The sequence below is a fragment of the Budorcas taxicolor genome, chromosome Y (assembly GCF_023091745.1).
Source record: "Budorcas taxicolor isolate Tak-1 chromosome Y, Takin1.1, whole genome shotgun sequence".
Taxonomy (NCBI): Eukaryota; Metazoa; Chordata; class Mammalia; order Artiodactyla; family Bovidae; genus Budorcas; species Budorcas taxicolor.
Genome location: NC_068936.1, coordinates 109 through 288,466, shown reverse-complemented (window position 1 = coordinate 288,466; position 288,358 = coordinate 109). Strand labels below are relative to the sequence as shown.

Here is a 288,358-nt window from a genome sequence, read left to right as displayed (position 1 = left end):
AATTCAATGAATGACCGTCCCAGTGCCCTGCTTCAGTTAGCTTGAAAGAAAGTGAAAGTGAAGTTGCTCAGCCGTGTCCGTCTCCCACGCTTTGCGACCCCATGGACTGTAGCCTACCAGCCTCCTCTGTCCATGGGATTTTCCGGGCAACAGTACTGGAGGGGATTGCCATTTCCTTCTCCAGGGGATCTTCCTGACTCAGGGATCGAACCCTGGTCTCCCGCATCACAGACAGACGATTCACCGTTTGAGCCAGTGCCGTTTTGGAAGTTACAAGTAAAGTTATTGTCAAATCTGATTATTTGTGACCTGTCTGCCTCAGAATAAGGATAAGCAGAAATACATAGTGCCAGCATCTATTTTATGAGAAAAGAAGGCTGAACACGCTGGGATATTGCCTGCCTTCTAAAGAAGGTTTTAAGGTTTGCCACGGTGAAAGTGAGAGGTAGAAGAAAGTAAACCGGCAGTCATGAACCTAGACGTGCGACAATGTTTTAGCTTCGTGTTTGCAAAGAAGCAGTATTTTCACCAGTAGTCAACTGTCCGCAAAGTAAACTGCTGACAAATAGTTAACGGACCCAAAAGAAAGAATCAGTGTCTCGTAAACAACCGCTAAAGGAGAGTCCTGGGAAGGGATGAAGGCCGGAGGGGCGAAGCCTGGGCTGCCCGAAAGTAGGCTTCTTCCAGTTTACTAACGCGCCTGCAGTTAAACTGGCATGAATCCGAAACTAATCGAGGTTTACCCTCCCTGTGAAATTGACAAAAAGGGAGAGGAAATTATACCGCTATGTGAACCGAGCGGGAGGAGGCAGGAGCGGCTTCTCGCTCCTATGTGGACTGTGCAGTCCGGCTCAAAGACATCAGCCAACCACAAGAAGCAGGAACTACCAGTGAGGGCGGCTGAGCAATCGGTGGTTCCCCGAAACCCAGTCATTACCTTTATTCTTGGGCATAGCCGTAGCCGCAGGCTCACTGTTTCCACGCAGCTTCCCGTGCGGCTGCCGCTGCCGCTGCCAGGTAATCCTCTGAGGCTTCCGAGGAACTAAGTTACACTCTCCGAACTGAGAACTCAGGAGACAAAGGCACGCGGCCTCGCTTAGCAGCAGCAAAATGGCGACCCGGCTGGTGTCACGGGGTTAACGTCACTTTCCTCGCGCATGACGCTACCGGCCTATCCGCCACGCACAGTCTCTTCCGCCCTAGCGAGCACGTGTAGGCCAAACCAACTGACTCCCGGTGCTCAGCAGTGTGAGTGACGCTGTGTCGGATTCCAGTAAAGAGTGATCGATTTTTGGAGAACACCGCGCTGAGCTTGGAACGAGATGTGTCAATATAGTGGAGACCGCGTGCACTTCCCCAGTTAGAAACCGCTCGAGCTAACTCATACTACTGAAGAGGCTTCTGCTGCTGCGGCGGCTGCTAAGTCGCCTCAGTCGTGTCCGACTCGGTGCGACCCCATAGACGGCAGCCCACCAGGCTCCCCTGGCCCTGGGATTCTCCGGGCAAGAACACTGGAGTGGGTTGCCATTTCCTTCTCCAGTGCATGAAAGTGAAAAGTGAAGTCCGCTCAGTCGCGTCCGACTCGTAGCGACCCCATGGACTGCAGCCTACCAGGCTCCCCCCCGTCCATGGGATTTTCCAGGCAAGAGTACTGGAGTGGGGTGCCATTGCCTGTTAATAAGCGCTCTTGCCTGACCATTTCTTCACTTAAATTGTATCCGTTGTCTCCCTTCTTGGAGAAACAAATTCCACCATGATGCTTCTGTTAGAAATGTAGCGTAATACACGTGGTGGAGCAATTAAAGAGAAAGGGTGTGCATATCTCTCCAAAGGCTGAACCGAGGATCATTACAGACCCCTCTCTCAGGTCCACCAAGTTTGGTGGCGGCACGGGGGTAAGTGCACCAAGACTGTGTATCCGGTGTCGGAGGGGTAGAATAAACTTTAAAGTTGGTGTAAACAAACAGACTAAATGAATAAATAATAAACAATAAAATTTAAAACTATCGAAAACTTTCTCTTCAGAAATCAAATGTTCAGGATGGTTTTTCAGAGTGATGGAAGATATTTTCACCCACTGAAGTATGAGGGAACATTCGGGATTATGTATGACTTCGCTTGAACTTTATGCAAGATCCCTGTCTTTTGACGTGATAAACCAATATTGTACATGTGCTGTAACCACTAAAGAAAAGTCACTCTTTATCGACTTAAGGAAAGAAGTCAAAATCTACTGCAGTTGTCCACCAGCACTGCATGCTTGAGAAATTCTGGATGGGAAAAACCAGATGAAGCATTTCTGTGCTTTGGATCTATGGGTTCCTAGACAGTTAAGATGAATATGGAAATCAAAATTTTACCGATTCCACGTTTTTGCCTAGAGAAACACTAAAATCACTTGCTGGCAATCTCTGGTGTGTGTGTGTGTGTGTGTGTGTGTGTGTGTGTGTGTGTGTGATTACCAGGTGCCTTTTACGAAGCTCTAAGTTTTACTACATGTATTTTCCACTTTAAAGAACGTTGTGTATGTATGTACTGGCTGTGTCCTCTACGTCTGCCCCTACATCTCCTCTCAGAACGGTCTGAAAGACCTTTTCCCAGCCTGTGGTCTTCCACTTTCCGTGACACTTTTTTTTTTCTTTCCCTATTTATAGTAAAAATTCTTTACTGATTTATCAGTAATACTATAATTTCCCTCACTTTTTGTTTTTCGTTTTGCGTCAAGGTCGAAACTGTGCATGGAAAGTTGGCCTCCTAGAAACCATGCCATATGATCAATGAGCCCACATAGTAAGGGATGACAATTGATACTTTTTAGCAGAATCCAGGGCTTCCCTGGTAGCTCAACCGATAAAGAATCCACTGCAATGCAGGATACCCCAGTTTGCTTCCCGGGTTGGAAAGATCCTCTGGAAGAGGGATAGGCTACCCACTCCAGTATTCTTGTGCTTCCTTCATGCCTCAGACGATAAAGAATCTGGCTGCAGTGCGGCCAGCCTGACTTCCATCCCTGGGTTGGGGAGATCCCTCGAATAGGGCAGAGCAACCCACTCCAGTATTCTGGCCTGGAGAACACCCACGGATGCAAGAGCTTGACGGGCAACAGTCCATGATGTCGCAGAGAATCAGACACGACTGAAAAACTAAGCGCACCAGCAACCAAAATTTATCTTTGTAAGAACGGCCCTTGAAAAGCTTGAAATATGGAGGTCTGCCTAAGAAAGTGTATTTGACCCTGAAGCAAATGCAAAAAGCAATGAGCTTTTACTACTCTCTTGTCCCTATAGAACCAGAGGACAAATGGAGTGTCTGTTCCCCTTTCAGAGGCAAGCTGTTGCGGCAGAAAATGTTAAAAGATTAAATAAACAAATTATTCCTCCTGAAGTGCTGCTTTCAACAATGAAGCAACATGGAATTCAAGATCAGTACCAAAGCAAGAACATGACTGCTGTCAGTTGCTGTTGTAAGCCATGGCCTCAAAAGAGAACTGCATACATGCATATAAATGACTGACTGAATTATCTTCCAACACACTATAAAAGTACATGGACACTGTCATCAAGGATTTTGTTTCTCCGGTCGATAATATAGAAGTGCCTTCGAGTTACTCGTAGTTTTAATGACCAAAAGCAGTGACTACTTTTCAGACTTTCCAACCTAAGTTGTTTAAACAAACATGTCAACTTGTTCCCCCCAAAGCAACACGTTGATGGTAGTGGTGGTGACTTGTCACTAAGTCGAGTCCTCCTCATTTTCGCCTGCATGGACCACAGACCACCAGGCTCCTCTGTCCCTGGGATTTCCCAGGCCAGAATAATGAAGTGGGCTGCCGCACCCTCCTCCAGAGTAATGCAGGGCTTTCCAACTGAAACCCCGAGACTCACCAAGAGCTCAGCAAACTCTTAGCGCACATTGGCATAGAGGTGTTGACGTGCTGCTAAACTTTGTGACCTTTCTAGCCAAATTAAAGAACCGGCAAACACAGCTTCAAGATGATTGTGCTAAAGAGCCTGCTAAAACAAATGCAGTACACATGGAATGGGATAATGAAGAGGATCTATCTTCCCCACCCAGGGTCACCTCCGTCGGGCAGGTGGATTCTTTACCACTGAGCCACCAGCGACGCCCCCAAACCCATAGTATCTACTGAAAACGTAGGTCTTGTCTTTCATATATACTGCATCAAACTTCAAGTCTGTCAAGACTGGGCTCGTTCAGGATTTCCCTAGTGATCCAGTATTTTAGAGTCCACTTCTCAGTGCAAGGGATGTGGGTTAGGTCCCTGGTCTGGGAAGATCCCACATGCTGAAGAGTAACTAAGCTCATGGGTCACAGCGAAGGAGGCCATGTCCCACAACTAATGAGCTCCTGTGCTGGAAATAGAGCCAGTGCTCTGCAGCAAGAAAAGCCACCACAATGAGAAGGCTGCGCCCCACTTGCCACAGCCAGAGAAAGCCCTCGGGCAGCGATGAAGACCAGGCAGAACAAAAAACAAATGCAAATTGAAAATAATAATGATACGAAAACTGAGACCTTAGAAAAAGACTGAGTATGAGTAAAAGAGAAGTGTAGTTACATATACATAGCAACAACCAAATATACTTTAAATTTTGAAAACACAAAAAATAATTACTCTTCCAAACATGATGAAACAATAGCGAGTAGTTCAAATTAATCAGAAAATAAAAATGGGCAATAGTTCCACCAGGAGGAGAGGTCAGGATATCCCAAGCATCAGTGTTCTAATTTGTGTTCTGAATGCCTAAGCCTAGGAATCATCGTGTCGCTCATGTAATCCTCATATACATATGTATCTCCTTCAGCCGCTAAGCTATCTGTTCTGCAGCTACGAGCACATCTTCTTTATATTTCCTTTGAAGCCACTTGGACTTTCTAAAAGAAGGTATATGTTTGCTCTGTTTGTTTTAATTTCTGAGGAGACTTCTCATTCTACACAGGCACTAAGAAAATTTTAACATATTTTCCATTAATAGAGTTCATGCTTCCTCTGCGCCTAGCCATGCATCCCATTCCATGTGTACTGCATTTGTTTTAGCAGGCTCTTTAGCACAATCATCTTGAAGCTGTGTTTGCCGGTTCTTTAATTTGGCTAGAAAGGTCACAAAGTTTAGCAGCACGTCAACACCTCTATGCCAATGTGCGCTAAGAGTTTGCTGAGCTCTTGGTGAGTCTCGGGGTTTCAGTTGGAAAGCCCTGCATTACTCTTAGGGCTGTAGAATCTTCTGAAACTGAAGGAGAGACTGCAAGTATTCTAGACGACTTTGACTATGATACACTTATCTAAAGAATCAAACAGATTTTGCACTCCACTCCCCCCACCCACCCACCCCCCACCCCGCCCCCCCAAAAAAAAAAAAAAAAAAAGAAAGAGAGAGAAAAGAAAAAGAAAAACCTTACCACTGACTCCTGACGTTCTCCATGATTTTATTGTGGGAATCTGGTAGAACTGACATTTCTCAGTGCTACGTAATTTTATCAGCAAGCTTTTCTGTGATGAAAACACACTAGAATTAGTTTTTAAGTTATTCCTAGCCACAGCAATCAGAGAAAAAAGGAGTACCGATTGGGGGGAAACAAAGGAAAAAAAACAACTCTTACTGTTAGCAGATGTCATGACCCTCCACAGAGAACATGAAGGATGCCTGCAGAAAATTACTTCAGCTAATCAATGAATAGAATACAGTTGCAGGATACAAAACTGATACTCAGGAATCCCTTGCATTCCTGTACACTAACCATGAAAAACGAGAAAGAGAGCTTAAGGGTAGTATCTCATACACTCTCCAATGAAGAGACTAAAATATTTAGGAATATATTTTCCTAAGGAAACCAAAGACCTGGTAGAGAAAAGGAAAAAACCGTGTTGAAAGAAATGAGAAGTGGCACAAATAGATGAAGAAATATACTACGTTCTTGGATCAGAAACGTCAATATACTGACAATGAGTATACAACCCAAGGCGATCTGTTGGTATTTTTATTCACCACTGACACTCTTAGATTCCACTGTGGCATCCCTATCCAACCACCAACGGTGTTTTTCACTGAACTAGAACAAATAATTTCACAATTTGTGTGGAAATACAAAAGACCTCCAAGGAGCAAAGCACTCTTGAGAAACAATGGAAATGGAGGAATCAGCCTTCCTGACTTCAGGTTATACTATAAAGATATAGTCATCAAGATAGTAAGGTACTGGCCCAAAGACAGAAATACAGATCAGTGGAACAAAGCTGGAAGTCCAGAGATGAAGCCACGCACCCGCGTGCACCTTATCTTTGACAGAGGAGGCAAATATACACAAGGGAGGAAAGACAGCCTCTTGGGCAAGTGGTGCTGAGAAAACAGGTCAGTCACATTCAAAGAATGGAACGTTTATTCTGTCCTCACCCCACACACCAAAATAAATACAAGATGAATTAAAGACCTAAGCAGAAGACCAGAAACTATAAACCTCTTAGAGGAGAACACAGGCAGAACACCCTCTGCCAGAAATCACAGCGAGATCCTCTATGACTCACCTCCCAGAGTAGGGGGAAAAGGTACAAAAAGAAACCAAAGGGACCTACTTAAACTTCTCATCTTCTGCACAGCAAGGAAACTAAAACCGAGGTGAAAAGACAGCCTTCAGAACTGGAGCACGTTGCAGCAAATCAAACAACTGCCCAAGAGTTAATCTCCCACGTATACAAGCAGCTCACGCAACTCAATACCAGAAAAACAAACAACCCGATCAAAAAGTGGGCAAAAGAACAGACGCTTCTCCAGAGAAGATATAGAGAACACACAAAAGATGCCCAATATCACTCATTATCAGAGAAGTGAAGTGAAGTCACTCAGTCATGTCCGACTCTTTGCCACCCCGTGGACTGCAGCCTGCTCAGGCTCCTCTGTCCGTGGGATTCTCCAGGCAAGAATACTGGAGTGGGTTGCCATTTCCTTCAAGTCGAAGCCACAGTGAGGTGTCACCTCACGCTGGTCACAGGACCATCACCTCAATGTCTCAAACAAGAAATGCTGGAGAAGTGAAAAGGTAACCGTCTCACACTTTTAGCAGGAATGCAAACTGGTAGAGGCACAATAAACCGTATGAGCTCTTAAAACCCTGGAAACAGAACTGCCGTATGACCCAGCAGTGCCACTGCTTGCATACACCCCAAGGAAAGCAGAACTGAAAGAGACACGTGCACCCCAGTATGCATCCCAGGACTGTCTGCAATAGCTAGGACATGGAAGCAACCTAGGTATGCACTGCAGATGAATGGATAAGTCACGGTATATATACACAATGGACTATTACGCAGCTGTGAAAAGGAATGCATTTGAGTCAGTTCTAGAGAGGTGGGTGAAACAGGAGCCTGTTGCACAGAGTCAAGGAAGGTCAGAAAGAGAAATACAGATACTGTATAGTAATGCATATGTATGCGGTTTGGAGAGATGGTCACAGTGACCCTACACGCAGGGCAGCGAAAAGAGACAGAGATGGAAAAAACAGACTTTTTGGACTCTGCGGAGAGGGCAATGGTGGGATGATTTGAGAGGATGGCATTGAAACATGTACATTACCATAGGTAAACAGATGACCGGTGCAAGTTCAGTGCACGATGCAGGGCACCCAAAGCCAGTGCTCTGGGACAACAAAGAACGATAGGCTGGGGAGTGAGGTGGGAGGAAGGTTCTGGACGTGGGAACACGTGTGTACTGGTGACTGACTCTTGATGATGGAAGGCTAAAACCACCCCAATACTGTAAATTTAACATCCTCCCATCAAAAGAATTTTTAAAACTGAAAACGTTGCTTTCTGAAATTGCAGTGTTGGAGTTCACGGTCCGGCATATCTTCTGAACCTGTGTGACTATGTCTGATTTGAAGGAGGGTAATGGCACCCCAACCCCAGTACTCTTGCCTGGAAAGTCCCATGGGCGGGGGAGCCTGGTAGGCTGCCGTCCGTGGGGTCGCTAAGAGTCGGACACGACTGAGCGGACTTCACTTTCACTTTTCGCCTTCCGCCATTGGAGAAGGAAATGGCAACCCACTCCGGTGTTCGTGCCTGGAGAATCCCAGGGACGGGGGAGCCTGGTGGGCTGCCATCTATGGGATCGCACAGAGTCGGACACCACTGAAGCGACGCAGCAGCAGCAGCAGCAGCAGCAGCAGCAGCAGCAGCAGTGTCAAGTTATGATGCGAAGCACTATGTTCCCACACTCTGGTAAGTCACTTCAGTCGTGTCCAACTCTGTGCAACCCCACAGACGGCAGCCCACCAGGCTCCCCCGTCCCTGGGATTCTCCAGGCACGAACACCGGAGTGGGTTGCCATTTCCTTCTCCAATGCACGAAAGTGAAAAGTGAAAGTGAAGTCGCTCAGTCGTGTCTGACTCTCAGCGACCCCATGGACCGCAGCTCACCAGGCTCCCCCATCCATGGGACTTTCCAGGCAAGAGCACTGGAGCGGGATGCCATTGCTCTAAAATCCAACAAAAGGGAACTGTCAACGTTCCATTAAAATATTACTTTGTTTTCAACTCCAGGGCATCTTACAGAATGTTTCAAGTGACTGGAGAGGAGACAGAAGAGATCACTCGCCTTTAAGCAGCAATTCATGTGAGACATTCAATTCTGAATAAAGTTCCTAGGCCCGATAAAAATTTACCTATACAATTTCCACATGACATGTTGTCAAGGTAATTCTTCCATGGAAAATTGCACATGAGCAACTCAAGGTGAAACACTATGCCTCACAGTTACTAAACGGCGAGGAAAAGAAATGTGTGGTCACCAGTGTTTCACTTCATTCGAGTCCTTACGTCAAAATACTACAAGCTGGCTTCTCAACAACAGAAAGTTTCACTTCCAGTCATGGGAAGTCTTGGATCGGTGTGCTGGTAGGGTTAGGGTTCTGGTGAAGACGCTCCTCTGATTTGCAAGCTGCTGAGTTCTTGCTGCCGCTGCTCATGGCGAACCCTCTGAGGTCAGCTTCGTAAGAGTAGGGATTCATTGCCTTTGAGTTCCTCAGTGGTGGCATAATGACATCCCAGAGGGCCTGCTTCACAATATTACCATCTTCTGGGGTTAGGGCATCGGTACACAATTTTAGGAAAATAAAAACAAAACCCCAAAGCAAGCGTAAAACAATCAGACCATGACAACTAGCAAACACAGTGTAAGTGTAGATTAAATCTTTGAACAAGCCCGTTTTTTGTTTGAGAAAGTCTACAGAGACGTTTTTCCCTATGTCATGTGTGCAGATCCTGATATTTTTGGCGAAGGGCTGAAGAAAGATATGTAAACAGACTAAATTGCCCGGAAGTTTTGATTATTCATGACGTCAGCCTCTCAAGTTTGTTTCTTCAGAGTGTTAAAACTAGTCCTCCATCTCAAATACATTCAGCACAGGAGTGTTCAGGACGTCCACAGATTAAGCACCAAAAAACACACCGGTGAACTTTTTTCTTGGATTTAACTATGTACACACTCAGCTGACAATCTTGGGAAAGAAAACTCTAGCAAAGAGAGGCGAAACCATCCGAGGGTTTCCTCTCGTTTTTTATACTACAGAAACCAGCTAAATGTGTATTCCCTATAAATTCTCAGAAGAAATATGTTTCAGAAATTACCTGATGAATGGTCTCTGGCTACACACGAGTAGAATTTTATTGAGGCCGTTGAACTAGCCCTGAATGCCATTTCATCCTACTACGGAGGATACTTTCAAATCACACTGTTAAAAAGCTAGGTTAGTATCTAAATTTGCAGTCACACACGCCAGTGAAACAAAGCTAGGCCAAAATATATTGAGTGCAACACTTTCCTGTATTTTTCAGCGGCTGTCCCTTCCTTTCCCTTATCTCAGCTAAAGGGAAAAATTTATCAAAGTCTTACTTTATAGAATGTACTTAGGAAACTGGATTTCCACACCTGCAATGTGATTCCATTACTCATCAAATTCAGCACTATTTGGTTACAATGCATATGACTTTTGAGAACGAAATGACATACAACCTATCTGATCTGTAAAGGCTCATCTAGTTACTTTATCCCTCATGGTTGTCGTACTTGAGATATATCTAAAATGCTAAGTAAAAACGCTCTCAACAAACAGATCAAGACTTTCGGTGTTAAGAAAACTGACTATTACTTAGTGTCGAATTTCTGCAATTTCTAATCACGTGACTTGAACATTACGACTCCAACCCGTCTTCTGAAAGCTTCGCTTTGGAAATGCCCTTCTTATGACGGGGCCAACCCCAAGTTTGGAAGAGAATATACGTTATTACCACACAGAATAAAATTACACTTGGGCAACGTGTGTAAGGAAAATAGCCCTTTCCACTAACTTCAAATGCGTGTTTCTGCTTTCTTTATATTGTATCAAAAACCTCAAGACACCTCTGCTGCTGCTGCTGCTGCTGCTGCTGCTGCTGCTGCTGCTGCTGCTAAGTCGCGTCAGTCGTGTCCGACTCTGTGCGACCCCACAGACGGCAGCCCGCCAGGCTCCCCGGCCCCTGGGAGTCTCCAGGCAAGAGCACTGGAGTGGGCTGCCATTTCCTTCTCCAGTGCATGAAAGTGAAAAGCGAAAGTGAAGTCCGCTCAGTCGTGTCCGACTCTTAGCGACCCCACGGACTGCAGCCTACCAGGCTCCCCCGTCCATGGGATTTTCCAGGCAAGATAATTGGGATACACAGAAAGACTCTGCAAACAGACGCGTTCATACGAGGGCTTATGATGATGAGGCAATTTATTCAAAACATCCGTTAACTGGAGGTAAAACAGGAGAGGAATCTTCTCTCTTCTTCTTCCTTTCCAGTGTTTTGCAGCAGAATTTGCGGTCTTTACCCCTAAGTTCCATTACACTGAAAGAAGCAAGTGTTAACATTTTACTCAAAATACTTCAGCTTCGTCATAAAAGAAATATGATGCTTTGAAACGATGACAATTAATCATTGTTTATTTAAGGCACAAAACTACATTCACACTGAAGTCTTATTCTTCTTAGCAGGTGATGACCAAAATTCAAACTGCAGCACGATCCTCAGACCTCTGAGTTCCGTTCAGATCTGTAAGTGAAAAGAACGTCAGACCTACAGGAAAACGAATTCTTCTAATAATGCATAAGGGATCGTCTTCCAGTACTTAGATAATCCTTTTGAACTAAACTTAAGGACACCAACCAGATTGTTTTCTCAGTTCCTGTGCGTTTTCACTGAATCTCTACGCTCTCCACGAGAACGTCACATGTTATGCAAGCCATTCTTTTCTCAATGTTTTAAATTAACTTATTCATCTTAACTGGAGCTTAGCATTTTTTTCTTCTCCTCAAGAGGGAAGGGCGGTACTAAATCAAATTCTTCTGACTCAGTCTGATCACAGGAGTGACACTCTAGTTAACTGCCAGGATAACTGACTCTGGCAGGAACTGCGATTCTGACATTAAACACATAAACCGAAACAAAATTCCCCAAATAACACAAACTCTTTTAATTGCCCTTGTCTTTTGTCTTTTCCCCAACTGAGCTGCTTAGTCACAGCTCCAGAAAGCTGTTCTCTTTTCCTTCTAAGGAAAGGCTTAACTCTGTGGGGCTTGGCATTCAAGTGTTCCCTTTCGTTAGATTCCCTGCCTTCAACCCCAGCTCAGTCGGGACAACCTTCAGGTCTCAAATAACGTGCTAAGCAACTGGTGCCTTTTACATTCTTACCACAGAAAATAACTGTCAGTTGTACCTCCACGGTATTAACTTAGCCACAAGGAATCTCTGGCAGATGTTAGAGAGAGAGAGAACAGCAATTCTGTGAAACCTGTTGTCAGCATTACAGACGCCCAAGTATCTTTGATACTACAAAGATATCACTCAATAGACATCTACTTAAAAGACATTTCATCACTGGAATCCTTCTTTGTACATAATCATTTTATACTTTCTGATTTACACCTGATTCGTAAAACCCGGGGTCCACTTTTTAAAATGAAACTGACTTTTTTTTCTTGAGCCACGACTGAACTGACATCTTTAAGATGTTCATTTTAACGTTTACATAATCCATAACTCCAAATACATAAAAGATGATGATGGAAGCATCATAAATATATAAAATTAAAGCTGATGTGAAACTTTTAGAGCCTCTGATAAATGATAGCAAAACTGGAAGAGAAAAAATGAAAAAAAGAAAGAAAAAGAAAACAAAACAGTTAATGACACTGCAACAATACTTTCCTAATCCCTTTTCATTTCCTATTTCTAGCGTGCTTTCAAATGCATACAACATCAGTAGATCATTGGGCTTCCCCGGTGGCTCAGAGGGTAAAACGTCTGCCAGCAATGCTGGAGACCCTGTTTCTGTACCTGGGTCGGGAAGATTCCCCTGGAGAAGGAAATGGCAACCCACTCCAGTATTCCTGCCTGGAGAACCCCACTGACATGGACGGAGAAGCCTGGCAGGCTACAGTCCAGGAGGTCGCAAAGAGTCGGGCACGACTTAGCGACTTCACTTTCACCTCAGGAGGGTATTATCGTGTGTTTAAAAATCTGTCACAATCTGGCTAAAAAAAAAACAAATCTGGCAAAAATTTCCCCCTTCAAGGCACATATCCAGCTGTTCTAATTCACGGGGTGAGTAATCGTAAAGAGCCTGAGTTTTCATGGTTATTCGTGGCCATGCCACGCAGGCCGCTGATCATTCTTTTCTGACCAGGACTTGACCTTGTGACCCCTACACTGGACGCTGAGAATCTTAAAATACTAGACCACCAGGGTAGTACCTTGGTTTCATTCCCTCAGTGATTTGGAAATCCATCAGAGTATAAATGGACTGGTATGAACAGGACAGATGCAACAGACTGTGTAGAAAATTACAAACTGTATAATCTTGGTGAATATGTGATTGCTCACTTCCACTTAAAATTCAGTTTCTCTGAGTGTCTGAAAATGCTCTTAATAAAAATGTTGGTGACTGAAAGATATTGAAGTCTGTGTCCTAGGGCAGTGATCCAATTTAGACTTCCTAAGATCTGCTCCTGGAATTCTAAACTTCCCCCTCAGTGTTCAGTCAAACACTCATTGATGTTTTTGCACTTTTGGTTTCTACAGTACATTTTTACTACAGAGGTGCCAAAACAAGAAGAAGAACTCTAACAGGCCTTACAGGAGTGTAAGCCATACTGTCATTCCAGTTACTTCATATGCCTGTCTAAAAAGTCAAGATTAGATACAGATCAATAAAATTTTTACTGAAACACATTCACAGCCGAACAGTGAGGCATTTAAAAGTCTTATCATCACTATTTCCTTACCAACCATTTCCCACAAACGCCAAACCGAAAGTCTGTCCTAGAGTGGTACAGGACAATTAATGTAACCTCTAAATACATGGGCAAGAAAGCAGGCCTTCATTTTAAGAATGCTTTGGAGTACACTCAAATTCCACGGCTTCAGCAAAGTGGCTTCAACATGCTTTACTTCTATTAACGTACCAGCCTTGTGCGATGGTACATTTTAAACCTGTCTGCAAAACGTCTTAGTGCTATCACTATAGACCGCCCCCCCACCCCTTGCCTAATAAAGTATCATTATGGAGTGCCCACTGTCAGACCTAATTGATTTAAAAAACAAACAAACAAACAAGCACCCCCAGAATTATAAAGTCTTTGAACGTTTAAAAAGTTTGCCACGGTGGCTTCTGAATACTAATGAATATTCAAATTCATGGATACATACGCCTCAATATGTATTCAGTTCAAGTGTTCAACCTCCTGAGACCTAAGACGGTGAAAGATCGGACTACTTTCATGTACAGAACAATAAGAAGCGCACACACACACCGTTCAGCCTGGACTTACACCTCAGTGTCTTCATCCTCATCTGCACGATCCTTAAACTGGATTTCATCATCATCTTCAGGATCAAAGCCGTCTGTTTCACTAAGTTCGACTAAAAACACAGTAAGAGCATCCTCTTAAAAACACAAAATCAAGATGTTACTAGAGAAATTGCTGACTTAAAGAAATAATACTGGATTAAGACTAAAACACTGAACTGTACAAGAAACCGCTTGTAATCAATCTTCGATTCAACAGTTTCATTCCAAGAAAAAAATCTTCCTAACTGCAAACGTATCACAGAGAACAAACTCACAATGAAACCACTAGAAGAAGTTCGCTGACAAGAAAGTATTGACCTGATTCCCATTTATCTTAGTATTTCTTACACGGCCTAATGGTCATCAGAATCTTCGCTCTGACTAAAAAACACCTAACTTTATAATAAAATGCACTGTAACAGAATAACTAAAATTGCTATCATGTTCAAAATGTGAGTTTAGTATACTTCCTCTTTTTTGCTACTAGAAACATATTTTAATCTCTCCAAGCTTCCTAGAGGAAGAATAGAATACTTCTGTCCTTAAGAAATAAAAGTAAAACACTCTCCACACAACACCACAACGGTACTCTATTTACTAAGAAAAACTGAATGCGCCTCCATAAAAATCAATACCAGTACCATAACTGTTGTCATCGAGTAGCTGCAACCCGATATACTCTCTTAAGAGTTGCTTAGAAGAGGCATCCCTTTAACAATTCTTACGTATAAGTCTAGAGTCTGTAAACTTTTTCATTCCCCACCAAAAGAACATATTGTAGGAAGAGAATCCATTACTAAGTTGTTAATATACTGAAGTATTTAATACATACTTAAAGTGAAGTGGAGCATATATGTAAAAATACATTAGAGAGAGAGAATTCTGAAACATCTGCTTCACCTAAACACTAACTAGCCAACGCTATGAGAAGACAGGGAGATGTAAAAACTTTGATATTAACTACCGTATTCTGGAAGCTCTCCATAATCCTTCAGACTTCTGGCTTCATCTGCACTGTACTTTAAAATGACATCTGCTTTGTTATCCTTGGAGAAAAACAAGGAAAGATCAAAACTGGTTATGCAAAGAATCATCAGTTGTCTTGGAATATACTTTCAAATCAAACACACTTAAGTAAAACCTCACTATTCTCTCACCTTCCTTCTCACACACACACACACACACACACACACACACACACACACACACACACACACACATCCTCATGACAAAGTTTGCATGCGTGACCAAATAAAGTATAGACTAGAAAAATGATGTATACAATGCACTGAATCAGAGTAAGAAAAGGAAATACAGGTGGTGGTGGTTTTGTAACGTTGTCCTTGTCCACACTCGAACACTGTAGTTCAAAGTGAAAGTGGTAGTTTTACCCAAGAGAAACCTTTCTGTAACCCACAGTTCTTACAGGATCTTACTGATCCGAACTGTCTGTGGTCCTTTAGAAAGACACCTATGCCTTCCTAAAACCTGACGGGCTTGAAGTGAAGTCCTCGAGTGTTCATAAAGCTCTTCTGGGTGTTTCTGATGCAAATATGCCTGAGAAGTACTGCCCTAAAACTGTTCCCTTATCTCCATTTTAAAGAAGCTGAGCCACTGACAGAGGAAACAATTCTGAATGTGGACAATTAACCTAGAAAAGCCCTAAAGAAAGGCAACTGAAACTATCACAGTCATAAAACTGCAGTGTAATACAAACCAACCCTTCTCAAACTATAACGTGCACAGAAAACACGTAGCTATTGTGTTAAAACTCTGAGTGCAACTCAGTAGCTAATAACGTGCTAATATGGTGATTGCAGCCACGAAATTAAAAGACGCTTACTCCTTGGAAGGAAAGTTATGACCTACCTAGATAGCATATTCAAAAGCAGAGACATTACTTTGCCAACAAAGGTCCGTTTAGTCACGGCTATGGTTTTTCCAGTGGTCACGTGTGGATGCGAGAGTTGGACTGTGAAGACAGCTGAGCGCCGAAGAATCGATGCTTTTGAACTGTGGTGTCGGAGAAGACTCTTGAGAGTCCCTTGGACTGCACGGAGATACAACCAGTCCATTCTAAAGGATCTCAGCCCTGGGTGTTCTTTGGAAGGAATGATGCTAAAGCTGAAACTCCAGGACTCTGGCCACCTCATGCGAAGAGTTGACTCACTGGAAAAGACCCTGATGCTGGGAGGGATTGGGGGCAGGAGGAAAAGGGGACGACAGAGGATGAGGCGGCTGGACGGCATCACCGACTCCATGGACGTCGAGTTTGAGTGAACTCCGGGAGATGGTGATGGACAGGGAGGCCTGGCGTGCTGCGATTCATGGGCTCGCAACGAGCCGGACACGACTGAGCGACTGAACTGAACTGAACTGAACCGGACACCTCCACAGAGTGGGGATGCTGCTATTATCTTTACAGTATGATTTGAGTAACAAGGGTTTGTAATTATCCACAGCAGATTAAAAACCAGAAGAGCTGTTTGTGGCTCTCACTTTAAAGTTAGTGTTTTAATCCCTTAATGGATTAATATAACTCTGGTTGCACTGCCCATAAAACAAAGAATTAAACTGGGAACGAACGATTCTTCGATCCATTTCCGGGGTTATATGTAGTTAAACTGAAATAAATGGATACACGTTTACAGACAGCGTCTATGTTTCTGGTCATCACATAGAAAAAATGGAAAGGTTATACATGGATGATCGAGATCACAAAAACATACCAAGGGAAAAGATTCAGTGAAGTCCCAGGATATAAAATCAACATACAAACATCAGTTGTAGTGGTAATGTGTCCATAGTACCCAAAGTAATGTACGGGTTCCGGGTAATTCCTATAAAATTCAAGTAGCAGTTATTTTCAGAGACAAAGTTATATGGAACCATATATACACACAATCCTAACCGCCAAAGCCATCTTGAGGAAGAATAAAGCTGGAGGACACACACTTCCTGCTTTTCAAGCACAACTGTCCAAACAATATGGCACTGGCACTCCACCAGTAATGCAGATCCTGGAACAAAGCTGAGCCCTCAGAAATAAAATGTTTCAAAGACAGTCAACGAATACTTATGAACGGAAGCGAGATCACTGTGTAGAAAAGACGTCCTTCCCAATAAACGGGACTGGGGAAACAATACTTAACATAAAAGCGGACCCGTATCTTACACCAGAAACTACCTAAAATTACCCTGAAAGAGATCAGAGAGTTAAACACAGACCGGAAACCATAAAACTACTGCAAGAGAACACAGTGTAAAACCACCAAATGCTGCTCTTGCTCTCTGCTTTTGGGACAGGACACCAAACCCATAAGCAACACCAGCAAAACCTAGTAAGTGTAAACACTTCACACTAAATCGCTTTTGCACAGAAGAGGAAATTGTCAACAACAACTAACCAAGACAGTGTACTAGATCGGGAAAGATATTTGACCACTAAAGGGACTAACATCCAACGCAGATAAACCCTGCCATTGGCAACAACACGGATGAACCTGGAGAGCAGTGTGCTAAGAGAAACCAGCCACCCAGAGAAAGCGAACACTGCAGGACCTCATTTATATGTGGAATCAGGACTGAACACAAACTCATCAAAGTTCAGGGACGCTCCTAATCGCTCAGCTTTGAGTGACCTGGATTTTCTGCACAAGCCTGAAATGAAGAGAAGAACTATCAGTCGCCTGGCTGAGTGTCAAAGGTGTGCCCCAGCAAGCTCAGAGCCTACAAGGAGAGGCTGAGAGGCCTGCTGGTTTTTAATGAAACTTCAAACACGGGCTGTCTGTGACCGTATAAACAAGCATTCAGTGGCCACATGCAAGGAAAAGATACATGCCATACCCAATCTGTTTCCGCAATCACTCAGCAAACAACGGCAAGGAGAGAGAGAGAACGGGAGAAGAGATCTGGTCTCCCGTCTCACCACCTTATATGTGCATTTTCTAGTTTTCAGCAACAAAAACAACAAGAAACACGAGGCACACAGAGAAAAACGAGAAGGTGTTTGGTCACATGCCAGAAAATAAGTAGTCAATACAGAGCATGGCTGAGAAAGCCTAGAAGCTGGACTTCACAGAGATAGTACCTCAGGTCGCATTCATAAAAAGAAGGCAAGAAACAGTGTGCATAATGTTCTTTTGGTTGTGAACAATATTTCACTAGAGAATCAAGACAAACATATTCTTTAAGAGAAAACTAGTGGAGATAAAAAGCGGAGTAGCTGACTTCAAACTGTCTCTTTAATCACTGGGAGAACAATCACACCAGAAGACCAACAAGGAAACAGAACAGTGAAACTTGACAAATCAGGAAGTCTCAGGTATTTACAGGAAACATGACCTGATAACAGACTAGAGAGAGACAGCAATTATTTCACTCAAAATTTAGTGACGCACAAGCGACGGGTTTGACGCAGAAATCAAAAGGATTTCTGTCTCACAAGTCGTACGTACTCCAAACACTGAGATCATAGTGGGCAACTACCGAGTAGTTCTCTAAGTAGTCATCTCAGATTTATAACTTACACATTAGGAGACCTAGTCTCTGCCTTGCCTTTCTCGTACAAGCCAAAAAGAACCCCTTTTTTGGAGACAGAGGTTTTGCCTGACTTAATTGCATCGTCTACAGCAGGGACTTCTCAAACCTGGATTTGAGACCTTTAAATTTAAAACTCGTAACTGAGAACCCAATGTAAAATTACTTATTTTTTCTTTTAATGAGGGAGAATACTAATGAAAATCACTGTTATTACGCTACTGTTCTTATTTCAGCAAAGGTCATTTTACAAAATATTTAACAAGCAAAATGGGCAGAGTCCTCTGGTGGTCCAACGATAAGGACTCCAGGGCTTTCCTCGGCAGTATGCTGGGTTGAACCCCTGACTGAGGATCTAGGATCCCACAAGCCGCAGTGCCATCAAATATTAGAGAAAAAAAATGAAAGGAAAATGAATAATCTAGCCCTGTGAAATATATATCATAAGATACGAAGATAACTTCTCATTTTACCACAGAACACTGAAAACGTCAGCCTGCAGCATAATCCCTGAAAACCTAGCACAGAGCCTTGGATACACCTGGGCTTAAAAATTTACACAAGAGCTAACACCTATCCTACTCACACTCTTCCAGAAAATTGCGGAGGAAGGCAAACTTCCAAACTCATCCTATGAGGCCACCGTCACCCTAGTACCAAAACCTGACAAAGATGCCATAAAAACAGAAAACTACAGGCCCATATCACTGATGAACATAGATGCAAAAAGCCTTAACAAAATTCTAGCAATCAGAATCCAACAACACATTAAAAAGATCACACACCATGACCAAGTGGCCTTTATCCCAGCGACGCAAGGATTCTTCCATATCCGCAAATCAATCAGTGTAATTCACCGCATTAACAAATTGAAAAACAAAAGCCATATGATTATCTCAATAGATGCAGAGAAGGCCTTTGACAAAATTCAACATCCATTTATGATAAAAGCTCTCCAGAAAGCAGGAATAGAAGGAACATACCTCAACATAATAAAAGCTATATACGACAAACCCACAGCAAACATTATCCTCAATGGTGAAAAATTGAAAGCATTTCCCCTAAAGTCAGGAACAAGACAAGGGTGCCCACTTTCACCGCTACTATTCAACACAGTTCTGGAAGTTCTGGCCACAGCAATCAGAGCAGAAAAAGAAATAGAAGGAGTCCAGATTGGAAAAGAAGAAGTAAAACTCTCACTGTTTGCAGATGACATGCTCCTCTACACAGAAAACCCTAAAGACTCCACCAGAAAATTACTAGAGCTAAGCAGTGAATATAGCAAAGTTGCAGGATACAAAATCAACACACAGAAATCGCTGGCATTCCTGGACACTAATAATGAGAAAGTAGAAAAGGAAACAATTCCGTTCACCATTGCAACGAAAAGAATAAAATACTTAGGAATATACCTACCTAAAGAAACTAAAGACCTATATATAGAAAACTATAAAACACTGGTGAAAGAAATCAAAGAGGACACTAATAGATGGAGAAATATGCCATGTTCATGGATCGGAAGACTCAATGGAGTGAAAATGAGTATACTACTCAAAGCAATCGACCGATTCAATGCAATCCCTATCAAGCTACCAGCGGTATTTTTCACAGAGCTAGAACAAATAATTTCACAATTTGTATGGAAATACAAAAAACCTCGAATAGCCAAAGCAATCTTGAGAAAGAAGAATGGAACTGGAGGAATCAGCCTGCCTGACTTCATGCTCTACTACAAAGCCACAGTCATCAAGACAGTATGGTACTGGCACAAAGACAGAAATGTGGATCCGTGGAACAAAATAGAAAGCCCAGAGATAAATCCATGCACCGATGGACACCTTATCTTTGACAAAGGAGGCAAGAGTATACAATGGAGAAAAGACAATCTCTTTAACAAGCGGTGCTGGGAAAACTGGTCAACCACGTGTAAAAGAATGAAACCAGATCACTTTCTAACACCACACACAAAAATATACTCAAAATGGATTAAAGATCTAAACCTAAGACCAGAAACTGTAAAACCCCGCGAGGAGAACATAGGAAAAACACTCTCCGACATAAACCACAGCAGGATCCTCTGTGATCCACCTCCCAGAATTCTGGAAATAAAAGCAAAAATAAACAAATGGGATCTAGTTAAAATTAAAAGCTTCTGCACAACAAAGGAAACTGTAAGTAAGGTGAAAACACCGCCTTCTGAATGGGAGAAAACAATAGCAACTGAAGCAACTGACAAACAACTAATCTCAAAAATACACGAGCAACTTATGCAGCTCAATTCCAGAAAAACAAACGACCCAATCAAAACATGGGCCTAAGATCTAAATAGACATTTCTCCAAAGAAGACATACGGACGGCTAACAAACACATGAAAAGATGCTCAACACCACTCATTACCAGAGAAATGTAAATCAAGACCACAATGGGGTACCATTTCACACCAGTCAGAATGGCCTTGATCCAAAAGTCTGCAAGCAATAAATGCTGGAGAGGGTGTGCAGAAACGGGAACCCTCTTACACTGTTGGTGGGAATGCAAACTAGGACAGCCACTATGGAGAACAGTGTGGAGAGTCCTTAAAAAACTGGAAATTGAACTGCCCTGTGACCCAGCAATCCCACCGCCGGGCATACACACCGAGGAAACCAGAACTGAAAGACACATGTGTACCCCAATGTTCACCGCAGCACTGTTTATAATAGCCAGGACATGGAAGCAACCTAGATGTCCATCAGCAGGCGAATGGATAAGAACGCTGTGGTACATATCCACAATGGAGTATTACTCAGCCATTAAAAAGAATACATTTGAATCCATTCTAATGAGGTGGATGAAACTGGAGCCGATTATACAGAGTGAAGTAAGCCAGAAAGAAAAACACCAATACGGTATTCTAACACACATATATGGAATTTACAAAGATGGTAATGATGACCCTGTACGTGAGACAGCAAAGGAGACACAGATGTGTGGAGCGGACTTTTGGACTCTGTGGGAGAGGGAGAGGGTGGGATGATTTGGGAGAATGGCATTGAAACATGTATACTATCATGTAAGAAACGAATCGCCAGTCCAGGTTCGATGCATGATACTGGATGCTTGCGGCTGGTGCACTGGGATGACCCAGAGAGATGTTATGGGGAGTGAGGTGGGGGCGCGGGGGGGGGGGAGGGGGGTCCAAGATTGGGAACTCATGTATATCCGTGGCGGATTCATGTCAATGTACGGCAAAACCAATACAGTATTGTAAAGTAAAAAGTTTTTAAAAACTTAATTAAAGTAAATAAATAAGTAAACTATGAAAAAAAATAATAAAGGAGGACAGAAGGATGAGCTGTAGCATCTATCCGAAATTATAAGAGAATATTTATTACTTACTGTATTTAAAATAAAGAAAGAAACAACCAGTCTTCCCAAAAATCACATGCACCATCAGTCAGCCAGAATCCTATCATCTTAAACATCGTGGATCATGACAAATTTTGATGCCAGGAGGATGACAACCATAACTGGCTAGAACTGGCGAGAAGATGCATTTTACTGCATCATCTGAATACTGATATCGATGATTCCTATATTCAAGAACATTATAAATTCAGCTGTAATTGTTACCTGGTAGTCTCGGAGACCAATCAGTATAATATCTGAGGTATTTATCCAAACCTATTGAAAAAAACAACAACAACAACTCACGGTCTGTTACGTGTAAAACGCAAACAACAGTGTTTGACGTAAAGCCATACGTAATACAGAAGATACAATTCCTTCGGTACATGAAAAGTATCTAGTAATAATTACGGCGAAACTACAGATGCGTGTGTGTGTCATGTGTGCATGTGGATGTATCTGTGTATTATCTGTGTGAGTGCTCATGCCTATGAGGCACAGTTTAGTTATAGATGCTTACCGTATAGTAATCGAAAACTAAAGCTAGGCAGTTCAGTTTGGGTCCAATTTTCTAATTTAGGATATTACAATATATAACAATTTCACTTCAATTAAAGTCTTTAACTTTACAAAAGCGTAGTTCTTTGTCACATGAATCACTTTAATTCACAGATCGCTCTGGACATTTTTCATTCTTTCAAACAAATGAAAATAAGTCATATACACACATATAGCCATCTAGTAACCAATCGACATCGATTCAGGCCCCTAAATCACTAACTGGAAAAGAATGACTCAACAGAACAAAACTGCTTTTCAATCCAAAAAATTACGGTTGAAGGAACTTTTAAACAATATGATCAATCAATGTGCCAAAACTACTAAATAAGGTGCTTTATTACGTTCCGAACACCACATTTAGCTGTTCCCACAAAGCAAAGTCTTACCCAGGACCATACACTGGATTTAATTAGCAACGAGACTCCTTTTGTCTTAAAAATAATTTTCAGCTGTTTCATTTTTCTTTCTTTCTTTCACGGCTTAACATTTTTGTTAAGAGTCTAGGCCATGTGTTTCATACACGGAATCTGTCTGTTTCCCCAAGAGCAAACATCTCTGGCATACGTCCAGCCTAGGCGTCACAAATCATTCTTTCTAAATCTAAGTCCAATCACGAAAGTTATCGAGGATTTTCTAGTTTTATGCATTTATACTGCCTTATCAATCACCGTTTTTGAAGTCTGCAAGAATTCACCAAGTTCACTCACTTGGAAGCACAGATAAATGTCTTAAAGGTAACTTCTGTACTAAAGGAAAACAGATCTCCAACACTGACCTGTTTCCTCAAGCTTCCTCGGATACGACATATCCGTGTCACTCCATCAAAACACATTGCTTCCAATCGTGCATTTCCCAACATCTTGGTTACCTGAGCATATTCTTAGGAAGGGGCAAAAAAAGAAGAAAGCAAAACAAAACCGTAAACTACTGTTCAATTTTTCTTAAAACGCCAACACTTGTTCTTAGGTTGGTAAGGTCACTTTTAGTGCTAACTTTAGACCAAACCAAGATTTAAAAAAGAACAAAATGTTCAAGTAGTAGAACAAGTGAGAGCTGTCTCAAGGTGACGTGTATTAATTTTATCCGCAAAAAGGAGAAAACTCTTAATCTCTCAAACAATGGCTATAGTCTCTTCCAGCTACACCTTTGCATTTAGCCTCTTGTTTTTAGAGCAAGGAAAAGTTGACAGAAGTGAAGCAGTTACTCCAAAATCACAAATGTTATTTCCACGAGAAGATACCTGCTGCTGGGCATGTTTATCTACTGATTTGAGAAAATCAGTTCAGTCTTGGTCTTCATGACTGCATGCTCTACCTTTGGACATCAAAGCGGCTCACTTCAGACTGCACCCTAAACGCTGACTTAGCAACCTCTCACGCTGAGTATTCGCAAAATCTCGGCTCTCCTTTCCCTCATTAACTCTACTGATAATCAACTGATCAGTCGGCTGATCATTAACAAACTTTTGCTTGGGAACACGTTGATGCTTTTTCTAAAGTTCTTAAAATGGTATTTCAAGGTAAAGCGTCAAATGTTTAAAGACAATTATATCTAAGCATAGTCAAGAGGCCACCTGATTCTACTGTCACTTGAAAACACTGACGTACGCATTAGCCAGTACGGGACCATGTCTTCTGGACTGAAATGACAAAAGCGGGCATCAGAATAAAGAGAAAGAAACAGGTAGTTAGTATAAAGCCGGTACAGTACTACATTTGTTGTTGTTGTTGTTTTTAACCGAGGACTAACATCAAAGTGACATCCACCGCAGCCACGAAATTAAAAGGCACCTGCTCCTTGAACTTTCAGGTATGACATAACTCACATCCAATCCCTGATGATTATACAGTGGAAGTGAGAAATAGATTTAAGGGACTAGATCTGACAGACAGAGTGCCTGATGAACTATACAGGAGACGGGAGCAAGGGACACTGCGCAGGAGACGGGAGCAAGGCCATCCCCCAAGAAAAAGGACTGCAAAAAAGCAAAATGGCTGTCCCATGGAGGCCTCGCAGGATAGCTGTGAAAAGAAGAGACGTGAAAAGCAAAGGAGTGAAGGAAAGATACACCCATTTGTATGCAGAGTTCCAAAGAATAGCAAGGAGAGATAAGAAAGCCTTCCTTGGTGATCAGTGCCGTGAAAGAGAGGAAAACAATAGAATGGGAAAGATATCAAGGGAACACTGCATGCGAAGATGGGCTCCAGAAAAGGCAGAAACTGTATGGACCTAACAGAAGCAGAAGACAGTAAGGAGAGGTGGCAAAAATACACAGAAGAACTGTACAAAACAAGATCTGCCCGACCCAGATAATCACCATGGAGTGACCACTCACCTGGAGCCAGACATCCTGGAATGTGAAGTCAAGTGGGCCCTTAGGGAGCATCACTAGGAACAAAGCTGGCGGAGGTGATGGAATTCCAGCTGGGCTACTTCAAATCCTCAAAGATGATGCTGTGAAAGTGCTGCCCTCAATATACCAGCAACTTTGGAAAACACAGCAGTGGCCACGGGCCTGGAAAAGTCAGTTTTCACTCCAGTTCCAAAGGAAGGCAATGCCAAACAACGCTCAAACGACCGCACTATTGTACTCGTCTCACACGCTAGCAAAGCAATGCTCAAAATTCTCCAAGCCAGGCTTCAGCAATGCATGAACCGTGAAATTCCAGATGTTCAAGCAGGTTTTACAAACGGCAGAGGAACCCGAATCAAGTTGCCAACATCCGCTGAATCATGCAAAAAGCAAGAGAGTTCCAGAAAAACATCTATTTCTGCTTTGCTGACTGTGCCAGAGCCTTTGACTGCGGGGATCCCACTGAACTGTGGACAATTCTGAAGGAGATGGGAATACCAGACCACCTGACCTGCCTCTTGAGAAAGCTGTATGCAGGTCAGGAAGCAACAGTTAGAGCTGGATACGGAACAACAGACTGCTTCCAAGTAGGAAAGGGAGCACATCTAGGCTGCACATTGTCACCCTGCTTATTGAACTTACGTGCAGATCACATCATGAGAAACACTGGGCTGGATGAAGCACAGGCTGGAATCAAGACTGCCGGGAGAAAATTCTATAAACTCAGATATGCTCATGACACCACCACTGACGAAAGATCCTCTCTAAGAAAGTGAAAGGAGAGAGTGAAAAGGTTGGCTTCAAGCTAAACATTCAGAAAACCAAGATCACGGCATCCCGTCCCATCACTTCATGGCAAATACACGGGGAACAGTGGAAACAGTGGCTGACTTTATTGCGGGGGGCTCAAAAATCACTGCACATGGCGACTGCAACCATGAAATAAAAAGACACTTGCTCCTTGGATGGAAAGTTACAACCAACCTAGACAGCGTATTAAAAAGCAGAGGCACTACTTTGCCGACAAAGGTCCGTCTAGGCAAGGCTGTGGCTTTTCCAGGAGTCATGTACGGATGTGAGAGAGAGGGCGGTAAAGAAAGCTGGGTGCTGAAGGACTGATGCTTTTGCACTGTGGTGTTGGAGAAGAGTTGTGAGAGTCCCTCGCACTGCAAGGAGATCCAAGCAGTCCATCCTGAAGGAGACAGATCAGTCCTGGGTGTGCACTGGAAAGACTGATGTTGAAGCTGAAACTCCCAACATTTTGGCCACCTGATGGGCCGAGCTGACTCATTTGCAAAGACCCTGATGCTGGGGAAGACTGAGGGCAGGAGGAGAAGGGAACGACAGAGGATGAGATGGTTGGATGGCATCACCGACTCTAACGGACGGGAGTTCGCATACACTCCGGAGTTGGTGATGGACAGGGAGGCCTGGGGTGCTGCAGTCCACGGGGTCGCAAAGAGTCGGACTCGACTGAGCGACTGAACTGAACTGAACCGCTCCTTGGAAGAAAAGCTATGATGACAAAGGTCAGTATAATCAAAGCTCTGGTTCTTCCCGTAGTTACATATGGATGCGAAAGTCGGGACCATAAAGAAGGCTGAACTGTTGAAGAGCTGGAGTTTTTCAACTGTAGCGCTGGACAAGACTCTTGAGAGGCCCCTGGACAGCAAGGAGATCAAACCAGTCAATCCTAAAGGAGATCTACCCTGAATATTCAGTGCGAGGACTGCTGCCGAAGCTCCAGTACTTTGGCCACCTGATGCAAAGGGTCAGCTGCAAGGAGACCCTCAGGCAGGGAAAGCAGGAGGGCAAGAGAAGAGGACAACAGAAGATGAGACGGTTGGGCGGTATCACAGGATTCAAGGGACACGAGTCTGAGCAAACGCAAGGCTACCGTAAGGACAGGGAACCCTGGTGTACTGTGTCGTTCATGGGGTCCTGCAGGGTCACAGACATGGCTTAGTGGCTGAAAAACAACAACTCCTCCAAAGAGATCCTAGGCTAATCTGTCGTTATCCTGAAAGGTAAACGGGATTCAAACTATGGAGAGTCCCTTGGATCACAGGCCATCAGTCCAGCTTGGTACTCCGGACTGCTACACAGGAGAAAAGAACAAAGAAAAAGAAAACGATCATTTAAAACCTGGCCCTGAAAACAGACTGCTAATGTAAGGAAAAAATATGAAGGCCAACGACCAGCTTATCTTTAGCCACACATCATGTTTCAAATAATTAATAAAAATCTTTGGGTGTCTCCCTGAGCGTGTGTGCGTGTGTGTGTGTGTGTGTGTGTGTGTGTGTAGTGACTTGCACTGTGCAGGAATAACTACATGGCTCTGTTATGAAGTGCTGGAAATTACTGAAACAAATGGCCAGCTCAATAACAGAGAACAGAACTGTCAATTCAGAGAAAAGTATACATTTGAACTGAGCAATACGTTAACCTCAACTCATCTCAGCATCCACATAGGGCTACTGGCTATTCCAAATCACAGGTCTGCCCGGTGGCTCAGCCATGAAGAATCCACCTGCAGACGCAAGAGACAAAGGGGACACACACTAGACTTCCGGGCCAGGATGATCCCGTGGAGAAGCAAATGGCAACACACTCCAGTACTCTTCCCTGGAGAATCCCATGGACACAGCAGCCAGGTGGGCTACAGTCCACGAGATCGCTAAAGAGTGAGACGTGCCTAAGCGCCAAGCAACAGGGCTAGAAAAAAGTACTTCTTCGGTAAGCTTAAATATCTTGAAACCGTGCTAATGGAGTTACATACGAGAAAGGCTTCGCTCTTAGAGGATGATATAATTAGGGCGAAAAACCGTAACTGTATGTAACTAGACCTGCCTACAGGAAAGTTTAAAACGGTAGGAGGAAACTGTGCGTGTTCCGAAAGAAAGCACAGGGAAAAAAACATTAAAGATTAGGGAGTGAGTAAAAACATACGGGAGTTGTACTCATATTTCAGCTCCTCTGTGGGGCTTAGCTATCCATTAAAGGGAAAAAAGGAAGTGTTTCAGTCAATTATTTTACTCTTATTTTAGTCTGCACTTACTCAAATAAGAGATAGTCAATTACTCAGTGACTTTATTAAACACACTCATGCGCTAGTGACACTGGAGTACTGAGGGGCTGAGGTCTTGGCATAGATTTCTCATAGCCTACTGAAAAATATTACAAGAGTAGGGGATTTTCAATGTTGGCAGCCAGGCTTGCCCCGCTCTCAACACTACGATTCACCGTCATTTATACCACGTTTCTCCTCAGAATCGAAACAGGACACCTTGTTTACACATGCCACATTAAGCCTGCAGGAAAAATAGTGTAAAGTGAATTATTTAATACAGAAATTCTGGAAAACGTAGGGCACTGGAATTGGGGAAAAGCTGGAGATACGAGGGGCTTCTGTGTGGCTCAGTGGTAGGGAATCCACCTGCCAATACAGCAGATCCCGGTTTGATCCCTGGTCCAGGATGAACCCACATGCCTCCAAAAAGACTGAGCCCTTGTGCCACAGCTACCGAGCCTGTGCTCTACAGCCTAGAAGCCGCAACTGCTGTGCCCACATGCTGCAACTACTAAAGCCCGGTCTCCCCAGAGCCTCTGTTCCGCAAGTCGAGAGAACACCCGGTTGAGTAAACATGTGCATTGCAACTACAGAGTAGCCCCCCTCCCCACAACTAAAGAAATCCCGTGCACAGTAAGGAAGGCCCAGCATAGCGCCATCCCCCCACCCCCACCAAAGAAAACCCACATAAACAAATAAAATCATTCAAATTAAAAAAAAAAAAAGGAGTTATGAGACAACTCCTCAGGACTATGACTAACGTATGTTACAGATTAAACTCTGAAATTCACATTACTAGAAAAGGTATAAATAACCAAATTATTCTTACCTTGCCCATCTTCTTTAAAGACCAGGTCTCCTTTTTCATATTCGTTCTTCTTCTTACCCTTGCGTCTATTTCTGCCTCCTTTCCCTAAGTGATTGAAAAGTGAATAAAAATTGAAATCTAATTATCTGTATAACAGTTTACAAACTCAACTATGAAACAAGCTCACATAAGCTTTTACACTTTATGAAAACACAGGGAAACAAACAGGTTATCATTTAAATAGCAGTAAAATATCAACAGACCTCAAAAGAGATTTACAATTTAACCTAATTTGCTTTCTGGTTAGCCCCTTACAAATTGCCAATGGCTGTCTTCTAAATGCCTTACCAGATAATAATATTATCAACCACATAACCCATGACCAGAGATCACCATTAGCATTTTTATTATCCATGCTTTCCAGTTAAACCTGGATTCTATACCTTCTCTTCCACTATTTATTTTCAAATAAAAAATCCAAGACTAGTCCATGTATTTGTAAAGGAATGAAAACCGAAAAATCATACGTAGGACTGTCTTCAGTTTGGCATGAGAGTTAGCCGCTGCTTTAAAAGTCCCGCAGAAGGAAGATGGGAGATACCCAAGGCTGGAGGGAAGCCTAGGAAGATAACATTAACAAAAGTGTACTGAACATCTATTAAGCACCAAGCTGTAGTAGGTGAACATTCATAAGGTCAGTCCTGTTCTCTTTAGAATGCACAGTCTAACGTGGGCATCTGAAACTTCATTCTTAGAAGCAGAGGAGGAAACAAGGAACGTATGCAAATGTACACTCATTTGTAAGCTAAAAGTGAATTATATAGATTAGAAAAAAAATCAGCAGAAAGGCTGTGCCAGTCGGTCTGGGGACTCTAGAGAGCACTGAGCTGAAAGGCAAAGAAGTGTGCCCGGAATATGGCAAAGGTTAAGGAAGCCTTGAGAGCTAAAAGGAAGTGCCAGGAATGAATAAGGAAGAGAGGTTTGTTGTAGAGTGTGAAATGTGGTGCTATTCTGAAGGCAGTATTCTCATTCCTTGCACTTAACAGTTTTCCAGGAGGCATTACAAGGACATTAACATGACACAAGCAGAACTCAGGGCTGTAAAAAGGAGAATTCAATGAATGACCGTCCCAGTGCCCTGCTTCAGTTAGCTTGAAAGAAAGTGAAAGTGAAGTTGCTCAGCCGTGTCCGTCTCCCACGCTTTGCGACCCCATGGACTGTAGCCTACCAGCCTCCTCTGTCCATGGGATTTTCCGGGCAACAGTACTGGAGGGGATTGCCATTTCCTTCTCCAGGGGATCTTCCTGACTCAGGGATCGAACCCTGGTCTCCCGCATCACAGACAGACGATTCACCGTTTGAGCCAGTGCCGTTTTGGAAGTTACAAGTAAAGTTATTGTCAAATCTGATTATTTGTGACCTGTCTGCCTCAGAATAAGGATAAGCAGAAATACATAGTGCCAGCATCTATTTTATGAGAAAAGAAGGCTGAACACGCTGGGATATTGCCTGCCTTCTAAAGAAGGTTTTAAGGTTTGCCACGGTGAAAGTGAGAGGTAGAAGAAAGTAAACCGGCAGTCATGAACCTAGACGTGCGACAATGTTTTAGCTTCGTGTTTGCAAAGAAGCAGTATTTTCACCAGTAGTCAACTGTCCGCAAAGTAAACTGCTGACAAATAGTTAACGGACCCAAAAGAAAGAATCAGTGTCTCGTAAACAACCGCTAAAGGAGAGTCCTGGGAAGGGATGAAGGCCGGAGGGGCGAAGCCTGGGCTGCCCGAAAGTAGGCTTCTTCCAGTTTACTAACGCGCCTGCAGTTAAACTGGCATGAATCCGAAACTAATCGAGGTTTACCCTCCCTGTGAAATTGACAAAAAGGGAGAGGAAATTATACCGCTATGTGAACCGAGCGGGAGGAGGCAGGAGCGGCTTCTCGCTCCTATGTGGACTGTGCAGTCCGGCTCAAAGACATCAGCCAACCACAAGAAGCAGGAACTACCAGTGAGGGCGGCTGAGCAATCGGTGGTTCCCCGAAACCCAGTCATTACCTTTATTCTTGGGCATAGCCGTAGCCGCAGGCTCACTGTTTCCACGCAGCTTCCCGTGCGGCTGCCGCTGCCGCTGCCAGGTAATCCTCTGAGGCTTCCGAGGAACTAAGTTACACTCTCCGAACTGAGAACTCAGGAGACAAAGGCACGCGGCCTCGCTTAGCAGCAGCAAAATGGCGACCCGGCTGGTGTCACGGGGTTAACGTCACTTTCCTCGCGCATGACGCTACCGGCCTATCCGCCACGCACAGTCTCTTCCGCCCTAGCGAGCACGTGTAGGCCAAACCAACTGACTCCCGGTGCTCAGCAGTGTGAGTGACGCTGTGTCGGATTCCAGTAAAGAGTGATCGATTTTTGGAGAACACCGCGCTGAGCTTGGAACGAGATGTGTCAATATAGTGGAGACCGCGTGCACTTCCCCAGTTAGAAACCGCTCGAGCTAACTCATACTACTGAAGAGGCTTCTGCTGCTGCGGCGGCTGCTAAGTCGCCTCAGTCGTGTCCGACTCGGTGCGACCCCATAGACGGCAGCCCACCAGGCTCCCCTGGCCCTGGGATTCTCCGGGCAAGAACACTGGAGTGGGTTGCCATTTCCTTCTCCAGTGCATGAAAGTGAAAAGTGAAGTCCGCTCAGTCGCGTCCGACTCGTAGCGACCCCATGGACTGCAGCCTACCAGGCTCCCCCCCGTCCATGGGATTTTCCAGGCAAGAGTACTGGAGTGGGGTGCCATTGCCTGTTAATAAGCGCTCTTGCCTGACCATTTCTTCACTTAAATTGTATCCGTTGTCTCCCTTCTTGGAGAAACAAATTCCACCATGATGCTTCTGTTAGAAATGTAGCGTAATACACGTGGTGGAGCAATTAAAGAGAAAGGGTGTGCATATCTCTCCAAAGGCTGAACCGAGGATCATTACAGACCCCTCTCTCAGGTCCACCAAGTTTGGTGGCGGCACGGGGGTAAGTGCACCAAGACTGTGTATCCGGTGTCGGAGGGGTAGAATAAACTTTAAAGTTGGTGTAAACAAACAGACTAAATGAATAAATAATAAACAATAAAATTTAAAACTATCGAAAACTTTCTCTTCAGAAATCAAATGTTCAGGATGGTTTTTCAGAGTGATGGAAGATATTTTCACCCACTGAAGTATGAGGGAACATTCGGGATTATGTATGACTTCGCTTGAACTTTATGCAAGATCCCTGTCTTTTGACGTGATAAACCAATATTGTACATGTGCTGTAACCACTAAAGAAAAGTCACTCTTTATCGACTTAAGGAAAGAAGTCAAAATCTACTGCAGTTGTCCACCAGCACTGCATGCTTGAGAAATTCTGGATGGGAAAAACCAGATGAAGCATTTCTGTGCTTTGGATCTATGGGTTCCTAGACAGTTAAGATGAATATGGAAATCAAAATTTTACCGATTCCACGTTTTTGCCTAGAGAAACACTAAAATCACTTGCTGGCAATCTCTGGTGTGTGTGTGTGTGTGTGTGTGTGTGTGTGTGTGTGTGTGTGATTACCAGGTGCCTTTTACGAAGCTCTAAGTTTTACTACATGTATTTTCCACTTTAAAGAACGTTGTGTATGTATGTACTGGCTGTGTCCTCTACGTCTGCCCCTACATCTCCTCTCAGAACGGTCTGAAAGACCTTTTCCCAGCCTGTGGTCTTCCACTTTCCGTGACACTTTTTTTTTTTCTTTCCCTATTTATAGTAAAAATTCTTTACTGATTTATCAGTAATACTATAATTTCCCTCACTTTTTGTTTTTCGTTTTGCGTCAAGGTCGAAACTGTGCATGGAAAGTTGGCCTCCTAGAAACCATGCCATATGATCAATGAGCCCACATAGTAAGGGATGACAATTGATACTTTTTAGCAGAATCCAGGGCTTCCCTGGTAGCTCAACCGATAAAGAATCCACTGCAATGCAGGATACCCCAGTTTGCTTCCCGGGTTGGAAAGATCCTCTGGAAGAGGGATAGGCTACCCACTCCAGTATTCTTGTGCTTCCTTCATGCCTCAGACGATAAAGAATCTGGCTGCAGTGCGGCCAGCCTGACTTCCATCCCTGGGTTGGGGAGATCCCTCGAATAGGGCAGAGCAACCCACTCCAGTATTCTGGCCTGGAGAACACCCACGGACGCAAGAGCTTGACGGGCAACAGTCCATGATGTCGCAGAGAATCAGACACGACTGAAAAACTAAGCGCACCAGCAACCAAAATTTATCTTTGTAAGAACGGCCCTTGAAAAGCTTGAAATATGGAGGTCTGCCTAAGAAAGTGTATTTGACCCTGAAGCAAATGCAAAAAGCAATGAGCTTTTACTACTCTCTTGTCCCTATAGAACCAGAGGACAAATGGAGTGTCTGTTCCCCTTTCAGAGGCAAGCTGTTGCGGCAGAAAATGTTAAAAGATTAAATAAACAAATTATTCCTCCTGAAGTGCTGCTTTCAACAATGAAGCAACATGGAATTCAAGATCAGTACCAAAGCAAGAACATGACTGCTGTCAGTTGCTGTTGTAAGCCATGGCCTCAAAAGAGAACTGCATACATGCATATAAATGACTGACTGAATTATCTTCCAACACACTATAAAAGTACATGGACACTGTCATCAAGGATTTTGTTTCTCCGGTCGATAATATAGAAGTGCCTTCGAGTTACTCGTAGTTTTAATGACCAAAAGCAGTGACTACTTTTCAGACTTTCCAACCTAAGTTGTTTAAACAAACATGTCAACTTGTTCCCCCCAAAGCAACACGTTGATGGTAGTGGTGGTGACTTGTCACTAAGTCGAGTCCTCCTCATTTTCGCCTGCATGGACCACAGACCACCAGGCTCCTCTGTCCCTGGGATTTCCCAGGCCAGAATAATGAAGTGGGCTGCCGCACCCTCCTCCAGAGGATCTATCTTCCCCACCCAGGGTCACCTCCGTCGGGCAGGTGGATTCTTTACCACTGAGCCACCAGCGACGCCCCCAAACCCATAGTATCTACTGAAAACGTAGGTCTTGTCTTTCATATATACTGCATCAAACTTCAAGTCTGTCAAGACTGGGCTCGTTCAGGATTTCCCTAGTGATCCAGTATTTTAGAGTCCACTTCTCAGTGCAAGGGATGTGGGTTAGGTCCCTGGTCTGGGAAGATCCCACATGCTGAAGAGTAACTAAGCTCATGGGTCACAGCGAAGGAGGCCATGTCCCACAACTAATGAGCTCCTGTGCTGGAAATAGAGCCAGTGCTCTGCAGCAAGAAAAGCCACCACAATGAGAAGGCTGCGCCCCACTTGCCACAGCCAGAGAAAGCCCTCGGGCAGCGATGAAGACCAGGCAGAACAAAAAACAAATGCAAATTGAAAATAATAATGATACGAAAACTGAGACCTTAGAAAAAGACTGAGTATGAGTAAAAGAGAAGTGTAGTTACATATACATAGCAACAACCAAATATACTTTAAATTTTGAAAACACAAAAAATAATTACTCTTCCAAACATGATGAAACAATAGCGAGTAGTTCAAATTAATCAGAAAATAAAAATGGGCAATAGTTCCACCAGGAGGAGAGGTCAGGATATCCCAAGCATCAGTGTTCTAATTTGTGTTCTGAATGCCTAAGCCTAGGAATCATCGTGTCGCTCATGTAATCCTCATATACATATGTATCTCCTTCAGCCGCTAAGCTATCTGTTCTGCAGCTACGAGCACATCTTCTTTATATTTCCTTTGAAGCCACTTGGACTTTCTAAAAGAAGGTATATGTTTGCTCTGTTTGTTTTAATTTCTGAGGAGACTTCTCATTCTACACAGGCACTAAGAAAATTTTAACATATTTTCCATTAATAGAGTTCATGCTTCCTCTGCGCCTAGCCATGCATCCCATTCCATGTGTACTGCATTTGTTTTAGCAGGCTCTTTAGCACAATCATCTTGAAGCTGTGTTTGCCGGTTCTTTAATTTGGCTAGAAAGGTCACAAAGTTTAGCAGCACGTCAACACCTCTATGCCAATGTGCGCTAAGAGTTTGCTGAGCTCTTGGTGAGTCTCGGGGTTTCAGTTGGAAAGCCCTGCATTACTCTTAGGGCTGTAGAATCTTCTGAAACTGAAGGAGAGACTGCAAGTATTCTAGACGACTTTGACTATGATACACTTATCTAAAGAATCAAACAGATTTTGCACTCCACTCCCCCCACCCACCCACCCCCCACCCCGCCCCCCCAAAAAAAAAAAAAAAAAGAAAGAGAGAGAAAAGAAAAAGAAAAACCTTACCACTGACTCCTGACGTTCTCCATGATTTTATTGTGGGAATCTGGTAGAACTGACATTTCTCAGTGCTACGTAATTTTATCAGCAAGCTTTTCTGTGATGAAAACACACTAGAATTAGTTTTTAAGTTATTCCTAGCCACAGCAATCAGAGAAAAAAGGAGTACCGATTGGGGGGAAACAAAGGAAAAAAAACAACTCTTACTGTTAGCAGATGTCATGACCCTCCACAGAGAACATGAAGGATGCCTGCAGAAAATTACTTCAGCTAATCAATGAATAGAATACAGTTGCAGGATACAAAACTGATACTCAGGAATCCCTTGCATTCCTGTACACTAACCATGAAAAACGAGAAAGAGAGCTTAAGGGTAGTATCTCATACACTCTCCAATGAAGAGACTAAAATATTTAGGAATATATTTTCCTAAGGAAACCAAAGACCTGGTAGAGAAAAGGAAAAACCGTGTTGAAAGAAATGAGAAGTGGCACAAATAGATGAAGAAATATACTACGTTCTTGGATCAGAAACGTCAATATACTGACAATGAGTATACAACCCAAGGCGATCTGTTGGTATTTTTATTCACCACTGACACTCTTAGATTCCACTGTGGCATCCCTATCCAACCACCAACGGTGTTTTTCACTGAACTAGAACAAATAATTTCACAATTTGTGTGGAAATACAAAAGACCTCCAAGGAGCAAAGCACTCTTGAGAAACAATGGAAATGGAGGAATCAGCCTTCCTGACTTCAGGTTATACTATAAAGATATAGTCATCAAGATAGTAAGGTACTGGCCCAAAGACAGAAATACAGATCAGTGGAACAAAGCTGGAAGTCCAGAGATGAAGCCACGCACCCGCGTGCACCTTATCTTTGACAGAGGAGGCAAATATACACAAGGGAGGAAAGACAGCCTCTTGGGCAAGTGGTGCTGAGAAAACAGGTCAGTCACATTCAAAGAATGGAACGTTTATTCTGTCCTCACCCCACACACCAAAATAAATACAAGATGAATTAAAGACCTAAGCAGAAGACCAGAAACTATAAACCTCTTAGAGGAGAACACAGGCAGAACACCCTCTGCCAGAAATCACAGCGAGATCCTCTATGACTCACCTCCCAGAGTAGGGGGAAAAGGTACAAAAAGAAACCAAAGGGACCTACTTAAACTTCTCATCTTCTGCACAGCAAGGAAACTAAAACCGAGGTGAAAAGACAGCCTTCAGAACTGGAGCACGTTGCAGCAAATCAAACAACTGCCCAAGAGTTAATCTCCCACGTATACAAGCAGCTCACGCAACTCAATACCAGAAAAACAAACAACCCGATCAAAAAGTGGGCAAAAGAACAGACGCTTCTCCAGAGAAGATATAGAGAACACACAAAAGATGCCCAATATCACTCATTATCAGAGAAGTGAAGTGAAGTCACTCAGTCATGTCCGACTCTTTGCCACCCCGTGGACTGCAGCCTGCTCAGGCTCCTCTGTCTGTGGGATTCTCCAGGCAAGAATACTGGAGTGGGTTGCCATTTCCTTCAAGTCGAAGCCACAGTGAGGTGTCACCTCACGCTGGTCACAGGACCATCACCTCAATGTCTCAAACAAGAAATGCTGGAGAAGTGAAAAGGTAACCGTCTCACACTTTTAGCAGGAATGCAAACTGGTAGAGGCACAATAAACCGTATGAGCTCTTAAAACCCTGGAAACAGAACTGCCGTATGACCCAGCAGTGCCACTGCTTGCATACACCCCAAGGAAAGCAGAACTGAAAGAGACACGTGCACCCCAGTATGCATCCCAGGACTGTCTGCAATAGCTAGGACATGGAAGCAACCTAGGTATGCACTGCAGATGAATGGATAAGTCACGGTATATATACACAATGGACTATTACGCAGCTGTGAAAAGGAATGCATTTGAGTCAGTTCTAGAGAGGTGGGTGAAACAGGAGCCTGTTGCACAGAGTCAAGGAAGGTCAGAAAGAGAAATACAGATACTGTATAGTAATGCATATGTATGCGGTTTGGAGAGATGGTCACAGTGACCCTACACGCAGGGCAGCGAAAAGAGACAGAGATGGAAAAAACAGACTTTTTGGACTCTGCGGAGAGGGCAATGGTGGGATGATTTGAGAGGATGGCATTGAAACATGTACATTACCATAGGTAAACAGATGACCGGTGCAAGTTCAGTGCACGATGCAGGGCACCCAAAGCCAGTGCTCTGGGACAACAAAGAACGATAGGCTGGGGAGTGAGGTGGGAGGAAGGTTCTGGACGTGGGAACACGTGTGTACTGGTGACTGACTCTTGATGATGGAAGGCTAAAACCACCCCAATACTGTAAATTTAACATCCTCCCATCAAAAGAATTTTTAAAACTGAAAACGTTGCTTTCTGAAATTGCAGTGTTGGAGTTCACGGTCCGGCATATCTTCTGAACCTGTGTGACTATGTCTGATTTGAAGGAGGGTAATGGCACCCCAACCCCAGTACTCTTGCCTGGAAAGTCCCATGGGCGGGGGAGCCTGGTAGGCTGCCGTCCGTGGGGTCGCTAAGAGTCGGACACGACTGAGCGGACTTCACTTTCACTTTTCGCCTTCCGCCATTGGAGAAGGAAATGGCAACCCACTCCGGTGTTCGTGCCTGGAGAATCCCAGGGACGGGGGAGCCTGGTGGGCTGCCATCTATGGGATCGCACAGAGTCGGACACCACTGAAGCGACGCAGCAGCAGCAGCAGCAGCAGCAGCAGCAGCAGCAGCAGTGTCAAGTTATGATGCGAAGCACTATGTTCCCACACTCTGGTAAGTCACTTCAGTCGTGTCCAACTCTGTGCAACCCCACAGACGGCAGCCCACCAGGCTCCCCCGTCCCTGGGATTCTCCAGGCACGAACACCGGAGTGGGTTGCCATTTCCTTCTCCAATGCACGAAAGTGAAAAGTGAAAGTGAAGTCGCTCAGTCGTGTCTGACTCTCAGCGACCCCATGGACCGCAGCTCACCAGGCTCCCCCATCCATGGGACTTTCCAGGCAAGAGCACTGGAGCGGGATGCCATTGCTCTAAAATCCAACAAAAGGGAACTGTCAACGTTCCATTAAAATATTACTTTGTTTTCAACTCCAGGGCATCTTACAGAATGTTTCAAGTGACTGGAGAGGAGACAGAAGAGATCACTCGCCTTTAAGCAGCAATTCATGTGAGACATTCAATTCTGAATAAAGTTCCTAGGCCCGATAAAAATTTACCTATACAATTTCCACATGACATGTTGTCAAGGTAATTCTTCCATGGAAAATTGCACATGAGCAACTCAAGGTGAAACACTATGCCTCACAGTTACTAAACGGCGAGGAAAAGAAATGTGTGGTCACCAGTGTTTCACTTCATTCGAGTCCTTACGTCAAAATACTACAAGCTGGCTTCTCAACAACAGAAAGTTTCACTTCCAGTCATGGGAAGTCTTGGATCGGTGTGCTGGTAGGGTTAGGGTTCTGGTGAAGACGCTCCTCTGATTTGCAAGCTGCTGAGTTCTTGCTGCCGCTGCTCATGGCGAACCCTCTGAGGTCAGCTTCGTAAGAGTAGGGATTCATTGCCTTTGAGTTCCTCAGTGGTGGCATAATGACATCCCAGAGGGCCTGCTTCACAATATTACCATCTTCTGGGGTTAGGGCATCGGTACACAATTTTAGGAAAATAAAAACAAAACCCCAAAGCAAGCGTAAAACAATCAGACCATGACAACTAGCAAACACAGTGTAAGTGTAGATTAAATCTTTGAACAAGCCCGTTTTTTGTTTGAGAAAGTCTACAGAGACGTTTTTCCCTATGTCATGTGTGCAGATCCTGATATTTTTGGCGAAGGGCTGAAGAAAGATATGTAAACAGACTAAATTGCCCGGAAGTTTTGATTATTCATGACGTCAGCCTCTCAAGTTTGTTTCTTCAGAGTGTTAAAACTAGTCCTCCATCTCAAATACATTCAGCACAGGAGTGTTCAGGACGTCCACAGATTAAGCACCAAAAAACACACCGGTGAACTTTTTTCTTGGATTTAACTATGTACACACTCAGCTGACAATCTTGGGAAAGAAAACTCTAGCAAAGAGAGGCGAAACCATCCGAGGGTTTCCTCTCGTTTTTTATACTACAGAAACCAGCTAAATGTGTATTCCCTATAAATTCTCAGAAGAAATATGTTTCAGAAATTACCTGATGAATGGTCTCTGGCTACACACGAGTAGAATTTTATTGAGGCCGTTGAACTAGCCCTGAATGCCATTTCATCCTACTACGGAGGATACTTTCAAATCACACTGTTAAAAAGCTAGGTTAGTATCTAAATTTGCAGTCACACACGCCAGTGAAACAAAGCTAGGCCAAAATATATTGAGTGCAACACTTTCCTGTATTTTTCAGCGGCTGTCCCTTCCTTTCCCTTATCTCAGCTAAAGGGAAAAATTTATCAAAGTCTTACTTTATAGAATGTACTTAGGAAACTGGATTTCCACACCTGCAATGTGATTCCATTACTCATCAAATTCAGCACTATTTGGTTACAATGCATATGACTTTTGAGAACGAAATGACATACAACCTATCTGATCTGTAAAGGCTCATCTAGTTACTTTATCCCTCATGGTTGTCGTACTTGAGATATATCTAAAATGCTAAGTAAAAACGCTCTCAACAAACAGATCAAGACTTTCGGTGTTAAGAAAACTGACTATTACTTAGTGTCGAATTTCTGCAATTTCTAATCACGTGACTTGAACATTACGACTCCAACCCGTCTTCTGAAAGCTTCGCTTTGGAAATGCCCTTCTTATGACGGGGCCAACCCCAAGTTTGGAAGAGAATATACGTTATTACCACACAGAATAAAATTACACTTGGGCAACGTGTGTAAGGAAAATAGCCCTTTCCACTAACTTCAAATGCGTGTTTCTGCTTTCTTTATATTGTATCAAAAACCTCAAGACACCTCTGCTGCTGCTGCTGCTGCTGCTGCTGCTGCTGCTGCTGCTGCTAAGTCGCGTCAGTCGTGTCCGACTCTGTGCGACCCCACAGACGGCAGCCCGCCAGGCTCCCCGGCCCCTGGGAGTCTCCAGGCAAGAGCACTGGAGTGGGCTGCCATTTCCTTCTCCAGTGCATGAAAGTGAAAAGCGAAAGTGAAGTCCGCTCAGTCGTGTCCGACTCTTAGCGACCCCACGGACTGCAGCCTACCAGGCTCCCCCGTCCATGGGATTTTCCAGGCAAGATAATTGGGATACACAGAAAGACTCTGCAAACAGACGCGTTCATACGAGGGCTTATGATGATGAGGCAATTTATTCAAAACATCCGTTAACTGGAGGTAAAACAGGAGAGGAATCTTCTCTCTTCTTCTTCCTTTCCAGTGTTTTGCAGCAGAATTTGCGGTCTTTACCCCTAAGTTCCATTACACTGAAAGAAGCAAGTGTTAACATTTTACTCAAAATACTTCAGCTTCCTCATAAAAGAAATATGATACTTTGAAACGATGACAATTAATCATTGTTTATTTAAGGCACAAAACTACATTCACACTGAAGTCTTATTCTTCTTAGCAGGTGATGACCAAAATTCAAACTGCAGCACGATCCTCAGACCTCTGAGTTCCGTTCAGATCTGTAAGTGAAAAGAACGTCAGACCTACAGGAAAACGAATTCTTCTAATAATGCATAAGGGATCGTCTTCCAGTACTTAGATAATCCTTTTGAACTAAACTTAAGGACACCAACCAGATTGTTTTCTCAGTTCCTGTGCGTTTTCACTGAATCTCTACGCTCTCCACGAGAACGTCACATGTTATGCAAGCCATTCTTTTCTCAATGTTTTAAATTAACTTATTCATCTTAACTGGAGCTTAGCATTTTTTTCTTCTCCTCAAGAGGGAAGGGCGGTACTAAATCAAATTCTTCTGACTCAGTCTGATCACAGGAGTGACACTCTAGTTAACTGCCAGGATAACTGACTCTGGCAGGAACTGCGATTCTGACATTAAACACATAAACCGAAACAAAATTCCCCAAATAACACAAACTCTTTTAATTGCCCTTGTCTTTTGTCTTTTCCCCAACTGAGCTGCTTAGTCACAGCTCCAGAAAGCTGTTCTCTTTTCCTTCTAAGGAAAGGCTTAACTCTGTGGGGCTTGGCATTCAAGTGTTCCCTTTCGTTAGATTCCCTGCCTTCAACCCCAGCTCAGTCGGGACAACCTTCAGGTCTCAAATAACGTGCTAAGCAACTGGTGCCTTTTACATTCTTACCACAGAAAATAACTGTCAGTTGTACCTCCACGGTATTAACTTAGCCACAAGGAATCTCTGGCAGATGTTAGAGAGAGAGAGAACAGCAATTCTGTGAAACCTGTTGTCAGCATTACAGACGCCCAAGTATCTTTGATACTACAAAGATATCACTCAATAGACATCTAATTAAAAGACATTTCATCACTGGAATCCTTCTTTGTACATAATCATTTTATACTTTCTGATTTACACCTGATTCGTAAAACCCGGGGTCCACTTTTTAAAATGAAACTGACTTTTTTTTCTTGAGCCACGACTGAACTGACATCTTTAAGATGTTCATTTTAACGTTTACATAATCCATAACTCCAAATACATAAAAGATGATGATGGAAGCATCATAAATATATAAAATTAAAGCTGATGTGAAACTTTTAGAGCCTCTGATAAATGATAGCAAAACTGGAAGAGAAAAAATGAAAAAAAGAAAGAAAAAGAAAACAAAACAGTTAATGACACTGCAACAATACTTTCCTAATCCCTTTTCATTTCCTATTTCTAGCGTGCTTTCAAATGCATACAACATCAGTAGATCATTGGGCTTCCCCGGTGGCTCAGAGGGTAAAACGTCTGCCAGCAATGCTGGAGACCCTGTTTCTGTACCTGGGTCGGGAAGATTCCCCTGGAGAAGGAAATGGCAACCCACTCCAGTATTCCTGCCTGGAGAACCCCACTGACATGGACGGAGAAGCCTGGCAGGCTACAGTCCAGGAGGTCGCAAAGAGTCGGGCACGACTTAGCGACTTCACTTTCACCTCAGGAGGGTATTATCGTGTGTTTAAAAATCTGTCACAATCTGGCTAAAAAAAAAACAAATCTGGCAAAAATTTCCCCCTTCAAGGCACATATCCAGCTGTTCTAATTCACGGGGTGAGTAATCGTAAAGAGCCTGAGTTTTCATGGTTATTCGTGGCCATGCCACGCAGGCCGCTGATCATTCTTTTCTGACCAGGACTTGACCTTGTGACCCCTACACTGGACGCTGAGAATCTTAAAATACTAGACCACCAGGGTAGTACCTTGGTTTCATTCCCTCAGTGATTTGGAAATCCATCAGAGTATAAATGGACTGGTATGAACAGGACAGATGCAACAGACTGTGTAGAAAATTACAAACTGTATAATCTTGGTGAATATGTGATTGCTCACTTCCACTTAAAATTCAGTTTCTCTGAGTGTCTGAAAATGCTCTTAATAAAAATGTTGGTGACTGAAAGATATTGAAGTCTGTGTCCTAGGGCAGTGATCCAATTTAGACTTCCTAAGATCTGCTCCTGGAATTCTAAACTTCCCCCTCAGTGTTCAGTCAAACACTCATTGATGTTTTTGCACTTTTGGTTTCTACAGTACATTTTTACTACAGAGGTGCCAAAACAAGAAGAAGAACTCTAACAGGCCTTACAGGAGTGTAAGCCATACTGTCATTCCAGTTACTTCATATGCCTGTCTAAAAAGTCAAGATTAGATACAGATCAATAAAATTTTTACTGAAACACATTCACAGCCGAACAGTGAGGCATTTAATAGTCTTATCATCACTATTTCCTTACCAACCATTTCCCACAAACGCCAAACCGAAAGTCTGTCCTAGAGTGGTACAGGACAATTAATGTAACCTCTAAATACATGGGCAAGAAAGCAGGCCTTCATTTTAAGAATGCTTTGGAGTACACTCAAATTCCACGGCTTCAGCAAAGTGGCTTCAACATGCTTTACTTCTATTAACGTACCAGCCTTGTGCGATGGTACATTTTAAACCTGTCTGCAAAACGTCTTAGTGCTATCACTATAGACCGCCCCCCCACCCCTTGCCTAATAAAGTATCATTATGGAGTGCCCACTGTCAGACCTAATTGATTTAAAAAACAAACAAACAAACAAGCACCCCCAGAATTATAAAGTCTTTGAACGTTTAAAAAGTTTGCCACGGTGGCTTCTGAATACTAATGAATATTCAAATTCATGGATACATACGCCTCAATATGTATTCAGTTCAAGTGTTCAACCTCCTGAGACCTAAGACGGTGAAAGATCGGACTACTTTCATGTACAGAACAATAAGAAGCGCACACACACACCGTTCAGCCTGGACTTACACCTCAGTGTCTTCATCCTCATCTGCACGATCCTTAAACTGGATTTCATCATCATCTTCAGGATCAAAGCCGTCTGTTTCACTAAGTTCGACTAAAAACACAGTAAGAGCATCCTCTTAAAAACACAAAATCAAGATGTTACTAGAGAAATTGCTGACTTAAAGAAATAATACTGGATTAAGACTAAAACACTGAACTGTACAAGAAACCGCTTGTAATCAATCTTCGATTCAACAGTTTCATTCCAAGAAAAAAATCTTCCTAACTGCAAACGTATCACAGAGAACAAACTCACAATGAAACCACTAGAAGAAGTTCGCTGACAAGAAAGTATTGACCTGATTCCCATTTATCTTAGTATTTCTTACACGGCCTAATGGTCATCAGAATCTTCGCTCTGACTAAAAAACACCTAACTTTATAATAAAATGCACTGTAACAGAATAACTAAAATTGCTATCATGTTCAAAATGTGAGTTTAGTATACTTCCTCTTTTTTGCTACTAGAAACATATTTTAATCTCTCCAAGCTTCCTAGAGGAAGAATAGAATACTTCTGTCCTTAAGAAATAAAAGTAAAACACTCTCCACACAACACCACAACGGTACTCTATTTACTAAGAAAAACTGAATGCGCCTCCATAAAAATCAATACCAGTACCATAACTGTTGTCATCGAGTAGCTGCAACCCGATATACTCTCTTAAGAGTTGCTTAGAAGAGGCATCCCTTTAACAATTCTTACGTATAAGTCTAGAGTCTGTAAACTTTTTCATTCCCCACCAAAAGAACATATTGTAGGAAGAGAATCCATTACTAAGTTGTTAATATACTGAAGTATTTAATACATACTTAAAGTGAAGTGGAGCATATATGTAAAAATACATTAGAGAGAGAGAATTCTGAAACATCTGCTTCACCTAAACACTAACTAGCCAACGCTATGAGAAGACAGGGAGATGTAAAAACTTTGATATTAACTACCGTATTCTGGAAGCTCTCCATAATCCTTCAGACTTCTGGCTTCATCTGCACTGTACTTTAAAATGACATCTGCTTTGTTATCCTTGGAGAAAAACAAGGAAAGATCAAAACTGGTTATGCAAAGAATCATCAGTTGTCTTGGAATATACTTTCAAATCAAACACACTTAAGTAAAACCTCACTATTCTCTCACCTTCCTTCTCACACACACACACACACACACACACACACACACACACACACACACACATCCTCATGACAAAGTTTGCATGCGTGACCAAATAAAGTATAGACTAGAAAAATGATGTATACAATGCACTGAATCAGAGTAAGAAAAGGAAATACAGGTGGTGGTGGTTTTGTAACGTTGTCCTTGTCCACACTCGAACGCTGTAGTTCAAAGTGAAAGTGGTAGTTTTACCCAAGAGAAACCTTTCTGTAACCCACAGTTCTTACAGGATCTTACTGATCCGAACTGTCTGTGGTCCTTTAGAAAGACACCTATGCCTTCCTAAAACCTGACGGGCTTGAAGTGAAGTCCTCGAGTGTTCATAAAGCTCTTCTGGGTGTTTCTGATGCAAATATGCCTGAGAAGTACTGCCCTAAAACTGTTCCCTTATCTCCATTTTAAAGAAGCTGAGCCACTGACAGAGGAAACAATTCTGAATGTGGACAATTAACCTAGAAAAGCCCTAAAGAAAGGCAACTGAAACTATCACAGTCATAAAACTGCAGTGTAATACAAACCAACCCTTCTCAAACTATAACGTGCACAGAAAACACGTAGCTATTGTGTTAAAACTCTGAGTGCAACTCAGTAGCTAATAACGTGCTAATATGGTGATTGCAGCCACGAAATTAAAAGACGCTTACTCCTTGGAAGGAAAGTTATGACCTACCTAGATAGCATATTCAAAAGCAGAGACATTACTTTGCCAACAAAGGTCCGTTTAGTCACGGCTATGGTTTTTCCAGTGGTCACGTGTGGATGCGAGAGTTGGACTGTGAAGACAGCTGAGCGCCGAAGAATCGATGCTTTTGAACTGTGGTGTCGGAGAAGACTCTTGAGAGTCCCTTGGACTGCACGGAGATACAACCAGTCCATTCTAAAGGATCTCAGCCCTGGGTGTTCTTTGGAAGGAATGATGCTAAAGCTGAAACTCCAGGACTCTGGCCACCTCATGCGAAGAGTTGACTCACTGGAAAAGACCCTGATGCTGGGAGGGATTGGGGGCAGGAGGAAAAGGGGACGACAGAGGATGAGGCGGCTGGACGGCATCACCGACTCCATGGACGTCGAGTTTGAGTGAACTCCGGGAGATGGTGATGGACAGGGAGGCCTGGCGTGCTGCGATTCATGGGCTCGCAACGAGCCGGACACGACTGAGCGACTGAACTGAACTGAACTGAACCGGACACCTCCACAGAGTGGGGATGCTGCTATTATCTTTACAGTATGATTTGAGTAACAAGGGTTTGTAATTATCCACAGCAGATTAAAAACCAGAAGAGCTGTTTGTGGCTCTCACTTTAAAGTTAGTGTTTTAATCCCTTAATGGATTAATATAACTCTGGTTGCACTGCCCATAAAACAAAGAATTAAACTGGGAACGAACGATTCTTCGATCCATTTCCGGGGTTATATGTAGTTAAACTGAAATAAATGGATACACGTTTACAGACAGCGTCTATGTTTCTGGTCATCACATAGAAAAAATGGAAAGGTTATACATGGATGATCGAGATCACAAAAACATACCAAGGGAAAAGATTCAGTGAAGTCCCAGGATATAAAATCAACATACAAACATCAGTTGTAGTGGTAATGTGTCCATAGTACCCAAAGTAATGTACGGGTTCCGGGTAATTCCTATAAAATTCAAGTAGCAGTTATTTTCAGAGACAAAGTTATATGGAACCATATATACACACAATCCTAACCGCCAAAGCCATCTTGAGGAAGAATAAAGCTGGAGGACACACACTTCCTGCTTTTCAAGCACAACTGTCCAAACAATATGGCACTGGCACTCCACCAGTAATGCAGATCCTGGAACAAAGCTGAGCCCTCAGAAATAAAATGTTTCAAAGACAGTCAACGAATACTTATGAACGGAAGCGAGATCACTGTGTAGAAAAGACGTCCTTCCCAATAAACGGGACTGGGGAAACAATACTTAACATAAAAGCGGACCCGTATCTTACACCAGAAACTACCTAAAATTACCCTGAAAGAGATCAGAGAGTTAAACACAGACCGGAAACCATAAAACTACTGCAAGAGAACACAGTGTAAAACCACCAAATGCTGCTCTTGCTCTCTGCTTTTGGGACAGGACACCAAACCCATAAGCAACACCAGCAAAACCTAGTAAGTGTAAACACTTCACACTAAATCGCTTTTGCACAGAAGAGGAAATTGTCAACAACAACTAACCAAGACAGTGTACTAGATCGGGAAAGATATTTGACCACTAAAGGGACTAACATCCAACGCAGATAAACCCTGCCATTGGCAACAACACGGATGAACCTGGAGAGCAGTGTGCTAAGAGAAACCAGCCACCCAGAGAAAGCGAACACTGCAGGACCTCATTTATATGTGGAATCAGGACTGAACACAAACTCATCAAAGTTCAGGGACGCTCCTAATCGCTCAGCTTTGAGTGACCTGGATTTTCTGCACAAGCCTGAAATGAAGAGAAGAACTATCAGTCGCCTGGCTGAGTGTCAAAGGTGTGCCCCAGCAAGCTCAGAGCCTACAAGGAGAGGCTGAGAGGCCTGCTGGTTTTTAATGAAACTTCAAACACGGGCTGTCTGTGACCGTATAAACAAGCATTCAGTGGCCACATGCAAGGAAAAGATACATGCCATACCCAATCTGTTTCCGCAATCACTCAGCAAACAACGGCAAGGAGAGAGAGAGAACGGGAGAAGAGATCTGGTCTCCCGTCTCACCACCTTATATGTGCATTTTCTAGTTTTCAGCAACAAAAACAACAAGAAACACGAGGCACACAGAGAAAAACGAGAAGGTGTTTGGTCACATGCCAGAAAATAAGTAGTCAATACAGAGCATGGCTGAGAAAGCCTAGAAGCTGGACTTCACAGAGATAGTACCTCAGGTCGCATTCATAAAAAGAAGGCAAGAAACAGTGTGCATAATGTTCTTTTGGTTGTGAACAATATTTCACTAGAGAATCAAGACAAACATATTCTTTAAGAGAAAACTAGTGGAGATAAAAAGCGGAGTAGCTGACTTCAAACTGTCTCTTTAATCACTGGGAGAACAATCACACCAGAAGACCAACAAGGAAACAGAACAGTGAAACTTGACAAATCAGGAAGTCTCAGGTATTTACAGGAAACATGACCTGATAACAGACTAGAGAGAGACAGCAATTATTTCACTCAAAATTTAGTGACGCACAAGCGACGGGTTTGACGCAGAAATCAAAAGGATTTCTGTCTCACAAGTCGTACGTACTCCAAACACTGAGATCATAGTGGGCAACTACCGAGTAGTTCTCTAAGTAGTCATCTCAGATTTATAACTTACACATTAGGAGACCTAGTCTCTGCCTTGCCTTTCTCGTACAAGCCAAAAAGAACCCCTTTTTTGGAGACAGAGGTTTTGCCTGACTTAATTGCATCGTCTACAGCAGGGACTTCTCAAACCTGGATTTGAGACCTTTAAATTTAAAACTCGTAACTGAGAACCCAATGTAAAATTACTTATTTTTTCTTTTAATGAGGGAGAATACTAATGAAAATCACTGTTATTACGCTACTGTTCTTATTTCAGCAAAGGTCATTTTACAAAATATTTAACAAGCAAAATGGGCAGAGTCCTCTGGTGGTCCAACGATAAGGACTCCAGGGCTTTCCTCGGCAGTATGCTGGGTTGAACCCCTGACTGAGGATCTAGGATCCCACAAGCCGCAGTGCCATCAAATATTAGAGAAAAAAAATGAAAGGAAAATGAATAATCTAGCCCTGTGAAATATATATCATAAGATACGAAGATAACTTCTCATTTTACCACAGAACACTGAAAACGTCAGCCTGCAGCATAATCCCTGAAAACCTAGCACAGAGCCTTGGATACACCTGGGCTTAAAAATTTACACAAGAGCTAACACCTATCCTACTCACACTCTTCCAGAAAATTGCGGAGGAAGGCAAACTTCCAAACTCATCCTATGAGGCCACCGTCACCCTAGTACCAAAACCTGACAAAGATGCCATAAAAACAGAAAACTACAGGCCCATATCACTGATGAACATAGATGCAAAAAGCCTTAACAAAATTCTAGCAATCAGAATCCAACAACACATTAAAAAGATCACACACCATGACCAAGTGGCCTTTATCCCAGCGACGCAAGGATTCTTCCATATCCGCAAATCAATCAGTGTAATTCACCGCATTAACAAATTGAAAAATAAAAGCCATATGATTATCTCAATAGATGCAGAGAAGGCCTTTGACAAAATTCAACATCCATTTATGATAAAAGCTCTCCAGAAAGCAGGAATAGAAGGAACATACCTCAACATAATAAAAGCTATATACGACAAACCCACAGCAAACATTATCCTCAATGGTGAAAAATTGAAAGCATTTCCCCTAAAGTCAGGAACAAGACAAGGGTGCCCACTTTCACCGCTACTATTCAACACAGTTCTGGAAGTTCTGGCCACAGCAATCAGAGCAGAAAAAGAAATAGAAGGAGTCCAGATTGGAAAAGAAGAAGTAAAACTCTCACTGTTTGCAGATGACATGCTCCTCTACACAGAAAACCCTAAAGACTCCACCAGAAAATTACTAGAGCTAAGCAGTGAATATAGCAAAGTTGCAGGATACAAAATCAACACACAGAAATCGCTGGCATTCCTGGACACTAATAATGAGAAAGTAGAAAAGGAAACAATTCCGTTCACCATTGCAACGAAAAGAATAAAATACTTAGGAATATACCTACCTAAAGAAACTAAAGACCTATATATAGAAAACTATAAAACACTGGTGAAAGAAATCAAAGAGGACACTAATAGATGGAGAAATATGCCATGTTCATGGATCGGAAGACTCAATGGAGTGAAAATGAGTATACTACTCAAAGCAATCGACCGATTCAATGCAATCCCTATCAAGCTACCAGCGGTATTTTTCACAGAGCTAGAACAAATAATTTCACAATTTGTATGGAAATACAAAAAACCTCGAATAGCCAAAGCAATCTTGAGAAAGAAGAATGGAACTGGAGGAATCAGCCTGCCTGACTTCATGCTCTACTACAAAGCCACAGTCATCAAGACAGTATGGTACTGGCACAAAGACAGAAATGTGGATCCGTGGAACAAAATAGAAAGCCCAGAGATAAATCCATGCACCGATGGACACCTTATCTTTGACAAAGGAGGCAAGAGTATACAATGGAGAAAAGACAATCTCTTTAACAAGCGGTGCTGGGAAAACTGGTCAACCACGTGTAAAAGAATGAAACCAGATCACTTTCTAACACCACACACAAAAATATACTCAAAATGGATTAAAGATCTAAACCTAAGACCAGAAACTGTAAAACCCCGCGAGGAGAACATAGGAAAAACACTCTCCGACATAAACCACAGCAGGATCCTCTGTGATCCACCTCCCAGAATTCTGGAAATAAAAGCAAAAATAAACAAATGGGATCTAGTTAAAATTAAAAGCTTCTGCACAACAAAGGAAACTGTAAGTAAGGTGAAAACACCGCCTTCTGAATGGGAGAAAACAATAGCAACTGAAGCAACTGACAAACAACTAATCTCAAAAATACACGAGCAACTTATGCAGCTCAATTCCAGAAAAACAAACGACCCAATCAAAACATGGGCCTAAGATCTAAATAGACATTTCTCCAAAGAAGACATACGGACGGCTAACAAACACATGAAAAGATGCTCAACACCACTCATTACCAGAGAAATGTAAATCAAGACCACAATGGGGTACCATTTCACACCAGTCAGAATGGCCTTGATCCAAAAGTCTGCAAGCAATAAATGCTGGAGAGGGTGTGCAGAAACGGGAACCCTCTTACACTGTTGGTGGGAATGCAAACTAGGACAGCCACTATGGAGAACAGTGTGGAGAGTCCTTAAAAAACTGGAAATTGAACTGCCCTGTGACCCAGCAATCCCACCGCCGGGCATACACACCGAGGAAACCAGAACTGAAAGACACATGTGTACCCCAATGTTCACCGCAGCACTGTTTATAATAGCCAGGACATGGAAGCAACCTAGATGTCCATCAGCAGGCGAATGGATAAGAACGCTGTGGTACATATCCACAATGGAGTATTACTCAGCCATTAAAAAGAATACATTTGAATCCATTCTAATGAGGTGGATGAAACTGGAGCCGATTATACAGAGTGAAGTAAGCCAGAAAGAAAAACACCAATACGGTATTCTAACACACATATATGGAATTTACAAAGATGGTAATGATGACCCTGTACGTGAGACAGCAAAGGAGACACAGATGTGTGGAGCGGACTTTTGGACTCTGTGGGAGAGGGAGAGGGTGGGATGATTTGGGAGAATGGCATTGAAACATGTATACTATCATGTAAGAAACGAATCGCCAGTCCAGGTTCGATGCATGATACTGGATGCTTGCGGCTGGTGCACTGGGATGACCCAGAGAGATGTTATGGGGAGTGAGGTGGGGGCGGGGGGGGGGGGGGGGGGGAGGGGGGTCCAAGATTGGGAACTCATGTATATCCGTGGCGGATTCATGTCAATGTACGGCAAAACCAATACAGTATTGTAAAGTAAAAAGTTTTTAAAAACTTAATTAAAGTAAATAAATAAGTAAACTATGAAAAAAAATAATAAAGGAGGACAGAAGGATGAGCTGTAGCATCTATCCGAAATTATAAGAGAATATTTATTACTTACTGTATTTAAAATAAAGAAAGAAACAACCAGTCTTCCCAAAAATCACATGCACCATCAGTCAGCCAGAATCCTATCATCTTAAACATCGTGGATCATGACAAATTTTGATGCCAGGAGGATGACAACCATAACTGGCTAGAACTGGCGAGAAGATGCATTTTACTGCATCATCTGAATACTGATATCGATGATTCCTATATTCAAGAACATTATAAATTCAGCTGTAATTGTTACCTGGTAGTCTCGGAGACCAATCAGTATAATATCTGAGGTATTTATCCAAACCTATTGAAAAAAACAACAACAACAACTCACGGTCTGTTACGTGTAAAACGCAAACAACAGTGTTTGACGTAAAGCCATACGTAATACAGAAGATACAATTCCTTCGGTACATGAAAAGTATCTAGTAATAATTACGGCGAAACTACAGATGCGTGTGTGTGTCATGTGTGCATGTGGATGTATCTGTGTATTATCTGTGTGAGTGCTCATGCCTATGAGGCACAGTTTAGTTATAGATGCTTACCGTATAGTAATCGAAAACTAAAGCTAGGCAGTTCAGTTTGGGTCCAATTTTCTAATTTAGGATATTACAATATATAACAATTTCACTTCAATTAAAGTCTTTAACTTTACAAAAGCGTAGTTCTTTGTCACATGAATCACTTTAATTCACAGATCGCTCTGGACATTTTTCATTCTTTCAAACAAATGAAAATAAGTCATATACACACATATAGCCATCTAGTAACCAATCGACATCGATTCAGGCCCCTAAATCACTAACTGGAAAAGAATGACTCAACAGAACAAAACTGCTTTTCAATCCAAAAAATTACGGTTGAAGGAACTTTTAAACAATATGATCAATCAATGTGCCAAAACTACTAAATAAGGTGCTTTATTACGTTCCGAACACCACATTTAGCTGTTCCCACAAAGCAAAGTCTTACCCAGGACCATACACTGGATTTAATTAGCAACGAGACTCCTTTTGTCTTAAAAATAATTTTCAGCTGTTTCATTTTTCTTTCTTTCTTTCACGGCTTAACATTTTTGTTAAGAGTCTAGGCCATGTGTTTCATACACGGAATCTGTCTGTTTCCCCAAGAGCAAACATCTCTGGCATACGTCCAGCCTAGGCGTCACAAATCATTCTTTCTAAATCTAAGTCCAATCACGAAAGTTATCGAGGATTTTCTAGTTTTATGCATTTATACTGCCTTATCAATCACCGTTTTTGAAGTCTGCAAGAATTCACCAAGTTCACTCACTTGGAAGCACAGATAAATGTCTTAAAGGTAACTTCTGTACTAAAGGAAAACAGATCTCCAACACTGACCTGTTTCCTCAAGCTTCCTCGGATACGACATATCCGTGTCACTCCATCAAAACACATTGCTTCCAATCGTGCATTTCCCAACATCTTGGTTACCTGAGCATATTCTTAGGAAGGGGCAAAAAAAGAAGAAAGCAAAACAAAACCGTAAACTACTGTTCAATTTTTCTTAAAACGCCAACACTTGTTCTTAGGTTGGTAAGGTCACTTTTAGTGCTAACTTTAGACCAAACCAAGATTTAAAAAAGAACAAAATGTTCAAGTAGTAGAACAAGTGAGAGCTGTCTCAAGGTGACGTGTATTAATTTTATCCGCAAAAAGGAGAAAACTCTTAATCTCTCAAACAATGGCTATAGTCTCTTCCAGCTACACCTTTGCATTTAGCCTCTTGTTTTTAGAGCAAGGAAAAGTTGACAGAAGTGAAGCAGTTACTCCAAAATCACAAATGTTATTTCCACGAGAAGATACCTGCTGCTGGGAATGTTTATCTACTGATTTGAGAAAATCAGTTCAGTCTTGGTCTTCATGACTGCATGCTCTACCTTTGGACATCAAAGCGGCTCACTTCAGACTGCACCCTAAACGCTGACTTAGCAACCTCTCACGCTGAGTATTCGCAAAATCTCGGCTCTCCTTTCCCTCATTAACTCTACTGATAATCAACTGATCAGTCGGCTGATCATTAACAAACTTTTGCTTGGGAACACGTTGATGCTTTTTCTAAAGTTCTTAAAATGGTATTTCAAGGTAAAGCGTCAAATGTTTAAAGACAATTATATCTAAGCATAGTCAAGAGGCCACCTGATTCTACTGTCACTTGAAAACACTGACGTACGCATTAGCCAGTACGGGACCATGTCTTCTGGACTGAAATGACAAAAGCGGGCATCAGAATAAAGAGAAAGAAACAGGTAGTTAGTATAAAGCCGGTACAGTACTACATTTGTTGTTGTTGTTGTTTTTAACCGAGGACTAACATCAAAGTGACATCCACCGCAGCCACGAAATTAAAAGGCACCTGCTCCTTGAACTTTCAGGTATGACATAACTCACATCCAATCCCTGATGATTATACAGTGGAAGTGAGAAATAGATTTAAGGGACTAGATCTGACAGACAGAGTGCCTGATGAACTATACAGGAGACGGGAGCAAGGGACACTGCGCAGGAGACGGGAGCAAGGCCATCCCCCAAGAAAAAGGACTGCAAAAAAGCAAAATGGCTGTCCCATGGAGGCCTCGCAGGATAGCTGTGAAAAGAAGAGACGTGAAAAGCAAAGGAGTGAAGGAAAGATACACCCATTTGTATGCAGAGTTCCAAAGAATAGCAAGGAGAGATAAGAAAGCCTTCCTTGGTGATCAGTGCCGTGAAAGAGAGGAAAACAATAGAATGGGAAAGATATCAAGGGAACACTGCATGCGAAGATGGGCTCCAGAAAAGGCAGAAACTGTATGGACCTAACAGAAGCAGAAGACAGTAAGGAGAGGTGGCAAAAATACACAGAAGAACTGTACAAAACAAGATCTGCCCGACCCAGATAATCACCATGGAGTGACCACTCACCTGGAGCCAGACATCCTGGAATGTGAAGTCAAGTGGGCCCTTAGGGAGCATCACTAGGAACAAAGCTGGCGGAGGTGATGGAATTCCAGCTGGGCTACTTCAAATCCTCAAAGATGATGCTGTGAAAGTGCTGCCCTCAATATACCAGCAACTTTGGAAAACACAGCAGTGGCCACGGGCCTGGAAAAGTCAGTTTTCACTCCAGTTCCAAAGGAAGGCAATGCCAAACAACGCTCAAACGACCGCACTATTGTACTCGTCTCACACGCTAGCAAAGCAATGCTCAAAATTCTCCAAGCCAGGCTTCAGCAATGCATGAACCGTGAAATTCCAGATGTTCAAGCAGGTTTTACAAACGGCAGAGGAACCCGAATCAAGTTGCCAACATCCGCTGAATCATGCAAAAAGCAAGAGAGTTCCAGAAAAACATCTATTTCTGCTTTGCTGACTGTGCCAGAGCCTTTGACTGCGGGGATCCCACTGAACTGTGGACAATTCTGAAGGAGATGGGAATACCAGACCACCTGACCTGCCTCTTGAGAAAGCTGTATGCAGGTCAGGAAGCAACAGTTAGAGCTGGATACGGAACAACAGACTGCTTCCAAGTAGGAAAGGGAGCACATCTAGGCTGCACATTGTCACCCTGCTTATTGAACTTACGTGCAGATCACATCATGAGAAACACTGGGCTGGATGAAGCACAGGCTGGAATCAAGACTGCCGGGAGAAAATTCTATAAACTCAGATATGCTCATGACACCACCACTGACGAAAGATCCTCTCTAAGAAAGTGAAAGGAGAGAGTGAAAAGGTTGGCTTCAAGCTAAACATTCAGAAAACCAAGATCACGGCATCCCGTCCCATCACTTCATGGCAAATACACGGGGAACAGTGGAAACAGTGGCTGACTTTATTGCGGGGGGCTCAAAAATCACTGCACATGGCGACTGCAACCATGAAATAAAAAGACACTTGCTCCTTGGATGGAAAGTTACAACCAACCTAGACAGCGTATTAAAAAGCAGAGGCACTACTTTGCCGACAAAGGTCCGTCTAGGCAAGGCTGTGGCTTTTCCAGGAGTCATGTACGGATGTGAGAGAGAGGGCGGTAAAGAAAGCTGGGTGCTGAAGGACTGATGCTTTTGCACTGTGGTGTTGGAGAAGAGTTGTGAGAGTCCCTCGCACTGCAAGGAGATCCAAGCAGTCCATCCTGAAGGAGACAGATCAGTCCTGGGTGTGCACTGGAAAGACTGATGTTGAAGCTGAAACTCCCAACATTTTGGCCACCTGATGGGCCGAGCTGACTCATTTGCAAAGACCCTGATGCTGGGGAAGACTGAGGGCAGGAGGAGAAGGGAACGACAGAGGATGAGATGGTTGGATGGCATCACCGACTCTAACGGACGGGAGTTCGCGTACACTCCGGAGTTGGTGATGGACAGGGAGGCCTGGGGTGCTGCAGTCCACGGGGTCGCAAAGAGTCGGACTCGACTGAGCGACTGAACTGAACTGAACCGCTCCTTGGAAGAAAAGCTATGACGACAAAGGTCAGTATAATCAAAGCTCTGGTTCTTCCCGTAGTTACATATGGATGCGAAAGTCGGGACCATAAAGAAGGCTGAACTGTTGAAGAGCTGGAGTTTTTCAACTGTAGCGCTGGACAAGACTCTTGAGAGGCCCCTGGACAGCAAGGAGATCAAACCAGTCAATCCTAAAGGAGATCTACCCTGAATATTCAGTGCGAGGACTGCTGCCGAAGCTCCAGTACTTTGGCCACCTGATGCAAAGGGTCAGCTGCAAGGAGACCCTCAGGCAGGGAAAGCAGGAGGGCAAGAGAAGAGGACAACAGAAGATGAGACGGTTGGGCGGTATCACAGGATTCAAGGGACACGAGTCTGAGCAAACGCAAGGCTACCGTAAGGACAGGGAACCCTGGTGTACTGTGTCGTTCATGGGGTCCTGCAGGGTCACAGACATGGCTTAGTGGCTGAAAAACAACAACTCCTCCAAAGAGATCCTAGGCTAATCTGTCGTTATCCTGAAAGGTAAACGGGATTCAAACTATGGAGAGTCCCTTGGATCACAGGCCATCAGTCCAGCTTGGTACTCCGGACTGCTACACAGGAGAAAAGAACAAAGAAAAAGAAAACGATCATTTAAAACCTGGCCCTGAAAACAGACTGCTAATGTAAGGAAAAAATATGAAGGCCAACGACCAGCTTATCTTTAGCCACACATCATGTTTCAAATAATTAATAAAAATCTTTGGGTGTCTCCCTGAGCGTGTGTGTGTGTGTGTGTGTGTGTGTGTGTGTGTGTAGTGACTTGCACTGTGCAGGAATAACTACATGGCTCTGTTATGAAGTGCTGGAAATTACTGAAACAAATGGCCAGCTCAATAACAGAGAACAGAACTGTCAATTCAGAGAAAAGTATACATTTGAACTGAGCAATACGTTAACCTCAACTCATCTCAGCATCCACATAGGGCTACTGGCTATTCCAAATCACAGGTCTGCCCGGTGGCTCAGCCATGAAGAATCCACCTGCAGACGCAAGAGACAAAGGGGACACACACTAGACTTCCGGGCCAGGATGATCCCGTGGAGAAGCAAATGGCAACACACTCCAGTACTCTTCCCTGGAGAATCCCATGGACACAGCAGCCAGGTGGGCTACAGTCCACGAGATCGCTAAAGAGTGAGACGTGCCTAAGCGCCAAGCAACAGGGCTAGAAAAAAGTACTTCTTCGGTAAGCTTAAATATCTTGAAACCGTGCTAATGGAGTTACATACGAGAAAGGCTTCGCTCTTAGAGGATGATATAATTAGGGCGAAAAACCGTAACTGTATGTAACTAGACCTGCCTACAGGAAAGTGTAAAACGGTAGGAGGAAACTGTGCGTGTTCCGAAAGAAAGCACAGGGAAAAAAACATTAAAGATTAGGGAGTGAGTAAAAACATACGGGAGTTGTACTCATATTTCAGCTCCTCTGTGGGGCTTAGCTATCCATTAAAGGGAAAAAAGGAAGTGTTTCAGTCAATTATTTTACTCTTATTTTAGTCTGCACTTACTCAAATAAGAGATAGTCAATTACTCAGTGACTTTATTAAACACACTCATGCGCTAGTGACACTGGAGTACTGAGGGGCTGAGGTCTTGGCATAGATTTCTCATAGCCTACTGAAAAATATTACAAGAGTAGGGGATTTTCAATGTTGGCAGCCAGGCTTGCCCCGCTCTCAACACTACGATTCACCGTCATTTATACCACGTTTCTCCTCAGAATCGAAACAGGACACCTTGTTTACACATGCCACATTAAGCCTGCAGGAAAAATAGTGTAAAGTGAATTATTTAATACAGAAATTCTGGAAAACGTAGGGCACTGGAATTGGGGAAAAGCTGGAGATACGAGGGGCTTCTGTGTGGCTCAGTGGTAGGGAATCCACCCGCCAATACAGCAGATCCCGGTTTGATCCCTGGTCCAGGATGAACCCACATGCCTCCAAAAAGACTGAGCCCTTGTGCCACAGCTACCGAGCCTGTGCTCTACAGCCTAGAAGCCGCAACTGCTGTGCCCACATGCTGCAACTACTAAAGCCCGGTCTCCCCAGAGCCTCTGTTCCGCAAGTCGAGAGAACACCCGGTTGAGAAACCTGTGCATTGCAACTACAGAGTAGCCCCCCTCCCCACAACTAAAGAAATCCCGTGCACAGTAAGGAAGGCCCAGCATAGCGCCATCCCCCCACCCCCACCAAAGAAAACCCACATAAACAAATAAAATCATTCAAATTAAAAAAAAAAAAAAAGGAGTTATGAGACAACTCCTCAGGACTATGACTAACGTATGTTACAGATTAAACTCTGAAATTCACATTACTAGAAAAGGTATAAATAACCAAATTATTCTTACCTTGCCCATCTTCTTTAAAGACCAGGTCTCCTTTTTCATATTCGTTCTTCTTCTTACCCTTGCGTCTATTTCTGCCTCCTTTCCCTAAGTGATTGAAAAGTGAATAAAAATTGAAATCTAATTATCTGTATAACAGTTTACAAACTCAACTATGAAACAAGCTCACATAAGCTTTTACACTTTATGAAAACACAGGGAAACAAACAGGTTATCATTTAAATAGCAGTAAAATATCAACAGACCTCAAAAGAGATTTACAATTTAACCTAATTTGCTTTCTGGTTAGCCCCTTACAAATTGCCAATGGCTGTCTTCTAAATGCCTTACCAGATAATAATATTATCAACCACATAACCCATGACCAGAGATCACCATTAGCATTTTTATTATCCATGCTTTCCAGTTAAACCTGGATTCTATACCTTCTCTTCCACTATTTATTTTCAAATAAAAAATCCAAGACTAGTCCATGTATTTGTAAAGGAATGAAAACCGAAAAATCATACGTAGGACTGTCTTCAGTTTGGCATGAGAGTTAGCCGCTGCTTTAAAAGTCCCGCAGAAGGAAGATGGGAGATACCCAAGGCTGGAGGGAAGCCTAGGAAGATAACATTAACAAAAGTGTACTGAACATCTATTAAGCACCAAGCTGTAGTAGGTGAACATTCATAAGGTCAGTCCTGTTCTCTTTAGAATGCACAGTCTAACGTGGGCATCTGAAACTTCATTCTTAGAAGCAGAGGAGGAAACAAGGAACGTATGCAAATGTACACTCATTTGTAAGCTAAAAGTGAATTATATAGATTAGAAAAAAAATCAGCAGAAAGGCTGTGCCAGTCGGTCTGGGGACTCTAGAGAGCACTGAGCTGAAAGGCAAAGAAGTGTGCCCGGAATATGGCAAAGGTTAAGGAAGCCTTGAGAGCTAAAAGGAAGTGCCAGGAATGAATAAGGAAGAGAGGTTTGTTGTAGAGTGTGAAATGTGGTGCTATTCTGAAGGCAGTATTCTCATTCCTTGCACTTAACAGTTTTCCAGGAGGCATTACAAGGACATTAACATGACACAAGCAGAACTCAGGGCTGTAAAAAGGAGAATTCAATGAATGACCGTCCCAGTGCCCTGCTTCAGTTAGCTTGAAAGAAAGTGAAAGTGAAGTTGCTCAGCCGTGTCCGTCTCCCACGCTTTGCGACCCCATGGACTGTAGCCTACCAGCCTCCTCTGTCCATGGGATTTTCCGGGCAACAGTACTGGAGGGGATTGCCATTTCCTTCTCCAGGGGATCTTCCTGACTCAGGGATCGAACCCTGGTCTCCCGCATCACAGACAGACGATTCACCGTTTGAGCCAGTGCCGTTTTGGAAGTTACAAGTAAAGTTATTGTCAAATCTGATTATTTGTGACCTGTCTGCCTCAGAATAAGGATAAGCAGAAATACATAGTGCCAGCATCTATTTTATGAGAAAAGAAGGCTGAACACGCTGGGATATTGCCTGCCTTCTAAAGAAGGTTTTAAGGTTTGCCACGGTGAAAGTGAGAGGTAGAAGAAAGTAAACCGGCAGTCATGAACCTAGACGTGCGACAATGTTTTAGCTTCGTGTTTGCAAAGAAGCAGTATTTTCACCAGTAGTCAACTGTCCGCAAAGTAAACTGCTGACAAATAGTTAACGGACCCAAAAGAAAGAATCAGTGTCTCGTAAACAACCGCTAAAGGAGAGTCCTGGGAAGGGATGAAGGCCGGAGGGGCGAAGCCTGGGCTGCCCGAAAGTAGGCTTCTTCCAGTTTACTAACGCGCCTGCAGTTAAACTGGCATGAATCCGAAACTAATCGAGGTTTACCCTCCCTGTGAAATTGACAAAAAGGGAGAGGAAATTATACCGCTATGTGAACCGAGCGGGAGGAGGCAGGAGCGGCTTCTCGCTCCTATGTGGACTGTGCAGTCCGGCTCAAAGACATCAGCCAACCACAAGAAGCAGGAACTACCAGTGAGGGCGGCTGAGCAATCGGTGGTTCCCCGAAACCCAGTCATTACCTTTATTCTTGGGCATAGCCGTAGCCGCAGGCTCACTGTTTCCACGCAGCTTCCCGTGCGGCTGCCGCTGCCGCTGCCAGGTAATCCTCTGAGGCTTCCGAGGAACTAAGTTACACTCTCCGAACTGAGAACTCAGGAGACAAAGGCACGCGGCCTCGCTTAGCAGCAGCAAAATGGCGACCCGGCTGGTGTCACGGGGTTAACGTCACTTTCCTCGCGCATGACGCTACCGGCCTATCCGCCACGCACAGTCTCTTCCGCCCTAGCGAGCACGTGTAGGCCAAACCAACTGACTCCCGGTGCTCAGCAGTGTGAGTGACGCTGTGTCGGATTCCAGTAAAGAGTGATCGATTTTTGGAGAACACCGCGCTGAGCTTGGAACGAGATGTGTCAATATAGTGGAGACCGCGTGCACTTCCCCAGTTAGAAACCGCTCGAGCTAACTCATACTACTGAAGAGGCTTCTGCTGCTGCGGCGGCTGCTAAGTCGCCTCAGTCGTGTCCGACTCGGTGCGACCCCATAGACGGCAGCCCACCAGGCTCCCCTGGCCCTGGGATTCTCCGGGCAAGAACACTGGAGTGGGTTGCCATTTCCTTCTCCAGTGCATGAAAGTGAAAAGTGAAGTCCGCTCAGTCGCGTCCGACTCGTAGCGACCCCATGGACTGCAGCCTACCAGGCTCCCCCCCGTCCATGGGATTTTCCAGGCAAGAGTACTGGAGTGGGGTGCCATTGCCTGTTAATAAGCGCTCTTGCCTGACCATTTCTTCACTTAAATTGTATCCGTTGTCTCCCTTCTTGGAGAAACAAATTCCACCATGATGCTTCTGTTAGAAATGTAGCGTAATACACGTGGTGGAGCAATTAAAGAGAAAGGGTGTGCATATCTCTCCAAAGGCTGAACCGAGGATCATTACAGACCCCTCTCTCAGGTCCACCAAGTTTGGTGGCGGCACGGGGGTAAGTGCACCAAGACTGTGTATCCGGTGTCGGAGGGGTAGAATAAACTTTAAAGTTGGTGTAAACAAACAGACTAAATGAATAAATAATAAACAATAAAATTTAAAACTATCGAAAACTTTCTCTTCAGAAATCAAATGTTCAGGATGGTTTTTCAGAGTGATGGAAGATATTTTCACCCACTGAAGTATGAGGGAACATTCGGGATTATGTATGACTTCGCTTGAACTTTATGCAAGATCCCTGTCTTTTGACGTGATAAACCAATATTGTACATGTGCTGTAACCACTAAAGAAAAGTCACTCTTTATCGACTTAAGGAAAGAAGTCAAAATCTACTGCAGTTGTCCACCAGCACTGCATGCTTGAGAAATTCTGGATGGGAAAAACCAGATGAAGCATTTCTGTGCTTTGGATCTATGGGTTCCTAGACAGTTAAGATGAATATGGAAATCAAAATTTTACCGATTCCACGTTTTTGCCTAGAGAAACACTAAAATCACTTGCTGGCAATCTCTGGTGTGTGTGTGTGTGTGTGTGTGTGTGTGTGTGTGTGTGTGTGATTACCAGGTGCCTTTTACGAAGCTCTAAGTTTTACTACATGTATTTTCCACTTTAAAGAACGTTGTGTATGTATGTACTGGCTGTGTCCTCTACGTCTGCCCCTACATCTCCTCTCAGAACGGTCTGAAAGACCTTTTCCCAGCCTGTGGTCTTCCACTTTCCGTGACACTTTTTTTTTTCTTTCCCTATTTATAGTAAAAATTCTTTACTGATTTATCAGTAATACTATAATTTCCCTCACTTTTTGTTTTTCGTTTTGCGTCAAGGTCGAAACTGTGCATGGAAAGTTGGCCTCCTAGAAACCATGCCATATGATCAATGAGCCCACATAGTAAGGGATGACAATTGATACTTTTTAGCAGAATCCAGGGCTTCCCTGGTAGCTCAACCGATAAAGAATCCACTGCAATGCAGGATACCCCAGTTTGCTTCCCGGGTTGGAAAGATCCTCTGGAAGAGGGATAGGCTACCCACTCCAGTATTCTTGTGCTTCCTTCATGCCTCAGACGATAAAGAATCTGGCTGCAGTGCGGCCAGCCTGACTTCCATCCCTGGGTTGGGGAGATCCCTCGAATAGGGCAGAGCAACCCACTCCAGTATTCTGGCCTGGAGAACACCCACGGACGCAAGAGCTTGACGGGCAACAGTCCATGATGTCGCAGAGAATCAGACACGACTGAAAAACTAAGCGCACCAGCAACCAAAATTTATCTTTGTAAGAACGGCCCTTGAAAAGCTTGAAATATGGAGGTCTGCCTAAGAAAGTGTATTTGACCCTGAAGCAAATGCAAAAAGCAATGAGCTTTTACTACTCTCTTGTCCCTATAGAACCAGAGGACAAATGGAGTGTCTGTTCCCCTTTCAGAGGCAAGCTGTTGCGGCAGAAAATGTTAAAAGATTAAATAAACAAATTATTCCTCCTGAAGTGCTGCTTTCAACAATGAAGCAACATGGAATTCAAGATCAGTACCAAAGCAAGAACATGACTGCTGTCAGTTGCTGTTGTAAGCCATGGCCTCAAAAGAGAACTGCATACATGCATATAAATGACTGACTGAATTATCTTCCAACACACTATAAAAGTACATGGACACTGTCATCAAGGATTTTGTTTCTCCGGTCGATAATATAGAAGTGCCTTCGAGTTACTCGTAGTTTTAATGACCAAAAGCAGTGACTACTTTTCAGACTTTCCAACCTAAGTTGTTTAAACAAACATGTCAACTTGTTCCCCCCAAAGCAACACGTTGATGGTAGTGGTGGTGACTTGTCACTAAGTCGAGTCCTCCTCATTTTCGCCTGCATGGACCACAGACCACCAGGCTCCTCTGTCCCTGGGATTTCCCAGGCCAGAATAATGAAGTGGGCTGCCGCACCCTCCTCCAGAGTAATGCAGGGCTTTCCAACTGAAACCCCGAGACTCACCAAGAGCTCAGCAAACTCTTAGCGCACATTGGCATAGAGGTGTTGACGTGCTGCTAAACTTTGTGACCTTTCTAGCCAAATTAAAGAACCGGCAAACACAGCTTCAAGATGATTGTGCTAAATAGCCTGCTAAAACAAATGCAGTACACATGGAATGGGATAATGAAGAGGATCTATCTTCCCCACCCAGGGTCACCTCCGTCGGGCAGGTGGATTCTTTACCACTGAGCCACCAGCGACGCCCCCAAACCCATAGTATCTACTGAAAACGTAGGTCTTGTCTTTCATATATACTGCATCAAACTTCAAGTCTGTCAAGACTGGGCTCGTTCAGGATTTCCCTAGTGATCCAGTATTTTAGAGTCCACTTCTCAGTGCAAGGGATGTGGGTTAGGTCCCTGGTCTGGGAAGATCCCACATGCTGAAGAGTAACTAAGCTCATGGGTCACAGCGAAGGAGGCCATGTCCCACAACTAATGAGCTCCTGTGCTGGAAATAGAGCCAGTGCTCTGCAGCAAGAAAAGCCACCACAATGAGAAGGCTGCGCCCCACTTGCCACAGCCAGAGAAAGCCCTCGGGCAGCGATGAAGACCAGGCAGAACAAAAAACAAATGCAAATTGAAAATAATAATGATACGAAAACTGAGACCTTAGAAAAAGACTGAGTATGAGTAAAAGAGAAGTGTAGTTACATATACATAGCAACAACCAAATATACTTTAAATTTTGAAAACACAAAAAATAATTACTCTTCCAAACATGATGAAACAATAGCGAGTAGTTCAAATTAATCAGAAAATAAAAATGGGCAATAGTTCCACCAGGAGGAGAGGTCAGGATATCCCAAGCATCAGTGTTCTAATTTGTGTTCTGAATGCCTAAGCCTAGGAATCATCGTGTCGCTCATGTAATCCTCATATACATATGTATCTCCTTCAGCCGCTAAGCTATCTGTTCTGCAGCTACGAGCACATCTTCTTTATATTTCCTTTGAAGCCACTTGGACTTTCTAAAAGAAGGTATATGTTTGCTCTGTTTGTTTTAATTTCTGAGGAGACTTCTCATTCTACACAGGCACTAAGAAAATTTTAACATATTTTCCATTAATAGAGTTCATGCTTCCTCTGCGCCTAGCCATGCATCCCATTCCATGTGTACTGCATTTGTTTTAGCAGGCTCTTTAGCACAATCATCTTGAAGCTGTGTTTGCCGGTTCTTTAATTTGGCTAGAAAGGTCACAAAGTTTAGCAGCACGTCAACACCTCTATGCCAATGTGCGCTAAGAGTTTGCTGAGCTCTTGGTGAGTCTCGGGGTTTCAGTTGGAAAGCCCTGCATTACTCTTAGGGCTGTAGAATCTTCTGAAACTGAAGGAGAGACTGCAAGTATTCTAGACGACTTTGACTATGATACACTTATCTAAAGAATCAAACAGATTTTGCACTCCACTCCCCCCACCCACCCACCCCCCACCCCGCCCCCCCCAAAAAAAAAAAAAAAAAAGAAAGAGAGAGAAAAGAAAAAGAAAAACCTTACCACTGACTCCTGACGTTCTCCATGATTTTATTGTGGGAATCTGGTAGAACTGACATTTCTCAGTGCTACGTAATTTTATCAGCAAGCTTTTCTGTGATGAAAACACACTAGAATTAGTTTTTAAGTTATTCCTAGCCACAGCAATCAGAGAAAAAAGGAGTACCGATTGGGGGGAAACAAAGGAAAAAAAACAACTCTTACTGTTAGCAGATGTCATGACCCTCCACAGAGAACATGAAGGATGCCTGCAGAAAATTACTTCAGCTAATCAATGAATAGAATACAGTTGCAGGATACAAAACTGATACTCAGGAATCCCTTGCATTCCTGTACACTAACCATGAAAAACGAGAAAGAGAGCTTAAGGGTAGTATCTCATACACTCTCCAATGAAGAGACTAAAATATTTAGGAATATATTTTCCTAAGGAAACCAAAGACCTGGTAGAGAAAAGGAAAAAACCGTGTTGAAAGAAATGAGAAGTGGCACAAATAGATGAAGAAATATACTACGTTCTTGGATCAGAAACGTCAATATACTGACAATGAGTATACAACCCAAGGCGATCTGTTGGTATTTTTATTCACCACTGACACTCTTAGATTCCACTGTGGCATCCCTATCCAACCACCAACGGTGTTTTTCACTGAACTAGAACAAATAATTTCACAATTTGTGTGGAAATACAAAAGACCTCCAAGGAGCAAAGCACTCTTGAGAAACAATGGAAATGGAGGAATCAGCCTTCCTGACTTCAGGTTATACTATAAAGATATAGTCATCAAGATAGTAAGGTACTGGCCCAAAGACAGAAATACAGATCAGTGGAACAAAGCTGGAAGTCCAGAGATGAAGCCACGCACCCGCGTGCACCTTATCTTTGACAGAGGAGGCAAATATACACAAGGGAGGAAAGACAGCCTCTTGGGCAAGTGGTGCTGAGAAAACAGGTCAGTCACATTCAAAGAATGGAACGTTTATTCTGTCCTCACCCCACACACCAAAATAAATACAAGATGAATTAAAGACCTAAGCAGAAGACCAGAAACTATAAACCTCTTAGAGGAGAACACAGGCAGAACACCCTCTGCCAGAAATCACAGCGAGATCCTCTATGACTCACCTCCCAGAGTAGGGGGAAAAGGTACAAAAAGAAACCAAAGGGACCTACTTAAACTTCTCATCTTCTGCACAGCAAGGAAACTAAAACCGAGGTGAAAAGACAGCCTTCAGAACTGGAGCACGTTGCAGCAAATCAAACAACTGCCCAAGAGTTAATCTCCCACGTATACAAGCAGCTCACGCAACTCAATACCAGAAAAACAAACAACCCGATCAAAAAGTGGGCAAAAGAACAGACGCTTCTCCAGAGAAGATATAGAGAACACACAAAAGATGCCCAATATCACTCATTATCAGAGAAGTGAAGTGAAGTCACTCAGTCATGTCCGACTCTTTGCCACCCCGTGGACTGCAGCCTGCTCAGGCTCCTCTGTCCGTGGGATTCTCCAGGCAAGAATACTGGAGTGGGTTGCCATTTCCTTCAAGTCGAAGCCACAGTGAGGTGTCACCTCACGCTGGTCACAGGACCATCACCTCAATGTCTCAAACAAGAAATGCTGGAGAAGTGAAAAGGTAACCGTCTCACACTTTTAGCAGGAATGCAAACTGGTAGAGGCACAATAAACCGTATGAGCTCTTAAAACCCTGGAAACAGAACTGCCGTATGACCCAGCAGTGCCACTGCTTGCATACACCCCAAGGAAAGCAGAACTGAAAGAGACACGTGCACCCCAGTATGCATCCCAGGACTGTCTGCAATAGCTAGGACATGGAAGCAACCTAGGTATGCACTGCAGATGAATGGATAAGTCACGGTATATATACACAATGGACTATTACGCAGCTGTGAAAAGGAATGCATTTGAGTCAGTTCTAGAGAGGTGGGTGAAACAGGAGCCTGTTGCACAGAGTCAAGGAAGGTCAGAAAGAGAAATACAGATACTGTATAGTAATGCATATGTATGCGGTTTGGAGAGATGGTCACAGTGACCCTACACGCAGGGCAGCGAAAAGAGACAGAGATGGAAAAAACAGACTTTTTGGACTCTGCGGAGAGGGCAATGGTGGGATGATTTGAGAGGATGGCATTGAAACATGTACATTACCATAGGTAAACAGATGACCGGTGCAAGTTCAGTGCACGATGCAGGGCACCCAAAGCCAGTGCTCTGGGACAACAAAGAACGATAGGCTGGGGAGTGAGGTGGGAGGAAGGTTCTGGACGTGGGAACACGTGTGTACTGGTGACTGACTCTTGATGATGGAAGGCTAAAACCACCCCAATACTGTAAATTTAACATCCTCCCATCAAAAGAATTTTTAAAACTGAAAACGTTGCTTTCTGAAATTGCAGTGTTGGAGTTCACGGTCCGGCATATCTTCTGAACCTGTGTGACTATGTCTGATTTGAAGGAGGGTAATGGCACCCCAACCCCAGTACTCTTGCCTGGAAAGTCCCATGGGCGGGGGAGCCTGGTAGGCTGCCGTCCGTGGGGTCGCTAAGAGTCGGACACGACTGAGCGGACTTCACTTTCACTTTTCGCCTTCCGCCATTGGAGAAGGAAATGGCAACCCACTCCGGTGTTCGTGCCTGGAGAATCCCAGGGACGGGGGAGCCTGGTGGGCTGCCATCTATGGGATCGCACAGAGTCGGACACCACTGAAGCGACGCAGCAGCAGCAGCAGCAGCAGCAGCAGCAGCAGCAGCAGTGTCAAGTTATGATGCGAAGCACTATGTTCCCACACTCTGGTAAGTCACTTCAGTCGTGTCCAACTCTGTGCAACCCCACAGACGGCAGCCCACCAGGCTCCCCCGTCCCTGGGATTCTCCAGGCACGAACACCGGAGTGGGTTGCCATTTCCTTCTCCAATGCACGAAAGTGAAAAGTGAAAGTGAAGTCGCTCAGTCGTGTCTGACTCTCAGCGACCCCATGGACCGCAGCTCACCAGGCTCCCCCATCCATGGGACTTTCCAGGCAAGAGCACTGGAGCGGGATGCCATTGCTCTAAAATCCAACAAAAGGGAACTGTCAACGTTCCATTAAAATATTACTTTGTTTTCAACTCCAGGGCATCTTACAGAATGTTTCAAGTGACTGGAGAGGAGACAGAAGAGATCACTCGCCTTTAAGCAGCAATTCATGTGAGACATTCAATTCTGAATAAAGTTCCTAGGCCCGATAAAAATTTACCTATACAATTTCCACATGACATGTTGTCAAGGTAATTCTTCCATGGAAAATTGCACATGAGCAACTCAAGGTGAAACACTATGCCTCACAGTTACTAAACGGCGAGGAAAAGAAATGTGTGGTCACCAGTGTTTCACTTCATTCGAGTCCTTACGTCAAAATACTACAAGCTGGCTTCTCAACAACAGAAAGTTTCACTTCCAGTCATGGGAAGTCTTGGATCGGTGTGCTGGTAGGGTTAGGGTTCTGGTGAAGACGCTCCTCTGATTTGCAAGCTGCTGAGTTCTTGCTGCCGCTGCTCATGGCGAACCCTCTGAGGTCAGCTTCGTAAGAGTAGGGATTCATTGCCTTTGAGTTCCTCAGTGGTGGCATAATGACATCCCAGAGGGCCTGCTTCACAATATTACCATCTTCTGGGGTTAGGGCATCGGTACACAATTTTAGGAAAATAAAAACAAAACCCCAAAGCAAGCGTAAAACAATCAGACCATGACAACTAGCAAACACAGTGTAAGTGTAGATTAAATCTTTGAACAAGCCCGTTTTTTGTTTGAGAAAGTCTACAGAGACGTTTTTCCCTATGTCATGTGTGCAGATCCTGATATTTTTGGCGAAGGGCTGAAGAAAGATATGTAAACAGACTAAATTGCCCGGAAGTTTTGATTATTCATGACGTCAGCCTCTCAAGTTTGTTTCTTCAGAGTGTTAAAACTAGTCCTCCATCTCAAATACATTCAGCACAGGAGTGTTCAGGACGTCCACAGATTAAGCACCAAAAAACACACCGGTGAACTTTTTTCTTGGATTTAACTATGTACACACTCAGCTGACAATCTTGGGAAAGAAAACTCTAGCAAAGAGAGGCGAAACCATCCGAGGGTTTCCTCTCGTTTTTTATACTACAGAAACCAGCTAAATGTGTATTCCCTATAAATTCTCAGAAGAAATATGTTTCAGAAATTACCTGATGAATGGTCTCTGGCTACACACGAGTAGAATTTTATTGAGGCCGTTGAACTAGCCCTGAATGCCATTTCATCCTACTACGGAGGATACTTTCAAATCACACTGTTAAAAAGCTAGGTTAGTATCTAAATTTGCAGTCACACACGCCAGTGAAACAAAGCTAGGCCAAAATATATTGAGTGCAACACTTTCCTGTATTTTTCAGCGGCTGTCCCTTCCTTTCCCTTATCTCAGCTAAAGGGAAAAATTTATCAAAGTCTTACTTTATAGAATGTACTTAGGAAACTGGATTTCCACACCTGCAATGTGATTCCATTACTCATCAAATTCAGCACTATTTGGTTACAATGCATATGACTTTTGAGAACGAAATGACATACAACCTATCTGATCTGTAAAGGCTCATCTAGTTACTTTATCCCTCATGGTTGTCGTACTTGAGATATATCTAAAATGCTAAGTAAAAACGCTCTCAACAAACAGATCAAGACTTTCGGTGTTAAGAAAACTGACTATTACTTAGTGTCGAATTTCTGCAATTTCTAATCACGTGACTTGAACATTACGACTCCAACCCGTCTTCTGAAAGCTTCGCTTTGGAAATGCCCTTCTTATGACGGGGCCAACCCCAAGTTTGGAAGAGAATATACGTTATTACCACACAGAATAAAATTACACTTGGGCAACGTGTGTAAGGAAAATAGCCCTTTCCACTAACTTCAAATGCGTGTTTCTGCTTTCTTTATATTGTATCAAAAACCTCAAGACACCTCTGCTGCTGCTGCTGCTGCTGCTGCTGCTGCTGCTGCTGCTGCTGCTAAGTCGCGTCAGTCGTGTCCGACTCTGTGCGACCCCACAGACGGCAGCCCGCCAGGCTCCCCGGCCCCTGGGAGTCTCCAGGCAAGAGCACTGGAGTGGGCTGCCATTTCCTTCTCCAGTGCATGAAAGTGAAAAGCGAAAGTGAAGTCCGCTCAGTCGTGTCCGACTCTTAGCGACCCCACGGACTGCAGCCTACCAGGCTCCCCCGTCCATGGGATTTTCCAGGCAAGATAATTGGGATACACAGAAAGACTCTGCAAACAGACGCGTTCATACGAGGGCTTATGATGATGAGGCAATTTATTCAAAACATCCGTTAACTGGAGGTAAAACAGGAGAGGAATCTTCTCTCTTCTTCTTCCTTTCCAGTGTTTTGCAGCAGAATTTGCGGTCTTTACCCCTAAGTTCCATTACACTGAAAGAAGCAAGTGTTAACATTTTACTCAAAATACTTCAGCTTCGTCATAAAAGAAATATGATGCTTTGAAACGATGACAATTAATCATTGTTTATTTAAGGCACAAAACTACATTCACACTGAAGTCTTATTCTTCTTAGCAGGTGATGACCAAAATTCAAACTGCAGCACGATCCTCAGACCTCTGAGTTCCGTTCAGATCTGTAAGTGAAAAGAACGTCAGACCTACAGGAAAACGAATTCTTCTAATAATGCATAAGGGATCGTCTTCCAGTACTTAGATAATCCTTTTGAACTAAACTTAAGGACACCAACCAGATTGTTTTCTCAGTTCCTGTGCGTTTTCACTGAATCTCTACGCTCTCCACGAGAACGTCACATGTTATGCAAGCCATTCTTTTCTCAATGTTTTAAATTAACTTATTCATCTTAACTGGAGCTTAGCATTTTTTTCTTCTCCTCAAGAGGGAAGGGCGGTACTAAATCAAATTCTTCTGACTCAGTCTGATCACAGGAGTGACACTCTAGTTAACTGCCAGGATAACTGACTCTGGCAGGAACTGCGATTCTGACATTAAACACATAAACCGAAACAAAATTCCCCAAATAACACAAACTCTTTTAATTGCCCTTGTCTTTTGTCTTTTCCCCAACTGAGCTGCTTAGTCACAGCTCCAGAAAGCTGTTCTCTTTTCCTTCTAAGGAAAGGCTTAACTCTGTGGGGCTTGGCATTCAAGTGTTCCCTTTCGTTAGATTCCCTGCCTTCAACCCCAGCTCAGTCGGGACAACCTTCAGGTCTCAAATAACGTGCTAAGCAACTGGTGCCTTTTACATTCTTACCACAGAAAATAACTGTCAGTTGTACCTCCACGGTATTAACTTAGCCACAAGGAATCTCTGGCAGATGTTAGAGAGAGAGAGAACAGCAATTCTGTGAAACCTGTTGTCAGCATTACAGACGCCCAAGTATCTTTGATACTACAAAGATATCACTCAATAGACATCTACTTAAAAGACATTTCATCACTGGAATCCTTCTTTGTACATAATCATTTTATACTTTCTGATTTACACCTGATTCGTAAAACCCGGGGTCCACTTTTTAAAATGAAACTGACTTTTTTTTCTTGAGCCACGACTGAACTGACATCTTTAAGATGTTCATTTTAACGTTTACATAATCCATAACTCCAAATACATAAAAGATGATGATGGAAGCATCATAAATATATAAAATTAAAGCTGATGTGAAACTTTTAGAGCCTCTGATAAATGATAGCAAAACTGGAAGAGAAAAAATGAAAAAAAGAAAGAAAAAGAAAACAAAACAGTTAATGACACTGCAACAATACTTTCCTAATCCCTTTTCATTTCCTATTTCTAGCGTGCTTTCAAATGCATACAACATCAGTAGATCATTGGGCTTCCCCGGTGGCTCAGAGGGTAAAACGTCTGCCAGCAATGCTGGAGACCCTGTTTCTGTACCTGGGTCGGGAAGATTCCCCTGGAGAAGGAAATGGCAACCCACTCCAGTATTCCTGCCTGGAGAACCCCACTGACATGGACGGAGAAGCCTGGCAGGCTACAGTCCAGGAGGTCGCAAAGAGTCGGGCACGACTTAGCGACTTCACTTTCACCTCAGGAGGGTATTATCGTGTGTTTAAAAATCTGTCACAATCTGGCTAAAAAAAAAACAAATCTGGCAAAAATTTCCCCCTTCAAGGCACATATCCAGCTGTTCTAATTCACGGGGTGAGTAATCGTAAAGAGCCTGAGTTTTCATGGTTATTCGTGGCCATGCCACGCAGGCCGCTGATCATTCTTTTCTGACCAGGACTTGACCTTGTGACCCCTACACTGGACGCTGAGAATCTTAAAATACTAGACCACCAGGGTAGTACCTTGGTTTCATTCCCTCAGTGATTTGGAAATCCATCAGAGTATAAATGGACTGGTATGAACAGGACAGATGCAACAGACTGTGTAGAAAATTACAAACTGTATAATCTTGGTGAATATGTGATTGCTCACTTCCACTTAAAATTCAGTTTCTCTGAGTGTCTGAAAATGCTCTTAATAAAAATGTTGGTGACTGAAAGATATTGAAGTCTGTGTCCTAGGGCAGTGATCCAATTTAGACTTCCTAAGATCTGCTCCTGGAATTCTAAACTTCCCCCTCAGTGTTCAGTCAAACACTCATTGATGTTTTTGCACTTTTGGTTTCTACAGTACATTTTTACTACAGAGGTGCCAAAACAAGAAGAAGAACTCTAACAGGCCTTACAGGAGTGTAAGCCATACTGTCATTCCAGTTACTTCATATGCCTGTCTAAAAAGTCAAGATTAGATACAGATCAATAAAATTTTTACTGAAACACATTCACAGCCGAACAGTGAGGCATTTAATAGTCTTATCATCACTATTTCCTTACCAACCATTTCCCACAAACGCCAAACCGAAAGTCTGTCCTAGAGTGGTACAGGACAATTAATGTAACCTCTAAATACATGGGCAAGAAAGCAGGCCTTCATTTTAAGAATGCTTTGGAGTACACTCAAATTCCACGGCTTCAGCAAAGTGGCTTCAACATGCTTTACTTCTATTAACGTACCAGCCTTGTGCGATGGTACATTTTAAACCTGTCTGCAAAACGTCTTAGTGCTATCACTATAGACCGCCCCCCCACCCCTTGCCTAATAAAGTATCATTATGGAGTGCCCACTGTCAGACCTAATTGATTTAAAAAACAAACAAACAAACAAGCACCCCCAGAATTATAAAGTCTTTGAACGTTTAAAAAGTTTGCCACGGTGGCTTCTGAATACTAATGAATATTCAAATTCATGGATACATACGCCTCAATATGTATTCAGTTCAAGTGTTCAACCTCCTGAGACCTAAGACGGTGAAAGATCGGACTACTTTCATGTACAGAACAATAAGAAGCGCACACACACACCGTTCAGCCTGGACTTACACCTCAGTGTCTTCATCCTCATCTGCACGATCCTTAAACTGGATTTCATCATCATCTTCAGGATCAAAGCCGTCTGTTTCACTAAGTTCGACTAAAAACACAGTAAGAGCATCCTCTTAAAAACACAAAATCAAGATGTTACTAGAGAAATTGCTGACTTAAAGAAATAATACTGGATTAAGACTAAAACACTGAACTGTACAAGAAACCGCTTGTAATCAATCTTCGATTCAACAGTTTCATTCCAAGAAAAAAATCTTCCTAACTGCAAACGTATCACAGAGAACAAACTCACAATGAAACCACTAGAAGAAGTTCGCTGACAAGAAAGTATTGACCTGATTCCCATTTATCTTAGTATTTCTTACACGGCCTAATGGTCATCAGAATCTTCGCTCTGACTAAAAAACACCTAACTTTATAATAAAATGCACTGTAACAGAATAACTAAAATTGCTATCATGTTCAAAATGTGAGTTTAGTATACTTCCTCTTTTTTGCTACTAGAAACATATTTTAATCTCTCCAAGCTTCCTAGAGGAAGAATAGAATACTTCTGTCCTTAAGAAATAAAAGTAAAACACTCTCCACACAACACCACAACGGTACTCTATTTACTAAGAAAAACTGAATGCGCCTCCATAAAAATCAATACCAGTACCATAACTGTTGTCATCGAGTAGCTGCAACCCGATATACTCTCTTAAGAGTTGCTTAGAAGAGGCATCCCTTTAACAATTCTTACGTATAAGTCTAGAGTCTGTAAACTTTTTCATTCCCCACCAAAAGAACATATTGTAGGAAGAGAATCCATTACTAAGTTGTTAATATACTGAAGTATTTAATACATACTTAAAGTGAAGTGGAGCATATATGTAAAAATACATTAGAGAGAGAGAATTCTGAAACATCTGCTTCACCTAAACACTAACTAGCCAACGCTATGAGAAGACAGGGAGATGTAAAAACTTTGATATTAACTACCGTATTCTGGAAGCTCTCCATAATCCTTCAGACTTCTGGCTTCATCTGCACTGTACTTTAAAATGACATCTGCTTTGTTATCCTTGGAGAAAAACAAGGAAAGATCAAAACTGGTTATGCAAAGAATCATCAGTTGTCTTGGAATATACTTTCAAATCAAACACACTTAAGTAAAACCTCACTATTCTCTCACCTTCCTTCTCACACACACACACACACACACACACACACACACACACACACACACCCTCATGACAAAGTTTGCATGCATGACCAAATAAAGTATAGACTAGAAAAATGATGTATACAATGCACTGAATCAGAGTAAGAAAAGGAAATACAGGTGGTGGTGGTTTTGTAACGTTGTCCTTGTCCACACTCGAACGCTGTAGTTCAAAGTGAAAGTGGTAGTTTTACCCAAGAGAAACCTTTCTGTAACCCACAGTTCTTACAGGATCTTACTGATCCGAACTGTCTGTGGTCCTTTAGAAAGACACCTATGCCTTCCTAAAACCTGACGGGCTTGAAGTGAAGTCCTCGAGTGTTCATAAAGCTCTTCTGGGTGTTTCTGATGCAAATATGCCTGAGAAGTACTGCCCTAAAACTGTTCCCTTATCTCCATTTTAAAGAAGCTGAGCCACTGACAGAGGAAACAATTCTGAATGTGGACAATTAACCTAGAAAAGCCCTAAAGAAAGGCAACTGAAACTATCACAGTCATAAAACTGCAGTGTAATACAAACCAACCCTTCTCAAACTATAACGTGCACAGAAAACACGTAGCTATTGTGTTAAAACTCTGAGTGCAACTCAGTAGCTAATAACGTGCTAATATGGTGATTGCAGCCACGAAATTAAAAGACGCTTACTCCTTGGAAGGAAAGTTATGACCTACCTAGATAGCATATTCAAAAGCAGAGACATTACTTTGCCAACAAAGGTCCGTTTAGTCACGGCTATGGTTTTTCCAGTGGTCACGTGTGGATGCGAGAGTTGGACTGTGAAGACAGCTGAGCGCCGAAGAATCGATGCTTTTGAACTGTGGTGTCGGAGAAGACTCTTGAGAGTCCCTTGGACTGCACGGAGATACAACCAGTCCATTCTAAAGGATCTCAGCCCTGGGTGTTCTTTGGAAGGAATGATGCTAAAGCTGAAACTCCAGGACTCTGGCCACCTCATGCGAAGAGTTGACTCACTGGAAAAGACCCTGATGCTGGGAGGGATTGGGGGCAGGAGGAAAAGGGGACGACAGAGGATGAGGCGGCTGGACGGCATCACCGACTCCATGGACGTCGAGTTTGAGTGAACTCCGGGAGATGGTGATGGACAGGGAGGCCTGGCGTGCTGCGATTCATGGGCTCGCAACGAGCCGGACACGACTGAGCGACTGAACTGAACTGAACTGAACCGGACACCTCCACAGAGTGGGGATGCTGCTATTATCTTTACAGTATGATTTGAGTAACAAGGGTTTGTAATTATCCACAGCAGATTAAAAACCAGAAGAGCTGTTTGTGGCTCTCACTTTAAAGTTAGTGTTTTAATCCCTTAATGGATTAATATAACTCTGGTTGCACTGCCCATAAAACAAAGAATTAAACTGGGAACGAACGATTCTTCGATCCATTTCCGGGGTTATATGTAGTTAAACTGAAATAAATGGATACACGTTTACAGACAGCGTCTATGTTTCTGGTCATCACATAGAAAAAATGGAAAGGTTATACATGGATGATCGAGATCACAAAAACATACCAAGGGAAAAGATTCAGTGAAGTCCCAGGATATAAAATCAACATACAAACATCAGTTGTAGTGGTAATGTGTCCATAGTACCCAAAGTAATGTACGGGTTCCGGGTAATTCCTATAAAATTCAAGTAGCAGTTATTTTCAGAGACAAAGTTATATGGAACCATATATACACACAATCCTAACCGCCAAAGCCATCTTGAGGAAGAATAAAGCTGGAGGACACACACTTCCTGCTTTTCAAGCACAACTGTCCAAACAATATGGCACTGGCACTCCACCAGTAATGCAGATCCTGGAACAAAGCTGAGCCCTCAGAAATAAAATGTTTCAAAGACAGTCAACGAATACTTATGAACGGAAGCGAGATCACTGTGTAGAAAAGACGTCCTTCCCAATAAACGGGACTGGGGAAACAATACTTAACATAAAAGCGGACCCGTATCTTACACCAGAAACTACCTAAAATTACCCTGAAAGAGATCAGAGAGTTAAACACAGACCGGAAACCATAAAACTACTGCAAGAGAACACAGTGTAAAACCACCAAATGCTGCTCTTGCTCTCTGCTTTTGGGACAGGACACCAAACCCATAAGCAACACCAGCAAAACCTAGTAAGTGTAAACACTTCACACTAAATCGCTTTTGCACAGAAGAGGAAATTGTCAACAACAACTAACCAAGACAGTGTACTAGATCGGGAAAGATATTTGACCACTAAAGGGACTAACATCCAACGCAGATAAACCCTGCCATTGGCAACAACACGGATGAACCTGGAGAGCAGTGTGCTAAGAGAAACCAGCCACCCAGAGAAAGCGAACACTGCAGGACCTCATTTATATGTGGAATCAGGACTGAACACAAACTCATCAAAGTTCAGGGACGCTCCTAATCGCTCAGCTTTGAGTGACCTGGATTTTCTGCACAAGCCTGAAATGAAGAGAAGAACTATCAGTCGCCTGGCTGAGTGTCAAAGGTGTGCCCCAGCAAGCTCAGAGCCTACAAGGAGAGGCTGAGAGGCCTGCTGGTTTTTAATGAAACTTCAAACACGGGCTGTCTGTGACCGTATAAACAAGCATTCAGTGGCCACATGCAAGGAAAAGATACATGCCATACCCAATCTGTTTCCGCAATCACTCAGCAAACAACGGCAAGGAGAGAGAGAGAACGGGAGAAGAGATCTGGTCTCCCGTCTCACCACCTTATATGTGCATTTTCTAGTTTTCAGCAACAAAAACAACAAGAAACACGAGGCACACAGAGAAAAACGAGAAGGTGTTTGGTCACATGCCAGAAAATAAGTAGTCAATACAGAGCATGGCTGAGAAAGCCTAGAAGCTGGACTTCACAGAGATAGTACCTCAGGTCGCATTCATAAAAAGAAGGCAAGAAACAGTGTGCATAATGTTCTTTTGGTTGTGAACAATATTTCACTAGAGAATCAAGACAAACATATTCTTTAAGAGAAAACTAGTGGAGATAAAAAGCGGAGTAGCTGACTTCAAACTGTCTCTTTAATCACTGGGAGAACAATCACACCAGAAGACCAACAAGGAAACAGAACAGTGAAACTTGACAAATCAGGAAGTCTCAGGTATTTACAGGAAACATGACCTGATAACAGACTAGAGAGAGACAGCAATTATTTCACTCAAAATTTAGTGACGCACAAGCGACGGGTTTGACGCAGAAATCAAAAGGATTTCTGTCTCACAAGTCGTACGTACTCCAAACACTGAGATCATAGTGGGCAACTACCGAGTAGTTCTCTAAGTAGTCATCTCAGATTTATAACTTACACATTAGGAGACCTAGTCTCTGCCTTGCCTTTCTCGTACAAGCCAAAAAGAACCCCTTTTTTGGAGACAGAGGTTTTGCCTGACTTAATTGCATCGTCTACAGCAGGGACTTCTCAAACCTGGATTTGAGACCTTTAAATTTAAAACTCGTAACTGAGAACCCAATGTAAAATTACTTATTTTTTCTTTTAATGAGGGAGAATACTAATGAAAATCACTGTTATTACGCTACTGTTCTTATTTCAGCAAAGGTCATTTTACAAAATATTTAACAAGCAAAATGGGCAGAGTCCTCTGGTGGTCCAACGATAAGGACTCCAGGGCTTTCCTCGGCAGTATGCTGGGTTGAACCCCTGACTGAGGATCTAGGATCCCACAAGCCGCAGTGCCATCAAATATTAGAGAAAAAAAATGAAAGGAAAATGAATAATCTAGCCCTGTGAAATATATATCATAAGATACGAAGATAACTTCTCATTTTACCACAGAACACTGAAAACGTCAGCCTGCAGCATAATCCCTGAAAACCTAGCACAGAGCCTTGGATACACCTGGGCTTAAAAATTTACACAAGAGCTAACACCTATCCTACTCACACTCTTCCAGAAAATTGCGGAGGAAGGCAAACTTCCAAACTCATCCTATGAGGCCACCGTCACCCTAGTACCAAAACCTGACAAAGATGCCATAAAAACAGAAAACTACAGGCCCATATCACTGATGAACATAGATGCAAAAAGCCTTAACAAAATTCTAGCAATCAGAATCCAACAACACATTAAAAAGATCACACACCATGACCAAGTGGCCTTTATCCCAGCGACGCAAGGATTCTTCCATATCCGCAAATCAATCAGTGTAATTCACCGCATTAACAAATTGAAAAACAAAAGCCATATGATTATCTCAATAGATGCAGAGAAGGCCTTTGACAAAATTCAACATCCATTTATGATAAAAGCTCTCCAGAAAGCAGGAATAGAAGGAACATACCTCAACATAATAAAAGCTATATACGACAAACCCACAGCAAACATTATCCTCAATGGTGAAAAATTGAAAGCATTTCCCCTAAAGTCAGGAACAAGACAAGGGTGCCCACTTTCACCGCTACTATTCAACACAGTTCTGGAAGTTCTGGCCACAGCAATCAGAGCAGAAAAAGAAATAGAAGGAGTCCAGATTGGAAAAGAAGAAGTAAAACTCTCACTGTTTGCAGATGACATGCTCCTCTACACAGAAAACCCTAAAGACTCCACCAGAAAATTACTAGAGCTAAGCAGTGAATATAGCAAAGTTGCAGGATACAAAATCAACACACAGAAATCGCTGGCATTCCTGGACACTAATAATGAGAAAGTAGAAAAGGAAACAATTCCGTTCACCATTGCAACGAAAAGAATAAAATACTTAGGAATATACCTACCTAAAGAAACTAAAGACCTATATATAGAAAACTATAAAACACTGGTGAAAGAAATCAAAGAGGACACTAATAGATGGAGAAATATGCCATGTTCATGGATCGGAAGACTCAATGGAGTGAAAATGAGTATACTACTCAAAGCAATCGACCGATTCAATGCAATCCCTATCAAGCTACCAGCGGTATTTTTCACAGAGCTAGAACAAATAATTTCACAATTTGTATGGAAATACAAAAAACCTCGAATAGCCAAAGCAATCTTGAGAAAGAAGAATGGAACTGGAGGAATCAGCCTGCCTGACTTCATGCTCTACTACAAAGCCACAGTCATCAAGACAGTATGGTACTGGCACAAAGACAGAAATGTGGATCCGTGGAACAAAATAGAAAGCCCAGAGATAAATCCATGCACCGATGGACACCTTATCTTTGACAAAGGAGGCAAGAGTATACAATGGAGAAAAGACAATCTCTTTAACAAGCGGTGCTGGGAAAACTGGTCAACCACGTGTAAAAGAATGAAACCAGATCACTTTCTAACACCACACACAAAAATATACTCAAAATGGATTAAAGATCTAAACCTAAGACCAGAAACTGTAAAACCCCGCGAGGAGAACATAGGAAAAACACTCTCCGACATAAACCACAGCAGGATCCTCTGTGATCCACCTCCCAGAATTCTGGAAATAAAAGCAAAAATAAACAAATGGGATCTAGTTAAAATTAAAAGCTTCTGCACAACAAAGGAAACTGTAAGTAAGGTGAAAACACCGCCTTCTGAATGGGAGAAAACAATAGCAACTGAAGCAACTGACAAACAACTAATCTCAAAAATACACGAGCAACTTATGCAGCTCAATTCCAGAAAAACAAACGACCCAATCAAAACATGGGCCTAAGATCTAAATAGACATTTCTCCAAAGAAGACATACGGACGGCTAACAAACACATGAAAAGATGCTCAACACCACTCATTACCAGAGAAATGTAAATCAAGACCACAATGGGGTACCATTTCACACCAGTCAGAATGGCCTTGATCCAAAAGTCTGCAAGCAATAAATGCTGGAGAGGGTGTGCAGAAACGGGAACCCTCTTACACTGTTGGTGGGAATGCAAACTAGGACAGCCACTATGGAGAACAGTGTGGAGAGTCCTTAAAAAACTGGAAATTGAACTGCCCTGTGACCCAGCAATCCCACCGCCGGGCATACACACCGAGGAAACCAGAACTGAAAGACACATGTGTACCCCAATGTTCACCGCAGCACTGTTTATAATAGCCAGGACATGGAAGCAACCTAGATGTCCATCAGCAGGCGAATGGATAAGAACGCTGTGGTACATATCCACAATGGAGTATTACTCAGCCATTAAAAAGAATACATTTGAATCCATTCTAATGAGGTGGATGAAACTGGAGCCGATTATACAGAGTGAAGTAAGCCAGAAAGAAAAACACCAATACGGTATTCTAACACACATATATGGAATTTACAAAGATGGTAATGATGACCCTGTACGTGAGACAGCAAAGGAGACACAGATGTGTGGAGCGGACTTTTGGACTCTGTGGGAGAGGGAGAGGGTGGGATGATTTGGGAGAATGGCATTGAAACATGTATACTATCATGTAAGAAACGAATCGCCAGTCCAGGTTCGATGCATGATACTGGATGCTTGCGGCTGGTGCACTGGGATGACCCAGAGAGATGTTATGGGGAGTGAGGTGGGGGCGGGGGGGGGGGGGGGGGGAGGGGGGTCCAAGATTGGGAACTCATGTATATCCGTGGCGGATTCATGTCAATGTACGGCAAAACCAATACAGTATTGTAAAGTAAAAAGTTTTTAAAAACTTAATTAAAGTAAATAAATAAGTAAACTATGAAAAAAAATAATAAAGGAGGACAGAAGGATGAGCTGTAGCATCTATCCGAAATTATAAGAGAATATTTATTACTTACTGTATTTAAAATAAAGAAAGAAACAACCAGTCTTCCCAAAAATCACATGCACCATCAGTCAGCCAGAATCCTATCATCTTAAACATCGTGGATCATGACAAATTTTGATGCCAGGAGGATGACAACCATAACTGGCTAGAACTGGCGAGAAGATGCATTTTACTGCATCATCTGAATACTGATATCGATGATTCCTATATTCAAGAACATTATAAATTCAGCTGTAATTGTTACCTGGTAGTCTCGGAGACCAATCAGTATAATATCTGAGGTATTTATCCAAACCTATTGAAAAAAACAACAACAACAACTCACGGTCTGTTACGTGTAAAACGCAAACAACAGTGTTTGACGTAAAGCCATACGTAATACAGAAGATACAATTCCTTCGGTACATGAAAAGTATCTAGTAATAATTACGGCGAAACTACAGATGCGTGTGTGTGTCATGTGTGCATGTGGATGTATCTGTGTATTATCTGTGTGAGTGCTCATGCCTATGAGGCACAGTTTAGTTATAGATGCTTACCGTATAGTAATCGAAAACTAAAGCTAGGCAGTTCAGTTTGGGTCCAATTTTCTAATTTAGGATATTACAATATATAACAATTTCACTTCAATTAAAGTCTTTAACTTTACAAAAGCGTAGTTCTTTGTCACATGAATCACTTTAATTCACAGATCGCTCTGGACATTTTTCATTCTTTCAAACAAATGAAAATAAGTCATATACACACATATAGCCATCTAGTAACCAATCGACATCGATTCAGGCCCCTAAATCACTAACTGGAAAAGAATGACTCAACAGAACAAAACTGCTTTTCAATCCAAAAAATTACGGTTGAAGGAACTTTTAAACAATATGATCAATCAATGTGCCAAAACTACTAAATAAGGTGCTTTATTACGTTCCGAACACCACATTTAGCTGTTCCCACAAAGCAAAGTCTTACCCAGGACCATACACTGGATTTAATTAGCAACGAGACTCCTTTTGTCTTAAAAATAATTTTCAGCTGTTTCATTTTTCTTTCTTTCTTTCACGGCTTAACATTTTTGTTAAGAGTCTAGGCCATGTGTTTCATACACGGAATCTGTCTGTTTCCCCAAGAGCAAACATCTCTGGCATACGTCCAGCCTAGGCGTCACAAATCATTCTTTCTAAATCTAAGTCCAATCACGAAAGTTATCGAGGATTTTCTAGTTTTATGCATTTATACTGCCTTATCAATCACCGTTTTTGAAGTCTGCAAGAATTCACCAAGTTCACTCACTTGGAAGCACAGATAAATGTCTTAAAGGTAACTTCTGTACTAAAGGAAAACAGATCTCCAACACTGACCTGTTTCCTCAAGCTTCCTCGGATACGACATATCCGTGTCACTCCATCAAAACACATTGCTTCCAATCGTGCATTTCCCAACATCTTGGTTACCTGAGCATATTCTTAGGAAGGGGCAAAAAAAGAAGAAAGAAAGCAAAACAAAACCGTAAACTACTGTTCAATTTTTCTTAAAACGCCAACACTTGTTCTTAGGTTGGTAAGGTCACTTTTAGTGCTAACTTTAGACCAAACCAAGATTTAAAAAAGAACAAAATGTTCAAGTAGTAGAACAAGTGAGAGCTGTCTCAAGGTGACGTGTATTAATTTTATCCGCAAAAAGGAGAAAACTCTTAATCTCTCAAACAATGGCTATAGTCTCTTCCAGCTACACCTTTGCATTTAGCCTCTTGTTTTTAGAGCAAGGAAAAGTTGACAGAAGTGAAGCAGTTACTCCAAAATCACAAATGTTATTTCCACGAGAAGATACCTGCTGCTGGGAATGTTTATCTACTGATTTGAGAAAATCAGTTCAGTCTTGGTCTTCATGACTGCATGCTCTACCTTTGGACATCAAAGCGGCTCACTTCAGACTGCACCCTAAACGCTGACTTAGCAACCTCTCACGCTGAGTATTCGCAAAATCTCGGCTCTCCTTTCCCTCATTAACTCTACTGATAATCAACTGATCAGTCGGCTGATCATTAACAAACTTTTGCTTGGGAACACGTTGATGCTTTTTCTAAAGTTCTTAAAATGGTATTTCAAGGTAAAGCGTCAAATGTTTAAAGACAATTATATCTAAGCATAGTCAAGAGGCCACCTGATTCTACTGTCACTTGAAAACACTGACGTACGCATTAGCCAGTACGGGACCATGTCTTCTGGACTGAAATGACAAAAGCGGGCATCAGAATAAAGAGAAAGAAACAGGTAGTTAGTATAAAGCCGGTACAGTACTACATTTGTTGTTGTTGTTGTTTTTAACTGAGGACTAACATCAAAGTGACATCCACCGCAGCCACGAAATTAAAAGGCACCTGCTCCTTGAACTTTCAGGTATGACATAACTCACATCCAATCCCTGATGATTATACAGTGGAAGTGAGAAATAGATTTAAGGGACTAGATCTGACAGACAGAGTGCCTGATGAACTATACAGGAGACGGGAGCAAGGGACACTGCGCAGGAGACGGGAGCAAGGCCATCCCCCAAGAAAAAGGACTGCAAAAAAGCAAAATGGCTGTCCCATGGAGGCCTCGCAGGATAGCTGTGAAAAGAAGAGACGTGAAAAGCAAAGGAGTGAAGGAAAGATACACCCATTTGTATGCAGAGTTCCAAAGAATAGCAAGGAGAGATAAGAAAGCCTTCCTTGGTGATCAGTGCCGTGAAAGAGAGGAAAACAATAGAATGGGAAAGATATCAAGGGAACACTGCATGCGAAGATGGGCTCCAGAAAAGGCAGAAACTGTATGGACCTAACAGAAGCAGAAGACAGTAAGGAGAGGTGGCAAAAATACACAGAAGAACTGTACAAAACAAGATCTGCCCGACCCAGATAATCACCATGGAGTGACCACTCACCTGGAGCCAGACATCCTGGAATGTGAAGTCAAGTGGGCCCTTAGGGAGCATCACTAGGAACAAAGCTGGCGGAGGTGATGGAATTCCAGCTGGGCTACTTCAAATCCTCAAAGATGATGCTGTGAAAGTGCTGCCCTCAATATACCAGCAACTTTGGAAAACACAGCAGTGGCCACGGGCCTGGAAAAGTCAGTTTTCACTCCAGTTCCAAAGGAAGGCAATGCCAAACAACGCTCAAACGACCGCACTATTGTACTCGTCTCACACGCTAGCAAAGCAATGCTCAAAATTCTCCAAGCCAGGCTTCAGCAATGCATGAACCGTGAAATTCCAGATGTTCAAGCAGGTTTTACAAACGGCAGAGGAACCCGAATCAAGTTGCCAACATCCGCTGAATCATGCAAAAAGCAAGAGAGTTCCAGAAAAACATCTATTTCTGCTTTGCTGACTGTGCCAGAGCCTTTGACTGCGGGGATCCCACTGAACTGTGGACAATTCTGAAGGAGATGGGAATACCAGACCACCTGACCTGCCTCTTGAGAAAGCTGTATGCAGGTCAGGAAGCAACAGTTAGAGCTGGATACGGAACAACAGACTGCTTCCAAGTAGGAAAGGGAGCACATCTAGGCTGCACATTGTCACCCTGCTTATTGAACTTACGTGCAGATCACATCATGAGAAACACTGGGCTGGATGAAGCACAGGCTGGAATCAAGACTGCCGGGAGAAAATTCTATAAACTCAGATATGCTCATGACACCACCACTGACGAAAGATCCTCTCTAAGAAAGTGAAAGGAGAGAGTGAAAAGGTTGGCTTCAAGCTAAACATTCAGAAAACCAAGATCACGGCATCCCGTCCCATCACTTCATGGCAAATACACGGGGAACAGTGGAAACAGTGGCTGACTTTATTGCGGGGGGCTCAAAAATCACTGCACATGGCGACTGCAACCATGAAATAAAAAGACACTTGCTCCTTGGATGGAAAGTTACAACCAACCTAGACAGCGTATTAAAAAGCAGAGGCACTACTTTGCCGACAAAGGTCCGTCTAGGCAAGGCTGTGGCTTTTCCAGGAGTCATGTACGGATGTGAGAGAGAGGGCGGTAAAGAAAGCTGGGTGCTGAAGGACTGATGCTTTTGCACTGTGGTGTTGGAGAAGAGTTGTGAGAGTCCCTCGCACTGCAAGGAGATCCAAGCAGTCCATCCTGAAGGAGACAGATCAGTCCTGGGTGTGCACTGGAAAGACTGATGTTGAAGCTGAAACTCCCAACATTTTGGCCACCTGATGGGCCGAGCTGACTCATTTGCAAAGACCCTGATGCTGGGGAAGACTGAGGGCAGGAGGAGAAGGGAACGACAGAGGATGAGATGGTTGGATGGCATCACCGACTCTAACGGACGGGAGTTCGCGTACACTCCGGAGTTGGTGATGGACAGGGAGGCCTGGGGTGCTGCAGTCCACGGGGTCGCAAAGAGTCGGACTCGACTGAGCGACTGAACTGAACTGAACCGCTCCTTGGAAGAAAAGCTATGACGACAAAGGTCAGTATAATCAAAGCTCTGGTTCTTCCCGTAGTTACATATGGATGCGAAAGTCGGGACCATAAAGAAGGCTGAACTGTTGAAGAGCTGGAGTTTTTCAACTGTAGCGCTGGACAAGACTCTTGAGAGGCCCCTGGACAGCAAGGAGATCAAACCAGTCAATCCTAAAGGAGATCTACCCTGAATATTCAGTGCGAGGACTGCTGCCGAAGCTCCAGTACTTTGGCCACCTGATGCAAAGGGTCAGCTGCAAGGAGACCCTCAGGCAGGGAAAGCAGGAGGGCAAGAGAAGAGGACAACAGAAGATGAGACGGTTGGGCGGTATCACAGGATTCAAGGGACACGAGTCTGAGCAAACGCAAGGCTACCGTAAGGACAGGGAACCCTGGTGTACTGTGTCGTTCATGGGGTCCTGCAGGGTCACAGACATGGCTTAGTGGCTGAAAAACAACAACTCCTCCAAAGAGATCCTAGGCTAATCTGTCGTTATCCTGAAAGGTAAACGGGATTCAAACTATGGAGAGTCCCTTGGATCACAGGCCATCAGTCCAGCTTGGTACTCCGGACTGCTACACAGGAGAAAAGAACAAAGAAAAAGAAAACGATCATTTAAAACCTGGCCCTGAAAACAGACTGCTAATGTAAGGAAAAAATATGAAGGCCAACGACCAGCTTATCTTTAGCCACACATCATGTTTCAAATAATTAATAAAAATCTTTGGGTGTCTCCCTGAGCGTGTGTGTGTGTGTGTGTGTGTGTGTGTGTGTGTGTGTGTGTGTGTGTGTGTGTGTGTGTGTGTGTGTGTGTAGTGACTTGCACTGTGCAGGAATAACTACATGGCTCTGTTATGAAGTGCTGGAAATTACTGAAACAAATGGCCAGCTCAATAACAGAGAACAGAACTGTCAATTCAGAGAAAAGTATACATTTGAACTGAGCAATACGTTAACCTCAACTCATCTCAGCATCCACATAGGGCTACTGGCTATTCCAAATCACAGGTCTGCCCGGTGGCTCAGCCATGAAGAATCCACCTGCAGACGCAAGAGACAAAGGGGACACACACTAGACTTCCGGGCCAGGATGATCCCGTGGAGAAGCAAATGGCAACACACTCCAGTACTCTTCCCTGGAGAATCCCATGGACACAGCAGCCAGGTGGGCTACAGTCCACGAGATCGCTAAAGAGTGAGACGTGCCTAAGCGCCAAGCAACAGGGCTAGAAAAAAGTACTTCTTCGGTAAGCTTAAATATCTTGAAACCGTGCTAATGGAGTTACATACGAGAAAGGCTTCGCTCTTAGAGGATGATATAATTAGGGCGAAAAACCGTAACTGTATGTAACTAGACCTGCCTACAGGAAAGTGTAAAACGGTAGGAGGAAACTGTGCGTGTTCCGAAAGAAAGCACAGGGAAAAAAACATTAAAGATTAGGGAGTGAGTAAAAACATACGGGAGTTGTACTCATATTTCAGCTCCTCTGTGGGGCTTAGCTATCCATTAAAGGGAAAAAAGGAAGTGTTTCAGTCAATTATTTTACTCTTATTTTAGTCTGCACTTACTCAAATAAGAGATAGTCAATTACTCAGTGACTTTATTAAACACACTCATGCGCTAGTGACACTGGAGTACTGAGGGGCTGAGGTCTTGGCATAGATTTCTCATAGCCTACTGAAAAATATTACAAGAGTAGGGGATTTTCAATGTTGGCAGCCAGGCTTGCCCCGCTCTCAACACTACGATTCACCGTCATTTATACCACGTTTCTCCTCAGAATCGAAACAGGACACCTTGTTTACACATGCCACATTAAGCCTGCAGGAAAAATAGTGTAAAGTGAATTATTTAATACAGAAATTCTGGAAAACGTAGGGCACTGGAATTGGGGAAAAGCTGGAGATACGAGGGGCTTCTGTGTGGCTCAGTGGTAGGGAATCCACCCGCCAATACAGCAGATCCCGGTTTGATCCCTGGTCCAGGATGAACCCACATGCCTCCAAAAAGACTGAGCCCTTGTGCCACAGCTACCGAGCCTGTGCTCTACAGCCTAGAAGCCGCAACTGCTGTGCCCACATGCTGCAACTACTAAAGCCCGGTCTCCCCAGAGCCTCTGTTCCGCAAGTCGAGAGAACACCCGGTTGAGAAACCTGTGCATTGCAACTACAGAGTAGCCCCCCTCCCCACAACTAAAGAAATCCCGTGCACAGTAAGGAAGGCCCAGCATAGCGCCATCCCCCCACCCCCACCAAAGAAAACCCACATAAACAAATAAAATCATTCAAATTAAAAAAAAAAAAAAGGAGTTATGAGACAACTCCTCAGGACTATGACTAACGTATGTTACAGATTAAACTCTGAAATTCACATTACTAGAAAAGGTATAAATAACCAAATTATTCTTACCTTGCCCATCTTCTTTAAAGACCAGGTCTCCTTTTTCATATTTGTTCTTCTTCTTACCCTTGCGTCTATTTCTGCCTCCTTTCCCTAAGTGATTGAAAAGTGAATAAAAATTGAAATCTAATTATCTGTATAACAGTTTACAAACTCAACTATGAAACAAGCTCACATAAGCTTTTACACTTTATGAAAACACAGGGAAACAAACAGGTTATCATTTAAATAGCAGTAAAATATCAACAGACCTCAAAAGAGATTTACAATTTAACCTAATTTGCTTTCTGGTTAGCCCCTTACAAATTGCCAATGGCTGTCTTCTAAATGCCTTACCAGATAATAATATTATCAACCACATAACCCATGACCAGAGATCACCATTAGCATTTTTATTATCCATGCTTTCCAGTTAAACCTGGATTCTATACCTTCTCTTCCACTATTTATTTTCAAATAAAAAATCCAAGACTAGTCCATGTATTTGTAAAGGAATGAAAACCGAAAAATCATACGTAGGACTGTCTTCAGTTTGGCATGAGAGTTAGCCGCTGCTTTAAAAGTCCCGCAGAAGGAAGATGGGAGATACCCAAGGCTGGAGGGAAGCCTAGGAAGATAACATTAACAAAAGTGTACTGAACATCTATTAAGCACCAAGCTGTAGTAGGTGAACATTCATAAGGTCAGTCCTGTTCTCTTTAGAATGCACAGTCTAACGTGGGCATCTGAAACTTCATTCTTAGAAGCAGAGGAGGAAACAAGGAACGTATGCAAATGTACACTCATTTGTAAGCTAAAAGTGAATTATATAGATTAGAAAAAAAATCAGCAGAAAGGCTGTGCCAGTCGGTCTGGGGACTCTAGAGAGCACTGAGCTGAAAGGCAAAGAAGTGTGCCCGGAATATGGCAAAGGTTAAGGAAGCCTTGAGAGCTAAAAGGAAGTGCCAGGAATGAATAAGGAAGAGAGGTTTGTTGTAGAGTGTGAAATGTGGTGCTATTCTGAAGGCAGTATTCTCATTCCTTGCACTTAACAGTTTTCCAGGAGGCATTACAAGGACATTAACATGACACAAGCAGAACTCAGGGCTGTAAAAAGGAGAATTCAATGAATGACCGTCCCAGTGCCCTGCTTCAGTTAGCTTGAAAGAAAGTGAAAGTGAAGTTGCTCAGCCGTGTCCGTCTCCCACGCTTTGCGACCCCATGGACTGTAGCCTACCAGCCTCCTCTGTCCATGGGATTTTCCGGGCAACAGTACTGGAGGGGATTGCCATTTCCTTCTCCAGGGGATCTTCCTGACTCAGGGATCGAACCCTGGTCTCCCGCATCACAGACAGACGATTCACCGTTTGAGCCAGTGCCGTTTTGGAAGTTACAAGTAAAGTTATTGTCAAATCTGATTATTTGTGACCTGTCTGCCTCAGAATAAGGATAAGCAGAAATACATAGTGCCAGCATCTATTTTATGAGAAAAGAAGGCTGAACACGCTGGGATATTGCCTGCCTTCTAAAGAAGGTTTTAAGGTTTGCCACGGTGAAAGTGAGAGGTAGAAGAAAGTAAACCGGCAGTCATGAACCTAGACGTGCGACAATGTTTTAGCTTCGTGTTTGCAAAGAAGCAGTATTTTCACCAGTAGTCAACTGTCCGCAAAGTAAACTGCTGACAAATAGTTAACGGACCCAAAAGAAAGAATCAGTGTCTCGTAAACAACCGCTAAAGGAGAGTCCTGGGAAGGGATGAAGGCCGGAGGGGCGAAGCCTGGGCTGCCCGAAAGTAGGCTTCTTCCAGTTTACTAACGCGCCTGCAGTTAAACTGGCATGAATCCGAAACTAATCGAGGTTTACCCTCCCTGTGAAATTGACAAAAAGGGAGAGGAAATTATACCGCTATGTGAACCGAGCGGGAGGAGGCAGGAGCGGCTTCTCGCTCCTATGTGGACTGTGCAGTCCGGCTCAAAGACATCAGCCAACCACAAGAAGCAGGAACTACCAGTGAGGGCGGCTGAGCAATCGGTGGTTCCCCGAAACCCAGTCATTACCTTTATTCTTGGGCATAGCCGTAGCCGCAGGCTCACTGTTTCCACGCAGCTTCCCGTGCGGCTGCCGCTGCCGCTGCCAGGTAATCCTCTGAGGCTTCCGAGGAACTAAGTTACACTCTCCGAACTGAGAACTCAGGAGACAAAGGCACGCGGCCTCGCTTAGCAGCAGCAAAATGGCGACCCGGCTGGTGTCACGGGGTTAACGTCACTTTCCTCGCGCATGACGCTACCGGCCTATCCGCCACGCACAGTCTCTTCCGCCCTAGCGAGCACGTGTAGGCCAAACCAACTGACTCCCGGTGCTCAGCAGTGTGAGTGACGCTGTGTCGGATTCCAGTAAAGAGTGATCGATTTTTGGAGAACACCGCGCTGAGCTTGGAACGAGATGTGTCAATATAGTGGAGACCGCGTGCACTTCCCCAGTTAGAAACCGCTCGAGCTAACTCATACTACTGAAGAGGCTTCTGCTGCTGCGGCGGCTGCTAAGTCGCCTCAGTCGTGTCCGACTCGGTGCGACCCCATAGACGGCAGCCCACCAGGCTCCCCTGGCCCTGGGATTCTCCGGGCAAGAACACTGGAGTGGGTTGCCATTTCCTTCTCCAGTGCATGAAAGTGAAAAGTGAAGTCCGCTCAGTCGCGTCCGACTCGTAGCGACCCCATGGACTGCAGCCTACCAGGCTCCCCCCCGTCCATGGGATTTTCCAGGCAAGAGTACTGGAGTGGGGTGCCATTGCCTGTTAATAAGCGCTCTTGCCTGACCATTTCTTCACTTAAATTGTATCCGTTGTCTCCCTTCTTGGAGAAACAAATTCCACCATGATGCTTCTGTTAGAAATGTAGCGTAATACACGTGGTGGAGCAATTAAAGAGAAAGGGTGTGCATATCTCTCCAAAGGCTGAACCGAGGATCATTACAGACCCCTCTCTCAGGTCCACCAAGTTTGGTGGCGGCACGGGGGTAAGTGCACCAAGACTGTGTATCCGGTGTCGGAGGGGTAGAATAAACTTTAAAGTTGGTGTAAACAAACAGACTAAATGAATAAATAATAAACAATAAAATTTAAAACTATCGAAAACTTTCTCTTCAGAAATCAAATGTTCAGGATGGTTTTTCAGAGTGATGGAAGATATTTTCACCCACTGAAGTATGAGGGAACATTCGGGATTATGTATGACTTCGCTTGAACTTTATGCAAGATCCCTGTCTTTTGACGTGATAAACCAATATTGTACATGTGCTGTAACCACTAAAGAAAAGTCACTCTTTATCGACTTAAGGAAAGAAGTCAAAATCTACTGCAGTTGTCCACCAGCACTGCATGCTTGAGAAATTCTGGATGGGAAAAACCAGATGAAGCATTTCTGTGCTTTGGATCTATGGGTTCCTAGACAGTTAAGATGAATATGGAAATCAAAATTTTACCGATTCCACGTTTTTGCCTAGAGAAACACTAAAATCACTTGCTGGCAATCTCTGTTGTGTGTGTGTGTGTGTGTGTGTGTGTGTGTGTGTGTGTGTGATTACCAGGTGCCTTTTACGAAGCTCTAAGTTTTACTACATGTATTTTCCACTTTAAAGAACGTTGTGTATGTATGTACTGGCTGTGTCCTCTACGTCTGCCCCTACATCTCCTCTCAGAACGGTCTGAAAGACCTTTTCCCAGCCTGTGGTCTTCCACTTTCCGTGACACTTTTTTTTTTCTTTCCCTATTTATAGTAAAAATTCTTTACTGATTTATCAGTAATACTATAATTTCCCTCACTTTTTGTTTTTCGTTTTGCGTCAAGGTCGAAACTGTGCATGGAAAGTTGGCCTCCTAGAAACCATGCCATATGATCAATGAGCCCACATAGTAAGGGATGACAATTGATACTTTTTAGCAGAATCCAGGGCTTCCCTGGTAGCTCAACCGATAAAGAATCCACTGCAATGCAGGATACCCCAGTTTGCTTCCCGGGTTGGAAAGATCCTCTGGAAGAGGGATAGGCTACCCACTCCAGTATTCTTGTGCTTCCTTCATGCCTCAGACGATAAAGAATCTGGCTGCAGTGCGGCCAGCCTGACTTCCATCCCTGGGTTGGGGAGATCCCTCGAATAGGGCAGAGCAACCCACTCCAGTATTCTGGCCTGGAGAACACCCACGGACGCAAGAGCTTGACGGGCAACAGTCCATGATGTCGCAGAGAATCAGACACGACTGAAAAACTAAGCGCACCAGCAACCAAAATTTATCTTTGTAAGAACGGCCCTTGAAAAGCTTGAAATATGGAGGTCTGCCTAAGAAAGTGTATTTGACCCTGAAGCAAATGCAAAAAGCAATGAGCTTTTACTACTCTCTTGTCCCTATAGAACCAGAGGACAAATGGAGTGTCTGTTCCCCTTTCAGAGGCAAGCTGTTGCGGCAGAAAATGTTAAAAGATTAAATAAACAAATTATTCCTCCTGAAGTGCTGCTTTCAACAATGAAGCAACATGGAATTCAAGATCAGTACCAAAGCAAGAACATGACTGCTGTCAGTTGCTGTTGTAAGCCATGGCCTCAAAAGAGAACTGCATACATGCATATAAATGACTGACTGAATTATCTTCCAACACACTATAAAAGTACATGGACACTGTCATCAAGGATTTTGTTTCTCCGGTCGATAATATAGAAGTGCCTTCGAGTTACTCGTAGTTTTAATGACCAAAAGCAGTGACTACTTTTCAGACTTTCCAACCTAAGTTGTTTAAACAAACATGTCAACTTGTTCCCCCCAAAGCAACACGTTGATGGTAGTGGTGGTGACTTGTCACTAAGTCGAGTCCTCCTCATTTTCGCCTGCATGGACCACAGACCACCAGGCTCCTCTGTCCCTGGGATTTCCCAGGCCAGAATAATGAAGTGGGCTGCCGCACCCTCCTCCAGAGTAATGCAGGGCTTTCCAACTGAAACCCCGAGACTCACCAAGAGCTCAGCAAACTCTTAGCGCACATTGGCATAGAGGTGTTGACGTGCTGCTAAACTTTGTGACCTTTCTAGCCAAATTAAAGAACCGGCAAACACAGCTTCAAGATGATTGTGCTAAATAGCCTGCTAAAACAAATGCAGTACACATGGAATGGGATAATGAAGAGGATCTATCTTCCCCACCCAGGGTCACCTCCGTCGGGCAGGTGGATTCTTTACCACTGAGCCACCAGCGACGCCCCCAAACCCATAGTATCTACTGAAAACGTAGGTCTTGTCTTTCATATATACTGCATCAAACTTCAAGTCTGTCAAGACTGGGCTCGTTCAGGATTTCCCTAGTGATCCAGTATTTTAGAGTCCACTTCTCAGTGCAAGGGATGTGGGTTAGGTCCCTGGTCTGGGAAGATCCCACATGCTGAAGAGTAACTAAGCTCATGGGTCACAGCGAAGGAGGCCATGTCCCACAACTAATGAGCTCCTGTGCTGGAAATAGAGCCAGTGCTCTGCAGCAAGAAAAGCCACCACAATGAGAAGGCTGCGCCCCACTTGCCACAGCCAGAGAAAGCCCTCGGGCAGCGATGAAGACCAGGCAGAACAAAAAACAAATGCAAATTGAAAATAATAATGATACGAAAACTGAGACCTTAGAAAAAGACTGAGTATGAGTAAAAGAGAAGTGTAGTTACATATACATAGCAACAACCAAATATACTTTAAATTTTGAAAACACAAAAAATAATTACTCTTCCAAACATGATGAAACAATAGCGAGTAGTTCAAATTAATCAGAAAATAAAAATGGGCAATAGTTCCACCAGGAGGAGAGGTCAGGATATCCCAAGCATCAGTGTTCTAATTTGTGTTCTGAATGCCTAAGCCTAGGAATCATCGTGTCGCTCATGTAATCCTCATATACATATGTATCTCCTTCAGCCGCTAAGCTATCTGTTCTGCAGCTACGAGCACATCTTCTTTATATTTCCTTTGAAGCCACTTGGACTTTCTAAAAGAAGGTATATGTTTGCTCTGTTTGTTTTAATTTCTGAGGAGACTTCTCATTCTACACAGGCACTAAGAAAATTTTAACATATTTTCCATTAATAGAGTTCATGCTTCCTCTGCGCCTAGCCATGCATCCCATTCCATGTGTACTGCATTTGTTTTAGCAGGCTCTTTAGCACAATCATCTTGAAGCTGTGTTTGCCGGTTCTTTAATTTGGCTAGAAAGGTCACAAAGTTTAGCAGCACGTCAACACCTCTATGCCAATGTGCGCTAAGAGTTTGCTGAGCTCTTGGTGAGTCTCGGGGTTTCAGTTGGAAAGCCCTGCATTACTCTTAGGGCTGTAGAATCTTCTGAAACTGAAGGAGAGACTGCAAGTATTCTAGACGACTTTGACTATGATACACTTATCTAAAGAATCAAACAGATTTTGCACTCCACTCCCCCCACCCACCCACCCCCCACCCCGCCCCCCCCAAAAAAAAAAAAAAAAAAGAAAGAGAGAGAAAAGAAAAAGAAAAACCTTACCACTGACTCCTGACGTTCTCCATGATTTTATTGTGGGAATCTGGTAGAACTGACATTTCTCAGTGCTACGTAATTTTATCAGCAAGCTTTTCTGTGATGAAAACACACTAGAATTAGTTTTTAAGTTATTCCTAGCCACAGCAATCAGAGAAAAAAGGAGTACCGATTGGGGGGAAACAAAGGAAAAAAAACAACTCTTACTGTTAGCAGATGTCATGACCCTCCACAGAGAACATGAAGGATGCCTGCAGAAAATTACTTCAGCTAATCAATGAATAGAATACAGTTGCAGGATACAAAACTGATACTCAGGAATCCCTTGCATTCCTGTACACTAACCATGAAAAACGAGAAAGAGAGCTTAAGGGTAGTATCTCATACACTCTCCAATGAAGAGACTAAAATATTTAGGAATATATTTTCCTAAGGAAACCAAAGACCTGGTAGAGAAAAGGAAAAAACCGTGTTGAAAGAAATGAGAAGTGGCACAAATAGATGAAGAAATATACTACGTTCTTGGATCAGAAACGTCAATATACTGACAATGAGTATACAACCCAAGGCGATCTGTTGGTATTTTTATTCACCACTGACACTCTTAGATTCCACTGTGGCATCCCTATCCAACCACCAACGGTGTTTTTCACTGAACTAGAACAAATAATTTCACAATTTGTGTGGAAATACAAAAGACCTCCAAGGAGCAAAGCACTCTTGAGAAACAATGGAAATGGAGGAATCAGCCTTCCTGACTTCAGGTTATACTATAAAGATATAGTCATCAAGATAGTAAGGTACTGGCCCAAAGACAGAAATACAGATCAGTGGAACAAAGCTGGAAGTCCAGAGATGAAGCCACGCACCCGCGTGCACCTTATCTTTGACAGAGGAGGCAAATATACACAAGGGAGGAAAGACAGCCTCTTGGGCAAGTGGTGCTGAGAAAACAGGTCAGTCACATTCAAAGAATGGAACGTTTATTCTGTCCTCACCCCACACACCAAAATAAATACAAGATGAATTAAAGACCTAAGCAGAAGACCAGAAACTATAAACCTCTTAGAGGAGAACACAGGCAGAACACCCTCTGCCAGAAATCACAGCGAGATCCTCTATGACTCACCTCCCAGAGTAGGGGGAAAAGGTACAAAAAGAAACCAAAGGGACCTACTTAAACTTCTCATCTTCTGCACAGCAAGGAAACTAAAACCGAGGTGAAAAGACAGCCTTCAGAACTGGAGCACGTTGCAGCAAATCAAACAACTGCCCAAGAGTTAATCTCCCACGTATACAAGCAGCTCACGCAACTCAATACCAGAAAAACAAACAACCCGATCAAAAAGTGGGCAAAAGAACAGACGCTTCTCCAGAGAAGATATAGAGAACACACAAAAGATGCCCAATATCACTCATTATCAGAGAAGTGAAGTGAAGTCACTCAGTCATGTCCGACTCTTTGCCACCCCGTGGACTGCAGCCTGCTCAGGCTCCTCTGTCCGTGGGATTCTCCAGGCAAGAATACTGGAGTGGGTTGCCATTTCCTTCAAGTCGAAGCCACAGTGAGGTGTCACCTCACGCTGGTCACAGGACCATCACCTCAATGTCTCAAACAAGAAATGCTGGAGAAGTGAAAAGGTAACCGTCTCACACTTTTAGCAGGAATGCAAACTGGTAGAGGCACAATAAACCGTATGAGCTCTTAAAACCCTGGAAACAGAACTGCCGTATGACCCAGCAGTGCCACTGCTTGCATACACCCCAAGGAAAGCAGAACTGAAAGAGACACGTGCACCCCAGTATGCATCCCAGGACTGTCTGCAATAGCTAGGACATGGAAGCAACCTAGGTATGCACTGCAGATGAATGGATAAGTCACGGTATATATACACAATGGACTATTACGCAGCTGTGAAAAGGAATGCATTTGAGTCAGTTCTAGAGAGGTGGGTGAAACAGGAGCCTGTTGCACAGAGTCAAGGAAGGTCAGAAAGAGAAATACAGATACTGTATAGTAATGCATATGTATGCGGTTTGGAGAGATGGTCACAGTGACCCTACACGCAGGGCAGCGAAAAGAGACAGAGATGGAAAAAACAGACTTTTTGGACTCTGCGGAGAGGGCAATGGTGGGATGATTTGAGAGGATGGCATTGAAACATGTACATTACCATAGGTAAACAGATGACCGGTGCAAGTTCAGTGCACGATGCAGGGCACCCAAAGCCAGTGCTCTGGGACAACAAAGAACGATAGGCTGGGGAGTGAGGTGGGAGGAAGGTTCTGGACGTGGGAACACGTGTGTACTGGTGACTGACTCTTGATGATGGAAGGCTAAAACCACCCCAATACTGTAAATTTAACATCCTCCCATCAAAAGAATTTTTAAAACTGAAAACGTTGCTTTCTGAAATTGCAGTGTTGGAGTTCACGGTCCGGCATATCTTCTGAACCTGTGTGACTATGTCTGATTTGAAGGAGGGTAATGGCACCCCAACCCCAGTACTCTTGCCTGGAAAGTCCCATGGGCGGGGGAGCCTGGTAGGCTGCCGTCCGTGGGGTCGCTAAGAGTCGGACACGACTGAGCGGACTTCACTTTCACTTTTCGCCTTCCGCCATTGGAGAAGGAAATGGCAACCCACTCCGGTGTTCGTGCCTGGAGAATCCCAGGGACGGGGGAGCCTGGTGGGCTGCCATCTATGGGATCGCACAGAGTCGGACACCACTGAAGCGACGCAGCAGCAGCAGCAGCAGCAGCAGCAGCAGCAGCAGCAGTGTCAAGTTATGATGCGAAGCACTATGTTCCCACACTCTGGTAAGTCACTTCAGTCGTGTCCAACTCTGTGCAACCCCACAGACGGCAGCCCACCAGGCTCCCCCGTCCCTGGGATTCTCCAGGCACGAACACCGGAGTGGGTTGCCATTTCCTTCTCCAATGCACGAAAGTGAAAAGTGAAAGTGAAGTCGCTCAGTCGTGTCTGACTCTCAGCGACCCCATGGACCGCAGCTCACCAGGCTCCCCCATCCATGGGACTTTCCAGGCAAGAGCACTGGAGCGGGATGCCATTGCTCTAAAATCCAACAAAAGGGAACTGTCAACGTTCCATTAAAATATTACTTTGTTTTCAACTCCAGGGCATCTTACAGAATGTTTCAAGTGACTGGAGAGGAGACAGAAGAGATCACTCGCCTTTAAGCAGCAATTCATGTGAGACATTCAATTCTGAATAAAGTTCCTAGGCCCGATAAAAATTTACCTATACAATTTCCACATGACATGTTGTCAAGGTAATTCTTCCATGGAAAATTGCACATGAGCAACTCAAGGTGAAACACTATGCCTCACAGTTACTAAACGGCGAGGAAAAGAAATGTGTGGTCACCAGTGTTTCACTTCATTCGAGTCCTTACGTCAAAATACTACAAGCTGGCTTCTCAACAACAGAAAGTTTCACTTCCAGTCATGGGAAGTCTTGGATCGGTGTGCTGGTAGGGTTAGGGTTCTGGTGAAGACGCTCCTCTGATTTGCAAGCTGCTGAGTTCTTGCTGCCGCTGCTCATGGCGAACCCTCTGAGGTCAGCTTCGTAAGAGTAGGGATTCATTGCCTTTGAGTTCCTCAGTGGTGGCATAATGACATCCCAGAGGGCCTGCTTCACAATATTACCATCTTCTGGGGTTAGGGCATCGGTACACAATTTTAGGAAAATAAAAACAAAACCCCAAAGCAAGCGTAAAACAATCAGACCATGACAACTAGCAAACACAGTGTAAGTGTAGATTAAATCTTTGAACAAGCCCGTTTTTTGTTTGAGAAAGTCTACAGAGACGTTTTTCCCTATGTCATGTGTGCAGATCCTGATATTTTTGGCGAAGGGCTGAAGAAAGATATGTAAACAGACTAAATTGCCCGGAAGTTTTGATTATTCATGACGTCAGCCTCTCAAGTTTGTTTCTTCAGAGTGTTAAAACTAGTCCTCCATCTCAAATACATTCAGCACAGGAGTGTTCAGGACGTCCACAGATTAAGCACCAAAAAACACACCGGTGAACTTTTTTCTTGGATTTAACTATGTACACACTCAGCTGACAATCTTGGGAAAGAAAACTCTAGCAAAGAGAGGCGAAACCATCCGAGGGTTTCCTCTCGTTTTTTATACTACAGAAACCAGCTAAATGTGTATTCCCTATAAATTCTCAGAAGAAATATGTTTCAGAAATTACCTGATGAATGGTCTCTGGCTACACACGAGTAGAATTTTATTGAGGCCGTTGAACTAGCCCTGAATGCCATTTCATCCTACTACGGAGGATACTTTCAAATCACACTGTTAAAAAGCTAGGTTAGTATCTAAATTTGCAGTCACACACGCCAGTGAAACAAAGCTAGGCCAAAATATATTGAGTGCAACACTTTCCTGTATTTTTCAGCGGCTGTCCCTTCCTTTCCCTTATCTCAGCTAAAGGGAAAAATTTATCAAAGTCTTACTTTATAGAATGTACTTAGGAAACTGGATTTCCACACCTGCAATGTGATTCCATTACTCATCAAATTCAGCACTATTTGGTTACAATGCATATGACTTTTGAGAACGAAATGACATACAACCTATCTGATCTGTAAAGGCTCATCTAGTTACTTTATCCCTCATGGTTGTCGTACTTGAGATATATCTAAAATGCTAAGTAAAAACGCTCTCAACAAACAGATCAAGACTTTCGGTGTTAAGAAAACTGACTATTACTTAGTGTCGAATTTCTGCAATTTCTAATCACGTGACTTGAACATTACGACTCCAACCCGTCTTCTGAAAGCTTCGCTTTGGAAATGCCCTTCTTATGACGGGGCCAACCCCAAGTTTGGAAGAGAATATACGTTATTACCACACAGAATAAAATTACACTTGGGCAACGTGTGTAAGGAAAATAGCCCTTTCCACTAACTTCAAATGCGTGTTTCTGCTTTCTTTATATTGTATCAAAAACCTCAAGACACCTCTGCTGCTGCTGCTGCTGCTGCTGCTGCTGCTGCTGCTGCTGCTGCTAAGTCGCGTCAGTCGTGTCCGACTCTGTGCGACCCCACAGACGGCAGCCCGCCAGGCTCCCCGGCCCCTGGGAGTCTCCAGGCAAGAGCACTGGAGTGGGCTGCCATTTCCTTCTCCAGTGCATGAAAGTGAAAAGCGAAAGTGAAGTCCGCTCAGTCGTGTCCGACTCTTAGCGACCCCACGGACTGCAGCCTACCAGGCTCCCCCGTCCATGGGATTTTCCAGGCAAGATAATTGGGATACACAGAAAGACTCTGCAAACAGACGCGTTCATACGAGGGCTTATGATGATGAGGCAATTTATTCAAAACATCCGTTAACTGGAGGTAAAACAGGAGAGGAATCTTCTCTCTTCTTCTTCCTTTCCAGTGTTTTGCAGCAGAATTTGCGGTCTTTACCCCTAAGTTCCATTACACTGAAAGAAGCAAGTGTTAACATTTTACTCAAAATACTTCAGCTTCGTCATAAAAGAAATATGATGCTTTGAAACGATGACAATTAATCATTGTTTATTTAAGGCACAAAACTACATTCACACTGAAGTCTTATTCTTCTTAGCAGGTGATGACCAAAATTCAAACTGCAGCACGATCCTCAGACCTCTGAGTTCCGTTCAGATCTGTAAGTGAAAAGAACGTCAGACCTACAGGAAAACGAATTCTTCTAATAATGCATAAGGGATCGTCTTCCAGTACTTAGATAATCCTTTTGAACTAAACTTAAGGACACCAACCAGATTGTTTTCTCAGTTCCTGTGCGTTTTCACTGAATCTCTACGCTCTCCACGAGAACGTCACATGTTATGCAAGCCATTCTTTTCTCAATGTTTTAAATTAACTTATTCATCTTAACTGGAGCTTAGCATTTTTTTCTTCTCCTCAAGAGGGAAGGGCGGTACTAAATCAAATTCTTCTGACTCAGTCTGATCACAGGAGTGACACTCTAGTTAACTGCCAGGATAACTGACTCTGGCAGGAACTGCGATTCTGACATTAAACACATAAACCGAAACAAAATTCCCCAAATAACACAAACTCTTTTAATTGCCCTTGTCTTTTGTCTTTTCCCCAACTGAGCTGCTTAGTCACAGCTCCAGAAAGCTGTTCTCTTTTCCTTCTAAGGAAAGGCTTAACTCTGTGGGGCTTGGCATTCAAGTGTTCCCTTTCGTTAGATTCCCTGCCTTCAACCCCAGCTCAGTCGGGACAACCTTCAGGTCTCAAATAACGTGCTAAGCAACTGGTGCCTTTTACATTCTTACCACAGAAAATAACTGTCAGTTGTACCTCCACGGTATTAACTTAGCCACAAGGAATCTCTGGCAGATGTTAGAGAGAGAGAGAACAGCAATTCTGTGAAACCTGTTGTCAGCATTACAGACGCCCAAGTATCTTTGATACTACAAAGATATCACTCAATAGACATCTACTTAAAAGACATTTCATCACTGGAATCCTTCTTTGTACATAATCATTTTATACTTTCTGATTTACACCTGATTCGTAAAACCCGGGGTCCACTTTTTAAAATGAAACTGACTTTTTTTTCTTGAGCCACGACTGAACTGACATCTTTAAGATGTTCATTTTAACGTTTACATAATCCATAACTCCAAATACATAAAAGATGATGATGGAAGCATCATAAATATATAAAATTAAAGCTGATGTGAAACTTTTAGAGCCTCTGATAAATGATAGCAAAACTGGAAGAGAAAAAATGAAAAAAAGAAAGAAAAAGAAAACAAAACAGTTAATGACACTGCAACAATACTTTCCTAATCCCTTTTCATTTCCTATTTCTAGCGTGCTTTCAAATGCATACAACATCAGTAGATCATTGGGCTTCCCCGGTGGCTCAGAGGGTAAAACGTCTGCCAGCAATGCTGGAGACCCTGTTTCTGTACCTGGGTCGGGAAGATTCCCCTGGAGAAGGAAATGGCAACCCACTCCAGTATTCCTGCCTGGAGAACCCCACTGACATGGACGGAGAAGCCTGGCAGGCTACAGTCCAGGAGGTCGCAAAGAGTCGGGCACGACTTAGCGACTTCACTTTCACCTCAGGAGGGTATTATCGTGTGTTTAAAAATCTGTCACAATCTGGCTAAAAAAAAAACAAATCTGGCAAAAATTTCCCCCTTCAAGGCACATATCCAGCTGTTCTAATTCACGGGGTGAGTAATCGTAAAGAGCCTGAGTTTTCATGGTTATTCGTGGCCATGCCACGCAGGCCGCTGATCATTCTTTTCTGACCAGGACTTGACCTTGTGACCCCTACACTGGACGCTGAGAATCTTAAAATACTAGACCACCAGGGTAGTACCTTGGTTTCATTCCCTCAGTGATTTGGAAATCCATCAGAGTATAAATGGACTGGTATGAACAGGACAGATGCAACAGACTGTGTAGAAAATTACAAACTGTATAATCTTGGTGAATATGTGATTGCTCACTTCCACTTAAAATTCAGTTTCTCTGAGTGTCTGAAAATGCTCTTAATAAAAATGTTGGTGACTGAAAGATATTGAAGTCTGTGTCCTAGGGCAGTGATCCAATTTAGACTTCCTAAGATCTGCTCCTGGAATTCTAAACTTCCCCCTCAGTGTTCAGTCAAACACTCATTGATGTTTTTGCACTTTTGGTTTCTACAGTACATTTTTACTACAGAGGTGCCAAAACAAGAAGAAGAACTCTAACAGGCCTTACAGGAGTGTAAGCCATACTGTCATTCCAGTTACTTCATATGCCTGTCTAAAAAGTCAAGATTAGATACAGATCAATAAAATTTTTACTGAAACACATTCACAGCCGAACAGTGAGGCATTTAATAGTCTTATCATCACTATTTCCTTACCAACCATTTCCCACAAACGCCAAACCGAAAGTCTGTCCTAGAGTGGTACAGGACAATTAATGTAACCTCTAAATACATGGGCAAGAAAGCAGGCCTTCATTTTAAGAATGCTTTGGAGTACACTCAAATTCCACGGCTTCAGCAAAGTGGCTTCAACATGCTTTACTTCTATTAACGTACCAGCCTTGTGCGATGGTACATTTTAAACCTGTCTGCAAAACGTCTTAGTGCTATCACTATAGACCGCCCCCCCACCCCTTGCCTAATAAAGTATCATTATGGAGTGCCCACTGTCAGACCTAATTGATTTAAAAAACAAACAAACAAACAAGCACCCCCAGAATTATAAAGTCTTTGAACGTTTAAAAAGTTTGCCACGGTGGCTTCTGAATACTAATGAATATTCAAATTCATGGATACATACGCCTCAATATGTATTCAGTTCAAGTGTTCAACCTCCTGAGACCTAAGACGGTGAAAGATCGGACTACTTTCATGTACAGAACAATAAGAAGCGCACACACACACCGTTCAGCCTGGACTTACACCTCAGTGTCTTCATCCTCATCTGCACGATCCTTAAACTGGATTTCATCATCATCTTCAGGATCAAAGCCGTCTGTTTCACTAAGTTCGACTAAAAACACAGTAAGAGCATCCTCTTAAAAACACAAAATCAAGATGTTACTAGAGAAATTGCTGACTTAAAGAAATAATACTGGATTAAGACTAAAACACTGAACTGTACAAGAAACCGCTTGTAATCAATCTTCGATTCAACAGTTTCATTCCAAGAAAAAAATCTTCCTAACTGCAAACGTATCACAGAGAACAAACTCACAATGAAACCACTAGAAGAAGTTCGCTGACAAGAAAGTATTGACCTGATTCCCATTTATCTTAGTATTTCTTACACGGCCTAATGGTCATCAGAATCTTCGCTCTGACTAAAAAACACCTAACTTTATAATAAAATGCACTGTAACAGAATAACTAAAATTGCTATCATGTTCAAAATGTGAGTTTAGTATACTTCCTCTTTTTTGCTACTAGAAACATATTTTAATCTCTCCAAGCTTCCTAGAGGAAGAATAGAATACTTCTGTCCTTAAGAAATAAAAGTAAAACACTCTCCACACAACACCACAACGGTACTCTATTTACTAAGAAAAACTGAATGCGCCTCCATAAAAATCAATACCAGTACCATAACTGTTGTCATCGAGTAGCTGCAACCCGATATACTCTCTTAAGAGTTGCTTAGAAGAGGCATCCCTTTAACAATTCTTACGTATAAGTCTAGAGTCTGTAAACTTTTTCATTCCCCACCAAAAGAACATATTGTAGGAAGAGAATCCATTACTAAGTTGTTAATATACTGAAGTATTTAATACATACTTAAAGTGAAGTGGAGCATATATGTAAAAATACATTAGAGAGAGAGAATTCTGAAACATCTGCTTCACCTAAACACTAACTAGCCAACGCTATGAGAAGACAGGGAGATGTAAAAACTTTGATATTAACTACCGTATTCTGGAAGCTCTCCATAATCCTTCAGACTTCTGGCTTCATCTGCACTGTACTTTAAAATGACATCTGCTTTGTTATCCTTGGAGAAAAACAAGGAAAGATCAAAACTGGTTATGCAAAGAATCATCAGTTGTCTTGGAATATACTTTCAAATCAAACACACTTAAGTAAAACCTCACTATTCTCTCACCTTCCTTCTCACACACACACACACACACACACACACACACACACACACACACACACACACATCCTCATGACAAAGTTTGCATGCGTGACCAAATAAAGTATAGACTAGAAAAATGATGTATACAATGCACTGAATCAGAGTAAGAAAAGGAAATACAGGTGGTGGTGGTTTTGTAACGTTGTCCTTGTCCACACTCGAACGCTGTAGTTCAAAGTGAAAGTGGTAGTTTTACCCAAGAGAAACCTTTCTGTAACCCACAGTTCTTACAGGATCTTACTGATCCGAACTGTCTGTGGTCCTTTAGAAAGACACCTATGCCTTCCTAAAACCTGACGGGCTTGAAGTGAAGTCCTCGAGTGTTCATAAAGCTCTTCTGGGTGTTTCTGATGCAAATATGCCTGAGAAGTACTGCCCTAAAACTGTTCCCTTATCTCCATTTTAAAGAAGCTGAGCCACTGACAGAGGAAACAATTCTGAATGTGGACAATTAACCTAGAAAAGCCCTAAAGAAAGGCAACTGAAACTATCACAGTCATAAAACTGCAGTGTAATACAAACCAACCCTTCTCAAACTATAACGTGCACAGAAAACACGTAGCTATTGTGTTAAAACTCTGAGTGCAACTCAGTAGCTAATAACGTGCTAATATGGTGATTGCAGCCACGAAATTAAAAGACGCTTACTCCTTGGAAGGAAAGTTATGACCTACCTAGATAGCATATTCAAAAGCAGAGACATTACTTTGCCAACAAAGGTCCGTTTAGTCACGGCTATGGTTTTTCCAGTGGTCACGTGTGGATGCGAGAGTTGGACTGTGAAGACAGCTGAGCGCCGAAGAATCGATGCTTTTGAACTGTGGTGTCGGAGAAGACTCTTGAGAGTCCCTTGGACTGCACGGAGATACAACCAGTCCATTCTAAAGGATCTCAGCCCTGGGTGTTCTTTGGAAGGAATGATGCTAAAGCTGAAACTCCAGGACTCTGGCCACCTCATGCGAAGAGTTGACTCACTGGAAAAGACCCTGATGCTGGGAGGGATTGGGGGCAGGAGGAAAAGGGGACGACAGAGGATGAGGCGGCTGGACGGCATCACCGACTCCATGGACGTCGAGTTTGAGTGAACTCCGGGAGATGGTGATGGACAGGGAGGCCTGGCGTGCTGCGATTCATGGGCTCGCAACGAGCCGGACACGACTGAGCGACTGAACTGAACTGAACTGAACCGGACACCTCCACAGAGTGGGGATGCTGCTATTATCTTTACAGTATGATTTGAGTAACAAGGGTTTGTAATTATCCACAGCAGATTAAAAACCAGAAGAGCTGTTTGTGGCTCTCACTTTAAAGTTAGTGTTTTAATCCCTTAATGGATTAATATAACTCTGGTTGCACTGCCCATAAAACAAAGAATTAAACTGGGAACGAACGATTCTTCGATCCATTTCCGGGGTTATATGTAGTTAAACTGAAATAAATGGATACACGTTTACAGACAGCGTCTATGTTTCTGGTCATCACATAGAAAAAATGGAAAGGTTATACATGGATGATCGAGATCACAAAAACATACCAAGGGAAAAGATTCAGTGAAGTCCCAGGATATAAAATCAACATACAAACATCAGTTGTAGTGGTAATGTGTCCATAGTACCCAAAGTAATGTACGGGTTCCGGGTAATTCCTATAAAATTCAAGTAGCAGTTATTTTCAGAGACAAAGTTATATGGAACCATATATACACACAATCCTAACCGCCAAAGCCATCTTGAGGAAGAATAAAGCTGGAGGACACACACTTCCTGCTTTTCAAGCACAACTGTCCAAACAATATGGCACTGGCACTCCACCAGTAATGCAGATCCTGGAACAAAGCTGAGCCCTCAGAAATAAAATGTTTCAAAGACAGTCAACGAATACTTATGAACGGAAGCGAGATCACTGTGTAGAAAAGACGTCCTTCCCAATAAACGGGACTGGGGAAACAATACTTAACATAAAAGCGGACCCGTATCTTACACCAGAAACTACCTAAAATTACCCTGAAAGAGATCAGAGAGTTAAACACAGACCGGAAACCATAAAACTACTGCAAGAGAACACAGTGTAAAACCACCAAATGCTGCTCTTGCTCTCTGCTTTTGGGACAGGACACCAAACCCATAAGCAACACCAGCAAAACCTAGTAAGTGTAAACACTTCACACTAAATCGCTTTTGCACAGAAGAGGAAATTGTCAACAACAACTAACCAAGACAGTGTACTAGATCGGGAAAGATATTTGACCACTAAAGGGACTAACATCCAACGCAGATAAACCCTGCCATTGGCAACAACACGGATGAACCTGGAGAGCAGTGTGCTAAGAGAAACCAGCCACCCAGAGAAAGCGAACACTGCAGGACCTCATTTATATGTGGAATCAGGACTGAACACAAACTCATCAAAGTTCAGGGACGCTCCTAATCGCTCAGCTTTGAGTGACCTGGATTTTCTGCACAAGCCTGAAATGAAGAGAAGAACTATCAGTCGCCTGGCTGAGTGTCAAAGGTGTGCCCCAGCAAGCTCAGAGCCTACAAGGAGAGGCTGAGAGGCCTGCTGGTTTTTAATGAAACTTCAAACACGGGCTGTCTGTGACCGTATAAACAAGCATTCAGTGGCCACATGCAAGGAAAAGATACATGCCATACCCAATCTGTTTCCGCAATCACTCAGCAAACAACGGCAAGGAGAGAGAGAGAACGGGAGAAGAGATCTGGTCTCCCGTCTCACCACCTTATATGTGCATTTTCTAGTTTTCAGCAACAAAAACAACAAGAAACACGAGGCACACAGAGAAAAACGAGAAGGTGTTTGGTCACATGCCAGAAAATAAGTAGTCAATACAGAGCATGGCTGAGAAAGCCTAGAAGCTGGACTTCACAGAGATAGTACCTCAGGTCGCATTCATAAAAAGAAGGCAAGAAACAGTGTGCATAATGTTCTTTTGGTTGTGAACAATATTTCACTAGAGAATCAAGACAAACATATTCTTTAAGAGAAAACTAGTGGAGATAAAAAGCGGAGTAGCTGACTTCAAACTGTCTCTTTAATCACTGGGAGAACAATCACACCAGAAGACCAACAAGGAAACAGAACAGTGAAACTTGACAAATCAGGAAGTCTCAGGTATTTACAGGAAACATGACCTGATAACAGACTAGAGAGAGACAGCAATTATTTCACTCAAAATTTAGTGACGCACAAGCGACGGGTTTGACGCAGAAATCAAAAGGATTTCTGTCTCACAAGTCGTACGTACTCCAAACACTGAGATCATAGTGGGCAACTACCGAGTAGTTCTCTAAGTAGTCATCTCAGATTTATAACTTACACATTAGGAGACCTAGTCTCTGCCTTGCCTTTCTCGTACAAGCCAAAAAGAACCCCTTTTTTGGAGACAGAGGTTTTGCCTGACTTAATTGCATCGTCTACAGCAGGGACTTCTCTAACCTGGATTTGAGACCTTTAAATTTAAAACTCGTAACTGAGAACCCAATGTAAAATTACTTATTTTTTCTTTTAATGAGGGAGAATACTAATGAAAATCACTGTTATTACGCTACTGTTCTTATTTCAGCAAAGGTCATTTTACAAAATATTTAACAAGCAAAATGGGCAGAGTCCTCTGGTGGTCCAACGATAAGGACTCCAGGGCTTTCCTCGGCAGTATGCTGGGTTGAACCCCTGACTGAGGATCTAGGATCCCACAAGCCGCAGTGCCATCAAATATTAGAGAAAAAAAATGAAAGGAAAATGAATAATCTAGCCCTGTGAAATATATATCATAAGATACGAAGATAACTTCTCATTTTACCACAGAACACTGAAAACGTCAGCCTGCAGCATAATCCCTGAAAACCTAGCACAGAGCCTTGGATACACCTGGGCTTAAAAATTTACACAAGAGCTAACACCTATCCTACTCACACTCTTCCAGAAAATTGCGGAGGAAGGCAAACTTCCAAACTCATCCTATGAGGCCACCGTCACCCTAGTACCAAAACCTGACAAAGATGCCATAAAAACAGAAAACTACAGGCCCATATCACTGATGAACATAGATGCAAAAAGCCTTAACAAAATTCTAGCAATCAGAATCCAACAACACATTAAAAAGATCACACACCATGACCAAGTGGCCTTTATCCCAGCGACGCAAGGATTCTTCCATATCCGCAAATCAATCAGTGTAATTCACCGCATTAACAAATTGAAAAACAAAAGCCATATGATTATCTCAATAGATGCAGAGAAGGCCTTTGACAAAATTCAACATCCATTTATGATAAAAGCTCTCCAGAAAGCAGGAATAGAAGGAACATACCTCAACATAATAAAAGCTATATACGACAAACCCACAGCAAACATTATCCTCAATGGTGAAAAATTGAAAGCATTTCCCCTAAAGTCAGGAACAAGACAAGGGTGCCCACTTTCACCGCTACTATTCAACACAGTTCTGGAAGTTCTGGCCACAGCAATCAGAGCAGAAAAAGAAATAGAAGGAGTCCAGATTGGAAAAGAAGAAGTAAAACTCTCACTGTTTGCAGATGACATGCTCCTCTACACAGAAAACCCTAAAGACTCCACCAGAAAATTACTAGAGCTAAGCAGTGAATATAGCAAAGTTGCAGGATACAAAATCAACACACAGAAATCGCTGGCATTCCTGGACACTAATAATGAGAAAGTAGAAAAGGAAACAATTCCGTTCACCATTGCAACGAAAAGAATAAAATACTTAGGAATATACCTACCTAAAGAAACTAAAGACCTATATATAGAAAACTATAAAACACTGGTGAAAGAAATCAAAGAGGACACTAATAGATGGAGAAATATGCCATGTTCATGGATCGGAAGACTCAATGGAGTGAAAATGAGTATACTACTCAAAGCAATCGACCGATTCAATGCAATCCCTATCAAGCTACCAGCGGTATTTTTCACAGAGCTAGAACAAATAATTTCACAATTTGTATGGAAATACAAAAAACCTCGAATAGCCAAAGCAATCTTGAGAAAGAAGAATGGAACTGGAGGAATCAGCCTGCCTGACTTCATGCTCTACTACAAAGCCACAGTCATCAAGACAGTATGGTACTGGCACAAAGACAGAAATGTGGATCCGTGGAACAAAATAGAAAGCCCAGAGATAAATCCATGCACCGATGGACACCTTATCTTTGACAAAGGAGGCAAGAGTATACAATGGAGAAAAGACAATCTCTTTAACAAGCGGTGCTGGGAAAACTGGTCAACCACGTGTAAAAGAATGAAACCAGATCACTTTCTAACACCACACACAAAAATATACTCAAAATGGATTAAAGATCTAAACCTAAGACCAGAAACTGTAAAACCCCGCGAGGAGAACATAGGAAAAACACTCTCCGACATAAACCACAGCAGGATCCTCTGTGATCCACCTCCCAGAATTCTGGAAATAAAAGCAAAAATAAACAAATGGGATCTAGTTAAAATTAAAAGCTTCTGCACAACAAAGGAAACTGTAAGTAAGGTGAAAACACCGCCTTCTGAATGGGAGAAAACAATAGCAACTGAAGCAACTGACAAACAACTAATCTCAAAAATACACGAGCAACTTATGCAGCTCAATTCCAGAAAAACAAACGACCCAATCAAAACATGGGCCTAAGATCTAAATAGACATTTCTCCAAAGAAGACATACGGACGGCTAACAAACACATGAAAAGATGCTCGACACCACTCATTACCAGAGAAATGTAAATCAAGACCACAATGGGGTACCATTTCACACCAGTCAGAATGGCCTTGATCCAAAAGTCTGCAAGCAATAAATGCTGGAGAGGGTGTGCAGAAACGGGAACCCTCTTACACTGTTGGTGGGAATGCAAACTAGGACAGCCACTATGGAGAACAGTGTGGAGAGTCCTTAAAAAACTGGAAATTGAACTGCCCTGTGACCCAGCAATCCCACCGCCGGGCATACACACCGAGGAAACCAGAACTGAAAGACACATGTGTACCCCAATGTTCACCGCAGCACTGTTTATAATAGCCAGGACATGGAAGCAACCTAGATGTCCATCAGCAGGCGAATGGATAAGAACGCTGTGGTACATATCCACAATGGAGTATTACTCAGCCATTAAAAAGAATACATTTGAATCCATTCTAATGAGGTGGATGAAACTGGAGCCGATTATACAGAGTGAAGTAAGCCAGAAAGAAAAACACCAATACGGTATTCTAACACACATATATGGAATTTACAAAGATGGTAATGATGACCCTGTACGTGAGACAGCAAAGGAGACACAGATGTGTGGAGCGGACTTTTGGACTCTGTGGGAGAGGGAGAGGGTGGGATGATTTGGGAGAATGGCATTGAAACATGTATACTATCATGTAAGAAACGAATCGCCAGTCCAGGTTCGATGCATGATACTGGATGCTTGCGGCTGGTGCACTGGGATGACCCAGAGAGATGTTATGGGGAGTGAGGTGGGGGCGGGGGGGGGGGGGGGGAGGGGGGTCCAAGATTGGGAACTCATGTATATCCGTGGCGGATTCATGTCAATGTACGGCAAAACCAATACAGTATTGTAAAGTAAAAAGTTTTTAAAAACTTAATTAAAGTAAATAAATAAGTAAACTATGAAAAAAAATAATAAAGGAGGACAGAAGGATGAGCTGTAGCATCTATCCGAAATTATAAGAGAATATTTATTACTTACTGTATTTAAAATAAAGAAAGAAACAACCAGTCTTCCCAAAAATCACATGCACCATCAGTCAGCCAGAATCCTATCATCTTAAACATCGTGGATCATGACAAATTTTGATGCCAGGAGGATGACAACCATAACTGGCTAGAACTGGCGAGAAGATGCATTTTACTGCATCATCTGAATACTGATATCGATGATTCCTATATTCAAGAACATTATAAATTCAGCTGTAATTGTTACCTGGTAGTCTCGGAGACCAATCAGTATAATATCTGAGGTATTTATCCAAACCTATTGAAAAAAACAACAACAACAACTCACGGTCTGTTACGTGTAAAACGCAAACAACAGTGTTTGACGTAAAGCCATACGTAATACAGAAGATACAATTCCTTCGGTACATGAAAAGTATCTAGTAATAATTACAGCGAAACTACAGATGCGTGTGTGTGTCATGTGTGCATGTGGATGTATCTGTGTATTATCTGTGTGAGTGCTCATGCCTATGAGGCACAGTTTAGTTATAGATGCTTACCGTATAGTAATCGAAAACTAAAGCTAGGCAGTTCAGTTTGGGTCCAATTTTCTAATTTAGGATATTACAATATATAACAATTTCACTTCAATTAAAGTCTTTAACTTTACAAAAGCGTAGTTCTTTGTCACATGAATCACTTTAATTCACAGATCGCTCTGGACATTTTTCATTCTTTCAAACAAATGAAAATAAGTCATATACACACATATAGCCATCTAGTAACCAATCGACATCGATTCAGGCCCCTAAATCACTAACTGGAAAAGAATGACTCAACAGAACAAAACTGCTTTTCAATCCAAAAAATTACGGTTGAAGGAACTTTTAAACAATATGATCAATCAATGTGCCAAAACTACTAAATAAGGTGCTTTATTACGTTCCGAACACCACATTTAGCTGTTCCCACAAAGCAAAGTCTTACCCAGGACCATACACTGGATTTAATTAGCAACGAGACTCCTTTTGTCTTAAAAATAATTTTCAGCTGTTTCATTTTTCTTTCTTTCTTTCACGGCTTAACATTTTTGTTAAGAGTCTAGGCCATGTGTTTCATACACGGAATCTGTCTGTTTCCCCAAGAGCAAACATCTCTGGCATACGTCCAGCCTAGGCGTCACAAATCATTCTTTCTAAATCTAAGTCCAATCACGAAAGTTATCGAGGATTTTCTAGTTTTATGCATTTATACTGCCTTATCAATCACCGTTTTTGAAGTCTGCAAGAATTCACCAAGTTCACTCACTTGGAAGCACAGATAAATGTCTTAAAGGTAACTTCTGTACTAAAGGAAAACAGATCTCCAACACTGACCTGTTTCCTCAAGCTTCCTCGGATACGACATATCCGTGTCACTCCATCAAAACACATTGCTTCCAATCGTGCATTTCCCAACATCTTGGTTACCTGAGCATATTCTTAGGAAGGGGCAAAAAAAGAAGAAAGAAAGCAAAACAAAACCGTAAACTACTGTTCAATTTTTCTTAAAACGCCAACACTTGTTCTTAGGTTGGTAAGGTCACTTTTAGTGCTAACTTTAGACCAAACCAAGATTTAAAAAAGAACAAAATGTTCAAGTAGTAGAACAAGTGAGAGCTGTCTCAAGGTGACGTGTATTAATTTTATCCGCAAAAAGGAGAAAACTCTTAATCTCTCAAACAATGGCTATAGTCTCTTCCAGCTACACCTTTGCATTTAGCCTCTTGTTTTTAGAGCAAGGAAAAGTTGACAGAAGTGAAGCAGTTACTCCAAAATCACAAATGTTATTTCCACGAGAAGATACCTGCTGCTGGGAATGTTTATCTACTGATTTGAGAAAATCAGTTCAGTCTTGGTCTTCATGACTGCATGCTCTACCTTTGGACATCAAAGCGGCTCACTTCAGACTGCACCCTAAACGCTGACTTAGCAACCTCTCACGCTGAGTATTCGCAAAATCTCGGCTCTCCTTTCCCTCATTAACTCTACTGATAATCAACTGATCAGTCGGCTGATCATTAACAAACTTTTGCTTGGGAACACGTTGATGCTTTTTCTAAAGTTCTTAAAATGGTATTTCAAGGTAAAGCGTCAAATGTTTAAAGACAATTATATCTAAGCATAGTCAAGAGGCCACCTGATTCTACTGTCACTTGAAAACACTGACGTACGCATTAGCCAGTACGGGACCATGTCTTCTGGACTGAAATGACAAAAGCGGGCATCAGAATAAAGAGAAAGAAACAGGTAGTTAGTATAAAGCCGGTACAGTACTACATTTGTTGTTGTTGTTGTTTTTAACCGAGGACTAACATCAAAGTGACATCCACCGCAGCCACGAAATTAAAAGGCACCTGCTCCTTGAACTTTCAGGTATGACATAACTCACATCCAATCCCTGATGATTATACAGTGGAAGTGAGAAATAGATTTAAGGGACTAGATCTGACAGACAGAGTGCCTGATGAACTATACAGGAGACGGGAGCAAGGGACACTGCGCAGGAGACGGGAGCAAGGCCATCCCCCAAGAAAAAGGACTGCAAAAAAGCAAAATGGCTGTCCCATGGAGGCCTCGCAGGATAGCTGTGAAAAGAAGAGACGTGAAAAGCAAAGGAGTGAAGGAAAGATACACCCATTTGTATGCAGAGTTCCAAAGAATAGCAAGGAGAGATAAGAAAGCCTTCCTTGGTGATCAGTGCCGTGAAAGAGAGGAAAACAATAGAATGGGAAAGATATCAAGGGAACACTGCATGCGAAGATGGGCTCCAGAAAAGGCAGAAACTGTATGGACCTAACAGAAGCAGAAGACAGTAAGGAGAGGTGGCAAAAATACACAGAAGAACTGTACAAAACAAGATCTGCCCGACCCAGATAATCACCATGGAGTGACCACTCACCTGGAGCCAGACATCCTGGAATGTGAAGTCAAGTGGGCCCTTAGGGAGCATCACTAGGAACAAAGCTGGCGGAGGTGATGGAATTCCAGCTGGGCTACTTCAAATCCTCAAAGATGATGCTGTGAAAGTGCTGCCCTCAATATACCAGCAACTTTGGAAAACACAGCAGTGGCCACGGGCCTGGAAAAGTCAGTTTTCACTCCAGTTCCAAAGGAAGGCAATGCCAAACAACGCTCAAACGACCGCACTATTGTACTCGTCTCACACGCTAGCAAAGCAATGCTCAAAATTCTCCAAGCCAGGCTTCAGCAATGCATGAACCGTGAAATTCCAGATGTTCAAGCAGGTTTTACAAACGGCAGAGGAACCCGAATCAAGTTGCCAACATCCGCTGAATCATGCAAAAAGCAAGAGAGTTCCAGAAAAACATCTATTTCTGCTTTGCTGACTGTGCCAGAGCCTTTGACTGCGGGGATCCCACTGAACTGTGGACAATTCTGAAGGAGATGGGAATACCAGACCACCTGACCTGCCTCTTGAGAAAGCTGTATGCAGGTCAGGAAGCAACAGTTAGAGCTGGATACGGAACAACAGACTGCTTCCAAGTAGGAAAGGGAGCACATCTAGGCTGCACATTGTCACCCTGCTTATTGAACTTACGTGCAGATCACATCATGAGAAACACTGGGCTGGATGAAGCACAGGCTGGAATCAAGACTGCCGGGAGAAAATTCTATAAACTCAGATATGCTCATGACACCACCACTGACGAAAGATCCTCTCTAAGAAAGTGAAAGGAGAGAGTGAAAAGGTTGGCTTCAAGCTAAACATTCAGAAAACCAAGATCACGGCATCCCGTCCCATCACTTCATGGCAAATACACGGGGAACAGTGGAAACAGTGGCTGACTTTATTGCGGGGGGCTCAAAAATCACTGCACATGGCGACTGCAACCATGAAATAAAAAGACACTTGCTCCTTGGATGGAAAGTTACAACCAACCTAGACAGCGTATTAAAAAGCAGAGGCACTACTTTGCCGACAAAGGTCCGTCTAGGCAAGGCTGTGGCTTTTCCAGGAGTCATGTACGGATGTGAGAGAGAGGGCGGTAAAGAAAGCTGGGTGCTGAAGGACTGATGCTTTTGCACTGTGGTGTTGGAGAAGAGCTGTGAGAGTCCCTCGCACTGCAAGGAGATCCAAGCAGTCCATCCTGAAGGAGACAGATCAGTCCTGGGTGTGCACTGGAAAGACTGATGTTGAAGCTGAAACTCCCAACATTTTGGCCACCTGATGGGCCGAGCTGACTCATTTGCAAAGACCCTGATGCTGGGGAAGACTGAGGGCAGGAGGAGAAGGGAACGACAGAGGATGAGATGGTTGGATGGCATCACCGACTCTAACGGACGGGAGTTCGCGTACACTCCGGAGTTGGTGATGGACAGGGAGGCCTGGGGTGCTGCAGTCCACGGGGTCGCAAAGAGTCGGACTCGACTGAGCGACTGAACTGAACTGAACCGCTCCTTGGAAGAAAAGCTATGACGACAAAGGTCAGTATAATCAAAGCTCTGGTTCTTCCCGTAGTTACATATGGATGCGAAAGTCGGGACCATAAAGAAGGCTGAACTGTTGAAGAGCTGGAGTTTTTCAACTGTAGCGCTGGACAAGACTCTTGAGAGGCCCCTGGACAGCAAGGAGATCAAACCAGTCAATCCTAAAGGAGATCTACCCTGAATATTCAGTGCGAGGACTGCTGCCGAAGCTCCAGTACTTTGGCCACCTGATGCAAAGGGTCAGCTGCAAGGAGACCCTCAGGCAGGGAAAGCAGGAGGGCAAGAGAAGAGGACAACAGAAGATGAGACGGTTGGGCGGTATCACAGGATTCAAGGGACACGAGTCTGAGCAAACGCAAGGCTACCGTAAGGACAGGGAACCCTGGTGTACTGTGTCGTTCATGGGGTCCTGCAGGGTCACAGACATGGCTTAGTGGCTGAAAAACAACAACTCCTCCAAAGAGATCCTAGGCTAATCTGTCGTTATCCTGAAAGGTAAACGGGATTCAAACTATGGAGAGTCCCTTGGATCACAGGCCATCAGTCCAGCTTGGTACTCCGGACTGCTACACAGGAGAAAAGAACAAAGAAAAAGAAAACGATCATTTAAAACCTGGCCCTGAAAACAGACTGCTAATGTAAGGAAAAAATATGAAGGCCAACGACCAGCTTATCTTTAGCCACACATCATGTTTCAAATAATTAATAAAAATCTTTGGGTGTCTCCCTGAGCGTGTGTGTGTGTGTGTGTGTGTGTGTGTGTGTGTGTGTGTGTGTGTGTAGTGACTTGCACTGTGCAGGAATAACTACATGGCTCTGTTATGAAGTGCTGGAAATTACTGAAACAAATGGCCAGCGTGTGTGTGTGTGTGTGTGTGTGTGTGTGTGTGTGTGTGTGTGTGTGTGTGTGTGTGTAGTGACTTGCACTGTGCAGGAATAACTACATGGCTCTGTTATGAAGTGCTGGAAATTACTGAAACAAATGGCCAGCTCAATAACAGAGAACAGAACTGTCAATTCAGAGAAAAGTATACATTTGAACTGAGCAATACGTTAACCTCAACTCATCTCAGCATCCACATAGGGCTACTGGCTATTCCAAATCACAGGTCTGCCCGATGGCTCAGCCATGAAGAATCCACCTGCAGACGCAAGAGACAAAGGGGACACACACTAGACTTCCGGGCCAGGATGATCCCGTGGAGAAGCAAATGGCAACACACTCCAGTACTCTTCCCTGGAGAATCCCATGGACACAGCAGCCAGGTGGGCTACAGTCCACGAGATCGCTAAAGAGTGAGACGTGCCTAAGCGCCAAGCAACAGGGCTAGAAAAAAGTACTTCTTCGGTAAGCTTAAATATCTTGAAACCGTGCTAATGGAGTTACATACGAGAAAGGCTTCGCTCTTAGAGGATGATATAATTAGGGCGAAAAACCGTAACTGTATGTAACTAGACCTGCCTACAGGAAAGTTTAAAACGGTAGGAGGAAACTGTGCGTGTTCCGAAAGAAAGCACAGGGAAAAAAACATTAAAGATTAGGGAGTGAGTAAAAACATACGGGAGTTGTACTCATATTTCAGCTCCTCTGTGGGGCTTAGCTATCCATTAAAGGGAAAAAAGGAAGTGTTTCAGTCAATTATTTTACTCTTATTTTAGTCTGCACTTACTCAAATAAGAGATAGTCAATTACTCAGTGACTTTATTAAACACACTCATGCGCTAGTGACACTGGAGTACTGAGGGGCTGAGGTCTTGGCATAGATTTCTCATAGCCTACTGAAAAATATTACAAGAGTAGGGGATTTTCAATGTTGGCAGCCAGGCTTGCCCCGCTCTCAACACTACGATTCACCGTCATTTATACCACGTTTCTCCTCAGAATCGAAACAGGACACCTTGTTTACACATGCCACATTAAGCCTGCAGGAAAAATAGTGTAAAGTGAATTATTTAATACAGAAATTCTGGAAAACGTAGGGCACTGGAATTGGGGAAAAGCTGGAGATACGAGGGGCTTCTGTGTGGCTCAGTGGTAGGGAATCCACCCGCCAATACAGCAGATCCCGGTTTGATCCCTGGTCCAGGATGAACCCACATGCCTCCAAAAAGACTGAGCCCTTGTGCCACAGCTACCGAGCCTGTGCTCTACAGCCTAGAAGCCGCAACTGCTGTGCCCACATGCTGCAACTACTAAAGCCCGGTCTCCCCAGAGCCTCTGTTCCGCAAGTCGAGAGAACACCCGGTTGAGAAACCTGTGCATTGCAACTACAGAGTAGCCCCCCTCCCCACAACTAAAGAAATCCCGTGCACAGTAAGGAAGGCCCAGCATAGCGCCATCCCCCCACCCCCACCAAAGAAAACCCACATAAACAAATAAAATCATTCAAATTAAAAAAAAAAAAAAGGAGTTATGAGACAACTCCTCAGGACTATGACTAACGTATGTTACAGATTAAACTCTGAAATTCACATTACTAGAAAAGGTATAAATAACCAAATTATTCTTACCTTGCCCATCTTCTTTAAAGACCAGGTCTCCTTTTTCATATTCGTTCTTCTTCTTACCCTTGCGTCTATTTCTGCCTCCTTTCCCTAAGTGATTGAAAAGTGAATAAAAATTGAAATCTAATTATCTGTATAACAGTTTACAAACTCAACTATGAAACAAGCTCACATAAGCTTTTACACTTTATGAAAACACAGGGAAACAAACAGGTTATCATTTAAATAGCAGTAAAATATCAACAGACCTCAAAAGAGATTTACAATTTAACCTAATTTGCTTTCTGGTTAGCCCCTTACAAATTGCCAATGGCTGTCTTCTAAATGCCTTACCAGATAATAATATTATCAACCACATAACCCATGACCAGAGATCACCATTAGCATTTTTATTATCCATGCTTTCCAGTTAAACCTGGATTCTATACCTTCTCTTCCACTATTTATTTTCAAATAAAAAATCCAAGACTAGTCCATGTATTTGTAAAGGAATGAAAACCGAAAAATCATACGTAGGACTGTCTTCAGTTTGGCATGAGAGTTAGCCGCTGCTTTAAAAGTCCCGCAGAAGGAAGATGGGAGATACCCAAGGCTGGAGGGAAGCCTAGGAAGATAACATTAACAAAAGTGTACTGAACATCTATTAAGCACCAAGCTGTAGTAGGTGAACATTCATAAGGTCAGTCCTGTTCTCTTTAGAATGCACAGTCTAACGTGGGCATCTGAAACTTCATTCTTAGAAGCAGAGGAGGAAACAAGGAACGTATGCAAATGTACACTCATTTGTAAGCTAAAAGTGAATTATATAGATTAGAAAAAAAATCAGCAGAAAGGCTGTGCCAGTCGGTCTGGGGACTCTAGAGAGCACTGAGCTGAAAGGCAAAGAAGTGTGCCCGGAATATGGCAAAGGTTAAGGAAGCCTTGAGAGCTAAAAGGAAGTGCCAGGAATGAATAAGGAAGAGAGGTTTGTTGTAGAGTGTGAAATGTGGTGCTATTCTGAAGGCAGTATTCTCATTCCTTGCACTTAACAGTTTTCCAGGAGGCATTACAAGGACATTAACATGACACAAGCAGAACTCAGGGCTGTAAAAAGGAGAATTCAATGAATGACCGTCCCAGTGCCCTGCTTCAGTTAGCTTGAAAGAAAGTGAAAGTGAAGTTGCTCAGCCGTGTCCGTCTCCCACGCTTTGCGACCCCATGGACTGTAGCCTACCAGCCTCCTCTGTCCATGGGATTTTCCGGGCAACAGTACTGGAGGGGATTGCCATTTCCTTCTCCAGGGGATCTTCCTGACTCAGGGATCGAACCCTGGTCTCCCGCATCACAGACAGACGATTCACCGTTTGAGCCAGTGCCGTTTTGGAAGTTACAAGTAAAGTTATTGTCAAATCTGATTATTTGTGACCTGTCTGCCTCAGAATAAGGATAAGCAGAAATACATAGTGCCAGCATCTATTTTATGAGAAAAGAAGGCTGAACACGCTGGGATATTGCCTGCCTTCTAAAGAAGGTTTTAAGGTTTGCCACGGTGAAAGTGAGAGGTAGAAGAAAGTAAACCGGCAGTCATGAACCTAGACGTGCGACAATGTTTTAGCTTCGTGTTTGCAAAGAAGCAGTATTTTCACCAGTAGTCAACTGTCCGCAAAGTAAACTGCTGACAAATAGTTAACGGACCCAAAAGAAAGAATCAGTGTCTCGTAAACAACCGCTAAAGGAGAGTCCTGGGAAGGGATGAAGGCCGGAGGGGCGAAGCCTGGGCTGCCCGAAAGTAGGCTTCTTCCAGTTTACTAACGCGCCTGCAGTTAAACTGGCATGAATCCGAAACTAATCGAGGTTTACCCTCCCTGTGAAATTGACAAAAAGGGAGAGGAAATTATACCGCTATGTGAACCGAGCGGGAGGAGGCAGGAGCGGCTTCTCGCTCCTATGTGGACTGTGCAGTCCGGCTCAAAGACATCAGCCAACCACAAGAAGCAGGAACTACCAGTGAGGGCGGCTGAGCAATCGGTGGTTCCCCGAAACCCAGTCATTACCTTTATTCTTGGGCATAGCCGTAGCCGCAGGCTCACTGTTTCCACGCAGCTTCCCGTGCGGCTGCCGCTGCCGCTGCCAGGTAATCCTCTGAGGCTTCCGAGGAACTAAGTTACACTCTCCGAACTGAGAACTCAGGAGACAAAGGCACGCGGCCTCGCTTAGCAGCAGCAAAATGGCGACCCGGCTGGTGTCACGGGGTTAACGTCACTTTCCTCGCGCATGACGCTACCGGCCTATCCGCCACGCACAGTCTCTTCCGCCCTAGCGAGCACGTGTAGGCCAAACCAACTGACTCCCGGTGCTCAGCAGTGTGAGTGACGCTGTGTCGGATTCCAGTAAAGAGTGATCGATTTTTGGAGAACACCGCGCTGAGCTTGGAACGAGATGTGTCAATATAGTGGAGACCGCGTGCACTTCCCCAGTTAGAAACCGCTCGAGCTAACTCATACTACTGAAGAGGCTTCTGCTGCTGCGGCGGCTGCTAAGTCGCCTCAGTCGTGTCCGACTCGGTGCGACCCCATAGACGGCAGCCCACCAGGCTCCCCTGGCCCTGGGATTCTCCGGGCAAGAACACTGGAGTGGGTTGCCATTTCCTTCTCCAGTGCATGAAAGTGAAAAGTGAAGTCCGCTCAGTCGCGTCCGACTCGTAGCGACCCCATGGACTGCAGCCTACCAGGCTCCCCCCCGTCCATGGGATTTTCCAGGCAAGAGTACTGGAGTGGGGTGCCATTGCCTGTTAATAAGCGCTCTTGCCTGACCATTTCTTCACTTAAATTGTATCCGTTGTCTCCCTTCTTGGAGAAACAAATTCCACCATGATGCTTCTGTTAGAAATGTAGCGTAATACACGTGGTGGAGCAATTAAAGAGAAAGGGTGTGCATATCTCTCCAAAGGCTGAACCGAGGATCATTACAGACCCCTCTCTCAGGTCCACCAAGTTTGGTGGCGGCACGGGGGTAAGTGCACCAAGACTGTGTATCCGGTGTCGGAGGGGTAGAATAAACTTTAAAGTTGGTGTAAACAAACAGACTAAATGAATAAATAATAAACAATAAAATTTAAAACTATCGAAAACTTTCTCTTCAGAAATCAAATGTTCAGGATGGTTTTTCAGAGTGATGGAAGATATTTTCACCCACTGAAGTATGAGGGAACATTCGGGATTATGTATGACTTCGCTTGAACTTTATGCAAGATCCCTGTCTTTTGACGTGATAAACCAATATTGTACATGTGCTGTAACCACTAAAGAAAAGTCACTCTTTATCGACTTAAGGAAAGAAGTCAAAATCTACTGCAGTTGTCCACCAGCACTGCATGCTTGAGAAATTCTGGATGGGAAAAACCAGATGAAGCATTTCTGTGCTTTGGATCTATGGGTTCCTAGACAGTTAAGATGAATATGGAAATCAAAATTTTACCGATTCCACGTTTTTGCCTAGAGAAACACTAAAATCACTTGCTGGCAATCTCTGTTGTGTGTGTGTGTGTGTGTGTGTGTGTGTGTGTGTGTGATTACCAGGTGCCTTTTACGAAGCTCTAAGTTTTACTACATGTATTTTCCACTTTAAAGAACGTTGTGTATGTATGTACTGGCTGTGTCCTCTACGTCTGCCCCTACATCTCCTCTCAGAACGGTCTGAAAGACCTTTTCCCAGCCTGTGGTCTTCCACTTTCCGTGACACTTTTTTTTTTCTTTCCCTATTTATAGTAAAAATTCTTTACTGATTTATCAGTAATACTATAATTTCCCTCACTTTTTGTTTTTCGTTTTGCGTCAAGGTCGAAACTGTGCATGGAAAGTTGGCCTCCTAGAAACCATGCCATATGATCAATGAGCCCACATAGTAAGGGATGACAATTGATACTTTTTAGCAGAATCCAGGGCTTCCCTGGTAGCTCAACCGATAAAGAATCCACTGCAATGCAGGATACCCCAGTTTGCTTCCCGGGTTGGAAAGATCCTCTGGAAGAGGGATAGGCTACCCACTCCAGTATTCTTGTGCTTCCTTCATGCCTCAGACGATAAAGAATCTGGCTGCAGTGCGGCCAGCCTGACTTCCATCCCTGGGTTGGGGAGATCCCTCGAATAGGGCAGAGCAACCCACTCCAGTATTCTGGCCTGGAGAACACCCACGGACGCAAGAGCTTGACGGGCAACAGTCCATGATGTCGCAGAGAATCAGACACGACTGAAAAACTAAGCGCACCAGCAACCAAAATTTATCTTTGTAAGAACGGCCCTTGAAAAGCTTGAAATATGGAGGTCTGCCTAAGAAAGTGTATTTGACCCTGAAGCAAATGCAAAAAGCAATGAGCTTTTACTACTCTCTTGTCCCTATAGAACCAGAGGACAAATGGAGTGTCTGTTCCCCTTTCAGAGGCAAGCTGTTGCGGCAGAAAATGTTAAAAGATTAAATAAACAAATTATTCCTCCTGAAGTGCTGCTTTCAACAATGAAGCAACATGGAATTCAAGATCAGTACCAAAGCAAGAACATGACTGCTGTCAGTTGCTGTTGTAAGCCATGGCCTCAAAAGAGAACTGCATACATGCATATAAATGACTGACTGAATTATCTTCCAACACACTATAAAAGTACATGGACACTGTCATCAAGGATTTTGTTTCTCCGGTCGATAATATAGAAGTGCCTTCGAGTTACTCGTAGTTTTAATGACCAAAAGCAGTGACTACTTTTCAGACTTTCCAACCTAAGTTGTTTAAACAAACATGTCAACTTGTTCCCCCCAAAGCAACACGTTGATGGTAGTGGTGGTGACTTGTCACTAAGTCGAGTCCTCCTCATTTTCGCCTGCATGGACCACAGACCACCAGGCTCCTCTGTCCCTGGGATTTCCCAGGCCAGAATAATGAAGTGGGCTGCCGCACCCTCCTCCAGAGTAATGCAGGGCTTTCCAACTGAAACCCCGAGACTCACCAAGAGCTCAGCAAACTCTTAGCGCACATTGGCATAGAGGTGTTGACGTGCTGCTAAACTTTGTGACCTTTCTAGCCAAATTAAAGAACCGGCAAACACAGCTTCAAGATGATTGTGCTAAATAGCCTGCTAAAACAAATGCAGTACACATGGAATGGGATAATGAAGAGGATCTATCTTCCCCACCCAGGGTCACCTCCGTCGGGCAGGTGGATTCTTTACCACTGAGCCACCAGCGACGCCCCCAAACCCATAGTATCTACTGAAAACGTAGGTCTTGTCTTTCATATATACTGCATCAAACTTCAAGTCTGTCAAGACTGGGCTCGTTCAGGATTTCCCTAGTGATCCAGTATTTTAGAGTCCACTTCTCAGTGCAAGGGATGTGGGTTAGGTCCCTGGTCTGGGAAGATCCCACATGCTGAAGAGTAACTAAGCTCATGGGTCACAGCGAAGGAGGCCATGTCCCACAACTAATGAGCTCCTGTGCTGGAAATAGAGCCAGTGCTCTGCAGCAAGAAAAGCCACCACAATGAGAAGGCTGCGCCCCACTTGCCACAGCCAGAGAAAGCCCTCGGGCAGCGATGAAGACCAGGCAGAACAAAAAACAAATGCAAATTGAAAATAATAATGATACGAAAACTGAGACCTTAGAAAAAGACTGAGTATGAGTAAAAGAGAAGTGTAGTTACATATACATAGCAACAACCAAATATACTTTAAATTTTGAAAACACAAAAAATAATTACTCTTCCAAACATGATGAAACAATAGCGAGTAGTTCAAATTAATCAGAAAATAAAAATGGGCAATAGTTCCACCAGGAGGAGAGGTCAGGATATCCCAAGCATCAGTGTTCTAATTTGTGTTCTGAATGCCTAAGCCTAGGAATCATCGTGTCGCTCATGTAATCCTCATATACATATGTATCTCCTTCAGCCGCTAAGCTATCTGTTCTGCAGCTACGAGCACATCTTCTTTATATTTCCTTTGAAGCCACTTGGACTTTCTAAAAGAAGGTATATGTTTGCTCTGTTTGTTTTAATTTCTGAGGAGACTTCTCATTCTACACAGGCACTAAGAAAATTTTAACATATTTTCCATTAATAGAGTTCATGCTTCCTCTGCGCCTAGCCATGCATCCCATTCCATGTGTACTGCATTTGTTTTAGCAGGCTCTTTAGCACAATCATCTTGAAGCTGTTTTTGCCGGTTCTTTAATTTGGCTAGAAAGGTCACAAAGTTTAGCAGCACGTCAACACCTCTATGCCAATGTGCGCTAAGAGTTTGCTGAGCTCTTGGTGAGTCTCGGGGTTTCAGTTGGAAAGCCCTGCATTACTCTTAGGGCTGTAGAATCTTCTGAAACTGAAGGAGAGACTGCAAGTATTCTAGACGACTTTGACTATGATACACTTATCTAAAGAATCAAACAGATTTTGCACTCCACTCCCCCCACCCACCCACCCCCCACCCCCCCCTCCAAAAAAAAAAAAAAAAAAAGAAAGAGAGAGAAAAGAAAAAGAAAAACCTTACCACTGACTCCTGACGTTCTCCATGATTTTATTGTGGGAATCTGGTAGAACTGACATTTCTCAGTGCTACGTAATTTTATCAGCAAGCTTTTCTGTGATGAAAACACACTAGAATTAGTTTTTAAGTTATTCCTAGCCACAGCAATCAGAGAAAAAAGGAGTACCGATTGGGGGGAAACAAAGGAAAAAAAACAACTCTTACTGTTAGCAGATGTCATGACCCTCCACAGAGAACATGAAGGATGCCTGCAGAAAATTACTTCAGCTAATCAATGAATAGAATACAGTTGCAGGATACAAAACTGATACTCAGGAATCCCTTGCATTCCTGTACACTAACCATGAAAAACGAGAAAGAGAGCTTAAGGGTAGTATCTCATACACTCTCCAATGAAGAGACTAAAATATTTAGGAATATATTTTCCTAAGGAAACCAAAGACCTGGTAGAGAAAAGGAAAAAACCGTGTTGAAAGAAATGAGAAGTGGCACAAATAGATGAAGAAATATACTACGTTCTTGGATCAGAAACGTCAATATACTGACAATGAGTATACAACCCAAGGCGATCTGTTGGTATTTTTATTCACCACTGACACTCTTAGATTCCACTGTGGCATCCCTATCCAACCACCAACGGTGTTTTTCACTGAACTAGAACAAATAATTTCACAATTTGTGTGGAAATACAAAAGACCTCCAAGGAGCAAAGCACTCTTGAGAAACAATGGAAATGGAGGAATCAGCCTTCCTGACTTCAGGTTATACTATAAAGATATAGTCATCAAGATAGTAAGGTACTGGCCCAAAGACAGAAATACAGATCAGTGGAACAAAGCTGGAAGTCCAGAGATGAAGCCACGCACCCGCGCGCACCTTATCTTTGACAGAGGAGGCAAATATACACAAGGGAGGAAAGACAGCCTCTTGGGCAAGTGGTGCTGAGAAAACAGGTCAGTCACATTCAAAGAATGGAACGTTTATTCTGTCCTCACCCCACACACCAAAATAAATACAAGATGAATTAAAGACCTAAGCAGAAGACCAGAAACTATAAACCTCTTAGAGGAGAACACAGGCAGAACACCCTCTGCCAGAAATCACAGCGAGATCCTCTATGACTCACCTCCCAGAGTAGGGGGAAAAGGTACAAAAAGAAACCAAAGGGACCTACTTAAACTTCTCATCTTCTGCACAGCAAGGAAACTAAAACCGAGGTGAAAAGACAGCCTTCAGAACTGGAGCACGTTGCAGCAAATCAAACAACTGCCCAAGAGTTAATCTCCCACGTATACAAGCAGCTCACGCAACTCAATACCAGAAAAACAAACAACCCGATCAAAAAGTGGGCAAAAGAACAGACGCTTCTCCAGAGAAGATATAGAGAACACACAAAAGATGCCCAATATCACTCATTATCAGAGAAGTGAAGTGAAGTCACTCAGTCATGTCCGACTCTTTGCCACCCCGTGGACTGCAGCCTGCTCAGGCTCCTCTGTCCGTGGGATTCTCCAGGCAAGAATACTGGAGTGGGTTGCCATTTCCTTCAAGTCGAAGCCACAGTGAGGTGTCACCTCACGCTGGTCACAGGACCATCACCTCAATGTCTCAAACAAGAAATGCTGGAGAAGTGAAAAGGTAACCGTCTCACACTTTTAGCAGGAATGCAAACTGGTAGAGGCACAATAAACCGTATGAGCTCTTAAAACCCTGGAAACAGAACTGCCGTATGACCCAGCAGTGCCACTGCTTGCATACACCCCAAGGAAAGCAGAACTGAAAGAGACACGTGCACCCCAGTATGCATCCCAGGACTGTCTGCAATAGCTAGGACATGGAAGCAACCTAGGTATGCACTGCAGATGAATGGATAAGGAAGTCACGGTATATATACACAATGGACTATTACGCAGCTGTGAAAAGGAATGCATTTGAGTCAGTTCTAGAGAGGTGGGTGAAACAGGAGCCTGTTGCACAGAGTCAAGGAAGGTCAGAAAGAGAAATACAGATACTGTATAGTAATGCATATGTATGCGGTTTGGAGAGATGGTCACAGTGACCCTACACGCAGGGCAGCGAAAAGAGACAGAGATGGAAAAAACAGACTTTTTGGACTCTGCGGAGAGGGCAATGGTGGGATGATTTGAGAGGATGGCATTGAAACATGTACATTACCATAGGTAAACAGATGACCGGTGCAAGTTCAGTGCACGATGCAGGGCACCCAAAGCCAGTGCTCTGGGACAACAAAGAACGATAGGCTGGGGAGTGAGGTGGGAGGAAGGTTCTGGACGTGGGAACACGTGTGTACTGGTGACTGACTCTTGATGATGGAAGGCTAAAACCACCCCAATACTGTAAATTTAACATCCTCCCATCAAAAGAATTTTTAAAACTGAAAACGTTGCTTTCTGAAATTGCAGTGTTGGAGTTCACGGTCCGGCATATCTTCTGAACCTGTGTGACTATGTCTGATTTGAAGGAGGGTAATGGCACCCCAACCCCAGTACTCTTGCCTGGAAAGTCCCATGGGCGGGGGAGCCTGGTAGGCTGCCGTCCGTGGGGTCGCTAAGAGTCGGACACGACTGAGCGGACTTCACTTTCACTTTTCGCCTTCCGCCATTGGAGAAGGAAATGGCAACCCACTCCGGTGTTCGTGCCTGGAGAATCCCAGGGACGGGGGAGCCTGGTGGGCTGCCATCTATGGGATCGCACAGAGTCGGACACCACTGAAGCGACGCAGCAGCAGCAGCAGCAGCAGCAGCAGCAGCAGCAGTGTCAAGTTATGATGCGAAGCACTATGTTCCCACACTCTGGTAAGTCACTTCAGTCGTGTCCAACTCTGTGCAACCCCACAGACGGCAGCCCACCAGGCTCCCCCGTCCCTGGGATTCTCCAGGCACGAACACCGGAGTGGGTTGCCATTTCCTTCTCCAATGCACGAAAGTGAAAAGTGAAAGTGAAGTCGCTCAGTCGTGTCTGACTCTCAGCGACCCCATGGACCGCAGCTCACCAGGCTCCCCCATCCATGGGACTTTCCAGGCAAGAGCACTGGAGCGGGATGCCATTGCTCTAAAATCCAACAAAAGGGAACTGTCAACGTTCCATTAAAATATTACTTTGTTTTCAACTCCAGGGCATCTTACAGAATGTTTCAAGTGACTGGAGAGGAGACAGAAGAGATCACTCGCCTTTAAGCAGCAATTCATGTGAGACATTCAATTCTGAATAAAGTTCCTAGGCCCGATAAAAATTTACCTATACAATTTCCACATGACATGTTGTCAAGGTAATTCTTCCATGGAAAATTGCACATGAGCAACTCAAGGTGAAACACTATGCCTCACAGTTACTAAACGGCGAGGAAAAGAAATGTGTGGTCACCAGTGTTTCACTTCATTCGAGTCCTTACGTCAAAATACTACAAGCTGGCTTCTCAACAACAGAAAGTTTCACTTCCAGTCATGGGAAGTCTTGGATCGGTGTGCTGGTAGGGTTAGGGTTCTGGTGAAGACGCTCCTCTGATTTGCAAGCTGCTGAGTTCTTGCTGCCGCTGCTCATGGCGAACCCTCTGAGGTCAGCTTCGTAAGAGTAGGGATTCATTGCCTTTGAGTTCCTCAGTGGTGGCATAATGACATCCCAGAGGGCCTGCTTCACAATATTACCATCTTCTGGGGTTAGGGCATCGGTACACAATTTTAGGAAAATAAAAACAAAACCCCAAAGCAAGCGTAAAACAATCAGACCATGACAACTAGCAAACACAGTGTAAGTGTAGATTAAATCTTTGAACAAGCCCGTTTTTTGTTTGAGAAAGTCTACAGAGACGTTTTTCCCTATGTCATGTGTGCAGATCCTGATATTTTTGGCGAAGGGCTGAAGAAAGATATGTAAACAGACTAAATTGCCCGGAAGTTTTGATTATTCATGACGTCAGCCTCTCAAGTTTGTTTCTTCAGAGTGTTAAAACTAGTCCTCCATCTCAAATACATTCAGCACAGGAGTGTTCAGGACGTCCACAGATTAAGCACCAAAAAACACACCGGTGAACTTTTTTCTTGGATTTAACTATGTACACACTCAGCTGACAATCTTGGGAAAGAAAACTCTAGCAAAGAGAGGCGAAACCATCCGAGGGTTTCCTCTCGTTTTTTATACTACAGAAACCAGCTAAATGTGTATTCCCTATAAATTCTCAGAAGAAATATGTTTCAGAAATTACCTGATGAATGGTCTCTGGCTACACACGAGTAGAATTTTATTGAGGCCGTTGAACTAGCCCTGAATGCCATTTCATCCTACTACGGAGGATACTTTCAAATCACACTGTTAAAAAGCTAGGTTAGTATCTAAATTTGCAGTCACACACGCCAGTGAAACAAAGCTAGGCCAAAATATATTGAGTGCAACACTTTCCTGTATTTTTCAGCGGCTGTCCCTTCCTTTCCCTTATCTCAGCTAAAGGGAAAAATTTATCAAAGTCTTACTTTATAGAATGTACTTAGGAAACTGGATTTCCACACCTGCAATGTGATTCCATTACTCATCAAATTCAGCACTATTTGGTTACAATGCATATGACTTTTGAGAACGAAATGACATACAACCTATCTGATCTGTAAAGGCTCATCTAGTTACTTTATCCCTCATGGTTGTCGTACTTGAGATATATCTAAAATGCTAAGTAAAAACGCTCTCAACAAACAGATCAAGACTTTCGGTGTTAAGAAAACTGACTATTACTTAGTGTCGAATTTCTGCAATTTCTAATCACGTGACTTGAACATTACGACTCCAACCCGTCTTCTGAAAGCTTCGCTTTGGAAATGCCCTTCTTATGACGGGGCCAACCCCAAGTTTGGAAGAGAATATACGTTATTACCACACAGAATAAAATTACACTTGGGCAACGTGTGTAAGGAAAATAGCCCTTTCCACTAACTTCAAATGCGTGTTTCTGCTTTCTTTATATTGTATCAAAAACCTCAAGACACCTCTGCTGCTGCTGCTGCTGCTGCTGCTGCTGCTGCTGCTGCTGCTGCTAAGTCGCGTCAGTCGTGTCCGACTCTGTGCGACCCCACAGACGGCAGCCCGCCAGGCTCCCCGGCCCCTGGGAGTCTCCAGGCAAGAGCACTGGAGTGGGCTGCCATTTCCTTCTCCAGTGCATGAAAGTGAAAAGCGAAAGTGAAGTCCGCTCAGTCGTGTCCGACTCTTAGCGACCCCACGGACTGCAGCCTACCAGGCTCCCCCGTCCATGGGATTTTCCAGGCAAGATAATTGGGATACACAGAAAGACTCTGCAAACAGACGCGTTCATACGAGGGCTTATGATGATGAGGCAATTTATTCAAAACATCCGTTAACTGGAGGTAAAACAGGAGAGGAATCTTCTCTCTTCTTCTTCCTTTCCAGTGTTTTGCAGCAGAATTTGCGGTCTTTACCCCTAAGTTCCATTACACTGAAAGAAGCAAGTGTTAACATTTTACTCAAAATACTTCAGCTTCGTCATAAAAGAAATATGATGCTTTGAAACGATGACAATTAATCATTGTTTATTTAAGGCACAAAACTACATTCACACTGAAGTCTTATTCTTCTTAGCAGGTGATGACCAAAATTCAAACTGCAGCACGATCCTCAGACCTCTGAGTTCCGTTCAGATCTGTAAGTGAAAAGAACGTCAGACCTACAGGAAAACGAATTCTTCTAATAATGCATAAGGGATCGTCTTCCAGTACTTAGATAATCCTTTTGAACTAAACTTAAGGACACCAACCAGATTGTTTTCTCAGTTCCTGTGCGTTTTCACTGAATCTCTACGCTCTCCACGAGAACGTCACATGTTATGCAAGCCATTCTTTTCTCAATGTTTTAAATTAACTTATTCATCTTAACTGGAGCTTAGCATTTTTTTCTTCTCCTCAAGAGGGAAGGGCGGTACTAAATCAAATTCTTCTGACTCAGTCTGATCACAGGAGTGACACTCTAGTTAACTGCCAGGATAACTGACTCTGGCAGGAACTGCGATTCTGACATTAAACACATAAACCGAAACAAAATTCCCCAAATAACACAAACTCTTTTAATTGCCCTTGTCTTTTGTCTTTTCCCCAACTGAGCTGCTTAGTCACAGCTCCAGAAAGCTGTTCTCTTTTCCTTCTAAGGAAAGGCTTAACTCTGTGGGGCTTGGCATTCAAGTGTTCCCTTTCGTTAGATTCCCTGCCTTCAACCCCAGCTCAGTCGGGACAACCTTCAGGTCTCAAATAACGTGCTAAGCAACTGGTGCCTTTTACATTCTTACCACAGAAAATAACTGTCAGTTGTACCTCCACGGTATTAACTTAGCCACAAGGAATCTCTGGCAGATGTTAGAGAGAGAGAGAACAGCAATTCTGTGAAACCTGTTGTCAGCATTACAGACGCCCAAGTATCTTTGATACTACAAAGATATCACTCAATAGACATCTACTTAAAAGACATTTCATCACTGGAATCCTTCTTTGTACATAATCATTTTATACTTTCTGATTTACACCTGATTCGTAAAACCCGGGGTCCACTTTTTAAAATGAAACTGACTTTTTTTTCTTGAGCCACGACTGAACTGACATCTTTAAGATGTTCATTTTAACGTTTACATAATCCATAACTCCAAATACATAAAAGATGATGATGGAAGCATCATAAATATATAAAATTAAAGCTGATGTGAAACTTTTAGAGCCTCTGATAAATGACAGCAAAACTGGAAGAGAAAAAATGAAAAAAAGAAAGAAAAAGAAAACAAAACAGTTAATGACACTGCAACAATACTTTCCTAATCCCTTTTCATTTCCTATTTCTAGCGTGCTTTCAAATGCATACAACATCAGTAGATCATTGGGCTTCCCCGGTGGCTCAGAGGGTAAAACGTCTGCCAGCAATGCTGGAGACCCTGTTTCTGTACCTGGGTCGGGAAGATTCCCCTGGAGAAGGAAATGGCAACCCACTCCAGTATTCCTGCCTGGAGAACCCCACTGACATGGACGGAGAAGCCTGGCAGGCTACAGTCCAGGAGGTCGCAAAGAGTCGGGCACGACTTAGCGACTTCACTTTCACCTCAGGAGGGTATTATCGTGTGTTTAAAAATCTGTCACAATCTGGCTAAAAAAAAAACAAATCTGGCAAAAATTTCCCCCTTCAAGGCACATATCCAGCTGTTCTAATTCACGGGGTGAGTAATCGTAAAGAGCCTGAGTTTTCATGGTTATTCGTGGCCATGCCACGCAGGCCGCTGATCATTCTTTTCTGACCAGGACTTGACCTTGTGACCCCTACACTGGACGCTGAGAATCTTAAAATACTAGACCACCAGGGTAGTACCTTGGTTTCATTCCCTCAGTGATTTGGAAATCCATCAGAGTATAAATGGACTGGTATGAACAGGACAGATGCAACAGACTGTGTAGAAAATTACAAACTGTATAATCTTGGTGAATATGTGATTGCTCACTTCCACTTAAAATTCAGTTTCTCTGAGTGTCTGAAAATGCTCTTAATAAAAATGTTGGTGACTGAAAGATATTGAAGTCTGTGTCCTAGGGCAGTGATCCAATTTAGACTTCCTAAGATCTGCTCCTGGAATTCTAAACTTCCCCCTCAGTGTTCAGTCAAACACTCATTGATGTTTTTGCACTTTTGGTTTCTACAGTACATTTTTACTACAGAGGTGCCAAAACAAGAAGAAGAACTCTAACAGGCCTTACAGGAGTGTAAGCCATACTGTCATTCCAGTTACTTCATATGCCTGTCTAAAAAGTCAAGATTAGATACAGATCAATAAAATTTTTACTGAAACACATTCACAGCCGAACAGTGAGGCATTTAATAGTCTTATCATCACTATTTCCTTACCAACCATTTCCCACAAACGCCAAACCGAAAGTCTGTCCTAGAGTGGTACAGGACAATTAATGTAACCTCTAAATACATGGGCAAGAAAGCAGGCCTTCATTTTAAGAATGCTTTGGAGTACACTCAAATTCCACGGCTTCAGCAAAGTGGCTTCAACATGCTTTACTTCTATTAACGTACCAGCCTTGTGCGATGGTACATTTTAAACCTGTCTGCAAAACGTCTTAGTGCTATCACTATAGACCGCCCCCCCACCCCTTGCCTAATAAAGTATCATTATGGAGTGCCCACTGTCAGACCTAATTGATTTAAAAAACAAACAAACAAACAAGCACCCCCAGAATTATAAAGTCTTTGAACGTTTAAAAAGTTTGCCACGGTGGCTTCTGAATACTAATGAATATTCAAATTCATGGATACATACGCCTCAATATGTATTCAGTTCAAGTGTTCAACCTCCTGAGACCTAAGACGGTGAAAGATCGGACTACTTTCATGTACAGAACAATAAGAAGCGCACACACACACCGTTCAGCCTGGACTTACACCTCAGTGTCTTCATCCTCATCTGCACGATCCTTAAACTGGATTTCATCATCATCTTCAGGATCAAAGCCGTCTGTTTCACTAAGTTCGACTAAAAACACAGTAAGAGCATCCTCTTAAAAACACAAAATCAAGATGTTACTAGAGAAATTGCTGACTTAAAGAAATAATACTGGATTAAGACTAAAACACTGAACTGTACAAGAAACCGCTTGTAATCAATCTTCGATTCAACAGTTTCATTCCAAGAAAAAAATCTTCCTAACTGCAAACGTATCACAGAGAACAAACTCACAATGAAACCACTAGAAGAAGTTCGCTGACAAGAAAGTATTGACCTGATTCCCATTTATCTTAGTATTTCTTACACGGCCTAATGGTCATCAGAATCTTCGCTCTGACTAAAAAACACCTAACTTTATAATAAAATGCACTGTAACAGAATAACTAAAATTGCTATCATGTTCAAAATGTGAGTTTAGTATACTTCCTCTTTTTTGCTACTAGAAACATATTTTAATCTCTCCAAGCTTCCTAGAGGAAGAATAGAATACTTCTGTCCTTAAGAAATAAAAGTAAAACACTCTCCACACAACACCACAACGGTACTCTATTTACTAAGAAAAACTGAATGCGCCTCCATAAAAATCAATACCAGTACCATAACTGTTGTCATCGAGTAGCTGCAACCCGATATACTCTCTTAAGAGTTGCTTAGAAGAGGCATCCCTTTAACAATTCTTACGTATAAGTCTAGAGTCTGTAAACTTTTTCATTCCCCACCAAAAGAACATATTGTAGGAAGAGAATCCATTACTAAGTTGTTAATATACTGAAGTATTTAATACATACTTAAAGTGAAGTGGAGCATATATGTAAAAATACATTAGAGAGAGAGAATTCTGAAACATCTGCTTCACCTAAACACTAACTAGCCAACGCTATGAGAAGACAGGGAGATGTAAAAACTTTGATATTAACTACCGTATTCTGGAAGCTCTCCATAATCCTTCAGACTTCTGGCTTCATCTGCACTGTACTTTAAAATGACATCTGCTTTGTTATCCTTGGAGAAAAACAAGGAAAGATCAAAACTGGTTATGCAAAGAATCATCAGTTGTCTTGGAATATACTTTCAAATCAAACACACTTAAGTAAAACCTCACTATTCTCTCACCTTCCTTCTCACACACACACACACACACACACACACACACACACACACACACACACACATCCTCATGACAAAGTTTGCATGCGTGACCAAATAAAGTATAGACTAGAAAAATGATGTATACAATGCACTGAATCAGAGTAAGAAAAGGAAATACAGGTGGTGGTGGTTTTGTAACGTTGTCCTTGTCCACACTCGAACGCTGTAGTTCAAAGTGAAAGTGGTAGTTTTACCCAAGAGAAACCTTTCTGTAACCCACAGTTCTTACAGGATCTTACTGATCCGAACTGTCTGTGGTCCTTTAGAAAGACACCTATGCCTTCCTAAAACCTGACGGGCTTGAAGTGAAGTCCTCGAGTGTTCATAAAGCTCTTCTGGGTGTTTCTGATGCAAATATGCCTGAGAAGTACTGCCCTAAAACTGTTCCCTTATCTCCATTTTAAAGAAGCTGAGCCACTGACAGAGGAAACAATTCTGAATGTGGACAATTAACCTAGAAAAGCCCTAAAGAAAGGCAACTGAAACTATCACAGTCATAAAACTGCAGTGTAATACAAACCAACCCTTCTCAAACTATAACGTGCACAGAAAACACGTAGCTATTGTGTTAAAACTCTGAGTGCAACTCAGTAGCTAATAACGTGCTAATATGGTGATTGCAGCCACGAAATTAAAAGACGCTTACTCCTTGGAAGGAAAGTTATGACCTACCTAGATAGCATATTCAAAAGCAGAGACATTACTTTGCCAACAAAGGTCCGTTTAGTCACGGCTATGGTTTTTCCAGTGGTCACGTGTGGATGCGAGAGTTGGACTGTGAAGACAGCTGAGCGCCGAAGAATCGATGCTTTTGAACTGTGGTGTCGGAGAAGACTCTTGAGAGTCCCTTGGACTGCACGGAGATACAACCAGTCCATTCTAAAGGATCTCAGCCCTGGGTGTTCTTTGGAAGGAATGATGCTAAAGCTGAAACTCCAGGACTCTGGCCACCTCATGCGAAGAGTTGACTCACTGGAAAAGACCCTGATGCTGGGAGGGATTGGGGGCAGGAGGAAAAGGGGACGACAGAGGATGAGGCGGCTGGACGGCATCACCGACTCCATGGACGTCGAGTTTGAGTGAACTCCGGGAGATGGTGATGGACAGGGAGGCCTGGCGTGCTGCGATTCATGGGCTCGCAACGAGCCGGACACGACTGAGCGACTGAACTGAACTGAACTGAACCGGACACCTCCACAGAGTGGGGATGCTGCTATTATCTTTACAGTATGATTTGAGTAACAAGGGTTTGTAATTATCCACAGCAGATTAAAAACCAGAAGAGCTGTTTGTGGCTCTCACTTTAAAGTTAGTGTTTTAATCCCTTAATGGATTAATATAACTCTGGTTGCACTGCCCATAAAACAAAGAATTAAACTGGGAACGAACGATTCTTCGATCCATTTCCGGGGTTATATGTAGTTAAACTGAAATAAATGGATACACGTTTACAGACAGCGTCTATGTTTCTGGTCATCACATAGAAAAAATGGAAAGGTTATACATGGATGATCGAGATCACAAAAACATACCAAGGGAAAAGATTCAGTGAAGTCCCAGGATATAAAATCAACATACAAACATCAGTTGTAGTGGTAATGTGTCCATAGTACCCAAAGTAATGTACGGGTTCCGGGTAATTCCTATAAAATTCAAGTAGCAGTTATTTTCAGAGACAAAGTTATATGGAACCATATATACACACAATCCTAACCGCCAAAGCCATCTTGAGGAAGAATAAAGCTGGAGGACACACACTTCCTGCTTTTCAAGCACAACTGTCCAAACAATATGGCACTGGCACTCCACCAGTAATGCAGATCCTGGAACAAAGCTGAGCCCTCAGAAATAAAATGTTTCAAAGACAGTCAACGAATACTTATGAACGGAAGCGAGATCACTGTGTAGAAAAGACGTCCTTCCCAATAAACGGGACTGGGGAAACAATACTTAACATAAAAGCGGACCCGTATCTTACACCAGAAACTACCTAAAATTACCCTGAAAGAGATCAGAGAGTTAAACACAGACCGGAAACCATAAAACTACTGCAAGAGAACACAGTGTAAAACCACCAAATGCTGCTCTTGCTCTCTGCTTTTGGGACAGGACACCAAACCCATAAGCAACACCAGCAAAACCTAGTAAGTGTAAACACTTCACACTAAATCGCTTTTGCACAGAAGAGGAAATTGTCAACAACAACTAACCAAGACAGTGTACTAGATCGGGAAAGATATTTGACCACTAAAGGGACTAACATCCAACGCAGATAAACCCTGCCATTGGCAACAACACGGATGAACCTGGAGAGCAGTGTGCTAAGAGAAACCAGCCACCCAGAGAAAGCGAACACTGCAGGACCTCATTTATATGTGGAATCAGGACTGAACACAAACTCATCAAAGTTCAGGGACGCTCCTAATCGCTCAGCTTTGAGTGACCTGGATTTTCTGCACAAGCCTGAAATGAAGAGAAGAACTATCAGTCGCCTGGCTGAGTGTCAAAGGTGTGCCCCAGCAAGCTCAGAGCCTACAAGGAGAGGCTGAGAGGCCTGCTGGTTTTTAATGAAACTTCAAACACGGGCTGTCTGTGACCGTATAAACAAGCATTCAGTGGCCACATGCAAGGAAAAGATACATGCCATACCCAATCTGTTTCCGCAATCACTCAGCAAACAACGGCAAGGAGAGAGAGAGAACGGGAGAAGAGATCTGGTCTCCCGTCTCACCACCTTATATGTGCATTTTCTAGTTTTCAGCAACAAAAACAACAAGAAACACGAGGCACACAGAGAAAAACGAGAAGGTGTTTGGTCACATGCCAGAAAATAAGTAGTCAATACAGAGCATGGCTGAGAAAGCCTAGAAGCTGGACTTCACAGAGATAGTACCTCAGGTCGCATTCATAAAAAGAAGGCAAGAAACAGTGTGCATAATGTTCTTTTGGTTGTGAACAATATTTCACTAGAGAATCAAGACAAACATATTCTTTAAGAGAAAACTAGTGGAGATAAAAAGCGGAGTAGCTGACTTCAAACTGTCTCTTTAATCACTGGGAGAACAATCACACCAGAAGACCAACAAGGAAACAGAACAGTGAAACTTGACAAATCAGGAAGTCTCAGGTATTTACAGGAAACATGACCTGATAACAGACTAGAGAGAGACAGCAATTATTTCACTCAAAATTTAGTGACGCACAAGCGACGGGTTTGACGCAGAAATCAAAAGGATTTCTGTCTCACAAGTCGTACGTACTCCAAACACTGAGATCATAGTGGGCAACTACCGAGTAGTTCTCTAAGTAGTCATCTCAGATTTATAACTTACACATTAGGAGACCTAGTCTCTGCCTTGCCTTTCTCGTACAAGCCAAAAAGAACCCCTTTTTTGGAGACAGAGGTTTTGCCTGACTTAATTGCATCGTCTACAGCAGGGACTTCTCAAACCTGGATTTGAGACCTTTAAATTTAAAACTCGTAACTGAGAACCCAATGTAAAATTACTTATTTTTTCTTTTAATGAGGGAGAATACTAATGAAAATCACTGTTATTACGCTACTGTTCTTATTTCAGCAAAGGTCATTTTACAAAATATTTAACAAGCAAAATGGGCAGAGTCCTCTGGTGGTCCAACGATAAGGACTCCAGGGCTTTCCTCGGCAGTATGCTGGGTTGAACCCCTGACTGAGGATCTAGGATCCCACAAGCCGCAGTGCCATCAAATATTAGAGAAAAAAAATGAAAGGAAAATGAATAATCTAGCCCTGTGAAATATATATCATAAGATACAAAGATAACTTCTCATTTTACCACAGAACACTGAAAACGTCAGCCTGCAGCATAATCCCTGAAAACCTAGCACAGAGCCTTGGATACACCTGGGCTTAAAAATTTACACAAGAGCTAACACCTATCCTACTCACACTCTTCCAGAAAATTGCGGAGGAAGGCAAACTTCCAAACTCATCCTATGAGGCCACCGTCACCCTAGTACCAAAACCTGACAAAGATGCCATAAAAACAGAAAACTACAGGCCCATATCACTGATGAACATAGATGCAAAAAGCCTTAACAAAATTCTAGCAATCAGAATCCAACAACACATTAAAAAGATCACACACCATGACCAAGTGGCCTTTATCCCAGCGACGCAAGGATTCTTCCATATCCGCAAATCAATCAGTGTAATTCACCGCATTAACAAATTGAAAAACAAAAGCCATATGATTATCTCAATAGATGCAGAGAAGGCCTTTGACAAAATTCAACATCCATTTATGATAAAAGCTCTCCAGAAAGCAGGAATAGAAGGAACATACCTCAACATAATAAAAGCTATATACGACAAACCCACAGCAAACATTATCCTCAATGGTGAAAAATTGAAAGCATTTCCCCTAAAGTCAGGAACAAGACAAGGGTGCCCACTTTCACCGCTACTATTCAACACAGTTCTGGAAGTTCTGGCCACAGCAATCAGAGCAGAAAAAGAAATAGAAGGAGTCCAGATTGGAAAAGAAGAAGTAAAACTCTCACTGTTTGCAGATGACATGCTCCTCTACACAGAAAACCCTAAAGACTCCACCAGAAAATTACTAGAGCTAAGCAGTGAATATAGCAAAGTTGCAGGATACAAAATCAACACACAGAAATCGCTGGCATTCCTGGACACTAATAATGAGAAAGTAGAAAAGGAAACAATTCCGTTCACCATTGCAACGAAAAGAATAAAATACTTAGGAATATACCTACCTAAAGAAACTAAAGACCTATATATAGAAAACTATAAAACACTGGTGAAAGAAATCAAAGAGGACACTAATAGATGGAGAAATATGCCATGTTCATGGATCGGAAGACTCAATGGAGTGAAAATGAGTATACTACTCAAAGCAATCGACCGATTCAATGCAATCCCTATCAAGCTACCAGCGGTATTTTTCACAGAGCTAGAACAAATAATTTCACAATTTGTATGGAAATACAAAAAACCTCGAATAGCCAAAGCAATCTTGAGAAAGAAGAATGGAACTGGAGGAATCAGCCTGCCTGACTTCATGCTCTACTACAAAGCCACAGTCATCAAGACAGTATGGTACTGGCACAAAGACAGAAATGTGGATCCGTGGAACAAAATAGAAAGCCCAGAGATAAATCCATGCACCGATGGACACCTTATCTTTGACAAAGGAGGCAAGAGTATACAATGGAGAAAAGACAATCTCTTTAACAAGCGGTGCTGGGAAAACTGGTCAACCACGTGTAAAAGAATGAAACCAGATCACTTTCTAACACCACACACAAAAATATACTCAAAATGGATTAAAGATCTAAACGTAAGACCAGAAACTGTAAAACCCCGCGAGGAGAACATAGGAAAAACACTCTCCGACATAAACCACAGCAGGATCCTCTGTGATCCACCTCCCAGAATTCTGGAAATAAAAGCAAAAATAAACAAATGGGATCTAGTTAAAATTAAAAGCTTCTGCACAACAAAGGAAACTGTAAGTAAGGTGAAAACACCGCCTTCTGAATGGGAGAAAACAATAGCAACTGAAGCAACTGACAAACAACTAATCTCAAAAATACACGAGCAACTTATGCAGCTCAATTCCAGAAAAACAAACGACCCAATCAAAACATGGGCCTAAGATCTAAATAGACATTTCTCCAAAGAAGACATACGGACGGCTAACAAACACATGAAAAGATGCTCAACACCACTCATTACCAGAGAAATGTAAATCAAGACCACAATGGGGTACCATTTCACACCAGTCAGAATGGCCTTGATCCAAAAGTCTGCAAGCAATAAATGCTGGAGAGGGTGTGCAGAAACGGGAACCCTCTTACACTGTTGGTGGGAATGCAAACTAGGACAGCCACTATGGAGAACAGTGTGGAGAGTCCTTAAAAAACTGGAAATTGAACTGCCCTGTGACCCAGCAATCCCACCGCCGGGCATACACACCGAGGAAACCAGAACTGAAAGACACATGTGTACCCCAATGTTCACCGCAGCACTGTTTATAATAGCCAGGACATGGAAGCAACCTAGATGTCCATCAGCAGGCGAATGGATAAGAACGCTGTGGTACATATCCACAATGGAGTATTACTCAGCCATTAAAAAGAATACATTTGAATCCATTCTAATGAGGTGGATGAAACTGGAGCCGATTATACAGAGTGAAGTAAGCCAGAAAGAAAAACACCAATACGGTATTCTAACACACATATATGGAATTTACAAAGATGGTAATGATGACCCTGTACGTGAGACAGCAAAGGAGACACAGATGTGTGGAGCGGACTTTTGGACTCTGTGGGAGAGGGAGAGGGTGGGATGATTTGGGAGAATGGCATTGAAACATGTATACTATCATGTAAGAAACGAATCGCCAGTCCAGGTTCGATGCATGATACTGGATGCTTGCGGCTGGTGCACTGGGATGACCCAGAGAGATGTTATGGGGAGTGAGGTGGGGGCGGGGGGGGGGGGGGAGGGGGGTCCAAGATTGGGAACTCATGTATATCCGTGGCGGATTCATGTCAATGTACGGCAAAACCAATACAGTATTGTAAAGTAAAAAGTTTTTAAAAACTTAATTAAAGTAAATAAATAAGTAAACTATGAAAAAAAATAATAAAGGAGGACAGAAGGATGAGCTGTAGCATCTATCCGAAATTATAAGAGAATATTTATTACTTACTGTATTTAAAATAAAGAAAGAAACAACCAGTCTTCCCAAAAATCACATGCACCATCAGTCAGCCAGAATCCTATCATCTTAAACATCGTGGATCATGACAAATTTTGATGCCAGGAGGATGACAACCATAACTGGCTAGAACTGGCGAGAAGATGCATTTTACTGCATCATCTGAATACTGATATCGATGATTCCTATATTCAAGAACATTATAAATTCAGCTGTAATTGTTACCTGGTAGTCTCGGAGACCAATCAGTATAATATCTGAGGTATTTATCCAAACCTATTGAAAAAAACAACAACAACAACTCACGGTCTGTTACGTGTAAAACGCAAACAACAGTGTTTGACGTAAAGCCATACGTAATACAGAAGATACAATTCCTTCGGTACATGAAAAGTATCTAGTAATAATTACGGCGAAACTACAGATGCGTGTGTGTGTCATGTGTGCATGTGGATGTATCTGTGTATTATCTGTGTGAGTGCTCATGCCTATGAGGCACAGTTTAGTTATAGATGCTTACCGTATAGTAATCGAAAACTAAAGCTAGGCAGTTCAGTTTGGGTCCAATTTTCTAATTTAGGATATTACAATATATAACAATTTCACTTCAATTAAAGTCTTTAACTTTACAAAAGCGTAGTTCTTTGTCACATGAATCACTTTAATTCACAGATCGCTCTGGACATTTTTCATTCTTTCAAACAAATGAAAATAAGTCATATACACACATATAGCCATCTAGTAACCAATCGACATCGATTCAGGCCCCTAAATCACTAACTGGAAAAGAATGACTCAACAGAACAAAACTGCTTTTCAATCCAAAAAATTACGGTTGAAGGAACTTTTAAACAATATGATCAATCAATGTGCCAAAACTACTAAATAAGGTGCTTTATTACGTTCCGAACACCACATTTAGCTGTTCCCACAAAGCAAAGTCTTACCCAGGACCATACACTGGATTTAATTAGCAACGAGACTCCTTTTGTCTTAAAAATAATTTTCAGCTGTTTCATTTTTCTTTCTTTCTTTCACGGCTTAACATTTTTGTTAAGAGTCTAGGCCATGTGTTTCATACACGGAATCTGTCTGTTTCCCCAAGAGCAAACATCTCTGGCATACGTCCAGCCTAGGCGTCACAAATCATTCTTTCTAAATCTAAGTCCAATCACGAAAGTTATCGAGGATTTTCTAGTTTTATGCATTTATACTGCCTTATCAATCACCGTTTTTGAAGTCTGCAAGAATTCACCAAGTTCACTCACTTGGAAGCACAGATAAATGTCTTAAAGGTAACTTCTGTACTAAAGGAAAACAGATCTCCAACACTGACCTGTTTCCTCAAGCTTCCTCGGATACGACATATCCGTGTCACTCCATCAAAACACATTGCTTCCAATCGTGCATTTCCCAACATCTTGGTTACCTGAGCATATTCTTAGGAAGGGGCAAAAAAAGAAGAAAGAAAGCAAAACAAAACCGTAAACTACTGTTCAATTTTTCTTAAAACGCCAACACTTGTTCTTAGGTTGGTAAGGTCACTTTTAGTGCTAACTTTAGACCAAACCAAGATTTAAAAAAGAACAAAATGTTCAAGTAGTAGAACAAGTGAGAGCTGTCTCAAGGTGACGTGTATTAATTTTATCCGCAAAAAGGAGAAAACTCTTAATCTCTCAAACAATGGCTATAGTCTCTTCCAGCTACACCTTTGCATTTAGCCTCTTGTTTTTAGAGCAAGGAAAAGTTGACAGAAGTGAAGCAGTTACTCCAAAATCACAAATGTTATTTCCACGAGAAGATACCTGCTGCTGGGAATGTTTATCTACTGATTTGAGAAAATCAGTTCAGTCTTGGTCTTCATGACTGCATGCTCTACCTTTGGACATCAAAGCGGCTCACTTCAGACTGCACCCTAAACGCTGACTTAGCAACCTCTCACGCTGAGTATTCGCAAAATCTCGGCTCTCCTTTCCCTCATTAACTCTACTGATAATCAACTGATCAGTCGGCTGATCATTAACAAACTTTTGCTTGGGAACACGTTGATGCTTTTTCTAAAGTTCTTAAAATGGTATTTCAAGGTAAAGCGTCAAATGTTTAAAGACAATTATATCTAAGCATAGTCAAGAGGCCACCTGATTCTACTGTCACTTGAAAACACTGACGTACGCATTAGCCAGTACGGGACCATGTCTTCTGGACTGAAATGACAAAAGCGGGCATCAGAATAAAGAGAAAGAAACAGGTAGTTAGTATAAAGCCGGTACAGTACTACATTTGTTGTTGTTGTTGTTTTTAACCGAGGACTAACATCAAAGTGACATCCACCGCAGCCACGAAATTAAAAGGCACCTGCTCCTTGAACTTTCAGGTATGACATAACTCACATCCAATCCCTGATGATTATACAGTGGAAGTGAGAAATAGATTTAAGGGACTAGATCTGACAGACAGAGTGCCTGATGAACTATACAGGAGACGGGAGCAAGGGACACTGCGCAGGAGACGGGAGCAAGGCCATCCCCCAAGAAAAAGGACTGCAAAAAAGCAAAATGGCTGTCCCATGGAGGCCTCGCAGGATAGCTGTGAAAAGAAGAGACGTGAAAAGCAAAGGAGTGAAGGAAAGATACACCCATTTGTATGCAGAGTTCCAAAGAATAGCAAGGAGAGATAAGAAAGCCTTCCTTGGTGATCAGTGCCGTGAAAGAGAGGAAAACAATAGAATGGGAAAGATATCAAGGGAACACTGCATGCGAAGATGGGCTCCAGAAAAGGCAGAAACTGTATGGACCTAACAGAAGCAGAAGACAGTAAGGAGAGGTGGCAAAAATACACAGAAGAACTGTACAAAACAAGATCTGCCCGACCCAGATAATCACCATGGAGTGACCACTCACCTGGAGCCAGACATCCTGGAATGTGAAGTCAAGTGGGCCCTTAGGGAGCATCACTAGGAACAAAGCTGGCGGAGGTGATGGAATTCCAGCTGGGCTACTTCAAATCCTCAAAGATGATGCTGTGAAAGTGCTGCCCTCAATATACCAGCAACTTTGGAAAACACAGCAGTGGCCACGGGCCTGGAAAAGTCAGTTTTCACTCCAGTTCCAAAGGAAGGCAATGCCAAACAACGCTCAAACGACCGCACTATTGTACTCGTCTCACACGCTAGCAAAGCAATGCTCAAAATTCTCCAAGCCAGGCTTCAGCAATGCATGAACCGTGAAATTCCAGATGTTCAAGCAGGTTTTACAAACGGCAGAGGAACCCGAATCAAGTTGCCAACATCCGCTGAATCATGCAAAAAGCAAGAGAGTTCCAGAAAAACATCTATTTCTGCTTTGCTGACTGTGCCAGAGCCTTTGACTGCGGGGATCCCACTGAACTGTGGACAATTCTGAAGGAGATGGGAATACCAGACCACCTGACCTGCCTCTTGAGAAAGCTGTATGCAGGTCAGGAAGCAACAGTTAGAGCTGGATACGGAACAACAGACTGCTTCCAAGTAGGAAAGGGAGCACATCTAGGCTGCACATTGTCACCCTGCTTATTGAACTTACGTGCAGATCACATCATGAGAAACACTGGGCTGGATGAAGCACAGGCTGGAATCAAGACTGCTGGGAGAAAATTCTATAAACTCAGATATGCTCATGACACCACCACTGACGAAAGATCCTCTCTAAGAAAGTGAAAGGAGAGAGTGAAAAGGTTGGCTTCAAGCTAAACATTCAGAAAACCAAGATCACGGCATCCCGTCCCATCACTTCATGGCAAATACACGGGGAACAGTGGAAACAGTGGCTGACTTTATTGCGGGGGGCTCAAAAATCACTGCACATGGCGACTGCAACCATGAAATAAAAAGACACTTGCTCCTTGGATGGAAAGTTACAACCAACCTAGACAGCGTATTAAAAAGCAGAGGCACTACTTTGCCGACAAAGGTCCGTCTAGGCAAGGCTGTGGCTTTTCCAGGAGTCATGTACGGATGTGAGAGAGAGGGCGGTAAAGAAAGCTGGGTGCTGAAGGACTGATGCTTTTGCACTGTGGTGTTGGAGAAGAGTTGTGAGAGTCCCTCGCACTGCAAGGAGATCCAAGCAGTCCATCCTGAAGGAGACAGATCAGTCCTGGGTGTGCACTGGAAAGACTGATGTTGAAGCTGAAACTCCCAACATTTTGGCCACCTGATGGGCCGAGCTGACTCATTTGCAAAGACCCTGATGCTGGGGAAGACTGAGGGCAGGAGGAGAAGGGAACGACAGAGGATGAGATGGTTGGATGGCATCACCGACTCTAACGGACGGGAGTTCGCGTACACTCCGGAGTTGGTGATGGACAGGGAGGCCTGGGGTGCTGCAGTCCACGGGGTCGCAAAGAGTCGGACTCGACTGAGCGACTGAACTGAACTGAACCGCTCCTTGGAAGAAAAGCTATGACGACAAAGGTCAGTATAATCAAAGCTCTGGTTCTTCCCGTAGTTACATATGGATGCGAAAGTCGGGACCATAAAGAAGGCTGAACTGTTGAAGAGCTGGAGTTTTTCAACTGTAGCGCTGGACAAGACTCTTGAGAGGCCCCTGGACAGCAAGGAGATCAAACCAGTCAATCCTAAAGGAGATCTACCCTGAATATTCAGTGCGAGGACTGCTGCCGAAGCTCCAGTACTTTGGCCACCTGATGCAAAGGGTCAGCTGCAAGGAGACCCTCAGGCAGGGAAAGCAGGAGGGCAAGAGAAGAGGACAACAGAAGATGAGACGGTTGGGCGGTATCACAGGATTCAAGGGACACGAGTCTGAGCAAACGCAAGGCTACCGTAAGGACAGGGAACCCTGGTGTACTGTGTCGTTCATGGGGTCCTGCAGGGTCACAGACATGGCTTAGTGGCTGAAAAACAACAACTCCTCCAAAGAGATCCTAGGCTAATCTGTCGTTATCCTGAAAGGTAAACGGGATTCAAACTATGGAGAGTCCCTTGGATCACAGGCCATCAGTCCAGCTTGGTACTCCGGACTGCTACACAGGAGAAAAGAACAAAGAAAAAGAAAACGATCATTTAAAACCTGGCCCTGAAAACAGACTGCTAATGTAAGGAAAAAATATGAAGGCCAACGACCAGCTTATCTTTAGCCACACATCATGTTTCAAATAATTAATAAAAATCTTTGGGTGTCTCCCTGAGCATGTGTGTGTGTGTGTGTGTGTGTGTGTGTGTGTGTGTGTGTGTGTGTGTGTAGTGACTTGCACTGTGCAGGAATAACTACATGGCTCTGTTATGAAGTGCTGGAAATTACTGAAACAAATGGCCAGCTCAATAACAGAGAACAGAACTGTCAATTCAGAGAAAAGCATACATTTGAACTGAGCAATACGTTAACCTTAACTCATCTCAGCATCCACATAGGGCTACTGGCTATTCCAAATCACAGGTCTGCCCGGTGGCTCGGCCATGAAGAATCCACCTGCAGACGCAAGAGACAAAGGGGACACACACTAGACTTCCGGGCCAGGATGATCCCGTGGAGAAGCAAATGGCAACACACTCCAGTACTCTTCCCTGGAGAATCCCATGGACACAGCAGCCAGCTGGGCTACAGTCCACGAGATCGCTAAAGAGTGAGACGTGCCTAAGCGCCAAGCAACAGGGCTAGAAAAAAGTACTTCTTCGGTAAGCTTAAATATCTTGAAACCGTGCTAATGGAGTTACATATGAAAAAGGCTTCGCTCTTAGAGGATGATATAATTAGGGCGAAAAACCGTAACTGTATGTAACTAGACCTGCCTACAGGAAAGTTTAAAACGGTAGGAGGAAACTGTGCGTGTTCCGAAAGAAAGCACAGGGAAAAAAACATTAAAGATTAGGGAGTGAGTAAAAACATACGGGAGTTGTACTCATATTTCAGCTCCTCTGTGGGGCTTAGCTATCCATTAAAGGGAAAAAAGGAAGTGTTTCAGTCAATTATTTTACTCTTATTTTAGTCTGCACTTACTCAAATAAGAGATAGTCAATTACTCAGTGACTTTATTAAACACACTCATGCGCTAGTGACACTGGAGTACTGAGGGGCTGAGGTCTTGGCATAGATTTCTCATAGCCTACTGAAAAATATTACAAGAGTAGGGGATTTTCAATGTTGGCAGCCAGGCTTGCCCCGCTCTCAACACTACGATTCACCGTCATTTATACCACGTTTCCCCTCAGAATCGAAACAGGACACCTTGTTTACACATGCCACATTAAGCCTGCAGGAAAAATAGTGTAAAGTGAATTATTTAATACAGAAATTCTGGAAAACGTAGGGCACTGGAATTGGGGAAAAGCTGGAGTTACGAGGGGCTTCTGTGTGGCTCAGTCGTAGGGAATTCACCTGCCTAAAGTCCTTGGTGTTCTTTGGAAGGACTGATGCTAAAGCTGAAAGTCCAGTACACTGGCCACCTCATGCAAAGAATTGACTCATTGGAAAAGATTCTGATGCTGGGAGGGATTGGGGGCAGGAGGAAAAGGGGACGACAGAGGATGAGATGGCTGGATGGCACCACTGACTCGATGGACGTGAGTCTGAGTGAAGTCCGTGAGTTGGTGATGGACAGGGAGTCTGGAGTTAGACACGACTGAGCGATTGAACTGAACTGAACTGAAGCTCTGCATAGCTGAGCTGAAGAGCAATGAGCTGAGGAGGGCTGAGCTAAGCGGAGCTAAGCTAAGGAGAACTATGTACTGCTAAACTAAACAGAGCTAAGCCAATCAGAGGAGAGCTGATTAAGGAAAGCTAAGCTAAGGAGACCTGAGCTAATGATAGATATCCTAAGGAGGGCTGAGCTAAGGAAAGCTGAGCTGAGGGCAGCTGAACTGCGAAGGGCTATGCTAAGGACAGTTGGCCTAATGAGAGCTATGCTAAGGAGAAGCAACTAAGGAGAGCTATCCTAAAGAGGGGTAAGCTAAGGAAAGCTTAGCTAAGGAGAAGTGCAGAAAGCTAAGCTGATGAGAGGAAAGCTGAGTTAAGGAAAGCGAATATAAGGAAAGCCGAGATAATGATAGCTCTCCTAAGGAAGAGCTGAGCTGAAGAGAGCTGAGCTAAGGAGGGCTCAGCTAAGGAGGGCTGAGCTAATGAAAAGTAATTAAGGAGAGCTATCACTGCAGATGGTGATTGCAGACTTGAAATTAAAAGATGCTTACCCCTTGGAGCCCACTTCTCTTTACATTCCAGCATGTCTAGCTCTAGGTATGTGATCATACCATTGTGATTATCTGGGTCATGATGATATTTTTTGTATAGCTCTTCTGTGTATTCTTGCCACCACTTCTGAATATCTCTGCTTCTGTTAGGTCCATACTGTACGTACTTCTGTTAGGTCCTTTATTGTGTCCATCTTTTCATGAAATGTTCCCTTGGTAGCTCTAATTTTCTTGAAGAGATCTCCAGTCTTTCCCATTCTATTGTTTTCCTCTATTTCTCTGAGAGCTCTCCTTAGCTCTCCTTAATTACTTCTCTTTAGCTTAGCTCTCCCTAGTGTGGCTCTCCTTTACTCAGCTCTCCTTAGCTCAGTCCTCTTTAGGATAGTTCTCTTTAGATGTGCTTTCCTTAACTCAGCTCTCCTCTCATCAGCTTAGCTCTCTGTATCTCTCCTTAACTTACAGAGAAGGCAATGGCAACCCACTCCAGTACCCTTGCCTAGAAAATCCCATGGATGGAGGAGCCTGGTAGGCTGAAGTCCATGGGGTCGAGAAGAGTTGGACATGACTGAGTGACTTCACTTTAGTTTACTCCTTGGAAGGAAAGTTATGACCAACCTAGATAGCATATTAAAAAGCAGAGACATTACTTTGCTAACAAAAGTCTGTCTAGTCAAGGCTATGGTTTTTCCTGTGGTCATGTATGGATGTGAGAGTTGGACTGAGAAGAAAGCTGAGCACCAAAGAGTTGATGATGCTTTTGAACTGTGGTGTTGGAGAAGACTCTTGAGAGTCCCGTGGACTGCAAGGAGGTCAAACAAGTTCATCCTAAAGGAGATCATCCTGGGTGTTCATTGGAAGGCCTGATGCTAAAGCTGAAACTCCTGGCCACCTCGTGCAAAGACTCATTGGAAAAGAAATTGATGCTGGGAGAGATTGAGGGCAGGAGGAGAAGGGAACAACAGAGGATGAGATGGCTGGATGGAATCACTGACTTGATGGACATGAGTTTGAGTAAACTCCGGAAGTTGATGATGGACAGGGAGGCCTGGTGTGCTGCAATTCATGGGGTTGCAGAGAGTCAGACACAGCTGAGTAACTGAACTGAGCTAGCTAAGGAGAGCTACAGACAGCTAAGCTAAAGAAAGTCAAGCTAATAATAGCTATCCTATGGAGGCTGAGCTAAGGAAAGCTATGGAGAGGAGGGCCAAGTTATGGAGAGCTATGGAGAGCTAAGCTAAGGCTGCTGCTGCTGCTAAGTCACTTCAGCTGTGTCCGATTCTGTGCAATCCCAGAGACAGTAGCCCACCAGGCCCCCCATCCCTGGGATTCTTCAGGCAAGAACACTGGCGTGAGTTGCCCTTTCCTTCTCCAATGCATGAAAGTGAAAAGTGAAAGTGAAGACTTTCAGTCATGTCCAACTCCTAGAGACCCCAAGGACTGCAGCCTACCAGGCTCCTCCATCCACAGGATTTGCCAGGCAAGAGTACTGGAGTTGGTTGCCATTGCCTTCTCCAAGCTAAGGCTAAGGAGACACTAAGGAGAGCTAAGGAGAGCTATCCCAAAGAGGACTGAGCTAAGGGGAGCTGAGTGAAGGAGAGCTACGGCTGAGGAGACACTAAGGAGAGCTTAAGAGAGCTATCCTAAAGAGGACTGAGCTAAGGGGAACTGAGTGAAGGAGAGCTACACTAGGGAGAGCTAAGCTAAAGAAAAGTAGTTAAGGAGAGCTAAGGAGAGCTCTCAGAGAAATAGAGGAAAACAATAGAATGGGAAAGACTGGAGATCTCTTCAAGAAAATTAGAGCTACCAAGGGAACATTTCATGAAAAGATGGACACAATAAAGGACCTAACAGAAGTACGTACAGTATGGACCTAACAGAAGCAGAGATATTCAGAAGTGGTGGCAAGAATACACAGAAGAGCTATACAAAAAATATCATCATGACCCAGATAATCACAATGGTATGATCATTCACCTAGAGCTAGACATGCTGGAATGCAAAGAGAAGTGGGCTTTAGGAAGCATCGCTATGAAAGAAGCTAATGGAGGTGATGGAATTCCAGTTGAGGTCTTTCAATTCGAAAATATGATGCAGTGAAAGTGTTGCAGTCAATATTGCCAACAAATTTGGAAAACTCAGCAGTGACCATGTAACTGGAAAAGGTCAGTATTCATTCCAATCCCAAAGAAAGGCAATGACAAATACGCTCAAACTACCGCACAATTGCATTCATCGCACACACTACTAAAGTAACGTTCAAAATTCTGCAAGCCAGGCTTAAATAGTATGTGAGCCATGAACTCCCAGATGTTCAAGCTGGATTTAGAAAAGGAAGAGGAACCAGAGATCAAATTGCCAGCATCCTTTGGATCATCAAAATAGCAAGCAAGTTCTAGAAAAATAACTACTTCTGCTTTATGGATTATGCCAAAGACTTTGTGTGGATCACGATAAACTGTGGACAATTCTGAAGATGGGAATACCAGACCACCTGACATGCCTCTTGAGAAATCAATATGCAGCAGCAGTTAGAACTCAACATGGAAAAACAGACTGGGAAATAGGGAAATACTCCTTTCCAAACGGGGAAAGGAGTATGTCAAGGCTGTATATTGTCACCCTGCTTATTTAATTTATATGCAGAGTACATCATGAGAAACACTGGGCTGGATGAAGCACAAGCTGGAATCAAGATTTACGGGAAAAATATCAATAACCTCAGACATGCAGACAACACCACGCTTATGGCAGAAAGTGAAGAAGAACTAAAGAACCTCTTGATGAAAGTGAAAGAGGAGAGTGACAAAGTTGGCTTAAAGCTCAACATTCAGAAAACGAAGATTATGGCATCACTTCATGGGAAATAGATGGGGAAACAGTGGAAACAGTGTCAGACTTTGTTTTGGGGGGCTCCAAAATCACTGTGGATGGTGACTGCAGGCATGAAATTAAAAGACACTTACTCCTTGGAAGAAAAGGTATGACCAACCTAGATAGCATATTCAAAAGCAGAGACATTACTTTGCCAACAAAGGGCTGTCTACTCAAGGCTATAGTTTTTCCAGTAGTCATTTGTGGATGTGAGAGTTGGACTGGGAAGAAAGCTGAACGCCGAAGAATTGATGCTTTTCAACTGTGGTGTTGGAGAAGACTCTTGAGAGTCCCTTGGACTGTAAGAAGATGCAACCAGTCTATCCTAAAGGAAATAATTTCTGAATATTCATCGGAATGACTGATGCTGAAGCTGAAACTCCAATACTTTGGCCACCTGATGTAAATAATTGATTCATTTGAAAAGACCCTGATGCTGGGAAAGATTAAAGACTGAAGGAAAAGGGGATGACAGAGGATGAGACGGTTGGATGTCATCACCCACTCAATGGACCTGAGTTTGAGTAAACTCTGAGAGTTGATGATGGACAGGGAGGCCCAGTGTGCTGCAGTCCATGGGGTTGCAGAGTCAGACAAGACTGAGTGACTGATCTGACTGACTGAATAAGAGCTGAGCTAATGATAGCTATCCAAAGGAGGGTTGCGCTAAGGAGAGCTGAGCTAAGGAAAGCTATGGAGAGCCTAGGTAATGATAGGTATTCTAAGGAGGGCTATGCTAAGGAGAGCTAGGAGGTCTGAGCTTGGGGGAGCTGAGCTAAGGAGAGCTAAGCTAAGGAGAGTTTAGCTGAGAAGAGCTGTGCTAGGACAGCTACACTAAGGAGAGCTGAGCCAAAGAGAGCCGATCACCAATGTGGTGGGTGAGATGTCACAGATATAGTGGATGTGAAACCTATAATGGGTATGATGTCATAAATAAATGGCTGCTGGTGCTGCTAAGTCATTCAGTCATGTCTGACTCCGTGTGATCCCATAGATGGCAGCCCACCAGGCCCCTCCATCCCTGGGATTCTCCACGCCAGAACACTGGAATGGGTTGCCATTTCCTTCTCCAATGCATGAAAGTGAAAAGTGAAAGTGAAGTTGCTCAGTCATGTTGGGCTCTTCACAACCCTATGGACTATAGCCCAAAAGGCCTCTCTGTCCATGGGATTTTTCAGGCAAGAATACTGGAGTGGGTTGCCACTTCCTTCTCCAATAAATATGTGGGTGTGGTGTCAAATATAGTGCATGTGATGCCCTAAAGATGGTGGTTGTGATGTCATCAATACAGTGGTCATAGATATAGTGGATGTGAAGTCACAGATGGAGTGGATATAATGGATATAGTGCATATGATGTCATATATACAGTGGGTGTGATATCATCTATACAGTGAGTGTGATGACACAGATACAGTGGATGTGATGTCAGATATACTGGGTGTGATGTCAGATATAGTGGTTTTATTGTCATAAACACAGTGGGTGTGATGTCATATATAGTGGATATGATGTTATAAACATATTGGGTGTGATGTCATAGATACAGGTGCTACTACGATGGCACATGTACAGTGGATGTGATGTCGTGTACAGTGGTGTGATGTCATATATATATATTGGGTTTGATGACATGAATACAGCGCATGTGATGTCATAACTACAATGGTGTGATGTCATAAATAGTGGATGTGATGTTGTGTATAGTGCATATGATGTCATACATACAGTAGCTGTGATATCATTGATGCAGTGGGAATGATGACACAGATAAAGTGGATGTAATACCAGATATAGTGGGTGTGGTTGTTGCATTGTCATATGCAGAATAGGTGTGATGTCACAAATACAGGGGCATGATGTCACAGATGGAGTGAAAGTGACATCATAGAGTAGATGTGATATCATATACAGTGGGTGAATGTCATCATTACAGTGGGTGTAATGTCATCATTACAGTGGATGTGATGTCAGATATAGGGCTTCTACTCAGCCTAATTGGCTGGCCTCTCCTATTGCTGGTGGGAGATCTTTAATTTGGGGGCCATGTTGCATGACAGTGGTGTGATATGTGGGGCCCAGTTCCCTGACCAGGGGTTGAACCCACACCTTCTGTATCGGTAGCATGTAGTCTTCACCCCTGGACCACCAGGGAAATCTCGAAAAACTTTCTGTAGGAGACAGGAGGCTGCCAGCATCCTGCCATGGTAGATGCATCTCAACAGGGCAGGAGGTTGAAAGGGTGTTTCAGAGCTGTCCTGTTTCCTGTTGTGTTCTACCAAGGGTTGTCATGAGTGTGGCAGGCACTTTATCCTTTCTCTAAAGTGGAGGTTCCCACTTGGGAATGATTACTTTTGTCCGTCACAGTACATACCACACAGTATCTGGGGGCATTCCAGTTATTATTGGTGGCGGGGGAGGTGGGGCATGCTACTGACATACAGTGAGCAGAGACCAGGAATTGTGATCATAGACATCCTTCAGGTAAGGGACAACCCTGACAGAGGATTATCCAGCCCTGGACATCACTAGTATCCAGGGGACAAACGTGATGAGGCATCCTGTCATTCAGCTAGGCCATCCATGTTTAATTTTTATTACTTTTTAAAAAATGTTTATCTATTTGGCTGTACCTAGTCTTAGCTGTGGGGCACACAGGGCCTTTGATCTTATTTTTAAACACCTTATTATATTTTTTTCTATATTTATTCCTTTGTTTGCCTTTCCTATTCTTCTTTTCCCTGTGGTTAATCTTTAATGTTTATGAATCTTCTTTATCTACCTCTTTTACTTTTGCATATCTATTATTTCTTTCTTTTATTTCCTTTCTGCTCAACATTTTGTTAATTTTATTTTCATTGCTTTATTCCCCAATTGGCACCTTGCTCCAGTTTTGCTTTAGTTAGTTTTCTTCTGGTAGATATAATTTTGGTTTGCTATGTTAGAGAGTTTGATCTATTGTAACTCATTTTTCTGGGACTCTTTAGATTTGGCTTATGGGTGTACATGTATATGTGTAAATTCCATCACACTTTTTATTGTTGCTATAAATCTTGGCCTCTATGTTGGGCTTTTACAGTTCTGTGGAGTTTTCCTTTTCTTTTTTTTTTTCCTTTTTCTTTTTACATCTGTTATTTTTTCTTTTTATAATTTGAATTAAAAATTTTTTCAACCTATTATGTTTTTCTACATTTATCCCTTCATTTGCCTTTCCCACTCTTCTTTTCCCCTTGCAGTTAATATTTAATATATATATAAGCCTTTTCATCTACCTCTATTAAATTTTGGATATCTATTCTTTCTTTTCTTTCTTCAGTTCCTCTCTACTTCATTGACTATGCCAAACCCTTTAACTGTGTGGACCACAATAAACTGTGGACAATTCTGAAAGAGATGGGAATACCAGACCACCTGACCTGCCTCTTGAGAAACCTGTGTGCAGGTCAGGAAGCAACAGTTAGAACTGGACATGGAAAAACAGACTGGTTCTAAATAGGAAAAGGAGTACGTCAAGGCTGTATATTGTGACCCTGCCTATTTAACTTCTATGCAGAGTACATCATGAGAAACGCTGGGCTGGAAGAAACACAAGCTGGAATCAAGATTGCAGGAGAAATATCAATAACCTCAGATATGCAGATGACACCACCCTTATGGCAGAAAGTGAAGAAGAAGAAAAGAACCTCTTGATGAAAGTGAAAGAGGAGAGTGGAAAATTTGGATTAAAGCTCAACATTCAGAAAACTATGATCATGGCATCTACTCCCATCACTTCATGGGAAATAGATGGGGAAACAGTGGAAACAGTGTCAGACTTTATTTTGGGGGGCTCCAAAATCACTGCAGATGGTGATTGAAACCATGAAATTAAAAGATACTTACTCCTTGGAAGGAAAGTTATGGCCAACCTGGACAGCATATTAAAAAATAGAGACATTACTTGGTCAACAAAGGTCCATCTAGTTAAGGCTACGGTTTTTCCAGTAGTCATGTATGGATGTTAGAGTTGGACTATAAAGAAGGCTGAGCACCAAAGAATTCATGCTTTTGAACTGTGGTGTTGGAGAAGACTCTTGAGAATCCTTTGGGCTGCAAGGAGATCCAACAAGTCCATCCTAAAGCAGATCAGTCCGAGGTGTTCATTGGGAGGACTGATGATAGAGCTCAAACTCCAATACTTTGGCCACCTGATGCAAAGAGCTGACTCTTTTAAAAAGACCCTGATGCTGGGAAAAACTGGAGGCAGGAGGAGAAGCAGATGACAGAGGATGAAATGTGTGGATGGCATCACCGACTCAATGGACATGGGTTCGGGTAGGCTCCAGAAGTTGGTGATGGACAGGGAGGCCTGGCATGCTGTAATTCATGGGGTCACAAAGAGTCAGACTTGACTGTGTGACTGAACTGAACAGGCTAGTCTGTCATTTGACTGAGCGAACAGAATAGGCCATGGCCACACAGGCTGTTGGCCATTTGATTGAAAGCACTGTTTAGGCCAGGCCCAAAAAGGCTTGTCTGCCTTTCCACTGACACCACTGATTAGGCCAGGCCCACCCAGGCTAGTCTGCCTTTTGTTTGAGACCACAGATTAGACCAGTTCAAGAGGCTACACTGTCATTTGGCTGAGACCACGGATTAAGCCAGGGTCACCTAGCTTGCCATTTGATTGAGGACACGGATTAGGCTAGTACCAACAGGCTTATCTTCATTTGACTGAGACCACGGATTTGGCCAGGACCACACAGGCAAGTCTGCCTTTGAATTGAGACCATGAATAAGGCCAGGACCACTGAGGCTAGTCTTCCATTTGTTTGAGAGCACTGCTTAGGCCAGGCCCACCCAGGCTAGTCGGCCTATTGACTGACACCACTGCTCAGGCAAGGCCGACCCAGGCTAGTCAGCCTTTTGATTGAGACCACGGATTACGCCAGTACCAACAGGCTAGTCTCTCATTTGACTGAGCCCACGGATTAGGCCAGGACCACCCAGACTTGTCTGTTATTTGATTGAGAGCACTGCTTAGGCCAGGACCACCTGGGCTAGTGTGCATTTTGATCAAGACCACGATTAGGTCAGGCCCACACAGGAGAGTCTGCATTTTGACTGACACCACTGATTAGGCCAGGGCCACCAAGGCTAGTCTGTCATTTGACTGACATGAAGGATTAGCCAGGCCACTCTACGCTAGTGCCATTTGACTGACACCTTGGATTAGGCCACAACCTCCCAGGCTAGTCTCCCATTTGATTGAGAGCACTGCTTAGTCCAGGCCCACATAGGCTAGCCTGCGTTTTGATCAAAACCACGGATTAGGTCAGGCCCACACAGGCGAGTCTGCATTTTGACTGACATCACTGATTAGGACAGGCCCACCTAGTCTAGCCAGCCATTGACTGATGATACGGATTAGGCCAGACCAAATCAGACTAGTCTGCTGTTTGATTGACATAATGGATTAGATCAGCCCCACCCGACTAGTCTGCCTTTTGATTGTCACCACTGATTTGGCCAGGCCCACCCAGGCAAATCTGCCTTTGAATTGAGACCATGAATTAGGCCACACCACCCAGGCTAGTCTGACTTTTGTTTGAGAGCATTCCTTAGGACACTTCCACCCAGGCTACTGTGCCTTTCGATTGACACCACTGATTTGGCCAGGCCCACTCAGGCTACTCTGCCTTTGAATTGAGACCACGGATTAGGCCAGGACGACCCAGGCTAGTCTGCTTTTCGATTGACACCACTAATAAGGTCAGGCCCACCCAGGCTAGTCTAACATTTGATTGAGACCATGGATTAGGCCAGTACCAACAGGCTAGTCTGTCATTTGACTGCAACAACGGATTAGGCCCAGCCCACCCAGGCGAGCCTATCATTTGACTGAACCCAATGATTAGGCCATTCACACCCAGGATAATCTGCCATTTGATTGTGACCAGTGCTTAGGCCAGGCCCACCCAGGCTAGTCCGCCCATGAAGTAAGACCACGGATTAGTCTACCCAGTCTAGTCTAGTCTACCATTTGTTTGAGAACACTGCTTAAGCCAGTCCCACCCAGGGACTGCCTTTCAATTGAGCCCGAGAATTAGGACAGACCACCCAGGCTAGCATGCCATTTGTTCGTGAGCACTGCTTAGGCCAGGCCCTCCCAGGCTAGTCTGTATTTTGATCGATGCCACGAATTAGGTCCAAGGCCAGGGGTGGCGGCCAAAGGAGCTACCCTTCGTCCGAGGTCAGGGGCGGCCAGGAGAAGCAACCTCGCGCCCAAGGCCAGGGGTGGCGGCCGGGAGGAGCCACTCCGAGCTGGGGGCCAGGGGCAGCGCCCAAAGCTAGGGGCGGCGGCCGGGAGGAGCAACCCGAGGAGCAGTGGCTGCGCGGGCGTAGGAGGGCCTAGAGGAGCTATCCCACGTTGAAGGTCAGGAAGGGCGGTGGTAAGGAGATACCCCTCATCCAAGGTAAGGAGCAGCGGCTGTGCTTTGCTGGAGCAGCCGTGAAGAGATACCCCACGTCCAAGGTAAGAGAAACACAAGTAAGAAGGTAGGTGTTGTAAGAGGGCATCAGAGGGCAGACACACTGAAACCATACTCACAGAAAACTAGTCAATCTAATCACACTAGGACCACAGCCTTGTCTAATTCAATGAAACTAATCCATGCCCACCAGGCAACCCAAGACGGGCAGGTCATGGTGGAGAGGTCTGACAGAATGTGGTCCACTGGAGAAGGGAATGGCAAACCACTTCAGTATTCTTGCCTTGAGAACCCCATGAACAGTATGAAAAGGCAAAATGATAGGATACCGAAAGAGGAAATCCCCAGGTCAGTAGGTGCCCAATATGCTACTGGAGATCAGTGCAGCAATAACTCCAGAAAGAATGAAGGGATGGAGCCAAAGCAAAAACAATACCCAGCTGTGGATGTGACTGGTGATAGAAGCAAGGTCCAATGCTGTAAAGAGCAATATTGCATAGGAACCTGGAATGTCAGGTCCATGAATCAAGGCAAATTGGAAGTGGTTCAACAAGAGATGGCAAGAGTGAACATTGACATTCTAGGAATTAGCGAACTAAAATGGACTGGAATGGGTGAATTTAACTCAGATGACCATTATATCTACTACTGCGGGCAGGAATCCCTCAGAAGAAATGGAGTAGCCATCATGGTCAACAAAAGAGTCCAAAATGCAGTACTTGGCTGCAGTCTCAAAAACAACAGAATGATCTCTGTTCATCTCCAAGGCAAACCGTTCAATATCACAGTTATCCAAGTCTATGCCCCAACCAGTAATGCTGAAGAAGCTGAAGTTGAGTGGTTTTATGAAGACCTACAAGACCTTTTAGAACTAACACCCAAAAAAGATGTCCTTTTCATTACAGGGGAATGGAATGCAAAAGTAGGAAGTCAAGAAACACCTGGAGTAACAGGCAAATTTGGCCTTGGAATGCAGAATGAAGCAGGGCAAAGACTAATAGAGTTTTGCCAAGAAAACTCACTGGTCATAGCAAACACCCTCTTCCAACAACACAAGAGAAGACTCTACACATGGACATCACCAGATGGTCAACACTGAAATCAGACTGAATATATACTTTGCAGCCAAAGATGGAGAAGCTCTGTACAGTCAACAAAATCAAGACCAGGAGCTGACTGTGGCTCAGATCATGAACTCCTTATTACCAAATTCGGACTCAAATTGAAGAAAGTAGAGAAAACCACTAGACCATTCAGGTATGACCTAAATCAAATCCCTTATGATTATACAGTGGAAGAGAGAAATAGATTTAAGGGACTAGATCCGATAGACAGAGTGCCTGATGAACTATGGACGGAGGTCCGTGACATTGTACAGGAGACAAGGATCAAGACCATCCCCATGGAAAAGAAATGCAAAAAAGCAAAATGGCTGTCTGGGGAGGCCTTACAAATAGCTGTGAATAGAAGAGAGGTGAAAAGCAAAGGAGAAAAGGAAAGACATAAGCATCTGAATGCAGAGTTCCAGAGAATAGAAAGAAGAGATAAGAAAGCCTTCCTCAGCGATCAATGCAAAGAAATAAGGAAAAGAACAGAATGGGAAAGACTAGAGATCTCTTCAAGAAACTTACAGATACCAAGGGAACCCCTGGTGGCTCAGAGGTTAAAGCGTCTGCCTCCAGTGCGGGAGACCTGGGTTCGATCCCTGAGTCAGGAAGATCCCCTGGAGAAGGAAATGGCAACCCACTCCAGTATTCTTGCCTGGAGAATCCCATGGACGGAGGAGCCTGGTAGGCTACAATCCACAGGGTCACAAAGAATCGGACACGACTGAGTGACTTCACCTTCACCTCAAGGGAACATTCCAGGCAAAGATGGGCTCGATAAAGGACAGAAATGGTATGGACCTAACAGAAGCAGAAGATATTAAGAAGAGGGGGCAAGAATACACAGAAGAACTGTACAAAAAGATCTTCACCACCCAGATAATCATGATGGTGTGATCACTAATCTAGAGCCAGACATCTTGGAATGTGAAGTCAAGTGGGCCTTGGAAAGCATCCCTACGTAAAAAGCTAGTGGAGGTGATGGAATTTCAGTTGAGCTGTTTCAAATCATGAAAGATGATGCTGTGAAAGTGAGGCACTCAATATGCCAGCAAATTTGGGAGACTCAGCAGTGGCCACAGGACTGGAAAAGGTCAGTTTTCATTCCAATTCCAAAGAAAGGCAATGCCAAAGAAGCTCAAACTACCACACAGTTGCACTCAACTCACATGCTAGTAAAGTAATGCTCAAAATTCTCCAAGCCAGGCTTCAGCAATACGTGAACTGTGAACTTCCTGAGGTTCAATCTGGTTTTAGAAAGGGCAGAGGAACCAGAGATCAAATTGCCAAGATCCGCTGGGTCATGGAAAAGCAAGAGAGTTCCAGAAAAACATCTCTCTCTGCTTTATTGACTATGCCAAAGCCTTTGACTGTGTGGATCACAATAAACTGTGGAAACTTCTGAGACAGATGGGAATACCAGACCACCTGACCTGCCTCTTGAGAAATCTGTATGCAGGTCAGGAAGCAACAGTTAGAAGTGGACATGGAACAACACACTGGTTCCAAATAGGAAAAGGAGTACGTCAAGGCTGTATATTGTCACCCTGGTTATTTAACTTCTATGCAGAGTATATCATGAGAAACGCTGGACTGGAAGAAACACAAGCTGGAATCAAGATTGCCGGGAGAAATATCAACAACCTCAGACTAGTCCCTGTCATTTGTCTAGCATGAGTGGGCCTGGCCTAAACAGGTGTCTATCGAAATGCAGTCTACCCTGGGAGGGCCTGGCCTAAGGAGAGCTCTCAGTCAAATGTCAGAGATCAAGACCCCTTCTCCTACCGCCCGATTTCCGACTTCCGAGCACCGCCTGATGGCTAGCTCTCTGGCCACGCCGCGGGTGCGCGCGCAGAGGGCTCCGGGGACCCGGCATCCCTGGCCCGTTGCTGGCAGCACAGGGGACTGGCGGGCGGGCGCGGGACAGCTGCGGGGACTCGGGCGCTTCCGGCCTCACCTCCGCGGTCGCCGGCCTCCAGGGTTCCGCGCGAACAAAGGCTGGGCGCCGCCCGGCCCCGGTGCCAACAAGGGGGCTCCCGCCGCCTCACGTGCCGAGGTTGTCGCCTGGGGGCGCGGGGAATGGCTGGGCCTCGAGCCGCCGCCCCAGCCGGACCTCTGGCCCCACGGGGGGAGCCACTCAGCCCCGCCCCCTCCAGCTCACCGCAAGGCGCGAGCTGCAGCCGTAGCCCGCAGCTCTCTACTCCCCACAGGCGGCGGGAGGTCCCAAGCGCGCCTCTCCCCGCCCCTCCCACCCTCCGGACAGCTCGCAGCAGCCAGAGCGCGTCCCAACCCCGACCCGGAGGTGGAAGAGCCCTCAAGACGCGCTCGCGCGTGACGGGCCCTTCTCCTGGCGCGAGAGGCACGTGCCGCCCTTTCCTCTGCGCCGCGGCGAGCCCCCATCTTCCGCTGAGCGCAGGGTCCACCGGCACGCGCGGCGCGAGACCCCCTTCCTGCCCACGCTGCAGGGCGCGAGCTCTGCCTTTTTGCGCACGCGGGGCCCGCAGCCACCTGCGGCGCCTGCGCGCCGGGTGTCGGACCCCCCAACCGTCCCCCCGCCACCCCGCTCTTCTCGGCATGCGCGGCGCGGAAACCCCCTTCCTGCCCAGGCGGCGCAAGCCCCTCCCCCTCCCCCCGCTCCGCCCCGCCCCGCCGCCCCTCCAACCTCCCGCCCTGCCCCCCTCCGCAGTGTAGTCAATCAATTTGCAGACTAAATTGGTTCGGCATGGCTCCTTCAGTGGTGTCACTCGGAGGGCAGACTAGGCCAGGGCGGGCCCAGCCTAATCTGTGGTGTCATTCAAATGGCAGACTAGCCTGTTCAGTTCAGTTCAGTTCAGTTCAGTCGCTCAGTCCTTTCCGACTCTGGGACCCCATGAATCACAGCACCTGACAGGCTTCCTGTCCATCACCAACTCCCGGAGTACACTCAGACTCACGGCCTTTGAGTCGGTGATGCCATCCAGCCATCTCATACTTTGCCGTCCCCGTTTCCTCCTGCCCCCAATCCCTCCCAGCATCCGAGTCTTTTCCAGTGAGTCAACTCTTCACATGAGGTGGCCAAAGTCCTGGAGTTTCAGCTTTACCATCAGTCCTTCCAAAGAACACCCAGGAGTGATCTTTAGAATGAACTCGTTGGATCTCCTTGCAGTTCAAGGGACTCTCAAGAGGTTTCCAACACTACAGTTCAAAAGCATCAATTCTTTGGTGTTCAGCTTTCTCCACAGTCCAACTCTCACATCCATACATGACCCCTGGGAAAATCATAACCTTGACTAGATGGACCTTTGTTGGCAAAGTAATGTCTCTGCTTTTTAATATGCTATCTAGGTTAGTCATAACTTTCCTTCCAAGGAGTAATTGTCTTTAAATTTCATGGCTGCAATCACCATCTGCAGTGATTTTGGAGCCCCCCAAAATAAAGTCTGACACTGTTTCCACTGTTTCTGCATCTATTTCCCATGAAGTGATGGGACCAGATGTCATGATCTTAGTTTTCTGAATGTTGAGCTTTAAGCCAACTTTTTCACTCTCCTCTTTCACTTTCATCAAGAGCCATACTGGATTAATCCATAGTCTCAATCAGAAGGCAGACTAGCCAGGGTGGGCCTGGCCTAAGCAGTGGTGTCAATCGAATGTCAGAAGCCTGTGTGGTCCTGGCCTAATCCATGGTCTCATTCAAATGACAGACTAGCCTGGGTGGGCCTGGCCTGATCAATGGTGTCTGTCAAAATGCAGAGTCGCCTGAGTGAACCTGGCATAATCCATGGCTCAGTCAAATTTCAGACTAGCCTAATTTGGTACCTGGCCAAATTAGTGCTGTCAGTAGATAGGCAGCCTAGCCTGCGTGGGCCTGGCCTAATCCGTGGGCTCTGTCAAATGACAAACTAGCCTGTTCGTACTGGCCTAATCCACGGTCTCAATCAAAAGGCAGAGTAGCCAGGGTGGACCTAGCCTAATTAGTGCTGTCAATCGAGAGGCAGACTAGAGTGGGTTGGCCTGGCTTGATCAGTGGTGTCGACCGAAAGGCAGAGTAGCCTGTGTGGTCCAGGCCTATTCTGTGGTCTCAGTCGAATGGCAAACTAGCCTGTTGCTACTGGCCTAATCAGTCTCATTCAAAAGGGAGACTAGCCTGGGTGGTCCTGGCCTAAACAGTGGTGTCAATCCAAGGCAGACTAACCTTGGGGTGGGTCTGGTCTAATCAGTGGTGTAATCGAAAGACAGAAAGCCTGGGTGGTACTGACCTATCCATGATCTCAATCAAATTGCACACTAGACTCGGTGGGCCTGGCCTGATCAGTGGTATCTGTCAAAATGCAGAGTCACCTGAGTTAGCCTGGCATAATCCATGTGCCAATCAAAGGGCAGAGTAGCTTAGGTGGGCCTCACTTAATCCATGGTCTCAATCAAAAGACAAGCCTGGATGGGCCTAGCCACATCAGTGGTATCAATCGAAATGCAGAGTAGCCTGTGTGGTCCTGCCCTAATGCGTGGTCTCAGTCAAATGACAGACTAGCCTGTTGGTACTGGCCTAGTCCGTGGTCTCAATCGAAAGGCAGAATAGCCTGTGTGGGCCTGGCCTAAGCAGTGGTGTCAATCGAAGACAGAGTAGCCTGGGTGGTACTGGTCTAATCCGTGGTCTCAATCAAATGGCAGACTAGCCTGGGTGGGCCTCGCCTGATCAATAGTGTCATCAAAATGCAGAGTTGCCTGAGTGAGCCTGGCATAATCGTGGCTCAGTCAAATTTCAGACTAGCCTATGTAGCCCTGGCATAATGTACTTGGGATTAGTCAAATGACAGACTAGCCTGTTGATACTGGCCCAATCCGTGGTCTCAATCAAAATGCAGACATGACTGAGTGGGCCTTGCCTAATCAGTGGTGTCAATCGAAATGTAAAGTAGTCGGGGCAGCCCTGGCCTAAGCAGTGCACTAAATCAGTTCCCAAACTAACTGGGTGGGCACGGCCTAATCAGTAGTGTCAATTGGAGGGCAGACTGGCGTGGGTGGGCCCAGCCTAATCCTTGGTCTCACTCAAAAAGCAGACTAGCCAGGGTGGGCCTGGCTTAATCAGCACTGTTAACTGAAAGGCAGACTAGTGTGGGAGGGTCTGGCCTAATCAGTGGTGTCAACTGAAAGGCAGAGTAGCCTTTGTGGTCCCAGCCTATTCCATGGTCTCAGTCAAATAGCAGACTAGCCTGCTGGTACTGGCCTAATTGGTGTCAATCGAAAGGCAGACTAGGCTGGCTGGGCCCGACCTAAGCAGTGGTGTCAATTGAAAGGCAGACTAGCCTGTGTGTGCCTGGCCTAAGTAGTACTGGCTCAATAAATGGCAGACTAGCTGGGGTGGGCCTGGCCTAATCCATGGGTCAGTCAGATGACAGACTAGCTTGTTGATACTGCCCTAATTCATGGTCTCAGTCAAAAGGCAGACAGGGCTGGGTTGTCCTGGCCTAATCAGTGATGTCAATTGAAATGCAAACTAGCCTGGGGCGGCCTGGCCTAAGCAGTGCTCACAATCCAATGACAGACGAGCCTGGGTGGGCATGGCCTAAGCAGTGTACTCAATTCGCAACCTAACCTGGGTGGGCATGGCCTAATCAGTGGTGTCAATCAGAGGGCAGACTAGCCTGGGTGAGTGAAGCCTAATCCATGGTCTCAACTGAAAGGTAGTAAGCCTGGGTGAATCTAGCCTAATCAGAGGTGTCAATAGAAAGACAGTAGCCTGTGTGTTCCTGGCTTAATACGTGGTCTCAGTCAAATAACAGGCTAGCCTGTTGGTACATCCCTAATACGTGGTCTCAATCCAATGGCAGAGTAGTCGGGTGGGCCTGCCCTAAGCAGTAGTGTCAATCAAAAGGAACACTAGCCTGTGTGGGCCGGGCCTAATCAGTGGTGTCATCCGAAAGGTAGCGTAGCCTGGGTCGACTTGACTAATCTGTGGTCTCAATCCAATGGCAAACCAGCCTTGATGGTCCTGGCCTGGTTGGTGGTGTTTTTCAAATTGCAGAGTCGCCTGAATGAGCCTGGCATAATCCTTGGGGCCAATAGCCTGGGTGGGCCTAGCATAATCAGTGGTGTCAATAGAAAGGCAGACTAGCCTTGGTTTGCCTGGGCTAATCAGTGGTGTCTATCGAAATGCAGTCTACCCTGGGAGGGCTTGGCCTAAGGAGAGCTCTCAGTCAAATGTCAGACTAGCCTGGGTGGGCATAGCCTAATCTGTGGGTCATTGGAATGGCAGTCTAACATGTGTAGTCCTGGCCTAATCCATGGGATCAGTCAAATGATAGACTAGCCTGTTGATACTGGCCTAATCCGTGGTCTCAATAAAAGGGAGTCTTGCCTGGGTGGGCCCGGCCTCCTATGTGGTGTCAATCAAATGGCAGACTAGCCTGGGCTGTCCTGATCTATTCCGTGTTCAGTCAAATGACAGGCTAGCCTGTTGGTACTGGCCAATTTGTCGTCTCAATCAAAAGGCACAGTAGCCTGGGTGGGCCTGGCCTAATCAGTGGTGTCAACTGAAAGGCAGACTAGCCTGGGTGAGCCTAGCCTAATCACTGGTGTCAATTGAAAGGCAGAGTAGCCTGCGTGGTGCTGGCCGATTCCGTGGTCTCAGTCAAATAGAAGACTAGCCTTTTGGTACTAGCCTAATCAGTCTCAATCAAAAGGCAGGCTAGCCTATGTGGGGCTGGCCAAATCACTGGTGTCAATCAGAAATGCGAGCTAGCCCTTGCAGGTTGCCTTAGCAGTGCTCTCAGTCAAATGGCAGATTAGCCTGGGTGGGAATGGCCTAAGCAGGGAGGGGCGGGGCGGGGCGGAGCGGGGGGAGGGGGAGGGGCTTGCGCCGCCTGGGCAGGAAGGGGGTTTCCGCGCCGCGCATGCCGAGAAGAGCGGGGTGGCGGGGGGACGGTTGGGGGGTCCGACACCCGGCGCGCAGGCGCCGCAGGTGGCTGCGGGCCCCGCGTGCGCAAAAAGGCAGAGCTCGCGCCCTGCAGCGTGGGCAGGAAGGGGGTCTCGCGCCGCGCGTGCCGGTGGACCCTGCGCTCAGCGGAAGATGGGGGCTCGCCGCGGCGCAGAGGAAAGGGCGGCACGTGCCTCTCGCGCCAGGAGAAGGGCCCGTCACGCGCGAGCGCGTCTTGAGGGCTCTTCCACCTCCGGGTCGGGGTTGGGACGCGCTCTGGCTGCTGCGAGCTGTCCGGAGGGTGGGAGGGGCGGGGAGAGGCGCGCTTGGGACCTCCCGCCGCCTGTGGGGAGTAGAGAGCTGCGGGCTACGGCTGCAGCTCGCGCCTTGCGGTGAGCTGGAGGGGGCGGGGCTGAGTGGCTCCCCCCGTGGGGCCAGAGGTCCGGCTGGGGCGGCGGCTCGAGGCCCAGCCATTCCCCGCGCCCCCAGGCGACAACCTCGGCACGTGAGGCGGCGGGAGCCCCCTTGTTGGCACCGGGGCCGGGCGGCGCCCAGCCTTTGTTCGCGCGGAACCCTGGAGGCCGGCGACCGCGGAGGTGAGGCCGGAAGCGCCCGAGTCCCCGCAGCTGTCCCGCGCCCGCCCGCCAGTCCCCTGTGCTGCCAGCAACGGGCCAGGGATGCCGGGTCCCCGGAGCCCTCTGCGCGCGCACCCGCGGCGTGGCCAGAGAGCTAGCCATCAGGCGGTGCTCGGAAGTCGGAAATCGGGCGGTAGGAGAAGGGGTCTTGATCTCTCACTGGGCCTGCCCATACACCCTCAGATTGCCCAGTGCGGCGCGCAGCCCAAATGCGGAATGGTCTCTGTGGGCGCTACCTGTAGTTACCGCTCTCAGTCTTTGCGCTCAAACCCTGCTGTCGCTGTGGCACAAGTGTGCGACGAGGACATTAGGTGGTATATGACTGTTCTGTAGCTGGGCGCTGGTGAATACCTGATCCCGTCAGCCAAGTGCTGTGCAGGAAGAAGGTGGCAAGGTCAACCCGGAAGAGCACAGACAGCACGGTGAGTCAGAGGAGGTCGCGCCAGGACCTGCATCTCAGCAGGAGTGCCAGTGTCTCTAAGGGTCACGAGCGGGATTTGTATTCTTTGTTTCCGTGGCATCTTAGGCAGACAACTGGGAAAAGACACCCTGGCCAGGTGGACAGGAGTTTCCGGCCCATAAAGGACTCAAAGCTTTAGTGTCCACAAGGCCCCCGGTTATTAGTATGAAAGGACTTCTCCTTTGTAGAAGGAGTCTCCAGGAGGGCGCCTGTGAGAAGCAGGCTCTGGTGGACGTTGGCTGTGGCGGGTCCATTCAAGTGCACAGAACTCAATACAGGCACGTGCTGTATGGTATCAGTGTTCACATCCTGGTTGTGATAGTGTGGTCTATCATTCTGCTCAATGTTCCAATTGGGAGAGGTGAGCACGGTGCAAGGTTTTTTTTTTTCGTTTCTTATGTTAGAGTGCCTTCATGTGGAATGTTTATGTAGTTGCAGTTCAGTTCAATTGAGTCGCTCGATCTTGTCCGACTCTTTGCGACCCCATGAATCGCAGCACCTGCCAGGCCTCCTGTCCATCACCAGCTCCAGGAGCTTGCTCAAACTCATGTCCATCGAGTGGGTGATGCCAACCAACCATCTCATGTCTGTCGTCCCCTTCTCCTGCCCTCAATCTTTCCCAGGATCGAGTAGCGCGGGCTCGGGACACCTCCGTGCTGCCCGCGAGTGGGCACTACGCCGTGCGCGGTTGAGAACTCACGGCCCGCGGGTGGGAACCGCTCCATGCCCAGTGGAGGCCACAGGGCCCGCGGGTGGGGACCCCCTTCTTGGGAGTTGAGGGAACACGGCCCTCGGCTGGAAAACCCTTTATGGGCGAGCGCGGGGAAGGACACCTGTCCGAGGGGAGCCCTGAGCGCAGAGAGGGGGATTCAGGACACGCGACCAGGAAGCAGGGGCTCGCGCCGCGCCGCGTGGTCAGGAAAGCTTGGGGCGGGGGAGGTGGACGCTGGCGTTGCCTGGTCAGGAAAAGGGGGCTAGCGCCGCGCGTGCTGGGGGTAGGAATGGTTCGCACGCGCAGGAACGGGGGTGGTCGCGCTGCGCCCGCGGGTAACAAAGGGGCGGTTCGCGCCGCGCATACCTGGGGAAGGGCTGGCCCCACACGCGCTCAGGAACTCGGGGGGGCTCGTGCCCCGCCGCGCGCGCAGCAACTGGGGTTTTGCACAGCAAGTGCTGGGAACCTGGCGTGTGCATGAAGTGGGAGTTCGCATCGCGCCGCGTGGGCGGGTAGCGGGCGCTGCGCTGCGCGAACCTCGGGAGGGCTGGCTTGCGTGCGTAAGAAAGGGGTGCCCCCGCCAGGTGCGCAGGAAGTGGGGAGCTCGTGCCACGGGTGCACTGGATAGGGCTGATATCGCGTGCGCAGGAACGGGGGATTTGGGTTGGGGGAGCTTGGAGGGCTTGAGACAATCAATTCATTCGCTCAGTCGTGTCTTTGCGACCCCATAGACTGCAGCACGCCAGGCCTCCTGTCCATGACCAACTCCCGGAGCTTGCTCAGACTCACGTCCATCGAGTGGGTGATGCCAACCAACCATCTCATCGTCTGTCGTCCCCTTCTCCTCCTGCCCTCAATCTTTCCCAGGATCGAGAACCGGGGACCCCTCCGTGCCCAGTTGAGGACGTACTGCCTGTGAGCAGGACCACTACATGCGCGGTTGAGAGCACACGGCCCGTGGGTGGGAACCGCTCCATGCGCAGCTGAGGGCACACGGCCACGGGTAGGAATCCCTCCATGCCCAGTGGAGGGTGCGGGGCCCGCGAGTGGGGACCCCCTTCTTGGGAGTTTAGGGAACATGGCCCTCGACTGGAAACCCGTTCGTGTGCGGGGAAGGACAGCCGTCCCAGGGTGCCCCGCGAGTGCAGAATGGGGGACTCAGGACATGAGCCCAGGAAGCAGGGGGTCACGCCGCGCCACTTGGTCAAGAAGGGGGGTGCTGGCGCTGCGCCGTCCGGAAGGGGGAACTCGCGCCACACGCGCTGGGGGGAGGGATGGTCCGAGCGCGCAGGAATGTGGGTGCATGAGCCGGGCGCCCAGGAAACGGGGTGCTGGCGCTGCACCACGCGAGTAGGAAAGGGGGCTCGCGCCACGCGGGCTGGGGTAGGGCTGGCCCGCGTGCGCGAGAAAGCGGTGCTCCCGCCAGGTGCGGAGGAAGTGGGCAGCTCGCACCTTGCGCGCGCAGGAGAGGGCTGATACCGCGCGCAGGTATCGTGGGGGGACGGGGGGTGGGGGGGGGGCTTCAGTCAATTCAGTCGCTCAGTCGTGTCTTTGCGACCACATAGACTGCAGGATGTTAGGCCTCCTGTCCATCACCAACTCCTGGAGCGAGCTCAAACTCATGTCCATCGAGTGGGTGATGCCAACCAACCATCTCATCCTCTGTCTTCCGCTTCTCCTACCCTCAATCTTTCCCAGGATCGAGTAGCGCGGGCTCGGGACACCTCCGTGCCCAGTTGAGAGGGTGCTGCTCCGTGAGCGGTTGAGAGCACAATGCCTGCGGGTGGGAACCCCTCCATGCGCAGTTGAGGGCACACGGCCCGCGGGAAAGAACCGCTCCATGCCCAGTGGAGGGCGCGGGGCCCGCGAGTGGGGACCACCTTCTTGAGAGTTGAGGGAACACGGTCCTCGACTGGAAAACCGTTCGTGTACGGAGAAGGACACCCGTCCCATGAGGCCCCTCGTGCGCAGAAAGGAGGATTCAGACCGCGTGGTCAGTAAGGGGGGCTCGCGCCGCGCGTGCTGGGGGGAAGAACGGTCCGCGCGCCCAGAAACGTGGGGGCTCGCGCCGTGCGAGCAGGAACCAGGTGCTCCCTCTGTGCTGCGGGGGCAGTAAAGGTGTGGGATTGCACCGTGCGCGCCCGGGGAATGGCTGACCAGCGCGCGCAGGACGTGCAGCATGTGCCAGGGGGCCCCACGCGCGCAAGAAGGGGAGCTCGCGTCGCTCCGTGTGCGCAAGACGGTGGGGCTCGCGCTGCGCGCGCAGTAATTAAAGGAGTGCGCGCCCAGGCAACGGGGGCTCACGCCTTGCCGTGCGCAGAAAAGTAGGAGCTCGTGTCGCCCAGGTGGGGTAAGGGCTGGCCCCGCGCGCCAGGAATTGGGGTGCTCGCGCCACGCGCGCAGGAAAGAAGGCCGCGCCACGCGCGCCCAGGAAATAGCTGGGCCGCAGTGCGCAGGAACAGGGATGCTCGCGCTGTGCCGCGCGAGCAGGAAAGGTGGGGGCTGGCGCTCCGCGCGCCCAGGAAAGGGCTGGCCTCGCACGCGCGCAAGAACAAGGGTGCTCGCGCTGCGCTGCACAAGTAGAAAAGTGGGGGCTCACGTCGCGCGCGCTGGGAAAGGGCTGGCCGCACAGGCGCGTAGGTACTCGGCGTCGAGGCGGGGGTGGTGCTCGCGCCCCGCTGCGCGCGCAGCAAGTGGGGTTTTGCACCGCCTTTGCTGGGAGGCTCGGCGCTCGCAAGAAACCAGGGCTCACGTCGCTCCCCGTGAGCAGGAAAAGGTGCGCTTGGGCAGCCCGCGCCCGGGGAAGGGCTGGCTCCGCTCTCGCAGAAGTGGAAGCTCCAGCAGCACGTGCCAGGGGGACCCACGCGCTCAAGAAGGGGAGCTCGCTTCGCTCCGAGTGCGCAGGACGGGGTCGGGGGACTCGCGCTGCCCGCGAAGAGTGCGCGCGCAGGCAACGTGGGGCACGCGCCGTGCGGCGGGGCAGGAAAATAGGGGCTCGTGTAGCGCTGGCCCCGCGCGTCAGAAATGGGGGAGAGGGGCTTGCGCTCCACCGCGCGCTCAGCAACTGGGGACTCACGCCGCTCTATGCGCGCAGTAAAGCAGGGACTCGCACCGCGCATGTGCATAGGGAAGGACCAGGCTAGCGCCGCCGGTGACCAGGGGAGGGCAGACGCTGCGGGTGCAGGAATAGGGGGAGACGCGAGATAGCGCGCGCGCAGGAAGTTTGGGGAGGGTGGAGGTTCGCGCCACGCCGCGTGGGCAAGAACGGGGGTCCTGCCTCCGCGCGTGCCTGGGGGAAGGCTGCCCGCGTGCGCAGGAAAGGGGATGCTCCCACCAGGTGTGCAGGAAGAGGGGAGTCTCGCGCCTTGCGCGCACTGGAGAGGGCTCATCCAGCGGGCGCAGGAACGGGAGTGGGGGGTTCAGACAGTCAATTCAGTCGCTCAGTCGTGTCTTTGCGACCCCATGAACTGCAGCACGCCAGGCCTCCTGTCTATGACCAACTCCCGGAGCTTGCTCAAACTCATGTGCATCGAGAGGGTGATGCCAACCAACCATTTCATCCTCTGTCGTCCCCTTTTCCTCCTGCCCTCAATCTTTCCCAGGATCGAGTACCGCGTGTCGGGACCCCTCCCTGTCCAATTGAGGGCGTGCGGCCTACATAGGAGTGGGGACCACTCCGTGCGCGGTTGAGAACCCACGGCCGCGGGTGGGAACACCTCCATGCCCAGTGGAGGGCGCGAGGTGCGAGTAGGGACCCCCTTCTTGGGAGTTGAGGGAACACGGCCCTCGACAGGAAAACCCTTCGTGTGCGGGGAGACACCCGTCCCAGGCGGCCCCGGGAGCGCAGAAAGGGGAACTCAGGACAGGCGCCCGGGAAGCAAGGGCTCGCGCCGCGTGGTCAGGAAGTTGGGGGCTGGCGCCGCGCGGTCAGGAAGAGGGGTCTCGCGCTGCGCGTGCTGCGAGGGGAGGGATGGTCCACGAGCGCAGGAACCGGGGTGCTCGGGCGCGCGAGCAAGAAAGGGGCGGGGGCCGCACCGCGTGTGCCCGGGAAATGGCTGGCCCCACACGCGTGCAAGGACTCGAGGGGGTTCGCTCCCCGCCGCTCATGCAGCAAGTGGGGTTTTGCACAGCCCGCGCCTGGAGGCCCGGCGCGTCGCACCGCGTGGAAGGGGGAGTTTGCATCGCTCTTGCCTCGGGGACGGCTGGCCCGTGGGCGCAAAAAATGGTTGCTCCCGCCTGGTGCGCAGGAGGTGGGGAGCTCGCGTGGAGCGCGCACAAGAGAGCTGATACCGCGTGCTCAGGAACAGGGCAGGGGAGCTGGGGGTGGGGGGGGGGGCGGCCGGGGGGCGGGGGGCGGCTTCAGACAGTCAACTCATTTGTTCAGTAGTGTCTTTGCGACCCCTGAATCGCAGCACTGCAGGCCTCTTGTCCATCACCAACTCCCGGAGCCTGCGATTTTGCTCAAACTCATGTCCATCGAGTGGGTTGATACCAACCAACCATCTCATCGTCTGTCGTCCTCTTCTCCTGCCCTCAGTCTTTCTCAGGGTAGAGTACCGCGGGGTCGGAACCCCTCCGTGCCCAGTTGAGAGCGTGCTGCCCGCGAGTGGGGACCACTCCGTGCGCGGTTTGAGAGCACACAGCCCGTAGGTGGGAACCCCTCCCTGTCAAGTGGAGGCCGCGGGGTCCGCGAGTGGGAACCCCCTTCTTGGGATTTGAGGGAATACGGCCCTCGACGGGGGGACCCTTCGTGTGCGGGGAAGGACAGCCGTCCCCGGGGGCCCGCGAGCGCAAGAAAGTGGGGCTTGCGCCACACGCCCAGAAAGCAGGGGCTGGCGCCGCGCCGCGCGGTCAGGAAGGGGGCGCTGGCGCCGCGGGTGCTCAGCGGAGGGATGGTCCGCTTGCGCAGGTAAGGGGGTGCTCGCGCCGCGCGCGCCGAAACCGGGGTGTTCGCGCTGTGCCGCGCGAGCAGAAATGGGAGTGGGGGCTCGAGTCGCGCGCTCCCGGGGAAGGGCTGGTTCCGCACGCGCGCAAGTTGGTTTTGCACCACCGGTACCAGGAGGCCCAGCGCACTCAAGAAGTGGGGGCTCGCGTCGCACCACGCAGGCACAGGAAAAGGCTGATACCGTGCGCCCAGGAAGAGGGACTCATGTCGCCTGTGGCGTGGGGCCCCGCGCGTGACAGAAGGGAGAGGTCGCGCCCTGCAGCCTAGGCAGAAAGGGTGATTCGCGCCTCGCATGCCAGGGGGAGGGCTGGCCACAATGCGCAGGAACAAGGATCCTCGCGCCCCGCCGCGCACGCAGGAACGGGGGTGCTTGCGCCGCCTGGGCAGGAACGGGGGTTTCGCGCCGCGCGTGCCGGGGGGAGGACTGACAACCGGGCGCTCAAGAACCGCGGTCTCGCGCCGCGCCGCGCGTGTTGGGGGTCCCCGCGTGCGCAAAAAAGGAGAGCTCGCGCCCTGCAGCGTGCCGTTGTCTCTGTTCCCACAGGAAAGGGGGACTCGCCCCGCGCTCAGAGGAAAAGGGGACACGGCCTCTCGCACCAGGGCTGGTTGGTCTCTTCCACCTCCGGGTCGGGGTTGGGACGCGCTCTGGCTGCTGCGAGCTGTCCGGAGGGTGGGAGGGGCGGGGAGAGGCGCGCTTGGGACCTCCCGCCGCCTGTGGGGAGTAGAGAGCTGCGGGCTACGGCTGCAGCTCGCGCCTTGCGGTGAGCTGGAGGGGGCGGGGCTGAGTGGCTCCCCCCGTGGGGCCAGAGGTCCGGCTGGGGCGGCGGCTCGAGGCCCAGCCATTCCCCGCGCCCCCAGGCGACAACCTCGGCACGTGAGGCGGCGGGAGCCCCCTTGTTGGCACCGGGGCCGGGCGGCGCCCAGCCTTTGTTCGCGCGGAACCCTGGAGGCCGGCGACCGCGGAGGTGAGGCCGGAAGCGCCCGAGTCCCCGCAGCTGTCCCGCGCCCGCCCGCCAGTCCCCTGTGCTGTCAGCAACGGGCCAGGGATGCCGGGTCCCCGGAGCCCTCTGCGCGCGCACTCGCGGCGTGGCCAGAGAGCTAGCCATCAGGCGGTGCTCGGAAATCGGGCGGTAGGAGAAGGGGTCTTGATCTCTCACGGGGGCTGCCCGTACACCCTCAGATTGCCCAGTGCGGTGCGCAGCTCAAACGTGGAATGCCCTGAGTATTTGCGCTCAAACCTTGCGCGCTCAAACCCTGCTGTCGCTGTGGCACAAGTGTGCGACGAGGACGTCAGCTGATATATGACTTTTCTGTACCTGGGCACTGGTGAATACCTGATCCTGCCAAGAAGCTTCAGCCAAGTGTTGTGCAGGAAGAAGGTGGCAAGGTCAACCCGGGAGAGCACAGACAGCACGGTGAGTCAGAGGTCCTGACAGGTCCCAGAGGAGGATGTGCCAGGACCTGCATCTCAGCAGGAGTGCCAGTGTCTTTAGGAGTCGTGAGCAGGATTTGTATTCTCCGGTTCTGTGGCATCTTAGGCAGACAACTGGGAAAAGAGGGCCTGGCCAGGTGGGCAGGGGTTCAGTTCACTCAGTAGTGTCCAACTCTTTGCGACCCCATGAATTACAGCACGCCAGGACTCCCTGTCCATCACCAACTCCTGGAGTTCACTCAGACTCACGTCCATCGAGTCCGTGATGCCATCCAGCCATCTCATCCTCTGTCGTCCCCTTCTCCTCCTGCCCCCAATCCCTCCCAGCATCAGAGTCTTTCCCAATGAGTCAACTCTTCGCATGAGGTGGCCAAAGTCCTGGAGTTTCAGCTTTAGCATCATTCCTTCCAAAGAAATCCCAGGGCTGATCTCCTTTAGAATGGACTGGTTGGATCTCCTTTCAGTCCAAGGGACTCTCAAGTGTCTTCTCCAAAACCACAGTTCAAAAGCATCAACTCTTCAGTGCTCAGCTTTCTTCCCAGTCCAACTCTCACATCCATACATGGCCACTGGAAAAACCAAAGCCTTGAGTAGATGGACCTTTGTTGGCAAAGTAGTGTCTTTGCTTTTCAACATGCTATCTAGGTTGGTCATAACTTTGATGCTTGGTTCTGGCCGAGGAACTAAGATCTCATGTGCTGAGGAGCAGCTAAACACGCATGTATCACAGCTACTGACCCCAGGTGCCACAAGTAGAGGGTCCAGGCACCACCCTAGACAATTCCAAGTGCAATAACTGACACCTGACACAGCCAAATTTAAAAAAATAAAAAAATTTTAAGTGGATGGATTTGATCATTTGAAGGCCTCACAGGTGGCACTAGTGACAAACAACCTGCCTGCCAAAGCAGGAGATGCAGGAGACACTAGGTTTCATCCCTAGGTGGGGAAGATCCCCTGGATGAGGGCATGGCAACCTGCTCCAGTATTCGCACCTGGAGAATCCCATGGACAGAGGAGCCTGGTGGGCTACAGTCCGTGGGGTCACAGAGAGTCAGACCTGACTGAGTGACTAAGCACATGATCAACCATAAGATGAAAGACCATATAAATGCACCTACAGTTTTTGGATGTGCCCTGTCCCAACTCAGGGGTTCCTTTTTGTCTCAGCTGGTAAAGAATTGTGCAGTGTGGGAGACCTGTGTTCCATCCCTGATTTGGGAAGATCCCCCGGAGGAGGGCATGGCAACCCACTCCATTATTCTTGCCTGGAGAATCCCAGGGATAGAGGAGCCTGGGGAGCTACAGCCCATAGGATCACAGAAAGAGTCAGACATGGCTGAAACAACTTAACACACATAGCATCCTAACAAATCACCTAATGCCACCCTTCTAGTAGGAATTTTCTGTCTTGAGGCTATAAAAATGGGCTGCTAGCCCATCAAAGGGGCTGTTCTAAAGGCGTCTCCCTCTCTGATAAACTCCTCTCCTCTTATTCTGCCTCACCTCTGGAAACTTTTCCAACTGGTGCACGGACCACAACACTCCCCCCAAAACACACTTCCTTCAAAGTGCGGTGACATTCAGATGCCATCACATCTGAGACCACCTGCGACCTGCCTCCAGCCTCTCAAAAGCGGACTTCTTGCTGCTTCGAGATGCTGAGTCGCACAGAGTGCTTTGGTCAGTCTGACCCCTTTGCGGACACTCACACTGACGGGGTGTTGAACCTCCTATTCCCCACTGGAGCTTAAGAGAGTGACCTGCCTGGATTGAAGTCTCAGCTCTACGACCTTTGTGAGCTTGGACACGTCATATGTCTTCTGCTGCCTTGGACAGAAACTAGAGAGAGAAAGGTGAGCCACCAGGATGGGGGGGTACCAGTTAAGCCAGACTTGAAGTTGTCCAGTGCAGCCAACACTCCACTGGGAGGCAGTCAGATAAGGATACTCGCGTTAGCTTGGGTTCCTTCTTTGCCTCTGGACACAAACCCCACCCTGTCCTTTCCAGCCTGGGCTCGTCTCCCTGCAGGCTGAGAGATGGACCTCAAGACTTATGGCTGCAGCACTGAATGTTCTGCAGGCTGCTGTCTTAGGCACTATTTCTCAAGCCATCCATTCGTGCTGTTTCTTCAGAGCAAAGACTGGGTTTCCTTCAGGAAGCCAAGTCAGGTGAGGTTAATTCCCCACAAAAACCACAAGTCAGACTCTCTGGCTTCTAACTCTCAGTAGCTCACTCATAGTCTGATGCTTTGTGACCCCATGTCCTGTAGCCCGCCAGCTCCTCTGTCCACGCAATTCTTCAGGCAAGAATCCTGGAATGGCTAGCTGCTGTTCCCTTCTCCAGGGGATCGTCCTGACCTCTGATGGAAACCTGGTGTCCTGCATTGCAGGCAGACTCTTCACCTTCTGAGCCACTAAGCCCAGGTTCAAAACCCATCCACTGTGTGCAATATTTACAGAGCTACTGAATTCTCCCGGGGTAGGGGGTGGGGGGCAGAAAACGAGTTGCATGCCAAGCTGTAACCCACAGCAAAACTTTTTTTTTTATCCTCGTAGAAGCTCTGTAGGCAACCTTGAGCAGTTTTGTCTGTTCTGGAGACACTGGGCAGAAACAGAGGCTGAAATGCAGTGACGCTGTTGCACGGATCCACCCTCCGAATCTTTGGCATCAGGGCAAATGGATAAACGCGGCATTTTCATCTTTTAAGGCACATCCCACACACGATCTTCCAAAAGAATGTTCTGGTTTCCAGGAACCAAGGAAATAGAAGATCAACTGTTCCAAACGGGTCCTGAGATCTCCGCTCTGAAGGAATCAGGGTCTCAGGAGTAGTCCTACGATGGTTTGTCCTGTGTTTACAAGCGAGTGTGTACTCTCCAAGAGTGGTTAAGGTTTCATCACCGTCAGCGTGTGTTCTGACTTCTATCAGAGCAGCTGCCCCTGCTTCCAGATGAGCCAGCCTGGATCTTTCTGAAGTGGTAGCGCTTGCAGCTCCTGGTTAGAGGCCCTGGTTCAATCCCGCAGTGACCTCCCCTCTGCCTTCTGCCCCAACAGAAGCCCAGTCCTGGGGTTTTCCAAGAGGAAGGCTGAGGAGCTGAGGCCAAACTCTGTCTTACTTAAAACTGCAAAGCTGGTGGTGGAAATGGAGATGAGCCGCTGGAGTGGGAGACGGTGGCGGAAAAGCATAGGGACGCCTTACATCTGGTTGGAAAAATTCTGAGAGGGCATGTTTACTGCTGGGAGGAGGTCAAAGACTGCTCCTGACTGCAAATGGACCTGTTAAATTTCCTGATGATAAGTATGATGGAGCTGGTGTTCTTTCTTTCTTTTTTTTTTTTTTTTTTTCAAATTTTGATTAGTGAAGAATCTGCCTGCAATGTGGGAGACCTGGGTCCGATGCCTGGGTTGGGAAGATGCCCTGGAGAAGAGAAAGGCTACCCACTCCAGTATTCTGGCCTAGATAATTCTGTGGATGGTATAGTCCATGGGGTCGCAAAGAGTCAGCCACGACTGAGGGACTTTCACTTTCACTTTTAGTAAAGCCATAACTTAGATGAGGCTCTCACATTTTCAACTTGAGTGTTTTTTTAAGTCCACTCAGTATATTACCAATAGTACTAACATAATTTTGAAATTTTATGCGTATAGAATTCAGCATGATTGTCAATGTTTAATGCAGTTCCTCTAAAAATTAAAGCAGTTGGGCTTCCCTGGTGGCTAACTTGGTAAAGAATCCATTTGCAATGAAGGAGACCTGGGCTCAATCCCTGCGTCCAGAAGATCCCCTGGAGGAGGGCATGGCGACCCACTCCAGTATTTTTGCCTGGAGAGTCCCATGGACAGAGGAACCTGGTGGGCTACAGTCCACGGGGTCGCAAAGACTCGAACACGAATGAGGGACTAACATACTTTAAGAAAATCTGAATAAACTTAAACTTTTTTTTTTTCCTAAAGAGAGTTACTCTTGAAAGCTAATATACAATGTCAAAAATCTAACCCTACATTATTGAGCTGAGTAAAAATGGAGCGGATCTGAAGGTGCAAAACTTTGTGTGTGTGTGTCCAGTTTGGCAAAAGAGTTTCCCCTTTCTTCAAAGGTTTATTGATTTCAAGCGAAAGTCCTAGCTCTGTGGGGTGATATCCGTTGTGGAGAGGGGCCATAGAAAAGAAGTATTTTCATGCTAATCACGGCAGGATCACTGTTTATGAACTGGCAACGGATCAAAATGAAGGATGTCAGAGACCCACACTGGTCAGACCTGGCAAGAGCGCGTGTTTTCTGGGGGAGATGGGTTAAGATGAGGCAGCACTGTTGAGGGCTCCGGGTTCTGGGTAATTAACCTCCCCCGCCCCCCGGGAAGGCCTGCTGACCGGCGAGAGAGCGGACTTCCCCGCCCCTGAGCTCTCTGCCTCCACCCCTCCTCCTCGCTACCAAGCATCACCCTCGTGAGGCCTCGTGGCGTTCCGCGCTGCCCTCACCGAGCCTGGCGCCTCTTCTGCCAGCGCGGGGCGGGGAGCGGGCGGGGGCTGCGGGGAGGCCCAGGGCACATGACGCCCCCTCCCCGCGGCCCCCGCGCCAAGCACATGACTCAGGCCGCCAGGCAGACCCGAGCCGCGCGCGTCCCCAGCACGACCCATGGCCTCTCCGCGACTGGGCACCTTCTGCTGCCCCACGCGGGACGCCGCCACGCAGCTCGCGCTGGGCTTCCAGCCGCGGGCCTTCCACGGGCTGTGCCTGGGCAGCGGCGCGCTCCGCCTGGCGCTCGGCCTCCTGCAGCTGCGGCCCGGGCGCCTGCCCGCTGGCCCCGGGATCGCCTCGGCCTCGCCAGCGACCTCGGCCCGCGGCCCCGCCTCCGTGCGCATCGTGCGCGCCGCCACCGCTTGCGACCTGCTCGGCTGCTTGGGTGAGCGCGCGACCCGCGCGGGCTTGGTGCGGGGGTGGGGAACCCGTCAGCGAGCGAGTGAGGGCGCCCGCTCCGCGAGTGCGGACCTCTTCTTGGGAGGTGAGGGCGCACGGCCGGGGACCCTTCCGTGCGTGGTTCAGGGCCCGCGCGGAGACCTCTCCGGGCGCAGCTGAGTGCGCGCAGCCTGTGGGTGAAGACGTTGGGCTCCTAAGTAGGGGCGCGTCTGTGCGTTTTTTCAGGGCGCGCCTAGGTGCGCGGTTGAGAGCCCGCGGCCCACGGGTGGTCCTCTGTGGGAGGTTGACGGGGTGCGGCCCGCCAGTGGGGACCCCTTCGTGGGAGCTGTGGGCGCACGGCCCGTCGTAGGTGGGGACCACTGAGTGCGCCGTTGAGGGCGTGCAGCTCAAAGGTGGGGACCGCTCCGTGCGCAGTTGAGCGCGCGCGGCACGCGAGTAGGGCTCCCTCAGTTTGTGGGTGAGGACGCCCGGCCCCCAAGTAGAGACACGTCTGTGCGTTTTTTCAGGGCGCGCCTACGTGCGCGGTTGAGAGCCCCGCGGGTGGGCCTCTGTGCGAGGTTGACGGGGTGCGGCCCGCCATTGGGGACTCCTTCGTGGGAGTTGAGGGCGCACGGCCCGTCGTAGGTGGGGACCACTGCCTGCGCGGTTGAGGACACGCGGCCCTACGGTGAGGACCCCTCCGTGTGAGGGTGAGGACCCCTCCGTGTGAGGGTGAGGACGCCTGGCCCGCGAGTAGGGACCCGTCTGTGCGTTTCCTAGGGCGCACGCACCGCGGGTGCGGACCCCTCCGTGCCCAGTTGAGGGCCCGCGGCCCGCGAGTGGGGATCTTTCCGTGTGTGCTTGAAGGCACGCTGTCCGCGAGTGGGGACCCCTCCGTGCGCAGTTGAGGGTGCACGGCCCGCAGGTGGGGACCCCTGTGTGCGCAGTTGAAGGCACACGGCCCGGGGTGGGAACCCCTCCATGCCCATTTGAAGGCCCATGGCCCACGAGTGGGGACCTCCCTGTGCCCAATTTAGAGTGCACGGCCCGCTAGTGGGGACGCCCTTCATGGGAGTTGAGGGCGCACAGCCTTGTGGTGAGGACTACCACTCCGTGCGTGGTTGAAGGTGCATGGCCCACGGGTGGGGCCCTTGGTGCACAGTTGAGGGCGCGCATTCTGTGGTGGGGATCCTTCCATGCCCAGTTGAGGGCCCAGGAGTGGGGACCCCTCTGGATGCAGCTGAAGGCGCACGGCCCACGGGTGGGGTCCCCTCCATGTGCGGTGAGGACGCCCAGCCCATGAGGCCCATTCCGTGTGTGCTTGAGAGCGCGCTGCTCGTGAGTGGGGACGCCTCTGTCTGCGGTTAAGGGCGCACAGCCCAGTGGCAGGGACTACTGCGTGCGCGGTTGGGGACACCTGGCCCCCGAGCAGGGAGCTGTCTGTGCGTTTTTCAGGGCACGCGCACCTCGGGTCAGGGCTCCTCTGTGTGCCGTTGAGGGCGCGGCCAGCGAATGGGGACCTCTCCTTACGCGAATGAGGGCAGACGGCCCGCGGTGGGAACCCCTCCATGCCCAGTGGAGGCCGCGGGGCCCAAGAGCGGGGACCCCCTTCTTGGGAGCTGAGAGAACACGGCCCTCGATTGGGGAACCCTTCGTGTACAGGGAAGGTTCCGGGAGTCGTGTGCATGGTTCAGGATGTACGTACCGCGGATGGGGACCACTCCTTGCAGAATTGAGCGCGCCTGATCTCTGGGACTGGGGGACCCTCAATATGCGGGTGAGGATGCCAGGCCCGTGTGTGGCGGACCCGTCTGTGAGTGGTTGAGGGCGCCCAGCAGGTGGGTGGAGTCCCCTCCGTGCAAGGATGAGGGCACCTCGTCCATGGGTGGGGACCCATCTGTGCGTAGTTGAAGGCATGGGGCCCGCAAGTGGGGAGCTCTGTGTATGAGTGGGGGTGCCCAGCAGTCGGGTGGTGTGTGTTTTAGGGCCCGTGGCCCGTGAGTGGGGACCCCTATGTGTGCAAATGAGGATGCCCGCCCCGGGGAATGGGTACTGCTTGTGCGTGTTTGAGAGTGCCTGGCCCGCGGATGGGAGGACTGATCCAGAGACGGCTACCCAGGGACACTACGGGAGAACAAGTGGATTCTGCAATACAAGATGGGTAAAAGTTGCTTCCAGGGACTTCTTTTTTTTATTTTTTTTTAACACTTTGGTGTATTTCTTACTGCTTATACTAGGGAAGCTTTAGGCAGTGTTGTGAAGGAAAACCCAGAAAATACAATGGTTCCGTGATCGTTCCACCAACGAGAGACTAAGAGTTGATATTATCAAGCCTGTGCTCGCACGCATGCAGTTGTTTCCAAACCAATTTAGCAGAATCAGGAAGAAAACTCCATATACACGATAAAATTTTCATTTCCTTTTTTATCTATGTATCTATCTAAGTTTGGGTTTTCTGTCACAGGTGTGCAAACTTGTAGTCTCTAGGCTAAATCCAGCCTGCTTTTCTATGTACGGCCCATGAGTTAAAAATGTTTTTACACGTTAAAGTGTGTTTTTAAAATCTACAGGGGCTTCCCTGGTGGCTCAGACGGTAAAGCATCTGCCTGCAAGGTGAGAGACCCAGGTTCGATCCCTGGGTCGGGAAGATCCTCTGGAGAAGGAAATGGCAACCCACTCCAGTACTCTTGCCTGGAAAATTCCATGGATAGAGGAGCCTTGTGGGCTACAGTCCATGGGGTCACAGAGAGTCGGACACAACTAAGCAACTTCCCTTTCTCCCTTTCTAAGGGGAGAGTGAAAAAGCTGACAATACTCAAAGCTTAAAAATCTACAGAACAGGGGCTTCCCTGGTGGTCCAGTGACTCAAACTCTGCGCTCCCAATGCAGGAGACCCAGATTCAATCCCTGGTCAAGGGAACAAATCTCACATGCCGCAGCTAAGACCCGGCCCAGCCAAGTAAATGAATACTTTTAAGAAAATCTACAGAACAACGGTATTTCAGACACGTAAGCATTCTGTGAAAGGTGAATGCCAGCATCCGTAAGTGGAGTCTGATGGGGATACAGCCGTGCCCTGCACTTGTGCACTGTTGGGGCAACATCTTCCGCCCACCCTGTTCCCCCACGAGGGCAGAAGTGGGTATTGCATATAGAAAGTGTGGGCCACAGACCCTAAACTATTTTCTCTCTGTTCCATTACAGAAACTTTGCTGACCCCTGCTTTCAACCCTAGCATGGCACGTTTTACAAACTCTAAGCTCAATACTGCTGACCTTTTAAACTTTTTATTTTGGACTTTATTAAATATATGCAAATGTAGAGAGACTGTATAATAAGCCCCCTGTTCTCATCACCTAGCCTCCTCTATGCTTCATCCCTGTACCCCACTCCCCATTGAATTAATTTGAAGCAGATCCAAGAATTTATATCGTTTCATCCACACAAATCTCAGATGTATCTGCAGAAGTATTCAGCATATATATATGTATATAACTATATACATAATTGTATAACATGTCTATTGTAACATACTGTTTACCACATGTGTGAGTGTGTTAGTCACTCGCTCATGTCTGACTGTTTGCAGCCCATGGACTGTAGCCCGCCAGGCTCCTCTGTCCATGGGATTCTCCACGCAATAATATTGGAGTGGGTTGCCATTCCCTTCTCCAGGGATCTTCCCAACCCAGGGATCAAACCTGGGTCTCCCACATTGCAGAAGGATTCTTTACTATCTGAGCCACCAGGGAGCCACCAGGGAAGCCATTGTATGTTACAATATTTTCTATATTACAATATATAATATATTTAATATGTTATATTAGTGAAGTGAAATCGTTCAGTCATGTGCAACTCTTTGCAACCCCGTGAACTGTAGCCTACCAGGCTCCTCCATCCATGGAATTTTCTAGGCAAGTATACTGGAGTGGGTTTCCATTTTCTTCTTCAGGGATCAAACCCAGGTCTCCTGCATCACAGGCAGACACTTTACCCTCTGAGCCATCAGGGAAGCCCAATATGTTATATTAAGTGTATATTTAATATAGTATCATATTATAATATGTAATTATATATATATATATATATATATATATATATATATATATATATATCTCACTGATATCACTACCACCTAAAAAAATAAGGAAAACCATTTCCTTCATGTCACCACTACATGTTCAGGCATGTCATACACACCGGTTTTCAGTTTGTTTGTTCAAATCAGGATCCAAAGGGCATCGATGTTCTGTGAGTGCTGACCGGTGCTGGCCATGTTGGAATCATGTACTCTTGAAAGAGAGGCTCTGATGGTATTTGAATGGCTTCCACCTCGTGTCCTGAGGGTGTAGCAGCAGCTTCTAGCCCACTTTGACCAGATACCTGGTGGATGTGTCCCAGGGGTTGGCTCCCCTGTTTCTCTTGCTGTTTTGTGCTTGGAGACGCTCAAGAATCTTGACTCCAGACACATGCTATGGAACTTGTAGTCACTTTTTCAGACTGGAGTAAGACAGGAAGGAATACATCTGTTTCTGTTAGCGACAAAGCGAGTGTGGTGCAGGATAATTAAATTTTTAAAAATTGGTTTTCTCCCTGATTCTGCTGAAGCATTTGGGGGAAGCATCTTAATAGTTTCAGTAACTTGAATATCTGGAGATAGAGTTGCAGCAAACATCTTTTGAGGGGTCAGGAAATAAGATTGGTACATCCTTTCACCTTTCGAAGGAAGGTACATGGCACTGTGGGCAAATGAACAGAAGCAGGAGTCAGGGCAAGGCGGGGGGTGTCCAGACCTCCTCACTGAAAAATAACAAGCATAGATGCCAAGGCATCCCTGGTGGTCCAGTGGTAAAGGACCCGCCTGCCAATGCAGGGAACACAGGTTCGATCCCCGGTCCGGGAGGCTCCTGCATACTCCAGAGTCTGTGAGCCACAATTGCTGAGCCTATGCTGTAGAGACTGGGGTCCACAACTTCTGAAGCCCACTACCCACCTAGAGCCTGCGCTCCTAGAGATGCCCCGGTGATGAGAAGTCCACATACCACAGTGAAGAGTAGCCCCCCTCTCTGAAACTAGAGAAAGCCTGCGAAGACAAAGAACAGCCAAAATAAAGACAGAAAGAAATACAGATGCTATCGCATGGAGTGTGGGTTTTTCTCCCCCCCAGGATTTTTTTAAATCTTTTTTTTTCCGCTGGACAAATTGCACAGCTTGTGGGACCCCAATTCCCTGACCAGCGATTGAACCTGGGCCATGGGGGTGAAAGCACAGAATCCTAGCCACTAGACCACCAGGGAAGTCCCACCCCAGTTTTACTGAGACTTCACTGACATACAGCACTGGGAAACATTTAGATATCCAGGACAATGATTCACATTTACCACAAAATGTTTCCTAAACACCCATCACCTCATGTACACGCAAAAATATAATCATATGGTGTTTACTGAGCTCAAAGCAGACCTCTATAGTGAAAACAACAAAGCACTGATTCGAATAAAACATTATTCCTGTTATTTGCGCTTAAGAATGAGAGGCGACATCTTTAGGATGTTAGTGTGCATAATTCCCTTTGGTGGTGTAGGACAGTATATATTTGGTTGCCTAATTTGAAGTATATGTTTGTATGCCAACTATACACATCATGCTAGTATCCAAGTCTGTGCTGTTCATTTCCCCTTGAGCATTTTGTGTTATACAGTGTACACTCAAACAGACGTTATCACAAACCTCACAACGCTCGAGTGTGGATGCTGACTATAGGCGAATTAGATATCTGGATCTAAGAGCAAGGAAAACTCACAAATAATAAATGTCAGAAGTAGATTACCAAGAGCTAACTTGTGAAAATCTTCAATTTTTATTTTTTATTTTTAAAAAGAACGGAAGAACTCTCTTCCACAACTTCAGAATAAGCTTTTTCGGGACTTCGCTGGTGGTCTGGTGGTTGAGAATCCACCTTGCAATGCAGGGCACGTGAGTTCCATCCCTGGTCGGGGAAGATCGCACATGGCATGGAGCGACTAAGCTCATGCCCCACAACTACTGAGCCCACGAGCCATGACTGCTGAGCCCAGGTGATGAAACTGCTGGAGCCCAGGTGCCCTGGACCTGGTTCTCCACAACAAGGGAAGCCACAGAGACGAGAAGCCCAAGAGTAGTGCCCCTGCTCACTGCACCTGGAGAAAGTCCTCTTAGCAGCAACAAAGACCAATCAATAAAATAAATCAATACATCCTTTAAAAAAAATTAAAAAAGAAAGAATGTGCTTCTTTTCAGTCGTTCTTTTTTTTTTTTTTTTTTTCCACACAAGGACTAGTTAAGCTGGACACTAAAAATACAGCCAAGAAACAGTTGCTTCTTACAGGCAAATAAACGAACAAGCAAAGTAAGGAACGTGACTGTAGCTGATGTCAGTGGAAGTGGAAATCAAAGTGCCTGGGATTGCCTGCAACCATAATCCTTATCTTCTGGGTCTTTTTTCTTCCCCCTGTCTCTCCTGCACCCATCATCTCTGCCTCCCTCACGTCTTTCTCTCTCCCTCCCTATCTCCTATCCATCCATCCTTTCACCTGTCCATGTGTCCATTTGTCCATCCATCATTTTTACAGTCACCAGGTCCCCTTTAGGTCCGAGTCAGGAGCAGATACAAAGAAAGTGTTATCACCTGGTTGTCCCTTAGGTATCGTGGTCCGATCTGCGGTGTGGTTAGGGTTTCCGAGTTTCGTGGATGACATCTCCGCCGTGAACAGGACAGATGTGTGGCCAGCCGTCTTCTGCATGGGGAGTGCAGTAAGTGTGGCTCCCCTGGCCCCCCTCCCCACCCCTTCACTCCCCTCTGTTACACTGAGTCCTCAAAGTATGGTCCTGACCTTCCCACCAACCCAGTGCAGTTTTTAGAAAAGCTCAGAGACCCCTACCCTTACCCCACTGACGAGGGACCCTGTGGAAGAGGGCCTGTTTGTGATTTAACAAACCCTCCAGGGGTCTCTGGAGCGTCCCAGGTGGCTCACAGGTGAGAACCCGCCTGCTAATGCAGGAGACGCGGGTTCGATCCCTGGGTTGGGAAGATCCCCTGGAGGAGGAAATGGCAACCCACTCCAGTAATTTTGCCTGGAGAATCCCATGAACAGAGGACCCTGGGGGGCTACAGTCCATAGGGTTGCAAAGAGACAGACACCATGGAAAGGACTTAGCATTGCAGCACGTCCCTGCCTTGCTTCTCCTGGGAAGGTCCTTCCTGCGCATCCTCTTCTTTCATCCTCAGCAGAAGGGTGTCTGTTTCAAAGTGCCAGGCCAGGCCTTTCGTCTCTGAGCTCTTCATCTCTCTGCCTACATGTGTGAGCACCAGGCGGGGCTAGCTGGACCAGTCCAGCTGAGCAGACGGGGGAGCCAAGGCCACATCCCAGCCTGGGCTTCCAAGGGTGGCCACGTGTCTGCGGAGGGCTTTTAGGGACACGTGATGATGTCAGGGGAGGAGGCAGGGCCACCTGGAGCCCGCCCCCAGGGGCTGGGATGACATCAGGGGTGGGGCGGGGCCACCCAGAGCCTGCACCCTGGGGCTGGGATGCTGTTCTTCTGATTATAGCTCTGGATCCAGCTGCTGTACAGCGCCTGCTTCTGGTGGTTGTTCTGCTACGCGGTGGATGCCTACCTGGTGATCCAGAGGTCGGCTGGACAGAGGTATGCAGGGCGAGCGGCCAGGGTCTTCTGCCCTAGCTCATTGCCCAAGGGGAAGGTTGGAGAGGCCACGAGCACTCTTATTTCTGTGGGGTAGACATGGAAAGTGAAAGAGGAGAGCAAAAAAGTTGGCTTAAAGCTCAACATTCAGAAAACTGAGATCATGGCATCCGGTCCCATCACTTTATGGGAAATAGATGGGGAAACAGTGGAAACAGTAGCAGACATTCTTTTTGGGGGGGCTCCAAAATCACCGCAGATGGTGACTTCAGCCAGAAAAGTTAGGACCAACCTAGATAGCACATTAAAAAGCAAAGACGTTACTTTGCCAACAAAGGTCTATCTAATCAAGGCTATGGTTTTCCCAGTAGTCATGTATGGATGTGAGAGTTGGACTATAAAGAAAGCTGAGTGCCAAGGAATTGATGCTTTTGAACTGTGGTCTTGGAGAAGACTCCTGAGAGTCCCTTGGACCTCAGGGAGATCCAACCAGTCCATCCTAAAGGAGATCAGTCCTGAATATTCATTGGAAGAACTGATGTTGAAGCTGAAACTCCAATCCTTTGGGCACCTGATGTGAACAACTGACTCATTGGAAAAGACCCTGATGCTGGAAAAGATTGAGGGCAGGAGGAGAAGGGGACGACAGACGATGAGATGGTTGGATGGCATCACTGACTGAAAGGACATGAGTTTGAGTCAACTCCGGGAGTTGGTGATGGACAGGGAGGCCTGGCATGTTGCAGTCCATGGAATCACAGAGTTGCACATGACTGAGCGACTGAACTGAACTGAGACACAGTCCGTCAGAACCTCTCAGTGGGCACTCCACCAAGAAACATCTAATGCCAGCTCGTTTTTGTATAAAAGGCAGAAGGCACAATCAAAACAGCAAGGTATTCTTGCTGGACACCTGAAACATTGTAAGCCAACTATATATACATATATATAAAGAAAAAATAGCAAAATATTTTCCAGGTGCCCCTTCCCCCCAAAACTGAGGATTTTAAAACCGTGGAAATATGTAATTCAGTAAATTTCATATTTGGAACTGGACAGATACTAAAAAAGGGTTGGCATGATTCTGGTGGTATCTAAAGGTATAGGAAGAAGTTCTAAGAAGTATGTATGGATGTGTTATGCTAAGTACAGAGCCCAAGAATTCTGGAGCTGGAGAGGGGGCTGTCTAGGAGGAATTACATAGTGGTTAGTGCCTTGGCCCCAGTAGGTTCAAGTTCCTGACCCTCACTCACGCACCTCAGTCACTGAGTGACTGTTGGCAAGTTTCTGAACCTCTCTGGATCACCTGCAAGGCTTACTGCCTCTGCTCCTTCGGGGGGACAGGGTGGCGTGTGTGGGTGTACAGAGATGAAGGATGGGGATGGTTAAGGCTGTAAGGATGGGGGTGGTGAGAGTATCAACTCTGCCAGGAATGATCAAGAGTGGCAGTGGAGAGAGATGGGAAGTTTCCCTGCTCTCCTGGAATGTCAGATGGCCACCCATTTCTCAGAGACCTTCCTTGTGGTTTGGACTGAGCATTAAGGCCCTTGCACGTTAGGTACCGAGATGACTTCAGGAAGGACAGAGGCTGGGAACCCCTTGCTACTGGGGGAGCGAGGTCCCTAGGAGGAATTAGGCCAGCTCATTTTTACAAAAGGAAGAAGGCACAATCAAAATGGCAAGGTGTTCTTGCTGTGCACCTGAAATGTCTATCCCTCCTGTCAATCTTGAAAGCCTTCAGTTCAGTTCAGTTCAGTTCAGTTCAGTTGCTCAGTTGTGTCCGACACTTTGTGACCCCACGGACTGCAGCACGCCAGGCCTCCCTGTTCATCACCAACTCCCAGAGCTTACTCAAACTCATGTCCATTGAGTCGGTGATGCCATCCAGCAATCCCATCCTCTATCGTCCCCTTCTCCTCCTGCCCTCAATCTTTCCCAGCATCAGGGTCTTTTCTAATGAGTCAACTGTTCGCATCAGGTGGCCAAAGGATTGGAGTTTCAGCTTCAGTATCAGTCCTTCCAAAGGATATTCAGGATTGATTTCCTTTAGGATGGACTGGTTGGTTCTGCTTGCAGTCCAAGGGACTCCCAAGAGTCTTCTCCAATGCCACAGTTCCAAAGCATCAATTCTTCAGCACTCAGCTTTCTTTATAGTCCGACTCTCACACCTATACATAACTATTGGAAACACCATAGCTTTGCCTAGACGGACCCTGAAAGCCTTAGGTTAAGGGAAACAAACCAGACACAGAAGGCCACACTTTTTACACATCCACTTGGATGAAATGTCCAGAATAGGTGAATCGATAGAGAGAGGTGGTAGCTGAGTGGTTGCCAGGGGCTGGGGGTGCAGGCGTGATGGGGAGAGACCCCTGAATGGGTGTGGGTGTCCTTTTAGGGGGATGAACATGTTTTGAAACTGGCCTGAGGTGGGGCTTGCATGGCACTGTGGATGTCCTAAATGCCACTGAGTTGTTCACTGTAGAATGGTGACTTTGATGTTATGTGACTTTCGCTACTCAGCACTAAGGGGTGAAGCAGCCATAGACAATACATACACAAGTGGGCACAGCTGTGTGCCAATAAAACTTTATTTACAAAAGCAGGCGGAGGGCCGGATCTGTGCTGAGGGCTGTGTTTAAACAAATAGACAAACAAAACAACCTCAAAGGCACAATCAGGGGGCTGTTTGCTGAGAGTCTGCTCTGCATGTGTTTTACCACTGCTCGCAGAGTGCGAGGCCGGGCAGGTGCTGGACCTGAGGTTCTGGACCTGTATCCTCCCTCCCCCAGCACAATCCTGCTGTACCACCTGATGACCTGGGGCCTGGCCGCCCTGCTGAGCGTGGAGGGTGCCCTGATGCTGTACTATCCCTCCGTGGCCAGGTGAGCCGGGGCTCCCCCCGATGCCCAACCCCCGTGGGGCGTCCTCCTGCAGGACGTGCCTGGGTGCTGACCCCACATGGGTGGGCGGGCCTTCGTCCAGGATCCGTGCAGCTGCAAGCATCTGCCTGGCTCCTTGAGCCGGCCAGGGTCCCCTGCTCCTGCCTGTCACGTGTGTGTTGGGTCAGTGCTGTGCCCAGTGTGGATACAGAGCTTGAGGTGGGGCTTGCACAGCACCATGGATGTCCTAAATGCCGCTGACTTGTTCACTGTAGAATGGTGAGTTTGACGTTATGTGACTTTCACTACTCAGCGCTAATGGGTAAAGCAGCGATAGATAATACACACACAAGTGGGCATGGCTGTGTGCCAATAAAACTTTATTGACAAAAGCAGGCGGAGGGCTGGATCTGTACTGAGGGCTGTGTTTAAACAAACAAACAAAAAAACAACCTCAGAGGCACAATCAGAGCTGGGGGTGCATCTCTTCTCCCTAGATATCTGTGATGGGCATGGCTCCCTCCTATCCGCTCTTGATTTTTTTTTATCCTTCAAACCAGCTTCCTCTGGGCATGCAGGTGAGTTGAACATCCCAGGGCTGAGTTCCAGATGTCTGGGAGACTCAAAGTGTTGCTTTTAGAAAAGCTCATTTTCAGCCTCTGCTGTCTACACCTTTTTTTCATGTCTCCATCCTGTGCTCTTCTGAACACACACTGGGAGATGTGGCCTCTGAAACTGTCTCAGACATTTCTTTGAGTCTGAACCCCTGCCCTTTACCATTTGTAAAACCTCAAGTTCCCTCTAAGGAGATATATTCTACATTTTAATGGAAAACTGAAAATCAGAGGTTGAACACGGTCTCTTGGTGATTTTAAGGGGGTGTAGACCCAGGGAGGGGCTTTCTGGGTAGCTCAGCTGGTAAAGAGTCTGCCTGCAATGCAGGAGACTCCAGTTCAATTCCTGGGTTGGGAAGTTCCCCCAGAGAAGGGATAGGCTACCCACTCCAGTATTCTTGGACTTCCCTGGTGGTTCAGGCAGTAAAAAATCCGCCTGCAATGCAGGAGACCTGGGTTCAATTCCTGAGTTGGGAAGATCCCCTGGAGGAGGGCATGGCAACCCACTCCAGTATTCTTGCCTGGAGAATCCCATGGATAGAGGAGCCTGGTGGGCTACAGTCCATGGGGTCACAAAGAGTTGGACACAACTGAGTGAATAAGCACAGCACAGCACAGACCCAAGGATCAGTACAGCACGGCCCTTAATACAGATCGGGCCCTTAATACAGATCTGGCCCTTTGCCTGCTTTTGTAAATAAAGTTTTATTGGCACACAGCCATACCCATTTGTGTATGTATTGTCTATGGCTGCTTTATCCATCAGAGTTGAGTAGATTTGACTCAAATCTACTAGTAGGTTCTAAAGCCTAAAATATTTCCTATCTGTTCCTTTAGAGAAAAAAATTGCTGACCTGTGGTGTAGACTGTTTCTCCCCATCTTTCTTAATTTCTTGCAGCTGCTCACTCAAATGTCTCCACAGTCCTATTGCCTTGTCAACTGTGACTACTTCCAGGGCTCTGTGTAGACCCCTCAAAATAATCTGCTCTCCCCAGGAGCCTTAAAAGGACAAAGACAGAGTTAGCAGCTGTTACAGAGGGATGCACTTAATCGGAAAGAGAATCTTTATCACTCACCTCCACCCATCGGATCCTGGGGCTGTTTTATTTGAGCCCAGGTGCTCCAAGATTAACACAAGGCCTCTCCCTGAAGCATTTTAACTCTGCATCATCTCATCCTGCAACATCTCCACCCTCAATCATCCCCACCCTCTATCATCTCCAACATGCATCGCCTCCAACCTCCATCATCTCCACCCACCATCATCCCATCATGCCCATCTTCCATCATCTCGTAGGCCACCATCTCATCCTCCAACATCTGTACCCTATATCATCCCCACCCTCCAACATCTGCACCCTTAATCATCCCCACCCTCCAACATCTGCAACATCCACCACCTGCAAGCCTCATCATCTGCAACTTCCATCATCCTGTCTTCTCTAACTTCCATCATCTCATCTTGTCTTCCACCATCTCTACTCTCCATCATCTCCACCTTCCATCATCTCATCTTTCATCATCTCCACCTTCCATCATCCCATCATCCCCCCCTCCATCATCTCCACCATCCATCATTTTCATCCTCCGTCATCTCCATCCTCCAACAGAACCATCCTCCATTATCTCCATCCTCCATAGTCTCCAGCCACCATCATCTCATCTGCCTCCTGTCCACCCTCCACCATCTCCACCATCCATCAGTCTGCCCTCCACCATGCCATCATCTCCACCTTCCGTCATCCCATCATGTCCAACTCCATCTTCTCCCCCTCCATCATCACCACATTCCATCATCTTCACTCTCCATCATCTCCACCTTCCATCACCCCATCATGCCCATCTTCCATCATCTCGTAGGCCACCATCTCATCCTCCAACATCTGTACTCTATATCATCCCCACCCTCCAACATTTCCATCCCATCATCCCATCATCTTCAGCCTCCATCATCTCCACCCTCCATGATCTCCAACTTCCATCTTCACACGTCTCTAACCTCCATCATCTCCTCCATAATTATCTCCACCATCTATCATGTCCACCCTCCATAATCTCTGACCTCTATCCCATCATCTCCCGCCTCCATCATCTCATCTTCCACCATCACAACCTTCCATCATCTTTCAGTTCAGTCGCTCAGTTGTGTCTGACTCTTTGTGACCCCACGAATTGCAGTACACCAGGCCTCCCTGTCCATCACCAACTCCCGGAATCTACCCAAACTCATGTCCATCAAGTCAGTGATGCCATCCAACCATCTCATCCTCTGTCCCTTTCTCCTCCTGCCCTCAATCTTTCCCAGCATCAGGGTCTTTTCAAAATGCCCTCCATCATCTCCACCTTCCATCAGTCCTCTCTCCTTCTACCATCCCATCTTCTCTAACCTTCATCATCTAATCCTACATCACCTCCACTCTCCATCATGTCCAGATTCCATCATCCCATCATTTCACCCTCCATCATCTCATCTTCCATCATCATTCAGTTCAGTCCAGTTCAGTCACTCAGTCATGTCCAATTCTTTGCGACCCCATGAATCGCAGCACGCCAGGCCTCCCTGTCCATCACCAACTCCCGGAGTTTACTGAAACTCACGTCTATCAAGTCGGTGATGCCATCCAGCCATCTCATCCTCGGTCGTCCCCTTCTCCTCCTGCCCCCAATCCCTCCCAGCATCAGAGTCTTTTCCAATGAGTCAACTCTTTGCATGAGGTGGCCAAAGTACTGGAGTTTCAGCTTCAGCATCATTCCTTCCAAAGAAATCCCAGGGCTGATCTCCTTCCGAATGGACTGGTTGAATCTCCTTGCAGTCCAAGGAACTCTCAAGAGTCTCCTCCAACACCACAGTTCAAAAGCATCAATTCTTTGGCGCTCAGCTTTCTTCACAGTCCAACTCTCACATCCATACATGACCACTGGAAAAACCATAGCCTTGACTAGACGGACCTTTGTTGGCAAAGTAATGTCTCTACTTTTGAATATGCTATCTAGGTTGGTCATAACTTTTCTTCCAAGGAGTAAGTCTTTTAATTTCATCATTACCCTCCATCATCATCACCCTCTATCATCTCCACCCTCCATCATCTCCACCCTTCATCATCTCCACCCTTCATCATTTGCATCCTCAGAGCACTGTGCAGGCTCCCATCCTCACTCATCTGTCCCTCATCATTTGAATCTCATCTTTTGTTCCTCCTGTTTCCCTTTCTCCCCTCAAGCCCTTGTAGACCATGGTTTAGCTTTCACAGCTGGAGAAGAAAGCTTCATTTAAAAAAGAACGTACCATGTTCACATGGTATTGCCATCCTTAGGGCAACAAAAGGTGGGCACTGCATTGTTCATGCCTGGTTTCTTGCATTCTCCTGCCACTTTCATCTCTGGTGTGCGCACTCCATACTGATGACAGCACCGGCATCTTTATCATGCCGTCCTCCCGGGCCTCCAGGGCTGCACCTTCCTCTGGTTTTCCACCTCATCTGGGGTCGGACCTGAGCAACTTCTCCTTTGGATGCCCTCTCCCCCTTTCCCACTTTCTCTACATTACGCATTTGTTCAGTGACACTCCCAGCCTTGGTAACATAGCTGTGTGTGGCACACCACCATGTCCTGTTGCTGACGGATGAGTCTCCCAACCCATCAGTAGACATTCCTGTCTTTCTTTCTGAAAAGAACCGCCAAAATGATTATGGGTCACCTTGAGAACAAGTGTCCTGAGAAATAGGAAGCTCAGGTGTTTTCAGTTGTTCGAGGGCAGAGCTTGGATCTTATTGATGATGTCAGCCAGGCCTAGCACGTAGTAAAGTGCTGAGCCCTAACTAGTCTGTTGAGTACCTTTGTCTTGCTTGAACTGTGTGTGTTTTCTTTGCAGGGGTCCCAACAGAGGCGTTGTGGTGGGGGTGGGCATCCACCATCCCATCTTCTCCTGTCTTTACTTTTTTTCCAGCGGGCAACTTGAAAAGCGGCCCACTTTCTGAGACAAGACAGAACTGTGATTGAGCCTCCTTCTCCTTCTGTGACTGACTTGCTTGTCCACAGACAGGAGGAGATGAGTCAGGTTTCCTTCCTGCAGCCAGAAGTGATCTGTGCATTTCCCTTTAGCACTTGGGTCCTCTTATCTCGGCTTTCAGATAAAGCAGCGGGTTATTTCAGGTAAAGCCTCATTGTGGCGGAATGCCTCTGCTTTTCTCTCCCCCCACCCCCCACCAGGTGCGAGAGGGGCCTGGAGCACGCCATCCCCCACTACATCACCACGTACTTGCCGCTGCTACTGGTCCTCGTGGGCAACCCCATCCTATTCCGAAAGACAGTAACTGCAGGTAAAGGGCAGGGAAGCTTCCCTGGGGATGAGGCCACGGGGATGAGCCCCAGGTCTTGGGTCCCTGACCTCATCTGTCATCCTGCAGAGACTAGCAGAATAGAGTTGGAGACAGTGAGTGGGCTTCCATCAGTGACAGGGAGCAAGCCTACTCAGTCACAGGCTAGATGAAGTCTTTGCCAGCATCTGTTAGCGCACGGCTCAGGGACCTGTGGACTTTTCCCTTCTACCTGGACTCACCCTGGGTCTGTCCTTGGCGTGCCCCAAAGACCCAGTGTCCTTGAAACCTGGCGGAGGGGGAGATGGGAACAGGAGAGGAAAGGAAAGGTCAGCCGTTGGCGAGGGGCGGAGATGGACAGGGCTATCCCCGTGTTGTCTGGGCCTGTGTCTTCTCCCAGCTGGGCAGGAAGCAGGAAGGGGCCCACAGGACATGAGTCAGAGGCACCAGAAAGATCTGGGCAAGAAGGTGAGTCAGCAGACCCAGAGGAGGGGGCCTGCATTCCAGCCCCCTACCCCATCCTTGAGGAGACGAGCCCTGGGGCAAGGCTCCAGCCCCCTCTTGCCCTGTGGGTCCCTCACGGGCAGAATCAGAATAAAGAAACACACCTCCGCAGAAAGGTCACTGGAGGATCGACTGGATTGCAGAACTTTAAGCGATATGCTCTGCTACTTAGGGAGACATCACCAAGGCTCTTTGGGTCTCTCTCTTCATATCTGCGTTGAAAACCAGTGTGTGTACACCTGTCACTAACACAACTTTGGAAATCAACTCTACTGCAAGAAAAATTGAAAAACACACAACCCCCCTAGTGTATTAGAAAGAAAGAAAGTGAAGTCGCTCAGTCGTGTCCAACTCTTTGTTATCCCATGGGTTGTAGCCTACCAGGTTTCTCCATCCATGGAATTTTCCAGCCAAGAGTACTGTAGTGGGTTGATATTTCCTTCTTCAGGGGATCTTCCCAACCCAGGGATTGAACCCTGGTCTCCTGCATTTTAGGCAGATGCTTTTACTGTCTGAGCCAAATACAGCTTTTTTAAAACTACTGCATTAAAACATAGTGATTAAAAAATAGTGATTCAATTACGTCAAATAAAGGAAAAGAAAGTGTAGAAAAAAACACTGGAAAGAAATACAGTAAGATGCTAATAGTTGTCTTTGGGGGGATGATAGGTTATTAATTTTTTTCTAAACTTTTTTTATATTTTTCAGCTTGTCTAGAGGAGGAATGCTAACTCTTTCAACATTTTAAAATAGCAAGTATGAGACTCACATGCTTTCACTGCACAGGGGGCTGGGTTTAATCCCTGGTTGAGGAACTAAGATCCCACATGCAGAGAGTCTTGGCCAAAGAAAGAAAGAAATCAAGGATAAATTATTATTATTTTTAAATTTTTTGGCTACACTTTTCAGCATGGGGCATTATAGTTCCCTGATCAGAGATCGAACCTTCACCCTCCGTGTTGGACGCATGGAATCTTATAACCACTGAACCACCAGACAAGTCCCCTAGTGAATTATTCTTATAATAAAAATAATTTTTCATATTTATATTTTATATTTATAAAATAATTTTTGTTATAAAGATAAAAAGTATAACCTGTTAAAAATACAGGTCCTGAATGAATAAAATCCAGATAAAGTTGGGGGTGTAGTTAGCAGCACTGTACCAGCATTGTGTTCTTCATGCTGACCAACGTGTGGTTGTGGAAGACGCTAACACTGGGGGCAGCTGGGTATAGCTATATGGGGACTCTGCTATCTCTTTATATCTTGTATAAATCTAAATGATTTCAAAAGTGAAAGTGAAAGTTGCTCAGTCATGTCCAACTCATTGTGAACCTACGGACCATAAAGTCCGAGGAATTCTCCAGGCCAGAATCCTGGAGTGGGTAGCCTCTCCCTTCTCCAGGGGGATCTTCCCAAGCCCAGGGATTGAACCCATGTCTCCCACACTGCAGGCAAATTCTTTACCAGCTGAGCCACCAGAGAAACCCCAGAATCCTGGAGTGGGTAGCCTCTCCCTTCTCCAGGGGCTCTTCCCGATCCAGGAATCGAACTGGGGTCTCCTGCATTGCAGGTGGATTCTTTACCACCTGAGCTATCAGGGAAGCCACAGAGACTTCAAAGTAAACCTTTAAAAGCTATGTATTCCCCCCGAGTGTCTGAGAAGGGCCCCGCCCCGCCCCATGCAGTGGTGAGAGAGGCATGGCTGGTATCTTGCCTCCTGCTCTCCAGGGTGACTTGCGGGGTCCCATCGGGTTTGCTGGCCTTTGCAAATCATGAACATCACACACCATTCCCCTCTGCTCTCCACAGTGGCCTCCTTACTGAAGGGAAGACAAGGCATTTACACGGAGAACGAGAGACGCATGGGAGCCATGATCAAGACCCGATTCTTCAAAATAATGCTGGTTTTCATCGTTTGGTAATGTGTTTCTGTTTCTTTAAACTGTCACTGGGAGGTGAAATGCAAACCACTTGTAAGATGCCTCCCCAAGTGTGACCTGAGTTCCAGAGGCAGAGTCTTGGGAGACAAAACCTTCTGAGGCTTGTCCAGATGGCCCTGGAGGCAATGCTGTCCAGACAGGAAGGCCAGTCTACAGCCGTAACCTTCTGGAAAGAAATTCACTTCCACTCAAATTATAGAGAATCCCTAAGAACAGAAAATCCTCACTTTAATGTGGTCACATCCCAACCACTTGCCTCCAGAGTATTGTCCCATTGCCAGGGGTTAACGTTCAAATCAAATGCTTCATCATGCCTTCTAAATCCATCTTTTATTTTTGCATCCATCTTTGTTTTATTTTTTAGTTAATTAATTTTTTTGGTCATTGCTGCAGTGTGAGGCAGGTGGGATCTTACTTCCCCGGCCAGGGATTGAACCCTCATCCCTTGCACTGAGAGTACCGAGTTCTGACCACTGGGACGGCTAGGGAAGTCCCTGCATTTGTCTTGACAGCAGGATTCCTGTGTCTGATGAGACACAGGGGCAATGGCCCGTGTCTGTGTGATGACTCACAGCTCAGGGCAACAAGGACAGAAACCATGACTCCCCAGGGAGTCCAGTGGTTAGGCCTCTAAGCTCCCATTGCATGGGGCAAGAGTTCCATCTCTGATTCGGGAAACTAAGATCCTGAAAGCTGTGTGGCACAGCCAAAAAACAACTGAAAAAAAAAAAAACCAAGAAGGGTATAGAGCAATCTTCATCTCCTCAGTGGGCCTACCCTGTCCCCCACAGGCAGTCTGCCCCAGCATTTCAGGTGGGTTTGCTCTGTGCAAATAGACCTGTGACGAGCACCAAATCAGAAAGCCCTTTGCTGCAGCGACAGAGTGCTTTGCAAGACAGGGCACACGTTGGTGGTTAATAATTTATCTGATGGGAGGAGGCTGGTTTGGACATTCTCCTGGGAGAGCCGTGAGTTACCTCCCTCTAAAAATACCCCGAGCCTGCCATTTCCAACTTCACTGACCTGCCGACACTAACGTCAGAAATTTCCGACGTAAAACATCAAGGTTCGTGTTGGTCTCCATTAAGACGTCAGCTTGCTCATCAAAGGAAGAATGACTTCTGGGCTATTTGACGTGTGCTAGAACCTTCCACCTGACATGGTGTTGATTGTGACCATCGGGAGGGTCTCTTGGTCTCTGCTTTTGGCTGAGGGGGATGCCATCTCTGACGTCTAATTCTCGTCTAATTCTCCTGCAGCTATTTGGTCAGCCCTCCCAGACTTCTAGGTCTTGGGAGACATGTTCCCTGGGGCTTCTCAGGTGGCTCAGTGGATAAAAAAATCTGCCTGCAATACCGGAGGTGTGGGTTCGATCCCTAAGTTGGGAAGATCCCCTGGAGGAAGAAATGGCAACCCACTCCAATATTCTTGCCTGGGAAATCCCACGGACAGAGGAGCCTGATGGGCTACAGTCCATTGGGGTCGCAAAGAGTTAGACATGATGGAGTGACTCAACAGTCATGGGTGCAGACATGTCCCCTGACCTCTGGCATTGATAAAAAATGATGTTGTGAAGCAATTATCCTCCCATTAAAAATAAGCAAAAAAAAAAAAAAAAAAAGAAGAATATCGCATGTTCTGTTTACCTGTGGCCCATTTTCTGTCTCACAGCTGGTTCTCAAATGTCATCAACGAAAGCCTTTTGTTCTATCTTGAAATGCAAGCAGATATCAACAGCAGCTCTTTGAAACAGGTCAGAAATGGAGCCAAGACCACGTGGTTCATGATGGTAGGTCAATCTTGATTTTAAATGTACTTCCTAAAGAAGAAGAAAAAAACCCAGACAGGATAAAAACCACTGAGAAGTATGATCTATGTGTTATTTAAATATGCAGTGAGTTGAAGAGGTTGCGGGGGCCCCCTTATCTGGCTGTGGTCCATGAGCCAGCTTGTGCGTTCAGTGTTGGCATCATTATTAAATGGATCTGACTCTGGTAAGTCAGTTTGGCAAGTGTCTCGAACCCTTCAGGCTGACTAAACATATCTGGGAATTTGTCTGGAAGAAATGTTTCAGACTGAAAACGCCACAGAGTTGGAGGTATTCCTTGGAACACTATCCATAAATATAAAGCATTGTAGACAACCCACATTTTTTTTTTTTTTATAAAAGGGAATGGTTAAGTAAATCACTGTCTTTGATCTTGATGGAATGGTATGCAGATGTTGAAAATGATAATGTAAAATATAACAATTCTGAAATCTCATAAGTGAAAAATGCAGGATGTAGAGATTATACTCATTTCAACCACCTAATCACACATGTAGGCAACAATATTGCCTAGAAACTCACCACCATAATCAGGTGGAAAGCTTACGGATCCATTGTTCTCGATGTTTCCAGTATAGTGTCTCCACTACAAAAACTCCATAAAGTAGCTGTTAGTGGAGAGGTGCCTGGGTTTCCCTGGTGGCTCAGCAGTAAGAGAATCCACCTGCCAATGAAGGAGACCCCAGTTTGATCCCTGAGTCAGGAAGATCCCCTGGAGGAGGGCCTGGCAATCCACTCCAATATTCTTGCCTGGAGAATCCCACGGGCAGAGACGCCTGGTCGGGCTCCGGTCCATGGACTTGCAAAGAGTTGGAAGCCACTTAGCAAGTAAACAAGTGGAGAGGCGCACCGTGTCCTCAATTAAATGCTTGTGCGTTCAGTGTTAGCATCATTATTAAACGCATGTGACTCTGGTAAGTCAGTTTGGCAAGTGTCTCAAACTTCTCAGGCAGACTAAGAATATCTGGGAATTTCTCTGGAAGAAATGTTGCAAAGTGAGAAAGCCACAGAGTTGGAGGTATCCCTTGGAACACTGTCCATAAATATCAAGTGTTCTAGACAACCCACATTGCTGGGGTGATGCCCGGGACCTTCCTCTCCACCCCGCTGGTCTCCTGTGTCCCCCACGCACCTCTGAAGGCCCAGCACCTCCAAGCCAATCTCTCTCTTGCCCCAAACTAGCCAACAGGACGTGCCCCAGCTGAGGCCAGCCCTGTGGACCAAAGTGACCCCCATGAGCCCCGATGCCCGTCAGCACCCTGACTTATATGCCGTCTCTTTCTCCTCCCTTCCAGGGGATCCTGAATCCAGCCCAAGGTTTCCTCTTGTCCCTGGCCTTCTACGGCTGGACGGGCTGCCGCCTGACACTTCCAGGTCCCAGCAAGGAGATCCAGTGGGACTCGATGACCACCTCGGCCACCGAGGGGGCTCCCCCATCCCCCGGGGGCCCCCACGAGCACGGGGAAGGCCCCGCTCCCAAGAAGGAGCTGCCAGGCGGCGCGCACACTTCTGATGAGGCCTTGAGCTTGCTTTCTGACGGTAAGAGCCTCTGGGTAGAGGCAGGCCTAGGTTGGGGGCCCCAGGCTCCCCAGGAACTCCTTTGTCAATGACCAGGAGGCTCTCTGCCCTGATTTCTGGAACCAGCTTCAGGGCATGAGTGGAAAGGGACCACCTTAATCTTACAGCTCGTCACTCACCTCTCCTTGTAATATGACCATGGTGCCTTTCCTCTGCCTGCGTGCCACGTGGCTTCAGTCCTGTTGAACTCTCTGTGACCCCAGGGACTGTCACCCCTGCCAGGCTCCTCTGTCCATGGGCATTCTCTTGGTGAGAATACTGGAGCAGGTTGCCATGCCCTCCTCCAGGGGATCGTCCCTTTCCCACTACTGAGCACTAATGATCACTAGCTCTGCCTTGGGGTGCATGACATTCTGAGGCTGAGATAAACGGTCATCTCTCACCCGGCGCTGACGTGTGCTGTAAGACAATGAACAGTAGGCAGCCTGACCTCTGGAGATTTTTACATGCAGTTTTGGTTTGTCCACTTCATCTGGGGGCGTTTAAGATGAAATGCAGGTCGCCCATCACTGGCTATTCCACTCTGTCCTCTTCATTTCAAGACTCTTGCACTGTGGTCCTCATATCGGTCCTCTTTTTCAACTCCTGTTCATCTAATTTGGACTCCCCTAGTGGCTCAGATGGTAAAGTGTCTGCCTACAATGCTGGAGACCAGGGTTCGATCCCTGAGTCGGGAAGATTCCCCTGGATAAGGAAATGGCAACCCATTCCAATCTTCTGCCTGGAGAATCTCATGGACGGAGGAGTCTGGTGGGCTACAGTCCATGGGGTCGCAAAGAGTCAGACATGACTGAGCGACTCCACTTTCACTTTTCCTCTAATTTGGGGTTATGTCCATTAACCCAACTGATATAGAGGATGAAAGTATCAGTTTAAGGCCCAAATAATGCTTCTTTAAAGCTTGAAAGTGAAAGTGAAGTCAGGACTGATTTCCTTTAGGATGGACTGGTTGGATCTCCTTGCAGCCCAAGGGACTCTCAAGGGTCTTATCTAACACCACAGTTAAAGATGTGGGTACAAGTCAGCAAAGAGAATGACTCCCACATACAAGACCCCTGTGTCTATACCACAGGCTGTATGCTGAGGCCAGAACCCTCAGGAACCAGGGGCCTTTTTGAGTAAAGTGGTAATCTCGGAAATGAGACAAGGCTGCCTTAATCTCGGGCGTGTTTCCTTTCTCCTTTCCAGCCAGTTTGCTTCCATAAAACAGAAAATACTGTTACATGTCAGAGAAAAACCCAGAGACACAAACTCGAAGCGGTAAGTATGGTTAGGCCTCTCCCCATCTGCACTGTTAGGACGAAGCTTGACCTGTTTATCATATCCTTAAGCCTCTATCTGCTACTTTAGGATTCACTTCCAGGCCGACAGGCTTCCATCAAGCCTCCGTCATTAAGTGTCTAACGCGGTGTCTGGCACTTACCACTTAACAGAAAAGTCAACGGATTTTGAACAAATATTCCTTGAGCGCTTGCAACCCAATCAACACCATTTTAGCTGAGGCGGGGGCTGGGGTGTGAGCGTCTCTAAGAAGTATCATGAGGGGAATTTAGGAATAAAGACTTATAAATAAATAAACGCTGAACTTGCATGTAGTTTGGCAGTGGGAAGCTGGAGAGAGGCAGGTGGGGAAGAGATCCGTCAAGGGGTGTTTACAGATTCTGCATTTTTATCTTGGAGCCAGCAAAAGGCCAGTTAAGGTTTCTGAGCAGAGATAGAACGCTTACATTTGCTCGTAGGACTAACCTAGTGACTGGAAAATTCCATGGATGGAGGAGTCCATGGGGTCGCCAAGAGTCGGGCAGAACTGAGCGACTTCACTTTCATGACTGTGGCGACGGTTCACAGTGAGAGGATCTGTATATAATTCCTGATGACAACTTGAGTTCAGAATACGAGGAACATCTTTGTAAAGAATCAGGGTTTCCCACAAGCCCTCCCATCTCTCCAGTAATCCCTTGCTTTTTCATTCTTCCTCCTTCTCCATGCAATCCCCTGTGTTTCCCACAAAGCTCTATTTCCCGTAATTTCCTACTTCTCTCTCCAACCCCGTGTCTTTTCCGCAATGCTACACTTCTCCCACAATTTTCTTTCTTCCCCATAATCCTTGTCTTGCCCACAACTCTCCATTTTCCCACAGCTTTCTGTTTCATTCCAGAATTCCTCTTTCGAATAATTTCACTTTCCCACAGCTCTTTGCTGTCTGTGGTCTGTCTCGTATCACCATTTTATCTCCTAGGGTTCTGTTCCTGACCACATTTCAGTTCTTCTGCCATTTTATTCTTCTATGATTTTCTGTGTTCTCATTTTTGTTTTTTTCTTTTCCACAACTGCCTATTCATCCTCAAATTATTCATTCTTAGGCAAAAATCTTCCAGGGCTCCCCTAACCCTCTTTTTCACGACGACCAGTCTCTCCCACCACACACTTCCCCTGAAATGAAACAAAGCAAGACTGTATGATCCTTGCCCACTGCCGCCCACCATTCCATTATGTTCTCTGCCTGCCTGCTGCTGGTGGAGAAGTTTAGTCAAAGAATCAGTTTAATCAGAGAGGTGAGAAATGCTAAAAACAAAGGAAAACTGTCAAAGGAGACCAAATAATAATAATGTACTCTTTAAGTGTAGTGAGATATCCACTGTAGCTCAAACGGCAAAGAATCTGCCTGCGAGGCAGGAGACACGGGTTCAATCCCTGGGTCGGGAAGATCCCCTGGAGAAGAGAATGGCAACCCACTCCAGTATTCTTGCCTGGAGAATTCCGTGGACAGAGGAGCCTGGTGGGGTACAGTCCACGGGGTCACAAAGAGACATGACTGAGTGACTAACACACACATACACACAAGGGCCTTTAGTTCTTTCTGAAGGGGCTATAGGTAGTATTCTGAGCCACCTCCTGTGAGCTGTCTTATAGATACCAAAACACACCAGGTGGAAACGTTAACTACACAATGACCCGACTGTACCCAGGTCTTGAGCTGCCAACAATTCCAAGAACTGACCGCAAAGACATGGGAACACGTGCACCCAGGAAGTAAAGATTATCTGTACCTAAAACAACCACGGTGCTGCTCTCAGTGAAGATGACTATCAGAGGTGACTGTACTGTTTCTGCATGTACCCCCTCCCCCAACTGTGTCTCACCCCCTGCCTGTCGGGGGTTGGCCTTTGGACAGACGTCTGCCACTCTCCCCTGTAGTTGCCAGCATCTGAAATATAGCAAAGTTTTCCTTTCCACCAACTTGGCCCGCTTATTGGCTTTTGAACGGCGAGCAGCCAGACCCTTTCACGTATACCTTTTAGTAACCGTAATTTTCTGTTCTGACAATTCTGTATCTCTCCCTCAAGTTCCTATCCTTTCCCACAGCAGCATTTCTCACGATTCTCTCTCTCCCATCTCTCTGTGTCCTCTGAGCACAGTTCTGTGGCTCCAAAAGTTCCTCTGTCTCTCCAGAATCCCACGCTTTCCCCCGGTTCTCTTTCCCCCTCATCATCGCTCGTCTCCCTCTTGCAGTTTGCTCTTCTTCTGCAGTTGTCCCTCTCACAATGCCTTGTCTTTCTCTCCATGCCCTGTTTCATCTGTGTTTTTCCCCCCACACGGTTCTATTTTGCACAATCTTCCCTTGATCTTCAGAGTTCCCTGTTGTCTCCCACGCTTCCCCGTTCCCTTCCACGTTTCTATTCTGTCTCATCCATCTTGTTGTCTCAGATTGTTTCCTGCCACCCACATGCAGTCCACATAACTCCTGGTGGTTCCATGGGTTCCCAATGCCCAGGGAGTGTGGGAGTTAACAGACCCCAGGGCCTCCAATCTGTCAGGCTGGCTAAACCTTGAAGATGACTCCACAGCTTGAAGGGGATGCGAGGCTAGGTGTCACACGTTCTGTATAGCTTATGCTCCGTACCTCCTGGTTGGGGTTGCCAGTTTAGGGCTTTGAGGTGTCAAGGAATCCAAGGACAATGGCCCAGGGCCCAAGAGATGACATGCCTCCCCAAATGGTAGGTCTGCACAGAGCCAGGAAGCTCCCAAGAGCCTGCCTGGACTTGCAAAGCTCACTGCTGGAAGTTGCTAGGAAGGAGGCCCAGCCCTTGGGCACTGTGAGGTCACCAGCAGCTGCACTTCCTGCAAGGACACTCAGGTATTCACACAGCACCGATGCAGAATGAGTACACACCCACCACGGCCTTGTTTGATTTTCTAAGCCCAGACGAGAAGCCCGTGGAAAGTCAGACATGCTGGAAAGCGCTCGGTGCAGACAGCAGACCAGCTCAGCCCAGGCTGGGCTAGGCCTGGGGGGTCAGGGGTCATCTGCAACGGTGCTGGCATCTGAGACTCACAGAGTGGTTGTGGCAAGAAGGGGTCTCCTTTGAGGAGCCCGAGGGGACAGCGAAGGATGCAAGAACTTAGGAGAAACGAAAAACCACAGGATGTGGAGCATGCCCCAAAGTGTCAGGTCACGAGGGTGGGTGCTGAGCTGAGACCTTGATCACGAGCCACTGTGTGACCCTCCAGGCCATGGTCTTTCTGCAAGAACTACAGAAACTGCACACAAGTTCCCACGAGCTCAGGATGTGAGGGTAAACAGTGTGGGGTGACCCTGTGAGAAATCAAAGCCTTTGTGAAGCGCCTCCAGCAGGAATGTGGTTTTGGAACCGGAAGTCGTCTTCCCAGCTGCCTGGTCTCCAGTTGAGCTGTTTCAAATCCTAAAAGATGACACTGTGAAAGTGCTGCAGTCAATATGCCAGCAAATTTGGAAAACTCAGCAATGGTCAAAGGACTGGAAAAGGTCAGAGTTCAGAGTTTTCATTCCAGTCCCAAAGAAAGGCAATGCCAAAGAATGCTCAAACTACCTCACAGGTGCACTCATCTCAAACGCTAGTAAAGTGATGCTTAAAATTCTCCAAGCCAGACTTCAGGAATACTGAACCGTGAACTTCCAGATGTTCAATCTGCCTTTAGAAAAGGCAGAGGAACCAGAGATCAAATTGCCAACATCTGCTGGATCATCAAAAAAGCAAGAGAGTTCCAGAAAAACATCTACTTTTGCTTTATTGACTATGCCAAAGCCTTTAAGCATGTGAGTCATAACAAACTGTGGAAATTTTTTAAAGAGATGGCAATACCAGACCACCTGACCAGCCTCTTGAGAAACCTATATGCAGATAAAGAAGCAACAGTTAGAACTGGACATGGAACAACAGACTGGTTCCAAATTGGGAAAGGAGTACATCAAGGCAGCTGTACATTGTCACCCTGCTTATTTAACTTCTATGCAGAGTACATCATGAGAAACGCTGGGCTGGAAGAAGCACAGGCTGGAATCAAGATTGCCAGGAGAAATATCAATAACCTCAGATACACAGATGACACCACCCTTATGGCAGAAAGCGAAAGTGAACTAAAAAGCCTCTTGATAAAAGTAAAAGAGGAGAGTGAAAAAGTTGGCTTAAAGCTCAACATTCAGAAAACGAAGATCATGGCATCTGGTCCCATCACTTCATGGCAAATAGATGGGGAAACAGTGGAGACTGAGAAACTTTATTTTTTTTTGGCCCCGAAATAACTGCAAATTGGGACTGCAGTCCATGGGGTCACAGAGTTGGACACGGCTGAGCGACTGAACTGAACTGACTGCCTGGCCTCCAGGAGGAGCACGTTTTCCACTCCAGCCAAATGGCTGCTCCCACTCTCTTGACGGGCAACCTGGACTCTCCTGAGATGGGGCTGCAGGGTCCATGCCCGTTGATGTGAGCCTTCCCCCCCTACCCCCGTCTTCTAAATTCCTCTGCTCTCTGGGGGCTCATCACTCTTGGTGTGACCTACTCTGACCTAGAGCCCCCCGGACATATCTTCATCCTGCCTTGGGAGGCCCCTACGAAACCGTGGGGTTTTGTGGGGTGGTCGTGGGGATGCTGCAAGCACACACTTGCTTTTTCTTGGTCGTACTTGTGGCCTCTCCCTGCATCTCAGCCTTCTCCAGGTATTTACACCCCTGAGGCTCTCTCTTCTCTTCCTTGAGTATTCTCCAAAACTCTGCACGTGTTAAATAGGGCTCATTTCTGCCTGTCTTGATACATTAGTGTCTTACTGCTCAGAGGGGCCCGTGTGGCCTTCCCCTGTTTCAAGGCCGCGACCCCACAGGATTTACGCATCTCACATTTGTTTATGGAGCACTTTCTGTGTGTCAGGGGCCACACATACTACGGCGACTAAGAGAGAGAAACGCACTGTCCACTGAGATGCTCCATTCTAGCGGCAGAGACAGAATGAAAATCACAAAGAACTGAAGGACGTCCCTGGTGGTCCCTGGGGAAGAATCCACTTGCCAGTGCCAGGGACATGGGTTCGATCCCTGGGCCAGGAAGATTTCTCATGCTGCGGGGCAACTAAGCCCAGGCAGCATAAGTACTGAGCAGCAAGTACTATGAAGGACTCCAGCGGTTCCTTGGTGGTCCCTGGTGCTGTGACAGACCCTTGGTGGTCTGGTGGTTAAGAATTAGCTTTGCGATGCAAGGAACACCGGTCTGATCCCTGATCCAAGAAGACCCCACATGCTACGGGGCAAGAAAGCCTGTGTGCCACCAACTACTCGGCCTGTGAGCCACAAATACTGAAACCCGTGCTCTGCAACAGCAGAAGCCACCACAATGAGAAAGCTGCTTACCGCAACTAGAGAAAGCCCACGCAGAGCAGCAAAGGCCCAGCACAGCTACAAACAAACGATTTAAAATAATGCACTTGAAGCACAAGCGACTCAAGGAAAAAAAAAAAAATGCTGGACGTCATCGAAATTAAACAAGTTAAAAAAAGAAAGGAAAAAGGAAGTGCTGTGAACAATGGCATATCTGTAGAGGGCAGGAGACTGGTTTCAGCAAGGTGTCCAGGACACCTCTTTGAGAATGAAGTGACATTCGAGTTGAGACCTGAGTGCAGTGTGGGAGTGAGCCACAAGAACATCAGGAGAGCTTCATAGGCAGAAAAGGGGACATGCAAAGGCCTTGTGGCAGGACTGAGCTTGGGTGTAAAGAAGCCTGTGCCTGAAGTTTGTGAGCGAGCGGAGGGTCATGACGGGAACAGGCTGCAGCCGTCCGTAGGGTGTATAGGTTGAGAGAATTTGGGATTTGGAGGTTTTCAGCAAGGGCAGTCACCTGCCTCACACACAGCTGAAAAGGCCACCCTTCCCTATGTCTTCCATGGCTCACTCCTGACACACACATACACACACACCCTAGAACCTGGCACAACAGCAGGCAAGCCTGGGTACTTCTGCCCGAGAGAATAATCCTCACATCTGTTCCCACAGAATCCAGAGGAAGGTGTGTCATTGGGATGGATTAAACAGGCCTCTAGGAGTACAGTTTTGGCAAGTCATGCCTGGCTTTGATTCCACTGATTGCTCCCTACACCCTTCCCCCTCCTCCAACCACATGGCATCATCCAAGAAAAGGCCACTCTCAGTTTTAGCAAGAGAAGGCCTCCGGGCACCTCCTGGAATTGTGCAAAAGTGGTGGCCGGGTGACCCTCCTAGCATCACAGAGCGCTGAGATAGCGGGACCCCTGATTTAGTGCAAGTCCCAGGGCCCCGGAGCTGCAGGGGGTCAGCAGGCCTGGTTTCCATTTGCTCTGCAGCACCCACAGGGTTTGGCTGAGAGTGTCTCAAGGCAAGGGAGCGGGGTGGGTATAGTCATGACATCAATCAGGTTGCCGGAGATGATTCTGTAGGGCTTGCTCTGCCCTTTGGGATGCTTTAATCCCACGTAGGTGGACGTATTGTGTATTTTTCTTTTTTCTCTTTTTAATACGGCCGTGCAAGTTGTAAAAGGCATTCCGGACATTGACACCAACCCGTGACAGTCTTTCCTCCTCCCCAGGTTCCGACGGCAGCACCATCGAAATCCACATCGCAAGCGGGTCCCGCGGCGGAAAGGCGGCGGACTCTCTTCTGAAAGTCCGAGGAGACCCGTAGAGAGGACGAGACAGGGGGGTCTGGACCCTGTGTGTGTTTACAGACGCGAGGGTTCTCATCCCTTACGACGGTACTCTTGCCCCGCAGTCAGCACACTGCGGGGTGTAGCGTGCCCCGCCACTGGATCTTCCTGCCATCCCAGTTAAGAGCATGTTCCCTGGTAGCCTCTGTGTGATGCAGAGGCCCACCGCGAGCCTGTGCTTGGGAAGGAAAGGCAGATTCCCTTGTAGACCAGCAGCTTGTCCGAGTCTCTGTGGACATTCGTTTCTCTAATTTGGCTGTAATCTCAACGCCAGATCCAGCTCCTGGGAAGAGTTAATAAATAACAATAATTTAAAAAAAGTAGTTGTGTCCGAGCTCCCAGCCTGACTTGGGGTCTGTCTGAATAACACCTCTAAGCGAATGCTCTTGTTTAAGATAAGTGATGTTGCAGGGACCGGTGACGCACCTGGGAGCAAGTTCCTCATCCACCACTAGGGGGCAGAGGAGGGCAGGCTTGGACCTCCAGGTTAGCCTTCGCTGGGTCCTCAGCTGTGTTGAGCGGCGGTGATGCAGTCTGAGGGAGGCTTCCGTTCAGTGGCTCAGCCAGGTCGGATTCTTTGCGACCCCATGGACTGCAGCACGCCAGGCCTCCCTGTCCATCACCAGCTCCCGGAGCTTGCTCAAAGGCATGTCTATCCAGCCGGTGATGCCATCCAACCATCTCATCTTCTGTCGTCACCTTCTCCACCTGCCCTCAATCTTTCCCAGCATCAGGGTCTTTTCCAAGGAGTCAGTTCTTCGCATCACGTGGACAAAGTATTGGAGCTTCAGTACCAGTCCTTCCAATGAACACCCAGGACTGATCTCCTTTAGGATGGACTGGTTGGATCTCCTTGCAGTCCAAGGGACTCTTAAGAGTCTTCTCCAACACCACAGTTCAAAAGCATCAATTCTTCGGCACTCAGCCTTCTTTATGGTCCAACTCTTACATCCACACATGACTATGGGAAAAACCATAGCTTTGATTATATGGGCTTAGGACCTGACTCTGCTCAGATCATTGCCTACATTTCCATCTTTCCATAATTTTACATATATAATAATATATGGATGGATGGGAGAGTTGGACTGTGAAGAAAGCTGAGTGCCGAAGAATTGATGCTTTTGAACTGTGGTGTTGGAGAAGACGCTTGAGAGTCCCTTGAACTGCAAGGAGATCCAACCAGTCCATTCTGAAGGAGATCAGCCCTGGGATTTCTTTGGAGGGAATGATGCTGAAGCTGAAACTCCAGTACTTTGGCCACCTCATGCGAAGAGTTGACTCATTGGAAAAGACTTTGATGCTGGGAGGGATTGGGGGCAGGAGAAGCAGGGGATGACAGAGGATGAGATGGCTGGATGGCATCACTGACTCGATGGACGTGAGTCTGGGTGAACTCTGGGAGTTGGTGATGGACAGGGAGGCCTGGCGTGCTGCGATTCATGGGGTCACACAGAGTTGGACATGACTGAGCAACTGAACTGAACTGAGTAATATAAAGCTGTCCTTTGGTATCCATGAGAGGTTTGTTCTGGGACCCCTACGGATACCAAAATCCACGGATGCCCTCCACACCTGCAGTGTCTGCCGTCACGGGGCAATGTGGAAGACTGTCTGTTTACAGACTTCACGTATTATAAACATACATGTGTATATACGTATTTGGAGACAAAAATATTGGACACACTACACCCAGGAGACACAAGCCACCTAGGTAAGTCTATGGCACCAGCACACACCGTTTCCTCAGTTCTTCTGTGTGACCCTTATTCACTTCAAGACTAGGACTCTTGTCTCACACTGGAAAAGCTGCTTCTGGATTTGTGCTTTTGGAGTCGTAGGGCCACAGATGGGATTCAGGGCATCCCACAACCGTGACCGTGGTACCCCAGGGCCGCACGCTCCTAAAACTGCACTTGTTATTACATCACAGCCACCTTGACCCAAACTGTCCAGCAGCAGTAAAAAGGACTTTTGAGCCTTTCTGGGTTTTTAACCTCTGTGTCGATATCCTGTCTGCCCCAATCATCAGAGAAGCCCCGAAACCTCTTCTCTGAGGGTTCCTCCTGCCGAGCAAGACACAGCCCCAACCCCACTCTAGAGCAAAGATGCTAGCTGCTGGCTTCCCCAGGCTCCCTTTCAGCTAGAGTGTGTCTGACGTGGCTGATGAGACTCGTGCCCCAAGTCAATGTTGGAAACTGATGCGCAAGGCAATGCTCTGTGCAGAAGCAATGCCGGGGAGGGGTTGGCAGCTGGCATGTCTGCTTTGGAAGGCAGCCTGGGTGAGACCCTAGGGGCCAGCCCAGCATCTGGCATCGAGCTGTGAGCAGCTCCCCAGTGCTGTGTGTGTTACCTGCATGGGCCTGATTCGGTGCCTGGCTCAAGCCAGTTCTATCTGCACCGCCCACAACACCCGGGATACCCCAGAGCTGCTCAATATACTCCTCAGCCATTCTTTCTGGCTTACGTTAACCAGAGTCCAGTGGCCCAGCTGGTAAAGAATCTGCCTGCAATGCAGAAGACCTGGGTTCGATCCCTGGGTCGGGAAGATCCCCTGGAGAAGGGAATTGCTACCCACTCCAGTATTCTTGCCTGGAGAATTCCATGGACAGAGGAGCCTGGCGGGCTACACACAGTCCATGGGGTAGCAGAGTCAGACATGACTTTAGCAACTAACAGTTTCACTTTCAGTTCAGTTCAGTCACTCAGTCTTGTCCGACTCTTTGCCACCCCACGGACCGCAGCACACCAGGCCTCCCTGTCCATCATTAACTCCCGGAGTTTACTCAAACTCACATCCACTGACATGAGTTTCACTTAGTTGCTCAGTCGTGTCTGACTCTTTGCAACCCCAGGAGCACACCAGGCCTCCCTGTCCATCACCAACTCCCAGGGTCCACCCAAACCCATATCCATTGAGTCTGTGATGCCATCAAACCATCTCATCTTCTTTCTCCTCCTGCCCTCAATCTTTCCCATCATCAGGGTCTTTTCAAATGAGCCAGCTCTTTGCATCAGGTGGCCAAAGTATTGGAGTTTCAGCTTCAACATCAGTCCTTTCAGTGAATACCCAAGACTGATCTCCTTGCAGTCCAAGGGACTCTCAAGTCTTCTCCAACACCACAGTTCAAAAGCATCAATTCCTCGGTGCTCAGCTTTCTTTACAGTCCAACTCTCACATCCATACATGACCACTGGAAAAACCATAGCCTTGGAAAGTGTTTAAATGAGCCTACTCACTGGCCTATGGCAAAGATTCCCTACCTCCTCATTCACAATCATAGTTTGGGTGGAGTTTCTCTCAGCAACTCGCCTCAAGCTTAAGTGTTTCCCTTTATAGGAGCTCCCATGCTCCAGAGTATTATTAACTTCAAGGTTCAGGTAACACTTTTAACAGTCCCTGCCTGCCCCCACCCCTGTGGAGTGTCCCTCCCCTCGACTTCCCATGCCGCTCTGCGTGTGGACCTGTATCTTAACTTTGCTTACCTTGCACGTGGATGAAGACACTTTGCAGAAAAAGGGAGCCAGGCTGGGGAAAAAACAACAAAAATTCCACCCAATTCTGAGTCTTTCGTAAAGGTCCCTATGTGGTGCCCATGCCTTCCCATGCATGTAGACTAGTGATTTGCAGGCTCCCAACACCAACAGTGACCAATACCAGTGCCCACAGGTGCACAGAACCCTCGCCGTGAGTATGAACACCTCGAAGACCTTTTAGGAACATCACCCAGATGTGGGCCCCTAAAAAAAGCCAAAAAAGTTCTCTGCTCCGTGAGCGGAAACTCAGATTCCCAAAACAAACTGGGGAAGGGGGGGGTGGTTCTCAACGGACAAATATTTTTAGAATCACTGCAGCAGAGGGTTCCATAGAGATTAAAGCTAGGTAAAAGCTTGGGCAATCTGGTCTCAACCCAGTTTCCGTCATAGCTCGGAGACCTCCTTGAAGCTGTGCCCGAGCTACCAGCGTGTTGCTTCAGCTATGGAAGCCCGAGTTCCAACACACTCATTTACTGGTGGTTAAGTCCTGCCTTGCGACGTGCACTCTGGGGGGTTCGGGACATGGGTCACCCCAGGCCCTTCAGCAGCAGGGCTCGGGAGTGCTCAGAGATTCACCCCAGATCCGCCATGTGAAAGCACTGGCAAGGCTTACAAAAAAAAGAGAACCTGGGGCAACACTGGGGTAGAAGCAACAGCCCAGGTCTGGCGTGACTCCCACGCAGGGTCAGCTTGTGGCTGGAGGACACGGGGCTCTTTGGGGTGGCTCACATGCACGGCCAAATGCAGCCCGTCTGGCTGTCTCTGTGTCAGCTCCCCGCTGCCTATCACCAGGGGAACATCGCTTCAAAGCGACCACGTCACTTCTGTTTACTGATCACAGTGGCATAAAGGGAACCGGTCACCATCTGCATGTGTCTGTCTGCACCGACACTGGCATCCCTGACTTTAGGTTCTTCTAACTCATTACTCATCCTGGAACTCAAAACTGCCAGCGACCCAAGCCTGCAGACAGGAGAACATCCATCTGCTTTTCGACTTTTCTAAAACCGCCAGCCTGAAACAAAGTAAGGAGAAGGAAACTAGTCACCAAAAAAAAAAAATAAAAGGGCACGCTCGCCTTTCACATCAGAATGCATCTGCAGTCTCTCTGGTCTCTTCATCTGGTTTACAACCAACCGGTTGTAAAAGCAGCCCCGGCCCCTGCCCATTTCTCCAGGAGAAAAAAAAAGAGCTTGGGGACTTGAGGCAGCAGAGTTAGGTTAGCGCGGGACCCCCGGAGATGCCGCGCCAGACGAACAAGAAAGCACATGCGGAAAGTTCTCTATCAAAATAGAGCAATTTATTCAAGACAACCGAATATGGTCTGTTGATTCTTTCTTGGAACAAATGAGCCATCTCTCTCTCTCTCTCACACACACGCACACACACGCACACACACACGGTGATTCTCTTTCTGGGAGCACGTGAGGGTGGAGGTTGCGGTGGGGGATAGGTGGAGAGAACGAAACGGGGTTGGGGGGAGGGGGCCCGTGTGGATGGAACAGAAGCTGGAAGATGTGGACAGAAGGACATCTGGCTGTACGTCTGACACAGACAATAAAAACCGCAGAAGCCAGACATTCACAAACCTCAGGGAGCGGCGGGAGGGAAACACTCTGCATTGGATGGGAAACACGATCGGAAAAACAAAACAAAACAAAAAAGTGGGCTGAAAGGTTAAAAAAAAACAAAGAAAAAAAAGAAAAAAACAAAAACAAAACACGGAACAAAGTAGACCCTTACTCCCGACAAAGTGCACTTCACTTGGCTCCGAGATGTCTTTTCAGAAAGACTAAGTGAATGAACATCGCGGTTCTGTAGCCGTCGAGTGGGATCGGACGCGCTTCCCCAGGTGTGCGTGCGCACGCGCACGGAGGACGATTCCGGAGTTTTTTCTGCGCGTTACTCTCTGCTTTCAGCACCAAGGTCCCATCTGCGCACTGAGGACTGCGAAGCGCTCTACACGACGTCTAAAACCCGCTTGCACGGACGGAGCGATGCACCCACCGCGCACTGGCAGAGGGTGTAGCGGGCGTGACTCAGGGCAGGCATGGTTTCCAGGGGCGCCGGCTGCCTCCTCTTCGCGGTCCCCACCCCGGGGGCTTCTTCCCGCTGGTACATGGGCAGTTCTGCCTTCCTCAGCAGCGTCAGGTCGTCGCCAGGCCCAGTATCCAGTCCTTGGCCTTACAGCCCCCGTGGCTCCAACCTGGCAACTTCCAGCCTGGTACAGGTTTACCAGGAGGCCCCCATCAATACCTGGGAGACCCTGCATACCGACCGCCCCGTGACGATCCTCTCGTGAGCCTTTCATACCAAATCCCACCTTCACCACCCTCCAGCAGCATTTGGCTCATCAAACGTAAACCGCGTCTGGAACCCAGACAGCTGATGCTGTGTGGACAGCGACAGGTTTTCACTCCGGGAGGGGCCCAGATGGTGTTCAACTAGACCTCTGCAAATTGCATCTCAAACTTAAATCATTTTGGGGGGTGGGGGGAGCAGTGATTATCCGTGGACCCCCGAGGGCGTCTGCTATCAAGGTGGGAGTGGAGACTCCAATAGAACACTGACCTTCTTAAAGGTTAAACGTTTAGATATAGCAGAGCCTGAAGAACACACCCAACCTGTGCAGAGTGCCTTTTGGTCTTCTGCTATCAGAGGGGTTTGAAAAACTCTCAGATCCACGGAGATAATGAGCTGAGAGAGATGAATGCACTCTGGCTTTGGGGCTGCTCCTGGGACAATCCAGCTTCTGCACAAAGGCCTAGCCATGCCTTACCGTTGGCTTTTGGTGCATGGACAGATACCACCAATCTCCGAATACCATCCAGGCCGGTTGCTGGAACACAAAAGGGCTGCAACCTACCCACTGCCAGCCCCACCCCGGGTGGAAGATGGATAAGCCCAGAGGCCCTGCTGCTAATTTACAAGCTGGGTGGGCATGGGGTCATGACATTAAAAGTACAAAGATCACTTGATCCAAGGGAAAGGAAAACTCCCCTAGGGACACACAAAGCCATGTTTTAGTATTTTTTTTTTTTTTTTTTTTAAAAACAGTAAAAAGATTCATTGCTTAAAAAAAAAAGGACAATTTCTCCTGACCTACTGCCAGAGGAAGCAAATTGTGAAGATGGCCTGTGAACTGACGCCCTACCTCTGTTAATTCACCCTCAGGACTGAAAACCTCTCCCCGATCACTTGTGTCACTGTGAGACCCAGTGAGATCCCGGAGGCCCCTCCAGTTGGTCAGCCCTGGAGGGACTTGGCCGAGCTGCTCCTGGTTTGGAGGGGGGAGTCCCCCCACAGGTGGCCCCTAGTCTTAAACGAGGTGGCATTGGTGTTGTGGAGTGGGGTGGTTCCGACGGCCCCCTTTCAGTGATGCTGGTTCTGGGAACGCTTCTTGGGTTTGAGGGCACTCTCTTGTCCACTGTTTCGGTCCGATGCAACCGGAAAAAAGAAACGCCCAGGTCTTCCTGGAGCAGAAAAGGGGTTGGGGTCTTCCTCTCCAGCCGCATAGACCAGCCCCAAAGCTGACCCCAGAGCTCTCCACCCAGAGTCCCCTCACTGCCTTCCACCAAGCTCAAAGTGAAGGGACCCCTCTACCGTCTCTTCCTAAAGGTTTCTTTTTTTCTTGTTGTTAAATATGAATCACACAAAGCTCTCGTGTCTGAACGGCCATTTTACGATTTTAAAATTGTTTTAACATAAAAAATATCTTTTTTTCTTCTCCAAAAATACTCTGGGCTCTTTCTCTTATAAGTCACTTTTTTTTCTTCTTCCCCCTCCTGTAAAAAGTCCCCCTTGCCCTGCCTTCTTACATAAAGCACTTACTATGCAAGGAAAGTGCCCTTGAGACTGGAAAATGGGAGGCGACTATGAGGGAGGGGGAGGGGGATGGGGGAGGGAGAAGGGGAGGTGGAAGATGCAGGCAGAAAGCTGTCATCAGAGACTCACCACATCCGAGAGAGGGGCTGTCTCTCTGGTGGGTGGAACAACAGCAAAGAAGCAAGACACCCAGTAACAGTTTCCACCTTGGACCCAAGGCCTGGCCCGCCTCCCCCACCCTTCCACCCCACCCACCAAGACGACAGGATTCCAGCCCACAGAAAAACCACGGGGACAAAGGTTCTAGAAAATAGAAACTGTTGGGATTACAAAGGTACCCATTTCATCCATACAAACTGGTCTTTCGAACGTCCTTGTGAGAGTTTTAACTGTAGTGTCCAAATTTTTTTGGGGGGGGAGCCCAACCCATTGACGGGAGGAGTTTTTCCTCCCCTTTTGGTTTATCACAGCATTTTTTCTTCTCTTCGTTTTGGCACAGGCTTTCCCGTTTTTTCATTCCTCTCAATCATCGGAGCCTGTTCTGGATGGAAACCAATCCATGCGCCAAGTCAAGCTGGCGGCTTCGCGCTCCCCTGGGGCTGGACGTTCCGGGTGGAAACCATTCCTTTTCCCCCCCTTTGATAGGACTTGCGTGTGTGTTTTCCATTTTAAACTTCTCAGTGACGGTTATGAAAAAGGAAAAAGAAAAAATAGAGACTCCTATGGCCAGGGATGACGTGGTCTCAAAGGACACTCCCTAAGGTCAGGCTGGTGCTGTTTTGGAGCTGACGGAATTGTGTCTGAATAGTGCTATGACCCCACACATCCACTGCTGGTCCGCTAGAATTCTCTTCTCATGCCTATAATACTTTTTCTGTGTGTGTTTACTTTCGCAGATCTAACACGCACACCTGAAAGGAGAGAGAAAAGCACCTGTTATCTTGAGAGGCAACACAAGATGCCCTTAAGAGCTCAGGACAGCACGTGGCCTGTGGACCAAATCCGGCCCACCGCCCACTTGTTTATAAATAAAGTTTTATTCGCACACAGTCCAGAGGGTTCAATCAGACCGGCTCTAGCGGACAGCGGAGTGTCTAAACATCATTAGCAACCAACCCCAGGCCACGGCCGTCGATGGGTGTAACAGACCAGACCCCTACACAGTGGAGCAAATGCCAACTGAAGCCTTAGCACACATCTAGTGGGGGGCGGTGGGGCACAGGCTGACAGCCAGCCAGCCAGCACCCTGCCCTACATCTCAGGGCAATTCCAAGTGCAGAAAGCTAGACACCTCAGGGGACCACACAAGGTTACTGGGACCCAGGAGACCTGCTGAATGGAAAGTTGGGCCTTCATCATCAGAGGGTCCGGGTGGGAGCGCAAAGGTTGAAGCCAAGGGTGGACCAAGTTGCTCAGCCTCAGCATCTGTGATGTGGGGGTCACTCCTCTGCTGTGGGGGGTAGGTCCCAAGCACCCTAAGACTTCCAGTAGCAGCCCTGGTTTCCACACCAGGTGCCAACATCTCCCCACCCACCACCCCCCAAAAGCACTAACAACCCAAATGCCTCCAGACACCTCCAATGTCTCCAGGGGTGTAATCGATGCAGCTGAGAACCACCAATTCCGCCGGGAAAAAAAACACACATCATTCAGGAAGCGAGAAGAGCCGTCTGCTCCCAGAGCACTGCCCAGCCCAGATGCTTCCTTCACCAACAAGTGTCTCTGAGGCCCATCACGGCCCTGGGAGTACGCCCACGTGGGTCTCAGGGGTCTGGACTGTTCTTGACCCCACCCTCCCCAAACCCTCCCACCTCCCTGCACCGCCCCCTCTCCTGCCTGGGGAAACCCCAGGGTGCTGCTTACGGAGCCGTCTGACGCACTGGCGCCCACTTTGTCACCCCGGGCATTCCAGCACACCTCAAAGATGCCCCCGGTGCCTCGGTAGCTGTGGACGAGACTTCCGCTCTGCAAAGCAAGGGCGTCGTCACTCAAGAGGCAAAACACTGGTGAGGCCACCCCATCCCACCCCACCTGGGGATGTCAGCCCAGAAGCTTCCAAAGACACAGATGCTAATAGAACTTTCAGTTAAAGGGGCTCTGGCAGCTGCAGGAACATGTGACTCAGAACTACGGCCATAGGGTTGGGGCAGGGGGTACCTAAATGACCCTTGGCTGCCCACCAAGAGAGACAGCCTCTACGGTTTCTGCCCGAGCTAACGCCTCCCGGGAGAAGGAGAAAGTCAGCAAGATCGGATATGTGGTTATATTTCAACCAGGCTTCCGTCTCACTGAGTGTTCAAGGGAGCCTCAGAATGACTCAAGAGAGTTTTATGATTTAGTGGGGGAAAAAAAGGATGCAAAATGTGGGAAGCTGCTATATATGTACAGCACAGGGACCTCAGCTCGGTGCTCTGCCGTTATCTGGAGGCTTGAAGACGGGTCGGGAGAGGGAGGTTCAAGAGGGAGGGGACATTTATTTACTTATGGCTGATTCCGTTGCTGTACAGCAGAAATCAGCTGTAAAAAAAAAAGCAATTATCCTCTGATTTAAAAACAAACGAACAAAAAAAGGGTGGGTAAAATGATTTGCTGAGCTGCTGATGGCAGAACCCGGCTAATGATGGCAATTTTTTTGAAAGTCAAGCATCCTCCTGTGATGCAAGTTCGATCCCTCGGTCAGGAAGATGCCCCTGGAGAAGGGAATGGCTACCCTAACCACCATTTTTGCCTGGAGAATCCCATGGACAGAGGAGCCTGGCAGGCTACGTAATATAAGTCCATGAGGTTGCAAGAGTCGGACACCACTGAGCAGCTAAGCACACACATGGGCGGCCGTCAGCCTGGTTCCACGTTAGGGCCACTGTTGCATCTCGTTTGCCAAGAAGGCACGATTGTGTGAGGCGGCCGCAGAGGAGGAGCCCGAGGTCTCAGTAGGCTGCAGCCTCGGCCACAGGCTGGCTAACGTGGCGTCCATTACTACCTCCCTTGAGAAAGCATGTTCATCAGTGTCTGCCTGGCCTCAGGGCACACCAAGGGGGTGGCAGATTGAAAAAAGGCCACTTCATCCATCCTGGGACCACACACAATGTCTGCTGCTGTCAATGTAAGGCAGTGGGTGCCAGGTTTCCTGCCAAGGACTCAGAAAAAAAATAACCCAAGTCCCTGGCAGGGGCGACCCAGCATCCACAAAGAGCCCGGGGCAGATGGCGCTGGGTGGGCTTCTGACCCTCTGGGGAACCGGGGATGTGTCTAGTCCGTGTCTGAGGCAAGGTGTTCCTGAGTGCAAACTCAGGTTCTGTGGTCACCAAGAAAGTGAAATCAAAGTGTCAGTTACTCAGTCGGTCCGACTCTTGGCGACCCTACGGACTGTAGCCCACCAGACTCCTCTGTCCATGGGATTCTCCAGGCTACAACACTGGAGTGGGTTGCCATTCCCTTCTCCAGGAGAATCTTCCCAACCCAGGGATCGAACCCGGGTCTCCCGCAATGCAGGTGGATTCTTTACCGTCTGAGCCACCAGGGAAGCCCACGGGTCACTGAGAACTTGACTGTACTGGGTGTGGGGCTGGGGAGGGACCCAGGCGGTGGGAATGCAGGGGGTTTACCTGAGTGTTCCAGATGTGCACACACTTGTCGAAGGAGCCGCTGGCCAAGTACTTCCCGTCGGGGCTGAAGGCCACGCTGTACACGGGTTCCTGGTGCTTGGTGAGTGTGTGGATGCACACGCCCCGCTCGACGTCCCAGAGTCGGACGGTAGAATCGAATGAGGCGCTGGAAAGACACAGAGAAGGTCACCGTGGACGCCCGTGGGTTCAAAAAAGGTCACCAGAGCTGTCGGCAGGTTCCTGCTGGTCTCCCGAGGACGCCGCTCTCACAGTGGGACTGACTTTCCTTACATTTCAGAGACCGTAAGCGAGTACCTCTTTCTCTTCTAGAATGTGACTCAACACGCATGGAACACACAGCCTCAGTCCAGGGAGGGCACATGTATGCCTGTGGCCGATTCATACTGAGGTATGCCAAAAACCATCCCAACATCGTAAAGTTTTTCTCTTTCAATTAAGATAAATAAATTAAAAAAAAAAAGTCACACAATAAATCTCTTTCTCTTTTTGGGTGCCATTATCAAGGCAACAAATTGACAGCCACACTCATTTATTTCTGCACTTCTCTGAGACACAAAAGATACGTATTCGCTACATTTGCTAAAACGGTCCCACCACTGACAACACATGTATCCCTGCCAAGTGTAAAACAAAGCCAATAATAAAGCCGAGAGCCGTATTCAGGGAAATGGCTAAGTGAGCGAACACAAATTTTAATCCCACAGGAATTAAAATATAATCGCATCCAAATATATAATCACACTCCCGGGAGCTGCAAATTTTAGTTTCGTCTAAATCTGAAAGAAGAGCGTGCGTGCATGCGTGCCAAGTTGTCCCATTCATGCCTGACTCTGCGACCCCATGGACGGCAGCCCCACCAGGCTCCTCTGTCCATGGGATTCTCCAGGCAAGAATACTGCAGCGGGTTGCCGTGCTCTCCTCCAGGGGATCTTCCTGACCCATGTCTCTTACGTCTTCAGCATTGGCAGGCAGCTTCTTTACCACTAGGGTCACCTGGGAAGCCCATCCACCATAAACCTGTTTCACCAGGCATTTCCTTCCTCTTCTGGGACTTACATCCATCGCTTTATGCTTGGCGCCTAGGAAGCTCACTTACGGCCGTCATGGGTACCATGTGATTCAAAAGCACCTTACAAGTCATTAAACAGAACAAAACAAAACAAAAAAAGATAACATCTGTTCCTAGACCTTTACGTGGATTTCAGGACAGTGGTATGCACCAAGAAGGTAACAGCTCTCACCGTTTTCTGGATCAGCTTTTCAGCTGATGCAGGAATTCCTTTCTGTGGTTTCTGAGAGATGGCCTTGGGTCAGGCACTTTCAGTAACAGACTGTTCATCCCACTGCTATGTGACAAAGACAAGGGGAGGGGTCTCCCCCTCATTTACAGCAGGGCTGGGCCACCGGCCACTCTCCCCACTACCCGATTCTCTGCAACTCCACAGGAAAAAACCCACTGCCACTTCCTCCCAAGTCCTGTCTTTCCCAGACCAGACAAACATCTACGCTTTGTGGGATCATGGTCTCCAGAACCCTCAGTGTACCCCACGTTCACTCCTAGAATCTCTTTAGCTTGTGTGCCTCAAGGTTCTTACTAAAATATCCTCCTGGGAGTGCCACACTGTATCCTGCGTGAGGTCTGACCAGGACCTGGAACACACAAGTCTGCAGAATGCAGCCTCAGTGATGAGCTTCTGTGGACTTCTAACCACTCTGCTCCCCTCTGGCGAGTCACTGACTGACTAGTCCTCTGCATCTGATCCTGGTGTCTGAGGGGGTTTACTGCATAAACCTGGGGTCCCCATCCTCTGGGACCTGATGCCTGATGATCCAAGGTGAAGCAGAGGCAATCATAACAGAAATAAAGGGCACAATAAATATAGTGTGTTCAAATCATCCTCTAAACCTTGGAAAAGTGATTTTCCATAAAACTGGTCCCTGGTGCCAAAAAAGCTGGGGACAGCCAGGATGAATGGTTAGGCTGGATCTGGTATCGGCCAGGGGACCTTTTATCACCATTCAACATTCTCACCACCTGCAGCTCCGAGTTGGGCCAAGTAAACCAAGCCCAAAGTGAAGTGAAATGAACTGAAAGTCACTCAGTCGTGTCCAACTCTTTGCAACCCCGTGGACTATACAGTTCATGGAATTCTTCAGGCCAGAATACTGGAGTGGGTAGCCTTTCCCTTTTCCAGGGGATCTTCCCAACCCAGGGATCAAACCCACGTCTCCCACATTGCAGGCGGATTCTTTACCACCTAAGCCATCAGGGAAGCCCAAGAATACTGGAGTGGGTAGCCTTGCCCTTCTCCAGAAGATCTTCTTGACGCAGGGATCGAACCTCGTCTCCTGTGTTGCAGGCAGATTCTTTACCAACTGGGCTACCAGGGAAGCCCAACCAAGCCTGAGGTCCAAGCTAAATTGCTTCCTTTCTTCAGTCACAATAAAAACCTTCACCAGAGCAAAATGCTGGGAGAGTGGATGTAGGCAATTTCTCCCTCCAGCGTCATGGTTTAAAGCATCCTTATTTCAACTTAGCCATCACGTGATAACCTCTATCTCGCGGCCCTTTCAAAGTGAGCCGTCTCTCCGTTTACTTTGAGTTAGTTAGTTTCTAAGTAACTTTGAATGTGAGTCACTCACTCGTGTCCAATTCTTTGCGACCTCACAGACTGCAGCCCGCCAGGCTCCTCTGTCCATGGGATTCTCCAGGCCAGAATACTGGAGTGCGGTAGCCTTTTCCCATCTCCAGGGGAACTTCCCAACCCAGGGATTGAACCCGAGTCTCCAGCATTATAGGCAGACTCTTTAGCAGCTGAGGGCATAAACACCTTTGCAAGCCACACTGACAGCATCTCCTGGTCTCTTCGGGACATGAGTGACTTTTACCAGCGCGTGGCTGGAGCAAACTCAGCCACCAAGGCTGCTTTCGAGAACCGAGACTGGGGTGCAGGCTGTCTGCCCTTTACCTCGCCAACATGATGCTGGAGTTGGGGTTGCTGGTGGCCGGCCCGGTGGGACTCCACTTGATGGTGTATATCTCTTTGCTGTGCGCCTGAAGATCGTGGACACACGTGTCCTGCTTCATACTCCAGATCTACGGGGATGCAACGAGAACATGGTGAGCAAAGGCCGATTCTCCCACCAGGAGAAGCACTGGAGAGGTTTCTCTGTCCCTGGGAAGCTGACGTCCAGCAGGGTGGGTGGCTGACAAGGGGCAGGTGCTTCCCAGGCAGAGGCGTCTGCTCACCACCAGGGGGCGCCTGTCAGAAAGGCCACGGGGATCCATACTACCCTGGTCTGATCTCAGAAGCCAGGCAGGGTCGGGTCGGGTCTAGTTAGTACTCGGATGGGAGAAAGGCCTCGGGAACGGAAGGAGGCTCCACGGGACCCTCGACCGATAAACAGGGCTTCACTGCTGGGGCAAGCGGCATGTCGTTTGCAAAGAGAAAAAACGACAGAGGCAGTGAGAGGGCTCACAACACAATGGTCAGCTGCAGGAGGAGCGCTGGGACTGAAGACACAGCCCCCGGGGTCACCAAGGGTCACACGGCCCGGCCTTGCAGCCTTACCTTCAATGTCATGTCATCAGAGCAGGAGGCTAGCAACATGCCAGAGGGATCCCATTTGATGGCATTGACCTCATTCTGCAAGAGAGCAAAAGGTTTAAAAAAAAAAAAAAGAAAGAAAGAAAGAAACAAATGAAGGCCTGGGTGTAGTAAACACAAGCGTCCAGCAGGGGGCAGGAGCGCTCTGTTTTCGATGAAAAAAGGCCTGGGAGTAGTAAGCACAAGCTTCCAGCAGGGGGCAGGAGCGCTCTGTCCTCACTGCAAAGAGCCCAAGACCTGTAACAGAATTTGAATGCTGAGTTCCAAAGAATAGCAAGGAGAGAGAAGAAAGCCTTCCTCAGAGATCAGTGCAAAGAAATAGAGGAAAACAATAGAATGGGAAAGACTAGAGACCTCTTCAACAAAATTAGATACCAAGGGAACATTTCACGCAAAGATGGGCTCAATAAAGGACAGAAATGGTATGGTCCTAACAGGAGCAGAAGATATTAAGAGGAGGTGGCAAGAATACACAGAAGAACTATATAAGAAAGATCTTCATCACCCAGATAATCATGATGGTGTGATCACCAACCTAAAGCCAGACATTCTGGAATGCAAAGTCAAGTGGGCTTTAGGAAGCATCACTACGAACAAAGCTAGTCGAGATGACGGAATTCCAGTTGAGCTATTTCAAATCCTGAAAGATGATGCTTTGAAAGTGCTGCACTCAATATGCCAGCAAATCTGGAAAACTCAGCAGCGGCCACAGGACTGGAAAAGATCAGTTTTCATTCCAATCCCAAAGAAAGGCAATGCCAAAGAATGCTCAAACTACCACACATTTGCACTCATCTCATACACTAATAAAGTAATGCTCAAAATTCTCCAAGCCAGGCTTCAACAGTACGTGAACTGTGAACTTCCAGATGTTTAAGCTGGATTTAGAAAAGGCAGAGGAACCAGAGACCAAACTGCCAACATATGTTGGATCATCAAAAAAGCAAGAGAGTTCCAGAAAAATATCTACTTCTTACTTTATTGACTATGCCAAAGCCTTTGACTGTGTGGACCACAACACACTCTGGAAAATTCTTAGAGATGGGAATACCAGACTACCTGACGTGCCTCTGGAGAAATCTGTATGCAGGTCAGGAAGCAACAGTTAGAACTGGACATGGAAAAACAGATTGGTTCTAAACAGGGAGAGGAGTACGTCAAGGCTGATACTGTCACCCTGCTTATTTACCTTATATGCAGAGTACATCATGAGGAATGCCGGACTGGAAGAAGCACAAGCTGGAATCAAGATTGCTGGGAGAAATATCAATAACCTCAGATATGCAGATGACACCACCCTTATGGCAGAAAGTGAAGAGGAGCTAAAAAGCCTCTTGATGAAAGTGAAAGAGGAGAGTGAAAAAGTTGGCTTAAAGCTCAACATTCAGAAAACGAAGATCATGGCATCTGGTCCCATCACTTCATTGCAAATAGATGGGGACACAGTGGCTGACTTTATTCTTTTGGGCTCCAAAATCACTGCAGACAGTGACTGCAGCCATGAAATTAAAAGACACTTATGCCTTGGAAGGAAAGTTATGACCAACCTAGATAGCATATTCAAAAGCACAGACATTGTTTTGCCAACAAAGGTCCATCTAGTCAAAGCTATGGTTCTTCTAGTAGTCATGTATGGATGTGAGAGTTGGACTATTAAGAAAGCTGAGCGCCAAAGAACTGATGCTTTTGAACTGTGGTGTTGGAGAACTCTTGAGAGTCCCTTGGACTGCAAGAAGATCCAATCAGTACATCCTAAGGGAGATCAGTCCTGAATATCCATTGGAACGACTGATGCTGAAGCTGCAACTTCAAAACTTTGGCCACCTGATGCAAAGAACTGACTCCTTGGAAAAGACCGTGATGCTGGGAAAGATTGACGGCAGGAGGAAAGGGGACAACAGAGGATGAGATGGTTTGATAGCATCACTGGGTCAATGGACATGAGTTTGAGCAAGCTCCAGGAGTTGGTGATGGACAGGGAGGCCTGTGTGCTGCAGTCCATGGGGTTGCAAAGAGTTGGACACGACCTGACCCGCTGAACTAACTGAACTGAACTGAAGTAACACAACCTTCCAGCAGGGGGCAGGAGCGCTCTGTCGTCTCTGCAAGAAGCCTGCTTGCATTCACCGTGGATTAACCAAGCACCACCCCAGGTTTCAGGCATGTTTCTCTTCCTCCTTCCTCCTTAATCCAAAGTGCAGTCATACGCTCTACACAACCAGCCACCCTCAGCCATATTTCTCCAAGGGGAAAAAAACCAAAAACAAAATCACATCTAAGAAGGAAGCCAAATGAATTTATCTAGAAACCAGTGTAAAAGCAGTTAGTTATTTCAAAGCTGACTTTAAAAGTCATTTTCCTACTCACTTTTTTTTCCCCTGTTATGTCCTCAGACATTTTTATAACACCTACTTTAGTGTCTTTCCTGCAAAATCCAACACCTGGCTCATCCAGATAATTAAAAAACGAACGAAAAAAAACACCACTGCCAACCCAGGTGGATAACTGACCACCAGAGGTAGCAACAACAGTCCCGAGGAGGCTGTAGGAGAATGAATCGGCAGTCACAGTAAGCAGGCTTTTAATCCTAGGCAGAAACCAGCCGGTTTCCCAGCTCCCCACACATCTTCGGTGAACCTGAGGCCCCACAGTCAGGACTCACACTCACCGTGTGTCCCTGGAACGTTTTGACGGGGCGGTCGCACCCGAGTCTGCAGACGTGAATACACATGTCCGTGCTGCAGGAGGCAAAGGTAGTGTTGTTCTGCCAGTCCACGTCGAGAGCAGGGGCTGCAGAGAAGCAAAGGGCGGAGGGGAGGGGGAGACGGGACGACACAGCCATTCAGCAGGTGTGCACAGAGCTCAGCTGACTCGGCGGCAGCAGCAGCAGAGCTGAGAAACCTGACCGTGTGATAGAGCAACACTCGCAGTGCCAGCACAGCCTCGGCCATCACAGACCCTGAGGTCTGCCGTTTATATTTGCAAGGAGAACCAGACAGCTCCAGAAAGAGACCCGACCCCCACCAAAGTGTCACCCAAAGTGATCCCAAAGTGATGCTTTGGGTGCCCTGAACATAGCAACTCGCTCCCCTGGTGCAGGTGAGACGGTAGGGGAGAAGCACCCTGCTGCTCCCAGGGACATCACCGGGCTGGGTGATGGATTTTCTTTCGGTGGGGAAGGCAGAGAGCACACACTTCACAGCCTATGTTCAACGTGTGTGTGTCTCTCGCTCAGTTATATCTGACTCTTTGGGACCCTGTGGACCGTAGCTCGCCAGGCTTCTCTGTCCATGGGATTCTCCAGGCACGAATACTGGAGTGGGTTGCTATTCCCTTCTCCAGGGAATCGTCCCTGATCCAGGGATGGAGCCCAGGTCTTCCACACTGCAGGCAGATTCTTTACCATCTGAGCCACCAGCAAAGCCCCTTGTTCAAGGTATCAGGGTTGAAAGAATTGCCCCACAACCCGTTACTGCGTTCTACAACTTAAAGATGCTGAGTTGACAAGAACATCTGAGGGGAGACGTGTGGCCTTAGGATGGACGCCGTCGCTAGGTCCTGGGCCTTTTTCAGGGGCCGCTGGCTTGAAGACCTCCGTGAGGGTTTGGGGGACGTGACAGCTTGCTTCCCTTCTGCCATCGTCCCCAGGAGACGACTCAGTACCCTCATTCTCTCCGACACGTCCCTGCTTCTAAGGAAAAGGAGGGTTAAGTCCTGCAAGCCTCTGCTCAGACCTTCCTCAACTGATCAGTACCTAACCTTGTCTCACATGTTTCTTACACGTAAGTCAGCACTGAAGTGGGACAAGACTCCAGTTCACCCAGGATATGACAAATTGGAAGACCCCCTCCCATCCTTAGCCTTCAACATATATTTATCAATTTTTTAAATTTATACTTTGGCCACCTGATGCAAAGAGCCGACTCATTGGGAAAGACCCTGATGTTGGGAAAGATTGAAGGCAGGAGGAGAAGGGGATGGCAGAGGATTAGATGGCTGGATGGCATCACCAACTCAATGGACATGAGTTTGAGCAAGCTCCGGGAGTTGGTGATGGACGGGGAGGCCCGGCATGCTACGGTCCATGGGGCTCACAAAGAGTCGGAGACGACTGAGCGACTGAACAATTTCTGGCTGTGCTGGGTCTTGGCTGCTGTGTGTGTGCGGTCTCTAGCTGAGGTGTGTGGGCTTCTCACTGAGGCGGCTTCTCTTGTCGGCGAGCACAGACTCCGTAGTTGAAGGGCACGTGTTTACTTGCTCCACGGCACAGGGTATGTTTCCTGGTCGGGGATCGAACCCAAGTCCCCTGCCTTGCAAAGGCAGACTGTTAATCACCGGACCACCAGGGAAGCCCCTGTCCTTAACCTTCAAACCAGAGGTGCACCCTGTCCACCCTCCTGCCTTCCAGAACTGCAAGACGGATCCCATCAGCTTCTACGTCTTAGCACCAACCCCTCACAGAGCCTGCGTGGGAGGGTTTCAAGTAGCGGCAGCGCTGGCTTGCTCAAGAACCCACGAAGGGGGGTTCAGCACAGGTCCACAGCTGCTGCTAAATTTGCCACACGTGCCCAGTGGAAGGAAGGAGCCAGACCCACGTGGTCAGCAGGACTGCCCAGGGAGCGTGGAAGCAAAGCCCGCAGCTGCTCTTGTTTGTAACACCACACACGAGCCAAGTCACAGGTTTCCCTCTGCCTTCGGGCGTGCAGTTAATGCGCCTGGAAGGGTGACAATCTGGCACGCGGTTCCAGGGATGTTTAGCGGCACCTGGCCATAAAAACTAACGTGTGCTGAGCCCCGGCCACCTAAACGGAGGACGCTGGGTCGCTGGTCTGCGTCCACTGTGCAACTGGGACCCTGCCCTCCCCCGATCAGTCACGATCCAGTGTGGCTGATGGACACATAACAGGGCTCAGTGGTTCTAGGGGGTGACTTGCTCACACTTGGCCAATGACATTTGACGATCAGCACCGCTCTAGGTACAGTCAGGCTTCACTTTGCTTTAGTCCTTTTAACTTTTAATTGAGAAAAGGTTATCGAATGGATGCTTTCGAACTGTGGTGCTGGAGAAGACTCTTGAGAGTCCTCTGGACAGCCAGGAGATCCAACCAGTCCATCCTAAAGGGAATCAAGCTGGAATATTTATTGGAAGGACTGATGCTGAAGCTGCAATACTTCTGATGAAAGTCACCTGATGGGAAGGACTGACTCATTGGAAAAGACCCTGATGCTGGGAATGATTGAAGGCGGGAGGAGAAGGGGATGACAGAGGATACGATGGTTGGATGGCATCACTGACTCGATGGGCATGGGTATGAGCAAACTCCGGGAGATGGTGCAGGACAGGGAAGCCTGGTGTCCTGCAGTCTGTGGGGTGGCAAAGAGTTGAACACGACTGAGCAACTGAACAATAACAACAAATAGAATCCCGGGAAGGTGCAAAGGTGTTACAGGAAGGCTCTACCTGAATCCGTCACCCACTGGTTGCATGTCGGGGCCTTCAGTACAGGGCCGGACTTGGAAGGTGAGTGGGTCCAGACTCGGCTGTGTGTGTCATTAAGGTTTGATCTCAAGGGCCGATCCATGTAACCACCACTGCGGTCAAGAGCCACAAGCGTGTCCCAACACCACCAGGACCCCCCTTGGGCCATGTTCCTGGCCCACCATCCCCTCCCTGGACTGAGATATAAATGCTATCTCACCCAGGATGTGATCTTTGCAGTCTGACTTTATTTTATTTTATTTTTCCAAACTGCAGAAGCCCATTGAGACCTATCCAAGCCTTTGGGTACTACCCACCTTATGAGTCACTCAGTTGTGTCTGACTCTTTGCGACTCCATGGACTATAATAGCCCGCCAGGTTCCTCTATCCATGGGATTCTCCAGGCAGGAACACTGGAGTGGGTTGCCATTTCCTTCTCCAGGGGATTCTTCCCGACCCAGGCATCAAACCTGGGTCTCTTACATCACACGCAGATTCTTTACCATCTGAGCCCCTAGTCAGGTCCTGTCTGAGCCACGATTTGACCCTTGTGGCTTGGGCAGTATTATCCACAGTCTATCAAAAAAAACGAGTGGGTTGCCATGCCCTCCTCCAGGGGATCTTCCTGACCCAGGGACTGAACCTGGGTCTCCTGTATCACAAACAGATTCTTTACTGTCTGAGCCACCAGGGAAGCTCCTGCACTTGTTTTTAACCTGTTCTTTCCCATTGCTGAATGTGGTACAACACTGTTAAGCTCTGAGGCCTAATGCTTCTTGCTGACCGAGGGCACCCCCACCAGGCCTTCATGGGGAGCACCTCTGGAGAGGCAAGGCAACTGCTGATTTTCAACGCATCACACGCTGAGGGACGGCTGTCCCTGCAGCTTGTACAAAAGCACGCTCCCTTGTCTTCCATCTTGGACAGTGTCTACCACACTGCTTCACGCTATAGACAAAGAGCAAATACCACCCAGAGCCAACCCAGCAACGGGCTACGGGTCGACCCCGTGGGCAGCATCACCCCAGGTGAGAAGCTCCCTGAGGGCAGAAGAGACACGTGGGAAAGCCTGGGACCTTGGGAATGCTCTGGGGGAAATTTACATCTTGCTGAAAGACTCAATACACGAGTCCTCAAGAGGAAAACTGGTACAGGAAAGTTATGGGCATATTCCTCTCAGAAGAAATTAGAAGCCAGAGCTGCCTGTGTTACAGACATCTCCCCCATCACATGAGCACGCTGATGCTCAGCACCAAGAATCAGAACCCTGGCAGGCTTCTGCCCCGTCACTGAGTCCCTTCCCTACAACAAACCTCGAGATGGTCTTAGCCTCTGTCATGAGGCTGCAATCCCAAAGGGGGCTCACATCAAACCTGACAGAAAGCCACCAGGCTCACCTGCCACGGTCTGCTCCGTCTATGGCACAGATGGCTGTGACACGCATGGATCAAATCATGGAGATTGGGTTGTCAGGGCCTGGGGAGAGGGGCACTAGACACACAGACACAAACCATACACAGACCCCTTCCACAGAGAGACACACGCCCACACACAGACACAACCCACCCACACACGCCCACACACAGACACAACCCACCCACACACGCCCACACACAGACACAACCCACCCAGACACAGACCCCTTCCACAACGAGACACACACCCACACACAGACCCCTTTCATAAAGAGAGACACACGCCCACCCAGACACAACCCACCCAGACCCCTTCCACAAAGAGAGACACACACCCACAGACAGACCCCTTCCACAGACACACCCACCCACCAACACACAGACCCCTTCCAGAGAGACACACGTGCACACACAGACCCCTTCCACGAGAGACACACACCCACACACAGACACACACCCACTCACACACAGGCCCCTTCCACGAGAGACACACACCCACACACAGACACAACCCACCCAGACCCCTTCCATAGAGAGACACACGCCCACACACAGACCCCTTCCAGACACACCCACCTACACACACACAGACCCCTTCCACAGAGACACACACACCCACACACAGACACACACCCACCCACACACAGGCCCCTTCCACAATGAGACACACACCCACACACAGACACAACCCACCCAGACCCCTTCCACAAAGAGAGACACACACTCACAGACAGACACACACAGACCACTTCCACAAAGAGAGACAAACACCCACACACAGACACACATGCACACAGACCCCTTCCACAGAGAGACACACACCCACACACACACACACACCCACACAGCTTCCAGAGAGATACACACACCCACACACAGACCCCTTCCACAGAGACACACACCCACACACAGACACACACAGACAGCTTCCAGAGAGACACACACACCCACACAGACACAACTCACACACAGACCCCTTCCACAAAGAGAGACACACACTCAGACACACACCCACACACAGACCCCTTCCACAGAGACACACTCACACACAGACACACACATACACAGACCCCTTCCACAATGAGAGACACACACCCACACACAGACCCCTTTCATAAAGAGAGACACACGGCCGGCCACACACAGACACACACCCACACACAGACACACACCCACACACAAACCCCTTTCACAAAGAGAGGCACACACCCACACACAGACGCACACCCAGACCCTTCTACAGAGAGACACACACCCACACACATACACAACCCACACACAGACCCCTTCCACAAAGAGACACACACCCACACAGACAGGCCCCTCCAGGGAGATACTCACACACACAGATCCCCCCACCAAAGACATATCCCTTCCCACACACAGACACACACCCACACACAGACCCCTTCCACAGAGAGACACACACACACAGACCCCTTCCACAAAGAGAGACACACTCACATACAGACCTGACCCCTCATACACAGAGACTCCCCTACAGAGAGACACATACACAGACCCGCCCCCCTGCAACAGATACACATCGCCACACAGAGAGACATGCACAGAAACACACACACAGACCCACCTACACACGCTCACACACAAATAGACCCACATACACACGCTCACAGGTTGGGCTCCCAAGCTCCCTGCTCTTGGAGCCCTGCCCACTTCCTGGTGGGGAAACACAACTCTACAAAGGCTCAGTGACTCCCATCTCCATCAATGCTGTTAGGAATAAAGCAGTACCAAGCACCCCGAGCCCAGTACCACCAGAGATGTGTGCACAGATGAGTCCTCAGGCACAGCCACAGAAGACACGGGCTGACTGCCTCTCCAGCGGGGCGAGGTATGCACGGGGCACCTCCGCGGGTCTGCTGGCCGCACCAAGAGGGAACCAAGGGCCACGTGCCTCTGCCACAGTCATGTCGAGGACCCTGCGGGGAGCCTCTCCTCCCAGTCTGCTCCTGCAGGGCCACACCCGTCCCCTCCTGCTTGGAGCCCTTCCCGGGCACCGAGGTGGGTCGTGCTGGCCTGGGGAGTCCTGGGGGCCAGCCCTGTGGTTCTGAGCATCACCAGGAACCCGGATCTGCCCAGCAGGAGAGACCCTCGGAAGCCTGTAACACATCACCTCAGGGCCACGATGCGTCAGCAAAAGTCCACCCCACACGCTCAGCACTGCTCTTGAGGCATGCCCTCTTCCGAGCATTCACCGTTACTTAAAGGGACCCTTCTCAGGACTCCGAATTCTCATTTTTGAATTAAAAACAAGAAAAGTTAAAAAAAAAAATATTAAAAGAGTACTCACCAGAATGAAACGGAAACTGTTGTTTGGCTTCTCCTGTGTGAGCATCCCAGATTATTGTTGTCTGTAATCCGCAAAAAAAAAAAGAAAAAAAAAAAAATTAGTTACTGGTTCCTCCAGCCAAGTTTTCTCCAGAAAAATTTGTCACACACGAGAACACAGCGAGCCCTTTTTTCTAAACTAGCACTGCTCAACTTAAAATTTTCTAGTAAGCACAGTAAAAAATAAAATAATTAAAAAACCAGTAAAACTTATTTTCACAATATATAGTTTATTTCACTCCAGTGCAGTGAAAATATCGTCACTTCAACGTGAATCAATATGTTCGCATCACATGGCCTGCGTCTTTTTCGCCCGCTCTTTGGAATCCAGGGTGTGTCTTACACACTTAAATCACCTAGACATCACACTTATGAACTCAGCCACGCCTATCTGGTTATTATACTCCTCCGGACAATGGCAGCCGTAACTGATATGCAGGAAACTACCAATTTTGGTGGGAGTCCCATTTTTATCCTCAAACTTAAAAACCTATCATTAAAAAAAAAAACTTTTCTTTTTAAATGAAGAGATTTTTGGTTGCACAGGACGTGAGATCCCAGCCATGCATCAAACATGTGTCCCTCTGCACTAGAAAGCGCAGAGTCTTAACCACTGGACCCAGCAGGGAAGTCCCAAACTTGAGAAACTATTAAAAAACAAACACAGAAACAATGCATATATAAAACTCTGTTTTGGAGCAATTTTCCAAGTGAAAAGCTGCAGAAATGGTTATTTCTGAAAATTCCCCTGACTGTCACTCTGTGAAGTAGGGGCATTACACAGGCTAGAGAAACTGGGTTCCACTGGGGTCTGGCATTGATGTATTGCTGCACATATTAAGGAGGAAAAAAAAAAAAAAAAAGATCTCCACCCCAGAAGACAAAGGAAGTCACGAATGCTTCAGAACACATTATAGTATTGGGGAGACACGGGGGGGAGAAGCCAGAGGCAGCTCGATGCAAAACATTTGGAATTAATTCTCAACTGCAGTTTTCAGCTAAACTGGAAACTTGACGCCTCCCTGTCAATGACATTTTAATCAAGATCTTCCTTTAGGAAAAACTGGTTCTACTTTGTATCAACAGCGTTAACTTTTCCTGGCGAAATACTGACAGCACTGAGTGCATTTGAAAACCTTCAGGCCAGCTCCAGCGCGAAGTCGCTTCAGTCGTGTCTGACTCTCTGTGACCCCATGGACTGTAGCCCACCAGGCTCCTCTGTCCATAGGATTCTCCAGGCAAGAACACTGGAGTGGGTTGCCATGCCTTCCTCCAGGGGATCTTCCCGATCCAGGGAACGAACCCGCATCTTGTAAGTCTCCTGCACTGGCAGGCGGGTTCTTTACCGTTTGCGCCACCTGGGAAGCTCTAGACCAATTAACATTTTTATCCCCCGCTCCACAGTGTGGTTTATAGGATTTTAGTTCCCTGACCGGGTACTGAACCTGGGCCCTGAGCAGAGAAAGTGCCACATCCTAACCACTGGACTGCCAGGGAAGTCCCAGCGATTTTTTGTTTGATGGAGATCAATCTTGAGTGTTCACTGGAAGGACTGATGTTGAGGCTGAGACTCCAATCCTTTGGCCACCTGATGCAAACAGCTGACTCGTTTGAAAAGACCCTGATGCTGGGAAAGATTGAAGGCGGGAGGAGAAGGGGATGGTAGAGGATGAGGAGGCTGGATGGCATCACCGACTCAACGGACATGAGTTTGAGTAAACGCTGGGAGTTGGTGATGGACAGGGAGGCCTGGCGTGCTGCAGTCCATGGGGTCACAAAGAGTCGGACAAGACTGACTGAACTGAACTGAACTTTTTACTCTTAACTGAGCCAGTCACAAGTCTGGCATGGCAGAGAATATATAAACACTTTCACAATTCTGACACAACTTCACACACTACATCAGTTGTCATAACAACTTATCAGTTCAGTTCAGTCGCTCAGTCATGCCTGACTAGTTTGCGACCCCATGGACCTCACAACTTACTCTGTGTTACCTTAAGCATACACTGAGTAAAAGTAAACATGACTTACCCAAAGGCTTTTATGGATCAGAAATACAGGTTAGCCACTCTGGGTTAAGCACGCACTGAGGGCCAAAGCCAGGATCCCTAACTTAAATTTCCTCCCTGAGATTATATCATTTTCAAGAACACTGTTATTATTCCCGCCATAGTTGATTCATCACGGTAGACAGTCTCTCACTCAGACACTTCTAGAATTCCAGAAGATCAAAACCACAGAAGCTCACAAAACCTCCAAACAAGGCCCCTTTGATTTCTTAAGGGGGAGGCAGAATTTCCAGAATTCAAAGAAACGGTGACGTTTCCCGAGAGATTAAACATAGATAAACAGTAACGTATCTCACGCAAACACTCACTTTGTCTACTCCAGCACTCAAAATGTAATTGCCCTTCTTGTTCCACTTCAAGGCGAAGATTGGGCCTTTATGTTGGCCTAAGGTGCTGGCCAGGTTACCTGGTACGTTACAAACAAAGAGAGAAAGCAGGGTGATTTCTGAGACACGCTCGGTCTGTACCCCAGATGATGACAACTGAAAGCACCCCTCCTCCAAACCCTAATGCGAGGGAGGCGGGGTCAGGAGGACTTACCATCCTCTGTCCATATTCTTGCAAAACCATCATAGGAACCCGTAGCCAACAGTGTCCCGTCACTCTGTGGGCCAGAAACACACACCAACACAAACTGTTTATTAGAGCTTGCACGCGGGACCTTCATTCTCCGAGCAGGGGTCGAACTCATGGCCCCTGCAATAGAGGTGCAGACTCCTGACCTCTGGGCTACCAGGGAAGTCCCAGGCTTCCCTCCCCCCAAATCATCACAAGGCCAGGGGGCGAGGAAAACACACCACACTCCGTCACCACTGACGACATCAACAAAAGGCACTGTATGAAAAGCTACTGTGTGGCTTTCGGAGACCTTGGCGAGCTTTGAGAAACAGCTGCAGATACTTGGACGAGAGAAGCATTTGTGATGAAATGACAGGACGTACAGGGATATGATAAACTGTTGGTGGGAATGCAAACTAGGACAGCCACTATGGAGAACAGTGTGGAGATTCCTTAAAAAAAACTGGAAATAGAGCTGCCATACAACCCAGCAATCCCACTGCTGGGCATACACACCGAGGAAACCAGAAGTGAAAGAGACACGTGTACCTGAGTGATCATCACAGCACTGTTTACAATAGCCAGGACGTGGAAGCAACCTAGATGTCCATCAGCAGACGAATGGGTAAGAAAGCAGCTGTACATATACACAATGGAATATTACCCAGCCATTAAAAAGAATGCGTTTGAATCAGTTCTAATGAGGTGGATGAACCTGGAGCCTATTATACAGGTTACAAATAAGAAAAGGAGTACGTCAAGGTTGTATATTGTCACCCTGCTTATTTAACTTCTATGCAGAGTACATCATGAGAAATGCTGGGCTGGAGGAAGCACAAGCTGGAATCAAGATTGCTGGGAGAAATATCAATAACCTCAGATATGCAGATGACACCACCCTTATGGCAGAAAGTGAAGAGGAACTAAAGAGCCTCGTGATGAAAGTGAAAGAGGAGAGTGAAAACGTTGGCTTAAAGCTCAACATTCAGAAAACTAAGATCATGGCATCCGGTCCCATCACTTCATGGCAAACAGATGGGGAAACAGTGGCTGACTTTATTTTTCTGGGCTCCAAAAATCACTGCAGATGGTGACTGTAGCCATGAAATTAAAAGACGCTTACTCCTTGGAAGGAAAGTTATGACCAACCTAGACAGCATATTGAAAAGCAGAGACATTACTTTGCCAACAAAGGTCCGTCTAGTCAAGGCTATGGTTTTTCAGTGGTCATGTATGGATGTGAGAGTTGGACTGTGAAGAAGGCTGAGCACAGAAGAATTGATGCCTTTGAACGGTGGTGTTGGAGAAGACTCTTGAGAGTCCCTTGGACTGCAAGGAGATCCAACCAGTCCATCCTAAAGGAGATCAGTCCTGGGTGTTCATTGGAAGGAATGATTTTGAACCTGAAACTCCAACACTTTGGTCACCTGATGCGGAGAGCTGACTCATTTGAAAAGACCCTGATGCTGGGAAAGATTGAGGGCAGGACGAGAAGGGGATGACAGAGGATGAGATGGTTGGATGGCATCACTGACTCAATGGACATGGGTATGGGTGGACTCTAGGAGCTGGTGATGGACAGGGAGGCCTGGCGTGCTGTGATTCATGGGGTTGCAAAGAGTCAGACATGACTGAGCAACTGAACTGATACAGAGTGAAGTCAGAAAGGAAAACACCAATACAGTATACTAACACATATATATGGAATTTACAAAGATGGTAACGATGACCCTGTATGCGAGACAGCAAAACAGACACAGATGTACAGAACAGACTTTTGGACTCTGTGGGAGAAGGCGAGGGTGGGACGATCTGAGAGAATAGCACTGAAACATGCATATTATCATATGTGAAACAGATCGCCAGTCCAGGTTCCATGCATGAGACAGGGTGCTCGGGGCTGGTGCACTGGGATGACCTTGAGGGATGGGATGGGGAGGGAGGTGGGAGGGGGGTTCAGGATGGGGAACACGTGTATACCCATGGCAGATTCATGTCAAGTATGGCAAAAACCACCACAATACTGTAAAGCAATTAACCCTCCGATTAAAATAAATTAGTAAAATAAAATAATATCGAAAACAGAAAAAAATAAACTGTACAGTCCAAAAAAAAAAAAAAAAAAAAGAACATGATAAACAGAAAGTGAAAAGACGCTGGAGAGCTGTGTGTGCGCCCAGGCACAGATGCTGGGGGTTGGGTGGGAAGTCAGCATCTTCCTGGGCACACCTCACAGGGTACCCCCACGTAACAGGCTCCCCGATAAAGCCGCCAGACTCCTCCTGCCGACGTGCAGCTTACTGAACACCATCCGGTTGGTGGTCGGCCCAGACCCCTGGCTGGGCTGACCCACAATCCCGTGCCCTTCCTGGGGTGCGCCCCATCTCCATCCAATGCCACAAGCCCTTGCCGAGGCCAGAGGGACCGCACAGGTGTCCCTTATGGCGTCCGGGAGGGAGGCGGCTTACGTTCCAGTCCAGCGAGGTGACGTCTTTGTTACTGGGGACGTCGTGGCCCCCCTCCCGGATACAGTGCCTCAGCACCAGCTGCGTGGAGCCCCCGTTGCTGTTTTCATTCAGGTTCCATATCCTGGCGGTCGAGTCTCCGGACCTGTGCAAGGAACACAGCCGGGCTTCAAGCTCCCGGGCCCACAGCAAGTGACACCCACCACTGCTTGTCACCTGGCTGGGTCTCCATCTTTTTAATCTTGCTCCAAAAAACAAAAAATCACCGTGGTTTTCTCTTTCCACTCTTAGGTGCCCTTAATCATTTTAAATGTCTGCGCATAGCTTTCCACACGGTTGAGAAAAGAGTTGAATAAGGACTTTTGCACAGGCTTAGACACCCCAAGGGTTCCCCCTCGCTCAAAGCCCTGCTCTGTACACTGAGAAGATTGCAAACACGACGTAGGAAGGTAGTGTCTGTCCCAGGAGGAAGGACTTGGACACCCAGACCCCGGGCACCTATGTATACATACCCCCCAACCTATGTATACTCAGACATCCTATGTATACTCAGACACCTGGACCCTGGCGCCCCCTAACCTGACCCTGGAAGACTCAGAACACCCAGACATGGGCACCCCCCAACCTGACCCTGGAGGACTCAGACACCTGGTCACTGGGCACCCCTGGCCTGACCCTGAGAAAACCCCGAAACTGACCCTGGAGGACTCGGACACTTGAACCCCAGACACCCCTTGCCTGACCCTGGAGGACTCGGACACCTGGACCCCAGGAAAACCCCCAATCTGACCCTGGAGGACTTGGACACCTGGTCACTGGGCACCCCCTGCCTGACCCTGGAGGACTCGGACAGCTGGACCCCAGGCACCATCCAACCTGACCCTGGAGGACTCGGACACCTGGACTCCATGAAAACTCCCAACCTGACCCTGGAGGACTCGGACACCTGGTCACTCGGCACCCCTGGCCTGACTCTGGAGGACTCAGACACCTGAACCCCAGGCACCCCTGGCCTGACCCTGGAGGACTCGGACACCTGGACCCCGGGCACCCCCTGCCTGACCCTGGAGGACTCGGACACCTGAACCCCAGGCACCCCTGGCCTGACCCTGGAGGACTCGGACACCTCGACCCTGGGCACCCCCCAACCTGACCCTGGAGGACTCGGACACCTGGACCCCATGCAAACTCCCAACCCGACCCTGGAGGACTCGGACACCTGGACCGCATGAAAACTCCCAACCTGACCCTGGAGGACTCAGACACCTGGACCCCGGGCACCGCTGGCCTGACCCTGGAGGATTCGAACACCTGGACTACAGGCATCCCCTGCCTGACCCTAGAGGACTCGGACACCTGGAACCTGGGCACCCCCCACCTGACCCTAGAGGACTCGGACACTTGGACCCTGGGGACCCTCCATCCTGAGCCTGGAGGACACGGACCCCTGGACACCCCACCTGACACTGGCGGATTCGGACACCTGGACCCCGGGCACCCCCAGCCTGACCCTGGAGGACTTGGACACCTGGACCCTGGGAAAACCCCCAAACTGACCCTGGAGGACTGGGACACCTGGACCCCGGGAACCCCCCAACCTGACTCTGAAGGACTGGGACACCTGGACCCCAGGAACCCCCAACCTGACTCTGAAGGACTGGGACACCTGGACCCCGGGAAAACCCCCAAACTGACCCTGGAGGACTCAGACACCTGGACCCTGGGGACCCTCCATCCTGACCCTGGAGGACATGGACACCTGGATCCCGGCAACCCCACCTGACACTGGAGGATTAGGACACCTGGACCCTGGGCACCCCCGGCCTGACCCTGGAGGACTTGGACACCTGGACCCCGGGCACTGCTGGCCTGAGCCTGGAGCATTTGAACACCTGGACTCGAGGCATCCCCTGCCTGACCCTGGCGGACTCGGACACCTGGACCCTAGGCACCCCCCAACCTGACTCTGAAAGACCTGGAACCTGGGCACCCCCCACCTGACCCTAGAGGACTCGGACACCGGGACTCCGGGCACCCCCGACCTAACCCCTTACCCCGAAGCCAAGAGGTCACTGACAGGGTTCCAGGCACAAATGAACACCTCGGACTCGTGGCCCCGAAGGACGGTGGCTTTGCTGGGCGGGATCTCCACATCTCCGTCGATTTCCATTGGTTTTGAATGATTATCTGTTGGGGGGAACAGGACAGGAGACGTGTCACGGAAGAAACCCATCCATCCTCAGGGCATGTAAGCTTTACAGGCAACTTTCTCCGCTGCACTGCCAGGCCCCTGGTGACGATTATAACCAGATTACGGCTTCTGTGAAGCCACACCTCTTCACAGTCTCCAAATTTGATAGGAGAATTAAAAACTGGTGTTTATTCTTTGTAACTAGGGCCAGGCTCATAGTTAATAACAATGGGAACAAGACTGGACACAAACAGGAGACAGCTGTCTCTTGAGCAGAATTTGAAGGTTCCTTCTCTCTCTTTTATTTCTACAGTAAAAAGAAGTATATTTTGTTACATTTTCCTAAGAAGTCAATGAGGAGAATGGGAGACAGAGGATGAGACAGTTGGATGGCATCACTGACTCAGTGGACGTGAGTCTGAGCAAACTCTGGGAAATGGTGATGGACAGGGAAGACTGGCGTGCTAGCCCACGAGGCCTCAAAGAGTCAGATACCACTGAATGAACAACAACGACAAAAGCGAAATTAGGAGTTTCTGAATACCAAAGGCTATCTCACTCTTTGTTATATGCCTAGAACTTAAGTCGAGTTGTTGCTGTTTAGCGCTAAGTCACGTCCGCCTCTTTGGGACCCGGCTTCTCTGTCCACAGGGATTCTCCAGGCAAAAATACTGGAGTGGGTTGCCATTTTCTCCTCCAGGGGATCTTCCCGACCCAGGGATCGAACCCGCATCTCTTAATGTCTCCTGCACTGGCAGAAAAGACCTTTACTGGTGAACAACTTAGCAACTGAACAAGTCAGCTGCAGACACTGCTGCTAGAATGCAAGTTACTATTCAAATGACAGTGGGGATAATTAGGATACATATAAAGTTTTCTCAGCAAAAGTTCCTTCTGTTGAGGGGACAAGTGATTTTATAAGACATCTTCCTGAGGTGTTAGCTCCTAACCTACGAAGCTCCCACATGGACACGACATCCTTCTTCCAGAAGGCTCACCACCCACAACCCCTCAGCCTGCAAACAACCTCATGGTCTTGGGACTCAGATGCTATTTTCTTACTGGAGCCAAGTGTGTTCCGGGCTTTTGAAGCCATGCAGACACACCCCAGATGACCCCACGGGGACTCAAGGTTGTGAAAGAGTCGGGGGCGACAATCATGGTCGACGCTACACAGAAGAGACTCATCCTGGATCGTGCTGTAGCGTTAAGTCACTCAGCCATGCCTGACTCCTTGCGACCCCCTGGACTGTAGCCCACCAGGCTCCTCTGTCCATGGGATTTCCTCAGGCGGGAATACTGGAGTGGGTTGCCATTTCCTCCTGCAGGGGATCTTCCTGACCCAGGGATCGAACCTGGGTCTCCTGCACCGTGGATCCATTTTTTCCCCTTCTATGCGGCACAAGAAAGAAGGTTCTTGAAGGTCAGAATGAAGTCTAAATTCAGACGCTGTAAGTCTGGCTGAAGCTGCCTTTTAACAAGAGCAGGTCGGACGGAGTAGAAGTTGGAAAACTGGACATTGCATGCGTGTGCGTGTGTTTAGGTGGGGAGGTTGGTGGCCAGCCCTCAAGTGGAAAGTAACCCCACTGCCAAGGCCCCCTCAAACGAAGGAGGAACTGGGAGCTTCCAGCACACCTTGAGGTCTCCATGTGGCTACGCTACCTTGGCATCTTAGATTGAAAGACATGGTGGAGTTTAAAAGTTCGCAAGATTTCTGTCACAGTCGTAGGACGTAGATTTCTCAAGCCTCACCAATTACGCTTCCTTTCTGGGGTGGAAGGTGAAGAAAACAGGGACGTTCACCCCCTGGGCTGTAGCTGAAGCAAATGAGGACGTTCACTTTCTTCCTGTTTCACTCTCAGCACCTTGACGGAGAGACCCCATGGGGCAGGGCAAGCCCACGAATGACGTGAGGGCACAAGCCACGTTATCTTTTCGTCTCCTTTCCTGGCGCCCCCATCCTTGCGAACCTTGTGAACAATGATTACGGGGCCTGCTGATGGGAGGTCATTTGATTCGATGCATGGCAACCTGGCCCTCCTCTCTGCCCAGTGGTTGAGCCGTGTCCCAACTCTAGTGCGGAGAGGCCTCGACCCGAAGATGACAATCTTCCCCCTCGGGAGAGCGCAGCACCTTGGAGGGAAGGGGCATTCAAAATAGGGAAGAACACACACTCACTGGCAGAGACTTACATGCACGTACACACATGCACACTCTGAAGCTGTCCTTGAAGCCGTCTCTGAATCTGTAAGCAGGAGGTTCTCTGGCTTTCCCTGGTGGCTCGGACGGTAAAGAATCCACCTACCAATGCAGGAGACGCAGGTCCGATCCCTGGGTCGGGAAGATCCCCCGGAGAAGGGAATGGCTACCCACATTCCAATGTTCTTGCCTGGATCATGAAATGGACAGAGAAGCCTGGCGGGCTACAGTTCATGAGGTTGCAAGGGGCTGGATATTATTGACCAACTAAGAACTCTCTAATTGGAGGCTCTCTGCCTCATTTCGCACACACTTTTGGGCATTAGCTAACAGGAACCCTGATGCAACGAACCGCATAAGCCAGCATTCGCTATGCGGGCCTGGTGACCTCTCAGTGACCACGGGTTCTGAGTGTCATGTCAGAATCCGTCCACAGGGCAGGACAGTGCAGGGAGCCTCCAGAGACGAGACCCTCCTGAGCCGGGCGGTGTTCACACGGCAACACGACTACCTTTACACCAAGTGAGCTGTCAGAGCAGCAGAATCCCTACAGCTGAGGACGTGCAGGTATTAGAAAGTCACGTCACTGGTACCACGTATAAAACTAGACAGCCAGCGGGAGTGTGCTGCGGCGTCCCACGTGGCGCTCGTGGTAAAGAACCCGCCGGCCCATGCAAGAGATGCGGGTTCTACCCCTGGCTTGGGAAGAGCCCCTGGGCAGAGGAAACGGTGACCCGCTCCAGCATTGTTGCCTGGAGAAGCCCGTGGACAGACGAGCCGAGACAGTCCACGGGGGTTGCGAAAGAGGCAGACGCGACGGAAACGACCTCGTGCACACTCCTGCACAGGGATATGCTGCTGTGATGCAGGGCGCTCTGTACACAACCTAGAGGGATGAGATGGGCTGGGAGGAAGCTTCAAGAGGTAGGGGACACGTGTATCATGGGTATACCTATGGCTGATTCATGCTGATGGATGGCAGGGGACCTATGAATACCTATGCAGATGCTGGTGTTGATGGATGGCAGAAACCAACACGGTTCTGCACATTAATTATTCTCCACGTAAACAAACAAAACCACGTCTAAGGATTTCAATGGGAAAATTGGAGCAAGAAGGCCTCCTGGGTGTAGAGTAAGCAAACGCTAGCCAAGGCCTGCAGGGCGCCGACCGGAGGACCCAGCCGGACTCGGAGGACACCAGAGAAGCCGGCCAGGAGTGGGCACCCCGCACTCACTGATGGCGTGTGCTCCGTTCTCCTCCCCATTGACCGTGGCCTCGCCGTTCTTTGGTGGGTTCTGCTGGGAAACGGCCGCGGGGGCTGCCGTCGTGGCCGCTGCTGCCGCTGCGGCTGCTGCCGCTGCGGCTGCTGCAGCCGCGGCCGCCTGCTGCTGGGCCAGCTTCTCCCGGAACGCCTGCTGCCGCGTCTGCACCACGTCTGGCATCACCGCGTCGATCAGGGACAGGGACTCGATGGGGCGGCCGTCAAACACCGTGCCGTCCTGTGGACAGAGCCCCGGGGAGCGGGGTGGGTCAGCTCTGGCTGGGCGTCTCCTGGGTTGGAAACGCAGCTGCCTGGGGGAGGCGTGGGGGGCTGCCCGGGATTGGAACTGGGAAGGGGTGGCCTATGGACGCTGAGGCCCAACACTGGGTCAATAGCAACGTGAACCCAGGCATGAGGGGGCCACCCCGAGCCTCCTACTTCCCGTCACAACTGGAGGGCTGCAGTGGTCTCAATGGAAGGGGGCGATCCTGCTCCTCAGGGCGGGGGGGCATCCGGGAAAATCTGGAGGTGTGTCTGGTGATCACAACTGCAGGGTGGGAGGGGGGATGGGTGCAGCTGGCATGCAGCGGGGAGGGACCAGAGATGCTGCCGAACATCCTGCAGTGCACAGGATGCCCCCCCGCCTCCACCCCCAGAGAGGAACGGTGTGGTCCTCAACAGTGGAGAGCGGCGTGAGAGACCCCGCCCTTGCCGGACCCTCTGACAAGTCTCCGGCTCAAGCTGCAAAGTCCTGCCTCCACCCCCCGCAGCAAATCAGGCTCTGACTCAGAGCGTATCTTTCCATCCGACATTATCAAACGCACGTACTGCCACGTGAAGTGACTTCCGGGGACTCAGGATGCAAGATGCACCCATGATACAGCTAGCGACGGCACCGCTGAGGTACCACGCCTGTTTCCTTAGCTTCCTCTGAGTCCCCCAGTGTCCATCGAGGATGAAAAAATAAAAAATCTCTCCCTACCTGCTGAGAAAACACAGGAGAGAGTAACCGAGTTGTTTCCTGAGAAGGTGCTCTGATTATTAGAGTCACACGAAACTCCGGGCCTCTCGCTGTGTCTGCTGGATGTTCAGACAGGTTTTTGACTGTTTTTTCCTCATAAATCAGGAAGAACTGAAGGACGTATATATCAACTACACAGTAGTCGAATGAAACAGCACCCCAGCTGACTACTGGATACTACACAGTATTTGAAAATTAGAGAACAATGTAGAACCTGGAGAAAAGAAGTCACCCTCATCCCCTGATTCTGCCCATGGAGTGGCCAGTGTTGACCGGCTGGCCAGCCGCCTTCTACGTCACCTTCCTTCTTTGCATATTCATGCCCCAGACGGATGAGGATTCTGCAAAAGGTAGTAACTGTGCAGGAGTAATAAAACGCTTCCGTGCCTAAACTCTAAACGCACACCGTCTCACTTGTAACAACTGGAAAGCTAAGTGACAAACAAGACGACCTTTCCGTCTCCTCTAGGCAATGTTGCATTTTGAACTGACAAGGGAGAGCAGGTACGGAAATGAAAGACATGGAAACTGGGTGTATGTGAGGCTATGTGTGTGTGTGTGTGTGAAAATGAAAGTCACTCAGTCGTGTCTGACTTTCGCAACCCCTTCTCCAGGCCAAAATGCTGGAGTGGGTAGCTGTTCCCTTCTCCAAGGGATCTTCCCAAGCCCATAATTGAACCCAGGTCCCCTGCGTTGCAGGTGGATGCTTTACCAGCTGAGCCACCAGGGAAGCCCGAGGATTCTTGAGTGGGTAACCTATCCCTTCTCCAGTGGATCGTTCTGACCCAGGAATCAAACCTAGGTCTCCTGCATTGCAGGCGGATTCTTTAGCAGCTGAAAATTCTTTGCCTTTACAAGGGAAGCCTGTATGTGTGTATGTGTGCCTGTGTGTGTGTGTATGTGTGTATGTGTGCCTGTGTGTGTGTGTGTGTGGGTATGTGTGCCTGTGTGGGTGTGTGTGTGGGTATGTGTGCCTGTGTGGGTGTGTGTGTCCGTATATGTCTCTGTTACGTGTGTGTGCACTTGTGTGCATCTGTGTGTGTGCAGGGAAATCCAATCACAGCCTTGCACAATCTGAGAGCTGGGGTCCTGTATTCCTTTTCCCACACGTATCTTGTGGGAAAAAAAGAGAGAGGCTTAGATGGGATCATGTTGCCAGCAGAAGATCCCGGGCACCCCGATGTAAGAAAAGGAAAGAGGAGACTGCCTGCCGTCAGGCAGGAAAGCCTACAGTGTCGGCAGACAGCTGGGTGTTCTCTGAGATGCGGGGTTTTGGAAAACGAGAGAGGAACACACAAGAGAGAACGTGAGATACGCTACGTCTGTGATTGTAAAAGCTGAAGGGAAAGTGGAGGCAAATGCGATAAAGACAAGACAGGCCTGCAAGGATGAGAAAGGGGAAGAGCAGGCGGAGCCAAGTGTGAAAGGGTTCAGGGAGACGGGCTCGAGGGTGGGGTGACCGTGGGAGCGGACTTCTGGCGGTAAAGGGGCAGGGGCGTGTGGCCGCTGAATGGTGTCAGCCGTGCTGGACGCGTCGCAGCAGGAAACGGGGACTTGGGGCACGGCGCTGTGCTGGATGGAGCGGGGCTGTCGCTAAACGGAGGCAGGACGGGGGCGAAAGGGAGCTAAGTGCAGTTACAATCAGAGGGTCTCAGACTGAGACTCCAGCAAGACCCGGATGTCACAGGAGGCCCCAGGATCCTCACAGGACAGTCCCCAGACAGCAGCAAAGCAGGTGGGAAGGGGAGCTGTCTTGACCCCTCACCCTTTATCTTTAAAAGGGTTCAGTTCAATTCAGTTGCTCAGTCGTGTCTGGCTCTTTGCGACCCAGCATCAGGATCTTTTCCAAAGAGTCAATTCTTCGCATCAGGTGGCCAAAGTACTGTAGTTTCAACTTCAGCATCAGTCCTTCCAATGAACACCCAGGACTGATTTCCTTCAGGATGGACTGGCTGGATCTCCCCTGCAGCCCAAGGGACTCTCAAGAGTTTTCTCCAGCACCACAGCTTAAAAGTATCAATTCTTTGGCACTCAGCTTTCCTTATGGTCCAACTCTCACATCCATATATGACTACTGGAAAAAAACCATAGCTTTGACTAGAGGGACCTTTGTCGGCAAACTAATGTCTCTGCTTTTTAACATGCTCTCTAGATTGGTCGCAGATTTTCTTTCAAGAAGCAAGCATCTTTTAATTTCATGACTGCAGTCACCATCTGCAGTGATTTTGGAGCCCCCCAAAATAAAGTCTCTCACTGTTTCCATTGTTTCCCCATCTATTTGCCATGAGGTGATGGGACCAGATGTCATGATTTTAGTTTTCGGAATGTTGACTTTTAAAAAAGGTTACAATAACTCATTTAAAAACCGCTATAAAATCGGCCCCGATACGCACGTGCCCTCATCTATAAAGAGGGAGGGTATTTAAGCAAATCGGGAGCGACTTAAATGTACACGTCTGGTCCCAACCTCCCGGAGGCAGCTGTGCAGTGAGCCCTCTATCAAAGCCATCGCTTGACATAACCCCCTTGAACTCAACAGTACTCATCTCTCTCCTTCAATTTTCTGGGAGTGCCCTTGCTCAGGTTCACATAAAACACAGACTCTAGGCGAAATGACTCACACGGTCCCTCTTGCACTGAACTGCTGAGAGACCTCCAGGAGGAAGGGTGATTTCTGTGCCCGTGGCTGGCCCATGCCCGTCGTGAGGCACGGCTGAGTCTTGAACGAGGTGGGTCTGACCTCCCAGGGTCCACTACACGCGGATGTGTTTCAGCACGCTCACCACTGTGTTTGCCCTCCGTGGCGGGCGGAATCCGCAGATACAGAAGGGCTGGCTGTGGGACCTGAGCACCCCCTGTGGATTTTGGTACCCACGGCAGGTCTTGGAACAAATCCCAGGAGGATTCCGAGAGACGACTGTATAAATCAGCATCCTTTTCAACGCATCATGATGATCCCTTCATGGTGAACGGTGTCAGACTCTTGATCTCCAAAGAAGAAGATTTCACTTCAGGACCAGGGACCAGGCTTGATCACTCAAGAGCTGTTGTGTAGCAGAAGTTTTATTAAAGTATAAAATGGGACAGAGAAAGCTTCTGACACAGATATCAGAAGGGGGACGAAGAGTGGCCCCCTCACCAGTGTTCAGTTCAGTTCAGTTCAGTTCAGTCATTCCGTCGTGTCCGACTCTTTGCAACCCCATGGACTGCAGCACGCCAGGTCTCCCTGTCCATCTGCAACTCCTGAAGTTCACTCAAACACGTGTCCATTGAGTCGGTGATGCCATCCAGCCATCTCCTCTTCTGTCGTCCCCTTCTCCTCCTGTCCTCAATCTTTCCCAGCATCAGGGTCTTTCCCAATGAGTCAGCTCTTTGCATCAGGTGGCCACAGCATTGGAGTTTCAGCTTCAGCATCAGTCCTGCCAATCAACACCCAGGACTGATCTCCTTTAGGATGGACTGGTTTCATCTCCTTGCAGTCCAAGGGACTCTCAAGAGTCTTCTCCAACACCACAGTTCAAATGCATCCATTCTTTGGCGCTCAGCTTTCTTTATAATCCAGCTCTCACATCCATACATGACCACTGGAAAAACCATAGCCTTGACTAGACGGAGTGTTACCAGTGCTGGCAAGGGAGCTATATTCTTTCTCATTAATTATTACAAGAAATCAAAAGAATGTCTCAAGTTTGTGAAAACTTTACCAGACCCACTCCCATAATTCATATTCTAAGATAACAGGATTAGCCAGAAGGTTTTCAGGAAGGAGAAACTGTCCTCAAGCAGGAGATATACACTGTTGTTATATAATCCTTAGGACAGAGTTTAAAGTGAGCTGTTTACGTATTCATCAGTTCAGGCTTAAAAATAACAAAAACAAGTCTTAGTCTTATGTGACTAAGACTTAAGGAATGTCAAGGGAAAAAAAAAAAAAAAAAAGATGTTTGTCTTTTCCTCCTCCTTGAGAATTCCAGGCCCCTATCTTCACCTTGAGCACCCCAGACCCCTTTCTCCTTCTCCTCCTCCTGCTCCATAGGAACTCCAGACTTCTTATCAACCTGCCTAGGCATTGCCTCTCTCAGTGATACCACCATGGCCAACCAGTCCACAACCATCTATGGGGCCTCGGGAGCTGGCTCCTCGGGTGTCACAGCACTGGGATCCCTGCTGGGAAAAGGGCTAGCGTAACGGAAGACGGGACCCTAACGCACTGGGAGAGGCTGTGGGGAACTCCCTTGCTAGGGTCTTCCCAGAGCGCCCAGGCTCCCCGGGGCGGCAGCGTGCTGCAGGGGCCCCGTCCTGCTCCCCCCGCCTGCCCAACCCCCGGAGGAGGGCCCACGTTACCTCGTTGATGCTGATTTCGGCCTCCACATACTGCAGGCCCTTCTGCAGGATGGAGATGAGGGCGGCGGGCGGCACTAGCGTCCCATTGATGTTGGACTGGCTGATATGGCTCTCGATACCGAATGTGAACGCCGAGTGGGAAAAACCTGCAGAAGCACATGGGAGGTGGGGTAGGAGGGTGCGTGGGTGGGTGGGGTTCCGTGAGGCCTGGACTTGTAGCACGCACCCCTGGGGGGTCAGATGCGCCTAAGGAGTACGGGGCACGGGGTGGGTTCGTGGTCATAGGACGCCCAGCCTCTGGTGTGGGCGGTGACCCAGAGACAGACGGCAGACCAAGGTGTGACTGCCTGGAACAGCTGATAAAAAAGCAGAGGCTTAAAAAAAAGAAAGAAAGAAAGAAAGCAGAGGCTTTCCAGTGCCATTATTATTATTTAAACAAAGAAACAACTTATTTTTAAAAAAATATTTTTTGGCTACCAAGCGCAGCAAGTGGGACCTTAGTTCCCGGACCAGGGATCGAACCCACGGCTCCATCCCACACCTGCACTGAGAGCTCAGGAGTCTTAAGCACTGGACTGCCAGGGAAGTTCCCCCTCCCCCATACCCAACCCTTTCCAGCATTATTAAAAGCAAAACAGAGGCCACAGTCTGCCCTGGGGTAGACGTTACAGAAGTTGGACTTCAGGCTCTGTGTGCCTGGGTTCCGCACGGCTCCTTCCAGAAGCTCACGCTGATGTCTGCTGGCAGGAGCCAGCCCCCTCCCAGCGTTCGGGGCAAATGAAGCTCACCGCCAACCGTGGGAAGAAACATGAGGCGGTTCTGCACCCATCGCGGGGTAACCTTGAGTCGCTTTATGGAACTGGGCATGTCCCCCCTCCCCACCCTTGGCTAAGGGATGAAGGGTCCCCCACACCCGCAAAGCCCCTGCAGCACCCTCGTCAAATGCCTCAGCACGAACCCACTGACAACACTGGGTAGGTGAAAGGTGCTCATGGAAAAGGCATGCAGGGAGCTGCTTGGATGAGAATATGCAGGGAGAAAGACTGGGCCGGTGACTACACGTAACAAACGAGGCGCGATTCAAAGACGGAGACTGCTGTAACAAACGAGGCCTGTGTCAACGAAGGAGGCTGCAGGGCCAGGAAGGAGGTTTTCGGGGGCCTTCGGGTTGGGGAGGGAATAGTCTGAGGCATAAGCTTCCCCTCTGCTCCGTCACCTGTTGGGGGGCCCCGGGCACCCCACTGCCATCACTTGTGAACATCTTCCCATCAAGACCAGCTCATCCTACGTGCTGGGGTGGGTAGGGGGGTTGGGGGGGGAGTCTCATGGGGGAACCTGCACACTGCCTCCCCACTTCACTTTCCTAGGACAGCCCCTTCATCAGCCGGATGATGGGCTGCCCGCCCCCAGGTTCCCCAGCCTCCATCTGGGTCAACAAATACAGCCAGCCTCTGCAACACACAGAACGGCCAACAAGATGGCAGTGTTGCTCCAGGCAAGGAGAGCCCTGTCTGCAAACTTCCCTTTCTCTTCCCCCACCCCTCCTCCTCATGGCCTGATTATTAAGAATATATGCAATAGGCACTTGATTCATATTTATTTCCAGAGTAATACTGTAGAGCCTGCTATTAACTTCCGGTGTTATTTCTTTACAAGCTGGAACCACCTACATGAGATTGTGCAGGAAAGCACCTTGGAGGCCCCCTCTCCAACACAGAGTCCCTGTGCTCCTGTTGTTGGAAGGGCATGAGCACAGAAAGGCCCTTTGCAAATCGGCCTTCTGTTTTTCCTTCTTACTTGTCCTCTCTCTGGCCCTCCTTTGCCCTAACCACTCCTGCCACAACAGAAACATCCACCCCCGTCTTCACCAACGACCTTATTCTTTGCATCTACGCCACTACACAGAGTCTTAATCTCCAAGCTCTCTCATCCAGTTTCCAGCAAGGGTGCACGAGAAAAACCCTGGTCAGCAGACAGAGAAGGACCGAGTGGGTATCACTGGCTGAGAGACGCCCCAACCTCATGGACTCCCTTCCTACGTACTCTGGGCCACTGCAGCTTCTGTCTTGTAGAATTCTTCCCGGGTGACCATCTGGCTCACTGACTTTTTCCATCTCCTTATCCGTGTCTCCACCAGCAGATGGGACAGGACGCAGGACTGAGAGTCATCTGCTTCCCTCCTGGTGTCGTCACAAGGTCCAGAGCAGGACCACGCCCACTGGGGTAATGACAAGACGCCACCCCACCAGCCCCGACACGGTGCCCACAACTGACCAGGTCTTGCTTCTAATTGAAGAACGCTTCCTAATTCATGTAAGCCTCCCCACGACCACCTTCCCTCCCTGCTGGCTCAGACGGTTAAAGAATCTGCCTGCGATGCGGGAGGACCTGGGTTCGATCCCTGGGTTGGGAACATTCCCTGGAGAAGGGAATGGCAACCCACTCCAGTATTCCTTCCTGGAGAATCCCCACGGACAGAGGAGTCAACAGGGTCGCAAAGAGTCGGACATGACTGAACGACTAAGCGCGCACAGGACCGCCTGCAGTCTCTCCCTTGCACCCTTCTCTTCTTTTTATGAATCAGGTCCCGAGATCACCCTTGGGGCCTGACACAGGCCACGCGCTAGCTCCAAGCTTGTGGCTGGACACCCGTCTCTCAGCCCACCACAAAATTCCACGTAGCACCTTCTAAAGAGCATTCTCCCAGGGCACAGTGTGGACAATGGCCAGGGCCCCGACAAATAACCTCTCAGCAACTGACGGAGTAGCAGTTAGAGAGAGGTCACACTTCTGGTGTACGTCTTTGTCCATTCGAGCCGCTGGAAGAAAATCCCACAGCCTGCGTGGTGTCAGCCACAGACATTTACTGCTCACAGTTCTGGAGGCTAAACTCCAAGATCAAGGCACTGGCACGTTCAGTGTCTGCTGAGAACCACTTTATGGACCACACACATGACTACGTTTTCCTCATAACCTCAGGAGCAAGAAAGCTCTGTGGGGCCTCTTACAAGGGAACTAATTGCATTCACAAAGGCCCCATCCTCAGGACCTGATCAACTCCTAAGGACTGAACTTCCCAGTATTAACTGGGGATAGTTGTTCAGTCGCTCAGTTGTGTCCGACTCTGCAAACCCATGGACTGCCATACACCAGGCTCCTCTGTCCTTCACCATCTCCCAGAGTTTGCTTAAACTCATGTCCACTAAGTTGGTGATGCCATCCACCATCTCATCCTCTGTCGCCTGCTTCTCCTCCTGCCTTCAATCATTCCCAGGAACAAGGTCTTTTCCATTGAGTCAGTCTTCACATCAGGTGGCCAAAATATTAGCGTTTCAGCATCAGTCCTTCCAGTGAATACTCAGGGTTGATTTTCTTCAGGATGGACTGGTTGGATCTCCTTGCCGTCCAAGGGACTCTCAAGAGTCGTCTCCAACACCACAGTTCACAAGCATCAATTCTTTGGCGCTCAGCCTTCTTTATGGTCCAATTCTTATATCCATACACGACTACCGGAAAAACCATAGCTTTGACTCTATGGACCCAGGTTACGTTTAAACGTATGTATTGGGGGGAGGCTCGCAAAATTCAGTCTGGAGTCAGACTGCCATCTCCAGGAAGGATGCTACCCTTGGGGTGGCCCAGCCTTCATCAGCATCAGCACCCACCCCTCCCAATCGGACTCCAAGGCTACTGAGCATATTCACTTGCAGCTTGCTGGTTCTATAGCTTCTGTGCCTTAAGCCTGTTCAGCTTTCAGTGTATCCCTTCTTCCACCCAACAAGACACGGAGGAATAAAGAACACAGTATCAGCACGTAGAGACGGAAATGCTCGGGACTGGCTCAGTGGCAGGCGTGGAAGTTGGCGAAAAGGGGCAGAATAGAGAGCTTGGTGGCACCTGGATGACCGATCCACGTGACGGCTCAGTGTGATTGCCGTTGGTGTCCACTGGAGCAGTCGCTGAAGCTTGCAGACGTGCCCACTACCTAGGAGGCGTCCCTGATGAAGCACTTCTCAGGAAGGTTTCTCAGCCATGACATCTGGACCGAACTGTTCTTTGTTGTGAGGAGTGCTGTGTCCTAGGCATTACAAGATGTTTAGCAGCATCTATGATCTCCATACCCTAGACGTTTGTTTTCTGTTTTGGGTTTCTTTTTGGCTGCCCTGCATGATCTTAGTTACCGAACCAGGGCCTGAATCCACGGCCGTGGCACTGAAAGTGTGGGGTTCTAACCACTGCACCAATAGGGACGTCTCATTACACACCAGACGTTAGTAGCAAGCCTTCCTCAGTCATGACAACTGAAAAACGTCTAACGAACCCCGCCACGGCAGAGAACCAAAGACCCACAGGAACCACACCCCCCTTAATGACACAGTCCTCAGGTCTACACACTTGTGCTCCATTTATAAACACCACGGGTGGATTGCTGTCACTGAAAAGCAAGTCAGAGAATTCAGAAAACACACAGCAAGGGGGTGGGGGGGGGGCACAGGCGGATAACCAGGTGAAGTCAGAGTATTTCTGAAGAGGAAAAGAGGGGATAATCACGCTAAAATTGGAAAGGTTTCCATGTGCTTAGCCACTCAGTCATGCCCGACTCTTTGTGACCTCCATGGACTGTAGCCCACCAGGCTCCTCTGTCCATGGGATTCTCCAGGAAAGTAGACTGGAGTGGGTTGCCATGCCCTCCTTTAGGGGATCTTCCCAACCCAGGGATCAAACCCAGGTCTCCTGCACTACAGGCGGATTCTTCACTGTCTAATCCAGCAGGGGAAAGATTTATACTACATTTTCTATAAGGCACAACAAGACCATCAAGAGTGAAGTATGCACCCCACCTGTCCATTGCAGCATTATTTACAATAGGCAAGACATGCAAACAACCGAGACGTCCATCAACAGGTGAACAGATAAAGAAGACACGGTACATACAGAAAATGGAATCTTACTGAGCCAAGAAAAGGAACGAAACAATGCCATTTTCAGCAACGTGGATAAGTGAAGTGAGTCAGACAGAGAAAGACAAAAACCAAATGATATCACCTGTATATAGAGTCTCTTTAAAAAAAAAAAAAAGCACTAACTAATGTACTTATTTACCAAACAGAAACAGACATCCAGATTTAGAAAACAAACTTGTGGTTACTAAAGGGGGAGGTAGGGAAGGGATAATTAGCAGCCTGGGATCAACAGAGACACAATACCATACAGAGAACAGATAACCAATAAGGACCTACTGCAAGGCACACACGACGACAGTCAACACCGTGCAATAACCTATAAAGTGACAGAAGTTTAAAAAGAATATATATGTATACATTTATGGGGCTTCCCTGGTGGCTCAGCTGGTAGAGAATCCGCCTGCAGTGCGGGAGACCTGGGTTCCACCCCTGGGTTGGGAAGATCCCCTGCAGAAGGGAAAGGTCACCCACTCCAGTATACGGGCCTGGAGAATCCCATAGTCCATGGAGTCGAAAAGAGCTGGACACAACTGAGCGACTTTCACTTTCACTTGCTAAACACCCAAAACACACACATACTGTAGATCAACTACCCTTCAATAAAAACAATACATTGAAAAGAAAGATCTGGTGCTATACATCTGAAATTAGCACACTGTAGATCCATTATGCTTCAATACAAACAATACATTAAAAATAATAAGATCTTGAAGAGCACTGTTCTTCCCATTTGGGGTGACAGGTGCTAGGAAAGCAGCGTGGGCATGGATGTGCCTCACCCACTAGGCAACCCAAACAGATTAAAAACTAAACCACTGCTAAACCACTAAGCCAGACCTCTTTCACAAATGGCCTCCCAAACCATTCGAGCTGTGCAGTGAACCATCCTGCCCAATTAAATGTTGGCCTGATTCATCAGCAGAACCTGCAGAAGAATCACTCACTGGCCCTTGGAAACACTGCTTATTCAGCGGAGAAAGGCAGACATGTAATATTCGGGCAGCTGTGAGGCCGGTGGTCCACCTGCAGCTGAAACAAAGGCACCTTGGTTGGGAAGATCCCCTGGAGAGGGGAAAGGCTACCCACTCTGGTATCCTGGCCTGGAGAATCCCGTCGACGGCATAGTCCACGGGGTCACAAAGAGTTGCACACGACCAAGCGTGTCCAACTCTTAACATTAAAGGCAGCATTACAGGCACTTGTTTGAGGCACTAAATGCAGAGTCTTTATTAAGGACTTCATACACTCAATACTGGGAATATTGACAGCTATCCAAAGCCAGCGGGCACGATATGAAAATTGTCTAGACCAGGGATATGCAGCCCAGGGCCCACGCTGCCTGTGTTTATCAATCAAGTTTTATTGGAGCAGTCGTTGCCCATGAGTTGATACGCTATCTGCGGATGCTCTCACACTGCAACGGCAGAGCTGAGTCGTTGCAAGACACACAGTATGGGCCGCAAGTTAAAGTGTTCACTGCTCCGTCGTGTCTGACTCTTTGCGACTCCAGGGACTGTAGCCTGGCAGGCTCCTCTATCCATGGGGATTCTCCAGGCAAGAATACTGGAGTGGGTTGCCCTGCCCTCCTCCAGATGGGCCACAAAGTCAAAAATATTTAGGATATGCTCCTTTATAGGAAACGTGTGCCAACTTGACTATTACGTGTATATTGTATTATGTGTCTGTGTGTTCAGTAGCTTAGCTGTGTCCACCTCTTTGCGACCCCTTAGACTGTAGCCCGCCAGGCTCCTCTGTCCATGGGATTCTCCAGGCAAGAATACTGCAGTGGGTTGCCATTGCCTCCTCCAGGGGATCATCCTGACCCAAGGATCGAACCCACGCCTCTGGCATTTCCTACACTGGCAGGTGGATTCTTTACCAACTGTGCCACCTGGGAAGCCCATATATATACATATGTACGAATATATCTATGTATATATATGTGTACCACAGACGTGTGTGCAAATATATATATATATGGGCCCGCAGACACAGACCACACGAAAGCAAGTGTCAGTCTACCCCGTATCCATTCTTCCCTTTCTTACTGCTATGGACTAAACGCCTGTCTCCCAACATTCATACACTGAAAATGCACTCCTTAAGGTGGTGGTGTCTGCTTTTGAACTGTGGTGCTGGAGAAGACTCTTGAGAGTCCCTTGGACTGCAAAGAGATCCAACCAGTCCATCCTAAAGGAGATCAGTCCTGGGTGTTGATTGGAAGGACTGACGCTGAAGCTGAAGCTCCAATACTTTGGTCACCTGATGCGAAGAGCTGACTCATTTGAAAAGACCCTGATGCTGGGAAATATTGAGGGCAGGAGGAGAAGGGGACAACAGAGGATGAAATGCTTGGATCTCAATGAACATGAGTTTGGGTAAACTCTAGGAGTTGGTGACGGACAGGGAGGCCTGGTGTGCTGTGGTTCATGGGGTTGCAAAGAGTCGGACACAACTGAGTGACTGAACTGAACTGAACTGAAGGTGGTGGTGTCAAGGAGGTGATTAGGACACGAGGGTGGGGTCCTCACGAATGGGGTTAGTGTCCAAACATCGACACGGGCAAACACTCAGTTCATGACTGTTATCTGCAGGACCACATACGCCTTTCTTCCCACAACACCTTCCTGGCCTTTCAGCAGCCCGCAGTGACTCCGCCGGCACCTGGGAGTTCCTATTCTCCGTAACGGTGAGAAACAAACTGTTCGTGTTTACGAGCCTCTCGGTCTGCAGCCTTTTGTCACAGCAGCCGGAAAGGCCCTGAGATGCGCCTTCTGCTCTGTGTGATTGACAAGGTGATGGCATCAGTAGCCGCTGTTCACCGAATACTTCCCTAAGTGTCAGCGGCAACAGTAGAGCTTTCTAGGTGCTGGTCAACAGGACTCAAGGCCGTCACGGTAACCTGGCTGATCTGACACGAGGAACCGAGGACTCACTCTCAATCTCAAAAGCAGTGAAGAGTCTGCAGACCCGAGTGTACCCCTGCAAACCTCTCATTTCGTGCGGTAAGAAGCTTGGCCATCTCTCACTATACCTCGCCAGGCTGCCTTTGCGAGAAGCATATATACCACTTTCCTGCAGGACACCTCTGCTTAAGACTCTGCTCCCTTGGTGTACAACGGTGGTTCCTGGTTGCGAAGTGTGGGCACTTCTGTCGGCCAGAGGGAGACAGGGGCAACACCTGGAAACACCTCTGCTTGTCACCAGAGGGTGTGTTGGTGTGCAGTTGCTAAGGCTTTGAACAACATTCCATGCATTTGCTACAGTTTCTTTTTATTACGAAGGGGGCGACAGAGGATGAGGTGGCGGGATGGCATCATCAACTCAAAGGGACACGAGTCTGAGCAAACTCTGGGAGATGGTGAGGGGCTGGGAGGCCTGGCGTGCTGCAGTCCATGGGGTCGCAGAGTGAGACACAACTGAGCAACTGAACAACTTTCTATTTGTGGAGAGAACACACTTCACCAGCCTGGGCCTGCCCTCGTTAGCGTCCTTCTCTAACCAACAAAACAGGTGGAATTAGGTGATCGCCAAGGTCCCTTTCAATTCTAAAATTCTATACAGAGGAAGGAAAGACCTCATCGTCCCAACTGAACCCGCAAAATCTTGATTTATGGAGGTGAGTGAGTGACGTCACACAGAGATTAAGGCCACCAAGAACCCGTGACTTGCAGTTCCTGTGGGAAGGGGCCAGGCCACGCCACGCTGCCGGGGATACAAGAAAGCTTATCGCATCAGGGGCCACCTCACCGAGAAATAGACAGGAACTGAGACTACAGCTTTATGGAAACGAAGGTAAGCGAGCAGCTCAGTGGGAACGCTGCCCACTGGACAGACGACAGAGTTAGAGTCTGTGTGCCTGGGAGGACTGTAACGTGATTTTCACGAGAGCCACCTCTGAGAGAGAGCGAGCCCACTGGCTCTGGCCATCGGTCCAACCCTACAATCAGTGAATGCCAAGCAGCCACTGGTCAGGACACTCATCCATTCCAACTGGCTATGCAGATGGAAGCCCAGTTCAAAAATCACTGCAGATGGTGACTGCAGCCGTGAAATGAAGACGCTTGCTCCTTGGAAGAAGCGCCGTGACAAACGTAGACAGCGTATGGAAAACCAGAGACGGTGCTTTGCCGACAGAGGTCTCAACGGTCAAAGCTGTGATTTTTCCAGCAGTCGTGTACGGATGTGAGAGCTGGACAATAAAAAAAGGCTGAGCGCCAAACAACTGATGCTTTTGAACTGTGGTGCTGGAGAAGACTCTTGAGAGTCCCTTGGACTGCAAGGAGATCCAACCAGTCCATCTTAAAGGAGATCAGTGCTGAATATTCACTGGAAGGACTGATGCTGAAGCTGAAGCCCCAATCCTTTGGCCACCTGATGGGAAGAGCGAACTCTTTGAAAAAGACCCTGATGCTGGGGAAGACTGAAGGTGGGAGGAGAAGGGGATGACAGAGGATGAGATGGTTGGATGGCCTCACCGACTCAACGGATATGAGTTTGAGCAAGCTTCGGGAGGTGGTGATGGACAGGGAAGCCTGGCGTGCTGTGGTCCATGGGGTCGCAAAGACTCGGACACGACTGAGCGAGTCAACAACAAACGGGGATGGCACCTAACAATGGGATCATCTTTGGAAACAAAAGTGTGGATTCTAAGGTAGATCAGTGCCTCCTTGCTTCCGGAGCATCCCTGGACACAGAACAGTGAGCACTCTCTGCCCACTCTCCTCCGTCCGTTCCTCCTGGATCGTAGTTTCCTGCCACAGAACCGCAGAGGCCTGCAACACGGCCTGCCTTCCTCTCGGTGGGGGAGACCAGGAGATTCAGGTGCGGGGGAGTTGGCGAGAGTACAGGTAACCAATAAACATGGAAGAGAGGCTGGAGGGAGGTGAAATGGCTGATGTTGTTTAGTCACTAAGCTGTGTCTGACTCTCTGTGACCCAGCGGACTGTAACCCGCCAGGCTCCGCTGTCCATGGGATCTCCCAGACAGGGATACTGGAGTGGGTTGCCATTTCTTTCTCCAGGGGATCTTCCCAACCCAGGGATCGAATCCAAGACTCCTATGCTGGCAGGTGGATTCTTTACCACTGAGCCCAGTTAAGTGCTGAACCGCTGAAGTCGCTCAGTCGTGTCCCGACTCTTCGTGACCCCATGGACTGTAGCCTACCAGGCTCCTCCATCCGTGGAATTTTCCAGGCAAGAGTACTGCACTGGGTTGCCATTTCCTTCTCCAGGGAATCTTCCCAACCCAGGGATCGAACCCAGGTCTCCCATATTACAGGCAGACACTTTACCATCTGAGCCACCAGGGAAGCCCAGTTAAGTGGCAGCTGGGTCCAATAAATCAAAACACACAGACACAGACAGAGATACACAGACACACAGACACACAGACACAGCACAGACACAGACACACACACACACACACACACACACACACACACACTATAAACAGGCAAGGCAGGAGAATAAGATACCATCCCCTCATCTTTGCGGGCTAATTTATCATCAGTTCACTTCTTCTTTTTGGATGTGATGGATTTGTCTCGCCAGAGGATTACCTTTTCTGTCCGGGAAGCCACACAAAACCGCTAACCCCAGTTTCATTTATGGTCAACAGCACAAATCTTTGCTGAGAGTTGCTTTTGACTCTGCGATCTGCAATCACTGCACACATGCACACTGACTTTACATTTCATCTAAAGCAACTCCCCCCCCACCCCCCAGCCCCGAGACCCAGCCCCGCTTTCCGTCCTAATTCTCTACTATTTTGCTGGAGAAAACTTGAACGCAGGCAGGCTGCTCTCAGAGCTGCAGACCTACTCCCACTGACCTGCTGTAACGTGGAATTTGGTGTAAAATGGAACTGCTTGGCAAGCGCCCAAAAGAAATAGCAGGAGGACCTCGTTAAAAATAGGGTTTTGCTTCTAACATCTGGCCTGGACCCCAGGGGTGGCGGCTGAGTGCGGGCCTGCCAAAATGTTTAATATCCCCCAAACCTGGGAGGGCTCCAGGAGGAGAAGGCATTAGTCAGGTTATAAATGCAGGGTGCTATTTCCTCCCGGGGCTGACAAACTGTGAGGGGAGGCAGCTCGCCCACGAGGGGCACTGGGGCGCGCTCCCCCAGACCCCAGCCCTGGCTTCCAGCCGCCACGCAGAGAAGCAAGGTTTGCAGCCAGCCCCTTTTGGCCCCATCACCCCCAACAGCCCTTGAACCCTCATAAAGCTTGGACTCACTATTTTGTTAATTGGGGAATTCAACCACGACCGCCAACACAGAGATTTACGATGGATGACACCATTAAAAATTACAATAATAAAAATACACACACACATGACTTAGGGGGAAGGGAAACAGACAAAGCAGTTTGGAAGAGAAAGGGAACAGTCACATCACTAGATGCTTGATGCAACTGCTGTTCTTACCCGGGGGTAATTTCCTCCAGTCCCTCTTACCTCTGTAAATTGATTTTTTACACGTTTAATTCTTGTGGTCCTAGAATTTCACACCCCTGTTCTTTCTCACCTAACACAGTATCAGCAGCTCTCCCAGTGACTCATTAGTCTCAGCCACCATTCTGCCTGGGGCTTCCTTCCCTGGTGCCTGAGATGGTAAAGAGTTTGCCTCCAAGGCAGGAGATGTGGGTTCGATCCCTGGGTCGGGAAGATCCTAGAGGTGGACACAGCAACCCTCTCCAGTAACCCTGCCTGGAGGAGGACAGAGGAAGCCTGGTGGGCTTATAGTCCATAGGGTCGCAAAGAGGCAGTTGGACAGAACTGAAGCGACTTGGCATGCACACTGTTCTGGTGGAGTCTCAGTTTTCACGGAGAGTCACCCCTGATGCACACAGCCTTCAGATTTCATTTTCAAAAACTAGCCAACGGGCCTCCCGTCGGACACCCTGGCCTTCACTTGCTGCCCGTGACCCAGAGCCCCTGTACTTCCTTCCTTTTCCTCCCATCCTGTATACTTTGTACTTCTTGCCAAGATGCTTCTTCTGAGGCTTGTAACGTTAATGCGGGCTCTTGACGATTTTGCTTGAAATGCTCTGCTTCCTTTTTCCCCTGAAGAGTTCTAGCTCAAATGCCTCCTTCTGTGTGCACCCCTCCCCTGCTCCTCTGTGAACACCGCCAACTCGAGTTTAGCAGCCCGTGTCAAGACGCCTGTTAAATTCCCTGGGTGGGGAGAAAAAGACTTGCTCCTCTCGTGTGTCCCCTTCCAACGCTAGCACTAGGGCAGCACCACCACTCAACAGGGCCAGCGGGAAACACTTGGTAGAGCTGAAAATCCTGACAGCTGCTTAATCCGGGCACATCGGATTCCTGGAGAGTGCCCGTACCTCTGATGGTACCCGAAACAATTTTACAAAGCACGGCGGGTAGATATTTTAAAATCTAACGATTTTTATTTTTTTTAATTGTGCATTATGCAAACACAATAGCAGACGTATTTGAAAATTTAGTGAAAAGTTAACTGCTTCGATTTAAGGAAAAATGTAAGTAAATATTAACAGAATACTTTTAGGTGTACGCAAATATGGCAAAATGATGTCTCTGGTACAAGAGAACCAAGGATGGGAAATACATGCATAGACAAGGGAGGGCTACAGACATGTTCAAAAGACAAGGCGGTAATAAATACTCAGGATACCAACACTGCGTCCAGGCTCCCTGGACAGGAAGAAACATATGTATTCTATGGGCCGTCTCAGACAAGAGTCTGCAAGCTGTATCCTCTGGGCCAAATCTGGCCCCTGGCTTGTTATTATAAATAAAGTTTTATTGAAACACAGCTACTCTCAATGGTCTATGCACTTTTGATGGCTGCTTTTGGACCACAAAGACAGAAATGACTGGTTGCAATAGAGACCAAAGCAATACCTTTTAAAGTCAGATTCTGCCAACTAATCCAGGGGAGAGACCTAAATTATGGGACTACAGGTCCTTAGGAAAGCAATTTTTGATCTGTCGGCCTGTATAACCCCTAAGATGCAAACCTAATGAGAATACTGGGAAAGGAACATCACTGCCTAGCCGCCCTTAGTAAAACAGACATGAACATACCAGACAGAGAATCAACAAGACGGAATTCAGTGAAGGGGACAAAATGTCCAGGCCGCGTGGGGTTTAATCTCAGGAATGCAAACTTAATGCTGAAAAAGAAACCAACCATCCCATCACGTTGAGAGCGAAGAAAAATCATTTAAGTGGAAGATTCTGGAGCCAGAGGGTGTGTTCTGAATTCTAGTTCTATGACTTCCTGGCAGCATGACCTGGGCAAGCCGCTATCTCCTCAACGCTTTGGGTCGCTCACCTGTCAACGATGGAGGCAGCTGTATCTACTTCTTGAAAAGAAAATGAAAGCGTTAGTTGCTCGGTCGTGTCCAATTCTTTGCAACCCCATGGGCTATAGCCTGCCAGGCTCCTCTGACTGTGAGATTCTCCAGGCAAGAATACTGGAGTGGGTTGCCATGCCCTCCTCCAGGGGATCTTCCTGACCCAGGGATCGAACCTGGGTCTCCTGCACTGCAGGCAGACTCTTTTTTTTTATCGTCTTGAGCCACCAAGGAAGCCCCATCTCCATCTTAGGGGGCAACAGTCTGACTCATCAAGAACTGAGAATCATGCCCGGCACACAGCTCATGCTCAGTAAATGGGACCTACAGTCACTCAGACAAAACAATGGAACAGATGGAAACACTGATAAGATACAGGGAGTGCCTGGCTGACAGAAAGGCGAGGGTGAGAGGACTGGGCATGGAGGCAGTCGGAAAGACACCGTGAACGAGAAATAGATGACAGTGATTCTGACATTTTCACGTGAAACCTGGATGAAGTTACGGGGTCAGAGGGAGTTCCTCTTTGCAGGGGAGGAACAGTGGTCAGGAAATGGCAATGCTCTCAGTGTGGGATCATGTTGAAGAATGCTTGGGAAATACACAATGAACACAGCAGTACAGAAGGCAACGGAGAGGCTGGAGGTGGGCCCCCCAGACCGGGGGAATCTGAGGAGAGGCTGGGGAGAGACTGCCCACTCCCACCCCCGTGAGTTAGGGACAGAAACCTAGACCTGGATGTGGGAGGGAAAGAAAAAAGGATGTCACCTTGGGGATCGTGGCATTTTAGACGTGGACAGAGGAGACATCACTAAGGCTACAGACAGAAACTTGGGAAAAAAAGGACAGTGTTGTGTCTGACAGTCCAGATGACTGGCTCGCTGAGTCTGGAAGGAAGAAAGGCAACTGTGATTGGCAGAATGAAGTACATTAAAGCTGGACACTTTGAAGGTCACATTAGAATTTCAGAGCAGGCAGATCTGAAATGTGATGGTATATGAACTTTGGAAACAGGCACCATGGTAAGCACGGTTAATTCATCTCAGCTAAAAAAGGAAACGGGAACCATCTGAGGCTTTTTCATATCGTCCCCACCCTTTAAAGGAGGAAGCAATGGCCTAAGAAGCTTTAAGGACTTCTTCAACAGCACCTAACCTTTCTCTGATGGCCATACTCATGGACACGATTTGGCTATATTGAGCAAGATGCACACTGAAACAAGTGTAACTTACATGCAGGCTTCCCAGGTGGCTCAGTGGCAAAGAATACACCTGCCAAGGCAGGAGACCCAGGAGACGCGGGTTCAATCCCTGGGTTGGGACGACTCCCTGCTGAAGGAAGTGGCAACCCACTCAAGCATTCTCGCCCAAAAACTCCCACGGACAGAGGAGCCTGGGGGGTGGGGGTGGGGGGCTAAAGTCCACGGGGTCGCAAAAGAATCAGACGTGGCTGGGAGACTAAACAAGAACTTACAAACACTCCGCCGATTCTCAAGTGCTTTTCTAGCGAACTGCTTTCTCCCGATTCTCTGAGAAGTAAACAAGCACAGGAATGGCAAACCTTGAATCTGAGCTTTGAATGCACGGACGATGGAAAGCAGCACACTCAGAAAAGACGGCACAACCACAGCCGCATGGGAAATCGAGAGGACCGTGAACCTCGGGGATGCATCAAGAGCAACTGGGCCACACTTCCGTTTTGCTACGCTTCAGTGGGTTATCGTCACACCCAAAGGGCAGTTCAGGAAGACACTCTTTTTCTGAATGAAGAGGAGCTCGTTGGCAACGGGCACCACTCAAAGAGGGTTTGGGGTGAGATGACCCCCACACAGTGCAGGGTCTTTCGAAAGCCCTAAGGGGAGATCGGCCCCCCAGACTGAGCTCTGTCCTGCAAAGGAAGCGTGGGCAAGCTTTGCTGTGGAAGGTGTGCGCAGCCCTGCCCCGACAAAGCTCTCCTGGGGGGTGCTTTATGCTCTTCTATGTGAGAGGCGTGGATATCACGTTCTCCAGCTACTTACCTGCCCCTACACCTTTTACAGTGAGTTTTCAAACGTGAAGTAAAAACACACGTGACCGATACACAACCACACACCGCAGGTGTCCACCTGGAGGGGACTGGCACTGGGTGGACAGCCTGGGTCTGCCCAGGTGCTCCTGTCCCTTCGACAAGAGTTGCAGGTCCACATAAAAGCCTGGATGGCAAAGCTCAGGAGGCTAGCAGCTCAGCCCCTTTGCCATCAGACATGCTGCTGGGAGAACCAGGTATCATCACACTGCTCAGCCAGGAGGGGACACCCGCAAGTCTGTGCCTGGTTCTCCTGGACTGGACCCCACGCACCTTTGCCCTCGGCTGACTGTAACCTGTCTCTTTTTTACTTGGGAGGTGGGTGGGGGTTGTTCCCAGGTGCTGCTAGGGGTAAAGAACCCTCCTGCCAATGCAGGAGACTTAAGAGATGCAGGTTTGATCCCTGGGATGGGAAGATCCCCAGGAGGAGGGCAAGGCAGCCCACTCCTGGAGAATTCTTGCCTGGAGAATTCCCCCAGTCCATAGGTTCACCAGAGTCACCGAGAGTCACCTGGCACCCACGTACGGATTATATCTCAATGGAGAAAAACTGGAGCTATCAATTCAAACAAAGGGCTCCACTGGATACTGTATAAACAAGCTGAACAAACAAAATATACACTTAATCTATATGATTAAGAGGAATGTAACAAAAATGGAGACATAGCATCGACTTTGATGAACCTGTTGATCTTTTCGATTGACTTTTCTTGAGACCTAAGTGCCATGTAACAAAGTGTAAGTTTGGGGTATACACGGTGATGATCTGACACGGGGATATACATTGTGGAAGAGCTACACAATAAGGTCAGCTCACATACGCAGCACCTCACATGATTAATCTTATTTACTTCACTGAGAACATTTCCACGATCTCAGCAACCTCAAGTACCCCATATACCACTATGAAGTAGGTTATAATCCATATTTTTTTGCTGTAACCCACTGCGAGTGGAATGGTTACTAAATTCTGTGAAAGTCGCTCAGTTGTATCCAATGCTTGGTGACCCCATGGAATTCTCCAGGCAGGAATCCTGGAGTGGGTAGCCTACCCCTTTTCCAGGAGATCTTACCAACGCAGGCATCGAACCCAGGTCTTCCGCATTGCAGGCGGATTCTTTGTTTACCAGCTGAGCCACAACGGAAGCCCCAGAATCCTGGAGTGGGTAGCCTATCCCTTCTCCAGGGGATCTTACCAACGCAGGCATCGAACCCAGGTCTTCCGCATTGCAGGCGGATTCTTTGTTTACCAGCTGAGCCACAACGGAAGCCCCAGAATCCTGGAGTGGGTAGCCTATCCCTTCTCCAGGGGATCTTCCCGGCCCAGGAATCAAACCCAGGAATCAAACCGGGGTCTCCTGCATTGTAGGCAGATTCTTTAGCAACTGAGCTACCAGGGAAGCCCAAATTCTGTGACTCCTAGCAAATCATAGAGCCTAGGGGTAATCTAGGACATAGGGATACATCACCAAAGAACTGGAAACAAAGAAATGAGGCATTTCTGCTCCCTCTCTCCCTTTCCTTCCTCACGGCTTGCAGGACTGTAGATCCCCAACTGGGGATCGAACCCAGGTCCCAGCAGTGAAAACGCCAAGTCCTAGCCACTGGACCACCAGGGATTTCCCTTACCTGCTTTTACATTGCTTTTACCCTGTGCTCATGAGGACAAACCATTCAGGTATTCCTTACTTATTATCTGATGAAATGAATATTTTCCTGTATGCTTTCTAAAGCAAAGACTACCACTGCCTCACAGAAGTGCTTGCCTTTACCGTTTCATAAGGATTCTCTCTGTAAATGGGGACAACATTAGCAATGTAAAAATGCCACCGCAGTCAGAGAAGTATTTTTAGCGACTCAGCTGAACAATGAGCCCTGAACCTGGGTTTAAATTAAGCTAGCTGAACCATTAAAATGCCTTCCTGAATCTGGGCGGCGGGGGGAACGTGTCTAGCATAAGAAGGCAGTACAAGCTCCCAGGAAACACAGTGGAGCCTACAGGGTGACCTGTCAGCTGCTGAAATTAGAGGGCAACGCTGCTGAATCATTTCTGGAGACGCAATTATTCACGAATGTTAAGAGTAACACCCTTTTCCTGGTTATCTAATCTCCTCACCGGGAGTCAAAAAAAAAAAAAAAAAAAAAACACCCCGAAAACCAAAACCCAAAGAAAAACAAAACCCGGATTGAAGCCAGCTACTCCCAATTATTTTATTATCTGCTGGAGAACAGTACTGGCAGAAGTTTCCCCCCTTCCTTGAGGGGAAAAATACTGTGGAAAAATTCAGTAAAAGCAGGGACCACTAGGACCACTGTTAAGAGTTCACTTGCGTTCTGCAGAAAGAATCAAAATGTAGCCCCAGACGATGAAAAAGAAGGGAGAAATGAGAATCTCGTTACAACTCCACTTTGCAATAAAAACTAACTGAAGAAACACATCCCACAACTGAAGGACGTCTTATCAGTGGTTCTCAACCAGGGGTGGTTCTGCCCTCAGAGGGGCATTTGGTAAAGGTCAGAGACATCTTTGGTTGTCACCACGGAGGGCAAGGGGGGCAAGGCGTTCGTGTCACGCAGTGGGTGGAGTCCAGGGATGCGGTCTTAAGAACCTACAATTCAGCATAGCCGCCCAGCCCATACGTCAACAGTGCTGAGGTTCAGGAAGCCTGGCCTCTAGGCAAGGTTGAGCGTCTTTAGATAATGCATGCTGTTCTGACCATTCAGAGTCCCTCCAAGAGATTCAGTTCAGTTCAGCTGCTCAGTCGTGTCCGACTCTTTGCGACCCCATGGACCGCAGCACGCCAGGCCTCCCTGTCCACCACCAACTCCCGGAGCTTACTCAAACTCATGTCCATTGCGTCGGTGATGCCATCCAACCATCTCATCCTCTGTCGTCCCCTTCTCCTCCGGCCCTCAATCTTTCCCAGCATCAGGGTCTTTTCAAATGAGCCAGCTCTTTGCATCAGGTGGCCAAAGGATTGGAGTTTCAGCTTCAGAATCAAGTCCTTCCAATGAACATTTAGGACTGATGTCCTTTAGGATGGACTGGTTGGATCTCCTTGCCGTCCAAGGGACTCTCAAGAGTCCTCTCCAACACCACAGCTCAAAAGCATCAACCCAAGAGATTAAGACCCTCAAACTGCCCACCTAGGAGAAATCTGCAAGGTGAAGACCACGAAGGGGATATTGAAAAGCTGGCAAGACATGGGACCAGGAGTGCAGAAGAACACTGAAGAACACCATTAAAATATTTATTGATTTTCGGCTGGGATGGGTCTTCGGTGCTGTGGGCAGGCTTTTCTCTGGCTGTGGCCAGCAGTGGCTACTCTCGAGGTACAGTGCCTGAGCTCCTCATTGCAGTGGCTTCTTTTGTTGCAAGAGCACGGTTTCGAGGGGCACGTGGGCCAAGTCATTTTGGCCCATGGGCTTAGTGGCTCTCCAGCATGTGGCATCTTTCCAGACCAGGGATCGAACATGGGTTCCATGCACTGGCGGGCGGATTCCTACCCACGACACCACCAGGGCTAGTCCCTGACTACGGACCTTTATCCTTCTGCTAACGATACAGCCTGTCCAGCAACTATGGTGCCAATCAAATGCAGAACGGCTTCTCACGACAATGTCCCAGGAGGAGCCAGCAAGGTGAGCCTGGTCTATGATGCGCACTGGAGTCTGCTGAATTACCAAGGAAGCAAAAATCTGGCTCTGGATACACAACAACCGCTGTTCACCTTCAGATGACTCTATTATTTTTCTGTTGCCAAAAGCCCCAGAATGGCTGTGTGGCTATCTGCTTCTAAGCACACACGGTAACGCTCAAACTCATTATACAAAAGACGCTCCATCAGAACGGAGGCCTGCGCCTTGACTAACGACCTGAAAAATCTTAATTGGAATGTCTCAGCTGCATTTGTATCACTGGCCACCTTCTCCGTCTCACAGGCAAAGCTCTGCAGAGCATGGAAGCGCACCATCATGATTTCTCTGCTCTTTTTTCATTTTAGTAATTTCAAGATGATCACAAGCTCAAAGGAAGCTGTGAAAACAGTGAAGTCATCTCACCCAGCCACCTCCAACGGTGACATCTTCTCTTGCCGTAGGACAGTGTCAAAACCAGGGAGTGACATTCAGCTGATGGGTCACCTGACTGCAAACCTTCAGCTTTCCTCATTTCTGATCGGTGTGTGAGCATCACCTAGGCACATAGCATCTACGTGAAAGCCACTCAGTCGTGTCTGACTCTTTGTGACTCCGTGGACTATAGCCCACCAGGCTCCCCTGTCCATGGGATTCTCCAGGCAAGAATACTGCAGTGGGATGCCTTTCTTTCTCCAGGGGATCTTCCCCACCCAGGGATCAAACCCAGGTCTCCTGTACTGGCAGGCAGGCTTTTTTTTAAAATCACTGAGCCACCTGGGAAGCACTTATTAAGTGAATTCCACCATGTGAGATCTTCCCGGGCCAGGGATCAAACCGCTGTCAAACCGCAGATGGATTTTTAATCCCTGGACCACCAATATGCATAATTCTCACACTGCTCAGGAACATTTCTGCAGAGCCATACATACCTCTGTGTGTTCAGAACAGAACCATCCTTCGGCTCTGTGCTTGGACTTGCCTGTGGAGGGAAAATGCCACCTAAATCTTACTCTAAATCTGCCGTGGGGGGGTTGTGGGGGGGCAAGACAGGACATATGTGTGTGCTATGTGGTCAGGAAAACTTTCTAACCATTCTCTTAACAGAAGCTCCACGAAATGAATGAAAAAATGCCATCTACCTTCCATTGAAAACCTCAAGAGTCTGGCTATGTAACATGTATTCACAAGGGTAATATAGAGAGATGTGTGTATTATGTAAACCAAATGAAACATGCCTGATTCTACCTGGCCAGTCACATGAGTGCAGATATGGGCTCGAAACTAGTCCATCCTAAAGGAAATCAACCCTGAATACTCACTGGAAGGACTGATACTGAAGCTGAAGTGCCAATACTTTGACCACTTGATGCGGAGAGCAGACTCACTGGAAAAGACGCTGACGCTGGGAAAGATGGAAGGCAGGAGAAGGGGACGACAGAGGATGAGATGGCTGGATGGCATCACTGACTCAACGGAGTTTGAGCAAGCTCTAGGAGTCAGTGATGGACAGGGAGGCCTGGCGAGCTGCAGTCCATGGGGTCTGCAAAGAGTCAGACACGACTGAGCAACTGAACCACAATAGAAAATAGCACGCGTCCCATGTGTAGGTGCTTACGTTTGAAAACCACCAGCGCTCCTCGCAGGAAACAGCAGGTATGGCTGTGCTTAACGTAGGCAACAGATATGCATAATAGATTAGCCTCTTGAGCATGAATCGTGACAACGCAGGAAGTATATTTCACTGTATAAGGAGTTTCCAATCTTATTCAAAGGTGTTCATTTAATTTTTTAGTCTTTATTCAAAGTCTTACCATGTTGCTCCTGTTCTATATTCTGGGATTTTTGGCCTCGAGGCACATGGCTCCCCAACCAGGGATCGAACCCACAACCCCTGCGTTGGAAGGTGAAGTCTTAACCACTGGACCACCAGGGAAGTCCCTCGAGGGTCTTTCTGTTGTCGTGTTCAGTCGCTAACTCGTACCCAAGGCTCTTTTGAGACACCCATGGACCGCAGCACGTCAGGCGCGAACGTTTCAAAATCCCCACAATAAGCAGAGAAATGCACCATCGTGTTGATTTCTGATATATGCGAAATGAATTTCTGCCATCTGCGCCATAACCAAAGGCTGCTTTTATTGTCTAAAGTGTTTCAAATGACAGCCACTGGGGACACCCAGCCTGGTAACACCTGACAAAACATTAGGGAAACTGAATTTCTCACTCGAGTTTCTGGTTTGCTGTCAAAGCTACCACCACAGTCGTCAAATGGTTTTGATTAAGGGCTCTCTCTGTTTTTCCTGGTGTGCAGATGTCGGTCACAGCGCTAGAGGTGGGGGAAATACTTCCCCCAAGCCATGAATACCTTGGGTGAATTTGCATGAATACCCATGCAAATCAATGCACGTGGAGTTTTAGCTTCTGCCTTCCCAGGTGGGGCAACGGTAATGAACCTGACTGCCCACGCAGGAGACTCAGAGGACGTGGGTTCGGTCCCTGGGTGGCGAAGATCCCCTGGAGGAAGGCATGGCAATGTACTCCAGTATTCTTGCCTGGGAAGTCCCACGGACAGAGGAGCCTGGCAGGCTACAGTCCATGGGGTCGCAAAGAGTTGGACATGACTTAGGGATTGAGCGTATCAACTTCAGTTCAGTCACTCAGTCGGGTCCGACTCTTCGCGAACCCATGGACTGCAGCACGCCAGGCCTCCCTGTCCATCACCAACTCCCGGACTTTACCCAAACTCATGTCCATCAGGTCGGTGATGCCATCCAACCATCTCATTCTCTGCATCCCCTTCTCCTCCCACCTTCAATCTTTCCCAGCATCAGGGTCTTTCCCAGTGAGTCAGCTCTTCGTATCAGGTGGCCAAACAACTGGAGTTTAAGCTTCAACATCAGTCCTTCCAGTGAATACTCAGGACGGACTTCCTTTAGGATGGACTGGTTGGATCTCCTTGCAGTGCAAGGGACTCTCAAGAGTCTTCTCCAGCACCACAGTTCCAAAGCACCAATTCTTCGGCGTTCAGCTTTCTTTATAAAGAAACTCCAGTTTCTTTATAAAGTTGGATGTCCAAGTCTCACATCCATACATGACTACTGGAAACACCACAGCGTTGACTAGACTGACCTTTGTCAGCAAAGTAATGTCTCTACTTTTTAATATGCTGTCTAGGTTGGTCACCAGCAGCTGCGGTGGGGTGAGGGGTAGACAGCAAAGGTTCAAGGGGGACTTTTGGGGTGGTGGAACCATTCCATATCTTGTTTGTGCAGGTGTTTACAGCACTCTGAACATCTGGCAAGTGCTGCACATTTGTACTCTAAAAAAGGTCAATTTTATGGTGTGAAAATTATACTCTGTAAAAAAAAAAAAAACATGGTAGAGATGAAGGTGCGGAAGGATGGAGAAGCTGGACACTGATCATGAAGGGAACTGACGGGCTGGGTGGCAGAGACGTTCTGCCTCAATCTGCTTCTTCAAAATCATCCGGATGACAAAAGTGACCCATGATTAACCCCCAAAAGGCAGAGGCCGATGGACTCCTAGCCCTCAAAAGCGGACTGCCGCAACTCATGCAAAAATGAACACTTTGCTGCTGGGGCTGCTCAAAATCTCTAGCTGAACTGGGAAAAAGGAAAAAAAAAGCCTTGCTTACTAACCGATCTTCTTTATCTGGCAGCCAGGAGGAGCAACCATAAACGACAGCATGCAGACAGCGCCTTCCACTGGCACGGCCCTTGCTTTAGACAACAGTGACGCCATGAAATCCCGTCTGCCTTAGAGGCTGTGGAATCCACAGCCGGGTGGAGGGAGGCCAGACAGGAACCCTAGATGATGCGAATTCTGCCTCTTGAGGGCAGAAAAGGAAGCCCCTTTCCAAGATACTTTTCCTGAGTTTGCGGAGATGTGATGTGCATTTTGTCGTAACACTTTCAGGAAAGTGTTGCTTCCGTACTGCGCCTGCCAGCTATCTGGTGGGGTGGGGTGCGTGAGGAATCAATGTTCTGATGGGGACCGTCTTCCCTGCAGCCCCGAACATCCTGACTGGCACAAGTGCTGCACAACTCTGCACCAGCCCAGCCCGTGCGGTGGCAGAGAACCTGTGCCTCGAGGCGGGGTGGAATATGCTGGGTCTACTCACTGCCTGGTTGTAAAGCCAACAGCAGACCCCCACCCCCACCCCCACCCCCGCCCCGGGATCCAGAGGCCTGCCTCCCTGCAGGGTCCTCCCCACCCACCGTCTCTCAACCTCCTGCACACGCACACCTTCTACACACACAGCCTGGGGCAGCGGGAGGGGGCGGGGGCGGGGCGGGGGGGTAGGTGACACGACTGAAGACTTGGAAATGGAACTTTCAAACCCCTAGTGGAGAAGCCACACTGGGAGGAGTTGAGTCAGTCTCCTAGCATGGTAGAGAATTTATGGATGATGGGCTTGATGCTGGTAAAGGAGAGACAGCACAGATACTTGATCAGGAGAGTCCTTCCATCTCCTTCCTGCCTTCTTTTCCTTCCCCTTCCTTCCTTCCTTCCCTCTTCTTCCTTTCCCCCTTTCAGCTAGAAAGGAGACATTATGAAGCCAAGAAGGTGCTCTGTCCACCTGGCGGCTGCTCAGTAAATTCCCTGGTGGCTCAATCAGTAAAGAATCTGCCTGCAGTGCAGGAGGCCTGGGTTCGACCCCTGGGTCGGGAAGATCCCCTGGAGAAGGGAAAGACTACCCACTCTAGTCTTCTTGGGCTTCCCTGGTTGCCCAGCTGGTAAAGAATCCACCTGCAATGCGGGAGACTTGGGTTCGATCCCTGGGTCGGGAAGATCCCCTGGAGAAGGGAAAGGCTACCCACTCCGGTATTCTCGCCTGGAGAATCCCCACGGCCAGAGGAGCCTGGTGGGCTACAGTCCACGTGCTTGCAAAACGTCAGACACAACTGAGCAACTAAACCACCAGCTAACCAAAGTGTGAGGATTTGAGATAAATGTTAAGCAATCCCACCATGAAAGCTTCACAACATTAGGCATTTCTTCTTTGGAGTACGCCCTCGTGGGGGTACCAGAGGCAGTTCCCGGACGCACACAGTCGTCAGAGGAACACACAGTCATCTCTTAACTCCTCACGCGATCTATGGGATCCTACTCGAGGCTGACAAATTACGACAGCCGCTCAGCAGATGCTACACACAACCGGCATTGATGGAATACATTGCGTCTCCCAAGGCTCCTTTCTCAGTCGCCTGGTTACAGAAAGTTTCTCAACAAATGTGAGACAAATGTAAACAGATCCTAAAAAAGGAAGTCTCGCTTTTCTCAGGGGGGGAGGGATAGACATTTCTGTGTTTATTCAAAGAGGCCAGCAACGCTCTTGCCCTGGGGGGCCCTAGGGACTGCCCACCGGGAGAAACCTTTCTCTAGGTTACACAAAAGTTTTCTTTCCCAAGTCTCTATTTATCCTCATGTTCACAGAGGGATGGCAATTTCACCTTAAGATTGTTTACACATTTGGACCGCACTTTTTCAGCCTATTTTTGTGCAGGTGTTTCTAAAGGGAAAGAATCCTGAATTCCAAGCTGGAAGTCTTCAGGGAGGCACGGTTTGGTACGTGGAATTTTCATCTGCAGACATCTCTGGGAATCTATGAGATCAGTGCTGGGAGGACACTTGGACTCCAGGTGAGAGATTTCCTGGTTAATTTCCGAGGTTAAGTTATTAGAGCCGTGGGTGTGACCTCCCTGACTGACGAGGGATGAGGTGGTAATTTTGTTCTGCTCATCATTTTTTTTTATACGAAACATCTAGCAAGAGCTAATCCGAATGGTCCACTGTATATTAGAAAGAAAGTGTAGTTTTCATGAATAATGCTAGCTAGGGTTGACAGCAGAAACAGGACCTCAGGCTTGCGTGGGGAGAGGTTTACTTATAACTTGTGGCATGCCCCACGTATTTCATTCTTTTTGTTCAAGGATCAGTATTGAGCCATTTGGGTCGCCTGCAAGACTGGCCCATCTCACCCTTGTGGGCTGATTCTGGAAGAGTCTGGACTCAGGGACTCACACTTCGATCACCCTCAATGACAGCCTGTGTGGAAGTGGGATGTGAGAACTGGCTTCTTTCTTGAATAATCAATTTGCAGACTACAGAAAACGAGACACAAAGTGAATAAAGCTTCAATACGCGCAGAACCGACGGTTATAGCTCGAACTGTGTCCCCTGCAACTGCCCAGGTTGGTAGTCCTGGCCCACAGTACGGCTCAGGATGCGACGGCGTTTGGAAGAGGGTCCCTGAAGATGTCATTTGTTAAGACGAGGTTGTGCTGGAGCACCGTGAGCCCCCTAAATCCAGTATGACCTTGTCTTTGAGAAAAGGAGAGATTTGACAGACGTGGACAGAGGGTGCCACGCACACAGCCAGAGCGCCTCATGAAGGGGAAGGCAGGTCTCGGGGGACAAAGCGCCTAGGAAGCAAGGAGCGCCAAAGACGGTCCAGCCGAAGCTGGCAGACAGGCTGGAGCAGACCCCCGTGAGGCAGACAGTCGTGGCAGGAAAGCAAGCCAGCTGGCACCCTGCTTCGGACTCTGTCCTCCACGGCTGGGATGGTGCACTTCTGTTCACTGAGTTACCCCACAGCAATTCTGTACACGCATCTGTAACCAGCCCACAAACACTCTCTCTGTGGTCGGGACCAAGAACACCAAACACCTCACCCCCATATATATATATACGTGTGTATACACACACACACACACACACACACACACACACTCTCTCACCCCACCCCATATATATGTGTATACACACACACTCACCCCACCCCATATATGTGTGTATACACACACACACTCACCCCACCCCCATAGATATATATGTGTATACACACATGCACACACTCACCCCACCCCCCTATATATATGTGTACACACACACACACACACACACACACTATATGTATATACCAGCCCACAAATGCCCTCCCTATGGTGGGGGCTGAGAACATCCAATCAACGCGCTCCCCATGTATATACATCATATGTATACACCAGCCCACAAATGCCCTCCCTGTGGGGGGTCTGAGAATATCTAATCACCCCAACTGCCATGTATATACACGATATGTATACACCAGCCCATAAATATCCTCTCTATGATGGGGGCTAACAACACCACCCTACCCTCTCCTTATATATATATACTGTACATATATGCCAGACCACAAAAGCCCTTCCTACGATGGGGGTCGAGAACATAAAATCACCCCACTTTCATACATTTACACCAGCCCATAAATATCCTCCTTATGGTGAGCACCAAGAACACCAAACACCCCACCTCCACATATATACATGGGATCTTCCCAACCCAGGTCTCCCGCATTGCAGGCGGATTCTTTTACCAGCTGAGCCACCAGGGAAGCCCAAATGTATACATCAGCCCAGAAATACCCTGTTGGTTGCCCAGAACACCAATCACGCACGCACGCACGCACGCACGCACGCACGCACGCACGGTCCAATAAATTGCCCAGAACACCAATCACGCACGCACGCACGCACCCACGCACGCTGGGTCCAATAAATTGCCCAGAACGCCAATCACGCACGCACGCACGCACGCACGCACGCACGCACGCACGCACGCACGCACCCACGCACGCTGGGTCCAATAAATTGCCCAGAACACCAATCACGCACGCACGCACGCACGCACGCACGCACGCTGGGTCCAATAAATTGCCCAGAACACCAATCACGCACGCACGCACGCACGCACGCTGGGTCCAATAAATTGCCCAGAACACCAATCACGCACGCACGCACGCACGCACGCTGGGTCCAATAAATTGCCCAGAACGCCAATCACGCACGCACGCACGCACGCACGCACGCACGCACCCACGCACGCTGGGTCCAATAAATTGCCCAGAACGCCAATCACGCACGCACGCACGCACGCACGCACGCACGCACGCACGCACCCACGCACGCTGGGTCCAATAAATTGCCCAGAACGCCAATCACGCACGCACGCACGCACGCACGCACGCACGCACGCACGCTGGGTCCAATAAATTGCCCAGAACACCAATCACGACGCACGCATGCGCGCGCGCGCACGCTGGGTCCAATAAATTGGCAGCTGGGTCCAATAAATAAAACCACACAGACACAGACAGAGACAGGGACACACAGAAACACATACACAGACAGACACACACACACCTACCCACACCCACCCACACACCCACCCCCGTATTTATATATCAGCCCACAAATGCCTTCCCTATGGTGGGGGCTGAGAACACCCAATCGCTCCACCTCCCCATGTATATACACCATACGTATACACCAGCCCATAAATACCCTCCTCTATAGTCGGGGCCAAGAACACCAGCTGCCCCACCCCCATATAGATGCACCATACCTATACACCAGAGCACAAGTGCCCTCCCGAGGACGGGGACCCAGAACTCCAAATCCTCCTCGCCCCTCACCACATCTATCACAGCTGCTCTTCATCTTAATGCGCTTCCCTTGTGGCTCAGCTGGTCGAGAATCTGCCTACAGTACGGGAGAGCTGGGTTGTATCCCTGGGTGGGGAAGGGCCCCCTGGAGAAGGGAAAGGCCACCCACTCCAGTATTCTGGCCTGGAGAATCCCGTGAACCAGACAGCCCACGGGGTCGCAAAGAGTCGGACAGGACTGAGCGACTTTCACCTTCCCTTCACTTGATCTTCATTCCAGGCTGGCTTCAGGTGAACAGAAATGTCAGCGGAAACAAGAACACGTTCTCTCATCCCACCCCAAGAGCAGGACGGCCCAGCCCCTTCTCCACCTCCCTTCAGTCCTCTGAATGAGCGTGTCCGGAGCTCTGTCTTCTCTATAGCCCGGGTTTTCCATCCGTGGTTGCTGGCCCTGCAGGTGGCGTGTTGGAAGAAGGTGTTTTTCTCCCCGCTCCGGGCAGGAAGCCAGCTTCTTACCTGACTCCTGGAGATATCGGTACACCAGGAAGTTCACCTCGTCACTGGTAATGCTCATCTTAGCCTCACCTCGCGGGGATGAGGTCTTTACGAAGCAGCAGCCACCACCCTCTGTCGGAAAAGGCGAGAGGAGAAAGCGGAGAGACGTTTCAGACACTGCCTGCGTGTTCCTCCTCAATCGCGATTCTTTCGGAAAACAATTAACACATGTAATACTCAGGAGGTAACTAATGCCCGATTCCTGCCGTACGTTCCGGTAACATAAAGGCTTTATAATTATCTAAACACATACAGGTGAAAATTTTCCCCTGTATTTTTTGGTGACATAAAGCTTTTATAATTATCTAACACATAAACATACAGGTGAAAAATTTCCCCTGTATTTTCTGCTTATGTAAAGATTTTACAATGAAACATATAAACATACAGGTGAAAAGTATCCCCCAAAACATGAGCTGATGCGTTTTAGAATGCTGGCATGGACCCATCTATAAACCACATTAACGGAAACAAAATCAGGGGCACCAGAAAATGAGAACACACACCGCGACTTGATTCAATGAAGACACTGCAGCGGTTGGTACCGAGCTTCAACAGAACCCTGGGACAGAAGGTGGCTGCTTGCACCAGCTGGCCCTTCTGTGGACAGACAAGGAAGATTACCGGGGGTACCCCCACAGTCCTGTCAACACCCCCAGGTGGGGTGACCACGTGGCCCCGTTCACACCTGTGCTTCTGCAGCACAGATGACTCACAGCAACCTCCCACACATCAAAGTTCCATGCTGAACCTGACGGTCACCGAACCGACAGGGTGCACCCACGTGGCCCCAAGACACACACCAGCGAGGAGCTGAGTCATCGACACAGTGACGTGACTTCTATCAGGAGGCGGGGAGTCAGCAAGCTGCCCCATGGACACAGACCGAACCAACAGAGTTCGATTCCGCGGCAGACTGGCCGAGACCCCGGCATCTTCAAGGATGGGCTGAGTGCTCCCCGGGACCCAGGAGCAGGAAGACCAGCCTGTGTGCCTGGACCGTGGACTCTGAGATGGCAGGAGTCGGCCTGTGTCATCAGCCAAGCAGGATTCTTACAGAGCTCAGAATGCCTCTGCGTGCTAACTTGCTTCAGTTGTGTCCGACCCTCTGTGACTCCCATGGACTACGTGTAGCCCCGCCAGGCTCCTCCGTCCCTGGGATTCTCCAGGCAAGGATACTGGAGTGGGTTGCCATGCCCTCCTCCAGGAAAATGCTTGTGCTGGCTGCAACGAAGTTAGGGGAACCCCAGGGCGATGGTTCGGACCTCCAACGATTGATTGGCTGGAGGTAAGGGGAATCATGTCCTGAGGGCACCAAGGAGAACAGAGAACGTGGCACTCGGGGTGTCAGGGGGGGCTTGAGGCTGAGCCAGGAGGCCTGATGCTGACTGCACCTTCATCCCTATGCAGCTGTGGACCGCAGGCCTCAATTTTCCACCTATGCCAACTGTGGATGCTAACAACCGCTGCCCTCCCCCTCCCCCGGGAAGGTGGTGAGGATGACATGCTTCTACACACACTTCCAGACCAGGGCCCCGAGCACCGCAGAGACCCAGGAGGGCTCTTAATCCTACTCCGCCCCCCTGCAAGCATCCTCAAAGCAGAGAGGCCACACTCGCCCCCAAGGAACACGCCTCCAAAAACAACAACAAAAATGGGTTCTCTATTAGTGACATGGTGTTTATTTTCTTGCCTGACCCAGTTATGATTCATGCATGTGAGTGCTCTGTTGCGCCCGGCTCTTTGTGACCCCTATGGACTGCGGCCCGCCAGGCTCCTCTGTCCATGGGATTTCCCAGGCAAGAATACCGGAGTGGGTTGCCATGCCCTTCTCCAGAGTTTTCATTGGAGGCACCTCCCATTAGGTAGATCTGAGATCTTTGTGGTTGTGACTGGGCAGAAAGGAAATGACCATCTTCACTGTGTGGTAAAAACCACATATTCCCTCACTGTTCTGGTTTCAGAGGAAGAAAAAAATCAGTGTGAGCTGATGACACGTCTGGAGACTTCCTGCTTTATTCCAACATAAATAACCACTGGGGGGCTGAAATCCATCAGGAAGCTGAAGGGACGATTATTTACAGTATTTTTCCTTTTTTAACAACTTAATTTCCAGGTGGCAAAAGACCCTTAATAACCAAGGTCACAAACAGTTTGAAATTCAGTTGCAAGAGAAGTCGTGTCTATGATGTTATACTTAACATGGAGTTATACTTAACAGGACCTGCTGTCCAGCACAGGGAACTCTGCTCAATCCTCTGTAATAACCTTATGGTTCCCAGGGGGAAGGAAGGGGTAAGGGTTAGTTAGGGAGTTTGGGATGGACATGGACACACTGCTGTGTTTAACATGGAGAACCAAAAAGGACCTGCTGGACAGCACAGGGAACTCTGCTCAATGTCATGTGGCAGCCTGGATGGGAGGGGAGTTTGGGGGAGAAGGGATACATTTAATGTACGGCTGAGTCCCTTTGCATTCCACCAGAAACTACAGCAATGTTGTTAATCAGCTGCACCCCAATACCAAATACAAAGGTAAAAAAAAAAAGTTGTTTTTTTCTTTTTTTTTAAAAAAGGGAGCAGGAAATGGTGTCTAAGGGTTTGGCTGTATTGCGTGTACAGTATTTAATATGCTCTCCTACTCCAGGAAGGAACAGGACCACTCCCCAAACAATAAAATCTGAACTGCTCTGTGATGATCTTGAAGGATGTAATGACCACAGAGCCACTTGAACGTTGGCTCTGGGAGATGAAGACAGAAAGGGCGAGTGAGTTTCCCTGCCCATGGGCGGAGAGCCTGGTTCGGAAACAGTGACTCCAGGGTGGGGAGCGTGGTGTTCAGCGTGATATCATCCGTGGCAGAAGTTTCTCTCTTAGCAAATCGGTGCCGTTAGGACGCGGTCTCGTAACATCCTCTCGTGCATCCCCTTCCTTCATTCTCCAGGGATGGAAGAAAAAGTCGGTCTGAGGTCTTGTCTCTGCTACGAGTCTGCTGGCCTGGACGCTGGGAGAATGCATCGCGTAAAGTGATCTTCTGGACGAGGCTCAGGGCTCTGGGACTTGATTCCACGCGGGGTGAGGGTGCAGAGCCAGAGCTGCTGGAAAATCTGCTGTAAATGACCTCATTGCAGCAAGGCGCTTTCACAGATTCTCTGCCGACTGCAACGCAGTAGGTCTCACGCCCTGGCTTCCCTTCTCCGTAACACTGGGGGTGGTTTAGCTGATCAGTCGTGTCCAACTCTATGCAACCCCATGGAATGTAGCCCGCCAGGCTCCTCTGACCATGGGATTCTCCAGGCAAGAATACTGGAGTAGGTTGCCATTTCGTCCTCGAGGGGATCTTTCCAACCCAGGGATCCAACCTGTGTCTGCTGTACTGGCAGGCGGATGCTTTACCGAGCCACCGGGGAAGTCCATAACATTGCTCTCTTTTCAAATGGAAACTGTGTTTTCCAGTGGCCAGTTATGAAACTAGAAGTTTAATGTGTGCATCAACATTTACATATAAATGCTCTTGTACACACTGCTGGAGACGAAGGTGGAGAGGAAGCAAGCTTGTTTCAGCAGGTTGCACACCTGCTCTGCTTGCGTTAACTAAAACGAAGCCGCCACGTAACTGCTGGAAAACGACTGCAAACTTTTTGTTGTTGTTCAAAGACAGTAATGAGTACTGTTCAACAAATGATGGCTTTTACAGTTGGACTTCAGCTATTGCAGAATATATATATACAGAATAGATTGGACAAAGAACAAGAAAATGTCAACAGTGGTTTCAGCTTCTTTCCCCCCTCCGCCAGACTTATCTTCATTTTAGTAAAGAGTATTTGCATGCATATTATTCTACAGTAAGAAAGAGAGTCCCCCCCAAGGTAAGATTTTTCACTAATTTTATATTTATATTTATTTACTTGGGAACCCAATGGTCCAAAATTATAAACATAATCAAAGAACTATTCTTTCCTCACCAGAGTTCACATGCCCAGCAGTGGCACGCATGCGTGCCAGCTTGCGTCGGTGTGTCCGACTCTTTGCAACCCTATTACCTCAGCCCGCCAGGCTCCTCTGTCCATGGGATTTGCCAGGCAAGAATGCTAGAGTGCGTGGCCCTGTTCTCCTCCAGGGGATCTTCCCAACCCAGGGACTGAAAGCCTCCTGCATTGGCAGGCGGGTTCTTAACCACTAACGCCACCATCTGAATAAGAGAATGAAGTAACCTAGTAAGATTGTAGTCCTCATAAGGATTTTCATGACTGGTAATGACGTCCACGATACAGTGCTATGTGAAAAAAAAAAGGAGGCTTCAAATGGAATGCGCGTGTGCCTAAGTTTCATTTTGTACACACACACAAGGCCTCCCCCGGTGGCTCAGTGGGTAAGCAATCTGCCTGCAACGCAGGAGACCCAGGTTCGATCCCTGGGTGGGGAAGATCCCCTGGAGAAAGAAATGGCAATCCACTCCAGTATTCTTGCCTAGAGAATTCCATGGACAGAGGAGCCTGGCAGACTACAGTCCATGGGGTTGCAAATAGTCAGACACGACTTAGCAACTAAACCACACAAACCACACACACACACACACACACACACACACACACGTGTACACATAAAAGATACCCTCTGAAATGTAAACAGTAAAATAAAATACATTGGTCTCTCCAGGGCTGGGATGATGCTGGACTTAAATCCATGTACATGTGGCGTGCCTTTTCAGTATTTTCCTAATTTCCTCCTACGAACGTGAACTGCAGTCACATTCATTAGAATGTAATTAAAATCTGGCAGCGTCTTCAGAAATCAGTATGAGAACACCCCAGCTAAGGAGGAAAGAAATTGGCAGGGTTGAGACAGCAGGGAGAAGGGAGCCTCCTCGGGTTAGAAAAATAATGACGTACTTCACAGAAATCAAAAAACACCCCCACGGTGAGGCCTTCTGAAAGGGGCCTCTCTGAGCCTATTTGCCCACCCGGATTCATTAGTGGCTGGTTGGTGAGCTCCGTTCCGACCCTGTGCACACAGGCATGAAGCATGGAGATGCGAGAGGACGGGGTGTCCTGGCCCAGACGTGCTGCCAAGACCACATGTCCCCTCCCGAGCAGCCACAGGTCCCCATCTAGAACCCTCTGAGCCGCACACCCTGCCCAGCCCACACTCCTCTGCCAGATCGGGAGGCAGGTCCAGAGGGAAACCTTCCTAAAAAGTCCACCCCGATGACAGCAAGCCACTGCTAAGAAAGGTCTGCATCACAGAGAGACAGACACACACGTAACTCCGACAGCACGGTTTCACTTTACAGCCTTCCGTCCACGCGGTGAAATGCAAGTTCAGGCCCCCAAGCTATCGCAGCTAAGTGCCTCGGGAGATACGGACAGCTTCAATGTAAAAATGTCCTTTCCCTCCTTTGCTGGAGGACGTGGGTCTGCCAGCTAAGGCTTCCGATTAGTCTGTAAATTAATTTACAGACTTTAATTATCTCTGAGACCAAGGGGCTGGAATGAGAGTCTCTGCACTAGGCCCTCTGATAAATCACAGGAATGTACACAGGCTGGTTACGAAAGCTCTCAGACACTGTGATTTTCAGCCACATACGCAAGATTTATCTTGGCCTGGATGATTCCCTTTTCTGTGGTAGGTGGAGTCCTAAGTGAGGTCATCGACTCCTATAATGTGGTCTCCAGAGTTTTGAAAAAAAAAAAAAACAACCCTGTGGCTTTCTCTGTAAATATAAAGGCAGGCGATGCTTTGCCCTCTGAGTCAGCCTGTATGTCAAAAACCTTGGTGCTCAAATAGGGAGATGTTGAGGGCAGGGGGAGGAGGGGGCGACAGAGGATGAGTTAGCTGGATAGCATCGCTGAGTCAACGGACATGAGCAAACTCAGGTCAACAGTGAAGGACAGGGAAGCCTGGCATGCTGCAGGCCACAGGGTCACAAAGAGTCGGACACGGCTGAGTGACCAACAACAGAATATATTGTGATGCCTCAGCTTTAAATGAGCATGGTGACCCATGCCTCTATTCTTGCCTGGGAAATCCCTCGGACAGAGGAGCCTGGTGGGCTACAGTCCATGCGGTCTCAAAGAGTTGGACACGAGTGAGCACGCATGCACACGCACCACCACCAACAACACACCGCGTAAAAGAAAAATACTAAAAGCATCGTGAAGTCAAGCGGGTCTCTTGACACTTAAATCAGCAAGCGGAAGGCATTCAGTTTTCTCATCCAGCGCTCGGCAGGTGAAATGCCCACAGCCAGAGGACTGCGGCGATCAAAACACAGAAAGAAACACTGATGGGAGCAGGGAGGGGTCGTCAGTCTCGGTACTGTGGACACTCGGGACCACATGGACCTCTGTGATGGGTTCCCCGATGCCCTGGAGGATGTTGAACAACGTCCCTGGTCTCCACCCACTGGGTGTCAGGAGCAACATCTTCCTCAAAGGTCTCCAGACATGATCAAATGTCCCCTGGGGAAGGCTGGTTACACACGTCCAGAGCCACTCTGCTCATGGAAGGGCCTACAACTCCTAAAGTCCATGAGCAACTGCAGGGTCTTGGCCAAGCAACCACAACTTAGTAATAAAGTGTGAGTCCCTTCAATAGTGTCTGACTCTTTGCGACCCCATGGACTGTAGCCCGCCAGGTTCCTCTGTCCGTGGGGATTCTCCAGGCAAGGATACTGGAGTGGGGTTGCCACGCCCTCCTCCAAGGGGATCTTCCTGACCCCAGGATCAAACCCGTGTCTCCTACCCTGCAGTCGGATTCTCTCCCATCTGAGCCATCAGGGGAAGCACAATGTGGATGCTGTCTTAAGCTCTCCATGGACCTCGCACGTTAGAGGCCCTTCAACTCAGAGCTCACGGTTGGAGGAGAAATGAGACAGGTGTCTTTCTCAAGGTCAAGGCTGGTGCACTGCAGCCCACAGGCAGATTCACACGTTGCCCACCTTCCGTAAGGCTTAGGAGCTATCCACGGAGTCTCTGCTCCTACATGGTTGCAAAGAAAATCAAAACAGTCCTATTCTGCCACTCCTGAAATTGCGATGACACTGGAATTCCAGTGCCCATCGGCGACGTATTACCGATGTCACTCAGCCACACTCGTTCACTGGTGTACGATAAGTAGCGGTTCTCACAGGGTAAAGGCAGAATAAAGTAACGGAGACCCCGGGGCCCACAAAGCATCAACTATCAACATCTACTCTCTGGCCCTTGATGGAAAACGTCTGCCAACCTCGCTCGCCCGAAGATTCTCCCCTCTCTACATTAGAGCAAGCCCGCCTTGTCACTTTCCGGCCGGAAATCTTCCTGTCTGGGAACCTGAAGGTGAGGCCCCAAGAATGTGGACGGACGCTCCTCAGGGATAACCCACCGGTCTCTCTGCAATGAAGAGCCAAGAAGAAACCACAGCCGTCATCTGCTGTTTGTCCGTTGCTTTCTGAGGAGGGACCTGCTGAAACTAGGCTAAGTCAAATGGGAACAGACCAAGGTCCATCTGGTCAAAGCTATGGTTTTTCCAGTAGTCCTGTATGAATGGGCGAGTTGGACCATAAGAAGGCTGAGGACCGAAGAATCGATGCTTTAGAACTGTGGGGCTGGAGAAGACTCTTGAGAGTCCCTTGCACTGCAAGGAGATCCAACCAGTCCATCCTAAGGGAGATCAGTCCTGGGTGTTCATTGGAAGGACTGATGCTGAAGCTGAAACTCTAATACTTTGGCCACCTGATGTGAAGAGCTAACTCACTGGAAAAGACCGTGATGCTGGGAATGATTGAGGGCAGGAAGAGAAGGGGACGACAGAGGATGAGATGGTTGGATGGTATCACCGACTCAATGGACATGGGTTTGAGTAAACTGTGGGAGATGGTGATGGACAGGGAAGCCTGGCGTGCTGGAGTCCATGGGGTTGCAAAGAGTCACACAGAACTTGGCGAATGAATAACAACAGGAACAGACACGAGCCCTCACTTTCTAACGCACAGCACCCAGCACAGAGAGAAAGGGCTGTGATTTACAGCTGACTCCCAAGCTCACGGTCACGGAGGCACCATGGGCACTGTGGTATGTGAGCAGCAATGCTTTTCCCCAGCATAATCCCAAATGAACATCCACATATCGAAACTGCACAGGGAATCATCAAAGGCTACACAAAATTCCAGAGTCATCTATGAAGCTAAACACCAATGCCCAACTCACAACAGGAAGTCAACATGTGCACTCAATTCAACTCACTCAAAGCTTATGTGTTCCCTGAATACTGAATTCAGACTCAATCAAGACACTGGTGAGCAACAGACGTTCTCTCTCCCCTCTGCCCTCTGACATTTAAACTATGACTCAATTGCATTTAAAAAATACTGACTGACGGCGCGGCCACTTTGAAAAAGTTGGGATGATTCTTCCAAACGTTAAACAGAGTTACCATATGACCAAGCAATTCTCCTCTCAGGTATATACCCAAGAGAAAATGAAGGTACATATCCAGATAAAATTTACACACGAATGTTCATGGCAGCGCTATTCTGAACAACTCAAGAAAAGTAAACACGACTCAAATGTCCATCAGCTGATGAATGGATAAATAGAATACAGTGGTACATCGATATAAATGGAATATTCTTTGCCCATTAAAAGACTCATGCTACAACCTGAACATGCGATGTCACAGACTCAATTAACCTTTTCTAATTTTTTATTTTTAAAAAAACCAAACTACCCCTTCCAGATAATTAAGTAAAATATTGAAATTCTAATACAGCTGGCCCTTGAACAAAATGGAGTTTGGGGTGAAAATCCCACACAGCTGAAAATCCACTTATAACTACAGTGGGCCCTCATATCCATGGTTCCTCATCTGTGGATTCACTCACGGACTCTGCATAGCAGTTAGGTATTTACTGGGGGAAAAAAAAAAAAGACCCATGTATAAGCGGACCGGTGCAGTTCAAACCGGTGCAGATGACCCCAGTCAAGGGCCAACGGTACATATTTACCTTGCTACATGTTTGCTCTTAAACAGAATTACCACATAAGATTGTTCCTGTGGTTAAATTTGGGCCTATCATTTTACTTCTGATTGGTCCTTTTTAAAGCAGTACAGCAAAAAAATCTTCTGCAAATTTCTACCTTTTATGTTTTTAAAATAACAAAGCTCCTATCAGTGTTTTTTTTTTCCCCATTAAAACAATTAAAGAATCAGAAAACACACACAAAAAAGGGTAAAATCAAACGCTAAAATTCCGTCTCCCAAAATATTAACAGCGCTTCTTCTTGATAGAGGCTGGAGAGGGGAACCCTCAGCTTTAGGTTGAGACGTGGGCTTCAACTCTGGTTTTTCATTTTTTGGGGGGTCACAAGGCTTTCGGGATCATAGTTCCCTGACCAGGGATGGAACCCGTGCCGCCTGTAATGGAAAGTGCAGATTCCTAACCACTGGAACCACCAAGGAACTCCCTGGGCTTCCATTCGTGATGTCTGTGCATCTATGACTGTTTGGTTTGCTCCTCTGGGTACTCCCTGTCATCTCACTAGATCTATTGATAGTAAGCTACCTGTTTTTCTAATAACTTTCAAGGTTAAGTAGGAAATCAATTTGCAGATAGACACAAATCATATTAAGAAACTAACAAAGCAAAGAATTAAGATACAAGAGCCAAATAAGATACAGACTCATGCCCTCAATTATAATCCATTTTGCTGCTTAATTTTAATTCATAATGCTGATGAGAGGCATTGATTTTAGGTGGTGTCATCTGCTCCTGGTAAGACCCAGAAAAGTTTAAAATAGCTGGTTCCGTATTCAGCTTCATCTTCAGTTCAGTACAGTCGTATCCAACTCTTCGCGACCCCACAGACTACAGCACGCCAGGCTTCCCTGTCCATCACCGACTCCCAGAGCTTGCTCAAACTCATGTCCATCGAGTCGGTGAGGCCATCCAACCATCTCATCCTCTGTTGTCCCCTTCTCCTCCCGCCTTCAGTCTTTCCCAGCATCAGGGTCTTTCCCAATAAGTCAGTTCTTCGAATCAGGTGGCCAAAGTATTGGACTTTCAGCTTCAGCATCAGTCTTTGCAATGAATATTCAGGACTGATTTCCTTTAGAATGGACTGGTTTGATCTCCTTGTAGTCCAAGGGACTCTCAAAAGTCTTCTCCAACACCACAGTTCAAAAGCATCCATTCTTTGATGCTCAGCTTTCTTTATGGTTCAACTCTCACATCCATACGTGATTACTGGACACACCATAGCTTTGACTAGACGGACCTTTGTTGGCAAAGTAATGTCCCTGCTTTTTAATATGCTGTCTAGGTTGGTCATAGCTTTTCTTCCAAGGAGCAAGCATGTTTAATTTCATGGCTGCAGTCACCATCTGCAGTGATTTAATTTCATGGCTGCAGTCACCATCTGCAGTGATTTTGGAGCCCAAGAAAATAAAGTCTCTCACTGTTTCCCCATCTATTTGCCATGAAGTGATGGGACCCGATGCTGTGACCTTCATTTTCTGAATGTTGAGTTTTAAGCCAACGTTTTCACTCTCCTCTTTCACTTTCATCAAGAGGCTCTTTAGTTCTCCACTTTCTGCCATAAGGGTGGTGTCATCTGCATATCTGAGGTTATTGATATTTCTCCTGGCAATCTTGATTCCAGCTTGTGCTTCATCCAGTGGGGCATTTCACATGATGTACTCTGCATATAAGCTAAATAGGCGGGGTGACAATATACAGCCTTGAGGTACTCCTTTCCCAGTTTGGAACCAGTCTGCTGTTCCATGTCCGGTTTTAACTGTCCGTGTCTTAACCTGCATACAGATTTCTCAGGAGGCAGGTATGGTGGTCTGGTATTCCCATCTCTTTAAGAATTTCCCCAAATTCTTAGAAGGCAAAAAAGCCCAATTCATCTTAAAGAATCAAGTTAGTAGCACATCATTATTTAATAATGCTTCGTCTATTACCTTCATGGAGAAGGAAATGGCAAGTACTCCAGTATTCGTGCCTGGAGAATCCCATGGACAGAGGAGCCTGGTGGGCTACAGTCCACGGGGTAGCAAAGTCAGACATGACTTAGCGATTAAACAACAATTACCTTGAACTTCAGCAAGACGACCTCAGACATATATCATTTTAAAACAGAAGGTGTTCAGTTTTGGCAAAATGCAGTTGTGTTTGAAACGAATTTCAGGTAGAGAACAAAGATCAAATGTAGGGGTGTACCTTTAGGGCGACTTCATGTGTAGACCTCTGAACCAGTGGGCTCCCCAGCACCCGATCATAGGAACCGCCAAGTGTCTGCTGGGACCTGCCTGGTGAGAAACAACGAGATTGAAAAACAAGAAAACGACAAAACCAAAATAAACCTGAAAATCCTTTGGGAATTGTTCACCTTTGATCTCTCCTATTCTTCTTTTCCGTTGTGATCTCAAACACGTGTTACTGTTTCATACCCTCTGTCTTCAACTTTTACACAAACTATGCACTTTTATTTGCAATGTAAAAAAGGAAGTAATTAAAACCAGCCATCAGCATTATGGTACGTGCAGAGATTTACAAGGAAAACCTCTCAAAGTAAGTAACATTGGTTTTAGGGCAGACAAAGGTTCTGCTATCATTCAATGATAATGAACGCCCACTTGAAACATCTTTGTTTTAGGGAGTGTATCATATACAATCAATAAATTAAACTGTACACATCCTAAAGAGAAGAAAGATGCCTCACAGAAAGTTTATAAAGAGTGCTTGGGCCAATGTTACAATAATCATGGCACGCATGTTTGTGTGCAGATATTCGCTCATTTATGTGACAGGGGAACATTAGAATATTCCGCCCCCCCCGCCCCGCTTCTTTCAGCTTCCTAAAATAAAGCAAGGAAGCACTGACGACTAGGTCTCAAGTTTTCCTCTATTATTCTCCTACATTTCCATTTCAGAGCAGTTCTGTATTTGCACAGATTTCTAAAGAAGCCAGGGGTATATCTCACAAGATAATCCTCCATATCACAAACTTGCTTTTTTCAGTCAATATAAATACAAAGCAGTCAACCAGCCTCTATTTAAGGATATGTACCTCCTTCCTTACAAAATGTCTTTGGTTGGGAGTGAGTCCAGGCTCCTACAGGGTTTAAATTATCCACATGCTCAAAAACTAAGGAAATTACATGACTAGCACTTTCTGTAAATTCTTGTTCAATAGTCTTAAGTGATATAAAAAGGTGCCAGGTTTAATCTAATTCAAACTCAGAAGCACGGCTATGAATGAAGCTGTTTCTTATTAGTGAATTAATCAGAACCTCTTGAAACGTTTTTAAGGAAATTCGAGGAAATTATTCCCACTGAGGTATGTTTATAGTTACACTGTTCAAAGAAAGGAGATTAAAAAGATTCTATAAGCAGGTTCACAGGCTGTTAAGTTTCATTACAGTACATTTTTAAAACATCATAAGGATCTGTAAGATGAAATTAATAACCAGAACAACTGAAAAAAAATCTACCACCGAAGGAAAATAAGATTTAAACAAAACTCTACAGTTGTTTGAACAGACATTTAAGGGCATCAGACTGAAGCAGGGACAAGGGAATATGGACTTTTCTTATAAAATAAAAATGCATTTCATTATGAAATAAATTCTGTAGTAGAGATGAAATAGGACAATACTGAGACTAACCTGATGCAGAAAGCAATTGACTATTTTCAGGACTGTGTTGTAAACCCAAAATAGCCTTCTGATGAGACTGCTAAATACAATAAACTATCGAAGTATGAGCAGATGTCACCACAATGAGCCCCAAATTGCTTGAAAATTAAAACATTGAGATCCACAATAATTCAATTAGGCAATTAATATATAAACAGCTCTTATTACAAGCTGTTCAGAAAAAAAGAAAAAAAGCCTCAGTATTT

General features: G+C 47.0%; 8 protein-coding genes across 9 annotated transcripts in view; 1 reads left to right on the top strand and 7 right to left on the bottom strand.

Moving 5' to 3' along the window:
• Nucleotides 1-953, bottom strand: part of LOC128071038 (eukaryotic translation initiation factor 1A-like) — a 16,792-nt gene extending 15,839 nt beyond the window's left edge. Inside the window, exon 1 of the mRNA XM_052664030.1 lies at nucleotides 938-953. Coding sequence (XP_052519990.1) covers nucleotides 938-953 — 16 coding nt within the window. The remainder of the gene's footprint in view (nucleotides 1-937) is intronic.
• A 12,896-nt stretch (nucleotides 954-13,849) lies between these two features.
• LOC128071036 (eukaryotic translation initiation factor 1A-like) lies at nucleotides 13,850-30,656 on the bottom strand. Its single transcript, XM_052664028.1, has 6 exons — nucleotides 30,641-30,656; nucleotides 28,614-28,697; nucleotides 23,137-23,240; nucleotides 22,026-22,076; nucleotides 14,838-14,919; nucleotides 13,850-13,944 (listed from the first exon to the last, which is right to left on the bottom strand). Exons 1-6 carry the CDS (start codon nucleotides 30,654-30,656, stop codon nucleotides 13,850-13,852), a joined length of 432 nt encoding a protein of 143 aa, XP_052519988.1.
• A 12,684-nt stretch (nucleotides 30,657-43,340) lies between these two features.
• Nucleotides 43,341-60,146, bottom strand: LOC128071037 (eukaryotic translation initiation factor 1A-like). Its single transcript, XM_052664029.1, has 6 exons — nucleotides 60,131-60,146; nucleotides 58,104-58,187; nucleotides 52,628-52,731; nucleotides 51,517-51,567; nucleotides 44,329-44,410; nucleotides 43,341-43,435 (listed from the first exon to the last, which is right to left on the bottom strand). The coding sequence occupies exons 1-6, from the start codon at nucleotides 60,144-60,146 to the stop codon at nucleotides 43,341-43,343; spliced, it is 432 nt and encodes a 143-aa protein (XP_052519989.1).
• A 12,896-nt stretch (nucleotides 60,147-73,042) lies between these two features.
• LOC128071040 (eukaryotic translation initiation factor 1A-like) lies at nucleotides 73,043-89,882 on the bottom strand. Its single transcript, XM_052664032.1, has 6 exons — nucleotides 89,867-89,882; nucleotides 87,840-87,923; nucleotides 82,325-82,428; nucleotides 81,214-81,264; nucleotides 74,031-74,112; nucleotides 73,043-73,137 (listed from the first exon to the last, which is right to left on the bottom strand). Exons 1-6 carry the CDS (start codon nucleotides 89,880-89,882, stop codon nucleotides 73,043-73,045), a joined length of 432 nt encoding a protein of 143 aa, XP_052519992.1.
• Nucleotides 89,883-102,778: 12,896 nt separating this feature from the next.
• On the bottom strand, nucleotides 102,779-119,734 carry LOC128071027 (eukaryotic translation initiation factor 1A-like). Its single transcript, XM_052664022.1, has 6 exons — nucleotides 119,719-119,734; nucleotides 117,692-117,775; nucleotides 112,067-112,170; nucleotides 110,956-111,006; nucleotides 103,767-103,848; nucleotides 102,779-102,873 (listed from the first exon to the last, which is right to left on the bottom strand). Exons 1-6 carry the CDS (start codon nucleotides 119,732-119,734, stop codon nucleotides 102,779-102,781), a joined length of 432 nt encoding a protein of 143 aa, XP_052519982.1.
• Nucleotides 119,735-132,626: 12,892 nt separating this feature from the next.
• On the bottom strand, nucleotides 132,627-142,768 carry LOC128070896 (eukaryotic translation initiation factor 1A-like). Its single transcript, XM_052663967.1, has 5 exons — nucleotides 142,747-142,768; nucleotides 141,911-142,014; nucleotides 140,800-140,850; nucleotides 133,615-133,696; nucleotides 132,627-132,721 (listed from the first exon to the last, which is right to left on the bottom strand). The coding sequence occupies exons 1-5, from the start codon at nucleotides 142,766-142,768 to the stop codon at nucleotides 132,627-132,629; spliced, it is 354 nt and encodes a 117-aa protein (XP_052519927.1).
• Nucleotides 142,769-177,915: 35,147 nt separating this feature from the next.
• On the top strand, nucleotides 177,916-207,491 carry LOC128071026 (G-protein coupled receptor 143-like). Its single transcript, XM_052664021.1, has 9 exons — nucleotides 177,916-178,183; nucleotides 184,859-184,968; nucleotides 185,765-185,859; nucleotides 188,589-188,741; nucleotides 193,563-193,672; nucleotides 195,989-196,097; nucleotides 197,791-197,908; nucleotides 199,243-199,486; nucleotides 207,397-207,491. The coding sequence occupies exons 1-9, from the start codon at nucleotides 177,916-177,918 to the stop codon at nucleotides 207,489-207,491; spliced, it is 1,302 nt and encodes a 433-aa protein (XP_052519981.1).
• A 4,894-nt stretch (nucleotides 207,492-212,385) lies between these two features.
• LOC128071005 (F-box-like/WD repeat-containing protein TBL1X) lies at nucleotides 212,386-286,774 on the bottom strand. 2 transcript variants are annotated; one of them, XM_052664004.1, is made up of 16 exons: nucleotides 286,675-286,738; nucleotides 275,979-276,072; nucleotides 275,434-275,544; nucleotides 247,471-247,616; nucleotides 242,079-242,343; nucleotides 238,506-238,638; nucleotides 236,455-236,596; nucleotides 233,969-234,032; nucleotides 233,737-233,834; nucleotides 231,319-231,379; nucleotides 224,778-224,899; nucleotides 222,074-222,148; nucleotides 221,471-221,598; nucleotides 218,481-218,646; nucleotides 216,739-216,840; nucleotides 212,386-215,786 (listed from the first exon to the last, which is right to left on the bottom strand). In XM_052664004.1, exons 3-16 carry the CDS (start codon nucleotides 275,489-275,491, stop codon nucleotides 215,760-215,762), a joined length of 1,587 nt encoding a protein of 528 aa, XP_052519964.1. In that variant the 5' UTR covers nucleotides 275,492-275,544; nucleotides 275,979-276,072; nucleotides 286,675-286,738; the 3' UTR covers nucleotides 212,386-215,759. The 2 variants fall into 2 exon arrangements, with proteins under 2 accessions (XP_052519964.1, XP_052519963.1); XM_052664003.1 differs by lacking the exon at nucleotides 275,979-276,072 and having other exon boundaries at nucleotides 286,675-286,774.
• Between the last annotated feature and the right edge of the window lie 1,584 nt (nucleotides 286,775-288,358).

What these genes read in the sequence shown, in the direction of transcription:
- LOC128071036 (XM_052664028.1), bottom strand. An exon ending in GAGGAAGCTTGAGGAAACAG is followed by an intron (nt 22,077 to 23,136) that starts GTCAGTGTTGGA and finishes TTTTTTCAATAG; the next exon opens with GTTTGGATAAATACCTCAGA. An exon ending in TGGAGAGCTTCCAGAATACG is followed by an intron (nt 13,945 to 14,837) that starts GTAGTTAATATC and finishes CTGTGTTTTTAG; the next exon opens with TCGAACTTAGTGAAACAGAC.
- LOC128071037 (XM_052664029.1), bottom strand. An exon ending in CTTTAAAGAAGATGGGCAAG is followed by an intron (nt 52,732 to 58,103) that starts GTAAGAATAATT and finishes CCCCTTCCTAAG; the next exon opens with AATATGCTCAGGTAACCAAG. An exon ending in TGGAGAGCTTCCAGAATACG is followed by an intron (nt 43,436 to 44,328) that starts GTAGTTAATATC and finishes CTGTGTTTTTAG; the next exon opens with TCGAACTTAGTGAAACAGAC.
- LOC128071040 (XM_052664032.1), bottom strand. An exon ending in CTTTAAAGAAGATGGGCAAG is followed by an intron (nt 82,429 to 87,839) that starts GTAAGAATAATT and finishes CCCCTTCCTAAG; the next exon opens with AATATGCTCAGGTAACCAAG. An exon ending in TGGAGAGCTTCCAGAATACG is followed by an intron (nt 73,138 to 74,030) that starts GTAGTTAATATC and finishes CTGTGTTTTTAG; the next exon opens with TCGAACTTAGTGAAACAGAC.
- LOC128071027 (XM_052664022.1), bottom strand. An exon ending in CTTTAAAGAAGATGGGCAAG is followed by an intron (nt 112,171 to 117,691) that starts GTAAGAATAATT and finishes CCCCTTCCTAAG; the next exon opens with AATATGCTCAGGTAACCAAG. An exon ending in TGGAGAGCTTCCAGAATACG is followed by an intron (nt 102,874 to 103,766) that starts GTAGTTAATATC and finishes CTGTGTTTTTAG; the next exon opens with TCGAACTTAGTGAAACAGAC.
- LOC128070896 (XM_052663967.1), bottom strand. Translation starts at nt 142,768, where the DNA reads ATGGTCCCGTACTGGCTAATGC. An exon ending in GAGGAAGCTTGAGGAAACAG is followed by an intron (nt 140,851 to 141,910) that starts GTCAGTGTTGGA and finishes TTTTTTCAATAG; the next exon opens with GTTTGGATAAATACCTCAGA. An exon ending in TTGGTCTCCGAGACTACCAG is followed by an intron (nt 133,697 to 140,799) that starts GTAACAATTACA and finishes TTTTTCTCCAAG; the next exon opens with GATAACAAAGCAGATGTCAT.
- LOC128071026 (XM_052664021.1), top strand. Translation starts at nt 177,916, where the DNA reads ATGGCCTCTCCGCGACTGGGCACCTTCTGCTGCCCCACGCGGGACGCC. An exon ending in CGACCTGCTCGGCTGCTTGG is followed by an intron (nt 178,184 to 184,858) that starts GTGAGCGCGCGA and finishes GTTGTCCCTTAG; the next exon opens with GTATCGTGGTCCGATCTGCG. An exon ending in CAGAGGTCGGCTGGACAGAG is followed by an intron (nt 185,860 to 188,588) that starts GTATGCAGGGCG and finishes CACTGCTCGCAG; the next exon opens with AGTGCGAGGCCGGGCAGGTG.
- LOC128071005 (XM_052664003.1), bottom strand. Translation starts at nt 275,491, where the DNA reads ATGAGCATTACCAGTGACGAGGTGAACTTCCTGGTGTACCGATATCTC. An exon ending in CCGAAATCAGCATCAACGAG is followed by an intron (nt 242,344 to 247,470) that starts GTAACGTGGGCC and finishes CTCTGTCCACAG; the next exon opens with GACGGCACGGTGTTTGACGG. An exon ending in CCAGTGCGTCAGACGGCTCC is followed by an intron (nt 215,787 to 216,738) that starts GTAAGCAGCACC and finishes CTCTCCTTTCAG; the next exon opens with GTGTGCGTGTTAGATCTGCG.